Genomic DNA, 288,358 nt, shown 5'->3' with positions numbered 1-288,358 from the left:
GCAGCCACAAAATTAAAAGACGCCTGCTTCTTGGGAGAAAAGCAATGACAAACCTAGACAGCATCTTTAAAAGCAGAGACATCACTTTGCCAACAAAGGTCTGTATAGTTAAAGCCATGGTTTTCCCAGTAGTGATGTATGGAAGTGAAAGCTGGACCATAAAGAAGGCTGATCGTCAAAGAATTGATGCTTTTGAATTACAGTGCTGGAGGAGAGTCTTGAGAGTCCCATGGACTGCAAGAAGATCAAACCTATCCATTCTTAAGGAAATCAGCCCTGAGTGCTCACTGGAAGGACAGATCCTGAAGCTGAGGCTCCAATACTTTGGCCACCTCATGAGAAGAGAAGACTCCCTGGAAAAGACCTGATGTTGGAAAAGATGGAGGGCACAAGGAGAAGGGGACGACTGAGGACGAGATGGTTGGACAGTGTTCTCGAAGCTACCAGCATGAGTTTGACCAAACTGTGGGAGGCAGTGGAAGACAGGAGTGCCTGGCATGCTCTGGTCCATGGGGTCACAAAGAGTCGGACACGACTAAACGACTAAACAACAACAACAGTTCCCATGCCTGAATGCTCCTCCATATAAAAACAAACTCAGATAGAAAACATGCCGTGTCATTGTCTGGTGGGTGGCAGAACCATCTGTTTATAGAACATGATGGTTTGCTTGACATCAGGATCCTGGCAGTAGATCCAGCCCCAAGTCAACTTCAGGTACAATCTGATGTGAGGCTTAAACAGACTCCCTTTTGAGACCCTGGAGAGCTGCTACCACAGAGCATAGACAGTCCTGATCTGGATAGACCAAAGGTCTGGCTCAATATAAGGCAGCTTCAAATGTCCCCATACCATTTAGTTCAGACTGATAGCTCCTTGGAGGAAAAGTGGGATTTAAGTGTAATTCATAACGAATTTTAAAAGCACGTAGGTTTGCACTGTCAGTCAAAGTTTCTCAAGACAGATGGCAAGCCTGCAGATTGATGATGAGGTGATTGGTACTGAAAAATATATTTCTCAAGCTGCGTTGAAGGAAAAAAACGGAATCCACATGTGCCTGACAATGCTCTGTGTAACTTGCAGAGACTTCAACTTCACAGGGAAGCAAATCTTGGCAAAGCAATCGCATTTTTTCATATTATTGTTGGCTTCCCCGTGCATAGAGGCACAATACCTTCCGCTCCTGAAGTTCCACATTTCGGGAAGTCTCGTTCTGCTTAATTAAGCAACAAAGCAGAGCGGCCATTGTTTACTCTTTATATTATGGGGGCATTAATTAAGGACTAATGAACTGAATACAAATTGCAGGCTGGAGTGGCAGCTTATTGTGATATCAGAAAAGTATAAACAATCTGTCCCTATTTAGCATTCCTCTCTTCTCACTGACATCTAATAGTGCCCTTTATCATCAACGTAAGGAATATAGGATTCCTAAAAGGAGCAATTTATTTACTTGCTACATGGTTCCGTTTCCAGGCATTAATGTGATTGATGCAGGAAGACATATCCTTTTATGGTTTCTTGTTTTCCCGAAAAACACAAAATAATACACGCAGCCAAAGGAAGCAAAATAACAATAGCCATGTCCCTGTGTGCATCTGGCATCTGCGTGATTTCGCCACCACATATGTAAGCAGACAGTTCCAAGGAAGAAAAGTCAGTGCAAAGTCCTGATTGGGCCTACCACATGTGAGCATGCAAAGCCAGAGATTTACAGAAGTCATCCCAGTTTCTGATTCAATCCCAGAATGTCCTTCTTTTCCTTAGGATGTCCCTATTTTCATAGGGGAAAGACTACTTTTAGGGGAAGGACTATAGTCCATGAAACAAAGGCTTTGTCTGCAGAGAGTAGAGTTGCCGTATTTCAAGCAGTAAAAATCTGGACAGAAAAAATGCTTCTTCTTTTTTAAGGAAAATTGCCAAACATGACACTGCCAACGTGGTTTACCATACGTCTGTATTTTCCCAGACATTTAAGCGCTTTCCGCTTGGGCACAGCTTCTGACTGCTGTATTCCCGATAAGTCCTGTCTAAAACCCGAAAGACCTGCTGTCAAACATTGCAGCATTGCATTAACTGATCTAGGTGGGTTGAATTCAGAGTATGGTAGTGTCAGGGAACTGACATCGGAGCGAGAGGCGGAGGCAAGGCTCCCAAGCGATGCTAGACAAGGGCCCAGCAGGGAGAGAGGCAACTCATCGGCTGGGGAAGGAAATCAACGTAACACCAGGGATAAAGGAGGGCAGATGGGGAAATCGGCGAGGGGGCTCCAGGACTCCTCGCCGGAGACCAGCGGGGAGAGCACGGGTCCTCCGCTACCCACACCCACCCTGCGCAGAAGACTTCCGCGCAGGGAAAGTAGGCGTAGACTTGGCGTCAAAGAACTTCTTTGCTGGAAGAAGTTCAAGAAATGCCCACTGACGGATTCTGCTAGCGACTGAAACTGCCACGAAGTGAAGGGCTGTCCAGACAGAAAAGGTTTAACCAGGCAACCTAGCCAGGAGTGGCGGCAACTTACGCACGAGCAACCCCTATAACCATTACAGCAATCCGTCAGTCCCTGACGTTGCTTGTGCACAGTGACAGGCAGGCAGCACCATGAGCCAAACTGGAGGAGCCGGCGCAACGGAGCAAGCAGCTGGAGTGCAAAATCTGGTGGAGAGGAACCGAGATTTGGAACAGCATGTGGCTCTCCTGACGGCGCGGCTGGACGAAAGGCAGACTCAGGATGCACAGGTCAGACCCACCCCCGTCGCAAGGAAGGTACCGGGACTGGTACACAAGTTTGGGGGGAAGCCCCAGGACTATAACACGTTCCGAACAGAAATAGAGTACGCTTTGGAACTGCAGCATGATGACTTTGCTGATGATGGGGAAAGGGTGGACTATATTGTCGGGCATCTACAGGATGGGGCCCGGGAATGGATCAGGCCCCTAATGGCAACGCAAAATGCTGCCTTGAAGGACCTTAGGAAATTCTATCAGGCGATGGATGCAATGTTTTCTAGTGAAGTGGAGCAAAATGTGACTTGACGGGAATTGATGGTGTGCAAGCAGGGGAGCCAATCAGTTAGAGACGACTGGTCGCGCTTTGTGATGTTGATCCACCGGCTAGGGTGGAATCTGGACTCTGAACCCATTCAAATGTTGTTTGAGGAGGGGTTGTCCCCAACTGTGAAGGACGAGCTTTCCCGCGCGCCCCGCCCGCAGTCGATGGATCAGCTGACCAAGGCTGTGCTTGCGATTGGAGTGAGACAGGAAGCGTGGGCTCAGGAGAAGCGCAAAGGGAGAGGGGAACGTTGCCATGACTACCGCATTCCTGAAATGCCGAGGCAGCCTTCCCAGCAGGCTGAGCCAATGGAAATAGATGGCGCGTGAGAGAGAGAGGTTTCAAACTCCAGTGAAGGTCGCAAGAGGGAGGGAAAGGATTGGAAAACCACCAAGAAGTGTTTCCTCTGCCAACAGCCAGGACAATTTGCCAGGGTCTGCCCTCAAAGAAAGGCCTGGCAAGGGATGGTGGGAGCTGCTGGCTGTGAGGAGGAGGGGGGAAAGGGGCAGGCACAGGGAAACGCCAACGGTTGGCTGCCAATCAACGGGCACAGCAGCCAGGCCAGCAACCAATAGAAGTGCCCCAGCCAGACCCTCCCAGGGCAGCTATAGCCAAAGAAGTGGTGCTAGAACTCCCGAATGGGCACCCAGTCAAGGTGAAGGGGCTGCTGGATTCAGGCAGCTCCTGCAATTTCTTCAGCAAGGACTTCGCTCTAGAGCACCAACTCCACCTGCTGCCCCTGGATTTTCCCTTGCAAGTGACCACCATCGATGGCAGGGAACTTCTGGGAGGGGAAGTGATGCACCAGACCCCACCAATGAGAATGAGGGTTTCCAGGCACACGGAGACCATTGCCTTTCACGTAGCCACACTGGCAGGACCCCCAATAATATTAGGGATGAGCTGGCTGGCACTACATGATCCAGTAGTGGCATGGCATCAGCGGATGGTCACCTTTGGGTCAGCTTACTGCTTGGAACACTGTCTGGGGGGGGAACCCAAGGATGACCGTGGCCAGGGTGGCTGGGATGGGTGTGGAGCCAAAAGGGGAGGTGCCACCACAATATGCTGACCTGCAGGAGGTCTTCAGCGAGAAGGAGGCGGATAGACTACCCCCCCATAGGCCCTTTGACTGCCAAATCAACTTACTCCCAGGGGCTCAGCTGCCGGTGGGTAAGCTGTATGCCATGTCAGAGTGGGAAATGCAGGAGTTGCGGGAATTTATTGACAAGAACCTGAAAAGAGGTTTCATAAGAGAATCAAAGGCGGTGGGGGGCAGTCCGGTGTTCTTTGTGGACAAAAAGGATACTAATCAGCCTAAATTAGTCGTAGATTACCGGGTGTTGAACCTGGTATCAGAACTCGTGACCTTCCCAATGCCCAGGATTGATGACATTTTAACACGGGTGAGGCAGGGGAAAATATTTACTAAGCTGGACCTCCGGGGAGTGTACAATTTGATTAGGATGAGGGAGGGGGACGAATGGAAAACCACCATGTTCACCCCCCTGGGGGCCTTTGAGTACTTAGTTATGCCATTTGGATTACAGTCGGGCTCTGCCTGCTTTCAAGCATTCATGCACCACATGTTGGGGTCCTTGCTGTACAAGAACTGCGTAGCCTTTTTGGACGACGTCCTAATCTATTCTGACAATGAGAAGCAACATATCAGAGACGTCAGGGAAGTGCTAAAGAGACTGCAGAAGCACCAGTTGTGGGTCAAGCTGGAAAAATGCCAATTTCACGCAAGAGAGGTTGAGTTTCTGGGGTACAAGTTGTCAGACAAGGGCCTAGCTATGGACCCCAGCAAGGTGCAGGCGGTGCTGGAATGGAAGGCCCCCAAAACCCGGAAGGACGTACAGAGGTTCCTAGGGTTCAGCAACTTATACAGGAAGTTCATCAAGAACTTCGCCCACTTGACAGCGCCCATCACAGATTGTCTCAGTAGCAAAAAGAAGTTCGCCTGGACAGAAAGTGCCCAGCAATCCTTTGAAAGACTGAAGAAGGCGTTCGCTTCGGAAGAGCAGCTCCTGCACGTGGATCTGGAGAAGCCCATGAGGCTGGAGACTGACGCGTCAGACCGAGCCGTCGGAGCAGTACTTTTGCAGCCAGGGGTCCAGCAGGGCTGGAGGCCGTGTGCCTTTTTCTCGAGGAAGCTGAGCAAGTCGGAGCAAAACTTCATGGTGTATGACCGCGAACTGCTTGCAATCTATGCAGCGTTTCGCCGATGGAGACATCTGTTAATAGGGGCGCAGCACAAGATCCAGGTTTGTACGGATCACAAGAACTTGGAATACTGGAGGACTGCGCGAGTACTCAACCAGAGACAGGTTCGATGGGCACAGGAGTTCTCCAAGTTTTCCTTTGAGATCCGGTACGTGCCGGGAGAGGAAAACATAAGAGCAGATGCTCTCTCCTGAAAGCCAGAGCACATGGAAGGAGAGGGACCGCCGGAGGTCCGACACGTGTTCCCCGAGAACCGATGGGTGTGGGGGGGAGCATTGGTTGGGAAACGAGAACTGGCCGGGCTTACTAGAAACGACGAGTTCGCTCAAACTAAAATCAGGGAACTCCAGGACGGAAGGGAAAAACATGGAGGGTTTGAGGAAAAGGAAGGGCTACTGTACTACAAGGGGACGTTGTACGTACCGGGGGAGACCTTGAGGGGAAGGGTACTCAAACAACTCCACAACAACCCAACAGCGGGGCACTTTGGTCAACACAAAACCATGTTGCTTGTCACCAGGAAGTTCTGGTGGCCAAGGGTAAGGGAAGATGTACGGGAATATGTACGGGGGTGCGACCGCTGCCAGAGGGCAAAGGGGGAGAGGGCTGCCCCTGCAGGGTTACTGGAACCCTTACCCACGCCGGGAAGACCCTGGGAGGTGGTGTCCATCGATTTTATGACAGATTTGTCCAAGTCAAGGGGGAAGACAGCAGTCATGGTAGTAGTCAATCTACTGACAAAAATGTGCCATTTCATAGCTTGCTCACATGCGGTGACGGCAGAGGAAACTGCCAGGTTGTTTGTGGATCACATCTTCAGGCTGCATGGGGCTCCCTCGAGGGTCCTCTCAGATCGCGGGAAACAATTTACTTCCCGGTTCTGGAGGAAGCTCATGAGCTTGCTACAGGTCGAGGTGGGCTTCTCGACGGCGAGACACCCGGAAACCAACGGGCAAGCAGAAAGAGCGAACAGTATACTCCAGCAATACCTACGCTGCTACGTCAGCGAGAGACAGAACGATTGGGTAGAGAAACTAGCGCTGGCTGAATTTTCGTACAATAACGCTGAACATGTGTCCACGGGAATGAGCCCGTTCATGGCCAATTATGGGTGTCACCCCAGGGCCTTCCCGGGGAGGGGGGAGGAAGGGGTGAGCGTACCTGCGGCAGAGCAGTTTGTGGAAGAAATGGAGGCCTTGCACCAGCAACTTAAGATGAACTTGGAACGGGCCAAGGAAATTTACAAGAGGCAGGCAGACAAGCACCGTCGGGAAGGGGAGACCATACGGGTGGGAGACCGGGTGTGGTTGTCAACCCAAGGGTTACCCTTTAAGGGAGGGTGCAAGAAGTTGCAGCCAAGGTGGCTGGGACCTTTTGAGGTAACACAGCAGGCGAACCCCGTGGCATTCAAGCTCAAGTTGCCTGACAGCATGAAGATACACCCGGTGTTCCATAGGTCCCTACTCTCACCGTACAGGGAGGGGTGGGAATTCCCGGGGTGAGAGGGAGAAGTCACCACACACCCGCAGGTAGAGGAGAGGGAACACCACAACCAAGCCACGGAAATACTCGATTCAAGGTGGCGAGGGCACCAGGTGGAGTACTTGGTAGCTTGGGAGGGAGAACCCGGGTCAGAAAACACGTGGGTTCCCGCGGAGGCAATCAATGACGGGTATCTTGTGGAGGAGTTCCACAGCCTGTTCCCAGATAAACCTAAACCACTAGCGAGATTCTGGGAGGAGCAATTTGGAACCACAGACGATGAAGAGGATTTTGTGGGTTTTCCTGCCTCCGAAGAGGAGGGAGGAGAGGCATCAGAGGAAGAGGAATCAGACTGGGAGGCCCACCCCGCGGGAAGAGATCGGAGCGGGTGGGAAGCAGGTTTTGAATCCTCAGAGGATGGTGACAGCTCCTTCCGGGGATTCCCCGCATCGTCGGCCGAGGAAAGGGACGAAGTTGGGTCAAAAGGTCGGGCCGGGGGTGGAGGGAGTCCTGGGAGGGAGGTGGATGTCAGGGAACTGACATCGGAGCGAGAGGCGGAGGCAAGGCTCCCAAGCGATGCTGGAGAAGGGCCCAGCAGGGAGAGAGGCAACTCATCGACTGGGGAAGGAAATCAACGTAACACCAGGGATAAAGGGGGGCAGATGGGGGAATCGGCGAGGGGGCTCCAGGACTCCTCGCCGGAGACCAGCGGGGAGAGCATGGGTCCTCCGCTACCCACACCCACCCTGCGCAGAAGACTTCCGCGCAGGGAAAGTAGGCGTAGACTTGGCGTCAAAGAACTTCTTTGCTGGAAGAAGTTCAAGAAACGCCCACTGACGGATTCTGCTAGTGACTGAAACAGCCACGAAGTGAAGGGCTGTCCAGACAGAAAAGGTTTAACCAGGCAACCTAGCCTAGAGTGGCGGCAACTTATGCACGAGCAACCCCTATAACCATTACAGGTAGCTTTCAGGTGTTTTAAAACTTTATTTTTTAAAAAATGAAGAAAGAAAATATTCTACATAGATTTAATTATTTATTCATTTGTTTTATTGTTTCATTGACGTGTGCTGCCTTGTGGGGAGGAAGATCATTTTAAAGTCAGGATACAAAGAACTGAAATAAAGCAGAAACTGGATGGCCATCTGTCATAGATGCTTTAGCTGAGATTCCGGCATTGCAGGGGGTTAGACTAGATGACCCTTGGGTCTCTTCCAGCTCTACGATTCTATGAAAGAAGCATAGCTGAACTACCACTTGAAAACAGCAGCAGCAGAATAAGAGGAGCACACAAACATCTGGGAGATCTCCAGAAACGGGAAGAGCAAGACACATCTCACCATACTTCAGCCTTTTCTTGTCCGCATTTGGAAATGTTAAAAGTGGCATCTGTTTCGACTTTGCTCAGAAAAAAAAGGCAAACCAGCTTTGATTTATTTATTTTATTTTATTTTTAAAAGACATAAATTCATAAAAGGCAGGCTGGCTTTTGTGGTGGAACATCCAGCGGATAAAAAAAAGTATTTGGGTACATTTGAGACCCACATGGCCTGTGTTATCTTCTGGGTTGCCCAATCCATTCCTATTGCCCTGGCTTACATGTTTTCCCCTTCCTTCCTTCCTCCTTTCCTTCTTTCCTCCCTCCTCTTCATGCCATTCTTTGCACACTTGCTTTATTGCTGAGCCCCCACCCCCCACCCCGCCTTGAAAACAACACGCTGTAAATTTGTTTATGGCCCCCATTTAATTAATAGCGGCAATCAGAGGAGACTTCATGGATATGGCGATTTCCCTCCAGCCTCAATTGTGTCTGCCGACTTGGTGGGAACCCCACGGGGTGCTCGTAAATGGACAAGTTTACAATCCGACCGACGTGAAGTACCCAAGCGGCATCTACAGCCAAGTCTCCTTTGTGCTCATTCGCCACCTGTGATGCCAGAGGGCAGAAGGTCAGCAAAGGGGGCTTCCTCTCCCTCCCCATGGATCAGGATCAGCCAGCCTCCATCTATCTGCAATGGAAGACTTGTTTTGGTTTCTCCCATCATGACTCTGTGGGGTTGTTTGGATATTTTTAATTGAAAGACAAAGCACTTCCTTCTCAAAACTTGGCATCCATGAGGAGCACGGTGGGGGAAATGCTCGTTCAAAATAATTAAGGATGTCAGGAAAATCCTTTCCTAACTACTACAAGATGAATGCATTTCGTAGCATAGTCAAATTAGAGTCTCATAGCTGCAGAACTTTCAGCTGACCTATATTTTTATTTCCTTCGCCCTTCCAACCAATGCTGGGAACAAGCACTGTGGGAAATACAAGCTATTTCTAGCGTATTTAACTACCACTGATTAAAGAAAACTAACCTTGGAAAGAGAGGAACAGCCATATAAACATCTGACCAGGTACAAGCTCATCAGAACCCTCTGGTCTGCAATGGCCTTACATTTACTGTGTGGGCCCTTTAAGCAGAATTAAGTCCAGAAGTAAAACAAGAACTTTAGTACAGACCATCCAAGTGTCCCTAATGTCCAGCGAAAGTCCCAGATTTACAGAAGCTACCTGGGTTTCTGACTTGATCCCAGAATGCTCCGCTTTTCCTTAGGACACCCCTATTTTCATTGGAGAAATGTTAGTGGATATGGAGTTCTGCGACCCCTGAGCCAAGGAGATAAGTAACTATACAACCTTTAGAAGACATCTGAAGGCAGCCCTGTGTAGGGTTTTTAAAAAAAGTTTAATGTTTTATTATATTTTTATATATGTTGGAAGCAGCCTAGAGTGGCTGGGCAACCCAGGCAGATGGGTAGGGTATAATAATGATGATGATTATGGAATAAAGATAAAGGAACCCCTGACCATTAGGTCCAATCATGGCTGACTCTGGGGTTGCGGTGCTCATCTCACTTTATTGGCCGAGGGAACCGGCGTACAGCTTCCAGGTCATGTGGCCAGCATGACTAAGCCGCTTCTGGCGAACCAGAGCAGCGCACGGAAATGCCATTTACCTTCCCGCCGGAGCGGTACCTATTTATCTACTTGCACTTTGACGTGCTCTCGAACTGCTAGGTTGGCAGGAGCAGGGACCCGTCGCGGGGATTCGAACCACCGACCTTCTGATCACCAAGTCCTAGGCTCTGTGGTTTAACCCACAGTGCCACCCGCATCCCGATGATGGAATAGGACGTCCCTATTTTCATTGGAGTAATGTTGGAAGATATAGCTCCAGTGCTGACCTGCAAAGAAAGGCGATTGACCTCCTGGAGGTTTTGATTTCTCAGACGTTGTGCATGCACACTCCTTGAGCTGAGTTTGGGGGAGACCTTTAAGCCAACCCTCTTAGTTAACTGAGAACCATAAACCCTCTCTCTGCTCGAAACCCAGACAGCATCCTCATAAGAAAAAGGTCTTGATTTTTTTCTGAATGGCCTAGCAAGTATTCTCGGCCCCTTACACTGCCTTTTCAGAGGAACATCGATATGTATTAGAAGAATGAGATGACTTTTGGAGGGTATGGAGGACCTCCCTCTTTTCATCAGAGAGATGTTGTAGGATATGGAGTTATGTGACCCCCGAGCCAAGGAGATAAGTAATGATACAACTATGTTGGAAGCCACCCAGAGTGGCTGGGGCAACCAGTCAGATGGACAGGGTACAATAATAAAGTTGTTGATTATGATTAGGAAGTCCCTGCTTTCATTGGAGAAATGTTGGGCACAGCATCTGTCTTAAACAAGAACAAAACAGCAATGGAAAACTCCTAACTTTACCCAGATACAACTAAGTCCAGCACCATGTAGTGACTATACTATGTATACCGACACTATCCCAACACTGGCCTTCCTGTGTCACTGGAGAAGTTTGGACACAACTTTTTCTGCCTCATTAACCCAAGATAGGTCTGGACCTTTCACACTCTGTGCTTGCTCTACATCTTTCAACCTCCCTTCTTGGCCTGATGCAATTCATGGGTTAATTAAATGTAGTTTTCTTTTACAGCTGAACTGGGAACTTGCGATCAGAACAACTCGGGAGCTACAGCAGTGACACACATTGACTCCAGATTCTGACAGGGCAAAATCGAGTGTGTCACTTCAGACTGTGGGACAACTCCTTTCCACGCAGGAAGGAAATCTCTCAGCTAGCAACCTCTCCCCTTTCCCTCCCCTCCCCTCCCCACCAAAACAACAACAACAACAAAACCACCCTCTAGCAACTTCAGGAGAAAAAAATCCCACTTCCTGAACATATTGCGCACCTATTGATTGCATAGATTCCAGGCCTTTGGCAGTATTCCTTGACATGTTTTCCTGTTGATGCTCTTCCTAACATCCCCTATTGCTTTCTTGCCAATATGAGGAACCCCCCTAACTTATTCATTCCAGACTCCACTACATGAGCATGCTGGTTGTGCAAAACGACAACACAGAATAGCAAAGCACAAAGGAATTTTTCACGATCAGTTTGATCCAATAGAGCTCCATTTTCTGTCAACCTGCCACCTTTTGACCTCTGCCCTAAGAGCACTGGTCACTCAAGGGCAAAGGTTCAGTGGTAGGTTAAGTCTGTGTGTGTTTGTGTCGAGGGGCGAGGGGCTGTCTGCTCCTGCTTCCTGTTGTCTCTAGCCCAACAATGCAATTGCTTTCTAAATGCAAACTTCACCCCCGCTAAGCAATGGCATACAGATGTTCTGCTCTTCCCGTTCCCATGCCTTTGAGTTTTGTTGCACAACTAATCAAGTTGGAGGAAGTGCAGGAGAAGGAGAGGTTACTTGTAAGTCTCTATCCTACTTTGGGGTCGTTGAGCTTAAGAAAATATTCTACACTTCCTCTTGCTAAGACCTTCCTTAATTTTAATCACTTATATATAGGATTGTCTGGTCGCATGGCAGAGATCTTTCCACCTTTTTTTAAAGAGCAACACAGCCTCAAAAAAGGACACCATCTTCATCATCGCCCTATGAAACATCTCAAAGCGATTCCATCATGTGATAGGTAAAGGTAAAGGTAAAGGGACCCCTGCCCGTACGGGCCAGTCGTGTCCAACTCTAGGGTTGTGCGCCCATCTCACTCAAGAGGCCGGGAGCCAGCGCTGTCCGAAGACACTTCCGGGTCACGTGGCCAGCGTGACAAGCTGCATCTGGCGAGCCAGAGCCGCACACAGAAACGCCGTTTACCTTCCCGCCAGTAAGCGGTCCCTATTTATCTACTTGCACCCGGGGGTGCTTTCGAACTGCTAGGTTGGCAGGCGCTGGGACCGAGCAGCGGGAGCGCACCCCGCCACGGGGATTCGAACCACCGACCTTTCGATCGGCAAGCCCTAGGCGCTGAGGCTTTTACCCACAGTGCCACCCGCGTCCCTCCATATATGATACATGATAGAAGGATATATAAAACAATGGCATATATAAAAACAGTTAAAGCAATTTCAAATATAAAAAAGCAATTTCAAATCCAGCATAGGTATCAACTAGGACAAGCCTCCACTTTGAAAGCTTGTTGAAAGAGGATCCCGTGGATATTGCCAAGGGATCTCTCCTAGACCAGCTTTCCTCAACCCCCAGATGTTTGGGCCTACAGCTCCTATCATAGGGTTGCCATATTTATTTCAAAAAGTAAAAACCAGAGCACACACACAAAAAAACGTGGTTTTGACTTGCCAAAGATCAAGAAACAAGCAACACGCTTCAGAAATTCACCCCAGAAATGCTGAGGCTGGTGCGAACTATGATCCAAAACAAAGGAGCTCTATGGTCCAAAAGAAGGAGCTCTAGGATTTCTGAATTCAGAAGGTTGCTCAGAATTCTTCTGAATTCAGAAGGAGCTCTAGAATTTTGAATTTGTAAGGTTGCTCATTCCTAGGGATGAAAGATAACTCAGCTCCCTCAGTTTCTCAGTTTTCCAACTGTAAATTTAGTTCACATTTCTGAAGTAATTAACCAAAATAATCAAGCAATCAATCTCCCTTATTGGCATAGAGAAAGTGCATCATATACGTGGATCAGAAAACAACACAGTTAATGAAACATAGTAGGAGATACTTTAGGATAAAACTGTCCAGATATCGTGAGGTACGAAAATGACTCTTAGTACCTATGGTGATGTAATACTCATGAATACTGATGAATGGTGCCAGCATTCTAGTGCAAATTTCTCCTAATAAACACATTGTAATGCAGTTTTGATTCATGTACACATTTTCCCAAGCAAATTCCCCTTATTTGATGCATTTGTGTGTGTTATTTTCACTCGTTTATTCATTTTAATGTACACTTTCCCCTCATGCAGGCATATTTGTCAACCTTGGTTGGTTGGGGAATTTCACTGCAAAATTTGGATCAGTGCGAATTTTAGTTCTTTGGTTCTCACATTGTTTCAGAAAGTGTGGATATGATAGCTTCACCTTTAAAATGCCAGTTATTCAACAGCAGCAACTGTTCAAAAAAATTTCTTTCTTCTTCTTAAATTATGCTGCCGATATTAAATCCTTCATAGGTGAGGGAACCAAGAATGGATTTTTGTCTGTCAAGATTATAAACTCCGTTCGGGTAGTGAATACAAATTGCTGGCTTGAGCCTTTACTAAGATCCAAATAAAAAAATTAGCTTTAAAAAATTATATAGTGAGAGGGTCAGGGTGGGAGTCCTTGACAGATATCAAAGGGTGTCTGAGGGTACCATGGTGCCCAAAGTCACCACATTGGACACCCAGATCTAAGCAGAGGAGTCAGCATGAAATTAACATAAAGTTAACAGAGAGTGCTATGTCTAATTGTCGTTGTTTAGTCGTTTAGTCGTGTCTGACTCTTCATGATCCCATGGACCAGAGCACGCCAGGCACTCCTGTCTTGCACTGCCTCCCACAGTTTGGTCAAACTCATGCTGGTAGCTTCGAGAACACTATCCAACCATCATGGTTCTTACATTCCAGATTCCTATGCAATATTTTTCTTTACAGAATTGGACTTTCCTTTCGCTTCCAGGCATATCTGCAACTGAGCGTCCTTTCGGCTTTGGCCCAGCCGCTTCATCAGCTCTGAATCTACTTGTACTTGTCCTCCGCTCTTCCTCAGTAGCATGTTGGACGCCTTCCGACCTGAGGGGCTCATCTTCCAGTGTCATAACTTTTATATGTCTGTTGTCTTTGTCCATGGAGTTTTCTTGGCAGGGATACTGGAGTGGCTTGCCGGTTCCTGCTCCAGGTGGCTCACGTTTGGTCAAAACTCTCCACTATGACCTGTCCATCTTGGGTGGCCCTGCATGGCATAGTTCATAGCTCCTCTGAGTTCTTCAAGCCCCTTCACCATGGCAAGGCAGTGATCCATGAAGGGGATGTCTAATTAGGTGTGTCCAATTTCTCTCCTTTTCTCAGCAGGTTGTAATGGAGACAGAGTCAGGTGTGGACCAAGGGCTTCTGGATTCGAACTCCACCACAGTCATGTTGAACTGCTCTCATGAGATTACCCCACCAAGTGAGATTCCCATAAACATTTTGTTTGTCACCATGAGAACGGGATGCTGGGCCATTGGCTTAATCCAACAAGCTCTTTTCATGTTCTTATGATCTCAGGCCAGTCTCTATCACTCAGCCTAAGTACTTCGCAGAGCTGTTGTAAAGATTAAAAGGAGGGGGGATAATTCTACATACATCATATCACAGCTGGCCCCAGAAGTACCCACATCTGACTGTCTCCATTTCGTGACATCTGAAAGAAGTCTTTGAGGTCTAGGGATGAGAGGAGACACTGGTGACATGATGGGGTTGCGAGATGGCAGCTGTAAAGGATGCTGGGGCCCGGAGCTCAACATTTATGAAGTGATGGGTACCGTCTTCTGAATTTTTCACTTGACTGAACCACAATTAGAAAGCTAAAAGCAGATGTAGCTGTGGCCAAAACCATACAAAACTCAGCTGAGTTTAGCTCTGAGGAAAGGAAACTTCAAGCGGTGGGTGTATTTCTGTTTTGTGGTTCTCCTTCACAGGAAACACAAAGGGTACACAAAGGACTGTAAAAATCTACTTTTAGCTTATGCTGTCTGTGTTTGATGTACGTGACATTCAGTGGCGGGGAGGGGAAATTTTCCATTCCCTGCGATGATAAGAGCATGTACAACTCACACCTGTATATTTATGGTAAAGAACTAGAACTAGCCAAATAACTGTCAGTTTTCATCCCTATTGTGTTATTTGAAGAGTGACTGCATACTTGCTTCCTCCCTCATCAGTTAGGGCCTCTGTACAATTCAGGCATCTAAATTGGAGCTGTATGCTTGAAGTTTCTTTAAAATATACATCTTAAAGATGTAAGGTATGACAAACAAAGGTCTGAAAATTCAAGTATCATATAGGTAAATACAGAACCAGATTTATTTCTGAACACACACCCTCCCCCAAAAAACACCCTATTTGTAATTAAACAGCATCACTATGTTGTGTTCTGTTTTTATAGTATACTGCAAAGTGTTGTTATGAGTCCATAGGGGAAGTAAAATGGATTTAGTAAAATTTAGTGGGACATGGGTGGCGCTGTGGGTTAAACCACAGAGCCTAGGGCTTGCCGATCAGAAGGTCGGCGGTTCGAATCCCCACAACGGGGTAAGCTCCCGTTACTCGGTCCCTGCTCCTGCCAACCAAGCAGTTCGAAAGCACGTCAGAGTGCAAGGAGATAAATAGGTACTGCTCCAGTGGGAAGGTAAACAGTGTTTCCATGCGCTACTCTGATCGCCAGAAGCGGCTTAGTCATGCTGCCACATGACCCGGAAGCTGTAAGCTGTGGCCAATAAAGCAAGATGAGCGCCGCAACCCCAGAGTCGTCCGCGACTGGACCTAATGGTCAGGGGTCCCTTTACCTTTTATGTTGTGTTTTGTTTTTATAGTATACTGCAATGTGTTGTTATGAGTTCATGGGGGGAAGACTCCCCATAATCCCTGGATTTAGTAAAAATTAGAATTAATCAAGGTTTGATTTGAAGAAGAAGAAGAAGAAGAAGAAGAAGAAGAAGAAGAAGAAGAAGAAGAAGAGTAGTAGTTTGGATTTGATATCCCGCCTTTCACTCCCTTTAAGGAGTCTCAAAGCGGCTAACATTCTCCTTTCCCTTCCTCCCCCACAACAAACACTCTGTGGGGTGAGTGGGGCTGAGAGAAGTGTGACTGGCCCAAGGTCACCCAGCAGCTGCATGTGGAGGAGCGGAGACACGAACCCGGTTCCCCAGATTACTAGACTACCGCTCTTAACCACTACACCATACTGGCTCTAAACTGTGAGAAACAGTGAGCCCCTTTGTATTTAGTTTATGCTAGCAGCCCATTCCAACTTGGAATAGCCACTGAGATGGGCCATTAGCAGGGGCCAAAGGCCAGTGATGGCCCACCGAAGAAACCATCAGAGGGCAAAACTGCCAGGCAAGGAGGAGGATGGCTCCTTCTCTAGCTGTGTGTGTTAGTGGGCAGGGCAAGAAAAGGGTTAAGATTTCAGTGCTGGGTGATGTAGGCTGAGTGGCGCTTTGCTAGTGGTTCGAAAAGCAAGCCAGAAAGGGGTCCAGCAGAACTCTTGATGGGCTGGCCGGAGCAGGGTAGAAGAAAGGGACAGGAAGTATGGCTGCTTCCTCTGTTTGTAGACCTAAGTCTGCTGCTCCTAAATAATCATCTTGAGATGTGAATGCTCTGAACCTTCTCTTCATTGTAAATTCAGGTTGTATATGTCTAAATAAACCATATATCTTAAAGACACTGCAGTCTACCCTGTGCCCAGTGTTCAAAAGAAACACAAACTCTGGGTAAGTGGCTGGGACGTTTTGTGCACTGCTCATTGGAGATAAGGGTGGTGTGTAACAGTATTTATGATTTTAAATGTGTTTCAACTTGCTTGGAGACCTTTGAGTAACAAGCAACTAACAAATAATAAGAATAAGAATAGCAATAATAATACAAAATGACAACATAACCAAATCACAGGGTACAATTCACCCAAAGTTCAAAACTTTTCTGTCCCATTGGTTTCAGCGGGAAAGGTTCGCAGCCTTCCAATTCAAGTCAATGGTGCTTCAAAGCAGCTGGATCATGCCCAAGGTGATTCATCCACGATATCTAACAGCATGAGGTGGAAGTAATTTGTGATGTCAGTTACCCACCCTGTCCACATTATGATCAAATGCCAGGACTGTACTAAAATCAGAGACCAGCCCCCTCTTCAGGGATAATCCAGGCCCTCTCTGTGAATGTTCAGTTTTGGTTGAAAAAAGCAAATGCCTAGACCATAGATGCATCTGGCCCTCAATTTCACTTTTTGTGGCCCTTGGCTTAATTTCAAAATCGATCTGCAGTTCTCATCCCTGGCAAGAATAATTTGTTGCTACTTTTGGGTTGGAGACACACACACACAGAGAGAGAGAGAGAGAGAGAGAGAGAGAGAGAGAGAAGCAGTGTTAGAAAATGAGAGAAAGAAGGGGCAGAAGAAACAGAGAATGGGCCCATCCTTTTCCCCAGTTTTGACTGAGGCACCACTCACTGCTACACCTGTAATGCTAGTGATCTCTAGAGAAATGTGGCCCGTGACCCACTACCTCAAAAATGTCCACCCATGTCCTAGGCCTTTTGCTTGTGGAAAAACACAGAACCCTGCAGTTTTGGTGTTCTATTCAGTGGCTCACTAAGAGGTAAGCTTGCTCCTGCCATCAAACATTCTGACCAATGGTAGAAAGGCAAACACCAGGCACTGTATGGATTGCAGAGTAATGGGAATATAGGAAGCTGAATAATATAGAGTGAGAACCTCAGTCCATCTACTTCCATATTGGCTACTCTGGCTAGAGGCAACATTCTAGAACAGAGTTTCCCAAATCGGGTCTCCAGCTGTTTTTGGACTACAACTCCCATCGCCCCTAACTGGCAAGACCAGTGGTCAGGGATGATGGGAATGGTAGTCTGAGAACAGCTGGAGACCCAAATTTGGGAAACAATGCTCTAGAGCAGCCTTTCTCAACCTGTGGGTCCCCAGATGTTGTTGAACTACAACTCCCATCATCCCTAGCTAGCAAGGCCAGAGCTCAGGGGTGATGGGAGTTGTAGTCCAACAACACCTGGGGACCCACAGGTTGAGAACCACTGCTCTAGGATGGGAAGCTGGTCCCATCCTAATGTGGAAATGCCGGAGATTGAACTATGGACCTTCTGTATGCAAAGCAGATGCTCTGTGATTGAGCTATGGCCCTTAGGAAGAGATACTCTTCTTGACGCATCATGTTCAAAATGAAGGTCCTGGGGAGGTGGGAGGCTTTCTCAGATTCCTCTTAGGGCCCAAAAGCTGTTGATTGGTTTGGGGAAAGAGGCAGGGAAGCAAGGAGGACAGATATTGAAAGGCAATGCCTGTAGCAATTAACTTCATGACCATCTCTTACCTGCTAACAAGCTGATGATAGATAGATAGATGATAGATAGATAGATAGATAGATAGATAGATAGATAGATAGATGATAGATAGATAGATAGATATAGATAGATGATATAGATAGATGATGATAGATAGATAGATGATAGATAGATAGATAGATAGATAGATAGATAGATGATAGATAGATAGATAGATAGATAGATAGATAGATAGATAGATGATAGATAGATAGATAGATATAGATAGATAGATAGATAGATAGATAGATAGATAGATAGATAGATAATAGATAGATGATAGATAGATGATAGATAGATAGAGTGGTACCTCGGGTTAAGAACTTAATTCATTCTGGAGGTCCGTTCTTAACCTGAAACTGTTCTTAACCTGAAGCACCACTTTAGCTAATGGGGCCTCCTGCTGCTGCTGCGCTGCTGGAGCACGATTTCTGTTCTCATCCTGAAGCAAAGTTCTTAACCCGAGGTACTATTTCTGGGTTAGCGGAGTCTGTAAGCTGAAGCGTACGTAACCTGAGGCGTATGTAACCCGAAGTACCACTGTAGATAGATGATGATGATGATAGATGATAGATATAGATAGATAATAGATAGATAGATGATGATAGATAGATAGATGATAGATTATATAGCTAGATAGTTAGATGATAGATGATAGATAGATTAGATAGATAGATAGATGATAGAGATAGATAGATAGATAGATAGATAGATAGATAGATAGATAGATGATAGATAGATAGATAGATGATGATAGATAATAGATAGATGATAGATAGATGATAGATAGATGATAGATAGATAGATGATAGATATAGATAGATAGATAGATAGATAGATAGATAGATAGATAGATGATAGATAGATATAGAACAGATATTGTGTCTTGGTATCTAACATGGCTGCAGAATATAATACAGACTGGGGCCTTGCAAATGAGGAGAGAGGGCCATGCAAGTTAGACAGGCAAGTTTCCCCAAGGCTTCTATGGGTCAAACTATATAGAATTTATTCTGGGGGTGCGAATTTGCCCCCCCTCCTTGGACGCTGCTGCCAGGGGTGCCTGCAAATCCTTGTCTCTCCGTCAGCCGTCCACCTTCAGGCAGTTTCCTGCCTCTGCAGTTGAGATCTGCCAATGCCTGCCTTTCAAGTGTCAACACTCCCCCCCCCCTTGGCTAGGCCAGCCAAACGCTTGTTAATGAGAAATAGCAGCTGGGTAGAGGTGAACTACTGAGAAGTATAAAGGCATGCTGCTGGTGCAGGAAGCAATGCCTTTTGGATCTTTTCAGCACTCCAAAAGCATTTGAATCAAAGAAGATATGTTGCATTCATTAATGGGGGAAGAAAATCCCAGTTTCCCATGCAACGGTAGGCTAAACTAGACATCTCACAGAGGATGCTTAGAAAAAAATCCTCCCTAGCACTTTGGGGTAAAGTTTTGTTTTCAAACTGAAAAGTAGCCTTGGAGGCTGCAAGCAGGAGTAGACGACCAGGGGAGTGGAACTGCTTAACCCTTTCTTTTCTGTTTAGTTGTCTACTCAGATCCACTCTCCCCACTGCTTTCATATCCATTTCGAAAATGATTGTTGGTCCCCAAATAATAATAATAATAATAATAATAATAATTTATTATTTATACCCCACCCATCTGGCTGGGCTTCCCCAGCCACTCTGGGCAGCTTCCAAAAAAAAAATTAAAATATCGTAATACATCAAGCATTAAAAGCTTCCCTAAACAGGGCTGCCTTCAGATGTCTTCTAAAAGTCTGGTAGTTGTGGTTCTCTTTGACATCTGGTGCGAGGGTGTTCCACAGGGAAGGCGCCACTACCGAGAAGGCCCTCTGCCTGGTTCCCTGTAACTTGGCTTCTCGCAGTGAGGGAACCGCCAGAAGGCCCTCGGTGCTGGACCTCAGTGTCCGGGTAGAATGATGGGGGTGGAGACGCTCCTTCAGGTATACTGGACCAAGACCTGAAGAGCAGGTTGGGTGGAGCAATTTACAAATGGCCATTGTTTGAATTGGACTCAGGTCATACTTGGAGGCCCACTGTATGAGACAGGATGTTCTAGATGAGTTTTTGGTCTAAAGCAGCAGGGCTAATCTTATATTTTTGTTATTTTTGTTATTTTTCAGCGGGTGAAGCATATAGGTGGTGCTGTGGTCTAAACCACTGAGCCTCTTTGGGCTTGCTGATCGGAAGGTCGGCAGTTCAAATCTGCACAATGGGGTGAGCTCCCAGCTCTTGCCAACCTAGCAGTTTGAAAGCATGCCAGTGAGAGTAGATAAATAGGTACCACTGCAGCAGTAAGGTAAACAGTGTTTCCGTGTGCTCTGGTTTCCGTCATGGTGTTCCGTTGTGCCAGAAGTGGTTTAGTCCTGCTGGCCACATGAACCGGAAAGCTGTCTGTGGACAAACACCGGCTCCTTCAGCCTGAAAGCAAAATGAGCACTGCAACCCCATAGTCACCTTTGACTGGACTTAACCATCCAGGGGTCCTTTCCCTTTTACCTTATACACCTTGATATCACTTGGATTATGATGGCCAATTTAGTATAACACTGAAGGTCCATGTATTGAGTACGATTTATCTTTCTATACAGTGGTACCTCAGGTTAAGTACTTAATTCATTCCGGAGGTCTGTTCTTAACCTGAAACTGTTCTTAACCTGAAGCACCACTTTAGCTAATGAGGCCTCCCATTGCCGCCGTGCCGCCGCCGCACAATTTCTGTTCTCATCCTGAAGCAAAGTTCTTAACCTGAAGCACTATTTCTGGGTTAGCGGAGTCTGTAACCTGAAGCGTATGTAACCTGAAGCATATGTAACCTGAGGTACCACTGTACTAGATTCTCATTCTGGACATAAAATGTTGTTTGGCTGTATACAGATTCATTTTCTAACACAACGGGAACTTCAGACATTGTTGGACTGCACTCCCTTCATTCTTGACCACTGGCCACACTGTTTGGGGTTGGACGGGAGTTGGAATCCAACAACGTATGGAAAACGACAGGTTCCGCAGCCCTATTCTAATAGATAGAACCTTCCTTAAATAGCAACCCAAGTTTTGGCTATTATCAAGATGTTCTCGAGCTGAAATGTAAGTTCACATAAACTCTAACCCCCTGCTTCCTTTATTTCAACAACCCATGGGTCTGCCGCCATCATGTCTAGTTAGAGTTAGACCTTTACAGCTCAGTCATATTCTTACTCATAAGTAAGGCCCACTGTATTCAATGGAGCTCTCTCCCATGTCATTGTGGCTAGGATTAAAGCAGAGACAGGGATCATGTGGCGCCCCAAATCTTGATAGACTCCAACTCTCACTGCTCTCAGCCACATCTGGAGGGCAATGGGTTTCCCATCCTTGTATTACAGATTTAGGCCAGCATTACATAGATAACTTTGTTGGGATACTGCCAGGGAGGCAAAGTCCATCATAGCCCCCAAGCCGGCTGCCGGACGATCCATCGACCTCCCGTAGACAGGCAATATCAGCAATTAGCGGCACGAAGCCTCAGAAAATATATTGCCACATTCTTAGGCTGGTGCACACTCTATCAGCAGAATTCACACAGCGAAAGATGCACAGCAGGAGAGCATATTTACAGTTTATTCAGCGTTGATCAGAACAAAGAAAAACATGACCGCCTGCATCGGCGTTCAGGCAAGAAGAAGGAAACGAAAGCGAAGACACAACAGAAACTTCCTGTGAGACAGGAAATACGCAGGCTGTGACACAAACATCCTGCTCCCTTTTAAGGTGGAACAGAAATATCCTAACAAACTTTGCTTGTAAAATAATTCATCTAAATGCCCTGTTCTTTTAAAGGCAATATACTTATCTGAGTTACTCATACACTTACGTCTTTTGTTAAAATAGTTGAGGGGAGGGCTTCAGGTCTTTTAAAAGTGTTTTTTCTGAATTCTCTAATCCGGGACAGAAGTTGCGTTTTATAGTGGAAGAGCATTTCTTGTTCAAACATTTCAAAGTCCAGTCCAGTCCGTTCCTTCAACATTATTGCCTCCCACTGGACTACCGTTTAGTTGAAGGAGCATAGGAATAGGAGCGAGATACTTGCAGACTTCAGAGCTCAAATGTTCACCGGGAGAGACAAACTGATGGAAGAGTATCTGACAGAAACACCCCACATGAGCAATGTAGACGGCTGCTTATACCACACAAAACCTGCTAACCATTTCCTAACAAGCAGTTTTTGTTAAACCAAGCAGTTAAACCAAATTTAACCAACCAATAGACTTGGGGAATCACTTCAAGTTGGAGGAAATTGGCTGAGCCATTTCAGAACTGTGTAACACACACAAAATTGGACCCAGGCAGCCGACAATTTGTTGCTTGTGTATGCGATTGTGTTGGCTGCGCATGTTTCATCTTTTGATCATTGATGTTGCTCAAGCAGTAAAATTGCAGCAACCAACCATCACTCTTCTTAAGTTCATTGTTCATCAAAGTGTTGCTCAAGAACCCTTGACAGGTGGTTCTCATTAACTTCAATGAGAACCCAATGCATGCACCAGAAGAACAAATTTGGTCTCCAGACTCTGCCAGCCTAAATATATATTATTTGGTAGGGGCGGTTTGAGAGAGCGAGAGTATTTTGTTAAAATATGTTGAAAAAGACATGCTGGCAACGTTTTTAGAGAACGCGTCTATCTGTCGGTGGAACAGTGTAGCTGGAAGATGTTTAAATGTACGTCCACACAGAATGGTTTAATTTAAGCTGAAGAATTTAGTGGTCATCAGTTCGGAACACTCTCCCTGATGAATGAGTACCAGGGAGATTCAAAAAGACAGTGCACATAAATTTAACGGATTCGGAGAAAGAACAAAGAATTCAAGGAGAAGGTGTTGGAGGGAGACTCAGGTGGTGTCAAGCTGAAGGAAATGTATTCTCCTGTTTTCTTTCAAAGAGAAATCTAGCAGCCATAACAAAAAGAGAGGAAATGCTATAAAAAGTGGGGGGGAGGTTTCTATTATTGAAATACAGTGTACCTCTGGTTAAGAACTTAATTCGTTCCGGAGGTCCGTTCTTAACCTGAATGTTCTTAACCTGAGGTACCACTTTAGCTAATGGGGCATCTAGCTGCCGCTGCGCAATTTCTGTTCTCATCCTGAAGCAAAGTTCTTAACCCGAGGTACTATTTCTGGGTTAGCAGAGTCTATAACCTGAAGTGTCCGTAACCTGAAGCGTCTGTAACCTGAGGTCCCACTGTACTGTTGACCTCTCTTTTCCTCTCTCCCGGCCTGGGCCCCAATCAACCTCCTAGGACAATATACAATATATTTTAGAAAGCTGTTTATCTAAGGTATCATAACTGTTTTTTCATTATGGTCCCTGCGATCAAGGATCAGCTTTGGGATAAAGTTTTGATATGACTGGACACCCGCTTGAACCAAGATGGCAGACTGATCCTTTCTAACCTGCATTGATATTTTGGTTTCTTAGATTTCCTGTGCATCGCTGGTTAGGCAGCTGCAAGTATGTTACAATTCTAGGTAGACGATCACATGATTTGTTCTTTCATTGCAAGTCCATATCCGATATATAAATCCAATAAATTGAGCTGTTTCAAGTTTTGTGCTTTTCATTTTTTTCTACAAGGCATCTGTTTTTGAAAATCGAAGTCAGGAATTGGGGGGTGGGGGGGAGCAGTGCAAGCAGTTAGTCTTGCCTAGTCACAAAATAGCCTCAAATTGGAAAAGCCACAGTAAACCTCAGGCTTCCATCCTCCCTTATTTCCTTCCCTTGCTCAGCTGTGGCTGTAAGGAGGTGATTGGAAGCTTTTGATTCCATTTTAGATTAAGCACAATTGAGCACTGCATTCAAGTCCTAATTGAGCACTGCATTCAAGTCCGAGTTTGCCTATGCCTGATCTTAACTGTGGGTAGTCTAAACAAGCCAGCCTTCATAGTTTGAAGTCACCTTGTGTCCATTAACCATAGTTTAAACTAGCCACAGTTTGTTGAGGTTCAGATGTCAGAACAAGCTGCGGTTTTCCAAAGCAGTTCCTGAAGTCCCACTTGCAGAGACACGAGAAGAGAAGAATGGACAGACAGACAGACACATCAATCTATCAAACTTCTGCGCTATCAAGTTCTCCCTTTTTGTGTGTTCAGGACCATGTTGCTTGTGAATTTGATACAGGTGTACCTTCCAAATAGGAAGCTGCAAAGTAGTATTCCTTTGGGTGGAAAATATGCAAGAGTTATATATTACACTGATATATTTATTATATCACAATCCCTCTTGCTGTCTTACTGTCTGCTTTGAGTGCCAAAGTGTCTGTTATTTCATAGAGTTTCCATACTTTCACTTTTGAGAAAGTTGTCAGCTGTTCAAAGTCAGAATTTTCACTGCCCCTCTTTATCACAGCTGAGCCAGAAAGCATTTTCTCCAGATTATTTGTACACCAGATATAAGAGCAACTGAAGAGCACCAGAGTTAAGGCATCAGGTATGTAGATATCATATAATTCACATTATCATTTCAATATTATGTTGACCTGGGCTGCATCTACATAGCTATAAAAAAACGCTCTGGAAATGCTCAGGGAGGGGGGGAGAGACTGTTTTAAAGCTCACAATGGAAAATTTCATAAGGTTCTGGTTTCAGCTCTACAGCGCCATCTGGTGTCACAGTGTTATAACATATTTACAACGTTTTACTTTTACTAATGTAGCTGAGTCCCTGAGCTCTGTTCACAAGTTACTTATGTCTAGGACATAATTGTGTGGAGTGTGGAGCAAGGTCATGCTTTTAGTCCTGCTTCCAGGGTCTCATTCCCCCCCCCCCTTCAACAACTGCATTGGATGTGGCTGTCCATCATTTGACACCTTCCTCCGGTCGATCAGGCAGAGCAAAGGCAACTTCACAGTAAGACAAATTTCTATTTTTACCAGATTGCAAATTTTTGTCTAAAAAGGGGGCTCTCTAAGGTATCTAAATGTTGGAGATGCAATAGGGATAATGCTTCTCTAAAACACATAGTTTTTTTCATTGTCCTATATTGAAGGATTTTTCGCAGAAGGTAACTGAAACCATCAACAGAACTGTATGCAACAACCTTACATTTACAGAGCAAAATATCTTCTTGAATTATGTACCCATAATGTGTCCTTACAAAAGGACAATACGAGTGGACTCTTCGTGCCCTTATCACAGCAAAAAGACTGATACTGATGAATTGGAAATAAAAATAAAAATGCAGCTTCCTTCTATAATTGGACTGAAGACTCATACAAACTCGCAACATATGAACAACTTGCATATAAACACAGACTGGCCATGGAAAAATATTTGGAATCCATTCTTACAAATACTGTGATAGGTTAAGCTCTGGTGAAGTACAATAACAACTTTGTAAAATATACAGTTTTGGGTGTGTGTGTCCCCCCCCAATTTTCCCTTCTATGTGTGTTCAGTTTCGCTTTTTCTTTTTCTCACTCTTATTTATGTCTCACCATGTTTTGTTGTTGTTTAGTCGTTTAGTCGTGTCCGACTCTTCTTGACCCCATGGACCAGAGCACGCCAGGCACTCCTGTCTTCCACTGCCTCCCACAGTTTGGTCAGACTCATGTTGGTAGCTTCGAGAACACCATCCAACCATCTCGTCCTCTGTCGTCCCCTTCTTGTGCCCTCAATCTTTCCCAACATTGGGGTCTTTTCCAGTGAGTCTTCTCTTCCCATGAGGTGGCCAAAGTTTTGGAGCCTCAGCTTCACGATCTGTCCTTCCAGTGAGCACTCAGGGCTGATTTCCTTCAGAATGGATGGGTTTGATCTTCTTTCAGTCCATCGGACTCTCAAAAGTCTCCTCCAGCACCATAATTCAAAAGCATCAATGCTTCGGCGATCAGCCTTCTTTATGGTCCAGCTCTCACTTCCATACATCACTACTGGGAAAACTATAGCTTTTACTATACGGACCTCTGTCGGCAAGGTGATGTCTCTGTTTTTTAAGATGCGGTCTAGGTTTGTCATTGCTTTTCTCCCAAGAAGCAAGCATCTTTTAATTTCATGGCTGCTATCACCATCTGCAGTGATCATGGAACCCAAGAAAGCAAAATCTCTCACTGCCTCCATTTCTTCCCTTTCTATTTGCCAGGAAATGATGGGACCAGTGGCCAAGATTTTGGGGGGGCTTCAGACCATATTTTCATGTTGAGCTTCAGACCATATTTTGCACTCTGCTCTTTCACGCTCATTAAAAGGTTCTTTAATTCCTCCTCACTTTCTGCCATCAAGGTTCTGTCATCTGCGTATCTGAGGTTGTTGATAGTTCTTCCGGCAATCTTAATTCCGGCTTGGGATTCATCCAGTCCAGCCTTTTGTGAAAGGTTGGACTCACCATGTTTAGTGCACATATAATTATGTAGTTTTTGACTTTTCAGTAAAGATGTTTGAAAAAAGGGGGGGGAAAGATTACAAATTTCCACTTTTACCAGATGCTGCTGAAGGACATACCTGATATCTGGGATGCATCAGAGCACAGGTGAGCTTTCTCACCTGTCCCTCCTGACAAGCAGTCAGCAACAACTTCACTGCTAGGTCAGGTAAGAGGGTCGCCCACGACTAGACTGTCTCCTGCTGCCCTGTTGTTGCTATGAAAAGCACCACCTATTTATTTCTGCATATCAAACTGTGCCAGGGAAGAACAGGCTGGCTGGCAACCCCATATATGAGATACCTTCCACTTTAATGGGACACTAAAAAAAACTGCTTCAAAATGAAGAGGAAATGTACTATAATTTTGCCTCGTGTGCATTAATCCTGTTAAGTAGGGCCTCTTAAGGCCTGGTGGAATTGCACTTTTATCAATGAGGGTACTATGTGACTTTTTTTTTTTTACAAATTCCACTGCCGTAGGAAAACGTCTGTTTGCTTTAAAGGCTAGATTAAGCTAAGGGTGCCCCCCGCCCTGCTTTGCACACACAGAAATCACCATATTTAGGAAAATAAAAGTTGGCATAGTAGAACTATGGAACCACGACAGTTTTAAAAATATTCAAAAAGTTGAAGTATCTCAGAAACTATTCTTTTAAATATGGGCTTCATTATTCCATGCTGTTGGGCTACCTACAGCTGGAGGAAAGATGTCCAAGGCAGAGTGGATGGTTCTCAGTGATCATAAGCGGTTTTCCAAAATAAACATGGAATTCGTTTTGTGCCTCCTTCCCAGATTAGAATTTCAATGTGCAAACACATTCCAGGGATTTGCCATGAAATAAGGCCCTCTTCTTAAATGCCAGGAAGCCAATCAGCAAGTAGAGTCAAGAACTATCCACAATTTCATTCCACACTTGGCTTCCTGGGGAGCAATTTGGTGGCCCTCATTTATGGACACATAGGTAACTCAATTTTGAAAATGTCTGCTGTTTATTATAAAGTTACATTTATAGGCCACTGTAGCCATGAGCACTAGGGACACTTTCTCTCTCTCTCTTTCTGCTGCACGCCAATAGGTAAAGGTAAAGAGACCCCTGACCATTAGGTCCAGTCACAGAAGACTCTGGGGTTGCGGCGCTCATCTCGCTTTATTGGCCGAGGGAGCCGGCGTACAGCTTCCAGGTCATGTGGCCAGCATGACCAAGCTGCTTCTGGAAAACCAGAGCAGCGCACGGAAACGCTGTTTACCTTCCCGCCAGAGCAGAACCTATTTATCTACTTGCACTTTGACGTGCTTTCGAACTGCCAGGTGGGCAGGAGAAGGGACTGAGCAACGGGAGCTCACCCCACCGCAGGGATTCGAACCGCCGACTTTCTGATCGTCAAGCCCTAGGCTCTGTGGTTTAACCCACAGCACCACCCGTGTCCCCTGCTGCACTCCAATAGAACTACACAAAGAGAATAATATTCTGTTAGGATGGAGGAATCTATCAGATTTTGGTGTCTCTCACTTTCATATTTTTCCAAACTTACATTCAGTTCTCCACATTTCCATTTTTTAAAAAACTGCTTTTGAAAATTCACCAGCATTTTAGTTTGAATTTCTCCACATACACACATTTCTCTACATCGTTTAGCCCTAAACGGCTTTGTCCCAGTATACCTGAAGGAGTGTCTCCACCCCCATCGGCCACTGAGGTCCACGTCCGAGGGTCTTCTGGCAGTTCCCACATTGCGAGAAGTGAGGTTACAGAGAACCAGGCAAAGGGCCTTCTCCATAGTGGCACGTGCCCTGTGGAATGCCCTCCCATTAGATATGAAACAGATAAACAACTATGGTTTTTAAAAAAGACATCTGTTCAGGGAAGTTTGTAGTGTTTGTTGTTGCATTGTGTTTTTACTGTTTCTTGTTGGGAGCCACCCAGAGTGGCTGGGGCACCCCAGTCAGATGGGCAGCATAATAAAATAATAAAAATAACAACAACAACAATTTACTACTAATGCAGATATATTGCCAACCATTCCTCCTAATATAATTTTTGCATGTTGTTTTCAGGGACCCATACATGTTTATGCATATTTTTCCTTAGTATATGCTGGGTTCTTGGTGTGTTTTTTTATATCCGCAATATTTGGGTTGGAGAATTGCATCGCAAACCTTCGAAGACCTGCAAATTTGTAAAGGAGAGCAGTATTTTGCATTGTGTATTATTTCAGGAATTGTGAATTAGGTTGCTTTGCCCAAAAATGTGAACCATGCCAAATTTCTACCCCCGTCCCTCTATCCCATGTCTGCTCAGTTTGCTTATGAGATTTCAAAGGGGAGCTGGTCCATAGCTTTTGGAAAATTCAAGAGTCCAATGCCTGCCACTTAAGTTGGCATCTTTTGAGCAGCTTGATAAGTGGTGCATCCCATTGCCTTCATGCCGCCATGAAGAATTGACACGCCAGATCTGTTCTCAAAACTGTAGTCACAATCCAGACCTGGCTCTGGAAGAATCTCCTTGTTTTCCCTCTTCTTTTTTTAATTAGCCCAAACTGTGGAGTTCAGAAAGGCTAAATAAATGTAGTATTTTAATGGCAGTGGAACAGCTGCAGAGGCAGACACAGTCGTTCATACATACGCAGAACCTCCTGACCACGTCTGCCAAAAGGCTGTAAACAGGTGCACCCAGAGGCCGAAGCTGTTTTTTAAAAAATAAAAATAAAAACTGTGACACTAATTTCATTGTCCGCAGAGAGCTTTACAATTAACTATGTGTTAGGACACCATAAAGGAATCCAGACACATATGGTCAGCTGGAATTCCAAGCCCCCTTTCCTCTCTCTCTCCCTCTCTCTTTTTTTCTTCCTTTCCCTCCCCTCACCTCCCAAAACTGAGCTGCAATTCCACTCATCAATACTGAGCTCTTTCGTACCGTGAGGGAGGGGGGGACCCTGTTGTTGTTTTCAAGTAAGCTCCTGCATGGCTGTACATTTGAAACATACTCTTTCCCTCACACCGGCTCCCTCAGCCAATAAAGCGAGATGAGCGCCGCAATCCCAGAGTTGGCCACAACTGGAGCTAATGGTCAGGGGTCCCTTTACTACCCTGGGAACAGTCTTTTACCCTCACAGAACTACGGTTCCCAGGATGCTTTGGGAACAGTGGGATGTGGTGAAAATTTTTGTAGGGGGACAGTTTTGGCCAGAGACACCAATTTGTGAGGAAGATTGGAGGGGCATTGCATGCGTGATCATCATGCCTTCTTCCCTAAGCTGGGTGGAAGCTTCTCAGCCTTTGGGAAGGAGGCACCAGGGGGACATGTAGGTTACTAGCCCAGTCCCCCTAGTCTACTGAACGCACATAACTGTTTGGAAAAGACATGTTTTAAGCTCATGGGGTGTGTCTGGCTGTGAGAGTAGGGTACTTACATCATAGAAAGCTGTCCTCCATTTGAAGAGCCAGCAGAGGACCATCCTTTATTTGAAGTCTTCTGCTGAAGAGCTGTACAGTGGTACCTCAGGTTAAGTACTTAATTCATTCCGGAGGTCCGTACTTAACCTGAAACTGTTCTTAACCTAAAGCACCACTTTAGCTAATGGAGCCTCCCACTGCCGCTGTGCTGCCGGAGCACAATTTCTGTTCTCATCCTGAAGCAAAGTTCTTAACCTGAGGTACTATTTCTGGGTTAGCGGAGTCTGTAACCTGAAGCGTATGTAACCCAAGGTACCACTGTAGTGTCCAAGTCTGTTTTAAAAGAGAAAGAAGCATAATAAGAGACAACAGGGCCCTTGAAATTTTCAGCCAGCAAGATCTGAGCCGTAGACTGAGCAGGCACAGGCCACAGTCGCCATCTTCCCTAGTGGTGTGCTGAAAATTTATCCTGTGGTTTCTCCACCCCTTCACCCCAAGCAACCATTCTTCAACAAATAATGAGAAAAGAAATTGCATTACAAATCTATCAAAGGCTAGATAAACTTTCAATGAATTTGCATGAGCAAGGAGCAAGGTTGTTGTCATGCCTACAGGAAAGTCGAACCGAGAACATCATGGGATTTTCAGGAAACATGGGTACACCAAAAGTTTGCAGAGTGAACATGAATATGTACCACGAAGCATGTGAACAGCTGCCCTAAAAAGGGCCAGTGTGCAGTAGTTTATTACATTGTTGAAGGCATGGCTGTTTGCTGTGGCCGTCTGCATGTTGATGAACTCTACCAGGCCCAGCAAGCTTGGTCAATGGTCAGGGATTGTGGGAGCAACATCTGGAGGGATACAGGTTTGCACGAGGAAAAGGCAGTCGACAGTTTAAATCAGTATTTGATTCTTTTTGCATGTGTGCAAAGCAAAATGCAGCTAAACTGGGCTCACCTTGTGACTGAAGGACCTGCTGGGACCACAGGTACAATTGTCACATCTTCTTCCATCCTGCCTTTAGTCACAACTGTAACAGTTCCATAAAAGTTAATTCCCTTTATAAATAAAGGAGTTCAGGGAACTTGTGTCCTTGTGAGATAAAATTTCAATCAGATGTTAAGAACATTTACCAAATAGGAAAAAATAAGATATTTTTTAATATTAAAAAAAAATCTCATTATTGGATATGTTTTTAGTTTGAGGTCAACAATCTTTAACTGGGTTACAGAGGAGATGTCCCACTTAACTTTGCCCTGATTCACTCTATTTTTTTGGTGGGGGATCTTTCATTTCCTGGTGTGTTTTCCCCCAGTCTCCAGACATTTTCTCCTTGCTGGATAAGGTATGTGCCTGCAGTATCTCAAAATGGATTTAGAGAGTGCTTTTAATAGAATTCAATTTATAATCTTCAGTTTCAATTGTTTTGTGTAAAGTATCCTAGCCATGCCATTGGATTGTGGCCAAGAAGATGTGATCTTCTTTATAGTTGAATCCCAAAAGTTCCAAAAACGTTTTGATGCGGGGGGAGATGGTTGGGGGGGTGACTAGATGCCGGAGCACTGGCCCACTGTCATCTCTGATAAAAGATGGGATACCACATGTGCTTAATACTGGATCCAGAGCAGGAAGCAAAGTATCCGATGAGGTAGATGAAAAAATGCCAGTAACGGATATCTGGAATATGCATCTGTCAAAATGGGAAAAAAATATTTGCCATTGGGCAGAAGTTCTTTCAATGCTCAGTAATTCAGATGCCTGAAACTTTCTGTCTTGGATGTCTGAGGCTTCAGTTGATTCACCTCAAAAATGTAATGAAAAATTCAGACCGACGAAACTACTCTCTCGCCAGCACATTTATGAACAAAACCATACTTTCTTCCTTAATCTCCCTCCCCCCCCCCGCAACCAAGGAATGCATTATTTGCAAATGTTTACATAGCAGAGGCTGGTCCATTAGACTGAATTGCCCCACCAACCTCAGTCTCTCCTCAGCCAGCCCCCACCTGACAGAATTCTTACATCCAGCCTAGGAGGCATTGCTGCTGTCAATTTCTGCTTCCTTAGTGTCAGAGTTGCACTTAGTGTCAGAACTCAGTTTGGGGGGAAATGGTGGTAAAAATGTCCATCATTGGTTCTGGCTTCATCCTGTGTTGATCACACTGCTTTCCACCCTGCCAGTTCCAATAGTCACTAGCCACTGCTGTGTTTAGACCAGGGTTTCCCAAACTTGGGTCACCAGCTGCTTTGGGACTACAAATCCCATCATCTCTAGCTAGCAGGACCAGTGGTCAGAGGTGATGGGAATTGTAGTCCAAAAACAGCTGGAGACCCAGGTTTGGGAAACCCTGATTTAGACTACAAAGAGGTTTTCGTTTTTGTTTTTGAAATGGAATTAAAGGAAGAAAGCAAAAGGAATAAAACATCACAACATTCCAATAGCATGGGCAAAGCAGCACAGGTATAAACGCAGGTGTGACATTCATTCAGAGGAGCAGGGTGAAACCAGGTGTCAAGATGCTGTCAGCGGCTCCCAGCTGGTTGCCCAGGAAAGTATAAAGACAAGGAAAAATTTATTACCGTCCTTTTTTATTCCAATCTTTACGCAGAGAGGATATAGAACCCAGCCTCTTGGATAATGACATTGTCTTGAGTGAATCTTCACCCCCCCCCTTCTCTCCCACTTCCTCATTTATCATCATCATCACCTCCTCTGTGGCTTGCGGGGATCCTTGCGGGGATTTGAACTGCCGACCTTCTGATCAACAAGTCCTATGCTCTGTGGTTTAACCCACAGAGCCACCCGCGTCCCTACCTAGTAGCAAATAAGTATGCCAAGTTCCCAGTCCAGGGTCAATCCACGTGTCCAAAGTCCAAACCTAAGCACAGTCCTGCAGAGCTCCTGGAGCATCCAAGCTGAGGTCCATCAACATGGGTAGCTGAAGAGACCCAGCACCTCAGATCTGTTGCCCTTTTGTATCTTGCATGATGATTGCAGCATCTGGGCTTGAGGAGGCATCTGACCCTCACCTGTTCCAAGCCTACTCCAGCTGAGGAATCACACACCTCCTCCCAGAGCTAGCGAGCCCCACCTGGCCAACTAGTGAGCTGGGCTGTGGGCCCTTACCTGCCTCAGCCTCCTGGATCACCCAGCCTGCTGCTCCTCAGAGCCCACCACATTAATGGAGGCAGGGGCCTCTCTAGCTCTGCTGACACGTCCTGCTACTCTGGTTCCTCTGGCTCCTGACCCCCATCCCCTCGTCATCCTCCATAACCCTATGAGTACTTCTCACACCAACCGCTACTTCCCCATCCCCAGTTTGCCCCAGTGTGTCCCAGTCCTGGCTACACACCTCACCAGGATCCTCTTCCCCATTGTCCTGCCAGTTCATGACACTGGAGACCTTCAGTAGATCAAGCATACTCTGGAGTCTTCAGACCCAGTCCAGTTTTTCTGGGTGGCCCAGAGGAAAGCTGCTTGGCTCCATTTTTAACATATTAAGAGCATATGAAGCACAGTCCTAGATGTGTCTAAGGAGAGGGATTGTGTGTGTGTGGGAACCGAACTTGATTCTCTGCGATTTGGTGAGAATTGGGAACATTGCTGTAATCTTTTGAGTACCACTTCAGTTCCAGGGTGTAAACCACAAGACCACACTTCCATTTTGGTTCCAAAGCAAAAGATTGTCATCCAATTGAATGAAATACCGCATGGCATTAAAGTCAGGCTGTTTCGCTGGCCTGCTTTCCCTTCTCTTACTAACTCTAGGGGGGGGAGCAAGGGAAGGAGGTGAGATTTCCAATTTGCACGACGATGGCTCCCAGTCATTGGATAAATTATAACACATGCTGTGGTCGGGACACAAAAAGCCCTCTGGAATTATGCATTCCACTTGGGGAAGATATTGTGATAGCAAACATTAAAATATATGACTGCACAGATATTTGTGGTGAATTGTTATATAAACTTTTTTCCCCGGTGCCAAAAATAGAGTAGCTAAACTGTTCTCAACAGCAGTGGCGATATCTTTCGACAATGTGATACTCTGGGAGCAAAAACTGAAAGACGGTAATGAGAAATAGGAAAATATGCACCACTTCAATGGTATATATTTGAATATGATCCTCTCTTGTGCCAGGGGTCTTAGACTGATGTATTTGAGAGATTGCTAGACTCTCTCCTAGAGCCATTGGCAGGGTTGGACTTTGGTATTTCAAATTTTAGCAGTGCCCTGTGCAAGGCCAAAATTTGTCCAGGCCCCCACCCTACTTCTCGCCTTCTGTTCTGCTCAATTCACTATGTCATAACTTTGATGCCCTGCAGCACCCCCTAGGCTCAGCACCTGGTGTGATTGAAGTGGACCCACTGTTCTAAATCCACCTAGGATTCATCCCTAGGACCAGGCGTGCCCTTCGTGTCTCGGAGCAGAAAGCCAAATAAAGTCAGAGGGATTCCCTTAGCAGCAGCCACAGGTGGCAGGAGGGCTAGGAAGTAGCTGCCAGGGGGTTGGAGCAGCACTCTGAGCAACATTGGCTCCAACTTGAGTGTGTACATTCCATGTCTTCCTGTGTTTCTGTGGATTAAAATAAGGAAACTGAAAGAAGCTCTCTGCATCTCTGACTTCACTAGGCAGTTAGCCAGTGAGCTGTTGATGGCGCCCCTGACAATAGGATCGTATACAAGCAAGGAAACAAACAAATGAATGAATGAATGAATGAATGCTCTTCCATGCAGAATGGACATACTATCCATCTTCAGGTATGCCACCGCCTCTCCCTATTCTATAAGGCCTTCAGGTGGGCAGAAAAGACTTTTAAAAAGAAAAAATCAGATTGCATTTTAAAAATAAACGCTGTGCATCTATTGCTTTTTTACAGGTATTTAATTGATCCAAACCACACCTACATTTTAGGTTCCAAGCAGTGTTTTGCAGTGGCTTCATGGCCTATCTCCTCTCTCCAACTCAGAACTGCCTCTTTCCTTTTAGCCGGCCTTTCCTTTCGTGACATCAGGACCTGAGCACAAGAAGAGCCCTCTCTCCTCCGTCAGTCTCCAGGAACTGGAAGAAATCTGGTGGGGTGGAAGAATGGGGGAAGCCCACTCCCCCAGCCATAGGCTGCCCACGTGTGCTTTAGAGCATCTGAACCAACAACAATAATAAAAATAAATAAATAGCAATAATCTGAGGCCCTTCTTTGAATGCCTCCTCCACTAGAGGTCTAGAGGATGGCAACATGAGAAGAGGTCTTTTCTGCAGTGGCTCCCCATTTGTGCAATGCTCTCCCCAGAGAGGCTCACCTGGCGCCTTCATTACATATCATTAAAGGGTGAAGGTAAAGGGACCCCTGACCATTAGGTCCAGTCGCGGACAACTCTGGGGTTGCGACGCTCATCTCGCTTTATTGGCCGAGGGAGCCAGCGTACAGCTTCTGGGTCATGTGGCCAGCATGACTAAGCCGCTTCTGGCGAACCAGAGCAGCACATGGAAACACCGTTTACCTTCCCACCGGAGTAGTACCTATTTATCTACTTGCACTTGACATGCTTTTGAACTGCTAGGTTGGCTGGAGCAGGGACCGAGCAACGGGAGCTCACCCCGTCGCAGGGATTCGAACCACCGACCTTCTGATTGGCAAGCTCTAGGCTCTGTGGTTTAGACCACAGTGCCACCCACGCCCCTGTTTACATATCATTAGGTGCCAGGCAAAAACTTTCTCCCAGGCCTTTGGCTCATTAAACAATCTATGGCCCCACTGTGGTGGGGTACTGTTTTCTTCTATTACAAGGTGTGTATTTTTGTGTTTTTATATTGCAAGCTGTCTTGGGATCCTTGGATGAAGAGCAGTATCGAATTTTAATAATAATACTGGTAATAATAATAATAATAATAATAATAATAATAATAATAATAATAATGTCTCTGATCCTAATTTTTTAAATTAAAAAAAAAATCAGTGTCCATTAAATGACCTAAACAAACCTTGCACATGTGGAGTTGGGAACAGTAAAAGGTGGCAATCATGCCCCTATCATTTTTTGCAAGAGAGACAAAAAGGTATTGATGCACACTTGAATCCTTTTCTGCATAAAGGAAGCAAACCTCTGGGTTTAATGAATCAAAATTCCCTTTTGAAGTTCCTCCCCCCCCCCCCCCCATTTCTTCACAATCAATATGTACGGGAGACCGGCAGACATTATGTGTGTACGTTTCTACAGTCTCCCTCAATATATAATCTCCAGCCGGTTCCCTAGTCACAATTTCCCATGCTTTCAAAGCTTTGCTGCGAATGCAATCAAATGCAAAGCCGACCAGTCTCAGCAGCCTCCATGTACTGGCATGAAGGCTTCAGAGGAAGCCGGGCTGTGATGCCTGTTGTGCAGCCTCAGAGGCAATCCTATACCCCCTGGAGGTGCTTTTTCGGGACTTGCTTCTGAGTAGACCGGGATAGAATTGCATGGTCAGTCTGCCATTCCAAGCACTTTTACTGGGTTGAAAGTCCCATTGAACACAGTGGTCCTCGTTTCTGAGCAAATCTGCGCAGCACAGTGCGCCAATTATGTATTAATAGGAGTTAGGAGGGTTCCTCTCCCCCCGATTCCTCAGCGCACATGTGGGCAAGTCAGCTGCAACTGATTTGAGCTGTGTACCAATTCCATACTCCACCATGCCAAATGGCACCGCCTTGCAAAATATATGAGCTAAGAATTTCCCACGGAGCAGCTCCACGGCCGTCTATTAAACGTGTAATCCACAGAACCAAAGTGCCTTTTTGTTTTTTTATGTACTTGGGAACAGCCCTCGGTGAAAATTGAATCCATTCCTCAAAGGGCTGGATGTTAAAAGCTGGGACAACTGAGGAGGAACTGGGCTCGCCTACGACGAAGGGAGAACCCAGAAGGAGCATGTGGCAGTGTTGTTTGGGGTCTCGGCTTCAGAAAGAAACTGGCAGCTCGGCTTAATCTACAGATGGTCACAACCGATGTGGGAAAGACAGCTGCTATTAAGAACCAGGCCTCATAAAACTCAAGACATCTGCATTGTGTCTATTAATGTGGCCCTTCAGATTTTTGGATCCTAAAGGCATCCAGGTATCTGATTACATTTGGCAAGCAAAGGCCCGAGATATGAAGCAGTTGCCAGTTATTATACTATGTGTTATTGCTTTAGCGTTGATTGATTTGGAAGTCTTATATTCCAACTCCTGTGCACAAGGGACAAGTTTTGTTCTCTTTGCCAACAACCTTCCCCAGGGTGGAAAACACACAGTTCGTTCATCTTCACAACAACCCTGCGAAGTGGAATAGCTTGAGAGACAGGGCAAAGTCAGCCAGCAGGCTTCACGGCTGCATGGAGCCATTCCCCTTCGTCTAAGAGCCAAACTACAGATTACTTACAATCAGGGCTTTTTTTAAAGCAGGAACTCACTGGAACTCAGTTCTGGCACCTCTCATGTGGGCACCATAGCCATTCCAAGAGAACAAGTTCATGGTGAGTTCCGGCACTTTTCCCCTAGGAAAATAGCACTGCGTACAACGAGATGGGGTAGAATTCTGGTTGCACCACTTCAAAAGGCTGGTGGGGTCATGTTTTTCGAATCTCCCCCTGCACACAGAAAACAGCCCCCCTGAAAATTTGGAAGAGGGCTATAGCAAACCTCACTTCATGTTGGGCTTCAATGTGCAGATATAATTGTTCTCACCACAAAATGTGTGTGCATGCAAACAGCTGTCTGAAGTGGTAAGGTAAAAGGTAAAGGACCCCTGGACAGTTAAGTCCAGGCGCTCATCTCCACTTTCAGGCCGGGGGAGCCGGCATTTGTCCGCAGACAGCTTTCCTTCATATGGCCAGCATGACTAAACCACTTCTGGCGCAACAGGACACCGTGACTAAAGCCAGAGCACACGGAAATGCCGTTTAGCTTCCCGCCACAATGATACCTGTTTATCTACTTGCATTAGTGTGCTTTCGCTCTGCTACGTTGGCAGGAGCTGGGGCAGAACTATGGGAACTCACCCCGTCGCACAGATTCGAACCGCCAACCTTCTGATCAGCAAACCCAAGAGGCTCAGTGGCACAGTTCCACTGGCACAGTTCCACCAGCATCCCAGCTCTGAAGTGGTGCAGTTCACAAACTCTACCACCTCACTCCACCATTCTGCCTATTATGGTATGACTCAGTGTCTAAGTCGTTATCCACAACACCACACAAGCTTCCCACTTTACATACATTGTGGAGCTGAGGCAGGGAAATGGTAAATATTGGCCCAAGGCAAGCTATAATTGAGGCTGGCCAGCATTTCCCCCTAGATTGCTCTGTCAGCCCTTATGTGCTAGAGAACAGAGTGGGGGAACCTCTGTATTTATTGCATGGTTTCCTTTTCAAGGAGCACTGTGCTGAAATCCACAGACTGCTTAAACTGGTGTACCCACAGCTGAAACCACAGATCCCAGGAACACTAATAGCACAATCCTAAGCAAGTTTCCTCAGTAGTAAGCTTCACTGCATCCAATCTAGCTTGCTCCTGAGCGAGCATATGTGAGAATGCAGCCCAGATTCCTTTTAAACGCTGGCTAATAGGCTTTGTAGGGACGCGGGTGGCGCTGTGGGTTAAACCACAGAGCCTAGGGCTTGCCGATCGGAAGGTGGGTGGTTTGAATCCCCGCAACGGGGTGAGCTCCCGTTGCTCGGTCCCTGCTCCTGCCAACCTACCAGTTCGAAAGCACGTCAAAGTGCAAGTAGATAAATAGGTACTGCTCCGGCAGGAAGGTAAACAGCGTTTCTGTGCGCTGCTCTGGTTCTCCAGAAGCGGCTTAGTCATGCTGGCCACATGACCCAGAAGCCGTACACTGGCTCCCTCGGCCAATAAAGCGAGATGAGCACCGCAACCCCAGAGTCAGCCACGACTGGACCTAATGGTCAGGGGTCCCTTTACCTTTAATAGGCTTTGTGGATCACACTTCTCTGGTTTGTACATCATGGTAAGCGAGAGCCTGGCTTACTGTGGCTGGATCTACACTGACCTGTTTTAACATTATTTTCCTCCTATTAGAACGATATTGTTGTTGTTTAGTCGTTTAGTCGTGTCCGACTCTTCGTGACCCCATGGACCAGAGCACGCCAGGCACTTCTGTCTTCCACTGCCTCCCGCATATTAGAGATGTCTAAAATGATATTCGAGATGTCTAAAACATCACAGGGCATACTTGTTAATGGAAACATTTTTTTATGCTTCGGTTGGGCAAATAGGATCACTTATTCTAACAGATAGCACTTATCACAGCATCAGCGGAATCAACTGTGATTTGAAAGATTCTTGATCTGTCAAGGGGTCAAGAAAAGCAAGAAGGCAAGAGGGCTTTGCAGGAAAATTTGCTGGCTGTCAGGCAGGCCTAGTGAAGAAATGATGCATGGTGCTTTCCTCATTTTCACTCCCCGCTTCCCAATCCTAGACCCATCATTCTTCTAATCTGGTGCTTTCGGCTTTGTTTAAAGGTCAGAGCACCAGTCTCCACATGCCAAGCCAGCTTAGACAGGGCTGGCATCAGGAGTTGCCATCATCAGGCACCTACCAAGGGGTCCTGCTGTTGATCCCTAGTACCCTAACATTCATAGCAGGTGTGTGTCCATTCGTAAGTACATCTATGGAGCTCAGTGGGGCTTGCTCCCTGCTAAGGGTGTATTTGCAATCGCAGCTTCCCACCTGCTGTCTGAAGTGGCATCCCACACTCTTTCTGCATGTTTGGATCAGCCTTGAAATACGCAATATGGAAAGGATGTGGGGATTGAGGAGCGAGTCGATTTCCCTAATTGTGTAACGCGAGATAATTGGTTCAGGCGCAGGCATACGGTACTCGGCTGGAGCCAAGAGTTGTTCTCCAAGACTGGCAGCTCCGGATCTTCTCAGCTCTTGCCAGGTTAGTTTGAAATGTCCCTCTATCCGTCCTGACAGATGCAAACCAGCTGCGTTTTAACAGGAGGACACAAGCGAGAGGAAGAGGCAGGCGAGTTGAGACTGAGCAGCAACAGCTTCTGGAGCCAGCTGGAGCCCGAAGATCACAGACACTGCCACAGCAACACACACAACAAAAAGATGTTGTTTAATATTTGCCAAACAGTGAAGTAATTCATCGCGAGGTTATAAGTGGATCTAAAAGGTCTGGAATCGCCTGCTGAAGATTAACGTAACATCTCATGTTTCCCAACGTGATGACCCAAACGGGAAGGAGAGTCGAACGGGGCTTGTCGGAAAGGCAATCGGGACATTCAGAGAACCAGCAGAAAATTCTCAGGCTGACCATCTGGCAACACATTTTCAAAAGGCCCTGAACCAGAATGACATTGTGAATGAAGATAGAAAGCAGAAGGTGGTGTAAAAAACAGAATACTCGTGTTGGAATTGCTCTCAACAGCATTGGATGCAGACAATCATTGTTCAGTGAATTGGTTGCGGTGTGAGACCCAGATCATTAACTCGGGTGTACACAAGAAGAAGAAGAGTTTGGATTTGATATCCCGCTTTATCACTACCCTAAGGAGTCTCAAAGCAGCTAACATTCTCCTTTCCCTTCCTCCCCCACAACAAACACTCTGTGAGGTGAGTGGGGCTGAGAGACTTCAGAGAAGTGTGACTAGCCCAAGGTCACCCAGCAGCTGCATGTGGAGGAGCGGAGACACGAACCCGGTTCACCAGATTATGAGTCTACCGCTCTTAACCACTACACCTCACTGGATAATGTCCAATGGGAAGTGATGAGAGTGGACACTCTCCTCAAATAATTCCCACTGCTCCAATCACTTCAATTAAAATAAGCTAGTGAGTGTGTGTTGTCTCTTGTAGACAGGTTCATGCTACCATTTTCAGGATACCATTAATCTCAGGTTGGCACATCAGACAAAAAACTGGTCAAAATTGTCATTGACACTAGTTAATTAACCTTCCTCCTATTTGACCCCCACAAATATTGTCAGATATTCCATGAAGTCATGTGGTAGCTGGTGCATGATGAATTGTCAGGGTGCCTTGAGTAAACTCATGGGGAGGAACACATTTAGAGCTCCCCATTACTACACAACAGATTCTAAACTTCATGAAAGCCAGTTTAATTAACTACCATTCCACCCCACCCTCAAACAATCCTGGCTTCATTTGCTATAGAACATTTCAAAGAACTACAGTTCCCAAGGTACCTTAGGTGGAAGATGACAACAGCTAAACCTACAGTGATGCAGACAGGCCCAGCTGGCTCAATAGGAAATGATGGCGCATCTCTCAGGAAACCCCAGAAGTCCTAAGTTCTCAATAATTGCATGCCGGGTAAATAACGTCCTCCCTCTGGTAGCTCACCAAAATTCAAACCAGGTCATTTTCTAAATATGATGCACAATTCTCTCTCGCACACACATCTGCCATGATCATAGGAGAGCCAAGAACTGGCTGAAATTTAATTAAGTAGAATACTAAACAAGTATCAAATCATAACAGATTTGCTAATAGTGCTATTTTAAATGTGCGTTTTATAGTTGACTTCCTTTCGGATGCTTTTTTTGAAATGTTTAAGGTTGTGTTTTTTTTGTTAACTTTGCTGCGTTAATGCTGTAGTTGACCACCTTCATAATGTTTTGTTTTGAAATCTTTGAGACAATGCTTTAGTTTCCTGTTAACTACAGTGGTACCTCAGGTTACAGAAACCTTGGGTTACAAAACTTCAGGTTTTAAACTCCACTAACCCGGAACTAGTACCTCAGGTTAAGAACTTTACCTCAGGATGAGAACAGAAATCGCATGGCAGCAGCACAGCAGCAGTGGGAGGCCCCATTAGCTAAAGTGGTACCTCAGGTTAAGAACGGTTTCAGGTTAAGAACGGACCTCTGGAACGAATTAAGTACCACTGTACATTGCTTTAAATGTATACTTTCTTCAGTAATGTTTTATTCTGGGTTGTTTTATTTGATGTTTAAATGTGTTGTAAACGGCTTTGAGATTTTTTTTCTTAAAAACGTAAAGCGGTATAGAAATTAAATAAATAATAATAATAATTACAGGTGGTGGCCATTGCAGTTTATAAGGGCATGGAACTCTACGTTTGAGTTTCATCCGGATAATTATGGAAAAACTAGAGAATTAGGGAGGACAATGAATGAGCAAGTCTATACAGATATAGAATCATTTTTAGCTAGCCTGCGTAATATTGGTCTTAGAGAGAGTCAAAGGATTCCTTTTTTTACATAATTACAGGGTAAGGAAGCAGGCATAAGTGCTCCTCTTATGACTTGGATAACTACAGTCCACATTGAACAGCAGAAGTGTTTCAGCTAATGAAATGTGTGTCAAGGTGGTGGATTCCCTGTTCTCTCACGTCGAAGAAGGTACAATCTGCATTATCATGATGCACTTAGGGGAAAATAGTACTTCTTTTGGGCTACGTTTCCTATCAAGTGCATGGACCACTGCAGTGGAAATGGGTCACTGCCATGGTTCAAGAACTCAATGATCATTGCTACGTGCCCCTGAGGAAGAACTACAGTGGTACCTTGCCCTCGGAGGTGGATGGTCGGTATGGCAAAGTACAGTACAAGGAGAGACTTTGCCTGTGTGGGCAACCTTGCGTAGAGGACCTGTGCCACTATTTATTGCAATGCCCGCTATATATAGAACCAAGAGACCGATTTATTAAAAAACCCCTGCTTACAAACAGAACACACTCGAACAGGGCGGAAAGGGTGAAATGGCTGCTGAGTGATACTGGTGACTTCGTAACTTACAAAGTAGCACTATATGCGTTGGCAGCTAAGAAGATCCGGAGAAAAGAACTAGATAAAATAGCGGCCAATTGCAAAGGTGATTCGGACATTTAAGCTGGCACATTCTATCTGAGAACACCCTGCTATTCTATCATACGCAACAAATAATTTCTAGGAGATGTGACTGTGGTTTATTCTATTTGCAGTGCCTGGTGTTTTTATGGTTATTGTTGTTTTTCTTTTTGTTTCCTTTGTGAATGATGCCATGGCCTTTGGCTAGTGCAATAAAGTTTATGATGATGACAGTGGTACCGTGGTTCTCAAACTTAATCCATTCCAGGAGTCCGTTCAACTCCCAAAACCATTCGAAAACCAAGGCACGGCTTCCGATTGGCTGTAGGAGCTTCCTGCACTCAAACGGAAGCTGCGTCGGACGTTCGGCTCGCAAACCGGAACACTTACTTCCAGGTTTGCTGCATTCGGGAGGTGATTTGTTCGGCAACTAAGCCATTCGGGAACCAAGGTTTGACCGTACTCTGAAATGTGTCAGGCCTGAATGAAATCTTTCCTCAAGCAGCTAGCAACTTTTCCTGTTAGCGCTGTCTCCTTGGTTTTCTGGTAGCTTGAGACCATAGTTTCCATCATCCCTGTCTGTTGGCCCTGCCAGCTGGGACTGATGCTAGTAGTAAGCTGGCAACATCTGGAGGAGACCCCCATCTCCACGGTAAATCTTTGAACTTTAATTGGGTTTGAAATTAACTATAAGACCCCCTCTCTCAGGAAGAAGCGCAAACAGCCAAAGAGGGAGATTTGTAGCTTAGAAGCTGTCGCGATGCACCTAGTGAAGGCAGACATTCTGAGGAATTACAGGTTTATTGTACTTCTGGCTGCGTTGGCCGCCAAAAGCCAGTTTGGATATACCAAATGTTGCATTTGGCTTCCATGACAACATAAACTTTAGGAGTCCAAACTGCTTGGCTGACATATTTACTGCGATGTTTTTCTTTACTTCTGTTCCCTGCCTTACAAGGTGTCTGTGAGTCCTGATTACTGCCAGAGACAGGTTCAGATGACTGCTATATTATATTATATTATATTATATTATATTATATTATATTATATTATATTATATGTACTATATTATATTATATCAACCATTGTTTCTCTTGCTCATCATGGCTGTATATGGCCTGAAATACTTTTGCATGAGACTGAAATTGGGAGATATAATTATAGTGTTCATACCACCTTATCATGGAGGGAGAACTCAACTTTGGTTGCATTTCAATGAGAAAGTGCCTAATACGTACTTCTCACCAAAGTGCAAGCTCCAAAGCAGCTATACTTCATAATTTGCTCGTCTTCAGGTTTTTCAGTGCAGTTTTCCAAGTAAAATGTGCCTAGTGTTGTATCGGTTAGTGAAAATAGCACACGAAAGTATTTGGGGAAATTGCTTCAGATGTTTTCTAAAAGTCAGACAGTTGTTTATTTCCTTGACATCTGATGGGAGGGTGTTCCACAGGATGGGTGCCACTACCGAGAAGGCCCTCAGTCTGGTTCCCTGTAACCAGGGAACACTTCTCGCTGTGAGGGAACTGCCAAAAGGCCCTCGGAGCTGGACCTCAGTGGGTGGAGATGGAGCTGAACGATGGGGGTGGAGACGCTCTTTCAGGTATACTGGGCTGTTCATGGGGCAGTGCTGGATTAAACCCTATGGAGGCCCCTTGGCAGCCAAAATCTGGGCAGGGGGACAGGCCTCGTGCGCACACTGGAATAACCTTGAACTAAGAAAGCTTGATTGTTGTTTTCTTTCAAGATCAAATAAATCTTATTTTGATCCATTGTCATGGGACCCCTAAAAAGTGTGGGGTCCATAGGCCAGTGCCTACTCTGACTATTTGGTAATCCAGCCCGGCCCCTTTGGCTGCAGGAGAGAGAAGAAACAGAAGTTGAGGGACGCCTCCTGACGTGCTGTTCCCCACAATGAAATGGAAGGCTCAACATTTGCCAGGCACTTTCAGATGCTCAGCAGCCTTGTGTGGTTACAACAACCCTGTAAAGTAGGCCAGTGCCATGCGCTCCCCAAATTGTAGCCGAATCCCTCGCAGATTGGCATCCGGCCTCTGCTTAAAAGCCTCCAAGGAAGGAGAGTCCACCACCGTCCCAGATAGTCTTACCGTCAGAAAGTTCTTGCTAATGTTTACTCCGAATGTCCTCTCCTGCCCTCCCCTTGGGAGCAGCAGAAAACAAGCTTGCTCCCTCTTGCAGCCCTCAGATATTGGAAGATGGCTTTCCTCTCTCCTCTTCTCCAGGCTTCTCCAGGCCTCAACTGTTCCTCATCAGGCTTGGTTTCCAGACCCTTCATCATCCTGGTTGCCCTCCTCTGCTCACCTTCCAGCTGCTCAATATCCTTCTTCAACTAGCCTGTGCTGACTGGCAGCAGCTATCCAGGGTTTCGAATGGGTGGGGGGACATTCCCAGGACAGAAGGCCTGCATGCAAAGCAGATGGTCCCATGCTGTGCTATGGAGACCCCTAGCCTGCCTTGAAGGATGTGGGGGTGGTCTCCCTTTGGAAATGGGGCTGCAGCAAGAAGGACGTGAAATGCCGACGTGAATCTGTGGATAGAAGATACAGCCCAGCTGCAGGCGGAACAGAAGATGCCTCCAAGTTTTGACAGAGAAGCATCACCTCTCAGGAGGAGCCAGGTCCAGGTGGAGGGGTTGCCATGGTGACAAAGACCTGCCCTCCTTTGTGACATCTCTTGCTCTTCCCTTAAAAGCCTCTGACTTGCAGGCGGCCATTGTGGGTTAGTGAGGAGAGTCAGGAGAGAGAGGTAGTGGTGGTGGTGGTGGTTGTAGAAGAGGAGAGGTTTGCTTGCTATTTTTCTTTTTATTTTATTTATTACTTTTATTTGATTCATTCTATTTTATTTATTTTTATTTTATTTTTTATTTTACTTTTTTATTTTAACACTTTTATTTTATCTTTTATTTAATTTGTTATTTTTATTTTTTTTTATTTTTTATTTTTTATTTTTTTTTATTTTTTATTTTTTATTTTTTGCATATTTGTGCGCATTTGCGCACATTTGTGCATATTTGCGTGCATTTGTGCGTATTTGTGCGCATCTGCACGTATTTGCGCACATTTGTGCGTATTTGCGCGCATTTGCACGTATTTGTGCATATTTGCACATATTTGTGTGCATTTGTGCGTATTTGCACACATTTGCACGCATTTGCGTGTATTTGCACGCATTTGCGTGTATTTGCGCATATTTGTGTGTATTTGCGCGCATTTGCACGTATTTGCGCGCATTTGCGTGTATTTGCGCATATTTGTGCGTATTTGCGCGCATTTTTGAATATATTTCTTTTCTTTGTAGAAGAATAGTTAGGGGTAAGTGTAGGCTTAGGGTGGGGGTTAGATTTAGGGTTAGGGCTGGGTTTGGGGGTGGGGGTGGGATCAGAGTTTGGGATCAGGCTTGGGTGGGAATTTTAGATAGTTAGTTAGCTTAGATAGAGGGGGGGGATTTTTCATCAAGAAGATGTGCCGGCTGTAAGTACCATTCCTTTGCTTTCTCTTGGTCTCCTGGGGGCGGGGTGTGAGTCCTGGGTCCCCTCCACAGCTTTAGCTTTCTGGTCCTCCAGGGACCAGAGTCTCCTCCCTCACCAGGAAGGGCAGGGCTGTCCTGTTAAAGGAAAAATCCGGGGCTCCCTTGGACAAAAACAAAGACACCAACCAATAATACAAAGATATCAAAACCGCACAGATTACTACTGGACTGAAAAAATGGGAAAACAATGGGGGGAAAGCTTAAAATTCACCATGTGCTATCTGATAAAAAGGTAAACAAATACCATTCCACAAACAATGTTTGTTTGTGCTTCGATTAATTTCATAGACATCATGGAAAAACTGATTTAATAAATGAAAACAGATTATTTGTAACTTAAAAGGTGTCAAAGCCATAAAGAAATAGAGGAAAGTCAACTAATATAGCAGGGATTCAGACTTGTTTCGCAGAACAGAAAGAAAGTGACTGTTTGGCTGAAAGGGAAGAAAGACGAAAAGAAATACAAATGCAATGACTTTTCTGAGAATCTTGGGTACAGAATATTTAAATTACTGTTTGTATCCCCCCCTTTTGTTTTTTTTTTGTGGGAGAAAAGAAGGGACAAACACTTTGTTAGAGGTTCCCATATCCTGTTTAACATATCCTGTTAAAAGGGAAAATTATTTTACGTGAGAAGTCTGTGAGGAAATGCTGTTCCTAAAATGCACACAAACAAAACCTGTTATAAAATTTAAATCCCATGGGGGGGGGGGACTACTCAAGAGAGGAACTCACAGTGGGAGTGCTTTGATATTTACCTGTGAAAAGAATTTGGCATGTTAAGATTTGAAACTTGGCAACCTCTTGACTTTTCATGGTCCAGTACTTAACCCTTTTGTCTTACGTAGCCCCTGGAGCAAAGGAGACATTAAGGGTGATTTCCCTCAATGGTTCCAAGTTTACATAAGGAAATTTGGATAAGTTTCTCCCTGTAGCCCACGCTCTCCAAACCTTCTTTCCCCTCCTTTTTGTGTTTTTTTAGCTGATCTAGCCTCTGTGCATGTGCAGAGTTCATATTTCAGCAAACCTTTTATACCATTGAAAGTGTTGCATCTTTTGGCTAAATAAGGGAAGGGTAAGGAGTAGATTTAAAACATAGATTTAGATTTAAAACAAAACAAGAAACTTAGCTAACAATAGAATTTGGTCAAATTAAATTTCTGTTAACTCAGTTCTAAGGGATCATGTTTCCTGCAGCCCAAGCAAAGGGAGTGCTTTCTTTATGTACAGGAAAGGGCTATCATTATTTTGTGCTGCCCCTCTGGTTATTCGCGGAACAATCAACCGTTCTCTTATTTATGAGTAAAAATGGCCAGAGAGTCAGAATTCATAGGATCTTTAACATTCTCAGTCATTTCAGCCTTACCATTTGCAGACAAAATTTTCTGCCCTTTATTTACAGGATGGTCAAGGCTCATTCTACTTGATTATGAATTTGTATGTGCTTAAACTTTGAATAGACTTTTAAGTCTGATTTTTGTAAATAATAGACAAAATGATAAACACTGTAATCACTCAAATGCTTGATATTACCAGTTCTGCTTCAAAACATCACGGCTTTCACCTCTCACCTTTTAAAAAACAAAGAGCAAAGCTGGGCCGAATTTCAACTCATCACCACACCAGAATTTAAGAATTACCCTCCAATGCTTGCAGACACATGACCTTCCACACAGCCACAAATTGGGAGAGTTGAAAGGGACCCTGGGGTCATCTAGTCCAACCCTCCAAAATATAGGGTTCACAGCAAGATTTCACAGCAAGATTTGTACTACCAAAGAGACACACATTTAAGTATAGATGCACAACTGGGAAAGAAAACACAGCGAGCACACACGTGTACTAAGGAAGAGGAAAATAAAAGTACCCAACTTTATACAGAACCCTTTTAGCAGATCTTGAAGCTAATTTGAGTGAGAGTTTACTTCCTTAGACTAAAGAGTGCAAGTTCTTAGAGAAATGATCTTTAAAGGAAGAAAAGTTTTCCTAAGATAAGATAGGAAGAGAATCAGGGAGATAATATTTTATAACCATAGGGTTAATTCAATTGATATAACCACTCACAAATAATAAAACAGCCATAGATTTGATTTAAAAGGAATACAAAAGTGAACAATTTTTCTGAACATAGGAATAGTAAGCCTAATAAGGATTTTAAAATTACCGCACATAGGAAATTGAGATGCAGGGTACCTTTAGCAAAGATTCCCCCCCTCCCCGCAGTTTCCGTTTAAAGGAAGCTTACTCGGGAGTAAATTTACCTGGCACAGAAGTAAGAAGGGGGGACTGAAAAAGACTGAAACAAGGGGGGGCATTTTCCAAGAAAAGAGGCCAGGAAGTCTTATAGAGACTGATATCAGGACTCAGATAGACAATCACTGACTATGGGAGTGTCTACCTTTTAATAACAAATTTTCTTAGAAGGAACACCATTTTTATTTTTATTTTTTAGGCATATGCTTAATGAAATACAGACACTGCATTTTAGCTTGAGAGAGCAGTTGTGCTCAACTAGGCTTTTGCAGCAGAAACATTAGTTTCTTCACAGCACATTCCAAAATACTGGAACAAAAAACTGGAACACGGATGTAGACTCACAAACTCAAAAGTTGCAACAAAACATCATTTACCGTCAACTTAAAATCATCCTCCTCACTTAAACTATAGAGGGAAGAGGTGGGGTAATTCTCCTTTCAGAACACAAGTAAGCACATATACAGGATTTTTTTTCTTTTTACCACTCGGAGGAAGACTCTCTTTGGAGCCTCTCTCAAATAACAAACATTTGCACACTTCATTCTCATTTTTGTCCTGTTTAAGATTGATAAGGCCCACCATGGCTTCCTTAGATTTAAAATTTTTGAAGCAAGCTTGCAATTTAAAAACTATGTGCACTTAAGAACAGTCTGCGGATGCCGAAGCCAATGTAAACACAAACCCTTTAAATATTTCTAAACCTTTGAGTACATCTCTTATTCATTTTTAGAGAAACTAAGATCTCTAATGTGTGGGCTCTCAGGCTGGGTTATTATTATATCTACTGCCTTCTGAACACCATTAAGTTTATGTTTCATGTTCTAGGTTATAGTTTAACAAAACAAATTTGATGTGCTCAGTTCTCCTTATGGGTTCACACCCTGATTTTGTTGAAGGATCCCTGAGGTGGCCGCTGTGCCCTGGGTTCCAGGTGGTGGGCCTAAGCCACCCACTAAAAGTTACAACGGTCTCGCAATTTGTACTTGGAAAGACCATTTTGTCCCTTTATTTTATTTTATTTGCCCAGTTGGAGATGACAAACTGGAGGGGCGTATCAGAATCCTCTCTGGGGCAAAAAGGCTTCACAGAAGCTTTGTTGCCAGGAGGAGTCCAGCTAGGGTGTTTAGAAGAGTGAGCTCCCATTTCCCTTTAATACCGAGGGGGGGGGTTGCTTTATAACAAGCTACACAAGGAGATACATAAACAGAGATACAAGAGAGGGACAAAGAGGGAGGAGAAGAGAAAAGAATATCCTATCAGTATTATTCAGTCTAACACTCAAGTGCCCCTCTCGGCCCTTTCTGGGCAAAACTCCGACGGATTGGACCGGAGAAGGCTAGTGGAAATCCAAAGGCAATCCCTGCCTACAACTAAAACCACAGGCAACTAGCCTGGAAGCCACGGGTCTCTTAACCCGGAAAAACCACGGATCCGGAATTCACTCAGAGCTGCTCACAAAACTAATCCTAGTGCGGGGCCCCGTCTTCTTCCTGAACCTCCCCCTCTACCATCCACTACAGCCTCCTGCCTGACCTTAGAACTATGTCCGAATTCCCTACTGGACGCTTGCACAGTGCAGTGCCAGATTGGGGTCCGAGAAGACAAAGGTTTGAAAGGAAGCAAATGACAGAGAGAGAGAGAGAGAGAGAGAGAGAGAGAGAGAGAGAGATTTTCCACGACCCTTCTGGCCACGCTCCGAGAGAAGGCGTCAAGGAGAGAAAAAAGAGATTTTCTACGATCCCTTTGGCCACACTCCGAAGAAGGGAATCAGGAGAGAGAGAGAGGACTTCCAGGACGCTTCCGGCCACGCTCCGAGAGAAGATGTCAAGGAGGAAAAAAAAGATTTTCCATGATCCCTTTGGTCACGCTCCGAAGAAGGGAATCAGGAGAGAGAGAGAGAAGGACTTCCAGGACGCTTCTGGCCACGCTCCGAGAGAAGACGTCAAGGAGAGGAAAAAAGAAAAGTTCAGCTGCTGTGGAGACACCCTCCTCCCAATGTACTAACTTCAAACCATACTCACGTCCTTTGACGATTGATTACCGCCCGCAAAGAGGAGGCAGGGAGAGGAAAAAGGATCCCTGGGCTAAGGTTGCCCAGTGGCGCCCGATCCCCTCTATCTCCCCCCTCACCTTCACAGGAGAACCAAGAGTCCCTGAGCATGGTCCGCCAAACCGTTAACGGAAAAATCCGAGGGCTCCCTTGGACAAAAACAAAGACATCAACCAGGATAACTTGGAGCAAAACAGCAGCCTGTAGGCTTGGCCTTTATTGATCTGTTGCAACAGGGTGCCCCCCTCACCTTTGGGAGAGAGGAGGGACCCAGAAAAATGGTGTGCAAGGCCTTATAAAGACTTTTGGAATTGCCACCCCGTAGATCAAGACCACCCCCAGAAACATCATACATACATCACAGAAGGGGTGTAACCTAAGACCACCCCTCAGATACATCACACCTACATCACAGAAAGGAGGTGTTGAGGGAGGAGTTGTGGTGGTAACCTGAGTGTCCTGTCACCTGGCTGGTTCCCCCTTTCCCCCTCCCCATGAGTACTTTCCAGGTGACAGAGGGGGGTTTGCAGTTTCCTGCCCCCAGAGGGAAGAGCTGATCATTGTCCTTTGTTCCAGTCCGTGTTGAATCCACTCCCATATGCAGGTTCTTTGTGATCTTGATGGTCTTCTGTCTAGGACCATCAGGGATGGCATAGCAACTGGGCAGGGCTCCTGTGTATGTGCTGGTATGCTCAAGGGATTATGGCTGCCCTGTATCAAACCTTCCCCATTTTGTAGTCCTTCCTTCATAGAGTAAAATAAAAGTGGAACAGTGCAAATCCGATGTATGGTTGATTTTCTATGGATTTATAACAGAAGCGTAGCGTATGTAGTGTGTGAGTGTGAGTGTGTGAGTGTGAAGTTTGTACAAACTGAATGATTGGGGGGGGGTCCTGCGACAGTCCTAAGAAGACAAGGCAGAGCAGCCCTTTAACAGCTGGCAATGCTTGTCCTTCCTTTGGGTCGGAGCTCTTGAACCCATAGCACTTGGGGCCTCCTTTCTCTCTCTGCCAGCCATTTGTGCTCTGGGCTGCCTCTTTCCAGCTCTGCCGATGCCCTTTCAGGTCGCAGAACTGCAGAGAGATGGCAGGAATTTGGCCAGACGCCCCTCCTCTCTCACACACACACAAATTGGGGCTGCCAGCTTCTGAGTCGCTCCCTCTGCTCGTCTCTTCTAGGTTCAGGCGCTTAAGGCGGCTGATCAGCTGCAAGAAGGTGGCCCCCCTAGAAGGCCTGGAGCAGCCCGTGGTGTCGGGTGAGCAAGTGGCCCTCCTTTTGGAGATGGAGGAGGGCAGGAATGGGCTGGGGGGCATCTAGTAAAAAGATGCACAGAGCCAGAGGTCTGGATCCAACCCGCCTATCTGCGACAGCATCTGGAAACCCAACCGCCCCCCCAGCAACCACCCCATTTTGTGGGGTCTGTTGGAGGAATCAGGGGGCTGGGCTGTGGGGCAAGGCAGGGGGACAGTTGTCAGAGGGGCACCTTCCCTGGGGAGCCATGTTCTGGGGGCAGGAGGTTAGGATTGGCCCCCAAGGCCTGGGGTGTCCTTCTCCTGTAGTAGGACTTGGAATCCAGGAGAAAACTCTTGGAAAAGCCTTGCAAGCGGCTCAGGGAGGAACTCACCAATCCCCATGTCCTTCACTTTGCAGATGTGCTGGGAATCCACATCCCTTCCGTTGCGGTGAGTATTGGATAAAACGAGAGCAGGGAGGGGATCCCTCAGACCTGCCCCCCTCTTGCACTCCACTCTGCACTCTCAGATGTGGAAGAGCCCTGCCCCCACAAGGAACTGACAGCCTGACTTTTGCCTTTCAGCTGCTTGACAAAGATCAGTTTTATCTCCTGGGGGTCATCCAGGACTGCCAGGCAGCTCGGCTCAGGGGGCTCCGAACCCTGAAGTACTCCAAGGAGGAGACTGCCAAAGCCATTCTGGTGAGTGATGGGTGGTGTGAGGGACCCCCATGGGGAGGGAGGGGCAGAGAGGGGCTGCATTTGGGGTCGGAGCCGTCCTCTGGAGACTCCTGGAAGGAGCTGACTTTCCTCCTCTGCTCTCTTCTAGAACATCCTTGGCCACTTGGAGTACTTCAGGGATCGCCCCCTGAGCCTGGCCCTGGCCTTCGAGGCCCTCTTGCAATTGAGGTGAGTGGGGTCTTTGGACTGGGCGGGGCTGCAGGGGGCAGAACTCCAGGGGGAGCTTTGGGTGGGCAAGTCAGGCAGGAGGGAGAAGGGGACAAGGGAGACTTGGAGGAGGCAGTGTCTAACCCCTTCCCTTTCTCTCTCCAGTTTTATGAGACCCCACTTCAGTCTCTCTATGGTGAGTTCAATCCTCCATAGAACAACAGAGGCAGTTCTGGGGAGCGCAGAGGAGGACAAAGAGGTATGTCCTCTGCTTTAACTTCTCTTTGCACAGCTCTTTTTTCTTTTTACACTCTTACAAAATTTAACCCAGCAGCACTCAACCTCTCTTCTCTCTTTTCCCACAGGAACTGAAGAGGCCATTCCAAAGCCTGCTGGGGGGTCTCCTCCTAGAAGCCCCCAATACTAGCACCCTTCTCCAGTTGCTTACTGTAAGTATCCTGATAGCATCAGGAGTGGTTTTAGGGTTGCCCCCCCATCCCTTACCCAACTGACTGTCCCATTTCTTTCATCCCGCAGGACCTCCGATATTATGCCCTTTTGGGGAGTGAAGACCAAAGGAAATTAGCGGCCAGCAGTATATCCCTGCTGCTGGCCCTTTCACGAAGATTCCCAAACCTAAGAGTAAGTATTTTGCCTTCCTGTATTCAGTTCTTTGGTTGCTTCCATCCTTCCTGGGTGGGGCTGCTTCTCTTACACCCATCCAGGGTGGGGTTCATAGTGTCAACGGACTCATATTTGTCTTTCCTCTGCAGAACACAGTAATTCGGCCGGAGCTGGCGTGCTTCAGGAACCTTAAAGAAGGTAAGCCCCACACCTTGGGGACAGTGAACTCACTTCTCCCTTGTTTGCCCAAGACACACCTCCCAGGTCTTCTTGCTGGGAGTCCTGCAGGACCTGCTCCCTGCCTGGCAAGCCTTTCCCACCTGGCCTGGGAGGGCAGCACCCAGACTGACTCCAGCTACAAGAAGCCCGAGAGGCCTGAACTGATTTTCTCTCTTTTTCATTCTTTTCCATCCAGATGACATCATCATTGAGGAGCTGTGATTTGGACGTCTCAACTGGCCAAAGACTGGCAGAAGAAGAGGCACTCACTGAGAATCAGGAGGGGGACAGATGATTTAAGCAGCCATGAAATATGGACTGCGATTGGGCAGAACAAGAAAGAAAGAAAGAAAGAAAGAAAGAAAGAAAGAAAGAAAGAAAGAAAAGAGAAAATGGCTCTCTCTGGTGTCACTGGATCAAGCTGATCAATTTTCTTGCATTACTTAAACGAAATAGTTTTTAATTGATTTTGAATAAACATGCAATAAATTGTTACTGTTCTGAATTTCATTGTGTTATTGTCTTCCATTGAAAAGGGGCAAGGAGAGGGGCTGGCTTTGGGCTCAGAGCCTGACTGATGAGCTGAGGGGGGGCAGTAGCGTAGCAAGGTTAGGTGGTATCCGGTGTGGAAAATTTCTTGTCACCCCCCCCCCCCCACATTGAAATTATTAAAAGAAGGAAAAATAAGATACTTTCAGCTGCAAGTGTTATTTTCTGGTTTATTTACTTAACATTGTGAGCATAAGCACTTAAAACCTTTTTTTCACAGTGGGAATTTATTATGAATGAATTTTTTTTACTTAATTTTGCTATTTTGCAACCTACTGTTGATGTGAAGTGCAGGAAGCTGAGGTGCTGTGTGAGTGGAACTGCAAGAAACAAGCACCAGTGTGGATATTCCCTCACTCTTAAAGATTACCTAGAATACAAGAAGAGCCACTGGCGGAGGAAAAGGGTGGAGTGGGGGGTGTCATCACTGAGGGGGGTGACAAAATAACAAAAATAAGAGGGGGGGTTATTTTTTTAAAAAAAAATTGAGCTCACAAAACTTTTTAGTTCAGTCAGCAAATGTAACGAAACGCGGCTGGCACTGGGCACCACACCACAGAGGCCGGCACTTACCGCAGGGCCTGCAGCGTGCCCAAGCCACACGTCTCTCCTGGGAGTGACATGGTGTCTTGGGGGCCTGTAGGCTCTGCGCTGCCTGAAATGGCAGCTTGGGACTTGCATCTGCCCTCCGCCTCTCCTTCAGCCGCCCTGCAGCCGAAGGGGAGGCAGCAGAGAGGCTCCACACAGCGCACCCTGGCCCCATTCGTGGCTTGCCCTGCCCCTATTGGGCTGCTCGCCCCACCCCCAGCTGCAGGATGCGCACACCACATCCGGCACCAGAGCGGCTGGCTACGCCACTGAGAAGAGCCCTGCTGAATCCTATCTGGAACAGAATCCTGTTCTCACAGTGGCCAGCTAGATGTCTATAGGAAACCCTCAAGCATATACCTTCCGATACGTATTTACCCACCAGCAGGATCTTGCACCTTTGCTACTGCTATGCACAAACATTTGAAGTGTATAATATTATTGCATCCTGCCCTATCCCCGCCCCAGTTATGCGGCAACTGAAATGTCTATGAGTCCTTCCAGCTGGAGGCTGAATACTGCAAACTGGCCATTCAGACCTTGCAAATGGGATGTTGGCAGCAGGTTGGCAGCCCAGAAGTGGAAACAAGAAGAAACACCGACAATTCAAGATTGGAGAATGAAACTAACAGACTATGCGGAACTAGATAAATTGACTGGAAAAATAAGATATTTTAAAAATCAAAAGTTCATCGAAAATTGGGGGAAGTTTGTAGATTATCTGAAAAATGTATGTGATTTACAAACAACGCTAGTGGGGTTTCAAGAAGCACTGTAAAGGTTAAGATGTATTGTTTGGGAAAATATATATTGGAAAAGGTGAAAGGCAAAAGGCAATGCAAAAAAGGAAATGCGTTTTAGTTAGGAGTAAACATGGATGATTACCAGAAAAATCGAAGGAAGTCTCAAAAGTACAATTTGTGAAAATTTGGTTAAAAATGTATAATTTTGGTTGTAAACTAATAAAAAGTATATTTTAAAAAAAATACTGCAAACTGGCCATTCAGACCTTGCAAATGGGATGTTGGCAGCAGGTTTTTCTTTGTTTGTTTTTACTTACCTGATTTTCCTTGAAAACTGTGACTCTGAACATAAAAGGAATGAAACACAGCCCAGCATTTTGATGCTGATGTCATGGGGGTGTATGTGAGAGCAGTGCCAATCCCACAATAAACACCAGTCTGGAAGCAACCTATAATATACCAGGATGTGGCAAAATAGGGAAACGTACCTTTTAACTCTTCAAAACTGCAGCGGCAGCACATCTCACCTTGCCACCATACGGATGAGACTGTAACACAATAACATAAGATGATCCCTACTGGATCAGGCCACCACGTCCGGCATCCTGGGGCTTGTCCACACCTGAGCAATATGTGGCTTTGCACCTGCCTGTCTCATTAATAGAGGGACGTCCACATTATGTCCTCCCCATCCCAGTGTTGTCCCAGATCTTTTCGAGCTTTGAAATGTCAGAAATGGCCACCATATGTAGGGCTTCCCCCCCTGGGGGTACGCAATGGTATGCAGTACCCACACCCACACACCCCGTGTTAAAAGTGTGGCACTTATTGTAATGAATTCATGGTGATTACCAGCATCTTTCCCCCCGCCGCCCTAAAAAAGAATAAAGCACTGGGAGACCCACATTTAAAGGGTGGAAAGGTCCTAAACAACACTGAGATAGGAAAGCACTCTCCTCACTTGTGCTGTAACAAAACTATACAGGAGAGGTCCTGTATACCTGAAGGAGCGTCTCCACCCCCATCGTTCTGCCCGGACACTGAGGTCCAGCGCCGAGGGCCTTCTGGCGGTTCCCTCATTGCGAGAAGTGAGGTTACAGGTGTTGAATGGTTTATTTAAATGTAAAGGTTCATCATTGTTGCACCCGATGTGTATGTCTTTAAGGGGCCAGAGCAAGGGCCAGAGTAAGATAACGAGACCCAGCTTTACAGCTGTGAAATGTAGCAGGTGCTGCTGAGTTGTATTTGATTAAGGTGTGTCAGCATTTGGGTGTAGTATATAAGGAGCAGCACCTAGCTCTCCCATTACCCTGGGGGATGGGTTGGTGGTTGGGTCTGGTTTGGTTGTTAATGTACTTAGTGTAAAAGGAGTTTTTGTTTTTCTTATTAAAACCTAGTTTAAGTTATTTTTGAGTCCTTTACTTTTTAATGCATGGTCTCCCCAGCAAGCTTTCTGCAGCGCTACCATCCTGTAAACAGCCAACATCTTTGGTTATGGGCCCAGCTGCTGAGTGGATGACTGCATATTTTTGGACTCTGAGAAAGGTTTGAAAACTCCTTCTCCTGTTAGCGTAGTTCTGTGGGTCTGGAAGAGTTCCAGAATGGTTGACCGGGTTCCTGAAGCTGAGAAGGCTCTGGTCTTCCCACAGCTAACAGATGAGAACTATAGTTTATGGTCTTTTCGGGTGGAGGCGCTTTTGACCTCTAGAGAAGTATGGACCTATGTAACTGATGACCCTCCTGACCCTGTGACTAATGCTTGGTCAAAAGGAGATGCAAAAGCCAGGGCGATAATTAATTTGGCAGTCAGTGACCAGCAAGTAGTCTATATAAGAAATAAGAAAACTGCCAAAGAAATGTGGGACAGTCTTGCAGCAGTGCATGTTAGAAAAGAGTCAGCATCAGCATTGACATTTTTCAAGCAGTTGTACCAGACGAAGTTGCAGCCTGGTGGTGATTTGGCAGCACACTTGAGACGTCTGGAGGCAATACGCGGCGAATTAATTCGAAGGGACATGGACATACCTGATATTCAGTATGTTTTTATCATTCTTTGTTCCCTTAACGAGGACTTTGATGGTATAGCTAGCCAGATATCTGCTGTTCCACCAGCACAATTAACTGTGGAAGGGGTAACAGCAAGATTAATGGGCGAGTTGGATAGAAGGGAGGCTTGTGCCATAAGCACTCCTATTTCCAGAAGTAATGAGGAACGCCATATGCAAACCTGTGGTGATACAACTGCATTTAAAGCTGCAAAGCGTTGTTGGTTCTGCAATAAACAAGGACATTTTGCAAAGGACTGCAGATCCAAAAGAAAGCAAAGTACTCCCAAGCCTGTTTCTGTTCGTCAGTCACGGTTGTCAGCCCAGCAGCCGACATCGTATAGTAGAGACAGAAACGAGCCGCGAGTTTTCCATGCTAGGACAACAGATCGTAAAAGACTTAAACGTGCCAAGTGGAAGTCTTTTGTTGTGGACTCAGGAGCATCTCAGCATATTTGCAACGATCGAAGCTTGTTTATTTCTTTCGAAGAGGAAATTGGTAATGTACATTTAGCCAATTCACAAGTCTTGCAGTCGCTTGGCAGGGGTACTGTTAAACTTGACTCTTTAAACATTACAATAGCGAACTGCATTTACTGCCCGTCAGTGGACAATTTATTGTCAGTAAGGTGCTTTGCTCGTCAAGGCATAACTGTGCGTTTCTTAAAGTCAATGTGTGAGTTTTTCGATGGGAACAAACGTCTATTATATGCCCGGGAATCTGATGGTTTATATAGACTGTATTTTCGCACCTACTCCCAATCGCCTATAAATTGCAGAGCAGCGCAGTCAAGCCAGGGGTTGAGGAATGTAAGGCCACATTCCGGGTGTGTCCATGAGACGCACAGAATTCTGGGACACCTGAATTTTGCTGATGTAATTAAGACAAAGAATATTGTTAATGGCCTCAACTTAAAACCATGTAAATTCTTTATGCAATGTCTATCCTGTTGCAAGAATAAGATTAAGGTTGCACGCAAGGGTAGGTGCTCAGATAGGAAAGTAACTGAGCCATTTGAGCGTGTACATTGTGATTTAGTTGGGCCACTCCCACCATCATTAGGAGGTTCTAAGTACTGGCTTACTCTGATAGACCAGTATAGTAGATATTGTTGGACTTATGCAATAGCTGAGAAGTCCCAAGCATTTGAGAAGTACAAAGTTTTTTGCAACTGGGTAAAAACGCACTTTAACAAACCAATTAAGAACCTGTTTTCTGACCGGGGCGGGGAATTTGTTTCTGAGGATTTTGAGAAATTCCTGGAAGCGCAGGGGACTACTCATGAGTTATCTTGCCCCCGAAGTCCCTGGCAAAATGGGCTTGTTGAAGTTGTGCAGCGTGACCTACAGGCAGGGGTTAAAACGTATCTGCACGATGCTAATCTGCCCAAAGACTTTTGGGCTGAAGCGCTTAATGCGTTTTGTTATGTTAGAAATCGCAGTTATCATTCTGGTTTAGATGTCACCCCCTATGAGAAGCTGTTTAAAAAACGCCCTAATCTGAAATACCTACGCATTTGGGGTTCAGATGTAATTATGCATTATCCCGCTAAGCAGAAATTGGGTGAACGTAGTGTCCAGGGAAAATTAATGGGCTACCAGCAGGGGGCATACAGAATTTACATACCAGCAACTGGCAAATTTCATATTACCAGAAGCATGATACAAACTGTAAATTGGAATGGAGTTGCTGTCTTCCAAGATACTGATGGTATAGATAATATTGAGGAAGAAGAGGAAGAAGCAGCAGCAGCAGGAGGAGGAAATGGTGCTTCTGAATTAATGGAAAAAGACAAAAAGTCTGTTGAATCTGATTTGTTTGATGATTTAAAGTCACAGGCACCCAAGGGGAGGTTAGATTCTCTTGAGTTTTCTGACCGTGAGCTTAGCCTACAGGCATCTCTTCAATCTGACAATGATTTACAACCTGAAACTAGTGGTTCACTTAGTCCCATTAAGTCTGAGGAGTCTGACTCTCCTTCTGGACTAAGACGTTCAGATAGAAAGAGGCAGAAGCCACAACGTTTTGCAGATGAACATTTTAATACTGTGTATGCCAGTAAGGCAGTTTTTGAGCCAAAAAGCTACAATGATGTTCAGAAATTACCTAAGCAACAAGCTGCAAATTGGTATAAAGCTATGAACTCTGAGATAGCTTCTTTAAAAGAGCATAACACTTGGTCTCTTGTACCACAAACCCCAGATATGAGACTTATTGATTCAAAATGGGTTTATAGAGTTAAAATGAATGACAAAAATGAAGTTGTAAGGTACAAAGCAAGACTAGTTGCTAGGGGTTTTCAACAAATTCCAGGCGAAGATTATGATTTGTGTTATACACCAAGCGTAAAATATGAAACAGTTAAGCTTTTGTTAAAAGATGCATCACAATGTGGAAGAGTCCACTATGCAATGTTTCTCTGCTCTTAAGAGAGTGGTAATGTACCTTAAACACACCAAACATTATAGGTTGCAGTTTACAACATGTATTGACAAAGGTTTTGAAATTTTCTGCGATGCATCTCATGCAGTGGAACAAAATAATTGCAGGGGTGTGTCTGGTATGGTGTTTTGTTATAACGGTTGTCCATTTGAATGGAAGTCCCAGACACAAACCATTATTTGCCTCTCCACAACAGAGAGTGAATTATGTGCATGCGTTCAAGCCACTCGTGATGTAGAATGGTATCTGCAAGTATTTGCAGACCTACAGATGCAAGTAACACTACCAGTAAAAGTTTACCTTGATTCCCAGAGCGGACTTGCTATCCTATGTTCAGAGACCAATACGCAGCGCACTAGAGTCTTAAGGTTACGTTTGCAGTTTGTAAAGAAACTAATTGCTGACAAAATGATTGTATTTGAATATGTTCCAGGTGATAAGCAAATTGCAGACATTTTTACAAAAGCACTTCCAAAGGTTACACATGAAAGACATGTACAAAATATGCTTTGTTTTTGTTCCACAATGATGAACCGCAGGGGAAATGTTGAATGGTTTATTTAAATGTAAAGGTTCATCATTGTTGCACCCGATGTGTATGTCTTTAAGGGGCCAGAGCAAGGGCCAGAGTAAGATAACGAGACCCAGCTTTACAGCTGTGAAATGTAGCAGGTGCTGCTGAGTTGTATTTGATTAAGGTGTGTCAGCATTTGGGTGTAGTATATAAGGAGCAGCACCTAGCTCTCCCATTACCCTGGGGGATGGGTTGGTGGTTGGGTCTGGTTTGGTTGTTAATGTACTTAGTGTAAAAGGAGTTTTTGTTTTTCTTATTAAAACCTAGTTTAAGTTATTTTTGAGTCCTTTACTTTTTAATGCATGGTCTCCCCAGCAAGCTTTCTGCAGCGCTACCATCCTGTAAACAGCCAACAACAGGGAACCAGACAGAGGGCCTTCTCAGTAGTGGCGCCCGCCCTGTGGAACACCCTCCCTTCAGATGTGAAGGAAATAAGCAGCTATCCTATCTTTAAAAGACATCTGAAGGCAGCCCTGTTTAGGGAAGTTTTTAATACAGTGGTACCCCGCTAGACGAATGCCTCGCTAAACAAAAAACGCGCAAGACGAAAGGGTTTTCCGATTCTTTTGCCGCTTCGCAAGACGAATTTTTCTATGGGGTTGCCTCGCAAGACGAAATTTTTTCCGGGTTCTTGCTATTTTTTTGCTTTTTCTTAAAGCCGCTAAGCTGCTTATCTGCTAATTGCCGCTTATCCGCTAATCCGCTAAGCCGTTAATAGCCGCTAAGCCGCTTATCTGCTAATTACCGCTTATCTGCTAATCCGCTAATAGCGGTGCTTCGCAAGACGAAAAAACCTGCAAGACGAAGACACTCGCAGAACGAATTAATTTCGTCTTGCGGGGCACCACTGTATTTAATGCTGTATTGTTTTTAACACTTGGTTGGGAGAGGGGCTGGGGAAACTCAGCCAGATGGGTGGCGTATAAATAATAAATTATTATTACTATTATTGTGCTTCCTGGGCTTGCAGCCTCCTATAGAATCTCCCAGGCACATGTGGGGTTTTTTCATGCATTACCTTTGGTAAAAATGACTTAGCATAAATCTGCTCTAGAATCGGGTACCTCTGAATTCTGTTAGCTGCCTGGTGATAGGCTCATTTCAGTAATCAGGACAGCAATACTCCTAACAATATCTTCGTATGATTCTTGCAATCCCATCGCTCAGGATTTCCAGCTGTGCGTGAACTGACGCCTAAGTAAGACAGGCAGATTTGGCTTTAAAGTTCATTCCTGAAGATTGGGAGGGGAGAAGATTGGGAGGGGAGACTGGGGGGGAGCAGTTTCCTCTATCCTCCCCTCCACCCCATAGATGTCATTACCGTCTCACTCCTTGGAGAATTAGCCAATGTGGAAATACAGAGGCTAACACTTGGCCTTCCTTCAGCAATGAACACATACCACAGAGTTCACATTTGCTCAGAAATAATCTGGGCGGGGGGGGGGGAAGCAGGGTGGAGGAGGGAGAGATGAAGTGAAGCACAACTGCAGATCATCAGTCTGGCTTAACCTTGTCAAGCAGGGATGAAGCAGGAAGTTCCTTGTGACAATGACTGGCAGGTATACAAATGGATGAAGGAAACCTGCTGCAAACCAGAGAGGGTCTCAGACAGTCAGCTGGAGCACAGGAAGAAGACACAGGCAATAGCCAAGATCAGAGGAAACTGACATTGGTGGCAGACATTTCAGCAAAAAGATCTATTCCAGATGCATTTTATTGGGGGTGGGGAACCTTTCCAGCAACGCTGTTTGCTAAGTGATTGCAGCAAAGATCGAAGGATTTCATTGGGGGGGGAGTAGTTTTTTAAAGTATACTGTTACAAACGTGGAAATGATAAAATAAATTGAAGGAAGCTCAGAAAGAGGGGGGTAGAAGTCGAGGTTTGAAATGTTGGAACTATTGTTAAACTATATAAAGGAAAATGATAAATAAAATTAGTATTTTTAAAAAGTATACCGTTACAAAAGTTGGATGCCTGCCCCTCTCTCTGCCAAGCGGTGGCAAGAACCCACGGAGTCACAGGAACCCACACAAGGCCTGTGTCCCCTTGAAAATGCAGTGGAGACTGTTGTGGCTTTAAGAAATATGGTTTGTTCACCTATTTACACCTTCAGTCTGCATGGAGGGAGTCAAGATCTTATAACACGGTCATTTCAAGAGGCAGCAGCTCAAGCAGCCGGCAGCCAGCCTCCTGGAAAGGTGGATCTCAGCTCTTTTTCCTAATTCTTCTTCCCAGAAACCATTTTCCTGTCCCCTCAAACATACACCTCATCACCGTGGTAACATCTCACTCCCCAGTGGCCCATCACCAACTTTTGTCATGTTAACAGGTTTGCTCTTCGCCCAGCCAGGTTGGTTTGCATAAGCCAGCCTAGGAATTCCCTGAATTCCTTGTCCGGCACAGTTCTGCACTTTAATTCGTATCCCAGTTAATAAAAACCCTGGCATTTATTAATTTCTGGGGGGTAAAGGTAAATGACCCTTGAGCATTTCAGTCAAAGGTGACTATGGGGTTGCAGTGCTCATCTGACTTTTCAGGCTGAGGGAGCCGGCGTTTGTCCACAGACAGCTTTCCGGGTCATGTGGCTAGCATGACTAAACTGCTTCTTTCGCAACGGAACACCATGACAAGTGCCAGAGTACACGAAAGCACTGTTTACCTTCCCGCCACAGTGGTACCTATTTATCTACTTGCACTGGTGTGCTTTTGAACTGCTAGGTTGGCAGAAGCTGGAACAGAGCAACGGGAGCTCACCCCGATTGGTGGATTCAAACCACTGACCTTCCAATCGGCAAGTCCAAGAAGCTCAGTGGTTTAGACCACAGCATCACCCACATCCTCCCCTTAAATCTATAACATAACATAAACTTTTATTGTGCTAGCCAAAGGCCATGGTATCATCCAAAGAAGGGAAGGAGGGGAGAGAGAGACAGCAGTTGCTACATGTGCAGTAAAACCATGATCAAATCCACCAAAATCCCTTATTGCACAGAATAAAAAGTAATTCTCAGATAAAATGCTCAAGTTAGATCTCTGAGTCCCCTTTGCAACTGACCGCTAGCCCATCCAGTTCTTTCTTCCTAATCTTCCTAGCTGCCAAGGCATAGAGATCAGCCTTATAAGTCACAGAGTCATCAATATCACTCAGCAGCCATTTCACCCTCTCTGCCCTGGTTAGATTTGTTTCCTTCGTGAAAAGGGGTTTTATTAATCAATTTCTTGGGTCTGCATATAGTGGACATTGTATTAAGTAATGGCAAATGGTTGTTCACACAGAAAGAGTCTCTCTTCATAAGGCATTTTGTTGTATTGTCCATCTAGGTAAAAACTATGCTTATGCCATTCTTGACGTCATAATCAAAACAAGAATGCCACTGCAGGCACTGAACAACAGATAGAGAAGCGACAAAGAGAAACAGGTTCATGTTCCTTGTACACACACTGAATTTTATCACCTGAAAAGTCCAGAGCTTCTGAGTGGATGAAATATTCATCAGTCTTCTTCTTTGGCGATCACTCGTAGCCGAGTAAGATTGTCTTCCATGAACATGGTCTTAACAATGAGTCCATAAGTGACTGTGGAGGCCAATTCTGGATCCACACGTCCTTCCACAGTGGGGACATAGGTTTCCGAGCAGGAGCTGATCACGGTGAGGATTTGCCAAGCATGCCTTCCTCTCAGCATGTTTCTCCCCTTCGTCCTGAGTTTGAGCATCTTCAAAGCCCATGACACCTTTGGTAAAGGCTGTTCTCCAACTGGAGCACTTGCAGGCCAGTGTTTCCTAGCTGCTAGTGTTTATACTACATTTTTAAAGATTTGCCTTGAGAGAGTCTTTTAACCTCTTTTGTTGACCACCAGCATTACGCTTTCCATTTTTAAGTTCGGAATAGAGTAGTTGCTTTGGAAGACGATAATCAGGCATCTGCACAACATGACCAGTCCAAAGAAGTTGATGTTGAAGATTCATTGCTCCGACACTGGTGATCTTTGCTTCTTCCAGTACAGTGGCATTAGTTCGCCTGTCTTCCCAAGTGATGTGTAAAAATTTTAAGAGACACCATTGATAAAACCTTTTGAGGAGTTGGAGATGGCATTTGTAAGTGGTCCATATTTCACAAGCATACAGTAAGGTTGGTAATACAACCTTCTGAACAGATGAAAGATTCATGTGTAGAAGGTGGTTTGTTCAATAAATAACAGCTGGTTCGCACTTGCATATATATCTCTTATTTATCCAACCCCTGATAATTCTCAGTGGAATCTCCATAAAAAAAAAATAATGTAGCTGGACTTCAGTATTCTAGATGGAGGCATTGCTGGCTAGGTGAAACACTGAACAAGAAAGTAAATTGTATTAATTTAAGTCCCACTTTTTCTGAACTAAATTCAGTCTGGTCACTCTTGGCTCTAAGTTGGTCTGAAGTTGAGGGCGCGGTCCTTGTTGTATGCAAAATTGAGTGGCGGAGCTATGTGACACTGAAAAGCAGCCTTGAGGAGGCTGTGGTTTGGACCGGTGGGGCGGGGAGCAGGCATGTCGAATTTAAAATCACCCTCCCCAGGTTTCTTTCCCCCCCCATAGCAGATCCAGATGTGTTTGCTCCGAGGGGCTCTTTAAAATAAGAGTTTTGAGGGCAGGGGAAGGCAAACCGACAGGTGCTCAGGAGCACTGGAGTCAGACAAACATCTGCTGCGGATGTCAGGAACGCACAAAAGCTGCTCTGTGCTGGGTAGTGAAGCATAGGAGCAAAGGAACAGCTGGAGCAAAGGAAGGAAGGAGCCCGAGAAAAACAACAAGGTATCAGATTAAAAGAAGACAAGCGAGAAAAGCTACTTTAGAGGCCTAGTAAACAGTCTCAGATAGATAGATAGATAGATAGATGATAGATAGATAGATAGATAGATAGATAGATAGATAGATGATAGATGATTGATAGATGATAGATGATAGATGATAGATGATAGATAGATAGATGATAGATAGATGATAGATAGATAGAGATAGATAGATGATAGATAGATAGAGATAGATAGATGATAGATAGATAGAGATAGATAGATGATAGATAGATGATATAGATAGATAGATATAGATAGATAGATAGATAGATAGATGATAGATAGATAGATGATAGATAGATAGATAGATATAGATAGATAGATAGATAGATAGATGATAGATAGATAGATGATATAGACAGACAGATGATAAATAGACAGAAAGATAGATGATAGATAGATAGATAGATAGATAGATAGATGATAGATAGATGATAGATGATAGATAGATGATAGATAGATAGATAGATAGATAGATGATAGATAGATAGATAGATGATAGATAGATGATAGATTAGATAGATAGATAGATAGATAGATAGATAGATAGATAGATAGATGATAGATAGAGATATTGGGGAAATGTAGCTCTATGGCTGATCTGGAATTATTTCTTTGTTTATTTGGTTTATTGTAAGGCTGGACAAATCTGTTAATTTTGATTTTGGTTTAAATTCAATTCTGCACATTTTAGAGTGATTTGTGGCTTGCTTGCTTGCTTGTTTATAAAACTTCATGAAAGTTTGCCAGCATTTTCATGCCGATCTCTCCCAACATACACATTTTTGCAAGCAATTCTCCCTAATTTCTTTATGTTACTTTCACTCATAACTGCATTTTTATGCACACCTTTGACACATGCATTTTTATGCACATTGGTCATCGCAGAATTCAGAGAAGAATGAATTTCAAGGCGTAATTGTATTTCTATTCTTGCCTTGGTTTGAGAATTGGGTGGTTTCACATTCAGATGGAAACCAGATCAAACTCCTCCCCAGCCATAACTGTAAGTCTCCCTGCATGTCTTCAAAGAGAAAGATGGGTTGTAGCATAATAAGTAGGTTGGTAGAACACCTGATCAATTAATACTCTAAGGCAGTAGTTCCTAATTGGGGGTCCGGGGACCCCCAAGGGGTCTGCGTAACACAGCCAGGGGTCCGTGGCACCATTCACATAACAAAAACTACTATAGAGATATCAAGGTTTTCAAAAGTAGGGGGTCCATGGCTTGGCTTTTGAAAAACAGGGAGTCTGCAGAACTTAGCTAATTGGGAACCACTTAGCTTCCCAATGAAGAGAAGCAGAAGAGAAGTGTATTCTGGCTTCTTACATCAGCCAGGGGATTGAGAGACACTGAGAGGCTGCACTCGTCTGCCTCTCAGGAATAAACATCAAGGCAACCGGGAAGCCGTCCTGGCTCTATCCATCAGCCCAAGAAGCAGCAGCTGCAGGGAACTTACTTTCCCCCTCCATTCCTGAAAGAATGTTCAACTCTAGTTGACTGTTGCAGAAGGCAAGCCGGAGAAAGAGGACACCCAGGCCTAGGGACTGGGGAGAATTTCTACTCTGTTTGCATTGAAAGGAGAGGCTCTCAAATCCACCCTTTCCGACACAATCCGTGAACCAAAACACAGCCCTCTTTCGAAAATTGCACTCCTCCGAATTTTACAATGCCGTTCTCCAGGCCTGGAAATGTACACAAGAATGCACAGCCCAGGAATAAAATGTGCATCTATGAGTGAAAATAGCATGGTGGGAGAAAGGGTTTTATTAGAGCTATCCAATATGAATAGAACAACCTGGAACTGTTGACTCGTTTCATGTCAAGGTCCTCTTTGAGGATAAGTCTGATACTATTACACTGGCTGTAGCATAATTTCTCTCGGAGGCAGTAAAAATAAAAAATCAGTATGTGCAGCCTCTGTTGACTAGCAAGGACCATCTTACACCTTAATAACTGTTGATATATACTATTGTTGTACTGTGTGTTTATTAGAGGGACATTGCTTTGCAAAAATGTGTCTTAGGGAAAATTGCCCCCAAATTATATATATTAGGAAAAATTTGCACTAAAATGCAGGTGAATTATCAGGAGGACTTTTTTAAAAATAAAATAAAATAGCAAGTTCTGATTTGTAGAACTAAAGTTCAGATTGGAGAAATGAGAAACTGAGAGACACTGAGATTCCGCCTCTGACACTCATCCCGCCTCTGACCCCATCCATCATTCAAAAAAGCAAGAGAACACCAGCAATGGAAGACCAGCCTGATCTGAACTGCATTCTTATGAATATTTGTTGGAAATTTAAAGAGAAGGAAGGCACTTTCTACCATATGTGGTGGACATGCAAGATAACAAAAGCATATTGGGAAACGATATATAACAAGTTAAAAAAAATGTTTAAAATAACTTTTGTGAAAAAACCAGAAGCTTTTTTTACTAGGAATTTTAGGGGCAGAAATACCAAAGGAGCAGAAAAAACTATTTATGTATGTGACGATAGCTGCGCAGATACTTTCTGCCCAGAGATGGAAGGAAGATAAAGTCCCTACAAGAGAAGAATGGTTGATAAAGATGATGGAATACGCCAAAATGGCGGAAATGACCGGGAAGCTTAGAAACCAAGAAGATAAAAACTTTCACAAGGAATGGGGGGAAATTATAAGTTATCTTGGAGAATACTGTAAACAATTAAAAACATTAGCAGGCTTGTAATAGCACTTGTAATGTAACAAGAACTATGGTAAGAATATAATTTTGAACGAAAAGTGGAGAACATTATTAGATGCAGTTGAATAAGATTAACAATGGAACCCATGGAGGGAAGTCCAGTGATTCAGGGAATCCCATATTTTTATGATTATGATTTTTATTTAAATGTCAATGTCATTTGTAAAACTGGAAAAAAATAAAATAAAATAAAAATAAAAAATGAACTGCATTCTTACAGATCACCAATTTTATTCCAGCCCTGAAGAACTGATCTCCTTCCTCCACCTTTTTTCTCCTCTCCCTGTTTCAGTGTATGTCTTGCTTTTTTCGTTTGTGAGCCTGATGGTCTCTCTCTGCTTTATGACAGGAAGCAGCTTCAGGAGTCAATACCTGTCTGAAAAGTGGATTCAGTCAGTAAGCAAACCAATAAACCAGAGTGCTCTGAACTTGTGAGCTTCCCTGAGTTGGGCTGCATATACACCACATATTTAAATGATTGAGCTGGTGGAGCTGTGGGTTAAACCACAGAGCCTAGGGCTTACCCATCAGAAGGTTGGCAGTTCGAATCCCCGTGATGGGGTGAGCTCCCCTTCCTCGGTCCCTGCTCCTGCCAACCTAGCAGTTCAAAAGCACGTCAAAGTGCAAGTAGATAAATAGGTACCACTCCAGCGGGAAGGTAAACAGCGTTTCCATGCGCTGCTCTGGTTCGCCAGAAGCGGCTTAGTCATGCTGGCCACATGACCCAGAAGCTATACGCTGGCTCCCTCGGCCAATAAAGTGAGATGAGCCCCGCAACCCCAGAGTCATCCGCGACTGGACCTAATGGTCAGGGGTCCTTTTACCTTTACCTTTATGTGTCTTGTGCGCAACACATCATATGGGGACTTCCGGCAAGGGAAAATGGCGGGCGCCACGCCAGAGAGCAGCGAGCAGCTCCTGAAGCCAGCCAGAGCCAACTGTGCTACCAGGCTGGCTCTGGGCTGCTGAGGCTGCCGCTGCCAAGTTTCCCAGGGACAGATTTGCAAATCTGGTGACATTCTGGGGACGGAATTTGTTTGGGGACAGATTTGCAAATCCGGGGACTGTCCCCGGGAATCCCAGGACCTGTAGTTTCCCCCCTACATTTCTCAACACCCACATTTAAAGGGATTCTTTGGGGGAAGTCATGTGGTGCCTTGGGCACTCTTGTAAAGACCCGGAAGTAAAACAAGGACAAATCTTTAAAACAAAAGGGACAGAATATCACAGTAAAATATTTATAATTTTCCTCTTTTTTGCAGAGATTTTTATTAAAGTTTTCACAATGCAATAGGATTATATCTAGAACCAGTATCAAGAAAGAAAGAAGAAACAACAAGAGAAAAGAGAGAAGAAAAACATCAGAAATAATAACACGCACACACCTGTTGAAAAGGTTTTCCCTTCCCTCAGCCTCACACCCTAAGAAAATCCCATTCTTGCCTGTCTTCCACTCAGGCCCCTGTCTTCTATCCATCACCTATTTATAATTCCCAGCACATTCCTAACCCCATTGAATTCAATGGGGCCTACTTTGGTCAGGATTGCAGCTTTAGTGTGTGCATATGATAATAAGACAAGGTGGGTGGTGGGGGGAGGGAGAGTTGGAAATTGCCCAGAGCGGCAGAAAAGTAGTCATAATCTTGGGCCAGCCCTGATCCTGACCCTGATTTCAGAGCACGCTCGCTGCTCCTTTCGCCCCTCCAAAAACAAGTCGGAGGAATGTTCACAAAGTCCAAGGAACACAGGTAAAGCTATGGGTGAAAAAAAGAAAGATGTTATGTGTGTGAGGGAAATAAAACTCGGGATATTGGGCGTGGTGGAATGCATTTGGGAGCACAAAAGACCCATTGTTAATGTGGGACAAGCCTTTCCCCAGTAGGGGAGGGAGATGAGAAAGTGAGTTTCTAGCAGATCAGGGTGAAAGCATAAATGCTGTTAATATGACACACAGCTGGTGCATAGAAGGTTTTGGAAGTATGTATTTCTTTTTTATTTATTTTGACAAAGTAATAATAATAAATAAATAAGAATAAAAATGTGCACCCCGCCACTGAGACCATTCCATTGTCACTATCCAACCTCCCAAAATTTCAGCACCTCTTGCTATGTTTTGACCCCTTTCTGTTTTAACCAGCCTTTCTCAACCTGTGGGTCCCCAGATGATGTTGAACTACAACTCCCATCACCCCTAGCTAGCAAGGCCAGAGCTCAGGGATGATGGGTGTTGTAGTCCAACAACATCTGGAGACCCACAGGTTGAGAACCGCTGGTTAACAGTACAAATTCTACAAACACCTTCCATATCTCCTCAAAATCATTTCTCCTGTGTATTCCCCATCTTACCTTAATGGTACATGTTAATTTATCATTAATAGCTATATCCCACACCTCTTTATACCGTTCTTCCATTTTACATTCTGCTTGCCCCTTCCGGAAGGGTGTATTTGTATGGCCAACCTGAGACATGGGTGCCCAATTGAGGTAAGGAAGCCACAAACGTTTGTGACACACTTAGGAAACAGCAAAATGGCTCCTCTATGGTTTGCACCTTGATTCCAGACCATATAAGAGGGAGCTAGGCTCCATCTTCACCATATACCACTTTAAGTAGTCATGGCTTTCCCCAAAGAATCCTGGGAACTGCCGTTGGTTTAGGAAGCTGAGAGCTGTGAGGAGACCCCTGTTCCTCTCATGGTGCTACAATGTTCAGTGGTCAGGGATGATGGGAGCTGGAGTCTTACAACCTCTGAAGGTCATCAGGTTTTCCGTCTCTACAGACATACATTCAATGATTGCACTTGGCACAGGCCTCCATGAGGTAGCCAAGCTGACAGAGAGCTACGCTAACCTTAGGAACCAAGGAAGAGCCAAATATGCAGCTCAGAGAATAAGTGGGTAGAGTTTAGCACTAGGTTCATTGCAGAAATCCACACTGGGCCAATCTCAGCCATCTCACTTAGCAGGGCCCTAAGGGTTGCATATCTCAAGTGAAGCCACCAGTCCCCTATCGGAATTTGTAGCAGTAAACAGGGGCATTACACTGAGAAGGGGTTTATGGCCCTGGCTGGATATGCGGGGAGAAATCTGATGAGGTTCACATATAAAGGCGAATCTACCAAAATGGTGCTTTGCAAAATGCTATGCAAACCAAAATGCAGTCAAACTTCAGAACTGACACTTCTCCAAATTTTGCAGTTTCTGGCCAAGTAATGTGTATGATAATCCCTGTGTTCAAGTGTGCATAAAATGCAAATATTTGTAGAAATAAAATACAACAAATGCATTGCATTAGAGAAGGTGGGTTGGCAAAAATGTGGAGAAATCCACATTAAACCCTGATGAATTTCCGCGAGGGCTTTGCAAAGAAAATCTCAGACTGGTGTTGAAATGTGGAGGTGTGGTTTAAGGGGGAGGAAAAACAAGAAAAGGAAGGAACCCCAAACTGAAAAAAATGGTCCACACTGCTATGGCAGAGAGGAGGTCAATATTTTCCCCTTCTGCCATTTACCTGCTCTATAAACATCCCTCTCTGCTCTTTGCCTTCTTACAAAACATCCAGGTACCCAGTCACAGATCTGCAGTGTCTTTCATTTTTTATCCATGGGTCTGCATATTAGCACATGCCTCCAAATCCTTGGGGACACGGGTGGCGCTGTGGGTTAAACCACAGAGCCTAGGACTTACCGATCAGAAGGTCAGTGGTTTGAATCCCCGTGATGGGGTGAGCTCCCGTTGCTCGGTCCCTGCTCCTGCCCACCTAGCAGTTCGAAAGCATGTCAAAGTGCAAGTAGATAAATAGGTACCACTCTGGCGGGAAGGTAAATGGCATTTCCGTGCGCTGCTCTGGTTCACCAGAAGCGGCTTAGTCATGCTGGCCACATGACCTGGAAGCTGTACGCCGGCTCCCTCGGCCAATAAAGCGAGATGAGTGCTGCAATCCCAGGGTCGGTCACGACTGGACCTAACGGTCAGGGGTCCCTTTACCTTTACCTACCAAATCCTTAGCAGCGTGTGGGGATTTTCTGACAGGTGCTCAAAAGCTCCTTCGTGGACAGAGCAGTGTGGAAAGCGAGCCATGAAGTTGGAAAGATGGAAAGCCATTGACCGTGTGATATAAATGCATTTAGTATTTAGCACTAGCCGCAATGTCTCATGATACAAATATGAGACAAGCTCCACTTTCTGGGTCTACGTATATTCAAACAGCAGCATGCGATGGTGAGAATGACTGCATGTTCAGAATCACTGCATCGCTTGCCATTCTTCCTTCTATCGACACCAAGCTATCCCCGAAGACAATAAGATATTGTTCCTAGTACATGTAAAAGGGTTTTGTTCTGGCAGGTAGAGGCTTCCATCCCGCCAGCTTAAAATAGTAGGTTAAAGAGAGGCTTGACTTGTTGAAACCGGGCTGTCAGAGCACTTGATAACAGCAATGATTCACTACTTGCTCGAGCTGTTTTGTGGAAGTATTGCAAACAGAAACCAGACATTGAGTGAAAAAGAGACTATTGCAGGGTTGGGGGGGGATGTTCTAAGAAGGAAGAATGTCCAAGGTAACAATGGCGTTTCAAAACAAATAGCTGCAGATCTTGATGTTACAAAGTGCCCCAACTGTGTGTTTTGAAATTCTCTGCTTCCAAACGTTTTCTCAAGACCGAATCAAATTAAACTCAGCTCCCAATGAAGAAAAGCAAATGGTGTGCATTCTACAATTTTGCACTAACGAAAGGGGGAATGTTGCACTGAATTCAACTGCCGTAGATTCATAGAATTGTAAAGTTGGAAGGGACTCCAAGGATCATCAAGTTCAACTTCCTGCAATGCAGGAATCTCAACCAAAGCATCCATGACAGTTAGCCGTCCAAACTCTGCTTAAAAACCTCCAAGAAAGGAGAGCTCATAACCTCCTGAGGGAGACAGTTCCACTGTCGAACAGCTCTTACTGTCAGAAAGTTTTTCCTGATGTTTAGTTGGAATCTCCTTTCTTGTAACTTGAAGCCATTGGTTTGAATCCTCCCATCCAAAGCAGGAGAAAACAAGCTTGTTCCCTCTTCCATGTGATGGAGATATTTGAGGATGGCCATCATATCTCCTCTCAGTCTCTTCTTCTCCAGGCGAAACATAAATCTCATTTCTTTAAAAAGTTCCTAGTTCTTACTGATATAATGATAGACTTGGGAAATTGACTTGAAATTCCACCGCAAAAATAAATGATGTGCGGCCCTGCTGTACCCCTGTTTATTTGGAAGTCAGTCCTATTGCTCAAAACGCATCTCACTTCTGATTAAGGCTGCCATCTTATGCGTACTTACTTGGGATTATTGAACTCAGTAGGAATCACGTCTGAAGAAATAAGCATAGGATTGGGTTGTAAGTGCATGTAACTGCAACTTTAAAATAGCCTCCAGTGGCGGGGTTTGGCGGGCCCATGATGTTCCTTGCTCTTCTTCATACCGAGCAAAAGCCGGGAAAAAATGTTTTAAAAGTATATAAAAATGATGCGAAGTAAGCATAGCTGTCAACTTACAGATTTGAAAATAAGGGAACAGCAGCCTCAAAAATAAGGGATCAGCAGCCAAAATAAGGGATTTTAGTCAACCAGCAGCCAAACAAAGCCTCAAGTGGTTGTTCCCATAGCGCAGCAACCCGGCAAAGGGGGTGCAGCAAGGAAAACCACCGTCACCTCTCCGCTGGGAAGCGCTGAGCAAAGGCGAGTCCCCAGGCAACGCGGCCAACTTGATCTGCACAAGGCATGCAAGCTCCACCCCCCCAGTCGTTCTTAGACTCCTTATTGGGTGAGCAACACAGCCAAGTAACACAGTTGGAGCCTCCCTCCTCCCTGGCTGGCAGGGAGGGAGGGAGAGGAGCTGCTTCCTTTGAAACCCGGGAAATTTAAGGAACATCATCAATAAGGGACAGCGGAGGGACATGGTGCTGGGATAAGGGACTGTCCCACCAAATAAGGGATGCTTGACAGCTATGGAAGTAAGCCAAAGGTTTGTTGGTCACAGAATTCACCTTTTCTTAATAATTACATCTTTATTTAGGCTCAGTGTGCACAGAATCCTGCATATAGCATGTATGTGGGAGTCTTTTTTGGATACTAGTTGCACCGGGAGGAATGCAAAAAAAATTTTTTTGACAGAAATGGATAAATTCCTCACAGTGCAAATAGCAGCTTCAACGAATGTTTTTCATCAGGACACCAGAAGGCAGGAAAGGGTTAAAGTCCCCCCTCCCTGCATGCTGTGATCCCATTAATCCTTCTCCTCTTCATTTGCATTTTTTTAAATAAAAAAAACCCTGTGCATTTAACCCACCAGTTTGGGTCCCAGTGTAACAGATGCAAGAGACCACATATCAGAAGTGCTGTTGTCTGAAAACTTGTGCATTTCCTTCCCCATTCTGCCAGCTGACCTCCTTCTTGACCCGCAAAAGCTTTGCCATTCCTTTCTCCCCTGCCAAGTTATGTGGTGGTTTCGCGATGCGCACAAATAAATGATCAAGCTCCCCGGGACATCCGCTCCAACACGTTTGAAGTCAAAGCTTCAGGCGATGCAGACCTTGGCAAGATCAAGACTTTGGTATTTGAGGGAAGAACATTGTTTTTAATCCAGAGTTCACCAGTCACCTGCCGGGGTCACCTGAGAACTGCTGAAGGATTGTACGTGCGAGGCTGCTCAGAAATTGCCGTTTCAAATATCTAAAGTCTGCAACGCACACCTGAGTTTTGGTTTCTGAACGTGCAGGTGGCAAGAGACACATGTCATGCAGCTCTCTGTTCAGAAACACGTATTTATACAGCGATTTCCTTAAGAGCTCTAGGATCATCTCAGGAATCCTTCCAGCAACCTGCACTGTGGGCCAATATTGCTATCAGCATGTTGCAGACCCAGGGGACTGAGGTTGAGAGAAACAGTGGTGGGTTGGGGTTACTTGGGATATACCTGTCTTGAACCACCTAGCCAAGTATCCACGATACATCTAAAACAAGCAGGACAAACATTTCACACGATGTGAATAAATGCAGGCATACAGCGTGCAAGTTTATTCTCTTATAAACTGTGCATGCAACTTGTGAAGCGAAATCATGACACAGACTGCCTATGCAAAGAGGTATTCAAAAGTTAAACAAATGAAGGGGATGACAAACACTCTCCTTGGCTGTAAGGTAGGGTTGCCGTATTTCAAAAAGTGAAAAACAGGGACAATGAAATTCCAGGACAAACCTAAATTTCCTGCATCCAACTTCAGAGAGTTCCAATATGTCATAAGGGGCAATGTCTTAAACAAAGGGTAAGATGCAAGCACATATAAAACGCTCCAAGAACACGGAGCCAGCTGTTCTCAAACTGATCCCATTTGCTGACAGGGATCAACAATGGTTGGGCAATCACACATACAAATTATTTGGATGTCAAGGAGATACCGTAAATAACTATACAACTTTTAGAAGACATCTGAAGGCAGCCCTGCATAGGGAAGTTTTTAATGTCTGGTGTTTTCATATGCTTATACATTTGTTGGAAGCCGCCCAGAGTGCCAGGGGCAATCTAGTCAGATGGACGGGTACAAATATCATCATCATCATCATCATCATCATCATCATCATCATCATCTTCCCCTGCCCCTCAGTGCCCGATGACATATTGCATTCCAAAAAGCACATACAGTGGTACCTCGGGTTACATATGCTTCAGGTTACAGACGCTTCAGGTTACAGACTCCGCTAACCCAGAAATAGTATCTCGGGTTACGAACTTTGCTTCAGAACAGAAATCATGCTCCAGTGGTGCGGCAGCAGCGGGAGGCCCCATTAGCTAAAGTGGTGCTTCAGGTTAAGAACAGTTTCAGGTTAAGAACGGACCTCCGAAACAAATTAAGTACTTAACCCCGAGGTACCACTGTACATGAAAAGGTAAAGTTACACAGGAATATAATATTCCTATTTGCCTCACGGAGCTACAATTCTCAGAGAGGTTAACAGTCAATCCCTGTTCCTAAGGAATTTTGGGAATTGTAGCTCTGTGAGGGAAATAGAGGCCCCCTGACAACTCTCAGCGGTCTTCACAAACTATACTTCCCAGGACTCTTTGGGAGAAACCAGGGCTTATTTTTTCAGCTGGAACTCACCAGAACTCAGTTCTGGCACTTCTCAGGTGGATGTCATTTCTGTTATAAAAGAACAAGGGTGGTGTTCATGGTGAGCTCTGGCACCTCATATTCCAGAAAAATAGCACTGGGAGAAACCGCTGCTGTTTAAAAGAGTATGATACTGCTTCAAATGGCACCTGAGGGGGATTGTCCTCACAGCTTTTCTTCTTCTTCTTGGGGGTCGTAAATAAAAATTCTAGTCCACAAAATAAGCCGCGAATGATCAAGATGCTAAATTTGCATGCTTTTCCTTCTCCTCTCACTGTACATGGCTGATACAGCTCAGTTTGAGAACCTTTGAAATATGGGTCCCTCACTGTTTTATCTGCCAGTGTGGTTACCTGCTAGTGCCAGATTTCCATATAAGCTAAACAAGCTATAGCTTTGGGCCCCACTCTCTTGGGGCCCCAAAAAAATTAAAGGGAAAAAAACTGGATAAAATACATATTTTGTTATGTGCAAATTGCTTTAGATACCTATTAGCTCCATAAATTACCATATAACATATATTCAACACAAAAAACAGCGATAATTTGTTGACAAAGGACAGCTGGACATATAAAGGGCCCCATTACCTTCAGTAGTTTAGGGCATCACCAAACCTAAATCCAGCCCTGTTACCTACCTACTCCAAGACTGGGAGGTTAAGCAGGTTGTACACTGAAAACAAGAACATCTGTATTTGTAAAGAAGGCTGTCATACACCCGGAAAATCCCAGACATTGCTGGGATTTTGATCCCAAAAATGGCATCTGGACTGATTTTTTACTGTTCATCCCAAATGTTGTAGGACAACCCATTCTGCAAGTGGTTGGGGGTTTTTTTGCCAGTTTTCTTTAAACTAGCAGAAAAACTTTGTTCAAAAAAGAAAGAGAGAAAAAGAGAGGGGGAGAGAGAGAGAGAGAGAAAGAAAGAAAGAAAGAAAGAAAGAAAGAAAGAAAGAAAGAAAGAAAGAAAGAAAGAAAGAAAACAATGTTTTTGTCCGGATTTTCACTTTCTGAAATGCAGCAATCCTGCACAAAAAGATGTTGCATTTGGGCTAGGGGATTTCTCAGTAGCTGAAATCCGAAAGCGTCCCACCTCGGCTCGCTATTTCTCTCCCCACTCGCACCCTCCCATTTCCCCGCTCAGTCCGATGACAGTTAGGTGAGAAAAGCTGCCGACAGCTATTGTCAGCGCTGCGTTTCAGCCCTGTGGTGACTGGTGCCATTTCTGCGCTGGTCACATTCTACGCAGAGGGGAACTGGAGGAAGATGGGGTTATAAAAGGGAAAGGCTTTCGACATTCCATATCCTCCTCTCATTTGCCAATTCGGAAAGCTGCCTCACAAATAGGTCACTCATTAAATGCTTATATAGCTGGATTGAGGAAGGCCACTTCTCCGGAGAACAACGGAAGAGAGGAAAGTGGTTTATTGAGCCTTCTGGGTGGTCACAATGGTCAAGAAGAAACCCAAGCTTAATGAACTCATTACCCTTCAGGTCCTCATACAGATACTCATTACGCAACTGGTTATTTACCCTGTGTAAATATCTGTGGGCATTTTTTTTCTCTCGTCCATGTTCTGTACTCAAGTCAAAAGAGAGGGAGGTGTCTTGTTTTGTTTTTTTAAAGTTGGCTCCCGATCTTGCAAAGTCCTTCGGTTCCCCTATATCTGATAACTAAAAGAACACTATTAAATTCTAGTGGAGTGGCCGGGAACGAGAAGGGAAATGATCGGTTCCGACCAAAGGTCGCAGTTAGAAAGATTTCCCAATAAATGAACGTCAAGAACTGCAGGCTTAACAAACTAGGGTGCCCAGAATTCTTTGAGGGTTTGGGGGGAATGTGCTCTGAATGTGCTTTAAAGCTATTGTGTGTACACAACCAGAAGGGGAAAAATGTCCGTCTGTTTCCAAAATCAGCATCTCAGGTGAGTTTGAAAACGATTAAAGCAGGATTCCTGAATTGCAGGGGGTTGGACTAGATGACCCCTACGATTCTATTTTAAGTTTTCTGGGCAGAGGAATACATATAGGGCTACATATAGGGCTGTATCAAACCACTGCCAGAGGCAGAGTAAACCCACTGAAATTTATTCAGTATAGCTTAAGGTAAAGGTAAAGGGACCCCTGACTATTAGGTCCAGTCGTGACCGACTCTGGGGTTGCGGCGCTCATCTCGCTTTATTGGCCAAGGGAGCCGGAGTACAGCTTCCGGGTCATGTGGTCAACATGACTAAGCCGCTTCTGGTGAACCAGAGCAGCGCACCGAAACACTGTTTACCTTCCTGCCAGAATGATACCTATTTATCTACTTGCACTTTGATGTGCTTTCGAACTGCTAGGTTGGCAGGAGCTGGGGATTCGAACCACCGACCTTCTGATCAGCAAGCCCTAGGTTCTGTGGTTTAACCCACAGCGCCACCCCTGTCCCAAATGGCTTGCTTAGGTCTATTAATTTGACATGAGGGTACTCCACACAGAAGTCAGTTGGATAAAGCCAAAAGATCCTAAAATGCCAAGGTGCAATGATGATGGAACAGACAGCGCAGCAGAATGCTGTCCTGATGCTCCCCCAGTTGCACAGCTCCCATGAGGACGTTGGCACGTTGCACAGGTAACTCACAGGCAGAAGCTGCAGGCAGGCCCCATATTTCTAAGTCTCGAAAGCTCCTTTACCTACTAGAGCAGTTTCTCCCAAACTTGGGTCTCCAGCTGTTTTTGGACTACAATTCCCATCATCCCTGACCAGTGATCCTGCTAGCTCTGAATGATGGGAGTTGTAGTCCAAAAACAGCTGGAGACCCAAGTTTGGAAAACTCTGCTCTAGAGGGTTGCAATCTCTTTTGCAGGTGGGATTCAACCAAATCCCAGTGCAATCTATTTGTGCGATTAAAGGAATCTGGTGCTCTTGCAGAACAACCTCCTCTCCACAACCCCAAAATAAAACATCAAGAGTTTATGCAGTAAAGAAATGAACGGGAAAATACAAGATAATTGCTGGATGCAATTTTGCATAACCTCACTGCAAAGTAGGAAGGAACGTGCAATCAATAGGTCCTCCAGAAGCGAATGGAGAAATTAATCAGAACAAAGTTGAGCTTGTGTTTTTTTTTTTTGCCTGAAGTTGTTGAGTTTTTGTTTGTTTTTAGGGGAACCAAAGTTATTGATCTACAAGAAATTTGGAGCTTTGTTTGGGCATTTTCACCACGATTTAATCCCCGTTGCCGGTTTCATGGGACATTTGCCCGATTTCTGAGAAACAATCTAGGATGCTATTTTTGGAGGCGAATTCCAAGACATGTCCTGGAAATTCAGGACATATGGCAGGTAGAGGAAGACAAATGAGAACCAGTTGGCTCTGCCTGTCATTGGCTCTGGCTCCCCCTACTGTTCACCTCCCTGCCTTACGCCTTGCCAATCCCAAATGGGGGACCAGCCACGCTCTGAAGCTGGCAGAGCTTTCTCTCACTGCCAATAAAAACCAATAAATGAATGGAAAGAGAACATACCCAAGCTGATGCAAAAACCTGACGCATGCACTAAGTTTTTAAAAGATTCAGTTTACCACCCACCCTCTCCCGCAACTTGTCTTCCCCTCCAACCTTATACTGAACATTGATATCTTGCATTGAACATAACTAATCTATGACTCTGAGACCTGAAAAGAGACATTCCTGCTTTTTTTTGCAATCCAGGAAAACCTTTACTAAAACTCTTATCCAAGAAAGAAAGAAAGAAAGAAAGAAAGAAAGAAAGAAAGAAAGGGCATCACCTCTGTAATTTCTTTGTCAGGCTCTTGTAAAACACACAGGGAGGGAAAGTGATGACAACCCTCTCCTGGGCCTTGAATAGGATTGACTTAGGATTGACTTTTTTTATCATCAGGCCTCTTTTGTGCCCTTAAAAACTGCAAGACGCTCCAACATTTCTCACACAAAAATAGTGACGTTTTATTCTGCATCAGGAAGTTTCTCCCGCGTTCGATCTCGCTGCACACAGATGTCATAAACACATACAAATCTGTCTCCTTGAGGCAACAACAGCCTCTCCTCCGAACCTGCCTCACAGGATTGTTGTATATAAAAAAAATGTGCGAGGGAAGGGAGCACGTGCAACACCTTCCACAGAAAAATGGAATGAAATTAAATTCAAGCTGCCCCAGTCACTGTTGGGGAAATAATAATAATAATGATGATGATGATGATGATGATGGAAACTGTGAGAACAATCAGGAACATACCAGAAAGTAAATCCTATTGAACCCTGTGGGACTTAGTTCTGAGTAAAAATGCTTAGGATTGCAGTGTAAGGCTGCCCAGTGTTGACCCATTTACCTGGGAGTAAGCTCCATTGAATACAATTGGACTTCCTTCTGAGCAGACAGTGTAAGGCTCCATTTGCAAGAAAGGAATCAACACTCCCACCCGTTTCCTACAAAATCGCTGGCTGCCAAAGCATTGCAATTAAAGAATTTAAGGCGGATTGGTGACCTTTCCCGTCAAAATCATAGGAAGGGCTTTGTACACCAGCTTCACCATTTCATTTGCTGCCGATATTTTATTTGCAGTATAAACAGGGCTCCATTTTTGCGCACCCCCACACACTTTTTATTGTTCTCTGCCAATTTCCGCCCGGACACTGCTTGTGGCTGCAGTATTCTGGATATGTCCGAAAAATTCCTGACATATGGCAACCCTGGGGATGGGGGACTCCAAGAGTTAACATTTCTGCTCATCGTAGCAGAGAGTGGTGCACTTTGGGAACGTACAGAATTGGACACCACTTAATTCCTGTCTGTGACATCAACTCTTTATTCAGAAAAACCAAAACAGCACAGGCCTCATGATCCCAGCAACTCTTCCTAGGTCTTGCCCCAATGAGGCCGTTGTGAGGAAGGAAGGTCCCCACCTTCCCACCGCTATCTAAGATTCCTCCCCCAGCAACCAGAGGCTCCTTTTCCTCATTTTTTCTTGTCTCCCATGTTCTGGGAGACCAGGGAGGAGGGCAACTAGACACAGAAGGAGGGGTAGACTCCCTGGCTTCCTCAGCAGCCTGCCCTCTCTCCTCTCCAGTCTCTGCTCCTGTCTAGGAGTCTGGACTGCTCTCTGCCACAGTCTCTTCCTGCTCACTAAACCCTGCTGCCTCGTCAGGTTCTGACACCTTCTCCTCCTCCCAGTCTGCTCCCTCTCCTCTCTCTAACCACTCGCCATCATCCCCTGGGGGTTCCCCGACTGGTGCTCCACAATAAAAATACCAAATCCACATTTACAAGACTTCTCAAAACATCTAATACCCAGAAGCTATGATAAGGCTGATATCTGTCGGGATTTCCCCCAGACATTACCGAGATTACAAAGGTGGAATTTCCGAAAGGAGGTGCTGGATCTTAGACAAGTCAATTGAAAAATCGTGTTTTTGTAAAACAACAACAACAACAACACACCTCAACAACTTTTGGGTTTTCCTTAAAAGGCCTTCCCCCCCAAAAAAAATTCGGGGTGTCTTGGAAATCCTAAACTATGAGCCTACATCTTGTTACGTGTGCACAAGTCCCATTCAAGTAAGTCTCCCCAATTGATGGAGATTCTGTATAGGAGTCACTCCAACGGCAGATTTAAACGCTTCCTATGATACTAGTAGCTTAATATAGAAGTAAAAAAAAAGCAGGACTTTCTGCTAACATGGCAATAACAAGAGACTACAGCCAAAAACCATTAAAATGTTCAGAAGAGATCGTCTAAGTCCTGTTTATTTTATTTTCCTCAAATAACTCTTTACAAGAACAATGTCTACTAATCCCTCGGCTTTAATATTTGTCTGAAGAGAGCACAAAATGAACTTGAGATAAGTTCATAGATATCCAGAACTGAAGTCAAAGAACAAGACTTTATGAATGGGCTGTTTAAGCTTCTGCTATTTTGATCTCTGATGCAGAAGGACTTTTGGTCCCCAGGAACTGAAATGCCTGTTTCAAATGTAAAACAGATTATTTTTAAAATCTATATTTAATATCAGATGTCTGTTAAACTCTGTACTTAAATCTCTTAAAAACCAAGTCCATGACCCTCTATTAAAGCCTATTCTACATTTAAAAAAACTATTGGGAACAATATCCAAGCATTTGACACTATAGATCAGAGTTTCCCAAACTTGGGTCTCCATCTGCTTTGGAACTACAAATCCCCATCTTTCCTACAATTCCCATAATCCCTGACCACTGGTCCAACTAGGAATGATGGGAGTTGTAGTCCAAAAGCAGCCAAAGACCCAAATTTGGGAAACCCTGCTATAGATCATGTATTATTGTGGCAAATTAGCACGTTTAATTTTTTCCCATTGAAACCAATGCAGCTATAATAAAAACCCTTGTAAATAATTCAGGTTGTTTTTCTTAATAGAAGAACTGAAGAAGGGGAGAGGATGAATTCATAGTCAAAAGCCAAGGGACCTAAAGCAGCAAATTAGGAGCTTGTACTTTGCTTCCCGTTGAGACAGTATATTGTCCTCTTACTACCAGTCCTTCCCCCTTATGAAAACTTTTGAGGTCTTGCATCTTGAAGCATGCACTGTTTTTCAATGTCTGTTTATGTGTACAGAGAAACCCAAATAATTCATTTCATTATTACTTGCCCTCCCACTTCTAAGGGCTTTGGACTATGCTTATAGGTAGAATGAAGCTCCTATTTAGTTGAACACTTTCACATGGAGTATACATGGGGAAAACTGATTCTAAATAATATCTCATCTATATCTTTCATTTAAAAACTCTGGGGCAGGTGTAGGTGTGGAGCAGACACAATAGATTCAAGAACTTAGCCCTACAACCTCATTATTTTTAAGGGGACTGCAAAGTACATATATACAACAGAAACTTGCAGGGTTGACTTCTCAGGGAAGAATAACGAATGCAGCAAGATCATTCTGAATGAGAAAATCCTTTATTGCCTTGCAGTTTCCAGGCAGGAACCAGTTTCTTTTAAGCAGCAGCAAACCTAAGAAGTCACCTTAAAGTGATTTATCTCTAGCCATGGGAAATAACTTTTCTACTCACCTCAAACCCCTGTATGTTTTCCCTTGTGGGCAAATATCAAGTCTCTTTCTTTCTATGTGCACAGAGTTATTTAAAAACAGGACACTGCCACCGGTGTCATGATGAAACGTGCCAAGATGGGGGAATTGAGAGACTCTTCCTTAGTGCCTTGCCCCTAGTATCTGAGTGTTTAAGGACTGGGACATTTGCAGGGAAACCAAAATGCTTGTTTACAAAGCTATTGTACTACTAACTTTACTGTATGCTTATGAAACATGGACCACTTATAAACGGCATCTCCAGATCCTCGAAAAGATTCCATCAACAATGTCTCAGAAAAATTTTACACATCACTTGGGAAGACGGGCACACTAATGCCACTGTATTGGAAGAAGCAAAGATCACCAGTCTCAAAGCAACATCAACTTCGTTGGACTGGTCATGTTGTGCAGATGCCTGATTATCATCTTCCAAAGCAACTACTCTATTCCCAACTCAAGAATGGAAAGTGTAATGCTGTGTCAACAAAAGAGGTTCAAAGACTCTCTCAAGGCAAATCTTTAAAAATGTAGTATAAACACTGACAACTGGGAAACACTGGCCTGCGAGTGCTCCAATCGGAGAACAGCCTTGACCAATGGTGTCATGATGAAAGGGAGAAACGTGCCAAGAGGAAGTCATGTTTGGCAAACCTTCAACTACTACCCAGAAACCTATGTCCCCACTGTGGAAGGAAGTGTGGATCCAGAATTGGCCTCCACAGTCACTTACGGACTCACTGTTAAGACCATATTCATGGAAGACAATCTTACTCAGCTATGAGTGATCGCCAAAGCAGCAGCTTTGATCTTAGATAAAAACACCACTCACACATGTTCGTTCTCTCTCTCTCTCTCTCTCTCTCTCTCTCTCTCTCTCTCTCTTTCTCTCTCTCTCACACACACATTTACAAATCCTCCACAACACTGTAACAAATTTATAGTTTTAAAAATGGAACCAAGCAGAAAGAATCCAGACAAACCATTTGACCTGATAGAAACTGCAGCAGTTTCCTAATGTGCAACATAAAACCAGGAGCCTTTATTCCAAAACAAAAACTTTTATTCACCTGCCTCTTATGAGAACAAATAATGCAAAAAAAGGAAGATAAATAAGAGAGATAGAGAGGAGAGAAAATCATAGAAAAAATACTGATGAATTCAGAGAGAAACACATGGGAATTCCCAAGAGAATCTTGTTTTCATGAAAAGCAGTAGTGGGCTTTTGCTTTCAAACTCTTCGGCCTTTTTTTTAATTATTATTAATCCTGAAATATTAAAGAATATAAACCTTATGCATACAATAGATACAAAATTGGATACAGCACTAAATGAGACATATAATTCCCTCTACACATTAGTATTAAAAATGCAAGAGTTCAAATTAAGAAACAAACAAAAGAATGAATGTGCATCTACCACTCCCCAAACGCAGAGTGATTAGTGATTGGCAGCAACTGAGATGAGAGCTGTTTGTGGATATCTGGGAGATTTTGTCTCCCGTCATGCCAGAGTGCAGAGTCCCAGAGATGTTTGGGGAAGAAACACATGTGCTTCAACATTTGCCTCCCCATAAAAAGCCCTAGATATATTCCTTTGCACGGGAGGGCCATCATTACTATGGTGCGGATACCACTGATGGCGAATTGCTTGTATTTTTGCAAGGAAAATGAAAACATGCCCAATGGAACTGACCTAAACTTAACATCATTCCTGTGAAAGCATGGCGAGTTACCTTTGGGGTTAAGGAACGGCGATTATGGAAACACTCCCACAAAACACAACAAGAAGGAAAACTGACACTCCGGCTTAAAGAACTAGGTTGTTCATCCACTGGTGATGGCCAATGTCCGTTCCTTTCAGCTGGAACGGAGTAGGGCTCCTTGACAAACTCACCTAGAGGAGTGGAGGTTGTGCAGTCGGAGTCAGAGAGTGTACAGTCCTGATCTCCAGTTAGAGCCAATGATTGTAGGGCGAGAAAAAGGAGTGGGGTAGAGGTCTACCTACCTAGAAAAAAGTGCAGGATCAGACTAGCAATTATCTTACGCTAGCCTTTCCAATGAGATGATGAACATGACAGTGAAACGAGTGTAAGATTTCCCCCCCTGCAGGACCGGGACTCAAAATCCATCAATTTGTGCCCTTAAGGAAACATCATTGTTCTGATGCACGTCTTAATTCTTTTGGCTCTGTACAGATTGTTGCCAAAAGCTTTCTTGCAGGGCTTAACACTCGTAAAGTTACACAGCCCCAAAGACCCGTATGCACATCAAACTGGTAAGACATTGGAGAAGAAGTGATATTGCTAATAGTTTGCCATTGTTTGTAATCAGGACACTTCTTTTTGAAGTTTAAGGGCTGGTGGGAATGTTTTGGGAGCAGCGCAGCCACTGATCCAACATGGCTCAATCCCATGTTGCTCTGCTAAGGCAGAAATAATGGAGAGGCCACATAGGAAGAGAGAGAGCAAACCCATTACTTCCTGATCTGATAACTGAGGCTACTACTCCAATCTCTCTTCCGGTTTCCTAGATCACTAGAACAGCATGGGATGGTGTTACACTTTCCTGTAATATAATTATCAGATCAAATATTGGGACTTTACGAACTATAGCACATGCAGATTTTTTTACTGTATATGCTTACTTTAAGAATGTGTTCAAATTGGGCTTAAAATGGCAGTGATTAAGGCTACTGCTTTTATGGCCCACATCTATGTAGGGGGGGGCGGGACCCAAATTCACACCAGTGTAAGAGAGGTGCACTAGGGAAACCTTGGTTAGCCCTCGACAGCTTTTCAATGCGTGTTTATAGAACTACATATCATGTGATAGAGCAGTTTTTATGTGCATAATTGGATGAATGCAATTTACATACTAACAGAGTCTGAGTGGCTTACTGTGAGTCATTCAGTACAAATTACTTGTACTTAATGAAACTTCTGTTAAGTAGATAGTACATAATACTGTGAAAACAAGTTACCACTTTAAATCTTCCAGATACAAAACACAAATTAGTCAAGTCTGGCTGTATTCAACTGCTTAGCAGACCATATGCATGGAATTTATTCTTTTTAAAGTTCTTGTTAAATTAGCACATATGCATATGTGCAAGACAAAAGGCAATGCTTAATATAAATATTTAGTGGAATGAACAGAAATGGCACTTAAGCATAGACCACCCTGTCATTCCCTAAGCGGCAAAAAGATCCTGCTTCAAATTTATCTCCTGCTTCTAGTAGTCGTCTTTCCCTATTCGCTTGGAAGGTTACAGATTGGCTGGAAGTTCACATTGGTATGAGAAAGGAATGTCTGGTCGATGCAGTCTGGGAATAAAAGAAAAGAGCTGTATTTTAGTTAACTAAAAAAATCAGCGGGATAATCAAACAACATATTTAACAATACTGCATTCTGAAATATGTATGTGAATATAGTCCCTTGGGGATATTTCAGTACATGGAGAATTTTTCACCGTTACAACAAGAACTCCAGTGGAGGCAAATTAGTTTCTGGGCTAAGTTAAAAGTGCTTTAATCTTTAAAATCCCATATGCTTTCCCCCTATGGTATCTGAGTGAGCATTTTCCCCCTGCGTTCCTTCCCAGGTGTTAAGAACAGGAAGCAAGGCTTTTCCTGCAGGTGTAACCACCATCAGAAATGTGACTGGCCACCACCTTAGGGTGGAGGCCAAAGATTGCGGAATTCCCTTCCTTCAGAAAAACTCAAGATTCATTTAGTTGCCCCTTCTAAAGCCCATGGAAACCTCTCTGTTTGGAAACATCTTAGGTGTGTAAACCCTTGGGAGACACAGTTTACAGACTGCTACCTATTCCATGTCAAGGGATGCGAGTGGCGCTGTGGTCTAAACCACAGAGCCTAGGGCTTGCTGATCAGAAGGTCGGCAGTTCGAATCCCCACAATGAGGTGAGCTCCCATTGCTTGGTCCCTGCTCTTGCCAACCTAGCAGTTCAAAAGCACGTCAAAGTGCAAGTAAATAAATAGGTACCACTCTGGCGGGAAGGTAAACAGTGTTTCCGTGCACTGCTCTGGTTCGCCAGAAGCAGCTTAAATCATGCTGGCCACAGGACCCGGAAGCTGTACGCCGGCTCCCTCGGCCAATAAAGCGAGATGAGCGCCGCAACCCTGGAGTTGTCCACGACTGGACCTAACTGTCGGGGTCCCTTTACCTATTCCATGTCAAGAACGGTCAGATATTCAGCTGTTTTTATTGAGAATTGATGCTATGATGTTGTTTTCACCTATGCTTTAAGGGCTCCAGTCAGTTATACATTTTGAAAACAAGCACACAGCTCATTTACATTATTCTGAAGCCATATTAAATTGGTTGGTCTACATTCTTATCTGCAGCCCCTGAATTATATTCAGACATTGATACAAAGAGTAATAACAGATTAATACTAGATTATAGTATAGTATAGTAGATTGTAACAGATTAATACTGAATATTGATAACTATTTAAGTGTGAAGATAGTCTTTGCCTTAAACACAGCTTTACCACACTATATTTGGGGCCCCTTTCTTCATTTTATCCCTTCTATGCATCTGCATATAATAATATAGATAGCTTTTGTGGTCAGTTTAGGGGCATGATACTCTGGGGATGTTAAACTCTGGACAATATCATTTATATATAAATTAAATAGTGTGGGAGCTAGGATGCAACCTTGCTTAACTCCCTTTGTGGCTGGTACGGATCCTGTGAGCTGCCCATTTGTAGAGCAACACACTTTCAGCACTGTGTTTTTATACAGACATTTAATGAAGAGCAACAATATTTTATCTATACTTGGAAGAGTTCAGCTTATCCCACAGTCTCACTTGAGAGATTGAATCAAATGCAGCTTTCAGATCAATGAAATCTGCATACAGCACACCACCTGGTTTCTTAACATACTTATCTATAAAATGGGCTAGTACAAAGCAATGGTCTATAGTGGATCCGCCTTGCCTAATTCCTGCTCGCTCTTTGGCAAAAATAGCTTCATCGGTTATCCAATCAACTAGCTTATTGTAAAGACGCTTTGTATATAATTTGCTAATTACAGGTAGCAAACTAACTGGTCTATGACTAGCCGGATTGCATGCAAGGCCCTTTTTGAATATAGGGATGACTACCGCTGTGGCCCAAACTTCAGGAAATAACCCGGATTAATCAATAAATCAGACTATTATGCATTTAAACTACTTTGTCCTTTCCTCTCCCCCCCCCCCCCATGAAAGAGCCTTCCGGAAAGTGAACGCTGTGCATACCACCTCTCTCTTCCTTCAAATCCCTCCTTACAACCCACCTTTTCCACATGGCTTTTTGTTTATCCTCTTAATCCTCATCCAAACTTCAAGTGTTTGCAACAGCATTTGCCCACATTCTTCCCTCTTCTGTTGTCCCCCCCTCCCCACTCTCCCTTTTAGATTTTAAGCTCCTTGGGAAACAGGAACCCATCTACATTGCTGGCATAATTCTGTAAGGCACCACTGCACACTGACGGTACAGTTTAAACATCCTCTTCCCTGTCCAGGGAGATGAGCATGTTTGGAAAGAGTCAGTATTGGGATATGAATATTATACTAGGACCGCAAGTGTTGCAAAGGGAAACCTCGAATTCAAATCGCACTTTGGCAATGAACTTGCAAGTTACTTTTATGCACCTTGCTATTTTCTCAGCCCGCATGACACACACTCCAAAACTGAAATATGGGATAATAATGCCAGCCTAACTTGCATTTTGTCAGCAGTCTTTGCAAAAGCCTTATGATAAGTGATCTGGAAACTGAAAAGGGAATGCAATGTTCAATGGGACCATACTACCATCAGTTAAGGCCTGGTATGTCTCTTTTCTATAGAATGTGGGTTAAAGTTTAAATGCTCATGGACTTTGAAGACATAATGGTTGCGCCTGCCAAATGTTTAAAAGGTGTTTAGGGAGTTGATTTATCCTCACTACAGAAAAGTCAGGCATTTATGTAGAGGCCTACAATATTTAATAAAGTTGCGGAAATCAGATATTAACAGCTTGCTCTTCCGTCAGAGGAATGCATGGGACTTGCTGCTTTTTTTAAAAAAAGAAGGGGGACGACTCAACCCTGACATTGCAGAAATAGGCTTGAAAAACAAAGGCAACTATCAAGCAATAGAAGGCAATATTTGTGCATGCATGCCCGAGTGTGCAAAACTGAGAAAGCACTTTGGCTGAAGGCATTTTCTGTGCCAAGTACTTACCTACGAAAGGAGCTACGGTGCTTACCTCTAGTACAAGAAGAAAAATCTTGTTCTATGAGCAGCTGCCATACTTTCAGACATGTTTCTGACTTTCAGGTAATTAACAAAACCTCGGAAAAATAGGAGGAGACCTGAAAGCAGAGGTGGAATGTGATTAAAAGATGCATTCTCATGCTAATTGAAAGGAAGCAAGCTTTCAACGATTTGCCATTTTAGACGTTCAGTACGTATGCCAAAGATCTTTATTGAGTCACAGTCTCATCAACATACCTTGGCAAGTTCAAGGAAAGGGTGCTAAGCAGGCTTTCTAAGTAGGAAGTCGGGGGCTGTACAGAGAAGCTAAAAATATGCGGCAAGTAGGATGAAAGCTTAACTTTCCTATGCAATCAATCACAGTATCTCCAACAGGAACCTATATTAAGATTTTGGTGATAAATTACTGAATCAATCAACGGCCTTAATTTTAATTAGACTTGAGCTTTACTCTTGCTTTTTCTGCCAAGGTATGTATGGGCTATGTGGGCATTTATTTGCATCAGCGGTGCATCTATAAATTGCCACTGTTTACATTTAGTTCTTATATTTTATTGTTTACGGGCCGTTTCAAGAAAGTTGGCACGGAATTTTAAAATAAAGTGGTAGGAATAAGATGTAAATAGTTGGGGTGATAGTTACACCACAAGGCAAGATCACCAGATGACCCAAGCAAGTGAGCCAAGCTTCGGACGTACAATGGATGCTCAAATACACTTAAAAGCCTTCTTTTCCCCAGCAACCTTCCCTGCAGCTGCCCCAGAAGCCTGAAGCTCGGCAGACAGCTTTTCAAAAGAAAATTGAGGGAACAGAAGCACTGTGTTCAGCAGCATAAAGCCCTTCCCCTTGCCTGAGTGAATAATGATTAATGCACAGTGCATTTCTAAGGCAAAAAGGATACCTCCATGGACTGAATACAAAGTGACAGGCACACTCGCATTCAAAACCATTCATATAGTCCAAGAAAATAATTATAAAAACTAGGTAACTTAAAAGAAAAGCTTATACGCAAACTTTGACCTTATATACTTGAATAGTCTTAGTTCAGTTATGATGCTGTGTTTTAAACATAATGAGATCAATTCAGAAATAAGCTTCATCTTACTCAGATTTAGAAAACGTAAAAAATAATTCAGAAAAATCTACCCTCTGTCTCTAACAGACTTCTATTTTTCTGACTTTTAAAAAGGAGTGGTAGTAAAACAAAGATTATCAATGAAACCCACAGAGGATGAAAAATATAAAACAGATTTTCAAACAGAACGTTGAGGATAGGTATCAGACGGCCCTTTACATTACCATGTTTGGGATTTCGCTTTTAAAAGTTAAGTTAAATATTTAATTGCTCAAACTTTATTTATTGAGGACTCGTGCCACATTTAGGCATGAACTGCCTCTTGTGAAAATTATTTTGTGTGTGAAGAGGCAATATGGAAATTCTATCTAACGTGCTTGATCTGTGATAAGTTCTACCACTGCTAAAGTAAGCCCTTGATTTCAAGGAGCATACATGTGCAAATTTACTGCCAATCTTTCTTAAACCCAGTTAGGATTGTTCTACGCAGTTATCAAGTTATTTGGAAATTCAAAAAGTAAAGTTTTTGAGTGGGACTTACCAAGTACAAGAAATATCCACCAAAGCCAGTACTGTCCATTGAAATAACCAGTAAAGTAATCTGAGAACTGGAAGGGGAGAAAAGCCCCCAAACATGTTAGCTACATTTCAAATAGTGCTTGTAACATATTAGGATTACTGAAAATACATATCTAAGACATTACCGAACATACATAACAAATAAATAAAAAAATCACAATTGGTGCATTTGGGAAGACAAATATACTCTGTGCAGCTTTAGAACAAAAGAGGAGTTATTTCTTTTACTTTATTGCAAGCAAAGAAGTCTCAACCAACCTGTGAAAAAATGGTTTATTAAGCATTGCTCATTAGAATCAGACAGTCACCATAATAATGGTTGCATTTGTAAATCCGTCTCTCTCCCCCCCCCCCCCCGCCCGCCCCGTGTCTGCCATCTCAAACACATTACAGGAGCCTGCTGCTTTCGATATTAACACCAAAAGTCACATTAGTTTAATCTTATCAGATGGGGATGTTTGGCTGACCCCACAAAAGGAGAGCTTTTGACCTTCTGTACACCCCCTACTGATAATCGCTGCCAAGAATACCAGTTCCATAAAGACCCCTGATTCATTAAACTCTTTTCATTTTCAAACTAGATTCTCCTGCATTCAGTTCCCAGCAGTGAGCTGAACGCAGCTAAATGAACCTTGAAGGGCCAATTCAATCGTTCCTGTTAGCAAGCACGGTAGACAGTTTTGTCTTCTCTGTGATGTGGGAATCTGAACAGGCAGCTGGAGGGTAGGGTGCGATGGTTTTGGAGACAGGTATCTGGCCTTCAGCAGACTGCAGACTGCATGCTTCACTGATAAAAAGGGTTGACTCAAATGTCTCCAAGAACTCAGCACCGTTACAGCCTGAAACTCAAAGTAACGCAGAATGTGCACTGCAACTTTTAGAGGGTGGTAAGAAACAATTTAGTCAAGCAGGGGCTTTTCAATCACTTCCTTCTCCGTTGCTATAATTGCTCCAACTTGCCAATCAACTCTAGGTTGTTTCGTGTCAGTAAATAATTGGCTAATTGGCTAATGCAGTATGTTAAGTCAAACATTTAAAGAAGCAAGGCAGGGCCAAATGCTCTTATAAATGATTACATAGCAGAAAAATAAGGCCAGTTTGCACATAATCATTTAAACTGGCTAATGGAGCATTTCCATTATTTAAAGCTTGTTAGTGTATTTATGGCATTTGCAAAAAGAAAACACAGTAAAAACAAAAATACTTCCAACAAGGTCTAACAATATGCCTTCGTCAAATGCAGAAAAGCTTCCCACAGTATTACAACACATTCACTAAACTTTAGTAAGAGATGGCCACATTATTATAGCTTGGCCAACTATGAATGTCTCATAGGGCCATGAACAACCTGTTCCTGCCAACTGCAACCAAGCAGTACACTTGCCTCTGTTTTTGTGTGGTCCCACCTATTTATATCACCTAGATTTGGCATCATGACGCAACTGCAGTGCAGCAGAGGACACACACTGGAAAGGGCTTAAGCCTGCTGTAAGTCCGAGATTTCCCCAGGCTGTGGGCAAAAAGAGGGGAGCTACAGGAAACCCAAACAGGCCAGCAAGGAAGGTTTGTAATAGCTGTAGACAGAGCAGGTCAAGTATCTGACATCTATTAAAATTCCCATGCCTGAGCAGTTTTAAGGGGGTCTCTGCTGCTGTGTTAACTGCAACAGACTGCCTTTGCTCCCACTGCTTTCCTTTGGATGTGACCTTCTTGTCTCACGTTTGAAACCCTCTCAAAAATGTGGCAGGAGCAGGCAATCTGTGACATCCTGAAGTAGCTGCTGGTGCCCATGTGCCCATGGCGTGCCCAGACCCTCACGCCTGACCTGGGCCCAAATTTTAACATCATCATTATTATTATTATTATTATTATTATTATTATTATTATTATTATTATTATTATTTTAAAAAAGATATTTATTAAGGTTTTATAAAAAAGATGTAAAACAAAAAAGAAAATACAAAAAATACAGAAATACATAAAATGCAACAAACACAAAAGATGATTAAAAACAAATCAATTTTTCAGATTTTTAGAATTCTCCTTAACTTGTTTCTCTGACCTCCTCACACCTCCCTTTTTTGTATTCCCATTCACATAATTAATTCAGCAAATCCTTACCCTCTTTCTTTAAATTTAACTCAATATCTCACGAATTACAACTTTATATTTTCATCCGTTATCAAACCATTTTTACATATTCTTATTAATCTTATTACTAAGTCCACTTAAATCCAATCCAACATCGTTTTAACATTCATTAATTTTACAATATTTCTGCAAATAGTCTTTAAATTTAAATTTAAGGCCAAATTTTAACATTAATAGCACTTAGAAAAGCTTTTAATGTTTTGGGGCAAAAAGGTACCATGTTGTATCATTTATTGGGAGCTTCTGTACCCTGTCCCACAACAGCTTAAATACAATCAATTAAAAGAGGACACTTCCAGACATCAGGCCAAAAAATCCAAAATGCATGGCCCAAAATGAAAAAGGGATCTGAAGGGAGGAGGGGGAAAGTAAACTCAGACACCAATTCTTAAATGTGAATAGTAGGTCTTATAATAATGACTAGCTAGAATGGAATACACAAACTACCAAGTTACTTGATAGACATGTTGTTCCTCTTGCCTAAACTGAATCATCTGCAGAAATATCAACATCATAGTTCAATAAAATTAAAGCATTAAAAGATAACCAATGAAGCAAAACAACTATAAAGGAAAAGTTCCCATGTCACAAAAAACAACCACATAACTCAAATTTTGTTGCATTAAACTACAACAAATTCTTGGTCCTTTAAGTAGATTCTTGATCAAAGTGGACATAATTATCCGCCAATATTCATTTTAAACAAACAAAAAAAGGTACTTTTAAAATTCATTTTAAAATCTGTAATTGGAAGAGACTTACTCGAACAATGAGAATCCATTTGATCAGAGACAGCCCAAATCCACAGATGGCGCCATATCTTCCTGCTATGGTGTTTGTTATACAGAACGATAAGCAAAATCCAATCCAGTTGAAAATGAAGGCCACTAAAATGAAACGAACGCCTCGTTAAAATTTAAATGCATTTCTGTTTAGCTGAATTCGTATATGTGTGTGTCTGTATGTAAATTGACTTTATCAAGATACTTATTTAAGACTGTTTAAAAGGTAAAAGCAAACAAAAAAAAAGAAACAGCTAAGAACGGAGAAGCAATGGAGTAGCTCGTAATATTTAGGGTGAACTGGGATGAACCAAATCAAAGTTCTAAGACATGGGTGAACGGTCTGGGAATCAGCATGTTTTTTACATGAGTAGAATGTGTCCTTTTATTTAAAATGCATCTCTGGGTTATTTGTGGGGCATAGAAATTCGTCCTTTCCCCCCCTTTCCCTCCCCCTTCAAAATACAGTCCAGCCCCCCACAAGGTCTGAGGGACAGTGGACCGACCCCCTGCTGAAAAAGTTTGCTGACCCCTGCTCTAAGGCTTCACAGACACTCCTGACAAATGTCCAGAGTGAGCAACTCTGAGGATCTCCCAATAAATAGCAAAAAGCTTGAGTCAAAAAAGTGTATTATGGACATATGGACTTCCTCACTTCTAACGTAACAAAGTTTCCCCATGAGAGATGGCTTTAAAAGAAGCACTCATTGTTTTAATACCCTGGGAGGTCATCCAGAGATTTGGAGCAAGATGTCATCAACACGCAGATAACATCCAGGTGCACTTTCGCTTTTCATGCAAGACAGGTGAAACTGTAGGGATGCTAAACGGATGCCTGGATCTGGTAAGTGATGCATGAGGGCCAGAAACCTGAAATCCAGTCCAGACAAGATGGAGGTGGTGTTAGGAGGTGGTTTGTCTGCTCTAGGAGAAGTTCAACCTGTTCTTGATGGGATTGCATTCTCCTTGTCTTTGGAGCCCTGAGTAGCCTCCATAGCACATAGCACATAGCAGCTTTCACCAGCTTTGGCTATGCACCAGCTCTAGCCCCTTCTGAACACATATACCCTGGCGATGGTTTACCCATGATCTATTAACATTCCCGTTGATTATAATGTACCGTAGCGCCATTAAAAACTCTCAGAAAATGTAGTTGGCAATCTAGCCATTATATTTCAAACTAGCCGGGTCTGGTTGAACAAAACATTACACCCGCTTTAAAATGGCTAAAATAGCTCCCTGTTCATTTCCAGGAATAATTCAAAGTATCCATATTGATCTTTAACATGTATTAAGATCTGCCTTGGAGACCCTCCTCCAGGATATTAGGATGATAGCAATTGGACCTTTTCTATAGCATCATCCTGGCTTTAGAATTCTCTTCCCAAAGATTTTCCAGATAGCAAGTTTATCTTTTCAGCATAGGGTGAAACACTTAACAGGCTTTTTAGGTCACCAATTTCAACTCTATTTTTAGCTGGCTGCTGGCTGCTCCATCTGTATTTTTCATTGAAGATATTTTACCCTTTCATTGTTTTTAAGGATTTTACATTGCATGCCTCTCTGGAAATTTCTCTGTTAAAAGTGAGGGGTTTCAACTGCTGGGGATAAACACAACCCAGTATCCAAAGATTAACAGATTTAATTGTCCTTTTCTTTCTAGAGGTCCAGAAATTGCAGGGAGGTTTTGTATTCCCCACCCCATTGCTCAATACTGCTAGACTGGAAAAGCAGCCTCCACAGTGGTGTGCTAAATATTTAAAGGAGCATCACGTCTTATGCCTTGTGCTAAAGAGGTCCACAAACTCACATTTCCATTTACAAGTGGCAAGTTCCATCATGTGGAGCTCTTATTTTCATTAGAGTACTCAGCTATTCGAGAAGCTGCTCCAGTTTCCCAGAAACATTAATCAGCGCTGTCAAAATGTAATTTTACTCTTCCACCAGTTCCTTGTTTACATCTAGATTGCACAACTTGCAACCCACCGAACTGAACATAGCCTAAAGGCCATATATGGTGACTACCCAGAGCTTGATAAATCTCCCGATTTTGCTGCCTGTGAAAATTAGGGGCGGCGAAGCCATTTGGTTCATACGTGGCTCATCCGCTATGCTTGGGCAGTGCTGACCTGGCTGACATGAATTGAAAAAAGCCCCTGCTCCATTATCCTAATGCAGAGCTTTCCAAACTTTTCATGTTGGTGACACACTTTTTAAGCATGCATCTTTTCACGACACAGTAATTCAGTTTTACTAGCAAACCAGAGGCTTTCCAGCCACTGGAGGAGCACGGGGAGCGTTCGTGCAACACACCTACAGACTGCAGCTGACAAACTTAACGTGTCGCGACACACAGTTTGGAAAGCTCTGCTCTAATGTGATTTTTTTACTTTGCAAACAGCAGCCAAAGATATGCTTGTATAACATATCTGTAGTATTCAATTAAAATACAAACACAGAATCTAAAGACCTGCGTTATTGCAGTTAATTTCAAGTATCGACATGAATAGTTGCAAAACATTAAACACTTGTTGCATATAAGTCATGAATGACAGCAGCTGCAATACAGAGAATTGTCACAGGATGGCAGTCACGTATCATGATCCACAGCAAGGACGGAAATTAATTTAACTTCAAAATAAGGAGCAATGTTCAGTGTGTGTGACACACTATGGAACTACTGGATTCAAATTACAATGCTTCAATTACTGTAAATTCAGAATCAGGTGCTTTTATCATAACACTGGTCTACTGGGGAGGAGGATAGGAGCTGGGTGAGAAAGATTATCATCCTACTCCACATATCAAGAGCCCAGCCTATGTTACTGATGTCAGTAAAAACTGATATTTGAGAGTACCATAATCAACCTACACTTTGCCTCCACTTATCCAGCCTCGGAAGTCAAGTGCAAATATATCATTGGCCGCTCATGGAGTTAAATTTGCTCAAACCGCATGTCAATGGCAACTCTTAACAACACAGATCTCTCTCAGGATTCTAACATGCTTTGCAATTTGATGCATAAGCCTAAAATCGTAAAATGTGAGTATCAAGGCTGGTTGTGGCTCCCTGTGGCGCACATGAATCTAGGTCAAACTGCAAATTGCCGCTGCCTAACGTGTGGAACAGCCCTCAGAAGAGAGCTAAATTATGAACAAGACTTTAATATATTTCTCTATTCTCCATTAGTAAATGCTGCATCTTGTGTGGCTGGGAAGAGAGATTCTTAGAATCATAGAACTGTAGCGCTGAAAGGGACCACAAGGGTCATCTAATCCAAACCCCTGTAACGCAAGCATCTTTTTGCCTAACATGAGGCTGAAACCCATGATCCTGAGTCTCATGCTCTACCAACTGAGTGACATCAAGAATCCTGCTGCATTTACCATGGAGGAAGAACCTCTGGCTCAGGGTCTGAGTGTGTCCCCAGGACTCAACCCAGGTCCTGTGCTCCCCTTTCCCTCTACATCCTCCTCTGTTGATTTTACCTGGCTGGAATGTGTCCCTGAACTGTGGTGAAACCTTTTGCATGTCTGAATGGAGGGTGGACAGTGATGGGTGTCTGGCCACACCCATCACTGGTATGCAACTGTCAGAAAGTTGTTTGCAATGAGAAGTGGCCCTTGGGCTGAAGGGCGTTCCCCACCCATGCCTTAAACAACTGCTGCTTACGAGGACACAAAGATGTGTTACTTACTGAAAAAAGCCAACATGAAGATGCCATCATTGCCCACGCGAAGCTGGTCTGCGTCACTGAAATCGTCCCTTGGGGGATACTCTTCTTCCTTTAAGATGATGATGATGATGATGATTAATAAGCACACATTGCATGGAATTAAATTAATACTTTTCAAACTACTAATTTAAGTGGGAGTAGGTATCTAGGTAAAAAACCAAGGTGAATAGATATGTACACTTCAGTTGCTTAGATTGCTTGTTCATAATAAGTTATTTTTATTTATTAAGTGTACATGGCCACACATCAGTAAAATTCTGTGACTTACAAAATAAAAACTGAAATATTTAAAAACATAAAATGCAATAATTAGAAAAATAACTAAGAAAAAATCCCTAGTTCAGTATCATTTATTTTAACATTGTACTGAAGCCAAGCTAAACCTATTTACTGAAGTGTTTTTAAATTGCTTCATATACTAAGATTTCTAAGGACAAACAGAAAAACAATCTAGTAATGGCAGGGTCGAATCTTATGGGTCTGGGAAAACTTGGGACAAGAAGTTATGTCTTTGTCAGATGCTCGAAGCAACTGACAGAGGACACTTCAGGTGCAGTGGAGGGATGCAGGATGCAGAACACAGGAGCAAGAATAGAAAATTCTGATTTTCCGCTTACTGCTTGAATGGGAAACATGCAACCTTCCGGATGTTGCCGGACTACGAATTCCACCCTCCCTGGCCAAACCACGCTGGCACGGTTTGATGACAGTTGGAGTTCAGCAGCATCCACAGCCCCCATGGATTCCCTCCGTGCTGTGGGGTGTGGTATGAGTACAGGACTTTACAGAGGAAGACAGTCCTTTAGGTAAATAACTTGTTAAGTCCTGTCTAACTCTGGAACAAGACCTTGAAAATGACCTGGCAGCTAACTGGCAGCCAGCGTAGTTCTCTGTAATATGTCTGCAGCCATGTGCTCAACTCAACAACCTGGCTGTGGTGCGGTGTTCTGCACTGGCTACAGCTTGTGGAGCTGTCTCTTGAAAGGCACATTAAGGTAGTCCAATTTGAGATTACCAACACACATACATCAGGCAGCTACGCTATCCTTGCTGAGGAAAAGGCACAGTTGGTGAACCAAATTAAGCCGGTAATAGGCATGCCTTGCCATCGATGTTACCCAGATCTCCCTTGGCAAAGATGGATCACAGAGCACACCCCGCCCCCAAATGACACATCTGGTCCGTCAGAAGGAGTGCGGTCCCATATAGACCTCTGAACCGCCTACCAACCAAGTCTCCCTCTTACCAAAGTATAGGCCAGGCTTCCTCAACCTCGGCCCTCCAGAAGTTTTGAAACTACAATTCCCATCATCCCTGACCACTGGTCCTGCTAGTTAGGGATCATGGGAGTTGTAGGCCAAAAACATCAGGAGGGCCGAGGTTGAGGAAGCCTGGTATAGGCCCATGAATGGCTTCTGTATTTTCACCATTCCTCAGCACTTCATCTCTTTCCCAAGCTAATGGGTTAGGCCCACATTCCTTCCTGGTTGTTCCTTCGTCTCTCTCTCTCAAGAGTCAACCAAAACAAGCAGCAAAGGGTGGCGGCCTCATTGAACCACATAATTTTACAAAAAAGTTGCGCTCTAAAATTACTTAGCCGCTGAAGTCAGAGAGCCCCTTCACATTTCAAGTTGTTGGGGTGCAGTGTAAGATGTACGACAAAGACACCGGTTAAAAATGCACACACACAGGAGACAGCAGTGACTGGCTGCTCCCCCAAAATGTACATTTATGAGGAACACTAAAATGTCAACGGGCCACCAGTTTATGTATGGATATTTAACACAACACCCTAAAGTGGGAAACACCTGTGTGCTTTCTAATTAACTCAACGGAAGAGTTCAGGTGTGTGTCTTTCTTCCCTAAGTCTTGCTACAGTAATTAAGATTTTAGATTCTGTTGAGTTTATGTGTCTCAACGAGGAGCCATAGTTTACTGAGGGACTGCAGAAAGGTCTAAGTTGGTTCCCCAACTTCTGTATTGAAAAGGAAATCAGTTCCGGGAAAATTATTTCCACTGTAGAGAGAGACGCAATGAAACTCCACCAAAGCCCAATGTTTAACCTGCTCCCTATACTTACTGAGCCTTGGGCTTCAAGACTTAACTTCTGGCTTCCGCTCTTCAGTAAATAAAGTAGGTGGTCAGAAGGTATCCAGTTGGTATTTTAGGGTTAGATCAAAACGCACAAAAACTACAACTAAGACACTTCAGCAACTTCCAAGGATTTTTGTCATTGCTATCCTGTTGTCTTAGTGGCACTTTGGGAAGTTTGAAGATAATTTTTGTTAAGGGAACTTTGTTATGAAAGAATCTGGAGAACCCCTAATTTTACTGCATTCCTGGATATATTTTATTTTGAAGATGCATATAGAACATTATTGAGCATTATTTAAAATGCTGCAGCAGCCCCTGTATAAACATAGACAGACCTATCTAAATGTTTTCTGATTTCTACCCTCAACTGTTCACATACATTTTAGTAGTTAGGGACTCTCTCTAAATTCCCACTAAATAATATGAACTTAAATCTCATTGATTCTAGCTACGCTATTGAGATATTCAACATGTGCTCATGTAATTGTCCAATGTAAGAATAGTTTATCCGCAAGTGTGTAATGAATATTCTAAATCAAAAGCCTTGCTGCTGTCAGACAGCAGAGGGTGCTAACATCCTAAAAAATACAACTTCAGTTGAGGTACCATAGTTTTGTTGCTCATACCATTGCAATGTTAAGCAGCAGTATGGCGTCCCTACATTAAATGGATATTTATTCATCATTTTTCCCCCTTTTTTTAACTTGCTAGTATGTACTATGTAATAGTGAAAATTATACCTATTTTGACTATATGGAAAGACATTATAACAAACATATATTTGCTTCGCATTCTGCCTGGTAATGTTTGATAGCTGCAGCATAAACATGTATTTTACAGAAATTAGCCTAAACACATCTTTGTTGGTATTTTAGAAGTACCAAACAATCATCATTTGGAAACATAAAGGTGATGCGTAGTAACACCTCACAGAAACTCAATGAACCGAAAGCAAGTGTTGCATTTTATTTCCTTTCATCCATTCTACTGGATACATTTGCCACTCCAACCCCACCCCTACCCCCAATATTGGAAACTGCAACAATATCCAATCCAAAGGCAGAAACCTTGTTCACAGAAAGATACACTCTAAAACAGGGGAGGCTCAATTGCCCACAGAAATGATACTAGTTTGAATGACCATGATCAATGCTCCCCAAACTGATGTTATCCAGTTGTTTTAGACTAGAACTCCCATCAATCACAGCCAGTATGGTCAATAGTCAGGGATGATGGGAGCTGTGGTAGAAGGCACACAGTGAAGGCTCTTCTAGAGCAAGGATGCCCAGCTTACCAGGTATTCCTGGTTATTTCCCTCATGTTTTCAAATTTATTTCCACTACTGTAGCAGATGAAAGGATATCTTCATAACAGCACAATCTTATGCATGCTTACAATTAAACGTAAGTCCCAGTGTGCTCCGTAGTCCTTATATCTATTTAAGTCTTTATAGAAAACTAATGAGAATCTTCATACAGAATTGTGAGATTTGAATCGTGGCAAGTTCATCAAACAAAGGCATTGAGAAAGGCATTTGTTTCTGCTTGGCAGGAAGAAAACTCACTGCAAAATCTAAACTTCATAGAACTGTTTCATACCTCTGGTGGGCTCAGGAATATTTCATCAAACAGACTCCTAGACTCCCTAAATTGGCCGTGCTAAGCATGTAAAGAAAATAAGACAGAAGAACTAAAGGAATGTTAAGCCATTCAGTACAAGTCAAACATTCAAGCAATGTTTCTAGCAAACTAAATTATAATTTTAATGTAATGTAATATAAAAGGAATTGAAAATAGCTCACAGAGAGAGATCCAGTAATTCAAATACTGACAGTGCTCTTCTATACATTTGTATTCAGAAGCAAGCCCCACTGTACAATGGGACTTACTTCTGAAGCACAGAATTTTAGCATGGAAATAGATCATTGCTATTTGGTCCAATTAGAAATGAAAAACTTACGAGGAAACAGTCACACAAAAAGGTGTTTTACTACACAGTATGCAACAGCTATTACAAATGGGCAACTGAGGTCAAAATACAGGCTAAAACAGCTTTCTGTGGTCTTAACATTTATCTGAGATAGCATATCACATTGTTACTGTGATGGCAAACCCCCTGTATTTGAGCAAACACTTTCTTATCCGATTTATAAGATTTGAGAGTAGTTAAAAAGGGCAGGAAGTTTCCAATGCTACCCCCATTTAAGGGTAAGAGTGAGTGAGTGAGTTTGTTTGTTTGTTTGTTTAAGTAAGCAAATGTCTTTTCATTCAGATGAATACAATATGTTGCATTCAATGTAGAGCTAACCAAAACATTCCATCACTGTAAGGATTTCTCCTTGTACCTGCACCCCCTAAATCAATTTTGGGGATTCCTCCAACCCTGTATAGCAAATTTGGGGTGGTACAAGGTGCATGTAAGGAGGTGGGGAAGGGAAATCCCCTTGTAACAGCACAGCTTTTTAGTTGAATACCACCTACAGCCCAGTACAATGACATCAGAGATGGAAAAACATTTCAAATATTTATGCACTACCGTAGTTATATATATATATATATAAATAATACCAGTCTTGAACAAGAATGAGAATAAAAACCTGCAAAAATTCCTATGTGCCAGCAAAATTATTAAGCATGTGCATGCATCCAGGTACCTGCAGTTTTGTACTGTGACATATACTTACTCTCTAGCATTGTAACTGGTGACCCTTCAGATTAAATGCAGCTTAACCACTGCCTATGGTGGCCCACCAAGAATTCAGTGGAGCTACTATTGTTGCCTTTCTAGGTCTACGAAGTAGAAAGGACTACTGTGCTCTTGTAGCTGGTGGACTGTACATGGTTTGATTAGTTATGAACTGAGTTCATGAATATTAAGCATGAAATAAAGCTTGAAGCAGTCAACAGGTCCTTTTTTTACTCCATAAAGTGCTATAAAAACATTCTCGATTCTTAAGATGCTTTGTACAAATAATCAAAACAAACCCCACCTTAATTTAGCTAGCTAATATTTCCTTTAACAAGCTAAGCAAGTGTCAATGAAGTCTGCTTCAGAAATTGATTTTTATCCAATGTATGCCGAAGCCAATCCGAAATTACGTATTTCAAAATTGCATGTTTTCATGCTGCACAGGTTGCTCACTCACTCTTTGAGCTGCTGCTGCTTCTGCTGCAACAGCTGCCATTGCTGCAGCTTTGGCCTTCTCCGCTTCATCATAAGTGGGAAGAGAGGTAGCTACACTGTATGGAGGTGGCACAGGGTAAAAGTCATTAGGCGATTCCATTTCTGTTAAAAAGAAAACACACACACACATCAACTCATGTTTTAGAGGCTAAATAATCATTAGTCAGAACTACAAGTCTATAAAGCCTTTAAGAATGCTGTATTGTTTCTTATAGCTAGAAATACTGAGGGTGGTTTTATATATTTATCAAAACAATTGATTCTTCATATCTCTGTCCTCTTAGGATTGTGGTCCAAGTTTAATCAAATCAGACATGCTAGCCTTATCATACATAGACAGAAAGGCATCCAAGACAAATCCGTATCACAAAGAACATTAATTTAATCTGGTTATTTGCTCTATTAAGCACAAAGTCATTTGGGGTCCTGTACAAAAAGAAAAGAGCAGACTGTATTTTATAAAGGGCAGCAGAAGGAAGCATGAAGAGATGATGGCACCATATGCTTCTGAAAAGATTATTCAAGCTATATTTACTGCTCCAGCATTGCTAAAAATATCTGAGGTTATATAAATGAAAGGAAATACCTGCTGTTGCAGCTGCTTCTGCAGCAATACTACAGTAAGGTGGAGGTGAAGTATCTTCTTCAGGTAAAGATGCCTCCATTTGAGAGGCTGGTGCAGTTTCTGTAGAGGTGGAAGGTTGTTCAGCCACTGATGATTCTGGAAGATCATCTTCATTGTGAAGCTTTTAAGAAAAACAAATACATTCAGGGAACTGTTTCATCTACTCCAATGCAATTTATTAAGTAATGACTGAAGAGAAACCAGTAACAAGAGTAACTCCTAATCTGGACTTAACCATACTACAGTGGTACCTCTAGTTACGAACTCAATTCGTTCCGGAGGTCTGTTCTTAACCTGAAACTGTTCTTAACTAGTGACGTGCTTTCGCTAATGGGGCCTCTTGCTGCCACTGCACCGCTAGCACACGATTTCCGTTCTCATCCTGGGGCAAAGTTTTCAACTCGAGGTAACTCTTCCAGGTTAGCGGAGTTTGAAACCTGAAGCGTTTGTAACCTGAGGCGTTTGTAAGTCGAGGTACCACTGTACTCACCTCCCGCCTCTCCCAAAAGGCAGCAAGTACGTAAAATGTTTTTTCCAAAAAAAACATGTACTACTTACAAGTATTTGCCCGTGATAAAAGGCTGAATGGTACTGTAGTGTTTCACCATCACCCTATTGTGTGTATTGGGGGAAGGGGTGTATTTGAGAGTTTTCCTAAAAGAACATAAGGATCAACTAGACCCAGACAAAGTAAATGGGTGAGAATATATGAAACCATTTCATGATATGTAGATAACAATGTGCTATTTCAGAATATCACAGAGCATTGCCTAAACTGTCAACTGCCCTCTTCCTGACAGATAATTGGGAGCGAAGTCCAACTCATTGCACCTTTGATGTATTGCGACTTATTATGTAGCTTGTACTAGGCAATCTTCTAACAACCCTTGATGTTAGGCCCTATAATGTGCAATTATGGTTGATTCAAATACTAGTCCAGAGTGTGAAGAAAGAGTTTCCTATGAACAACAATAACATTTCAGATTTGCCTGAAAATCCTCCAATTATTTCACTATGTCTACAAAGTCCTAGTTTCAGAATATGAAGTCAGAACAAGACATGATAGTAGAAAATAAGGGTTATGCAAACCACTTGTAGCTGCCCAGATTTCAGGAAAAAATCTCTTCAGAAATGGTTGAGATGTAGCCATTTACCATTTCCTCAAGAAGTGTAAATTCTTGTGTTCTGTTTCTGTATTCTTGTTATACAACTCATTCTGTTTGCCAGTTTTGTGATTCATCTGCATTTACATTATGATTCATCTAGGTACGTTCAAGAGGCTATAGTTTGCACTTACGTGATATTAACTAAAGAAATAAAAAGAACTGTACTATAACTTGTTCATTATCAGCAGTTACATCGCTCGCATTGTGCAAGTCAGAAATAATTCTACTAACAACTAACATCAGATCACATTGGCTGTTTTAATGTCCTCCTCTTGAACAAGAGTTGAAAATTTCACTACTCAATCTACAACCAAAAAGGTTATATAACAGCACTCAAAAAGCATTATCCTGTAAGTGAAAGCATTTTGAGACACCTTCCAATTCCTCAAGCCTTTCCCGATGTCCCTTGATAAAAAGGACCTTATACCAAAATTTAAAAGCTCTGTGAAATCTAACAAACATCCCTGATTTCACAGTTTTGTGAAGGGGTGTTTGTGTAAAACAGGGCTGTACAGCCAATGTCTCAAAGCACCCTGAGGTCACATGGCACCACTTGCCCCAACCCCAATGTTCACGTTCAATGAAGATGTCTTCTACAAAGAAAAGCATATACATACAGACGTATTTACACAAGTTTTACTTTGCAGACATCTAGGCCTAATGCTTAGACATCCAAAGCACTTACATTTCACAACCCTAGATTCACGTCCAGATGAATGTCCTCACATTCTTCACAGCATGTGACTTTACACCACGCACACATGAAAGTGTATAGTATTTCACAATACTGCAGCTTCTCACACACAGTTTAGCTCTGTGGTGTCTGGTCTTTTTAGGAGTTTTATTTTAACCACCATACTTTACTTTCTGCTTTGGACATTTGGAGATCAACATGTTGACGTTATGCCTTTTGGGGTTGCACAGAGTATTAAATGCAAGGACAGATACTAAGCAATGCACTGGATTCTTAGTGACCCCCGATATTCTGTTTCATGAAACCCAAATTCCTGTGCCAAGAAATGCACAATTGTTTGAAAAATAAAATTCTGTTCTGAACTTTTAAAAAATGCACTTTTGTAACTTTGGGGCGGGTTGTAATGTATATGCAAATTGTGGGAAGATATGAACTGTTACCAGATCTACTCATGTTTCTATGCAAGAAACAATTGTGCACCACAGATTTCATTGCAACAAGCATGATTACTCTGCAAATACCAACACTGCTTTGCTCTGACACAGAGGCTGATCTTATTAAGGGCAGGGCTGGGCTTAAGAGGCACAGCATTAAAGAACACAGGTAGCAAGTTATCCTTAGTCATCACAATATAATTTCCCTGCCAGAAAGGAGGCAAAGGACAGGTCTCTTGCCAATCCGACCATGCTCTTAGTACACAACTTTTTCTACTTCAAGGAATATTATCTTCATTAATATTTATTAAATTGCACCCTACCCTTCCTTCCAGGGCAGCAAATATCAAAATGTTAAGACAATTTAAAACATCTATAAGCCATCTAAGAACATAAGCACTTTTCCAATAACTGTAAAGTAACTCCCAGTAATCTCATCACTGCAAGTTGGTACTTGCTACGGGGGTTGCCTCAGTTATTTTAACTAACCAGTTATGAATGTAGTTACATGATTCCTTACGTGTATAGTATATAGACAAGGAACTTCCCTGTATAGCACAGCTAATATAGGGAGAATATTTGTCAGTATCTACCAATACTTAGCTTGAGCCACTCTCTGCTTGGAGAATATTAGGCTGGGGTGATACTTAGTTTCAGCTACTGTAACTTCCTCCTGTTTCTTGCAACAGAGCCACACTCATTACTTACAGCCATGCCAAAACAAGCATATAGGGCATGTGCAAAGCTCCAGCTGAATTGAGCATCTGGGGAATGCAACCAGATTTGGGGGAAGCTGATAAAAAATATGTAGGAAGCCCACCGCAGAGTCAAATTTCTCCCACTGAACAAAATCTTACTGCTTGTACAGAGCAAGCTTTGAATGTTTAGCCTGGAAAAAGAGGGCACTGAGAGGAGATATGATCTCCATCTTCAAATATCTAAAAAGCTGTCACATGAAAGAGGTAGCAAGCTTGTTTTCTCCTGCTCTGGAAGGTAGGCCCTAAACCAATGGATTCAAGTTACAAGAAAGAAGATTGCAACTAAGCATTAGGAAAAACTTTCTCACCGAAAGAGCTGTTCGACCGTGGAAAGGATTCCCTCAGAAGGTGATGGATCCTCCTTCCTTGGAGGTTTTTAAGCAGATGTTTTAGTTGTGATTCCTGCATTGCAGGGAGATGGACTAGATGACCGCTGGGGGTGCCATGAAACTTTATGGTACCATGATTCTACTAAATAAGAGCAGGCTGTGTTGGTGAACTGCAGGAAAGAGTAGATTTTCCCAGCTCTACTTTATTGCTTCTTGGGTTATTCCTTGAGTTGTACTATTTAGTAATAAGGAAGAATAATTTCCAGAATTCTGGTAGACAAAGAAAGCACTTCTGAAGAAGAAGAAGAGGAGGAGGAGGAGGAAGAGGAGTTTGGACTTGATATCCCACCTTTCACTCCCCTTAAGGAGTCTCAAAGCGGCTAACAATCTCCTTTCCCTTCCTCCCCCACAACAAACACTCTGTGAGGTGAGTGAGGCTGAGAGACTTCAGAGAAGTGTAACTAGCCCAAGGTCACCACCCAGCAGCTGCATGTGGAAGAGCGGGGAAGCGAACCCGGTTCACCAGATTACGAGACTACCACTCTTAACCACTACACCATGCTGGTTTATTGCTTTGGCCAACATTAAACTTTTTTTTAAACCATCCCTGCTTCCTTGAACAGAAAATCTGTGAATTCACTGACGGGGGGGGGGGAGCAACAGAAGACCAGCACTGCCCTCTGAACTACATACTTCTAAAGGAAGCAGGGAAGCAAGATGAAAACCTTAGCCCGGCAGTTTGAATTACATTTATGTTTCACAGATGGAAACATTGACAAAAATCATGATAAGCAATCTTACATTTTTGAGTGATGTGCCTATTCCCTCCCCCCTCCCCACCTCTGTGATATTTGATCTGGCCACAAATGAAAGAAAAGCTGCAGTCCTACTCACCCTTATCTGGGAGCAAGTTTCACTGAACTCAGAAGACTTACTTCTCATGAGACTTGGATAATATTGCATTAGAAGTGATACTCGTATGTGTGTGATGGAATGCAGATGGGAATGACAAACAAGGTAGCAGCTTTCAAACCATCTACTTTCTCAGCAGAAAGAAAGAAAGAATAATCTGCAACACTTGTGTGTTGCAGAGAATTCTGCAGTGTTCTAGGATTTATGAGGGGAGGGATGGCAGCTCCCCCTTGGAATCCTAGCTAATTTCTGATGGACTTATTAGTGCCTGCTGGAATGCCCATCTAAGGAGGACTGAGCAATTTATCTTTGCTGAAAAACTTTACGTACAGATTAAGTTATGCCCAAGTCTTGCTTTGTAAAACCCACATTGGGGGAGCATAAGAATTCTAGTAAAAAAAAAGCACAGATGATGAAAACTGAAGTCAGCCCTGTTCAAGGGCACAAATGAAGGAAGGGCCCTGGGCCAATCTTGATAGGCACCATGTGAACTGAGAGTGAATCTCACTATCTCTATTGCTGCAAACTGAAGGAGAAGATCAGTAGCACTGCAGAAGCTGCCTTACTGAGAAGCTTGTCCACCTTTACAAAACCCTGAACAGCCTTCCAAGGAATCACTGGAACAGAGTTCAAACACTATTGCAACAGACAAAGTGAATGATTGTTACTATAAGCTTCAGAAACTGGGAAAGTTGCCAGTTGCTGCTGAATATTGGTGACCCCCTTCACTTGTGGTTTCCTATATTCAGAATAACAACAAAAATCTGTTTTAAAAAAACCCTGTAAATTTCCCACATTCACAGTAATAGACAGAAATACATTACTGATTCCAAGTGTAGCACAAGCCCCTTTCACCAACTCAAGCCTATCACATTCAGATATACGACCTACAGATTTTCTTGGCTGTGGTTCAAAATTTCACAGTGAGGTTGATCATATCATATAACATGGACGGAATTATGTCAAAAGTGAGACAGCAGATATCTACTGAATTTTCACTAGTTAGATGTGAGTTCTGTTCTGAAGCTTGCTGAAGGCTTGGATGCCACATATGGCCCACTAGGACTCCTGATCTGTCCCTCAGGACTCAAACCAGGCCACACCCCTTCCCCCAGTCCTGCTCCATGCTTTCCTTGAGTGCTTTTACCTGGCTGGAATTTGCTCTCTGTGATAATGCCCCTTGGTTTCCTGGATTTAGGTGTGTGCGAGACAGAGGGAGACAGATAGAAACATCTGACTTATGCAGCTTACTGTACAAAGGTAGAAGTGTAGAGTTGGACAAGACCATGAGAGTCATACAGTCGAACCCCCTGCAATGCAGGAATCCTGTCCACAGCCACACCTGGTTAGGCTCAAGCCATCAACTTTCTGCTTAACAGCCAGACACACTGACTCATGACGCCATTGGTAAGAGTCACATATCTTGCTCCACCCACTTTTGCCATGGTCCCTACCCACGTTTTGACTCTGGCCACTCCCACCACTGCCATAGTTGTCTCTCCATGCCAATGCCTATAAGGCAGTGAAGCCCTTGAGCTGAAAAAACGTTCTCCCCCCTGCTCTTCTCCCTCTTTTGTTATGTAATAGAAGTAAAGGGAGAAATAGGACATGGTATGCTGCATTTCCTTCCTGTTTTCTAAATAGTTGATCAGCCAGGTTGCTTACAAGGTCCATATAGATTTCAGATGCAGCAGTTGCCTCACTTCCTCAATGCATTTATGAGCAACTGTGATACAAGGAACTTGCTTGAAGTGGAGCAATTGTTAGAATGAAGACACCTCAGGAAGTTATTCATACAAAAATAAGCAAACCTTGCAAAACACTCCTGCATAGAAAGAGCTATGCCGTCATAGTTATAATCTATTGATGGCTACCATACTCTGCCTCCTATTATAAGAATTCTAAGGTCTCAAATATAGAATAAATATTAATAAATGCTCACATATCTAAATATATAAACCATGTGTCTGAAATAGTACAGGAGAGCAATCCTGATGCCCATTTTGACTCTCTCAATGACCTCAAATATTCCTCTGCAGTAAGGGAGGCAAATGGGGAAAGCCTTCCCATTGTATTTTCACTTACAAATCATATGATGTATGTATGATGATTTTGGGGTGGTCTTTGGCTAAGGGGGTTGGGGAATGTCAAAAGTCTTTAAAGGTTCCTGCACACTTTTGTCTCCCTCCTTGGAACAGAAAAATAAGTATCTGCCTTGTTTTCCACTGGATCCAGCCTCCATCCATTTTTCTCTGACCGATCATGGACTTAGGGGACTCAAGATTCCCATGGGGAATTTGGCAGCAAAAGCCAAACCCCAATTTTTACATCACTCCACAGTCGAGGCAGCAACACTTCCGAGTACCACAAGAAACCACAGGAGGGGGAGAGTGCTCTTGTGCTTGAAATCCTGCTTGCTAGTTTCTCACAGGAATCTGGTTGGCCACAGTGAGAACAGGATGCTGGCCTAGATGTGCCAATGGACTGATCCAGCAGGTCTTTATGTTCTTATATAGAATGCTAATTAATGCTCAACCAGTTACCCTTACAGCATTCCTGTAAACTAGGTCAGAAAATTAATATACTGAAGTCAAGGAATTGAAGTGGAGAAACATTTGGCCTAGGTCAGAGATTTCAACCAGCGACTGTGTAGAAAGCCATCTTGTGAAATACTAATTGGTCATATTCATAATGCACACAAATACTAAAAGCTGATATACATAACCGGTATACAGAAGGAGGAGCAAACCCAGCATAAATTTTCCGTTTTCCCTATACAGCATAGTAAGAGCTGGGTGGTTTTGATTTTTAAAGAGAAATGTAATACAAAGGAGGAGTATCTGGAGCTGACTGTAACAGCAGTGCAATTAGTTAAGGGTGGGAGGGGTGAAGGGAGCAAGGGGAAGAACTAAGGGTTTAAGTGGCCAGTGACAAAATACTTCAAATGGTACATCAATTTTCAGACGTACCCCTTGCTGCCTGCCTCCCGCATACGCATATGGTGTGGGCAGGCTTTCAGTTTTCAAAGTCAAGACATCTAGTGAACCTTCCCTTGCCACTTTCCATTTCTTAAGCTAATGTTTCTGGGGAGAGAAGATTAAACTTTAAACATTGTCATAGGCCTGGAATAGAGAACCTATGGCTCTCCAGCAGAATTAGGATTCCACCTCCCATCAGTTTCATGGCTAATGGGGAGTTACAGTCAATGGGTGGCCACCAATTTACCATCCCAATACGTATATAGGCCAAATATGGGAAGTGACTTGATTCAATCTGTATAGTCAGCTTCTGCTTGGGGCTAGAGGGGAATAGTTATTTCTGAGCTTGATTTTCTGGAGAAAGGGTAAGTACAGATCTGCAGCAGTTTCCTCACTCAAACTATGCTTATCTATGTGCACCCCAAAATACTCCTTAATTTCTCTTCCCAAAATATGCATGAAAGGGTATACTTTTTTGTATATTGTGCATGAGCAATCAGATTTAAAACCACATCAGCATGTAACCTAAAATCAGAGGCATGGGGGAAGTCTTACAGTACATCATTTCATTAATGCCTATTAAAGTTTCATTTGCAAGCCAAGGGCTATGTTTTTCTGATTTACTTGCTTTAACGACTGGAACATATCCAATTATAAATCTATTTCTTTGTTTCTTTTTTTTCTTTTAAATTGTTTTAACACCCTTAATTTCTACTTGCCATGAGCAATAACAAACAAGCAAAAGCAATAAGTGCAAAGGTGTTTGCTTTAAGGGTTGCTCCATGCCAAAATCGTCCATCATGTGATAAGCCAAGGAAGGAACAAGTTAAGTGCTATGTGGTTAGTTCCTTAAGTTCTGCAAGCAGCCAATCCTTAAAGGCACCTATGATGTAACTACAGCTGCCTCCAGCAGAATCAAGAAACCACCTACGGTTTCCCAGCACAAACAAATGCTATTATCTGCTTACAGAAAAGGTTCAGCAGGGGTGAAAAGAAACATTCTAGGAAACATTGAGCTTTACACTCTTTCCATTCATAAAATGAGGCACAGGGTAAGAGATGCTCCGATTCTAAACCTTGTATGTGCAAAGATCTGCTTTTAAGCATGTTTCAATGCACATTGTTTGAAGTACACTTTGTATATAGTCACATTTCCAGGGACTGTGTGTATTCAAAGCAAAGAGAAATATAAAGAAATAGCGAAGTCCAAAGCAACTTTTTGCCAAATACTTTTGTTTATAGATTTAAATCCAGCATTATTACTCAGCCATTCTCAAAATGGTTTGCAAACTATAATAAAATCACAATGCTGGAATACCTTTTATTCCAAAATATGAGCTCTTTTACTATATTCAAATATATTCCTTATTTCAGGGCACAAAATTTTATAGGGTGGAGCTTCAGAAAGTTGAGGCTCACTCATCCTACATATAGGAAGCTGCTTTATAGTGACTCCTGCCACTGGTCCATCTAGCTCAGTATTCTCTACACTGATTGGCAGCAGCTCCCCAGCGTTTCGGACTGGGGACATTTCCAGCCCTGCCTGGATATGCCAAGGATTAAACCTGGGATCTTCTGCATGCAAGGCAAGTGCTCTACCACTAAACTCCAGCCCTTTCCTACAGAGAGATGTAAGAATCCAAAAAAATGGACTAATACGGCATGTTAGTTTACAGATAAGGAGTAGTCATTAACATCTAGAATGAGGTAGGCTCTTTTTAATAGTCTACATTTCTAGTAAAATGCTTACCCATCACTGAAAAACACCTTAATTATGTAAAAGCAGCAGCAAAGAATAGGTAACATCCAGTTTGGGGATATAGGTTTCACACCTTTTGTCCAATTTCGACCCAAGAGCATTCAAACTGACCCCAAAAAAGACATGAGGTACTGCCAAAAATTTGGGAGCATCATTGAAACAATGTAGAAAAATCTGTTAATAATGGCAAGGAACAAATCTCTTTTTTACTTTATTTTTAGATAAAATTGTTCATATAAGTTGAGAAATGACTGGCATTTGGCATATTATAGGTACACCAACATTTTCCTCTCTCGGCTTGCTATCTGACATCAAACATCTCTATTAAGATAGTATTCCTGGTATAAAACAATACTCCCCACCCCCACCATGTTTCAGCTAAGTTCCTTCTATTTAGAGGGTAGTAGGTACCATCTTGAGGAAATAAAATAGGTGGGATTTGTTCCAAAGCCTCTGACCCTAATAAAAGTGTTAGTTATGATGGCAGTCAATAACGAGTGGCTTTCACTGAAAAATATATATTTCAGAAATAGGTAGCAAAAATATGAAATATGAAGCAACAAAATGACAAAACTACATGATCATCCTCAATGTGAAATAAAAAGCAATTAGAGGAAAATTAAGGAGAACCTGATTCCATGAGAGTACGTTTTATTATGCCAGTATGTTGCCAATACATATTGCTTTCTTTGGACCACTTATCTCCATTACAAAATTCACTTTCAAATGCAATACAGAAATCCCAACAAGAATTGTGCTTGGTCGTTTCTTCATTTAATGAGAGAAACTGTGCACCTATGGACTCTTCAGTGTTACCAAGCAATACAGATCTGGGATGCCCCGGAGTGATATAGGTGTGGCATTAAGCATAAGAGCTGGAGCTGGAAACTGCATGTTGTTTTACAGGCTTCAAGGTTTTCATGGGTAATCAGTAGATTTCTTAACTGAGGCGCTTTGCCCAATTCATTGGTGTAGGCAGTGTTAGAAACTTTTGATATGAAAGCTAGGAGCTCAATGGCACCTTCAACCTAGGTTATGGGCGCCACAACGGAATGTCTAGGCACGCTTTTTTTTTATAACAAGTATACAAAGCTGAAAAGGAATGAACGGCAGCTAAAATATTATGTTCATTTTTCACATGGTTTAGTCCTTCCCCTGCCCATCTCCTAAAAGGGGTCTCTTCTCCAGTCTTCAAAGAGTAGCTGGAAGTGGGGAAGCAGAAAAAGGTCACTCTGCAGTTTTAATCTGAAATCTTATGCGCAGAGCTCAGAAACTGCTCGCGCTAAGGGAATTCCCTGGCGGAAAACGCGCCTTGAACAATGGGCGTTTCGAATGCTGGGGGTGTAGGCCATTTTCATTGGCGGCCCTTCGAAAGCAGCACACACGCTTGTTAGGGGAGACTCAAAACCAGGTGCTACTGTATATTCAATGCTATTGCAGTGCACTTACCCAAACAGGAAGTGACAGCACGGAAGGCTGTCTGCGGTTGGCAAAAGAAAAGCATCATCACCTGCTTATTGAATCATAAAAGTTCCCTCTCACTCCCTTCACCAACTGAGGGGAGGCAGGGAAAGGGCTTAAAGTAAAACTTTGGGTAGGAACTGAATTCACATGAATCAATTCATTGATGCAATCATATCCACCGAAAGGCAAGGCAGGTGATGAATTATTGTTCTGGCGCGAAGCCCTACAAACCCGTTCTCACTGTGTTGACCTCCGAAAGGAGCGTGGCAGCATTTAAGCCGCCCAGAGTGGCTGGAGAAACCCAGCCAGATGGGTGGGGTATAGATAATAAATTTTTATTTTTATTTTTATTTTTATGACCGCAGCCCTGCGGCGGAATCAGAGGTAACATTGAACCCCACCGTAGCATAGAAAGGTCTGCTCTTGAAAGGCAAGCACGAATCATAGTCATAATAATACAGTGGTTAAGTACTTAATTCGTTCCAGAGGTCCGTTCTTAACCTGAAACTATTCTTAACCTGAAGCACCACTTTAGCTAATGGGGCCTCCTGCTGCCGCTGGAGAACAATTTCTGTTCTTATCCTGAAGCAAAGTTCTTAACCTGAAGCACTATTTCTGAGTTAGCGGGGTCTGTAACCTGAAGCATATGTAACCTAAAGCGTATGTAACCCGAGGTACCACAGTACCTTTATTATTTTTACGCCGCCCATCTGATTGGGGTCGCGCCAGCCACCCTACAAAGACACAACAATACATTGTGTACTATTTCACATCGAGGGTGGTGTGTCATTTTGTCCTCGCGATTTGGAACATTTCCTCTTTTCGCTGCCTATTCCCAAAGCCCAAGATGTTTGGCTTTGTTTTGTTTTTTTCGGCGAAAGCCACGGGCCGTCGAGTGGCGACCTGCCGTTTCTAACGCGGGCTGGACTAGATGACCCTCGGCGTCCCCTCGACGGGGGGCTCCGAAAAGCTCATCTGGGCGGCAGCCAAAAGGGTAGGGGAAGCGCAGAGGAGCAAGGGGGGGCCGTTAAGGACGAGGAAGGAGGAGGCCTCACCCCAGGTAAGCTTTCCCTCAGTATTACAGAGAGCGGAGGCGCTTTCCGTTCGCCCCCGGAGGCCTGAGGCAATGGAGGGCTCCCCTCCTCAGCCTCGTCCCCCAAGCTGGCCAGGGGAGGCCTCGAGTTGGCCTGCGGCCTACCCCAACCCCGCCCTGCCGACGCGCTGACAGGACCCCGCGGCGCCACTCACCACTTGGTACCGGCTGGCGGGCTGCTGCTGGTGGTGCTCCATCCCGGCGACGGAGGCCTCTTCGGGCCTCGACGCTCGGCTAGGTGCTTTCGCCGCGGCCGCCGCAGCGTCTCTCTAGCTCTCCCTCCTCTCTCTCTCTCTCTTTCCCTCCGCCTTCGTCGCTCTCGGGCCGGCTCCTCCCCTCGCGTCGAGGCCGCCCTCTCTCGGCTCGTCCCCCGCGGAGGCGCGCGCGTGACGGGAGGAGGAGGAGGAGGCGGCGGGCTGAGGCGGCGTCGGCGGAGGACTCATTTCTCCGGCGCTCGCCCCGAAGCACCGCGGTAAAGGTGGCCCGTCTCCGTTTTCGCAAAACCCGCTTCTCCGAGAGGCTCCCCCAATGAAACCGGGGGTCCCCCCACCCTCACAAACGGCGCGTCCGGATTTGTCCGGACCTCACTGCCGGTTGGCGCGGCCGGGAAATTCCGGGCGCGTGGCGCCGCTTGGGGGAGGCAGTGCCGGATTTGTTGTTGTTGTTTAGTCGTGTCCGATTCTTCGTGACCCCATGGACCAGAGCACGCCAGGCACTCCTGTCTTCCACTGCCTCCTGTAGTTTGGTCAGACTCATGTTGGTAGCTTCAAGAACACTGTCCAACCATCTCGTCCTCTTTTGTCCCCTTCTCCTTGTGCCCTCCATCTTTCCCAACATCAGTGTCTTCTCCAGGGAGTCTTCTCTTCTCATAAGGTGGCCAAAGTATAGGAGCCTCAGCTTCAGGATCTGTCCTTCCAGTGAGCACTCAGGGCTGATTTCCTTCAGAATGGATAGGTTTGGTCTTCTTGCAGTCCATGGGACTCAAGAGTCTCCTCCAGCACCATAATTCAAAAGCATCAATTCTTCGGCAATCAGCCATCTTTATGGTCCAGCTAGTGCCGGATTTATGTATAAGCTAAACAAGCTATAACTTAGGGCCCCTTCTCTCTTGGGAGCCCCCCCAAAAAATTTAAAGGGGAAAAAACCTGAATGTGCATTTCCAAAATATAAGATGAAAAAAAAGATAAAATAAAACCTACATACAGCAACAGTGTTTTGTGTTGTGTAGGCTATTTGTTATGTGCAGATGGCTTTAGATACCTACAATATTAGGTCCATAAATAACTATATAGCACATATCCAACACAAAAAAACAGCGGCAATTTGTTGTTGACAAAGGACAGCTGGGCATATAAAGGGCTCCATTACCTTCAGTAGCTTAGGGCCTCATCAAACTTTAATCCGGCCCTGGGGGGAGGCAAGGCTCTATACACAGATAGAGGAGGTGCTTTTTTTTAACTGGGGGCGGCAGGGCTGCCTAAAATGAATTGTGGAGATGAGAAGGGACCCAAGGGTCATCTAGTCCAACCCCCCATGTAATGCAGCGATGCTTGGGAGTAATCAGAGTATATGACTATATAATAGGACAGAGCATCACTCTAAGTAAGGCATAGGAGACAACTCCTCGGGGCCGAGGCTTGGGCGCAGCCAAGCCCCCCCCCAAAAAAATAATCAACCAAAATGGATACAAATTTGAGGTTCTGACCCCCCCCCAACAAAAGCCTATCTCCAATCAATTCAAATCAATACAAATCTGAGGTTCTGGCCCCCAACAAAAGTCTGCCCCCATCAATAGAAATCAATACAAATCTGAGGTTCCACCCCCCAACAAAAGCCTGCCCCCCAACAAATCAACACAAAGCTGAGGTTCTGCCCCACCAAACAAAAATCCTAGCTACGCCCATTGGCCAAGGGGTCTTCGTACGCCCCCCAATAACTTATTTGAGGGGGCCACCCCCTGCCCCAAAGTTGCACTGTCATTCAAATGGTGTCCATCCACCGCGTTGTTATCATCAGCAACATCGTAATCGTCAGTGCTGTTTTTCTAGGGAAAGAGGTGCCGGATCTCACCGTGAATACTTCCCTTGTACTCTTAGGATGGCAATGGAGCCCACCTGAGAGGTGCCAAAGGCTCGTTCACATGCATATCTTCAAACACGATATATGCCATCATGATTCCACAGTGCCCTTTGGCAATTGGCATAACTCAAATGGGTCAGGTTCAACTGCGGAAAATAAATGGGCACACATTAAGACATTTAGACTGTTTCCAAAACCAGTGAAGGGGCATTTCAATCTCTCCGGAGGCAGGCAACTCTAGCGTGAAGCTTCCTAATTGGAATTCATTAGCAGTTCTGATGCTGTGGCGTGTGGTTAGCTCATTACCGAAAGCGTTTGTCTCTTTTTAGCTGTTTATTTGCACTATTGTTCTTGCTATACCTATTCGTCTGTTGTGGCCAGTCCTCAGAAGTAGATCACACCCATGCTGACGGCATCTTGAACTCGTTCATTTAATCATTCCCACTTTTTCTGATTCACAGGCATGACTGCTGTTGCTTATACAGCCAAAAACAACACCACACACTTCCACAAGAGTTGACGGCAATAGGCTTGGTGAAACCCTGAGGCTTGAAGCAGTAGAAAAAAATCTTTTGGTAAAAATCGTTAAGGAAAGTTGATGGCATGCTCAGGATTCATAGAATACTTAATCACTCTTGTGGGGGGGCGGGGAGAGATGGAAGAAGGAATGGAGTGGAATGACCTTCCAGACTGGCTGAGTGAAATTATAAATTGTTCACTCTACACTGCAACATTTTGTTGCAGCTCCGCCTTGTTGGCTTCTGCATTCATTTGTGCTCTGCTCAAATTCAACTGTAATGCATCTACTACTACCTCTTCCTTCGCTTGCCCTTGCTCTGTAAAAATACTCTTCCTTGCATCCTCTTTAATAAGGTCTCTCTGTCTCTCTGTCTCTCTCTCTCTCTCTCTCTCTCTCTCACACACACACACACAGAGTTGCTGTTTTGTTGTTGTTGTTTTGAGATGGTATTCTTCTTCTTCTTCTTTGGCGATCACTCGTAGCCGAGTAAGATTGTCTTCCATAAACACAGTCTTAACAGTGAGTCTGTCAGTGATTGTGGAGGCCAATTCTGGATCCACATGTCCTTCCACAGTGGGGACATAGGTGTCTGGGCGGGACTTGATCACGGTGTGGATTTGCCAAGCGTGCCTTCCTCTTAGCTCATTTCTCCCTTTCGTCCTGAGTTTGAGTGTCTTCAAAGTCCATGACACTTTTGGTAAAGGCTGTTCTCCAATTGGAGTGCTCGCAGGCCAGTGTTTCCCAGTTATCAGTGCTTAGGTTGTTGTTCTTTAAAGATTTGCTTTGAGAGCATCTTTAAACCTCTTTTGTTGTCCACTGGTATTTTGCTTTCCATTCTTGAGTTGGGAATAGAGTAGTTGCTTTGGAAGACGATAATCAGGCATCTGCACAACATGACCAGTCCAACGAAGTTGATGTTGAAAAATCAGTGCTTTGACACTGGTGATCTTTGCTTCTTCCAGCACACTGACATTAATTTGCATGGCTTCCCAAGTAATGTGTAAAAATTTTTCAGAGCCACCGTTGATGGAATTTTTCAAGGAGTTGGAGGGGACATTTACAAGTGGACCATGTTTCACAAGCATACAGTAAAGTAGGTAGTACAATAGCTTTGTATGCAAGCATTTTGTTTTCCCTGCAAATGTCCTGGTCCTCAAACATTTTGCACTTCACTCGGAAGAAAGTTGCACTTGCAGAGCTCAAGCGATGTTGGATTTCGGCATCAATGTCGGCTCTTGTGGAAAGATAACTGCTCAGGTAGGAAAAGGGAGTGACACTTTCTAACGTTACACCATGGAGTTGGATTTGTAGCGTTGCAAAGGGGTTGTTTTGTACTCACCAGTATAGAAAACCAGCACGTCTTTTTATGCTGCTGCTTTTGGCAGCCATTGTTTGCTGGCATCCACAGCACTTTTATCAAGATATGAATACCAGCACCATTTCCCCCCCACCAAAAAGATACACCCACCCACTCCACTTTGATGCCCAAAACATGTATCTGATGGTTGGCTCTGATTCCCAGAAACTCATGTCACTATGAATACGTTGGAACTGAATAAATTTATGACTTTATGTTGTTCTTGCTGCAACAGAGTAACATAATATTTGAATCGCAATTCTTCAGCTAGGAAAAATAATCTGGATACTGATACCTGAACATGACACTTCTGGCTTTGCAGATAGTATTACCTTTTTATCAGTTTCTGTCACTTTTATTACTTTAAGCAGGAACTGTGGCAAGTGCTCACAAAGTAGGAGCAATGGAGTTACTCTCAATCTTAGGACCAACACAACTATTTACTAAAAGGTTCAACATGGGCAGTCTCACAAATTTAATAGTTTCATAAAATATGGAACTGCAATGTGAGTCATTATTAAGCTATCTGAGTTATCATTAATAAATGTATTTCCTTACAATGGCTTCATACTTGGAGGGGATAATGCTTTGCATTTATACACTATTTCACATGTATTCTCTTACAACAACCGTGTAAGGTTGGCTGATATTATGATCCCCATGTTGCAGATGTGGACTGAAACTAGCTTGCCTGAAGCCACCCAATGATTTTTTTTAATAATATTTTTATTAATTTTCATCAAGAAAAATACATATCGCACCACATTACAACTTTAACAAATTTTCTCGTTTTTGGACTTCCTTCAGCCTCTCTGACAATCATCCAAATTCAACTTTTTAATTACACATTTCTTAAATTTGCTATTGCCTTTTAGCATACCCTTCCGTACCCGTTTTTCTTTCTTACAATATTTCTTAGGTTTTTACAGAGCTTCTTTAGAAGCCACCCAATGAATTAATGGTTTTGAGGATATTTGATTGGGGTACTTTACTTTCCAGTCCAAGAGTCAATGCAGGCATTATTCAAGTAAGCTTGTCCATGCAAACAACTGTTCATGCAAGTGGTCTGCTTGAAGGAGTAGTTTAATATTGAAGGACAAGACTCACAGACAGTTATGTCTCTTTGGCCATGGGTCAAGGTTGCAATCATGGGAAAGTATGCAGCAACATCTGCAACTTATCTTAGTTACCTTGGCATTCCAGCTTTAAAGATAAAAGTTGGCATCATAAACCCAAGTAAATCTGTTTTTGCAAAATATAAACATATACCATGCACAACTGATTACTAGGATCTTGTTATGTAGATACAAAACTCTTAGGTTTTAGGAGCTGGAGTTTTTTAGGAGTTTTAGGAGCTGGACAACATGTTGAGGTAATTATGGAACTTTATATGGGATCCTGGTCACTAAAATGCCATTTTTGGACATGCTCTAAGATAGACACAAGGAAACCTGTAGTCCTCCAGCTCCCATCATACCCTGACAGCATTGTCAGTGATCAAAGATGATGGGACCTTCTGTCTAACAGGACTGCAATTTCCTTTTCCATTCCCTACAGCCACGGGGGTATGCCCTCCAACATTTCTCCAATGAAAATAGGGGCATCCTATTCCATAACGACAACAACAATTTTATTATTTATTCCCCGTACATCTGACTGGGCTGCCCCAGCCACTCTGGATGGCTTCCAACTTATATAAAAACATAATAAACATCCTTCCCTATACAGGGCTGCCTTCAGATGGTTCAGGGGTCAAATAACTCCAAACCCTCCAACATTTCCCTAATTAAAATAGGGACATACTACCATACCCTCCAACATTTCTCCGATGAAAATAGGAAAAAAGGAAAAGTGGGGCATTCTGGGATCAAATCAGAAACTTCTGTGAATCCACGATTGCCCCTGGAAAATAGGGACACTTGGAGGGGCTGTGGGGCCTATAAGCGTAGCGTAAGGCTTGTGACTGCTGCATGAATTGTTCTGATAGCCTGCAGATTAGATTTGTAGTTTCCCTCATTCCTACTGCCTCTGCTAACAGACCCAGAAACATTAACGTTTATGATTGTTTGTTCTTTACATTTAGACATTTCCCTCCCACGTTACAAGGTCGGCGGACCTAACCCTCCCCATATCACACTTTGCAGGAGTTATTTGTTACACCTCTATAAGGTGAAAAAGGTATCATAGCAACAGAGGTCTTTATTCATTCAGGCAGCTACCCCGCTTATAAGTGCCTATACATGGTAGGAGGTAATGGGAAATTAAGTTTGGTCCCCTTTAACAGAAAAGTTCTCTTGCCACCCTCTCCACTGTCCTGCACATTTGCTTCATTCAAGGCCACCACCAAGCACATTCATTTAGTTATTACTTATAAGCGTAGGCACTGCTATTGTCTCTGGCTGGTCGTGACCATGCTAAGATGCTGGCCTTGGTGATACCTGAGTCAGAACACTCGAGATAAATAAAACAGATTGGCGAGGTTTTAGAGGGAGAGGAAAATAATCTCCGTTGTGGTGGAGAATGGCAATGACATCACAGTACTCTAAAACCCCTTCAATTTAGGCTCAATACTTAAAATGCTAGGTTTGAAGTGCTCACTTTTCAATATATACTTGCTAAGTATTATCCAGAGGCAATCCTATTGTTTTGGATATAGAAACGCATAGGAAAAAAGCTGTATACATTCTAAGGGACATTTGTGAGAAAGTTGCCATCATACGTGTCCTCTAAGTTGCTAACTGACCCAGTTAATTTAAAAAAGACCAATAAAGTTTATTTGGACTGGATCGGAAACACGCACACAGCCCTAAAACTGCCCTGATCTGGTTCCTCTCCCTCTGTTCCACGTGCAGAAGGCACATGGAAGTAAAGTTGAATCTTACTTCAACACTGGCAATGGGATAGTGTTCTTCTGAATACCAGTTGCTGTCAACCACAGGAGGGGAGAGTGCAGTTGCAAAAGGAACACAGCTCCAGCTTGTATCACATAAGCCATGGCACATCTGTACATGCACCCTGACTGCTGAACTGCATGGCTCAGGACAGTTGCCTCTCTAGCTTAGGGTTACCAGACATACCCGGTTCCCGGGGACAGTCCCCAGATTTGCAAATCTGTCCCCAGACAAATTCCGTCACCGGAATGCCCCCAGATTTACAAATCCATCCCTGGGAAATGTGGCAGCGGCAGCCTCAGCAGCCTGGAGCCAGACTGGAGGTGCAGTTGACTCTGGCTGGCTTCAGGAGCTGCTCGCTGCCATGGCGCCCACCATTTTTCCTCGCTGAAAGTCCCCATATGATGTGTTGCGCACAAGACACATCATATGGGGACTTCCGGGAGGCAACTGGCGGGCGCCATGGCAGCGAGCAGCAAGCGGCTTCTGAAGCCAGCCAGAGTCAACTGCGCTACCAGGCTGGCTCCGGGCTGCTGACTGCCACTGCCACCACCACTGCAGAAGGGGAACCGGGGACGTCCGGCGGTACAGATCTCCTGCCCCCTTCCCCCTTTGTTTTTACTGATTGGGGGAGACTCGGGAGTTGCGGGTGGGTGGCCGTTGCCCAGTTTTTTAAAAACTCTGGGCATTTATGTTTCACAGGGTGTGAAAGAAGGGCTTTGCACCTTTATACAATATGCATGTGTGCTTGGGCCCAGGGTCTTTCGCCTTGCCATCCCCACTATGGACTCCCTGTTGCTACTCAGCTTCAAAAAAGGGGGGGGGCGGATTCATTGGAAAAAATCTGGTAACCATACTCTAGCTGCTCACTAGGCCTGAGGCCTTTCCGAATAGTATTGGCTGCGACATATGAAGAGGAAGCCGGCTATTAAGTGGGAGGCAGCTAGCCAGCCAGGCCAGGCAACCAGCAAGTGAGCACTGTCACCAGTGGGTTACTAGCTAAGGTAGATGGTGATGACTGGAGGGTATGGGGCTGACCCTAGCCACTCACTGCATCACAGCCACCTCACTCTGGCAGGAACGAAAAGGAAGCCTCCATATACTGAATCAGACCTTGGGTCCATCTAGCCTAGTACTGGCTACAGGAATTGAGATTCCTATCTGGCGATTCCAGGGATTGAGCCTGGTGTCAAGATTGCAAGTTCAATCCCTGTATGGGGCAGCTGCATCTTCCTGCACTGCAGGGGGGGTTGGACTAGTTGATCCTCAGGGTCCCTTCCAATTCTATGATTGTATGATCTTCTGCATGCATAAACAGATGCTCTGCCACTGGGTTCCCCTTGGACTGGCCTTGGAGCATTCATCAATTTATGTGACAGAAGCATCACTGTAAATAACAAGCCTATGTTGAGTTACAGAAAGTGTCCTTCAGCTCTCTATATTGGACAAACAGGCCAAAGCTTACGCCAAAGAATAAACGGACATAAATCGGACATCAAGAATCACAAGACAGAGAAACCAGTAGGAGAACACTTCAATCTCCCAGGACATTCTATACAAGATCTCAAAGTAGCTGTTTTACTACAAAGGAATTTCAGAAATAGACTGGAAAGAGAAGTTGCCGAATTGCAACTCATTACCAAACTTAAAACCATGGAGAGACCTGGTCTGAACAAAGACATTGGATTCTTATCTCATTATACATGACAAAGCCATTTTTCACCTTCTCACCCCTTGCTTTTTCCTGTAAGACCTATTGCAGTCGTTAAGAGTCGTCAACAGGCTCATCACAGCTATCTGCCAATCACCCATTCCCACCACCCTTCTGAGTAATACCCCTCCCCACCTTCTCACTATATAGAGGGATATGGCAACTTCTGTTTCAAGTGTATCTGAAGAAGTGTGCATGCACACGAAAGCTCATACCAAGAACTAACTTAGTTGGTCTTTAAGGTGCTACTGGAAGAAAAATTTTTTTTGTTAAGCCTATGTTGAGTTTTACACATACCAAAGAGTACCGGATTTACATATAAGCTAAACAAGCTATAGTTTAGGGCAAGGGTAGGCAACCTAAGGCCCGGGGGCTGGATGTGGCCCAATCGCCTTCTCAATCCAGCCCACGGACGGTCCGGGAATCAGCGTGTTTTTACATGAGTAGAATGTGCCCTTTTCCCCTTCATGGATCACTGCCTTGCCGTGGCGAAGGGGCTTGAAGAACTCAGAGAAGCTATGAACTACGCCGAGCAGGGCACACAAGATGAACAGGTCATAGTGGAGAGTTTTGACCAAACGTGATCCACCTGGAGGAGGAACCGGCAAGCCACTCCAGTATCCTTGCCAAGAAAACTCCCATGGACAAAGACAACAGGCATATAAAAGTTATGACGCTGGAAGATGAGCCCCTCAGGTCGGAAGGCGTCCAACATGCTACTGGGGAAGAGCGGAGGGCAAGTACAAGTAGATCCAGAGCTGATGAAGCGGCTGGGCCAAAGCCGAAAGGACGCTCAGTTGCGGATATGCCTGGAAGCGAAAGGAAAGTCCAATGCTGTAAAGAAAAATATTGCATAGGAACCTGGAATGTAAGAACCATGAACCTAGGTAAGTTGGAGGTGGTCAAAAATGAGATGGCAAGAATAAATATTGACATCCTGGGCATCAGTGAACTAAAATGGACGGGAATGGGCGAATTCAGTTCGGATGACCATCACATCTACTACTGTGGGCAAGAAACCCGTAAAAGAAATGGAGTGGCCCTCATAGTCAACAAAAGAGTGGCGAAAGCTGTACTGGGATGCAATCTCAAAAATGATAGAATGATCTCGATACGAATCCAAGGCAGACCTTTTAACATCACAGTAATCCAAGTTTATGCACCAACCACTGGTGCTGAAGAAACTGAAATTGACCAATTCTATGAAGACTTACAACACCTTATAGAAGTGACACCAAAGAAGGATGTTCTTCTCATTATAGGGGATTGGAATGCTAAAGTAGGGAGGCAAGAGATAAAAGGAACAACTGGCAAGTTTGGCCTTGGAGATCAAAACGAAGCAGGGCAAAGGCTAATAGAGTTCTGTCAAGAGAACAAGCTGGTCATCACAAACACGCTTTTCCAACAACACAAGAGACGACTCTACACATGGACATCACCAGATGGGCAGTATCGAAATCAGATTGATTATATTCTCTGCAGCCAAAGATGGAGAAGCTCTATACAGTCAGCAAAAACAAGACCTGGAGCTGACTGTGGCTCAGATCATCAGCTTCTTATAGCAAAATTCAAGCTTAAACTGAAGAAAGTAGGAAAAACCACTGGGCCGCTAAGATACAATCTAAGTCAAATCCCTTATGAGTACACAGTGGAAGTGACGAACAGGTTTAAGGATTTAGATTTGGTGGACAGAGAGCCTGAAGAACTATGGATGGAGGCTCGTAACATCGTACAGGAGGCAGCAACGAAAACCATCCCAATGAAAAGGAAATGCAAGAAAGCAAAGTGGCTGTCCAACGAGGCCTTACAAATAGCGGAGGAGAGAAGGCAAGCAAAATGCGAGGGAGATAGTGAAAGATACAGGAAATTGAATGCAGATTTCCAAAGAATAGCAAGGAGAGACAAGAAGGCCTTCTTAAATGAGCAATGCAAACAAATAGAGGAAAACAACAGAATGGGAAGAACCAGAGATCTGTTCAAGAAAATTGGAGATATGAAAGGAACATTTCGTACAAAGATTACCATAATAAAGGACAAAAGTGGTAATGACCTAACAGAAGCAGAAGACATCAAGAAGAGGTGGCAAGAATACACAGAGGAATTATACCAGAAATATATGGATGTCTCGTACACCCCAGGTAGTGTGGTTGCTGACCTTGAGCCAGACATCCTGGAAAGTGAAGTCAAATGGGCCTTAGAAAGCACTGCAAATAACAAGGCCAGTGGAAGTGATGGTATTCCAGCTGAACTATTTAAAATTTTAAAAGATGATGCTGTTAAGGTGCTACACTCAATATGCCAGCAAAATTGGAAAACTCAGCAGTGGCCAGAAGATTGGAGAAGATCAGTCTACATCCCAATCCCAAAGAAGGGCAGTGCCAAAGAATGCTCCAACTACCGCACAATTGCACTCATTTCACACGCTAGCAAGGTTATGCTTAAAATTCTACAAGGAAGGCTCAAGCAGTATGTGGATCGAGAACTCCCAGAAGTGCAAGCTGGATTTAGAAGAGGCAGAGGAACCAGAGACCAAATTGCAAACATGCGCTGGATTATGGAGAAAGCTAGAGAGTTCCAGAAAGACATCTACTTCTGCTTCATTGACTATGCAAAAGCCTTTGACTGTGTCGACCACAGCAAACTATGGCAAGTTCTTAAAGAAATGGGAGTGCCTGATCACCTCATCTGTCTCCTGAGAAATCTCTATGTGGGACAAGAAGCTACAGTTAGAACTGGATATGGAACAACTGATTGGTTCAAAATTGGGAAAGGAGTACGACAAGGCTGTATTTTATCTCCCTGCTTATTTAATTTATATGCAGAATACATCATGCGAAAGGCTGGGCTGGATGAATCCCAAGCTGGAATTAAGATTGCCGGAAGAAATATCAACAACCTCAGATATGCAGATGACACAACCTTGATGGCAGAAAGTGAGGAGGAATTAAAGAACCTTTTAATGAGGGTGAAAGAGGAGAGCGCAAAATATGGTCTGAGGCTCAACATCAAAAAAACGAAGATCATGGCCACTGGTCCCATCACCTCCTGGCAAATAGAAGGGGAAGAAATGGAGGCAGTGAGAGATTTTACTTTCTTGGGCTCCATGATCACTGCAGATGGTGACAGCAGCCACGAAATTAAAAGACGCCTGCTTCTTGGGAGAAGGGCAATGACAGGCCTAGACAGCATCTTGAGAAGTAGAGACGTCACCTTGCCAACAAAGGTCCGTATAGTTAAAGCCATGGTTTTCCCAGTAGTGATGTATGGAAGTGAGAGCTGGACCATAAAGAAGGCTGATCGCCGAAGAATTGATGCTTTTGAATTATGGTGCTGGAGAAGACTCTTGAGAGTCCCATGGACTGCAAGAAGATCAAACGCATCCATTCTTAAGGAAATCAGCCCTGAGTGCTCACTGGAAGGACAGATCGTGAAGCTGAGGCTCCAGTACTTTGGCCACCTCATGAGAAGAGAAGACTCCCTGGAGAAGACACTGATGCTGGGAAAGATGGAGGGCACAAGGAGAAGGGGGCGACAGAGGACGAGATGGTTGGACAGTGTTCTTGAAGCTACAAACATGAGTCTGTCCAAACTGCGGGAGGCAGTGAAAGACAGAGGTGCCTGGCGTGCTCTGGTCCATGGGGTCACGAAGAGTCGGACACGACTAAACGACTAAACAACAGAATGTGCCCTTTTATTTAAAATGCATCACTGGGCTATTTGTGGGGCATAGGAATTCATTCATTTTTTCCCCAAAATATAGTCCAGCCTACCACATGGTCTGAGGGGTGGTGGACCGGCCCACGGCTGAAAAAGGTTGCTGACCCCTGGCTTAGGACACCCCCCCAAAATTTGTCTGTTAATATACTTCTTCTTAATTGTATTTCAGTTCAACAATTACATTGATAAAATACATATTGGTTATGTGCAAATGGTTTTAGATACCTATTAGGTCCATAAGTTACCGTATAGCATATATTCAACACAAAAGACAAAGACAATTTGTTGTTGACAAAGGACAGCTGGACATTATTAGGACCTCATCAAACCTAAATCCGGCCCTGATACCAAGACACACCAACAATGAGGCATGCTTACTCATGTAAGTGCTCCTCATTACTGACTGCACACTCAATGTGATGCCACAACTCTTGCATTGGGTCAACTGGCTAAAAGGTTTTAAAAGGTTTTAAACGGTTCTAATTTTGGTTCGTCTGTTTTGTTTTGGTCGGTTTGATGTTGATTTAATGTGCAGTTGGGAATGGCGGTTATTTTAATTTGGGTATAACTGTAAAGTCTTTATTATTGCTATTATTATGATTATTGTTACTACTGGTTTCTATTGATTTATTGGTTTGTTTGCTGCTCTTTTAGGATATTTTGGTTTTACTGTTTGATGCTTTGCTGTGTTTGCAGTGAGAGCCAGTGTGGTGTAGTGGTTAAGAGCGGTAGTCTCGTAATCTGGGGAACCGGGTTCGCGTCTCCGCTCCTCCACATGCAGCTGCTGGGTGACCTTGGGCTAGTCACACTTCTGTGAAGTCTTTCAGCCCCACTCACCTCACAGAGTGTTTGTTGTGGGGGAGGAAGGGAAAGGAGAATGTTAGCCGCTTTGAGACTCCTTAGGGTAGTGATAAAGCGGGATATCAAATCCAAACTCTTCGTCTTCTTCTTCTTTTTATATATGTTGTAAGCCGCCCAGAGTGGCTGGGGAAACCCAGCAAGATAGACGGGATATAAATTTTAAAAATATCATCATCATCATCATCATTATGACATGGATAAATGTAGCTACTAAACCTTACAGTGAGAATTGGGATAACATAACCACCCCTTTGGGTTTGTTGCCAGGATTCTCTGGGCTCTCTGAACATCAGCTCTCCAATAATAGATGTTACAAGAGCTCACATCCGTGTACCCAAGCAATTGTTAAAATTTCCTTGCAGACAAGCTATAAGCGTCTGATGAGCAAAACCATATCCTGAAACACAACCCGAGAAGGCCCACATCATATCATCAGATAGGTAAGGAAGGAAGCCTTCAAACTGGCATCCTGCCCCTCTCATCTCTAAGTAATGGACAAGCCAGCTGGGTTTGCAGTAGGCTTAAAAAAGAAGACGAAGAAGAAGCAATAGTCTGCTAGAAACACAGTTGTTTTTAAAAAGCATTGCTTATTTTTAATAGGAATACTTGCAGAAAACCTCAGGTAGCAGTTCTGTCCTAAAAGAGGCGTGCTTCATTCTCTTACACATAGGAGTGAATGGTCCGTCTAAAGGCTACATGCTGGGAATAATTGGTTTGGAATCGCCCAAGAAAGATGTTAGATTGTTTTTGTATGCCACAACTGCAGCAAGAATTTTTTAGCCAAAACTACGAGAAATGCCTACAGTGGAGGAATGGCAGATGAAGATGATGGACTTTCTGAAGCTGGCCGACCTGACTAGAAGAATCCACGAACAGAAAGAGGAGGAGCACCAAGAAGAATGAAAGAAATTTAAGGATTATTTAGTTAATTATGCTAAGATAACATAAGTAGAATTATTTGTAAGTATCAAATTGGCCTAGGAGTTCAATATGTTAAATTGTATAACATTATGGATAGAGGATAATATGAAAAGAAAGAAAGATGTTAATTGACTAAGTTTATCTCATTTGAAAGAAGTATTGGAAAACTGCTACAATGACTTATATGGAAACTCAGCTAGGGGGATTTGAGGAAGTCGCCCAACAATAATAACAAAATTGGGATTTTAACAGTTAGGATAAATGTTTGTTTGTTTGTTTGTTTTATATTGTAATGTTTTTATTTTATGTTTGTTATAAATTTGGAAAATAAATTTTAAAAAATTGAAAAAAAGGCTACATTCTGAGCCTAGGGGTGTGGCAAAGGGGTGCCAAAGTGGAGATTCTGAGCAGTCCCTTGCAGCACCATTGATCCCTACCCCTACAATCTGTCTCCACTGAGCTTTTTCCTTCTTTCTTTCTTCTGGTCAGTCTCCAAGAGCAAACTGAACCTTGCTGGATGACAAGGGCTAGGGGGTAGGGTGGGCACCAAGAGGAAATGTCAAGAGCAGAGGAAGGGTTTGTCACCCTCCAGCTGTGCGTCCTACTAAATTGCACCCCTACTTTCTGCTTTGGATGAGAATGGAGCAGCCCCATGTCCAGTATTTAAGTTCTGCTGCCCACATGACGTGCAGTTTTGACATTGAATGATGCTTGCAGTGAAATGCATAGGATCACCATATATACCGGAAAATTCTGGTGATGTCCTGGGAGGGGGAGCTAACATGGCCACCTGGAGGAATTTTTAAAATTTAATACTAAATGTCCAGGATTTTGTCTGTTCCTTGGTGGAAGCAGAAACATCTGCTGATTGCCAAAAAAAAAAGCTCAACAACAACTTTTTGGACGATTGTCCAAAAAAAGCTCTGGATTTTTTACTTCTTGAAATATGGCAACCCTAGAATTGCACAACAAAAATAAACAGATACATAGATTTTTCTACACTAACTTAGCCAGGGACATAACAGACTGGGAGGTGAAAATTCACACAGTAAACCAAAGCAGAAGCTTCTGTCGTTGCCTGCTTACTCATAGTCATAAGCAAGTGAATTCAATGTAACTTACTCCTAAGCAAGGATGGCACCCTTTCTTTAAATTAATGACTACAAAGAAATAACAGCCAATCCGTCGGTCAACTATTATGTTAATTGCATTAAATGAAAAGTGTGGTTCTCAATAGCTAAACGGGCATGCCAGGAATATAGCGAAACTTCTCCTGCAAGTAAACATTGCATCCATAAGTTGCATATTTGTTTAAAAAGACTTGCTTTGAAAGAGCAACATGATGAGCAGAACTTGAAAACCCGACGCAGGTTACTTTCAAACTGGAAGCCTGATATAACACTTGAGCCTAAACAGTGCTTAAGGAAAGAATATCCACTCCCAAGTGTACCCACGCTAGGATTACATGAAAGGGCAAATTGAACACCCTCAGATCTAGCAGAGCTCTTTGGTTGACAGCAGACAGCTGGGTAGGCATCTGATTACCAGTCAAATCTGTCCTCGAAGCCCACACAGGCTGTTTCCACCTAAACTGAAAAAGAGGAGTCTTTCAGCTCTACAATCAATGGCAGTTTCCACTAAGGTTAAGCTGAAACGGAACGGGCATTAAGGGGATGTGGGGCGTGTGAAAGGGAAAGCTGTAAAAATGGGTGTTTCTTCAATCTCCCAAGATAAAAGTGATGTGCCCACTGTCTTGGGTGGAGTGGCTTGGAAGCCGTCTTTTCCAAACTTATCGAATTATCCCTGGATTGGGGAAATCCAAATTTACTGGGGGAACCAGCAGAATAGCTGCTGTTGGAGTGAGACATCATGCTGACAACACCACATGAACAGGAATACAAACAGCATCGAAAGCACATCAAATGTAGGCGTGGACAAGCCCCATTTTTTACTTCTGTGCAAGCAACAATATCTTAGGAGGACTACATTATAGGTCTACTTCTGTGCAAATTGTGCAGTGGAAAGTGCACCTGGGGTGTAGTTTTACCCAGAAAGATCTGGGTTAGGGTTAATGTTTTGTTTGTTGATGTTTGTCACCATGTTAGCCCCAAACAGAAGGTTTTGTGCTCTTTGTACACTGTGCCTTGTTTACAGTACACACACAGTTCCTTCTCTTGTGATTAGTGACGGATGTCTTGCATCTGTTTTGAAACTGATCGTGCCAAATGTGCACACACCTGGCTGCTAGTCCCCTTCATCCCATACTAAGACATTTATTGTGGGAATAGGGGAGGGGATGGACCGAGAGATTCAGAAGAATGTGGTGACAATCAAAGTCGGGTGGGGGTGAGAGATACCGTATTTTTTGCTCTATAAGACGCGCCAGACCACAAGACGCACCTAGTTTTTGGAGGAGGAAAACAAACAAACAAAATTCTGAATCTCAGAAGCCAGAACAGCAAGAGGGATCGCTGCGCAGTGAAAGCAGCAATCCCTCTTGCTATTCTGGCTTCTGGGATAGCTGCACAGCCTGCATTCGCTCCGTAAGATGCACACACATGTCCCCTTACTTTTTAGGAGGGAAAAAGTGAGTCTTATAGAGCAAAAATACGGTAATTTTGAAAAGAAGCCTCTTTGGTGGAGATTTTCAGGAACAGTGAAACATGCAGACTTAGATTTAAAAATACACAGTCCAAACCTCAGAGATGGAAGAGAACTCATGAGATGAAACCCAGGATGAAAGAAATTTCAGCACCAAATGCCCTTTGCTAACAAGTCATTTTGTAGCCAGGTTGATATGCCTCTGTTGTGGGGTACTATTGTCAATGCTGAAAAAGGAAAACCCAAATGGCATTACACTGCAATTCAGGGCGTGATAGATGCTGATTGAACAATGGAAAATCAGCATGTGATGGCATGTCCTATAAGAAACGAAAGGTAGCCAAAATGAAATCTTTCTTATTGTGTCTTAACTTGTTAATCGAGCAGCACAATTTTAGCTTTGAGTGTGAGAGGTATTAGGTTCAGTACTCAAAGCACTGTCCAAAGCAAGGGTTGCCAACTTGGCAACCTGTCCACTGGTATCGCTGGACAGGTGTCCCAGACTGAGCTTTCATTTTTTAAAAGTGAGGAGGGGGAGAAACTAGCCTTTAGCCAACCCCCCCAAAAAAGTTATGGAGCAAAAGGTGCAGGTCCACTCTAAGTGATTTCTGTGAAATGAGAATGAGTGTGTTGTGGCTACAACCTTGCATATTTTTGCTAGTGCTGAGGAATGCTCCCTGTTGCGATTAGATGTCGACAGCATCAGTGTGTATGAAATCAATACCTTTTGATCTCCACATTCAGGGACAGCAGGATATAGCTGACACCCCATTTAAGGTGGTCTAAAGTGGCTGTCTCTCTAACATTATGCCGTGGTCCTTGTGGCAGCCAATTTGTGTTGTGCCATGCTGCCCCTTCACCATTGCAGCTATTTTGCGGTCACAACATTATGATGAAAGATTGGGAAAAATTATGGAAAACTTTAAAATTTACAGATTGTTCCCAATTGAAGGAGAATTACATGAAGATGATGTATAGATGGTACACAATACCAGTGCAGTTAGGGAAAATGTACAAAACTAGTTCAAATATATGTTGAAAGTGTAAAGAAAAGGAAGGGATATTTTATCATATGTGGTGGGATTGTAATGTAATTTAAAAATTTTGGGAAATGATATACAATGAATTGAAGAAAATGTTCCATATAACATTTGTTAAAAAACCCGAGGCATTTTTGTTGGGGATTGTAGGGAAAGACCTGCCAAAAAAGCTGAAGAACATCTTCATGTATGTGACAACGGCCACAAGAGTTCTGGTAGCACAAGGATGGAAGCCTGAAGAAACCCCAACTAAAGAATCATGGCAAGAAAACTGATGGACTATGCAGAACTGGCAAAACTGACATATAAGCTACGGGACAAGGATAATTGTGACTTTAAGGATGAATGGGAACCCTTTACAAAGTATCTGAAGATGCAACAAAGCGAAGTGGTCTCCTTGGCAGGTTTTGAATAAACATTCATAAACTTTTTATTGATAATAATCAGCTAAACAGTTTGAGGATCTATACAACTTTGTAACATGCAGAAAACAGCATTTTTAGAGAAATCAAAGACTGGAACTGAGGGAAGTTGGGGGCGGGGGGGGGTTGTGTGGGAGGGGGGAGGGAGGAAAAATGGGGGGGGGACAAGGATGATATGTTTTTGGATAATAGGTCTTGTTTTAATTTTGAATAAAAAAACTAAAACAAAAACCATTGCAGCTGTTTTGTGACTGGTGCCCCCAGCACTCTCTCAACATTTGAAATGTGCCCACTGGCCCATAAAGTTTGGTGACCGCTATACTAGAGGAGCAACGGGACAAAGCTTGGGGACACTGCTCAGTGGCAGATCATCTGCTTCATATGCAGAAGATGCCTGGCATCTCTAGACAGGGGTCAGAAGGAGCCCTGGAGATTTGCTGCCTACCAGAGAAGACAGTATTTACCTATGTGAACCAACTGTCTGATTCGTATAAGGTAGCTTCTTATGTTCTTGTCTCTAGCTGAAGATACATAGTATTTTTAACGGTGGCGTGCGAAAATGAAGAAAAATCACAAATAGTTTAAAAAGATGCAGCATAATTTCCCGGAATCACTCCAATATCTCAAGGTATCAAGGTATTAGATACCTGGGTTATCTGGCTGTTTATCTAGAAAGAAGATTAACGATTCCAAGACGAGCCCGGGAAGCTCACTGTGTGTGTTCCTTCTTCCTGGGAGAGCAACAGCTCTCAGATAAGGAAAGAACAAAATTGCTTGTGAACTCTTAGTTCAGCAGAATTCTTAAGCTGGATTTGCATACTCTCTGGTTTGAGGTGTCTGTTTGAAATCAGCAGATGGTTGCAATAGTTTTGGAAATGAGTCCCCAAGGATCTAACCTTCCCAGAGGCCCCTAAGGCACCAGCTTGTATTCAATGACATTAGCAGGCAAGGGCCTAGAGCAGTGTTTCTTGGGTCTCCAGCTTCTGTTGGAATACAGCTCCCATCATCCCATCATCCCTAGTAAGCAGGACCAGCGGTCAGGGATTGACCCATTCCAAGAACATCGTACAGTGGCATACTGTGGGGCGGGCACAGGAGTTAGTTGCCCTGGGCGCAAAATTGTTAGGGGCCCAACATTTCAATACCAGGTGCTGCCTCAATACAGCTGCACGCATCCATCGCTGGGCTTCATTGAAAACGGCTTCTCCATGCAAACCAGGAAGTGACCTCTCCAGACAACGGAACAACTCTTCTTATCTCTGCAGCTGCAATCTCCTGGATGACACAGACACCTCTATTTTCAGATCATAAAGTCCTTTGCGCAGATCAGCTATAGAGTACTCAATGTGAGACTTTAATGTTGTGTACAGTATAAGGTAGGACGCGGGTGGTTCTGTGGGTTAAACCACAGAGCCTAGGACTTGCCGATCAGAAGGTCGCCGGTTCGAATCCCCGTGACGGGGTGAGCTCCCGTTGCTCGGTCTCTGCTCCTGCCAACCTAGCAGTTCAAAAGCACGTCAAAGTGCAAGTAGATAAATAGGTACCACTCCAGCAGGAAGGTAAACGGCGTTTCCGTGCGCTGCTCTGGTTCGCCAGAAGCGGCTTAGTCATGCTGGCCACATGACCTGGAAGCTATACGCCGGCTCCCTCGGCCAATAAAGCGAGATGAGCCCCACAACCCCAGAGTCGGTCACGACTGGACCTAATGGCCAGGGGTCCCTTTACCTTTACCTTTACAGTATAAGGTTGGGGGAGAAGAGAGGTGGGGAGAGAGAGGTAAAGACGGGGGGTAGCAAACTTTCATTATTTTTATTTGGGCCTTCTATAAGGGAGATGTGGTTGTGGTTTTATGCACTTGGCACATTTTTTTGTAGACAACAATGCTGATTGTAGTAAGCTACTATGAACAAGCTTGTATAGTTCTGTGGCTTCAGCAGTACAGTACAAACAAGTTCTAAATGAATCCACAGCTCTGATGCTATGTTTACTCTCAAAGCCTTCTAAGTTGAGCAACGGCCAACCAGGAGTGTTCAAGAATGTATAAACCATGATGTGATACATTATACCCAGGCCTAAGAAGAATCTTCTGAGACGAGGCTGCCACACTTATAGGACTTTTGAAACAACAAGCTCTTGGGCCAAAGAATTAAATGCACCAGCATGATGCAACAACGGAAAGCTCTCTTCCATCTGCTGACCCCTACAAAATATTATCCCTAGGGAGCTGCCTAGAAGAGTTGCTTACTCAGAAGGCCTGGAACTAGTTCTGATCTAATAACTATCTGTTATGCTGACCTCATTTTCCCTGCAGCACACTTTCCATGCAACCGATTAGCAAAAGAGATGCATGATAACAAATGAGACTTTCAGGCCTTCATCTTTTGAGCCTCAATTATTATCCTTGACAGTCAGCGATAAATTGGGAGACGCTTTGGGCCGTGCCTGTCTTTGGACTAGAAGCAGGGAATGAATAATGGTAATCGGTCCCTGTTTTTAGTGCTTGCTTATTGTAACTTTGCACCCTGTTGTGAATTAGAAATGGGAGGTGGGATCCTTCAAAAGAAGACATGCTTTTCTCCGCACCCCTCCAGCTGAGGCCTGTATTTGCCTCAGGGCCATCACTCTTGAAAACAAATCACGACATGTTGAAGGAAAGGCATCGTCAAAAGGCATATACTTCTTCTGAGAGTAGAATCAAATCTGTAATGTAAGCAGCGAGTACAAAGATATAAGATGTCATAGCAGCATCAGGTAATGTGCTGAAGAAGTTTCATTGAATATACAGGTGAAACTCGAAAAATTAGAATATTGTGGAAAAGTTCATTTATTTCAGTAATTCAACTTAAATGGTGAAACTAATATATGAGATAGACTCATGACATGCAAAGCGAGATATGTCAAGCCTTTATTTGTTATAATTGTGATGTTTATAGTGTACAGCTGATGAAAACCCCAAAATAACTATCTCAGAAAATTAGAATATTAAATGAAATCAGCAAATAGAGCAATATTGGACCTCTGAGAAGTAGAAGCATGCACATGTACTCAGTACTTGGTTTGGGCCCTTTTTGCATCAATTACTGCCTCAATGCGGCGTGGCATGGATGCTATCAGCCTGTGGCACTGCTGAGGTGTTGTGGAAGACCAGGAAGCTTCAATAGCAGTCTTCAGCTCTTCTACATTGCTCGGTCTCATGTCTCTCATCTTTCTCTTGGCAATGCCCCATAGATTCTCTATGGGGTTCAGGTCAGGACATGGATCCCCAAATCAACACAGACTGTGGAAACTTCACATTGGACTTCAAGCATCTGGCATTGTGTGCCTCCCCATTCTTCCTCCAGACTCTGTGTCCTTGGTTTCCAAATGAGATGCAAAAGCTGCTCTCATCAGAAAAGAGATTTGGGGAGCCATGTCATCAGCTGGTGTTGGTCCACTGTGCTTCATTAAGTCCAGGGTCAACGTAGCCGTCTACAAGGAGATTTTGGAGCACTTCATGCTTCCTTCCGCAGACAAGCTTTATGGGGATGCTGATTTCATTTTCCAGTAGGACTTTGTCACCTGCCCACACTGCCAAAAGTACCAAAACCTGGTTCAATGGACATGGGATTACTGTGCTTGATTGGCCAGCAAACCCACCTGACCTGAACCCCATAGAGAATCTATGCGGCATTGCCAAGAGAAAGATGAGAGACATGAGACCGAGCAATGTATAAGAGCTGAAGACTGCTATTGAAGCTTCCTGGTCTTCCATAACACCTCAGCAGTGCCACAGGCTGATAGCATCCATGCCACACCGCATTGAGGCAGTAATCGATGCAAAAGGGGCCCAAACCAAGTACTGAGTACATGTGCATGCTTCTACTTCTCAGAGGTCCAATATTGCTCTATTTGCTGATTTCATTTAATATTCTAATTTTCTGAGATAGTTAATTTGCGGTTTTCATCAGCTGTGCACCATAAACATCACAATTATAACAAATAAAGGCTTGACATATCTCACTTTGCATGTCATGAGTCTATCTCATATATTAGTTTCACCTTTCAAGTTGAATTACTGAAATAAACGAACTTTTCCACAATATTCTAATTTTTCGAGTTTCACCTGTATGTGTAGGTACAAAAAGCAAATATGTCATAGTGCAATGAAACTACCATCTTCAGGCAGATCAATCCATTTGACAAGTGCTTAGGGAAACACTGGTGTTTAATTCAGCTAGCACAAAAGGCCTTGGTTTCATACATACAAGTATGAGCATGTTAAATAGTACACCCATGTACACATGCTAAGGAAATCATAATTTGACAAGATTTCAAAATCCATCTAAAGTGATGTTTAAAAATGATGTCCACAGGTATTTGTTAGAAATGTAAAGAAAAAGGAGGATCATATGTGGTGAACTTGCAAATTAGTAAAGGACTTCTGGGAAATGATATATAATGAAATGGGGTGGAAATGATGAAGGTATCTTTTAAGAAGAAGCCAGAAGCCCTTTTTAAAGGAATAATAGGGGAGGAGATTCCAAAACATCAAAAGAACTTATTTATGTATGCTACGACAGTAGCAGGGATGTTATATGCCCAGAAATGGATGGAAGGAGAAACTCCAACAAAAGAAGAATGGCAGATGAAACTGTGGGAATCTGCTGAACTGGCTGATTTAACAAGCAGAATTCGAGACCAAGAGAAGGAGATGTTTAAGAAAGAATGGGAGAAATTTGTGGAATATATGAAGAATTATTGTAAACACCTTAAAACGCAAGCAGGACTAGAATAATCAGCAGAGAAACGAAATAAGGCTGAAGGTGAATATAAAATGGTAAAAGAGCATTTTGGATATGCAGTCGAATAAGGGAAACTTTCATGAGCTACTGAAGGTGGGGAAGGGAAGTCAAGGATAATGAGATTACTTTAATAAATGTGTATTTGTTGTGAAATTGAAAACTTTAAATAAAATATGAGGGGAAAGATGTCCACAGGTATGATGATCATACATGTATGTTATGTGTTCACTAAAGGAAACGCTGGTTTAACATCAGTATAGTTAAAGGTGAAGTTTCCATCAGTAAATTGGAAGGGGATCGTACTGTAAATGTAGGGAATAGATTTCCCTCCTTGCCTGTTTTGGTTAAGGTTGTAAATGTGCCCCAAATGGATTAAACGGGCATATATAGATAAACAATGCAAACTAGTAACTTTGGTAAGCTTATTTGTAAGGTTCACGTTTTGCAAAACAGTAACTTTGGTAAGTTTATTTGTATTCTGCATGCATTGCCATTTTCAGTTAGCAATAAAATTGCATCTTAAATGGAATTCCACAAAGTAGCTGCTTAAATAGGCTTTGGTACTTAATTGTAATGTTTGTGACAGATTTGACCTCACAATGCTGCGTGCAACGGCAATGCATCTTCTCTGCAAGATTATTCTAATCTGCATGCATCCTGGTGTATTTATAGCCAATATCATCTCCTTGCAGAACCCTTCAGTCAGGTGGCAATTTCTATATATAGCTGAACTGTATATTAGTCCACCCTAGGGCAGGAGTTCTGATTTCAGATTTACAATACAGTACAGCAAACTTTTCAGTAGTCGGCTCTGATAAATGACATTTATTTTACCCTGTGTACTATGTCTGTCTTTATATTATTCAAAAGTTTTGCCTTGAGTGCATCAAGTGGATCTGGGCAATTGCTAAATAAAATAAAATAAAATAAAACCCAAAACACACCAATAGCCCAAATCATTTCAAACTTACTAAAGTCAAATTCTGTAGACAATGGCTATAAGCATTAGCATTACAAGATCTTTCTCTTCAAATTCATGCGCAAACATTTTGAGATTATTTGAGCCACTTAAAAGGAGAACTATCTATCACATGTACGTTTCTTATTTCACAAAGATCCAGAGATTGTACCCGAGGGAAGCAAATGTTGCATATAAAAATTTGGGGGTGCAAGAAAGTTGACCCTTGTGGAGTACAGTGAACTGCTGAAACTTAGGACAAAGGAAACATATAGGAGGGAAGGACGTGGGAAAGAAACATCACAATTATATCTAAATACTGATGTCTTGCGCTTTGTTTCTGTACAACTACCACCACAACAAACACTTCTAAGATTACAGAACTTGTCCTGTCTGGAAGATTCCTGAGAGAATCCAAATGAACTGTATACAGTACATTTGTCTGATAAAAGCAAGTCCTTCATAAAGATGTTTGCAATTTTATTTATTTATTTAAAAAAAGAAGCCGCACTGATTTCCTTGCTGCAGAGTAGGTTTTCTGTCTGTATTAGAAATGCTTTTTTTAAAAAGAGAAACGCGTGTATTTGTTAAGGTTGCTGTATCACGTACACATTTGGAGAGATTTAGATTTTTTAAAAAGATCAGGAAGATTTTTCCTTTTTGGCATACCTCTGAACTGTGTATCATTATGGGAGAAATATGGGAATTGTTAAAGCAGACATATAGGGCAGCCACTTAAGCAGAAGAAGAAACAATGTTTGAGCTCCCTCTGGTGGGACCACAGAAGAAGGAAATAAAATAAACTGGTCACTGACAGACTGCCAGTTGTTTTAATCAATGCCTTACCAGAAATTCAGGTTTGTGCAATTAAAGAGAACTAAAATGCTGTATTGTTCTGGCCCAACAAATCCACTTGTAAAGGAAAAGAGAGAGGTCACTTTGGGGTTAGAAAAGGAACGAGGAAATGCACTTTGAAATGTGGCACAAATAGCCAATTAACCAGTACTTTTTTCTGGAGGTATTCAAGGGTAAGCAGTACCAGCACCCATTTTCCCCCTAGAAAAAAAAACCAGTGGTTAAAAGCGTGGTGCTTCCTGTAACAACATCATGGTTAGTAAGCGGCACTCTTTTTTTTCTGGAAGAAAAGCGCAGTGTTTAACTACTGTGTAAGCACATCAGGCGGGACACGGGTGGCGCTGTGGGTTAAAACAGAGAGCCTAGGACTTGCCGATCAGAAGGTCGGCGGCTCGAATCCCCGTGACGGGGTGAGCTCCTGTTGCTCGGTCCCTGCTCCTGCCCACCTAGCAGTTCGAAAGCACACCAGTGCAAGTAGATAAATAGGTACTGCTCTGGCGGGAAGGTAAACGGCATTTCTGTGCACTGCTCTGGTTCGCCAGAAGCGGCTTAGTCATGCTGGCCACATGACCTGGAAGCTGTATGCCAGCTCCCTCAGCCAATAAAGTGAGATGAGCGCCGCAACCCCAGAGTCGGTCATGACTGGACCTAATGGTCAGGGGTCCCTTTACCTTTTTATGGTATTGAAACAGAGTCAGATTTAGGGCAGTGTGACTGGTTTCTCCACGCCGGGGTACTGCAGTTAGGACATGGTGCATGCGCAAAACAGAGAGAGAGGCAGGGAGGGGGCACCAAATTTTGGGCTCGCACAGGGAGCCACTGAAAAACCAAAGTCCACCCTGGTTGAAACTATACCTGCTTATTCAAACAAGGCGAAGTGGCAAGAAAACAGTCTCCTTTTCACCATATTGAAAATTAACTTTGCAGCGGGGGCCCTTGGACCTTCCCGCTACCGTGACGGGCCTTGCAGTCTCCTTGGAGCATGTGACATCTCACGTTCTCAACCCTTCTGAAAAATAGTTAGGTGGAGGCAGGTGCCAGTGTGCCCCCCCAACTCAAAATAGTATTATTATGCCCATAGTACTGACAGAGAACTGAGGCAAAGCCGTCCCTTGCCTAAAACCACCTCATGAGTTCATGGAAGGGGCAAGATTTGAACTGAGGATTTGCCGATTCGTAACTCCAATCCAACCATTTACCCGGGACTTCTGAACGGACACGCGCAGGATTGTGGTGGCAGTGTCCTTGCCACTTTGAGAGCTACGGTGTCACAAGCAAGGGAACAGGTGGGGAACAGGGAGCACAAGAACATAGAGATGAGCCCAGCGGATCGGACCAAAAGCCCAGCATCCTGTTCTCAAAGAGGCCAGCTAGATGCCTGTGGGAAGCCATGCCACCTCCAAACATGGCACCCAACTAAGACGCTAGTCCTCAAAAAGCAAGCACAGAAGACAGTAGGCTTACATTGTCGAGTTTCCTTTTGCCGACTCTAAGTCGAAACAAGAAGCGGAGGTGAAATTTGTCAAACTGAAGCATTTTTAAAAGCTTAGAAGTGTTCAAATGTGTACATTCTCATTTTATGTAAGTATATGAGCATTGCTGTGGAGGTCCATTTTCTAGGAACAGGATTTCCGACGGTTCTCCCCCCCCCCAAAAAAAACCTACCCAGAATGCCAATATCAACATTCCAATATTTGGAATTAACCATTTCCCCTCCAGTCTTGAACCTGAAATATTGAGATTTCCATTTGGATTTTCTCATTCGTTTTCCCCCACATTCCCATCTTACAAAAAGACAACTGCTTTCTAACTCCATGTATATGTACAACACATTGATATTCTTACATTGCAGTGTTTTCCCCGGATGCCTGCTGTTTTTACTCCGGGGGTGCACTATTCTCCTCTGTAAAAAAACGAGCTATTCAAATGAGGGAAGATGCAGTACCTGAGATCCATTCTGCCTGTTTCCTACGCCAGATGGTGAAATTCCCCTTGTGTCAATTTCCATACTTCATGGGCACACAAAATCAGGCCCACAGACCGTAGTGTCAAATCTCATTTTTCGCACGACAGCCATGGGCTTGACAGGCTCATCCCGATGTCACCAAGTTCCATGCACGATCATTCTATTCTACAAACAATTGTTTAACAGCCAAGAGTCTCCGTGTTGCTAAGGATATTGATGCATTCCAGGAACATGGAGAATTTCAGCCTGAGATCCTCAGTTCAGGTCCATTCGCGGTATGTAGCATTTTACGGCTTAAATCCTCAGAGGATTTGTCACACTACAGGATTTTAATGGCTTCACATTTGACTGCTGTAGTCACATGACGGAATTCGTTTCTATTTTTGCTGTGTTCAGGAGGACGACCAAACTATTTATAATATTTATTATACAGTATTGATGACCATAATTGATACTCCCATGAACATGGAAGCAGTTAGCTGCTTGGAGGCACTTGGAATACATAAATAGCCAAATGGGGAGTGGTAAAGAAGGCCAAAAACTTCTATCCCCGAAACGGTCCCTTCCTTTCCTTTTAAATTAGCAGCCACAAATTGCATATGCCATACAGACGTGGGGCTTCATACCCAAGATTTATTGAATCATCAGACAAGACTAGCATTCTCAGATGCTTTACATGTGATAGGCTACATGTATCTCATAAAACATGAACAGGAGTGCAGCTAAGGTTGTACAACACTGCATTCAGCATGAAAATGTTCTATCATAAAGCATGGAGAGTTACAAGTGCTGCTGTTCCTCCAGCCCTGAGTCCAGCTAAATCATGAAGTTAATTCTTCATTTTGTAATTACATCACTAATACAGTTTGTTATTCCATATTGGTATATTCAAACCCACTTAATGGAGGTGAGGTACACTTTAATACACTCCCCACAGCCTGCTATATTCAGTGTTAGGGTAAGCAAAAATGAGCAAAATAGCTGTTTCCCCAATGAATATTTATGAATAGAGCTTCCAATCCACTTTAGTGAATGAGTGCTGAGTTTGTGGTATAATAAGAGCTTTGCAAACTTTTCATGTTGCTGACATGCTTTTTTAAGACATGCATCATTTTGCGATGCAGTGTTGTTGTTTAGTCGTGTCCGACTCTTCGTGACCCCATGGACCAGAGCACGCCAGGCACGCCTGTCTTCCACTGCCTCCCGCAGTTTGGTCAAACTCATGCTGGTAGCTTCGAGAACACTGTCCAACCATCTCGTCCTCTGTCACCCCCTTCTCCTTGTGCCCTCAGACTTTCCCAACATCAGTGATTTACTCCTGCCTATCTAGCAGTTCAAAAGCACACCAGTGCAAGTAGATAAATAGGTACCACTGTGGCGGGAAGGTAAATGGCATTTCCATGCTTTCTGGTTTCTGTCACAGTGTTCCGTTGCGCCAGAAGTGGTTTAGTCATGCTGGCCACATGACATGGAAAGCTGTCTGTGGACAAACACTGGCTCCCTCGGCCTGAAAGCAAGACGAGCACCGCAACCCCATAGTCACCTTTGACTGGACTTAACTGTCCAGAGGTCCTTTACCTTTACTTAAGTTAACAATAAAGAAGCATAGATGAGCACTGAAAAGATTGTGCTCCTAACAATGCAATGATGTGCATCCTGAAAGTAATTCCTGCAGGGTTTGGCAGTACTTACTGCCAAGTAACTGGGGTGAGCAAGAGGAGAAAAGAAGCATAAGGCACCAGGACATGTTCCAAAGGCACAGCTTAGTCATACGCCAGACACAGGAGAGTCTTGCAGAACGCGGAAAGGCAAGCACATTGTGGCAGAATGGGCTCATTCCAGGCACACAAGCACATTTACATAGAGGGTGGCAATTCCAAACCCTCCAACATTTCTCCAATGAAAATAGGTACATCTTATTCAATAATAATAATTTTATTATTTATTCCCCACCCTCCCAAGACTGGGGTGGAATCTACACACATGTAAAAAAACGCTGTAAAAATGCTTTTAAAAATGTTTTGAAAAACACATTGAATTTTGCAGAGCTCACTGTCGCCATCTAGCATCACATTTGTATATTGCACTTTAAGGCACATTTAAAACGTTTTATTTGCAGCTGTGTAAGTTGCCACTCTGGGCAGCTTTCAACATATAAAAAGCATAATAAAAATAAAACACAAAAAAACTTCTCTCTACAGGGCTGCCTTCAGATGTCTTCTGAAGGTTGTATAATTATTTATCTCCTCGGCTCGGGATTGCATATATTGTAACTCCATACCCTCCGACGGGCCACGCCCCCCTCCCCCTGCTTTTGAAGGAGATCCCGGCCCTTCAAACCAGCCGGGGATGCGCGCGCAGCCTCCTCCGGCTAGTGACGCCTCGCCCCGCCGTGCGCCTGCGCGCTAGCTCGCTCTCCCGCCTTCCCCGCGCGTTGCGCTCCCTCGCGAGGTTTCCGCAAGCCTCGCGACGCTTCCCCGCCGCCATCTTAGTTGTTCCTTGCGCGAAAAGAAGACGAGGAAAGGAAGGGAAGGGGCGGGAAAAGGGGGGGTGGAAATAAGAAAGGAGAGAGGCTTTAGCTGGGGCCGCGTCTGCATAAGCATTCCGGGGCCAGAGTCAGGGACGGGGAGGCTGCCTGGCCGCCTGCCGTTACCCTTTTCCTTGGCTCGGGGCTCTCTCTCGGCGTCCCCTCAGGCCCGGGGCCCTCGCCGCCAAGCCCTCGTCACCGCTGCCTGAGGAGGCGGGGCTCAGGCCGGCTCTGGATGGTGGCGAGAATGATCATAGAAAACTTCGAGGCGCTGAAATCGTGGCTCAGCAAGACCTTGGCGCCCATGTGAGTAGGAGGGAGGGTGGGGAACGTCTGAACGCGCGCGCACACGTGTATTCAGGGCGCCTTCATTCTGCATATGCGTGTGCGGAGATGCATAAATGCGCACCAGCCCGCGTGGAGCCTCTGCAAGCGAGGGTTACAAAAATGGACCCATAGTGTCACTGGGGTGGGGGGTGGGGGGTCTGGTGTGCAGAAACCTGACGACTTCTTCCTCCCTTGCATCCAGTTCAGTGGTTCCCAATCGCGACGCGTGACTACGTTGCAAGGTTTGGCTGGGGATGTTGAAAAGCGGGGTCGCCTAGCCCTAACACACCCCTCTCCCCCCCCTAACCATGAACACCTATGCCATTGAGGTGTCTGAACAGCTTCGAGACGTGAAGCCCTGTTACTGTACCTCAGAAACAAACTGGAATGCCAGTATTGGAAACCCAGATGGGAAAGCTAGGAGCCCTGTGGCACCTTAAACCTAGGTTATGGGCTCCACGGTGTGCTTTTTTATTGTCTTAGCAAGAATACAAAGCTGTAAATGAATGAACAGCAGCTAAAATATTACGTTGATTTTGCACATGGTCTGGTCCTCCCTAATACAGTGGTACCTCGGGTTACATACGTTTCAGGTTACAGACTCCACTAACCCAGAAACAGTACCTTGGGTTAAGAACTTTGCTTCAGAATGAGAACAGAAATCACGTGGCAGCAGCAGGAGGCCCCATTAGCTAAAGTGGTGCTTCAGGTTAAGAACACTTTCAGGTTAAGAACGGACCTCCGGAACGAATTAAGTACCTAACCCGAGGTACCACTGTATTCTTAAGAGGGCCTCTTCTCCAGTCTTTGGAGAGCAGCTGGAAGTGGGGAGGCAGAAAAAGGTCCTCCTTTCCTTCCACTCTGCAGTTTTAAGCAGAAATCTCAGGTGCTGTACTGCGCCCAGAGCTCAGAAACGGCTCACGCTAATGAATTCCCTGTCACAGAACACGCCTCGAATAATGGGAGTTTCGAACGCTGGGTGTAGGCAATTTAAAAGTAGCACATGTGTTCTGTTCAAAGCTATTGCAGTGCACTACCCAAACAGAAAGTGACAGCCTTAAAGGCTGTCTGTGGTTAGCAAGAAAACCATCATCACCTTATGATTATTGAATCATAAAAAGTTTCGAACACTGTTCCCAATTAGGGGTCCAGGGACCCCTGGGAGTCCACAGAACCTATCCCGGGGGTCTGCAACTCCATCCCTTGCTTCTCCCTTAAATAAATTTTTGCATGGTAATATCACAAATTTTATCGTCTGTTTTTTTAGCGTACCTAAAAGCGTTTGCTTATTAGGGGCTGCTCCACATTTTGTTCAAAAAATTGCCTTGCAGAGGCAGCTACCATAGAGTTATCAAAATTTCCCATGGCTTGGATTTTGAAAAATAGGGGGTCTTCAGTAATAAGCTAATTGGGAACCACTGATCTAGTTCACTCTGTGAAGGTGTGTTTTTTTTTTTGGTCTTTGGTGGGGTGGAGGAGTGTATGGAGGTGCTTTCAACTCACGACAGCCCCTATACCTGCAGCCTGTTAGGGGTACAACTCGAAACAAAATTTGGAAATTAGCCCACATAGGTATCGCTGCCTCGAAGTTTGTGGAAGGGCACTGCTGCGCAAGAGGATGGGTGACTTGCCCTTCCCTTGCTGTATTTGTTGTGAAAGTTTGCTGTGCTTAACTGATCTGCACCTATGGCTTATGTATGCGTACGCCTTGATCTGGTACACCTGACTCTTACATATGTATGTTTCAGACTTTATAGTGTGTAAATAACTGATGCTGTATAGAATTATACCGCCATCATATTGGATGATGTATAGTTTCCTTATGAGAAAGCACACTTAATTAACAAGTGCTTTATGCACTTCTGTCATAAAGTCATATGCTTCACAGTTCCTTGTGAGCAAGGAATTAAAGGGTAGAAGTAAAAGTTCAGTTGCAAGAAATTTTCAAAATGTCAACTGTCGTTCTTGCCTGTTTGAGACGCTTGCCTAATAATGTATTAAATTGAATTGTTGGTTCACTCTTTGGTGCTTTGAATTGAATTGTTGACACCAAAGTTTGAGAGTGCAGTGTGTTTTTAACAGATGTTTATTCTTGCCAGCTATTTCCGGGCTACCACCAATTCAAAGGGTTTGCACTGTGCAGCTGATATGTAGAAAAACATGCAGGAATTGTGATTTGTGGCAAAGCAGGGTGTTGGTACAGTGGAAATACTCCTTCGATGAAGAATCAGTAATTCTTTTAACATAACAAAAAATAATTTAATAAAACTTACTGCATAAAAGCAGAATGGACAAAACATGATAAGAAAATTTAATGACTGCACTTCTCCTTTGCATTGTCTCAGAAGTTGAACACTGTAAGTTGATCTCTGGATGTGTAACTACATTTTGGGATTATAGAATTGTAGAGTTGGAAGGTACCCCAAGGATCATTTATTCCAATCCTCTGCAATGCAGGACTCCCTTGCCCAATATGGGGCTCAAACCCACAACCCTGAGATTAACAATCTTATGCTGTGTGCAGATTAAGCCTCCCTAACCAGCGTGATAAGAAATGGTATAAAGAGTTATCATTGGTTCTCAGATTGTCCAGTTTTTGGTCACGCCAGGGATTCTTGTTTCAAATGCAGAAGTAGGGACCTTGTACCGAAATTGTTACATTCTTTGCAAGAGCTGATTTGTTTGGCTGAGGATAGTGAACCCTAGCTGGAAATGCAATAGGAGCTTTTTTAACACGTCCTGGAAGGAGCAGATGACCAGGTAGATTCTAAAGGTGTGATTTTGGGTGCCAAATAAATACAGTGGTACCTCTGGTTACATACTGAATTCGTTCCGGAGGTCCTTTCTTAACCTGAAAGTGTTCTTAACCTGAAGCACCACTTTAGCTAATGGGGCCTCCTGCTGCTGCCGTGCCACCGCCATGCGATTTCTGTTCTCATCCTGAAGCAAAGTTCGTAACCCGAGGTACTATTTCTGGGTTAGTGGAGTCTGTAACCTGAAGCATATGTAACCTGAAGCGTATGTAACCCGAAGCGTATGTAACCCGAGGTACCACTGTACTAAAAATGCAAGACGATTCTTTAACTGTTGTGCCCAGTGAAGTGTGCTGTGTGTGGAAACATTCATGTGTATATGTGCAAACAAGGGGAAATCTTGAAATCCTTGGTCAGATATGTATATTTTTGTGCAGGTTTGCAGTTAGGTTTCAAGAGTGGTTGGTCATCTGCTGCATCTTGTTTGGAAAAGCGGCACCGCATTGTGGTTGCTCTCTGCCTTAAGAACAGAAGAGATAGGACACATGTAGCCACTTCATAAAATGGGAAGGGCTGCAGCTCAGAAGTAGAACATTTTCTTTGCACGGAGGTTCAATCCCTGGCAACTCCAGGTAGGGCTAAGAGAAATTCCTGCTAGAAACCCTGGAGAGCCATTGTCAGTCTAGACCAGGGGTTCACAAACTGTGGTCCACAAACATCATTCTGCTGTTCCACAGTGTGCCTGTGAATTCTGTGGAATTCTATGGACTTCAACTTGTAATCAGTGTTGGATAAGAAACAAAAGAAGCAGTTAAAATGCAAATAGAAATCACACATCATTTCGCATAGTGCATTACAATAGCTACAATAGGCACGCGGGGGTGTGGGAAATCATTAAGTGGCCCTTCAAGAGTCTAATTTTCAAGTACCGTATTTTTCGTTCTATAGGGCGCACCGGCCCATAGGACGCACCTTGTTTTTTTTGGGGGGGGGGGAATGAATAAAAAAAATTTATTCCCCCCCCCAGCCGCGGCTGCCGCCCCAAGCCTTGCGAACACTCGTCCGAAGCACGGAGAGCCCTCCGGAGGGCTCCCCGTGCTTCGGGCGACAGGCTGCCGCCCCAAGCCTCGCGCGCTCGGCGGGACCTCCCGCCGGGCGCGCAAGGCTTGCAGACACTCGCCCGAAGCACGGAGAGCCCTCCGGAGGGCTCCCCGTGCTTCGGGCGACAGGCTGCCGCCCCAAGCCTCGCGCGCCCGTCGGGACCTCCCGCCGGGCGCGCAAGGCTTGCAGACACTCGCCCGAAGCACGGAGAGCCCTCCGGAGGGCTCCCCATGCTTCGGGCGACAGGCTGCCGCCCCAAGCCTCGCGCGCTCGGCGGGACCTCCCGCCAGACGCGCAAGGCTTGCAGACACTCGCCCGAAGCACGGAGAGCCCTCCGGAGGGCTCCCCGTGCTTCGGGCGACAGGCTGCTGCCCCAAGCCTCACGCGCTCGGCGGGACCTCCCGCCGGGCGCGCAAGGCTTGCGGACACTCGCCGGGGCTGCAGGCTGCTGCCCGCAAGCCTTGTGAGCCCACGGGAACTCCCGCCGGGCTCGCAAGGCTTGTGGATAGCTTCCTGAAGCCTGGAGAGCGAGAGGGGTCGGTGCGCACCGATGCCTCTCGCTCTCCAGGCTTCAGCGAAAGCCTGCATTCGCACCATAGGACGCACACACATTTCCCCTTCATTTTTGGAGGGGAAAAAGTGCGTCCTATGGTGCGAAAAATACGGTAGTTCATAGAGGGGAAAGTGTTTGGGAATCACGGGTCTAGATAATACTGAGCTGCTTTGACTAAGTGTATGGTCGTTTCCTATATTGCATAGTACTTTTCTGTTAATTGTGGAGCCGGGAAATGCAGCACTGCTGCTGATGCAGTCCTAATGCTCTGTTGTCTAGCCTTCTTAACAAGCAAAAGGTCTTATCTAGGTAGAGTTGAGGGAATAAATACAACCATTGTAGCATTTCACTATTTACCTACTTGGGGCAGAGTAGCATAGTGCAGCAATAGTTGCTTGGGTAGGTTCACCTTGAACTTTCGGGTGATCTTTGGAAACGATTATTACCAGCCCTAAGTGAGTAGCAAATTGCATAGATACGTTTGCAAGTAATAGTAGCACACCATGGAGAAAGATTCTAGTTCAGCCTTGTTCTTGTTGCACTGGATGGGCACACTTTTTTTTTCACACCAGAGAGCTTTAAAAAATGTGATTCATCCCATCGTCTGAAGTGAGATGGTGTGTTCTGCCATTCCCATTCCCATCTTATAGTTCTGCATGTGTGGACCCAGGCTATTCTTTGCAGATAAATATGTGGCGAAGGAAAACATTGACTTGGAATCCTTTTTTTTTTAATATCACTTTTTGATACCAAGCATGGAGACTTCTTTGCAATCAATCTCTCCAAGAAACATGCATAAACTTTTCTTTCATATGGCTACCGATGCCACTTCAAATATGGTAGATTTTCTTAATGGAGAATCTATCTGATAAAAGATGAGTGTCCTCATAAGACAGCAGTCTTGTGAACACAATAAGTAAATATGGAATGGTTATTGTGAAAATAGGTTTCGATTATTATTCTGAACAGTCTTTCTCCCTGTTTTCCTTGTTAATATACTTGTCTCCTAGTTTAAAAGCATCCCTGGAGGTGCTGTCCGTGTAGACTGGGCAAACACTTTCAGTCATTGTTGTTGCCGTGTTGATTCACTGCAGTGCTCCCTGGAATTTTCAATCATATTTATTTCTCATTTGAACTACTTGTTTGATTTGGCTTTTTCAGGATATTCAGCCTATTGCCCTTTAGTTCTCTTGGAATGATACTTTTTGCACAAGCTTACTATTTTCTAACTCAAGTTATTTTGGGAAATCATGGTTAAACATTTGTATTGTACAGAGACATTGTAGAAGCATAGGCTCATTAAAATGGAAAGTGTTCCTTCTGCTTGTTAAATGCCCTGGGATTTTGTTGCTGTAATTCATTATGACGGGAATACAATCAAGGAGATGGTTTAAATGTAGTTCATGGTTTTATTATTACTTTGGTTTCCCATCTTTTATATTACCGTAAATAAGCGGTGTGTAGGAGAACTCTTTGGGCAGGAAGAGGAAGGGCAGCATTGAGAGGCCTGCAAGTCCCCAAAAGGAGGCAAAGCTTCAAAATGATGCAGACATTTATTGAAATGCATTGTATACATTTCTGAGCCAAAGAAATTTCTATTCCATTTACATTGCCTGAATAAATGATAAAATGGCTTGACTGAATCGTCACAATGTGGAATAGAAATCTTTGAAGAAGGAGATCGCTTATTTACTTGAATCTAATACGCCATTGAATCTAATGCACACCTCAATTTTCAGAACCTTGAAACCGAAAAAGTATTTGCTGGTGAATTTAAATGCGCCATAGAATCTAATGCACACCTTAATTTTTGCAACTTCTTTTGGCAAAAAAAGGTGAGCATTAGATTCAAGTAAATACAGCATGATGGACATTATTTTGTAATGAATTTCTGCACTTGCCTGTTTTGGTCCTCCTTTCTTTTTTAACTTCCTGAGAGGATTTGTTTTCTTCCTATATTCTAAAAGTTTTTGGTCTCCTGTTTTCTTAGTTTTTCTCACATTTTTCATGTCATTTGGATTCTTTATACATAGTTCATAGTTTAATATATAAGCAAGTTGCATGGATGACCCATTCATTTTGCTCCCAGGGAACAGCATTAAAAACTGTTATGTTTGGAAAATATAATGTTGCAGGTAAGCGACTAGTAGTTGGATCTGTTCTTTGCTGTTTGCACCACTTTTATAAAATGTTATGCAAAAGAATACAAAGATAAAGTGTGTACAACTGAATGTTGCTGAGTGGGCAGAGTTTGTAGCTCAGAACTGGGGTATACATTTATAACTTTCATTAGGCTTCTGAAACTTGATTTCTGGAAATATTTGCTCAGATGGCTAAACAAATTATGATGCTATGCCATATTGGCAACAAGATTCTTGTCAACAAGTCAATTAAAAAATGGTAAATGTTGTATGTAAATAGTTCGAATGAGTTTGAGCTATATAAAAACTGGAAGAATGTCTGTAATTGACAAGAGAGCTAAACTTCCATTTTTTAAATGACTTCTTTTTTAAAGCTTTTTAATCTTGTACCGTGTAATTGTGTAAACTCTCCAGCCTCGAAAGGTTTGCTGAGTAACTGCAAAATACCGTGATTTTTAACAAGTGTGTGTTGCAGTCTAGCTTGGTTTTGAAACATTTGAAGCAGATGTAAGCTTCTGAACTTGATGCATCCAGGGGAATCATGACACGGGAAGCTTCGTATGGTAAAGGTTTTAAAGGGTACACAACAAGGGACATCATCATGGCAACCAGCCCCTACAAGGTCTTTCGTTATCATTCCAGCACCATTGTTGGCTCACCTTCCTCTTTACTCAACTTGATTTTCATGCTTGAGTCAGACTGTTGAATTTCTGAGAAGCTCACATTTTTTTATTTATCTTTAAGATTTCCTATGCACCCTTCATTGTAAGGTCCCAGGATGGGTTACAACAATAAAATGCAAAATTATGAAAACAGATAAAGCAATTGCAATGATAATGTATGTAAACTGTTCCAAACAGAAGAGAACAATGTAAATTCAACAGAGGAGGAGGTGGTTTCCAGAAGATAAAACAGTAGAACAGACTCCCATGAGAGGTGGTGGAGTCTGCTTCCTTGGAGGTTTTTATGCAGAAGTTGGTTGGCCATCTGTCATGTATGATTTAGTTGAGAGTCCAGCATTGCTGGGGTTGGACTAAATGACCCTTGGGGTCCCTTCCAGCTTTACAATTCTATGATTCTATGAAACATTAATTCAGTGGCCATATACTGTGCAGAATATATATTAGATGTATGAATTCCTGAAATGCTTAGAAATTTTAATGTACGTAATACTGGTAGGGGACCTTTCACTGTTAACTTTGAAATTTTCAACCTTTTTGAGTCCATAGCTCCCTTGACCAACTCCATTTTTCTGCTGCACCCCTGTGGGGCTCAGGAGCCCAGTTATGTCACCCCTTTCTCGCAGAACTGGCAGCCTCTTACCCTTTTTTGAACACCCTCCGTTGTGGAGTGTTTCCTCAACCTCCTCTTACCTGTCCTTGGGAGTCCTCCTGGCAGTCACTACTGCCACCCCTGGTCTCTGAGCTCCCCCCCCCCAGCCCCAAAGAGAGGTGTCTCCTCACACTGCCTCACAGGGGCCTGGGAAGAGGATGCCCCCAGCCTTGGTGGCCCAACGGAGACTGGCCAGAGGTGAACATGAGGCCAGCACCTTACTCACTTTGGGAGGCAGCAATAGCAGCAGCGGGTGCTGCTGGGTCTGTGTGGTGGAAAGGCTCCCTTTCAGAACCAGACAGTCAACTCCTCGGCAGGCCTTGCACACAGCAAGCACAAGAAAGGCAGAACCGTGCCTGCCTGCCAGGCCTCCCACTTGTCTGTCCATTCCTAACAGCAAGGACCTGGCGGCCTGGCTGGCTGAGCTCCCTCGCCTGCTTGCTTGCTCCAAGGCTGCCTCAGCATCTGGCAATCAGCACCCCCTGACCAGTCCCTGAGACACCATTCGCCTGGGGAGCTAGTAGCCAGGGCTGCTGCAACAAACAGCTGTGAAAGCCCTTGGGAGGCAGACACATGAGAAGGCATCAGAGGAGGGAGGGGAGGAAAGAGGGATTGAGGCCAGTGTTGCCTGTGTCACATCTGACCTTCTTTCAAGGCACCCCAGGGTGCCATGGCACACTGGTTGAAAACCACTGCTTTAAGGTATCCTATACCATATTTCACAAACTTCAGTTACCGTATTTTTCGCCCTATAGGACGCACTTTTTCCCCTCCAAAAATGAAGGGGAAATGTGTGTGCGTCCTATGGGGCGAATGCAGGCTTTCGCTGAAGCCTGGAGAGCGAGAGGGGTCGGTGCGCACCCCTCTCGCTCTCCAGGCTTCAGGAAGCTATCCGCAAGCCTTGGGAGCCCGCGGGAGTTCCCCCCGGGCTCCCTAGGCTTGCAGATAGCAACCTGTTCTGGGGTCGGGGGAAGCTCTGGCTTCCCCCGCCCCAGCCCTGCGCCTGGGGGGGGGGGAATAATTTTTTTTCTTTATTTCCCCCCTCCCCCAAAACTAGGTGCGCCCTATGGGCCGGAAAATACGGTACTTGGTACTCAATCACTGTATTGTTACTATTTTTAAGTGCCTCAAAATGGTGGGGTGTAGCTAGCTAAGTTCTTTTGGTAGACCCATTGAAATTTAATGTACCTATTAATTTCAGTGGCTCTATTCTCAGTACAACAACAACAAATTATATTATTTGTATGTCGCCTGTCTGATTGGGTTGTCCCACCACTCTGGGTGGCAAGATACACCTTGTATCTTGTTTTTAAGAATGGGAAGTGCTTATGTTTAATATTATGTTCGGTGTTTTTTCTAATCTCTGTGCAAGTGACCAACTGTTTTGTCTTGAAGAACATGATGGATAAGGAATATTTAAAATAGTGTAAAGTTAATTTTTAATTTAAAAGAACATCCAGTCTTGCAAAGACCATTGATGCTTTCAGGTGTTCCCAGTTTCCTTGAACCATCTCTTTAAGACTACTTTGATCATGACATTCAGAGAACATTACTTGTTTAGATGGAATATCACACTCCTCCACAGAGAGACTGAAATTAGTCTCCTTTAGATAGATGCACAATGATGAAACAAGTTAGTAAAGTTTCAGCTGAACCCTATGCCAGTCGTGTATCACACCTACACCTTAAGGATACTCTAGTTGGATAAGTATGGTAAATTTGAAGATGACGCGTATGAGCATATTGAAAAGCCTAGATCTCCCTTTATCTGGAACTCTAAAGCAATTTGGTGGTAAACGTGTGGAATGTTATTGACCCTGCCCTGATACCATTTGTGGTGGTGTTAAAGGAAGTGAATGTCTTGGGATCATGTTGACTTCTTGGACTTTATCGTGCAGCTTTTATGGTTTCTCAGTTACTACAGTAGTGGCAGAACTGATATCAAAAGTTGTAAAAGTAAAAACCTTGATTTTTCCACAATTTAATCCTCACAGAAACAACCTATGGCAATTTATACTTCACCATAGTGGTTTTTTTAAATAGAACTGTATTATAACAAGCTAAATACATACAAATATCAATATATAACAGTATTCCACAACCTTTCATCATTGAGGACTATTTGCAACATTGAATTGTGGAAGAACCCAAAAGTTTTATGAATGCTTTTTCAGTGCTGTTGGGGTGCATTTAACCCCACTTGTCAACGGATGGTTAAGAAAGAAGTGACAATGTGATTGTCCTTGAGACAACTTTTGGTTAGCCATGAAATGCTTTTATGTTTAGTATTAGCCGGTTCTCTTTTTCTCTGTGTCATACCTCATCAGCTAATTACATATAGTCTGCAGAACAGTAACTAATGGCTAGAAGCCCAGTAATTATCATTGATAAAATGAACATCACAATGGTAAAACTATTCCAATGAAACTTCACCCACCTTTTTTTTAAATAAGTAAGAACAGCAGAGGCCACAATTCCTTTACTAACTAGCAAAATGTTACAGGCAGTGACCATAATGCGTGGGGATTCTGTTCTTGCCCCCCTGTACATGTCGGCGGAGCATATATTAGCCAGTCCTGTTCTGCCCCGCCCCCATCCCACATCCAAAAGCTCCCAAGTGTTGGCAATTACACATCGGTTGAATGCTCCTAAAATGGTCATGCCTGTATTTTAATGATTGGGGCAAAGGGGATTTAATACTTTGCAGAAAGCCTGGCTGAAGGGTACACAATGCCCAGCATTTTGGGTCAACCTTACACATTTTGACCCTGTCACTGAAGGCTGGGTAACCCTTGTTAAGGGATGGGAACAGCCATGAGCACAACAGTGGTCCAAAATGCAGTGAAGCAAAACAAATTGATGAAACTCATAGACTGGCTTTTTCAGTAGAAGTTGACACGATTCATTTTATATAGCACACATCAATGCAAAATGAAAGTGTAAAGATACGGAACACCCTGGGCATATTGCACCAGCTCGAGTTAACTTTTTAGGATATCTTCATTACTGACAGCAGTCTTGTTTTGCTCCTTTTACAGATGTGATGCAGACCCATCAGCTCTAGCTAAGTATGTTCTTGCTTTGGTAAAGAAGGATAAAAGTGAGAAAGAACTGAGGGCATTATGTGTTGATCAGTTGGATGTGTTTCTTCAAAAGGGTAAGCTCTTGTAAATATATCACTGACTTGTTCTGAATTCTGACTCCATCTTGAATTAATTGTATATGATTATTATTGCATCCTGGGCTGAATGGCTCTGCATTAAATAGAACAATAAAGTATGCAACCCAACAGATTTGTTGATTCAAAGAAATAAAGTAGTGTATAACATGTAAGAGACATTACAGATACTCAAATCCTGTTGTAGAAAATAAATGCATCATATGTTTCACTCTTGGAAGCTCTGAATCCTTTTGAGTGGTTATTGGATCATCATCTAGAATTAAGTATTAGAAATACTAAGAATTAAATAGTAGATGCCTTAGATATATAAAAAATACAGTCGTACCTGGGAAGTTGAACGGAATCCGTTCCAGAAGTCTGTTTGACTTCCAAAATGTTCAGAAATCAAGCTGTGGCTTCTGATAGGCTGCAGGAAGCTCCTGCGGAACCCGCGTCGGGCATTCGGGTTCCAAAGAACACTCACAAACTGGAATACTGACGTCTGAGTTTGCAGCGTTCGGGAGCCAAAACGGTCTACTCGTAAGGTGTTTGACTTCTGAGGTATGACTGTAAATATAATAAATCAAATGCTTTCAATTACAGAGCACTCCCCAGGCATTTTTAGAAACCCAAACATTTTGTGATTTTGAATGAATAGTGCAATCTGTGAGTTTGTTTCTGTCACACCAAAAATTGGATGTAGTCAACCCAAAGTTGTGTTTTAGTCTACCATCTTGATTCAAAATGGCTCCTGGCATCCAAACATTGACGGAGACTATCACCCCCACCTTGGGCATTCTTCTACCAAGTTTGGTGACAGTATATCAAGAAGCAACCTATAGAGAACAGACGAACAAAACTTTCCAAAGTGCATAGTAGATATACTTCTCTCCTCTGTGCTCTGCTTGCCAGAACTGCTCTTTTCCCATGTGCTGTCTATAAAGAGTGTGCCAACACTTGAGGAGGCAGATGAATGCCTGATCCTGCTTTTCTCAAGATTGAAAGCTCCAGGGATGGGTTTTGGGGATAGCACTGTGCCATTGATGGGAAAGGGTTGGTTTTACTGTAGGTCTTCTCTACTGCCTACAGTTGTCATGTACTCCAAGCAAACAGAAGAGTGACCATTTGCTCAACCAATGCAAAATGGCTAATTGAATTCTGAGTAATACTAGCCATAGAAATTGTTTGTCAAGTGTTACCTTTGGATCTTGTTTTAGAGACCCAGATATTCGTAGAAAAACTTTTTGATGCTGTGAATACAAAGAGCTATCTACCTCCACCGGAGCAGCCGACATCGGGAAGCCTGAAATCAGACTTTTTTCAGCATCAGGAAAAAGAAACTAAGAAGGAAGAGGTAGGCATCAGTCATGCATCCTCTTCTTAATGCGTATCTTGCAATTTCCGTCTGTATGCTTAATCTGTTTTCAGTTACAATGCATTTAAATGCCAATTTCTTAAAGCTCAATACTTTTGATAGGTGATTGTTGAGGATAAACTTCACTTGGTGAAGTTAATACATGATATAGTGAACCTTAGAGAATGAAGCTATGGGTGTTACTATTGGATCGAGGGTGTGAGACTAGTATTTACAGGTGCAATATTTGTTTGGAGAACCCTGAGCAAGAGTGGATTATCACATATACTCGTATTTTTCGCTCTATAAGACGCACCAGACGACAAGACGCACCTAGTTTTTGGAGGAGGAAAACAAGAAAAAAAAATATTCTGAATCTCAGAAGCCAGAACAGCAAGAGGGATCACTGCGCAGTGAAAGCAGCAATCCCTCTTGCTGTTCTGGCTTCTGGGATAGCTGCGCAGCCTGCATTCGCTCCATAAGACGCGCACACATTTTCCCTTACTTTTTAGGAGGGGAAAAGTGAGTCTTACAGAGCAAAAAATACAGTATGTCTAAAAACCCTTATTTGTTGTATTATTCATTATTATTATGTTTATTAAATTTCTACACCGCCCTTCATCCAAAGTTCACAGAGCGATTTGCAATTTAAAAACACAAAAGGACATACCATGGTAGCAAACAAAAGCAATACCTCCCAGTTTAAAAGGCCATTGATTGTTAATTAACCCAAGGAATGGGAGAAGTGGATTTTTTTGCCTGATGCCTCTTCTAAACTTCAAATTCTCATGTCAAAGCATCTTCTTTGTTACAAAGATGTGCAGTTCTGAGGGCTGAGGTTGGCATAGAATTCTTGAGAAGGGTTTTGAAATGGTTCTATTTTGTTTGGTTGCTGGATGTTTTTCTGGGTGCTGTACTCTTGTCTCATTTTCATTTTCCTTCTTTATCAAGGTCATTAAAGAGGAAGAGCGAGAGAAAAAGTTTTCTAGAAGGCTAAACCATAGTCCCCCTCAGTCAAGTTCACGCTATCGAGAAACCAGGTGATCATGTATTCTGTCCCTTGTAGTAAAAACTAGGAGAGGTTATTTAATAAAGTTCTCATGCTGTTGTTTTTTACTGGCTTTGCCTTCCTTTTTCATGTATAAATGTTTTGAGCATGTATAAATGTTTTGAGCAAACATTGTTTGCCGTAATAGCAGTTTGAAACAAATTATATGGTAAGGATACAAAGGTATAAATGAGCAAGTCTCCCATGTGTAATACATACAGAGCACAATCCAAATTTTGTAGTTTTTAATGTAGTTTTTATAGATACATAAGGGAGTGTGCTTTCAAACATAGCTATCTCCTTCCACCTGACAGTTTTGAAGTTAAAGAGCACCTTAGTGAATTTTGTATTAGAAAATTGTCAACCTCTGAATTTTCCTACAACTCTGCATCATCAGTGTTTTTTACACCCACTTAAACGGATGGTGATTGTCTTGAGTCAATATACATTTTGTATGATAAATTGGGGAAAATGCACAACACCTGCATCTGCAGGAAAGCACCCAACTATGCACAGATTATTGCATTTGAATTAGGTTTTGCCTTTGGTATGCATCCATTTTTCATGGAACCAATTCCTGCCTTGGCTACCGCTTAGAATGTCTGAGCTCATGAAGGTCTAGGCTGCATATTAAACAGTGGAAATATAAGCCACTTTACAATACATTGCTGGGTTATTTGAAGTATTCGCTCCCCTTTCATTTGCTTTGTTTTCTCTTGTAAGAGTCTTCTTCGGGGCGGACTTTTTTCTCTGCTCCTGTGTTTCCAATGAGAGGAGGAGGGTGTCTGCTGTGCAGCTCGAAAATTGGATTGTTCTAGGTGCATTTTGTGACATGGAATGTCATTAGTGTGATCAGCTTCTCCGCTCTGGGTGCAGTACTGCACCTGAGATTTCAGATTAAAACTTCAGAATGGAAGGAAAGGAGGACTTTTTTCTGCCTCCCCACTTCCAGCTACTCTCTGAAGACTGGAGAAGAGACCTGTGAAAAATGAGCATAATATTTTAGCTGCAGTTCATTCATTTTCAGCTTTGTATTCTTGTTATCTAAGGGACGCGGGTGGTGCTGTGGGTTAAACCACAGAGCCTAGGATTTGCCGATCAGAAGGTCGGCGGTTCGAATCCCCACGACGGGGTGAGCTCCCGTTGCTTGGTCCCTGCTCCTGCCAACCTAGCAGTTCTAAAGCACGTCAAAGTGCAAGTAGATAAATAGGTACTGCTCTGGCGGGAAGGTAAACAGTGTTTCTGTGTGCTGCGCTGGTTCGCCAGAAGCGGCGTAGTCATGCTGACCACATGACCCGGAAGCTGTCTGCGGACAAATGCCGGCTCCCTCAGCCAATAAAGTGAGATGAGCGCCGCAACCCCAGAGTCGGCCACGACTGGACCTAATGGTCAGGGGTCCCTTTACCTTATTCTTGTTATAAAACAGCGCGCTGAGACATTCCGTTGATGCGCCCATGACCTAGGTTTAAGGTGTCATGGAGCTCCTAGCTTTCCTATCTCAGTTTCTTACACTGGCACTGTGCTATTGGTATTCCAGTTTGCTTCTAATATGCAGTAACAGAGCTTCATGTCCTTGAGCTCAGAAACTCAAATGGCATAGCATGTTCTTGCATCGATGGGGAGTTCATGGTGGGGGGGGGGATAGGAGTGTAAGTTAAAGCTGGGCGATACCGCCTTTCAACATCACAATGTATCACCAGCCAAACATTACAATATAGTAATGCATCGCAATGATGGAAAATGGGGGGGGGGGAACAAGCTACATCGACCCCTGGTGCCTCATGAGTGCTGGCAGCAGAGGGACTCCAGAGCGGTGCTGGTTTCACTCATGATATACCGCTCAGAAAGATGCCATTGTGCTCTGGCCCTCAGACCAGTCCTGGGCGATGTATTGATACCGGAACAAGCCCCCAAACCAGGGCTTTTTTTTCAACTGGAACTCACCGGGACTTAGTTCCACCACCTCTTTGGTGGGTGCCATTGTCATTATAAACGAACAAGGAACGTGTTCCTGGTGAGTTCCAGCACCTCTCTTTCTAGAAAAATAGCACTGCCCCAAACTATATAGCTTTTAAAATGGCCAGTGGTAGGTGATAACTGATGCTGGTTCAAAGTTTGTTTTGCCCAGAATTGGCACTTAAAATACTGTTTGTGTTCATTTTAAAAATATTTTCACTGATTCTGATACAAATGGTTACACTCTTATATTTGGTATGAATTTTCTGTTTAGAGCCTAGAATTTATTTCTGTGTAACAATCCAAAATATTTAGAAGCAGGGATGAAAGAAAGAAAGAGGAGCGTTCTCGCAAGAGAGACTACGACCGGAATCCCCCGCGAAGAGAGTCCTATAGAGACCGCTACAACAGAAGAAGGGGGCGGAGCCGGAGCTACAGCAGGAGTCGCAGTAGAAGCTGGAGCAAGGAGAGGTTGCGGGATCGAGACCGCGACAGGAGCAGGAGTCGAAGTAGAAGTAGAACAAGGAGCAGAGGTGAGCGATGCTCTGCACATGCTGACTTGCAACATTGCAATTCTTTTTGTAAACTGCTTTAAAGGTTTTTGTTGTTTTTTTTACAATCAAGCAGTATATAAACATAAATAAATGAATGAATAAGTGTAGGACTGTCTCCAAACTACAAATTGGTACTCTGTAGAAAATGAATGTTTTCAGAGAAGCGGACACGGAGCAATGGATCCAAACTACAAGAAAGAAGATTCCACCTAAACATTAGGAAGAACTTCCTGACAGTAAGAGCTATTCGACAGTGGAATTTGCTGCCAAGGAGTGTGGTGGAGTCTCCTTCTTTGGAGGTCTTTAAGCAGAGGCTTGACAACCATATGTCAGGAGTGCTCTGATGGTGTTTCCTGCTTGGCAGGGGGTTGGACTCGATGGCCCTTGTGGTCTCTTCCAACTCTATGATTCTAGGTTTGGATGGATAAGACTTGCTTACCGGAGACTTTTCAATATATGTGGTTAGATATCATTTGATAAATTCAGATGATCATTCATGTTCTGTCCAATGCCGGACATTGCAAAAGTCTGAGGATACCGCTGAGAAGAGAGGAATCATATGTGCTGCCTTGGGATCCTCAAAGGAGAGGCAGGATATAAAGTAGGAATAAATATATATGATTATGTTTATGCTCTAGAAAAGCTATGAAGATTTCTTTTGAAAGTACCAGGACAATAATATACAAATACGCCACACAAGTGTGTTCTAAGACACATACGTTTTAAGTACAGTTCCATCCTGTGGATATATACTTAGAAGTTTAACCATGGTGTTTGATGGTGTTTGTTCTCATGCATTGGATGAGCAGACACATTCTTGTTGCTTTCCTTCGCATGTTTTTTCCACACTCTGTACACTAGAGGTGCAAAGGAGCAATTGAACTGAGAAAAACTATATATTTGAATGGTCTTTCTTCTGGTTCACTTGCCCGTTTCTTCCCGTGGTGAGATTATTGGGGAAGAAGAGCACACACATGGGGCCTCCTCCAGATCTCTCTCTGGGTGAAATCTGATGAAATGACATCATAAGAAGTTATTGGGTTTGATACTTCATTTGTCCCACAATAAAGGGCTTTATTTATGTGTTTCAGTATTTAAGACACTTAGCCAATTGTATTTTGTAAATGTGATTTGAGATTGCCATTGGCTGTCCTACATGCTTTCAGATCAATAAACCAGCTGGGATTGGGAGTTTTTTTTAGTTTTAAAAATGTTCATCAGTTTGCGTAATACTTATCTTACTGACATAATGTGGATACCTTGTTCTTCTTTGCAGAAAGGGATATAGGGAAACCAAAATATGACTTGGACAGAACAGAGCCATTAGAAAACAACTATACTCCTGTTTCTTCTGTAACAAACATTTCATCCAGCCATTACCCTGCCCCTACACTAAGTAGCACTATAACGGTTATCGCTCCTGCTCACCATGGAAATAATACTACTGAAAGTTGGTCAGATTTTCATGAAGAACAATTAGACCACAATTCCTATGGGAGACCTCCACTGCCAAAGAAACGTTGCAGAGACTATGATGGTAAGAACAAAAAACGAGTTATCTATCCCATTGCCTTGCTGAGCATTGATGACAATAACCATTATATCTTCCAGACATTTTAAATTTTTTCTTCTAAACTATTTCTTATCCTCAGTATTTCGTATTTCATTTTATTGTTTTACAAGTGAAACATAAAAAGTAAAAATGGGTGGAGCTTTCTTTGCGATTGAAGGTTTATGAACTCAATTCCGAAACTGAACGGAAAGCTATTAATTTGCACTGCTCAGAACATCCTGGTAACGTACTGTTTTAACTTTTCAGAAAAGGGTTTCTGTATGAGAGGAGATATGTGTCCATTTGATCATGGAAGTGACCCTGTAGTTGTAGAAGATGTGAACCTTCCAGGCATACTGCCTTTTCCAGCACAGCCCCCGGTTGTTGAAGGACCACCCCCTCCAGGACTTCCTCCACCGCCTCCTATTCTTACTCCTCCTCCTGTAAACCTTAGACCGCCTGTTCCACCTCCAGGCCCTTTGCCACCCAGCCTTCCACCTGTTACAGGTAGGATGTACCTTTTAAATTTCAAAATAACGTTCTGTACTATGTTGAAACCCATTAAAACACTGTTCAGATACAATGTTTCTAAACCAAATTGGGGGAAATGCCTGTTTTCTTAAAAATGAGGAAGAAGACAAGAAAATATCTTGCGGCATGGAGTTCCATAACTGGATTTCCGTTACTGAGAAGTCCCTAGGTTTTGCAGCAACTTGATACATCTTAAAGCACAAGGGCCTCAGCAAACCAAGCACAGAAGGTCTCACTGCCTGGGAGAGGGAAAATATAGAAAGTAGCGTACTTTTAGGTATAATGGTGCAGATCTCGTAAGCTTTAAAGGTCAAAATTGGCACATTTATTAAATTTGCATTCAGACCAGCTGTATCTCTAAGGATGAGTGTTTATATTGTCTCTATTACCTGTTGCATTTAAAATTCTGGTGGCCAAAGTTTGAACTAATTGTGGTTCAGGCACCAAGCTGAAATCTAACCAACCAAGCACTACTACTCTTTCCTTTTACTCCTCACCTTACACTACTAGGGAACAGCATGCTACTATTTTTACGGTGAACCTACATAGTACGGCAAGCAGCTTCCCTGGTGACTGTACACTTGTTAAACATTGGTTAAAACATCCAGGACCTTTATTTACATACTGAGGATAGCCTTAATTAAACAGCCAGAAGCTAAACAGCGAGTTCTTCTATCCCTATGTCTGCCTTTATGCTGCTGTCTACCTCTGAAGATCCATAGTGCTGTCAATGGTCAGGATATTATATTTTGTGCTGTATGTGGTTGCTTTTTTCTTTTCACTTTTGGTATTAAATTATTTCTGGTTTTGGCAGGACCACCACCTCCTCTCCCACCTTTGCAACCCTCTGGTATGGATGCTCCCCCAAATTCTGCAACTAGTTCTGTTCCTACGGTTGTAACAACCGGTATTCATCACCAGCCACTGCCTGCTCCACCCTCTCTTTTTACAGGTGCAGTACTAGAATATTTACTCATGATAAAGAAAGTCTTATTATCCTTAGAGAGATGCAGTGGACAATTGGAGTGTAATAGATTTCATCATCTGGTAGAAACTTGTCATTGTCAAAGAATAAAACTGTAGAATGTCGTTTTACACTCGACAGCAGGATCAAAAGCATTGCAAAATTAGTTCCGAGCCCCATGAAACATGAAATGTATTTTTTGCAAGCAGCCAACTTCTTGCAGCAAACTACTTTTGAAACTCATGGGGCTTAAGCAGTTTGTAAATTTTTTTAAATTTTGTTTTTGCAAATTTATGAATGCTTCATAGCCTGAAGCCATCCAAGTGGTGTACAACAGGATAAAAAGAAGATAAAATCTACAAAATACGAAATATGTCATGGGGATCAGATGTTCATATTCAAAACAGAATTATTATTTTTTAAATCCACTGAGCTAGTACAGGCTCCACAGAGGAGCCAAAGCAGCTCTTTGGATCCTGGCAAAGATTGTCCAGAGGAAAGGAAGGTTTTGATCTGTCCATTACAGATAGTTTTAGCTTCATAGATATGGAGAGTATTGTATAGACTGCCTTGTTTGAATTTGGAGCTATGTAACCCATTCTGTATTGTAATGTAACTAGACAACTTTATCTTTAACAGAAACATACGACACAGATGGCTATAATCCTGAAGCACCAAGTATAACTATCACTTCAAGGCCCATGTATAGACACAGAGTGCATGCCCAAAGACCAAATTTGATAGGACTTACATCAGGGGATATGGACCTGCCACCAAGAGGTATCATGAAAGATTTATTGATCTATGTTCTCAAGACTCGTCTTCACCTTGTTTTATTATGCGGTACTAGGAATAATTGCCTGGGTGTGTGTGTGTTATGTTTTCTGCCATTTTGAAATCTGCTAGGAGCAAGATGTTTTCCAAGCTCTGCTGCCTAACCAACTTGTGATGTTAGAATAAAACATATTGATAATACAGGACTTGTTTGACAGCGACATGCTCATTATGGAAGCCTCTGTTCATAGCGAAAATGTTGCTTTTGTAAATTTTTTAGCTGAATGTTGGTTTAATGCTATTGTGATATTTTATTATTGTATGTATGAGTTTTACCTATTTTATTGATGCTTTTATATTTGTAAGATGTCTTGGGGCCTCCCATGCTGCCCAAAGGCAGATTTTAAAAGCTTGCTTAATATATCATTTGAACATACCTTTTTGCTATGTCACATCTTTTATCTGATTTAAGGAAGTATTTATGCAGTTATGAAATGTTAACAATATCTTCTCTAAAGTAGAGAAAATAACAAATCAAGATTTTGTGTGTGTGTATGTTTGTTTTTGACTGGTATTCTACTGTGGAGAAGCTAATCCCATACTGTTCTGCACATGTACATAAACCATCCAAAATAATAGATGTGTTTGCATTGATAAAAGTGGACAAGTCCCACTTTACAAGTTCATTATCTGATTTTAAAAATGCACCAAAAAAGAAAAATTAAAATTAAATGGTTCGTGGGGAGGGAGAGAGATATCAGCTAATGCATGATGAGACCTGGTCTTCTGATCATTGCTATGAAACATAATTGTGTGTTTTTGAAAACTTGGAAGAGTCAGTACTTAGGGCACTAGAAATGGTATAGCTGCTTCAGGATACTATAAAACGACCATGTTACATATATGATTGGTGCAAATGATGTTTGACCTTCATCTTGCTTTACTATAAATTGGCTTAAAGAGTTGTGGGGAACTAAAGCGTTTTGGTTCACTTTGCAATACACCACACAGTACAGAATGGTACTCCTTTAATTCTTTCTGCGCATGCCAAAACTCCTCATTTTTCTGGTGGACTGGTTTGGTTCCCTGGCTTGCAGCTTGAATCACCTGAGGCCAGGGCAGTTTGCTCAGAAAGATGTTTAGGGGAGCTGTACTTTTACCAGTTTGGGGGCCAACAAGACTTGCCTAAACTCAGGGTACCAACGGAAGGCATGGTTGGATCTGAAAAAGAAGGGTAAATTTGTGTGGGAGGAAGAGAGACTAGTTGGCAAAGCTACAAGGTTCTCCTGAACTACCCATGTTATATTTGTACTGTGTGTCTATGACAGCCCCCCATCTCTTGTCTAGCTTCTTTTTCAAAAATATTGGAAAATATCAAAGGCATCCCTTTCGGGCTCAAGTCATAAGCCATCTGCTAAATATCTAAGAGTTGAAAATAAATCTTGCTTTCTGGGCAATGTATTCTATAGTTGCCCTGTGGGGTTTCTTGCACTTCCTTTTGAAGCATCTGGTTTTGGTATCTGTTGGAGACCAATGCTGAACCAAAGGGACCTTGGGTTTGAAGAAGTATACCACTTAGTATGTTCCAAAAATGCAATAAGTCAGCTGATGGTAATAAGGAGAGAAAATCCTACTATAAAATGCACAGACAAACATCTTTTAAAAATTAATCAGTGTACTCTTCTCTTCCACACAGAAAAACCTCCTAATAAAAGCAGCATGAGGATAGTGGTGGATTCTGAGTCCCGAAAAAGAACTATTGGTGCAGGTGATGGAGTTCCAGCAAAGAAGAATTGGTTTGACAAGTGAGTAGTTGCTAGATGTGTTAACTGCATACTAATGCCTGAACTATGAAATGTGTTTCAAGTTTGCTTTTCCAGTGTTCAAATTTCCAAACCATTCAAGATAGTCCAATTAAAATTTCTGTTTTTGGTTTGGAGTATCCCCCTCTCTGTGATATGGTTGTTTGTCACAGGTTGTTTTGTGTAGTAGTCAACACTTAACTTGTCCGTACACCTGTACAATCAGGTGTGTAAATTGTGTTATACAGCCTTTCAATTGATTCCCCATCACTCTGTGTTTTTAGATTATGGGGGAGAGGACTTTCATCCTTTTAAGTCTTGAGCATTTGGTTTCCATGATTAAGTCTGGTTCAACATGGCATGACATTGTAGTAAATTAGTATATGCAAACCCTGGTTGGCCTATGAGGGAGTCACACTGCTCTGAGTGCCAATTATACAGGCACAAATGAATGGATACCTACAGCTTGTAGCAGGAAGGGCAACATATGTACATATCTGCAAATTAAGGAAATTCAGACATTTTTAACCTTAAATTCTAAAGTGGACAAAGCTTGTGATCTTAAGAGGCTTTCGGCGTTGGATTACTGAAAATTTCAGAGCACCCTCCCACCCAGATCTGCCCAGATCTGGTGAGTTGATGCAAGTGTTTTAAAGGGGATCAGCTCCCAGAATAACTGGTGTTTCTTCTCCCTCCCTGCTTACCTTTTAAAGAGACATTTTGTGCATCCACACTGCAAACTCAAACCATTGGGAGGCCTTTGCCTACAATGAGGGAGGTCTGCAACATCCTGTGGCCCCTTAGCCGTGTGGCCAAGGGAACATAGGGTTGCTACCTTTGGTAGTTGTTTGGTGTCAATATGTGCACTCCTTCCACTCTCGTGTTTTATTTTTTGCATTTCTAAAAAGCCCTTCTCAGGGCAGTTAACAAAATAGTAAGAATTGCAGAACAGCGATTAAAAACATATGTAAGCATTTGTTCAGCTGCAACAATTTCCTTATCTCAGCAGACCAGATGTCTTGTTAGACTCCACATCTGTCTCCCGAAGAGACAGGAGCGTCTTCAGTTGACACCAGAACATTTCCTAAAAAGTAGCTTTAGACTTGTTTTCACTGAAATTCCACATCTTACCTGTCTGTGCCGTTGCAAATTAACGTACTACTAGTAGCTCAAGTCAGTCCCCAACTCATTGTTTTATTGCAGGCAAAACTTTAATAGAACAAGCAGTCCTGCTTTCCAGAAGAAGGTGCAATTTGGAAATGAAAATACTAAACTTGAATTGAGGAAAGTTCCTCCAGAGCTTAACAATATCAGCAAACTAAATGAGCACTTCAGCAAATTTGGAAATTTAGTAAACTTGCAGGTAGGTGGTATCATTGACTTTTTCATTTCTCATTATTAGAGCCTAGATCATGAGGGTGCTTTTTCTAACAGGGTGGCAACCTTTGACCTTCCAGATGTTGTTAGACTCTCATCAGACCTCACCTGTGTAGTCAGTGGTCAAGGATGATTAAAAAACTGTAGTCTAGCAACATCAGGTGGGATCTAGGTTAGCAACCCCTGCTTTATAAGGATGAGCTGAAAATTCTTTGATTTAGTCCACTTTACCATTAATAAAACAGCCAAGTATAAATGGTTATGCTTTCTGCACTCATCCTACTTCCTTAGCCCCGTTGCCTTTCTCTCCTGCTGTAGTTTGTCTCCTTACTTTTGGCCACTACTGCCATCCCTTAGAGCAAAGGTCTTTGTGATTGTGCAGAGACATGAAGCATGATTGGTCTAGGGATGCTGATGTCACAAAATCGCCATATTTTACATATTCAGATAGCCTTGCAGTGGTTTTCTACACTGCTGTTCCTAAAAGAAAGGAGCTCTGCACACATCAAATTATTATACAGAAGGATGTGCGGAGGCAAGTGTGACCATGTTGTTGTTTTCACCCTCTGGAAAATAATGTTCTGTCATCCCCTCCACCAATATATAGTAAAAAAGAGGGCCTGAAATTAGAAGAAGAGGAGTTTGGATTTGATATCCCGCCTTTCACTCCCCTTCAGGAGTCTCAAAGCGGCTAACATTCTCCTTTCCCTTCCTCCCCCACAACAAACACTCTGTGAGGTGAGTGGGGCTGAGAGACTTCAAAGAAGTGTGACTGGCCCAAGGTCACCCAGCAGCTGCATGTGGAGGAGCGGAGACGCGAACCCGGTTCCCCAGATTACGAGACTACTGCTCTTAACCACTACACCACACTGGCTCCTATTTATAGGAAGGCTACTATTTATATTTATATATATTTATATATATATTTATAGAAAGGCTACTATTTATATTTATATATATTTATATATATATTTATATTTATAGAAAGGCTACTATTTATAAAGTACTAATGCACATTTTGGACAGAGTTTGTACATTTAGAAATGGTGTTCCAAGTGCATTACAGTGAAACCTTGTTTGTCGAATGTAGTCCTTTCTGGAAGCCCGCTCGGCTTCCAAAATATTCGACAACCGAAGCGCTGCTTGTGATGGGTTGCAGGAGCTTCCTGCACTCAAGTGGAAGCCGCATTGGACATTTGGCTTCTGAAAAACATTTGAAACCCGGAACACTTCCGGGTTTTCGCCTTTTGAGAGCCGAAGCGTTCCAAAATGGAGGCGTTTGGGAACCGAGGTTTGACTGTATTAATAGCTATTCTTGTATCTCCGTTCTCTCTTGCTACTTACTCCCCGCTTCCCTATCCAATTCCTGTTGCCTGCTTAGATTATAGCTGTAGGTATCGTTGAGGCAGGACACATTTTGCTTTGAGGCAGGACCCATTTGCTAGCACGTTGGCAGTTTGAGGTTAGTTTTCCCAGTTTTCCCAAGTGATGTGGCTGAATGGGGACAGCAAGCCTGTGTGTTATTATTTCTGCTCTTATTCTTGGCTTTTCTTGAAAACCATAGGTTGCTTATCAGGGAGATCCAGAAGGTGCCCTTATCCAGTTTGCTACCCATGAGGAGGCAAAGAAAGCTATATCGAGCACAGAAGCAGTATTAAATAATCGCTTCATCAAAGTCTATTGGCATAGAGAAGGCAGTGCTCCACCAATGTCAACTTCAGTACAGAAGGTAAAGGGGTAGAAGAAACCTGGTTTTAATTTTGTTTATTTTTTAAATCCACGTAAATATACATTAGTTTTCATGCACATATGCATTTATGTATACTTGTGTTTATTTATGCAGAAACACCCTACCCTTGAGGAGGCCTCAGGGGTAATGTTGGAAGGTTAGCAGTGGTTATTCATTTAATATCTGATGTGCTACAAACACAAGATAGCAGCCTGGCTCAGATGTAATTTAGTGGTTGCATTTGCACATAACTCCAAGCCATGGTTTGTTCAACAACCCCGAGTAATCTCATAGATGAACAAATGAGCCATGGCTTGCTAGCTTTTCCATCTGCTTTTGCATTCTTCCTTTGTAGCCTGGCAAGTACCTGGGGTAGCGTAGCTAACTAAACCATGGATAAGCAAGGCTGTTCAGGCATAATACCAAACTATAGTTAAAACAAGCCAACAAAAAATCATGGCTTCACATCAGGGCTTGTTGCTAGAAGACCATGATTAGCCTACAGGACTGGGTTCAGTTCAAATGTTCAAACAAGCCACACTATTTAAACAAACAATGGGTTAGCTTTATGTTCCAAAGAGTCCAGTGTTTCAGAAATTAGTCTGCATGAGCCTTAGGTTTGCATGCTTCTCCTTCATGAAAGGAGATTATTTTTCACCTTATGCTTTAGAACTACACTTCCTAGTGACATCGGAATGAAGAATTCTGATTTATTCCAACAATGGTTAGTAAAAACAAACTGTCAGACTGTTTAGACTTTGAAGTAATTCATTTTTAGACTTAGAATTTACTCTTGTACTGCAGCCTTGTAAACAATTGCACTGAAATATAAATGCTCCTGCAAAAGTATTTGATGCTTAGCTTAGGAGATTTCTTCAGCAGATGAATACTTGTAGTTTAGAAAGCAATGGAAGAATGAGAACATCTGCACTTAAACATTTAAAAATGGTATTGGGGGTGAAAAGTTCATTTTGAAATGTTCATGTGCTGCTATAAAAATCTGCTTTTCTTTTTAAGGTAATGCAGCCTTTAGCTCAACAGCCCATTTTACCTGTTGTGAAGCAGTCTGTCAAGGAACGATTAGGTCCAGTACCTGCCAGTAACATTGAGCCTGCTGAAGCTCAGAGTGCCAGTACAGAAGCTGTTCAGGTGGGTATAATATTTGTTTTCCAAAATATTAAGAGATCTGTAAAACTAAACTGAAATTTTCTCTTTGATAAAGGGTTCTATTTAGCAGAAATTGGTGGCCTTTATTTAATAAACATACTGAAATTTATAGATGGGTTTTCCCCCTAATACAGACTACTGGTAAAAAAATCATGTTTCAATTTGTGGACCAGGTTATAGGCTCTTTAAAAAACTCCCTTTCACAGTCCTAGATGATAGCTGACATAATCCCCTTGTGATAAACTATTTTGTCAAAGATGAATGATCTGTCTTTTATGCTGCTGGTTGCGTAATATTAAAAGTCTTGATACAAAATACACATCATACCAATATTGGAAAATGTCAATTATTTTACATGCAAAACTTTAAGCAAAGTTCTTTATGTGGAAAAATATGGGCAAAGCAATTTTTATTTTCTGTTTTTATGGAACTATGGAAAGCAATGTCATTTTGTCACATGTTTTAGGGAGATTGAGGTAGTGACGTGGCACTGCTATTTTATTGTGATATATGCATGCTAATTCCTAATTCCAGTAGAAGATTATCTAATGGTTTGCCCTCTAAAGAAAATGCAGAGAGCACACTGTTGAGTTGACAAATTGTATTCACGTTTGTTAAATCAGTTTGCAATCTGTCTTCATGCAGTTCTTGGTATATTATCCAAACAAGAACTACTGCACAGCTTCAGCCTGGGTGGGGAAAACCATATGACCTTAGTTGAAGGAAAGGGGGTTGGTTCATCGATGCCCTGATGCATTCTTCTTCATCCTAGCCTCTCCACATCCGCTTTTGCAAGCTTTGTTGCTGCATCTCATTGGCCTGCTCTTCCCAAGCATTTTGTAGCATGGCTTCCAAACTGCTGACATCTCTCTGCCAACCCTCAAGGTCCTGCAAAGCTACAGGGTCTTGTGATAATGCAGGAGGATGTGTTACCATGTGCTCTGACAACTTTTCACTACCTTGACCTCCTTGTTGCTGGGATAGGCAGCTGCCATGCCAGCAATGGAGCTCCTGAATCCTACCATATCCAGCAAAAGGTGGGGGGACAGATTCTTGAACCTGTTGGCCATGACTGCTAAAGTGGTCTCCTTACTCGCGTACACTGCAAGCACCTTTTCTTTCAACTTCCTGGAGGCTATACTAGATCCATATCTCCGGCCTACCTACCAACCAGGCCAGCCTTTCTAACTGAACTTAAAAGAATATTTGAAAATTCAGAAGCTTAAGAAATAATGGCTTTGCTTATAACTTCAGTTAAAGTGAGAAATGCCTGTGTTTAGTTTAAAAATACATCATCACAAACTATTTTTTAAATTGTTTTTCCTAGAATGTAACAAAACTGTCTGTGAAGGAAAGGCTGGGCTTTGTACCTAAACCACCTACTCCAGCCACTGAAAAGGTAAGGAAATAATCGTTGAACTGTCACATAGCAATAATATCACATGCACACTTAGCATAGGTGCTTCTAATGTCCATTAAACATGTGAATGCAAAATGATTGCATGCTTCTTCTTCTTCTTCCTCTCCTTCTCCTCTTCCTCCTCCTCCTCCTCCTCCTTCCACTGAATAGAACTCTGCAGTGAATTGAACACAACTAAACCTTGCTGACAAAGTTAAGATGAAATAAAGTTTTCAGTATATATAGGCGTCTTCATGAAGCCTAAATGATTGTGGTTTGGGCAGTAGCTTGCATGACAGGGTTGTTATTTGTAATACTAAATTGAGATTGGGCCTGTGAATGAAGAGTGGACAGAATTATGGTCCATTGGAAATGGCCTCTGAGATCTGGTGACAGGCATCCCTTACCGTGATTCTACTACTTTGGAGGTCTAGGATATTCAGTAAGAGTTGGAACTGCATGGGTGAGCTGCCTTCTTCCTGAAAACTCTGAATGTTCCTAGTGAGTGAGGGGTAGCTTCTGCTGAGTTCTGCTTTTTGCTTTTGGTGTTGCTTTTGCTGTTGCCTTACTACTTGCCCAGTCTGCTTGGGTGCATGACCTGCGTCTCGCAGGATTGAGATGCTGCTCCCTTCTAGAGCTCTTCTGTTCTGCTTGGTGAAAACTGCATGATAGAAAGGGGAAAGAGAGGTTGTCTGGAATGGGTGCAGCATCTTCTTCTACTGCTGCCCTTGGATTGTGGACTTAGCTTCTTGCCTTTGCTGAATCAATGTATGTGAAATGTGCTTCAGGATCATTTGACTTGGATAAAATTGCTCACACTTAGTGCTATAAGCTTTCTGAAAGCTAGCTGAAAGCCCTGTTTACGTCTTACTTTGTTTATGTCTTACATTGTAGAGCAAGGAGCAGGGCTATGCTTTTAGGCCTCCCCACAGCATTGTGTGTTTTTCCTTCTCCCCACAAATGTAGTGCTATGTGTGGTTGTGTTAACGGACAGCCCAGTGTGCAAACTCTTGCTCACGAGTAGTGGCTCCACATGAACAGGGCACCTCCATGATCAGGTGTCCTGATTGAGTGCATCAGGAACTCAACATGTTGGGCTTTTTGTTCATACAACATTTGATGGTTTTTGAGGAGTGGGGAAAGGCTCAGGTCATGCTAAGAACACAGCCCAGCTGCTTGTTCTAAATACTTATGCCCTACTTACAAGTAACGTGTGAATAGGGTCAGTGTTGCAGAAAAGGGGGTGGGAAAGTAATTTAGGTTATGCATGTTTGTGAATGCTTAAAATAGATTTGACAGCCTAGAATTCATTTCTAGTGCCTGTTAAAGGAATATTTTGAAAATGGTTTCCTTCTATAGGTGTTATCTACTTCGACTTTGACCTAGCTTCGATATGCATATAAACAAACTGCTTGACGTGGTAGCATTGCTTCTGTATTTGATGACGCGCAATACAAAATAAGACTGGTTCTGATTTTTTTATTTGTGAATCCTTTCGTTTGTGACACAGTGTGAGGCAAGAGAGTTAACACCTCCCCCCCCCCTTCCCCGCGTGTGGGTTGGGTGACGAATAAGATCTGTGCTAAGTTTATGGAGTGTATTTCTGAGACTTGTTTCTTAGACCGTAATATTCAGTACTGCATGGCAAAACTCTCTTGAAGCAGAGAAATGTTTAAAAACAATTTTGTATGGCAGGGTGGCGATCTGCCATTCAAAGGGGAAAGTCAGCAATATCACTGGACATCCTCAGGCGTTAAGCAACAACCATTTGGGGGTGAGCGGGTAGGGATCAGCGGAGAATCTGCTTCTAGGTTTTACTGTGCTAGGAACTTCTGAGACGAACATTAATCTCTGTATAGTTTGTGTTTTTCAATGAAAGACTTTTTAGCGATATAGAAATTCTTAGGTTTGCTAAGCAGATATCTCCCTTGGCTATAGAGCTACTATATCCTAGGGTTCTGTAGTCAGTTGAGTTCTTATGTGTCTTGCTTGTATACTTGGGTGTAAGTGATCAACTTGTTCCACAGTGGGAATGAATCTCTCCCCAAGTCAATTTTACTGAGTTGTTGTGTTTTATCCTCCAATACTGCATAATGCTTGGCTTGCATGCAGCTTGGCTTGCTTGTTTATTTGAGCTATATGTTTTTTAACCAACCATATTCCATGTTGGATATAATGCTTCTTTCTAGGATGCTAGGGACATACAAATATCTCGGGCAATTGCTGGCAGCTGGGAATTGATCTTATTAGCTATATTCTGGCTGTGGAATTCTATGACTTTGTAACTACATCACTTGCCAGCACTTAAAATATTCACCCCAAAATAAGTGAAGAAATGAGAACTCCCATCTCTTCATTAACTGTTTATATTGCATCGTCTGATTCATATAGAAACTGCCAGGCACAACTTTCGTGCTGAAACAGAGGCACATGTTGATAAAGCTCAAGTAGATTGTTTTCTACAACATATGGAAAACAATTCTGACCTTAGAGGCAGTCCTAGCCTGTCTTTAACTTGACATGAGTCTGTTTACTCCATTTTTTATGTTCATGCCATCTTTGCAATCACAGCAACAAGCATCTGTCTTGGAGTAATATACTTTGAATCCTATATTTACGAATTCTTTATTTACTAGCAAAATAAAATGGTTTCCTTCTGTAGGTGTTGTCTACTTCTACTGGCTTGACAAAAACAGTGTATAACCCAGCTGCTTTGAAAGCAGCGCAGAAAATGTTGCCTGTTGTTAACAGTTCCATGCTAGATTCTAGTGAAGCACAGAAGAAAAAACAGGTAAATTGAACTCTGCTTATTTATAAAACAGCAATAATTTATTTAGAAATTTGCAACATCTAGAACATAGTTTGTCATGATTGCTTATTCCTGAAGAAGCTGGATACTGTGCCTTTGCCAGAATCTCTGTCAAGTTCTGAAAATTATTTCAAAAGTTGCAGTTTGAGATGTTTTGTTGGTGCACCTTCTCAGTAAAGGCTAAACCTGAATCTGCTTTCATAGACACATTTTAGGAAGAGGGGTAATTTTCTCCTTGCTACCTAAGGCAGTGGGTTGTTAGATGCTATTTGATTATCTTACTTGGCTTCTAGGGTTGCAGAAGATTTGTTGCATTGTACTCAGACCAATTGTTAGAATTTAGTTATGTGAATTATTTTTCTATTTCATAATATTTATATACTGCTTGAATGTAAGAAACCCTCCCCCCAAGCGATTTACAAAAAGATAAGACAGTTGTAATTGCAGTTGTGCTTGTAGGTGAAGGATGCCTTTCTTACATCGGATCAGGCCAGATGCAGCCTAAAGCTTTCTGACCATCTAACAACGATTAGATTGAAGATGCCCCCTTCTCTGCGTCTTCCCCTCTTTTTAACAGATTCCCTTTCTCTTCCATTTTTCAAGCTAACTGTGCTATAGTGTCCTGTCCTCACTAGTGTGCTTGCTAAAAACGCTCTACTCCAAATCAGTTGCAGCCAATGTTAGCAGTGGATTTGTAAACTGAAGGTTGAGCAGTTCATGGCTAGTGGAAATTCAGGTGCAGATTTAGTGCTATATCAGCATTATAAAGCAAAATGGAAGGAGGATTTATGTGCAGAAGCAAAGGAGAATGTGGGGGAAGTTCCATATGAGTTACTCATATCTTGTGACTTTCATTAGACTTGGTTTGGTATCTAACTTCTGGTATTCAGTGCCTACATAGAAATAATACCATCATGAATTATGTCTGGCCCGCTAAATCCCTGTACTGTGGACAAAAGAACTCAAACGATGACCTCTACACGATAAAGCACAATGAGCTATTTGAAGATCTTACACTCAAAAGCATGAAAGAAACATCTTCAGTACCAATTAATGAAATGCCCTTAGCCCCAAGTAGCAGTTTAATCTTGTGTTGATCTTAAGGACAGAACTTTGTTTCATGTTACATTTTACAGTAGTATGTATTTTCTGCTGTTGTTCTTCCTGCTTAGCTTTCTGAGTCACTTTTTTCACAACATAGTGGACCAGTTTTCTTCTTACCTTTTTTAGCAATGCACTTCATCTTTGGGTGTATTCATCTCCCTTTTCTAGAGTTAAATAATCCTGAACAATCTCTGCCTTGAGCTGCTGCTTCTCTTCTCTTAATGTCTTACATTTTCTCATTATCCTTGGAGAGGAGACTTCTTTCTTTTTTCACTTGATGTGGACATAAAATGTTTTATCGGCATTTTCCTTTCAGGGCTGTAAGTTTCCAACATCAGATTTGCAGTATTCTGCACAGTATTTCGCTGAAGAAACCCTAGTATAAAAACATAATATTGTGCACATTCATTTTCAGAATGTCAAACCATTTTTCATTAGTTGAAAAATTTTTATCAGTGTATAGTTAGGGGAAGGTAATTAGTATTTGAACTTTGCTATGGGCATGAGAATTTGAATGCTGGGGTAGGTGATAAGATCTTCAGAACAGGGATGCAGCTGGTAAGATTTATCAGGAGATGCGAACTCTGGTATTCATACATGTAACACCTAGTGGTAGAAATCATTTGACATTCTGCATACTTCATTTTGCAGTAAGATAAATAAACTTGGTAAATTTACTTCCTAATGTCCCAAGATTAGCAACACATCTATGTTATCTAAGAAAATCAGACATAACAATTTGGAATCATTTATTGACCTTTGCATTTCTCTGTATGCTCTGGATTATTCGGGGAAAGGCCTTGAGTGATACTCAGCTAAGTTTTACTTAGAGTAGACCTCTTGGAATTACTAGCGCTTAGTCATGTTCATTAATTTAAATGGGTCTACTCTGAATAAGTTGAATAGCATCCCTTCAGTTTGGTGCCCAACTTTGGTTAAGAGATGCCACATAGAGCTAATATGCGCAATATATCTGAAACATTGACACCTAATTCTAATGTTTTAGAATTTCTATGCATATGTTCTAATAAAAAGGGGTGAGATCCATAGTTACCTGCTTTCAGAAACAAGTTTGATTTCTTACAAATCTGGTATTCCTATTAACCACTTTAGAAAGTTGTCATGATAAAAGAGTTTCTTTCACTTCTCTTGCAAGCTCAGATTTGTTTCAGCTACCACAGAAAAATCAATAAAATAAAATCCATTTGATCAAATATTTTGGAAGGGTTCTCTTATTGCATCACATTTTCTTCGATTGTAAATCAGACATGAATGGGATTCACCTCCATTTGAAAATGACTGGATTACTCAGTACTGTAGTCCCATTAATGTAGCAGTTCTGCAGGCTGGTTTCTTCATTTGCAGAGGCCAAATATGCAGATTTCTTTCTCAGAGGCCATTGATTCAGAATAACCCAGATTTGTGTCACATCTTTTTGTATTTAATCATTGGGAAAAGCAATTCCTCTAATTTCCTTGCATATTAATCATATTTGTCACCAGAAATTGAGTTTCTGGGTATCTTGCTCTGAAAGTCACGATGCAGGTGGTTCAGTGCTTTAAGAAATTGTTCTTGAGGAGAACAAGCTGGTTTTGGAATAGCAAAATAGGCTACATAGAGTTACAGCGATTTCCTTAATTTAGAGTCTTACATGCTTTGTGACAAATTTTCTCTGTTAAACTGTTTTGAATTTCACTTTTGTGCAAGTTATGAAACTGAAGTATATGACTGTCATTACTGTGTCTTGCCTCAAAATGGAAAACTTTCTGCTAATTTTTTTTTAAAAAAACAAACTTCATTTGCAATTCCTTATTCAAAGAGTCATGGAAAGTTCAAACAGAAAGGAAACAAGGAATTCAGAATCATTTACTGAAGCAGTCCTAAGAATGCATTCCAGATTTAATGAATTGCATTTCCTTGCTATGTGTATCTATTTTTCTGTAGGCTCTTAATTCATATTAGTTGGAAATCCAATATATTTTCAATATTTCTGTTAATTTAGCTACTAGAAAGGTGCAATTTAGCCATAAAAGTTACGCATCCTCCAGACCCCTAACTTTAGAAATGCTCCAACAAATCCTGTAAACAGCACAGAATTAGTAATCTTGGAATTCCAGAATGGCACCTGTGACAAAAAGTAATGCACAAAAAACTCTAAATATATAAATGGTGCAATGGTGCAGCATCCCCATAGCAAAGTGTGGAACCTTACACTTCTTAATCCTGAATATGGTAAGGGAGTGTACAAGTGTCCAGAGGAGCAGATATAACACAACCATTTGGTCCAAAAATATCGGTTGTCAAATGACGTAACTGCATATACTGCTGTTCTGTGTCAATTATAAATATAGGAAGAGATGATATCACATAACCATTCAAGGCGAGATTCCATGTCTTGTTAGCGCAAGATGTTTGAGAACTGACATTGTGCAAGTGGTAGCATACAGAGTTTAATAATAGTAGCTGCATTAGGGGCTGAATATGATATTTCACAAATGCAACATGCCCATTGGATTCTGCTGTTGTGCTACACTAAGACATAGGCACGAGTTAGTAGTATGGCTGCCATTATTGGAGATCACTTTCAGCGTGTTCATGCTCAGTCATATCAGTTCTTTCCACATTATTGGTTTATTCTAATAGGACAGAATATATGGTTAAATGGGTGGAATTACGCAGTTACTCATCAGCTTATGTTTAACAATGGGTGATAATAATTGTGTTTTTATGCTTCCAGGAGGCACTAAGACTTCAGCAAGACGTGAGAAAGAAAAAGCAAGAGATTTTAGAAAAGCACATTGAAACACAAAAGGTAAATATATACATTAATGCAACTGGACTACTGTTGAATAATATTAATAATCATTGATGTATTGTAAGACAGTGCTACTCAAAGTGGTGGTCCATGTACTGATGTTGGTCCACAAGCCATCACTTGCTGGTCCATGACCCCATCACAGCCCAGGTTGAGTAAGATACTTCAGGAACCAAATAATGGCATATTGTGGGTGGGTTGTTGATCCACCACAGCAACATAGTTTGAGAAGCAATGTTGTAAGATACAGTGCTCGCTACGTCACCGTAAAATCCTGTGCTGTAAAGGTTGCTAAGCGGTGATTCAGGTGAAACACAAATCTTACTTATCATTCCAGGGCTCATAGGGATCCCACTAAAATTAATGAATCTGGGGCGGTGTGAGCTTGTGCACACCCAGATGAAACTTTGCAAGTAAAACAGAAAGTCGTGATGGAATTAATGGGGTGGAAGCCTCTGCCTCCGTATCCTAGGTATTAGTCTGTGTTATTTGGGTGGAATTCCGCTTGGGTCGCCAACCAAAAATCCACTCTGGAAGGTCCAAACTGTGTGAGGTGATGCCACAGGGCTGAAGGGAGAACTAGCGAAGAATTGCCCTCCCACTTTCATTCATGGAAGCCCCTGTGGAAGGTAAAACACTCCTTCCAAGAACAAAATAACTCCTTCCGTGGACAGAACCTTTTGGATCTGGCTCATGGAGAAATAATTGCAGATTCTCAGCTGAAGCAATCCATGCTATTCACAGCTGGTGTTACTACCAAGCTAGTACTACTTTAAGAATATGGGTTTTAACAGCATAAAAAATCTTCCCAAGTCAAGTTGTGGAGAGCTTCTACAAATTCAGTTCAAATCTGCCAAACGCTGCCAAGCTTTTCCACAAGTTGTCCTAGCCGTTCTTTCCCAGCTCTTCAGAGGAGAGCACAGTTTACAAATTTTGTAGAAGAGTTATAAGAATGACTAGTTGGATTCTGTATTGGAGTGTTCTCAATGCATCTTTCAAAGCACACTAAGTTTGGTGTGAAGACTTTAGTTCCTACATCAGAATTTAAGGGTTGCCTAATTCCTCTCTCCAGTTGGAGCTGTTTTCCATGGATGTTGGTGCCATTTTGGATATTTGGCAGGTTTCCTTATGTATGGATAATTATTATTTTTTAAAAAAACTTGTGTCTTCATAAATGCGTGCGATGGTGGGGAGCTTAGATAAACTTCCTTCGAAGATGAAAAATAACCCACGCATAAAGGATTCCTGTTAGTAATATGTGTAATTTCAATAGATGCTGATTTCAAAACTGGAGAAGAATAAAACGATGAAATCGGAGGACAAAGCTGAAATCATGAAAACTCTGGAGACCTTGACTAACAGCATTACCAAGTTAAAGGATGAATTGAAAGGGGTCTCCACTCCAGCAAGCACTCCCCTGAAAAACATGAAAACAAAAACACAGGTATCTGTATTTTGTCATCATTGGATGCTTTTAATCTTTCTTTTCTTTAAATCATTTTCTTTTGATGTATAAGTTTGCTGCGGAAAGCTGGGAGTGGATGCATTGATCACATTTTTGTTTTGCTTATCCTCCAAGATAACATACATAGGACTCTCTCTTTCCCACCACCACAATCCCATGAAATAGATAAGACTGAGAAGTAGTGACTTGCTTAAAACCACCAAGTGACCTTTATGGCTGACTAGAAGTTTGAATCCATTCACCTGTCACTGGTGGGTCATTACAACACACCAAGGTCATGCTAAATCCAAACCACAGAGCCTAGGACTTGCTGATCAGAAGGTCAGCGGTTCGAATCCCCGCGACGGGGTGACGTCCCGTTGTTCGGTCCCAGCTCCTGCCCACCTAGCAGTTCGGAAGCATGTCAAAGTGCAAGTAGATAAGGTAAACGGCGGGAAGGTAAACGGTGTTTCCGTGTGCTGCTCTGGTTCGCCAGAAGCGGCTTAGTCATGCTGGCCACATGACCCGGAAGCTCTACGCCGGCTCCCTTGGCCAATAAATCGAGATGAGTGTTGCAACCCCAGAGTTGGCCATGACGGGACCTAATGGTCAGGGGTCCCTTTACCTTTACCTTTAAGGCGGTTTTCAGTGTGGGAGAGGAGGAGACAATTTTTGAAATTTGAGAAAAATAAAACTGCATTACCCTCCTGGATTTATACCCCGTTAAAAAAAGAAGTAGGCCCTTATGCTAACCTAGCAATCATCCTTCCCATAGATGTCAGCTAATGTTTCTTTTGAAGATGTTCCCCCTGAAACTTGAAACATTGTAATGCTCTATGGGAGTCTGGCTATTTACTCCCATGTTTTCTGCACGAGTTAAGAAATGCATACTAAATTGCTTAATATCCCTTAGATGCAAAAAGAACTACTGGACACTGAGTTGGACTTGTATAAGAAGATGCAGGCAGGCGAAGAAGTCACTGAACTAAGACGAAAGTACACAGAACTGCAGCTTGAAGTAAGTTTATTTCATTTTTGATGGTCAGCACGGCACTATTCCACATGTATCCCCCCCTCAGTGAATCTGTGTAACAGTTAGGAAAAAATAGATTCTTACAACAGATGACAACATCATACGCATAAAATAAAATATCCCACCCTAACCCAGAAGATGAAGTTTATGCATTATATCCAAAATAACATCCAAATAACTTAACTTTGGGAGCAGCATGCATTTTCAAAATGTTCCCCTAGGTGGTGCTGTTGGTGTTTAGAACTGTTAAGCAGTTACTGAAATGTCTGTTTTCAATTCACTGTCTTTAAAAGAGCGCGAGAACATTGAAAATAATGCATTACCTTAAAATGATTGTATGTTAAGCCCAGACTTCTAGAGTGAAGTGAAATGAATGGCAGAAGGTCATCTGATGCAAAGTTAGTTCTCTTTCTCTTTGAAACTGAATTTTGCTAATTATTGCTTCCCAGTTCTTATCGGTTTGCAAGGCATATTAAAATGAAGCGTTACGTAATGCCAGCTTGATCATCATTCTTTCATATTTCATTTCTTTGGAAGTGCCTTTAGCAGGCCTAAACTTCATACACTGGCATTTGCTGCCCTGTTAGGTGCTGACTCAGTGCAGCGCACCCATGGGGAGAGAGCTTGTAATCCCATCAGGAACATTGTATTTCCTAAATGGGGCAGACATGAATTTGGCCCAGGACAAAACAGACTGACCAGTACCACATATTAGAGAGATAAGAAAATGAATGGGTGGATTTAAGCATCTGGAATGATCAAATGTCTTTGGGAGCCCTAGAATCTGTGCCTGAGTATGAAAGTTGTTGCATGTAATTGCTCTGGGTTGTGTTTCAAGAGGTTTGCTATTCAAGGTGACTTGGGGTGGTGTTGCAAAGGGAATAAGCTGTCAATTGGCAAGTCTGGCTCAGATCTTACCTCTGCCATAAATTCCTGAGGTAGCATTAGACTTGCGTTTCCCAAACTTGGGTCTCCAGCTATTTTTGGACTACACCTCCCGCCATCCCTAGCTTAGCAAGACCAGTGGTCAGGGATGAAGGGAATTGCAGTCTGAAAACAGTTTGGGAAACACTGCAATTAGACAATCTCCCCGAGTCCCCATTTACAGTGTGGAAATAATAACAATACTGGTATATCATTGAGATGTTTTAAGGTTTACAGTAGCATAAGTACAGACCCTCGTACCTACGGGACCGCCTCTCCTGGTATGTCCCACAGAGGAACTTACGGTCTTCAAACAAAAACATCTTGAAGGTCCCAGGCCACAGAGAGGTTAGGCTGGCCTCAACTAGAGCCAGGGCTCTTTCGGCTGTGGCTCCGATCTGGTGGAACGCTCTGCCACAAGAGACTAGGGCCCTGCAGGACTTGACATCTTTCTGCAGGGCCTGCAAGACAGAGCTGATCCACCAGACCTTTGGCCAAGGCACAGCCTGACCCCCTCCTTTGGCAATCTTCACAGAACTCTAGCCCAATGGTTGCCATCAATTTGATTTGAATTAATTTTATAATGAAATGATTTTAGAATGTTGTATTATTTTATTGTTGTTAGCCGCCCTGAGCCCGGCTTCGGCTGGGGAGGGCGGGATATAAATAAATTATTATTATTATTATTATTATTATTATTATTATTATTATTATTATTATAACACATATGTATTAGCTTGGCTTGTATTAGATGTTGTTGTTATTTCATGTTAGGCTGCGAAACGAGGGATTTTGTCCTCGGGTCGTGGGAGAGGAATTCATACACGAGGTCGCGGTGCGTCTCGCGGCAGAGGCAGGGGAGGACGAGGCCGGGGTCGGGGAAGAGGTGTTCCTATCCATGCCGTGGTAGATCATCGTCCAAGGGCACTTGAAATCTCTGCTTTTACAGAGAACGACCGAGAAGATCTCCTCCCACATTTTGCGGTATGTACCCGCCCCACTGCCTTCCTGACCTCAGTGTGATAATATGTCTTAGAAACCTAACGTTCTGTTGCAATGTGATTGTGATCAGTGAAAATCAGCAAAGTGTTGTAAATCAAATATGCATCTCTAACTTCCGGAGGAAGGCCTTAGGCTAGGTGGGCACTATAATAATGTTCTGTCAAGTATGTGAAATTAAGTGCAGTGGGCAGGGATGATTGGTTCTTATAGTCACGACTGCAGGTTTGTTTTGATGCCTTTCCTAACTTGTCCGTCCGTTCTGGCAAACAGTCATTCAGAGAGAAGACGAATGGGCACACATGTTAGATTTATTATCAAGAGTGTTCTGTTGCATAATTTGAAGTATGTTGCAACTGTTGGTTTCTACTGTGAATATATTAACTAGAAAGGCAAAAGCCTTTCCCTGACGTGTGTAAAGCACTCGATGCCTATGTTTTTTTCTACATGGAGTTTATTTCACAAACTCATGTGAAGCTGCTCTTAGCAGAACTAAGAACTGAAAATAGCTCTCTTGATCCAAAGTCAAAAGCAAGTAAAGTTTCAGGTCAAACTTGAAGTACATCCGACATAATAAATTCTTGGGCTGCTCTTTGGAATCATAAAAGTTATCATTAGTGACCTATTTATAAATTGAATATCCGCTTTCCTTGATATTTAAATTTGCTTAAGTTTCATTTTTCAGTTTCCTGTTCTTCTATTTTTTAAAATTTTGGGGGATGGTTTATTTTACAACTATCTTAGAAAATTTGGGACCATTAGGTTGCGTTATCAATCCAGAACTGTTAACAGCCCTTGCATGTTATGCATCAAGGAGAGATTATTTCAGTAAGGTGACAATTTTCCTCCTCTTAAAAAGCAATATGGTGAAATTGAAGACTGCCAGATAGATGACTCGTCTCTCCATGCAGTGATTACTTTCAAGACGAGAGCAGAAGCCGAGGCAGTAAGTAGATCCTCCTTTTTTTTGCTTTCATGTTAGGCGGTAAGGTTGAGTTTAACTGCATCTAACTATTGTACAGAGCTTCTGTGTTCCACCCCTTCCTATTACCTGTAATACATGTGTCGTGTATTAGCATACACTTTGTCTGGCTTCAGTTATTTAATTAAATAATGAAGACCAAACCACCGAAATAAAGTGAGTGTGTACAGAGGCTTCGCTCTCATTTTCCCGTTTCAATCTAAGATGTTGGAGGACGAAGGACTGCGGGTGTGTGTGTGTGTGTGTGTGTGTGTGCATTTCCTATAATGAAGTGTATCTGGCAATGTAACCTTAAGCACTTTGGATTGGTTTCAGCTAAGGAGTCCCATTAATGGAAGGATTTCTGCTGGTGTTGCAGGGATCTTCCCTCTCCACCCCACCCCGGGCTACCACACAGACAACCGATTGGCTCTGGGAGCGTTGAGAGAACCTCCACAACAGCATGCAGAATGTGGAGAGGGGGGTTCGTTCCAAGCATCATATGGAAATGCTTGTGTCTAGGGCTTGGATAGGCAAACTAAGGCCCGGGGGCTGGATCCGGCCCAGTCGCCTTCTCAATCCGGCCCGCGGGAAGTCCAGGAATCAGCGTGTTTTTACAAGAGTAGAATGTGTCCTTTTATTTAAAATGCATCTCTGGGTTATTTGTGGGGCATAAGAATTCGCTCATTTCCCCCCCCCCCCCAATATCGTCCGGCTCCTCACAAGGTCTGAGGGACAATGGACTGGCCCCCTGATGAAAAAATTTGCTGACCCCTGGTCTAGGGAATCATTGCCACAGCGCTACATTGAATTCTTCCCTTCATGGTTGTGTGTGTGTAAAATGCAGTTTGACACGCTGACCTCTGTTCTATTTATCAGCTTTTGTCATATTGGCGTTTTCTTTGGCTGTAGTTCTCTTTCTCAGCTTTTAGTTGAAGAATCAAGAGAAAATGTGCTTTATCAAAGCTAGAAAGAGCTACGGCCTAAATTCCTTGTAACACGTTTGTTTTCCATGCTTGTGAGCACAGGGATCGTCAACTAGGATTCTCTTTAACATCTTGCAGCTTCTAACAGTATTTCATCACTAAATGGCAAAGCAAAGTTTTGTGCAAAATTACTTTGGAAAGATTAAGGCCCCAAAGATGCTCTCCAAGACCCTGAGTGCCTGAAGAGGGGTCCTTTGTGACATTGCGAATGGAACAACAGATTCGTGTTTTCTCTAAAACTTTCAATCTGATTGTGTTATGGATATGAATATTTTCTCGAATACAAGAAGAGGAACTTGATTAGCTGTAAAACTAACAAAAAAAAGTTCATAGTGTATAAATCAAATATCTGCAAGTTAAGTTTCTACTTGTTAGCAAATCAAATATATTATAAATAATAATTGGTAGTAGAAGTTAATCTTCAAAGTAGTTATAGCTTTCTTTGAAGGAATGGTAGCTAATATTTTACTGTCTTGAATGAAAGAGGTTTAAGTTTTATGGCCGTGTGCATTTCAGCTTGGAAGGGTGAGGAGGATTCCCTAGTCGTAAAATGTTGCATTTTTATGTTGCAGTAATTTCTTTCAAAGATTACAAGTTGTTTCTGAACCCAAATGTCATATATAAGTATTCTTTAAAAATTCCAGTTTGTGACATTGTGATGAGACCATGGACAAAAAACCCACTCCTGTGGTGCATTTTAATAGGCATGGAATCTTTTAAAATTGATCATAAATTTATATGTACAGATTTAAAATTTATACCTGGGGACCTTAATATCACACAATTCATGTTCAGATGTCATCAAACATGTAATTGTTTCCACATTTCACATTATGCTGTACTTTCAGATTGTACTATAAATCTTTTGTGACTGTGGCAGTTATTTCGGAATGTTGCTAACACTGATTTATGCTAGTTCATGTTACTTTAATTTGAACATACTATTTCCAAAGCAGCCACTTAATGCAGCTGGTACTTAAGAAGGCATGAATATCCCATAGGTTGATTTTTTTATTTTTTACATTTCAATTACCAAGCCTTTAAAGAAAATGGAATGCTTTTCGGCAGAATAAGTTATATTCTTTAAGTTTATTTTTTTAAAAAACCAACTCAGTTTTATTTTCAGGATGCCCCGTTTTGGGCAGTAGTAATAATGTATGAAGATTAAAAAGTATCAATATTTCAAAAGCAGTACACCAGTGAGGAGATTGTTCAGTAACAGTTGGTTTCTCTGAACAGCATGCTACCTTCATGTTGAAATAATTCAGGACTTTTAAAAAAATTATTTTTCTTCATTGCCTTGTGTATGTGTAGACACCAAAAGAAATCTGGAAAGGCTTGCATGCACGTTTACCTTTGAAATAGTAATCTGCAACAGAATACTAAGACTACAGTATACCTTGTATACTGCACACCTGCATTGAAACCTAGGCTTAAAATTTGCCAAAGGACTTGGGGATGCCCACTGGGGTGTTGATTTGTTCTTTAAACAACAACCCCCCCCCCAAAAAAAACCCCACCTCCCAATGCTATATCATAACCTGCTTTTGTTAATACACACATTTTCCAAAGTGATTTGTCATGTGGCATAGTGAAATACTGTCCTAAAAACAAAAGTCCTGAGAGTTGGGACAATTACTTCAGTTGCAGCCTAGTTACGCAGAGGTGCATGCAGTTTATTCTGGTATTCATTGCCATTCAACCATTTCCCCCCAGAGGACATGTTTTGTTATAAAGAGAATATTGCTGTTCTCTTTAGGCTGCTATCCATGGATCTCGCTTCAAAGGGCAAGACCTGAAGTTGGCCTGGAACAAGCCAGTCGCAAATATCTCAACGATGGAAACGGAGGAGACTGAACCAGATGAAGAAGAAGTAAGTTTGCGTCTCCTCCTTGACAAACGGACGAAGGAATAGAAAACTTGTTACTGTTGCTGTTTAATAAAGAATATAACTTTTGCGGATTCATAACAGCTCTGGTGATTTTGTAACACTAATACCACTTGTTTTCTCTGGGGGAACGTGTGTCTTTTTGGTAACAGAAATATTAGCAGAAAACTTGAAAACAATTATTGAAAAGAGGATGTCAATATAAAGCTCTTAGGGATAGTATGCAACCAGATCATACTCAGTTGACCCACTGAAGAAAGGCAATTTATTTCATATTAGTAAAATGTAAAATAATATATTAATAAGTGTCCATTATTTCAGTGAGTCTACTAGGAATAAGACTTGATCAGATACCATCCATAGATTATGATTCAAAAGTTGAGTGGGTAGTTCATATACACACTTTCGTCTTAATAGCCCTACAATTTCCATGTATTGCGCATTGGAACAACTTTTATATATTTATTACATTTTGTTTACTGTTCCCCCTTTCAAGTAGTTTAGGGGTCATGTTATCGTATTTATCCTTACACCAGCTGTGTGAGAGAGAGTGAGTTGCCAATAGCTATCCAGATTGCTTTGTGGCTAAGCAGAAATTTAAAACTGAGACTTCCGGTTCTATCTACAGCATCAAACTAGTGCATTCAAAATAGCATGCTCAGATAATAATTTTCATGCAGAACTGTTGCAAGTGGTTGATATTCAGATCTTACTTGGTGTATATACTGAATGTAAAAATACTCCAAACTCTCTTGCTATCTTCTTGTGATGCAATTGGGAGTCCTTAATTTTCTCTGAATTTGTGTACTTTGCATTTGTAATAGTTTTGGCACAGCACACACCTATATTTTCCCTTTTTTTCCCTTTTACTAGCTCATAGTCTTAATATACATTCTGTTACTTAAGTCATGTTTTCTGTCCTGTATGCATTGGCCTTTTTCTGATTTACTTAACCAGGTTATATTAATTTACGTTCTCTTCCACTATTACAGAACCCCTCTTTTCTTCAATAAATTCCCATACATAATGGATTTCCAATCAAAGTTCCCTCAAGCATTTTGTATTTCTTAAATGTCAGCTTTTCCTAAGATAGAATTTCACGAGTGCTTCTAGCACAGACACCAAGGAGTATTGAAATAGAATATTTGTAATCACCAGGTCCTGGATGTATCAGCTGTAGAGTAAATTATGAGTGAGAACCTACATTGCTTTCACTATAAATTTTGTCAGAGTTGCTGTTCCAATGTCAGGATATTTTCTGTTATTTATGGGTTTTGGCTCTGACCTTTGCGTAAGCACCTCCTAGAAAATGCATACTCCATTTATGAAAAATTAGTTTCATAACTTCTCACTGGAATGGATTATCTCTCGTTCTGAACTAGTAGTATGTGTTCATTGCAAAAATATTATATTTATTTAAATAAATAAATAATAAGTAATTATCTATATTCAATAAATAATTAGAGGAGAATTTTGGCTCAATAGTGGATAGACCCTTACTTGGGTTCAGCCCTATCCAAAATTCTCAGGATGAAAGTAAAATATATGTGCATTACTAGATATCAAGGTTTGTTTAGGGCTTACATCTTGTAGATTGCTTGGAGGGAAAGAAACCACAAGTCCAGGGTTAGCTATAATGACTAGCCAAACCATGGTTTGTTTCCCAGCAGTACAGCAGCAGCAGGAAGGGGTCTGGGGGAGTGTTTTAGCTTATGATTTCAGCACATGTACCAGGACAATGCATGTTTACATTAAAAAGTTTATTTTAACGATGTTTTAATGTGGCATGCAAACCAAAACTGAATATGCATCTGCTGTCTTGTCGAGTGTTCAGAGCACAGGACTTCAACCCTGGTGAGCCCTGTGTGGGCTGGTCCAAAATAACAAGAGCGACTGGTTTGGATGTAAAATAAATGAGCAAATGACTCATGCTCTCCCCTCTAGTCCTCTGGTGCAGTTACAACGAAGAGATTGGAAATTTTCTTTTCCATTTGTAGCTAGCCATGGTTTGCTGTTACATGCACACTGAAGTGTGGTTAAACGGTGGTTTGCCAAAACTAGCCAGGAACATAAATCACATTTTGGAAGTTGGCTTGCCCAGACAAGACCTACAACTGTTATCCATACCTCATGTCACTTACAGAATAAATCAATGATGTTTAGAATTTATTAGATAGCTTTTCAAAGCATTATACAGTTTGCAGCAGCATAACGGCTTAACATAAATAAATGAATCCCAGCATGAGATGTATATCTCATGATCTGTAGAATTTCCCGCCATTTGTTAATCTTCATAAACAACAACACTTGACATGGAAGATGCTAACATTCTGATTGTGTTTTTCCCATTCTTTCAAACTGCAGAAGTAATTTGCATAGTCCTAAAAGGTGCCTGAATGCCACACACCCCTTTTCGTTAGGGAATTTCATATCTTCAGTGCTTCCGGCAGGGTCTTACGAAACATTTCTTTTTCAGTTTCAGGAAGAATCCCTGGTAGATGACTCATTGCTTCAAGATGATGATGAAGAAGACGACGACAATGAATCTCGTTCTTGGAGAAGATGATTCAGCGGATTGCTGAGAATGCTAGAACTGTTCCTGTGTTGCATTAGCATTTTCTAATGTACTTTTGCATATTTGTACTTCGAGGAGTTTGGGTGGAAGTGGTGAATTTGGATTTCAGATAAGACTCAAGCAGCTGATTGGTCCCGTCTTTTGAGTGATTGATGTTCAAGTTGCATTTACATTTCGGTAAATGATTGCTAAAGACATCATATTAGGAACATATGCAATGTTTTTATTACTCCTACAGAAACATTACGGAATTCTTTGGGTTCTTTGTAATTTAAAGAATTGGTCACACAACAAGATGACCAAGAGTTGTTATAACATAGATTTTTGTTTTGTTTTGTTTTATTCCGAGTATGGAATGGAAATTTGCATTTAAGATCTTTGTGAATGTTTTCAGAAATAATAATAGATAACATTACTAAACTGAAGTCTCTAAAGTTACGTATTCATAATATTGCATAGTAGTATACTTAGGCTTTACTATGTACTAGCCTTTTGTTGGATTTGTGTACGTATTTTACGTATGAGTTTTAATGATACAGTGTATGACTGCTTTGCATATATCTCCTTATCACTTTAAGATGTTTAAAAAAATAAAGAGATGGAATGGTCTTGGGGAAAAAAGCAAAAAAAAAAAAAGCAATAATGACGTTATACTATGGCCCATGATAACAAAGAAAAAAAATTGAAAAAAAGAGAGACCATTCCATGTGGCGACCCCCACCCCCCCATATTCACGAAAAGAGCTGAATCACTATCACTATTTCAACCTTATAAACAGTAAAACAATTTGGCCTTGAAGCCAAATGCTGAAAATCCTTCTACACACAATTTAAATTGCCAGCTGGCTACCTAACTTCAGAACCAGGCTTTCAAAGGGAGTTCTTGCTTCAAGAACGGCATGGCCGCACTCACATTTGAGAAAGCAAGAGGGCTTGTTTTTCTTGTGTGGCAGAAGCTCACGTTTAAAGGAATGCAGCAAAGCGACTTGACTGGTAGGTATTAATTTTATTTATTCTTCGTTAAGCTCTCAATATTGCACACAGAATAAAAATTGAGGTTATCAAAATGGGTTATGCTCTAATAGACAAGGCATAAGGGACAACGGGAGAGAAAAACAAGAACATTCAGAAATCTGATCCAATCACTTTACAAATGATAGGGCAGACTGGTCTCTGATAGGTTCTTTCCTGGGAGGGAGGAACCCAGAAGTAGCCAGACCAGTCATGCCTCCTTGCCCCTGCCATCTACCCTATAGATACAATTTTGCACCAGATTATAATGTGTCTATTTTGCCTTTACAGCTTTGGGCATCCATTATTCTCCCGTGTTAAGTATTATTTTTTTAAACCCTCCCCTTCTATTTACAGCAGGCCTATTCTCCTTCATCACTCCACGAGGCCTCTTCCTAGGTTGTTCTGACTACCATCAGCTTTAAATTACTCAATTTTAAATCCATTAAGCCAGTTAAATATTGAATTGATTGCTGTTATATTTCCTTTTAAAGTTATGCTTTCCATCCTTTATATTTTATCACCCATTGAACAGTTGTTCTGATGATTTCTTTTTTTCATTTCAGGCAGATGGTTTGAAAAACAACAGAGAAAGCCGCAACTGTTGGTCTTTTTCCCCCCGTCTTTAATTTTGATTTGTTCTTTGTATCGCAACTGTACTGTCTACATGCCTTATTGGTAAGCCATGTAAGCTGGGAACTTAAGAGAAGTTAACTCTTGCAAGCTAATGGAGTTGCTATGGACCCCAGCAGCTGTTTCAAAATATTGTCACATTTTTTTTTTAGCAACCTGAAGCACTTCATACTCCCCTGACTGGCTTAGTGGGGTCTGATTACCCATATTGAAATGAACAAGAAGATGAAACTACCGAATTCTTAAGCTTGCTGGGGTCTGTTCTGTCTCCCAACAACTTCTCAAATAGGCTAGAGAAAATAACTTCGTGTTTTGCCTTATCACTTTTATTCTTTTTAAGAGTGTGCTTATACAACTTAGAGAATGCCGGAGGAGATTTTTTAATTTTTTTGTAAACCTTTTTTCTGTACATTCCTGTGTATACCAACCCCCCCCCCGTGAACCCGTTACAAAGCAGGGCAGGGGTTCGTTGAAACTCGAGAGTGAATTTTACCCTGGTGCAGGGGTCTCCAATGTCGCAGGTAAAGCTGTGCAGTGTATCGGTAAATGGTCAGAAACTGGTACGGCGTTCAGATCACGATGCTGGTTTCAGACATTTTGAGTTGGCAATACAGACAGCAAAGGCACAGGCAGGTGGCAAAGGCGCAGGTAGGCAGGTGGATGGGAATCTGAGAAGGCAAGCACTTTTTGGGGCTCCGTTTGCCTGCCTTACCTGCCTGTGGCTTTGAGGAAGCCCCCCCCCCCCAGCTTGTGCGAGCCGGAACATTACAGGGGTTCACTCAGCTTCCCGCCCCCAGCGGAGCAATTTAAGGAAACCTCTGCCCCTCCAGCTCCTGTGAGCTGGAGCGATAGGGGGGCTTGCTCAGTAGGGCTGGACGATGTATCTTGACTGCTTCTTCCTCCCCTAAGGTGGGAGATACATTCCAGACATTGTGCTATATCAGCATATCGCGGTAGCTAGCTGCTGAGATACCCTGATGTTGAAAAACAGATATTGCCCAACCCTTGTAGCAGGGACACAGGTACTGCAGAACCAACCCTGCTGAAATTAGGCTTGAAAAACATACTCTTTTGTAGCTGATAGAAGAGGTTGTGCCCATGACAGTGTCTCTATTCTACAAATTTGCCCACCAACCTAAAAAGTTTGGTGAAGCAGGTCCTGGGGCTTAATTCTGCTCCAAATTTTATCATGACACAAGAGTTAACATTCTCCTTAGTGCAGCCTTGTAGCACTGATTTCTTTCTTGCATTGTTGATTTGGAGGCCAGGGGACCATATTTTTCTATTGGGCTACATTGAGCTCCTGCCGCTTACTAAGAACCCAGTATTTCACCTAGGTAATTATTTGTCTTCTGGTTTATTTTCTCTTTTGCTATGAGCCCCCTACCCCAGTATTTAACTTCCAAATTTCTGTTTCCTCCTCCAAGATTTTGTGATAGCCCAAGGAGGAATTTTAAGTTAATAATCTGAGGTCCAATGTACCCTAATAAATTATGTGTCGTGTTATGTTTTTGAAACATGGTACCAATAAAATCTTCTTCTTTTTTAAATGAAAACTGGAGTTACTTTGAAATCAGTTCTGTATTTCCAAGCTAGGACTTCAAAGAGATCGGTTGGAGCTCAATGCAGATACTGGGTTTTGGTTTTTTTTAAAGAAGAGGTGGGAAGCTTAAAGAGGTTATCTGAATGAAAGTTTTGACCCTGTTCTTCTCTCTGCAAGCAAGTATGCCCTTAAAGAAAAGTTGAAGGACTATTCTGAACAATATGTGATGGGGCACAGGGAACCCTAAGGGAGGGGGAATTGCCCAATATCAGGCTTGGATCAGATACGTTATTCTATGAACTGTCTTTAAATTCAACCCATTGAGTTGTATGCTGGAAATGTAGTTTCTAGACAGGTCTATTACTGGAAAGCAAAGCAAATTTGTTGAAGCTAAGCAGCTCTTGATCTGGTTAGTGCTTGGTTTGGAGACTCCCCCTGAGTTCTCTTAAAGGCAGGCTTTAAATGCAATAACTAAAAATATAGTCACAATTGCAGAGTTATTGGTTTATATATGTCCCTAGAAAATGCCATAGGGGTGTAGTAAATGCTTTCTTGCAAGAGATCTAGTTTTACATTTCGTGCATACCGATAAAAGCTTGAAACAAGCTGTCCATCGTGCAAATGGAAGCCTAAGCTTCAATGCAGTGAAAAATGAAGAATGTACTAAGTTCTCAATGCATAATCGTTCTTCTGATGACTGACTTTTAATGGTGTTTATCTACTTATTGGCTTCAAACCATGTGTTAGTGATAACTTTTTTTTTTTACTATTATCAACAGCGATACAGTTTACCGTGTGGTAATTTATGTAGTTTACATGTGGCTTCATGGAAGGCCAGTTGCCTGGATCATTCTGACAAGTGCTGATTTTAGCACAGTTCGGTACTCAACCAGAAGCAGTGTTAGAAACTCGGATATATAAACTAGGTGCCAAATAGCTCCTTAAACCAAGGTTACAGTCCCCAAAATGGAATGTCTAATTGCCATTTTGGGGCAAGATGGCTCTAGCGTCTTCTTTTTCAAATGATAGACTGACTGATTGATTCTCAGTTAAACCTCTGGCTAGTTCAGGCAACCACCTTGAGCTAGGTTAAGAATTTTGAGAACTTAAAGAAGAAAAGTCACTTGATCCAAGGCCAGTCTCCCTCCCTCCCTCCCTCTTGGCCTATCTAGGGTTGCCATATGTCTCGGAAATCCCAGACATGTCTTCTTTTGGGGGTCTACATGCCCATCCGGGGGCAAATGTTTGGGTTTCTGGGGTTCTTTTATAAAAATATATGTGTGTGTTCAGGCGGCTCTAGTTGGCATGCACAAGCAGGAGAGACGGCAGCTAATATTGCTGACAGGCAGTAAAATTACCATAGGGTGTGTTTTTTTCAAAAATTGTCAAAATGTCTGGATTTTTACTTCTTGAAATGTGGCAGCCCTATTCTTACCTCTTTCTTAATGGTGACTGCTCCTACTCAGGCTGCACAGAAGCAGCATTTTGGCTCCAGAAATTCATTTTGATTGTGCCGATCAAAGATAACTGATAGAATTCTACAGGAGGGGGTCTTAGTGGGCAAGAATAGTCCAGATCTAATGATCCTCAGGCATGCACCTCCAGGTGCTGGAGGTGTCTGGCGCCGTCCTGGCCCCCAAGTGGTTGAAACTCTGTTGCAACTGGTTGAAAACGGTGTGCAAAATGCGCCTGGCTAATTTCAAACGCCAGTGCCGAGGGTCTTCTGGCGGTTCCCTTGCTGTGAGAAGCCAAGTTACAGGGAACCAGGTAAAGGGCCTTCTTGGTAGTGGCATCCGCCCTATGGAACGCCCTCCCACCAGATGTCAAAGAGAAAAACAACCACCAGATTTTTAGAAGACATCTGAAGGCAGCCCTGTTTCGGGAGTCTTTTGATGTTTAATAGACTATTGTATTTTAATATTTTGTTGGAAGCTGCCCAGAGTGGCTGGGGAAACCCAGCCAGTTGGATGGGGTATTAATAATAATAATAATAATAATAATAATAATAATAATAATAATAATAATTATTATCATCATCATCATCATCATCATCATCATCATCATCATCATCTGAAGCGGGAAGTGTGGTAGGAGTCTTGCATCTTCACAAGGCAATACAGATGGACTAGCTTTCCAAGTGGTTACACGCACGCTTTGAATTATTTGCAGGAAAATTGCAATATGAATCCTCTCCGTGTTTTGTTTCCTGTGGCGACACTGGCTGCTTTTATAACCTGCATCAGTTGCATTGCATTGCCAAGAAATAAGAAATGAATGAGGCATCTCAGAAAATACCCACATACCCCTGTCATGGTTTTCTCCGGTAACCCCAAATGATATGCATTCAACTGCAAGCATTTTGACGTAACTTAGATTTCCCTGTTAAGATGGGGAAATGGGGAGACCTCTGTTGGTCACCATGTCGTCGTTAACTGAGCCAGGTTTCCTTGCAAGATGGAAAATGAGATTTTATAATCGTTACCCAAATGAAGTGTCACACAAATCTTTACCTCTGGAAAATGAATTGGGAAGGTGGCTGTAATTTTTAATTAAACTGGTATGTATGATTGCTGAACTCAAAGGTTCCTTAGGATTTCTCGGAAAGGAAGATGAAATCGAAACAGCTGCTGGGATTGTATTGTGCATGCTCCATTTGCAGGGAAAGGAACATGTTCAGCACACTGGAAAATGTATCACGAGCCACAAGTTTATCGCAAACTTGCCTATCTCATTAAATGGATGCACTACAAGCCAGGGGCTGAGAGAAGGACGAGTCCCCTTTTCGCAGCTGGAATCCCAGCCATCTGCGATGAACAAGATCTTTGTATTGCTAGATCCAAATAACTAAATCATAGCTCTTGGCTTTTCAAACGCATGATTTGTGAAAACTGGCATTGTTAAAATATACAGTATTTTAAAGATTAATTCAAATATACAATCCGTACATGTGTTTCTCTACAAAACAGGAGGCCTGGAGTTTTAAGCTCAGTGTTGTTTTTTTATTGTGCCTTCAAGAGATTGCTTCTAAGAGGTTGATACTTTACCCAGCTTTTGCTCTAGCTCCTGCCATTGTTATTTTTTTCTCTTATTCTAAAAGAGCTGCAAAAAGTAATGACCAGATACTGTTAGTTAAGTCTTGAAAACAACAAAATAGAAAAAAACATTAGGGTTAAAAGCAGTTTACTTAAGAAGAAAGGTGTATACGGCCAAATAGTACTACAGCATTTATCATACTAGTATTAAAGAAACACGGCTTATCCTCAAACCTTGTTTTACAGAACTTTCCCAAGCTTGAAAGCAACATGTCAAAATCATATCCTGGATTCGACAGAACCAACTGGATACCAATGCAGCAAGGATCAGCCTCCAAAAATAAGCAACTGAGAGTTTTGCTGATGCTTTCATAAGTTGCTCGTTGCTTTCTATCACCTTAACTGGTCCATTTTAAATTAATAAAACAACTTTTGCACCTTCTGTAATCTGTCAACATAAAATCAAAGCCTTCCAAATTTTTTTCCTTTTCACATTTCCAAAATGGATGAACTACTAGATAAACAAAACACTTCAACAGCCATCATTATTGAAGGCATTTCCCCCCCAATTTGTATTTTATAAAGTACCACTGATTAAAAAAACATCTATTGGAATCTGCTTTTGGGTTTATATCTAATAAGGTATTAAAAGTATTTTTTAATATTCATTGCCAAATGCATTATGACATTGGAGTCCCTAGATGTTTCCCACATTCTGAGTGTTTTTGTGTTATATAAAAAGTAATTGCTAATCTTCCATATCATTGTTACTCTGTATTAAATGCTTAATTTTTTGTCAGGCCTCTAACTGGACTATATTTTCCTTTCAGCACCATAACAGAATGTCAAATTTGAAAATATTGAAATGAACATGGCTCATCTGGTCTCATTTTGGCTTTGATCTGTTAAGTGACAAAATTTACTTGATCAAAAACGGCCCTTTATGTAAACCAATTCCCCCACAAAAATGAGTGGCTCAGTATAGCTTGTTATCAGATTTGTTGATTAATATCATGTGAAGGGGGACATTTCAGAATTTTAATGTTCATTTACATTCCACATTGTTAAAGAGACTTGACGAGGATTGCATGTTAAATTATTTCAATACTTGCTTGGTTAGAAAATGCAGCATATCATTTGATCAGTGGTACACAGGTTGTTGTCTCAAATAATTATTTTCTCCTTGCATTTTTCAAACTATTGTCAGTCTGTATTCTTGTTAATTCTGAGCCTAGGTTGTAGGAAACCACTGAGCCATCCTGAAACAAAACCTTTTATGACACTCAATGAGATTTTTTTGCCTGCAAAATCTAAATGTATTTTTGGCAATTATAATGACACGCCTTTATGCATAGTGTTGAGAGAGTGGTTAGAGTTTCCTCCTCCCTTTCAATATCTATCTATCTATCTATCTATCTATCTATCTATCTATCTATCTATCTAGATCTATCTATCTAGATCTAAATAGTCTTAAGGTTCATAGAGACAAATACAAAGCGTAATATCTCCCCCCCCCCTTTTTAAACCAAACCAAGACTTTTATCTAGATACAATAAAAGACATAAACGGGGGGAGATGAGAAAGGAAGAAAAATAAAAAAGAGAAAAGTGATTAAAAGAGAAAGTTAGAAAAATAAAATTCAGAAAGTAAAGAGCTTCTGATTCTACATCTATCCACTATATAAAAACAATATTCACTTTGTCCAATCCAACTCCCAACACCCAATGAAGCCGCTTTCTATATCAACAAACATTATTTTCAATCCTCCAATCCAGGTAATCATTATACCATTTTCTTTTTCACACAAAAAGTCCATGAGAGGTTTCCAGTCTTTAACAAATGGTTAAACATGCCAAGTTTGACATCTCAACTAAGTCTATATCTAGGACTGCCACACATCTGGGATTTCAAAGGCAGAATCAACATCCGAGGGAAATTTTCCAAAAGGCGATGCTTCACCCTGTATCTTGGGCAAGTCAATTGGAAAACCACAGGTGTGGGGTTTTTTTTGTGTGTTTTGAAAAGAAAAGAAAAGTTCAACAACTTTGGTGTTTTCCTAAGGAAAGCTCAACAATTTGGGAGGTTTTCATAAAAGAGCTCAACAATTTTGGGGTCTTCCTCAAAAAGAACAAACAACTTTTAGGGTGTGTTGGTTTTTACTTTTTGAAATAGAACAGCCGTTCTTTCATTTTTGGTAATAAGGGGTCCTTTCCTATAATTCTTGAAACCCACCACCCAACAGAACTTTTGGGTAAGGAAATGTCGGGCTGACAGAGAGAAGTACTTTACACAGGACGTAATTCTGTTTATGGATTTCATCGCCAGAAGTTCATAAGTGTTGCCCTTGAGCTTAGATGACTTTAAAAGGGGCTTAGACAAATTCATGGAGGGAAAGTCTTATCAGCTACTAGGCATGATATCTAAGTGTTGAATATATATTGAAATGTGGTTTGTCTCTGAGTGTTGTCAAGCAAAAGCAGGAGAGGGCTGTTGCTTGGCCTTGTGTCCTGAATCCTGAATGCTTTAGTTTAGATTCCTGCATTGCAAGGCATTGGACTAAATAACCCTTGATTTGCATGTGTGCTTTTGAAATCCCTGCAGATCGTGCTTCTTCTGACTGAAAGCTTTCCTCACCTGTTAATTCCCCCCTTTCTTTTCTGTAGCAAGGATGTAGAAGGCCACCAGTCTGCTCAAAGACCAGATTTTGAGAACACTCCTGCTTTGCAGGTCGTTGCCAAGTTTGAGGAAAGTTTATTTCCTTTTTATAGCAAAAGCTACACTTTCCGTCCAGATTTTCTGAAAACGAAGTAGAAACATGTTGATGGCGATAATACTGTTATGTACATGGTTTTTTTGTTTGTTGAAGGCTAGGGGGCAGTCTGTCTCCGTAAGTGAAACCAAATTCATTTTCTCGCACTTGCCGGCTCCTCTTCAGTCAGTTTCCCCTCTCTTGGGCCTTTCCCATCGAATGAATGAATGAATGTTTGTGGCCAGTATTTTGCGTTGAGGTTGCACATTCTTACAAAGTACCCACTTGAAAACTGGTTCCATCAAAAGTTCAGAGTTTAGCCTGCTCTGCTTTTAGAGCCACTGAGATAATGTGGTTTGTGATTTGTTAACCTTATAAGTCACCACATGGCTTATCAAATGTATCGTTGGTGATGATTTTGTGACCTGGAAGGCGATTCCCAATCGTAAAGTATATTATTGTCTCTCCCTGCCTGCGTCGCCTGCCCTTCCTACAGGTTGTTGCTGAAACATACATAGCAAGTCAGAAAAGAAATAGATAATCCTACAGAGAGACTCCACAGCTGCACAATTTTTTGCTTTGTTTTCCAGCTGCTGTTATAGTTCTGTCTTCTCTTCCGATAATCTCCAGACGGTCACAATGATGGGTTCCTAGCCAGCCAGCTGCTCCAAAGGCATAAGCCACAGGAAGAGGCTTTGCGTGTTCTTGATGTGCCAGAAAAGTCTCCAGCACATGGATCACGGGGCTACGTAAACGATAATTTGCAACGTGAAAGGCGGGGAGGAATGAACTTCCAACTCGCCAGGAGAGGGAAAAGACACTGTTTTTAAAAGGTTCAGGTGTCTTTCTAGCATTTTCCTAAGCAATTTGCATTTCCGTTCCTTGTAAACGCCGGAAAGTTGCACGTTTGCCAAAACTCAGCAATAAAGTCGACTAAACGCTCATTATGTTGTGGTAGTTTTAAAATAGTATTTTTTTAAAAAAAAATACTAATGCACAGCTTTCTTCTTCAAGACCGCACAAGAAGATATTTTTAATGTGTTAAGATATTAGAAAATTTCTTTCATGGTTCCCAGTATTCTACTTAGGGGTAGTAATGCTTTGGACAGATTGGTCTAATGTTTTTCCGTTCCTGGCATATGCTTAGATCAGCAGCTTGAATGTGTAGTTTGCCCACAATCTGGTGAACAGAAGCTCAACGCAGGCGTGTTGTGTAGCCTTTCCATTCCTTTCCTTCTCTTATTTTTCTCTCCAGCGACTTCTCACAATTCCTGCACATCATTAATGTGTACGGAAGTGCCAACTTCTCAGGATGATTGGGGGGGCCCTACGCGACACCCTGTTATCACGCGCACGACAGGGGTGAAGCCAAACACCTTCTGAACATAGAGGAGTCCTGCCTCCCTCAAATAAAAAAAAAACCTGGGGGGGGGGCAAAGTGCCTCGACCCCCAGGAACTGGTGCCTATGAACATATACCATTGGTGGGGAACCTTTTTCAGCCCTTCTGGGCAATCTTTTGGGGGCCGCATACGGGCCGCTGATGATGATTGCAAAGTCCGGGTCTGTTTATGTGGGGAGAGGTGGTCTGTGACATTTTGTGACATCTTTGTCTCTAGATGCCCAGATGTCATCTGTGGCTACAAGTGACTTTCCTAGCTTGTCTAGACAAGCGAGAGATATTGCCGAAATTCAAGGCTATGTAAAGACCCCAAAGGAAGTTGTGTCAGGTTGAGGGGTATTATTCCCAAGGGTCCCTTATATCTCCACCTTTCTCCCCGTTTCCTCATTTTATCCTTTAAATCTTTCCACAATTTGTGTTCTTCTTTCCCTTTTCAAATACAAGTTTTGTAGGATGATTATAACCTTCTGGTCGCTGGAAGATGTAGTTAACCCTTCTCACTGGGACACTTATCCCCTGAATATTTGGGGAGGGGGAATGAAAGTATTGGTTGAGACAGTAAGAGGGAGGGAGGGAGGGAGGGAGGGAGGGAGGGAGGGAGGGAGGAAGGAAGGAAGGAAGGAAGGAAGGAAGGAAGGAAGGAAGGAAGGAAGGAAAAGAAGACGGTTGAGCAAGTGGCGGTTAGACTACTTGGAGCATAAATTCATAAGACTTTCACCAATTTATACCAGCTGCTATTCGGATTTTTCATGCTAAAGTGTCGTCCCAGCTACTTTTTGGGATCCCAATATGGATGCAAGCATATCATAGTGATTTAGATAAGATACATGCGAGTTTCTTGAGACGTATTCTGGGGCTGCCAAGTTCAATCAAGTATGAGACGATGTGAGGAAGCAAAAAAGTAGCTACAACCAATCATTGTGGCAGCAACCATAGCTTGTGACATTGAAATGCTCATTTCTGTGGTGGCTTGGTTTTTCCTTTGAACGTAACCAGCTCTGTTTCCCATCTCTGTGTGAAGGAAGGAATTTAAAATGGGGAGGTTTGCTTGGCGCAGTTTAACCAGAGTTTACAATGCTGAAACACTCATAGTTCCTGCATGTTAGTTGAGGTCCCTTTCTCTGATTTCATTTGCGGGTATTAAGACCTCTTTGTTTAAAGGAGATGACTTGTGGCGAGGTAGATCCCAGTGTGAGTAGCGTTCCTCAAGTCAGCTATGAAGATCACTAGATAGTTCTGGTCTTACTTTACATATAGACTGTGAGGCTAGGATATTATAATTTGCTTCTGGCTGCAGGATGGAATACAAATGTTATAAATTCTCCTCTTGTTGTGAGTTAGGCCTCCAGTAGAAAAAAAAAATGAATTCTGATTTTAAAACATGAACTTCCATGTGCATACATAAGGCAGCCTGTAGTGTCATTCATTATTTGTTACATTGCTAACTACTCAAATACTCATCTTGGCTGTGAGCCCTGGAAGATCTGCTCCCTGCCTCGCAGGACCTTTTCCACCTGACCTGGAAGGGCAGAACCCTGACTGACTCCAGCTACAAAAGCTGAGGCTGCTGAACAGACTGTTGGTTGGGGTATAAACACTGGCGGAGGAAGAGCGGTGCGGGGGGAGCGCACCTCCCCCGGCAGCGCGATCCTGGTGGGGTGCCATCGCGGCTGCCCCCTGCCCACACTGGGTGCCACGCCCCCAGGACACGCACAAGCTCCGCCCCCACCTGCTCTCCACCCCCAGGTGCTGTAGCATGAGCTCCGCCACTGGGTATAAATAGTAAAATTATTATTGGTATTATTATTATTGAATGTGCAGGACCTTTTCCGCCTGGCCTGGAAGGGTAGAGCCCTGACTGACTCCAGCTACAAAAGCTGAGGCTGCTGAACTGACTGTTGGGGTGGGGTATAAACAATAAAAGTATTATTATTTTTTTTTTTTATTGAATAAAGGTAAAGGGACCCCTGATCATTAGGTCCAGTCGTGACCGACTCTGGGGTTGCGGCGCTCATCGCGTTATTGGCCGAAGGAGCCGGCGTACAGCTTCCGGGTCATGTGGCCAGCATGACTAAGCCGCTTCTGGCGAACCAGAGCAGCGCACAGAAACACCATTTACCTTTCCCGCTGGAGCGGTACCTATTTATCTACTTGCACTTTGAGGTGCTTTTGAACTGCTAGGTTGGCAGGAGCAGGGACCGAGCAACAGGAGCTCACCCCGTCGTGGGGATTCGAACCGCCGACCTTCTGATCGGCAAGTCCTAGGCTCTGTGGTATAACCCACAGTGCCACCCGTGTCCCTATTATTGAATAGGATGTCCCTATTTTCATCAGAGAAACGTTGGGGGGTATGCATTCTTAGGACACTGAATGAGGATCATTACTTGTCTCTCTTGGTTAAGCACTGGGATAAGTAGTGTCTAGGCTTGGTTGTGCCCTAGCTACTGGTTTGGTGGGTTCTGCTTTTTTATTTATTAAGAAAATACCTTTTCACAGGGTGCTCTAGCTAGAGACCAATTGGGTTGGAGGAATGAGAGAACGAAACAGCTTCTGCATTGGCTTAGCCAATACCTAAAGCTATCTTTCCTCTCAGAGTATGCAGAGGCGGCTCCAGGCTTTAGGCTGTGTGTAGGTTGGTGGCCATAACAGAAGTATATAAAAAACACTGAATATTTCTAAAAGACGGTTATTACTCTTGTGTAGAAGGCTACTCTTGTATATATATATATATATATATATATATATATATATATATACACACACACACACACACACACACACACACACTTTTTTGGGTTTTTTACATATCATTTTTAACAATCCTTTAACATAACTTCTTATACAATATTTTAGACTTCCATCAACAACCTCTGATGATTTTCCATTCTTTATCACTTATTCTGCATTTCTTAATTTCTCTATTACTCTTAATTATCCTTAACTAATAATTATCTTCATAGTCTTTCTTGCAATTTCAAATAGTCTTCCTTACAGAACTTCTTGCAGTCCTACAAGCATAATCTGTTCCTTACAATTGTTTTTCAAATAGTTCATATATTTACTCCAGTCTTCTAAGAATCTCTGCTCCCGCAGGTTTCAAATCCTTCCTGTTAATTTATCTAATTCTGCATAGTCAAAGGCTGCTCTGTTTTATGTGTGGCAGAATGCAAATGCTCATTTCTTCAACTGGTCGAGATGGAAGGAACCAACTCTCGGGGCAGTTCTGGTTTATATTACCAGTGGGGGTCTGTTTCTTTAAAAAAAAATGGATGAAATCTCTGATCTGTAATTTTTCTATCAAAATTATACCTGCCTTTTAGTGGAGCTGCGCACACGATTCTCTCTTTCTTTCTCTCCTGTGGCCAGGACTGCAATACTATGCTGCTCTGCGCACCTCGCGCATGCGCAGAAATGCTCTATTGAGCATCCGCAGAAGTGGTGCCTCTACTTGCAGATTTTTTGGGGTACGTGCAGACCCCTGGAACGATTTACATTCATATCCAGAGGGTCCACTGTATTAGGATAACAATATCAAATTTATAAAAGAATGTATGGGTTCTGGTGTTTTTGGTATGTATTCAAATAATTTTCCTCCCCTTTACACAGTTCTTTGTTTTGTGCTTTTTCCTTCTTTTTGTCTCACTTTACAGCTTTATATTTTAATTTCCACACCAATAAAATATCAGTTAATAGAAAATAAAATAAAATAAGAAAATCAGTTCACGAGATTTCCAGAGCTCTCCTCCTTGTCACTTCTCCATCAGCTTTTGGTCCATTTAATCTGGGCCTCTCCTCTGTACGGCTCCAGCTCCTGTTGTGAGCGATCGGCCTGCTTGAGTGATCTCAGCTTTTCCTGTCACATCACATTTGCATAAAAGAGGACGGATAACCAAATTTGAGCACACAAATGAAAACGCTAAGCGCCGAACCTGTCACAGTTGTTGTCCAACTAATTGTGAAAAATCTGATTTGCTGGCTTTTCGCTGTTCATCATGCAGGCCCCCTTCTCAAATTTGCCGTGCCGTTATGCTACCGTACCTGTACCTTTTAAACTGTCTGTGTGAAGCTCACGCCCTGGGGATTACTTACCTCTCCCCCCAGCTTTTAATGTCGGCTCATCTACTTGACGAAATTAGGCCACCACGGCAAACAAACACATAATTAAAAACCTGGTAAGACAACGGCAGTTGCATCTCCCTAAATTGATATTTGCGGTTGTGTACTGGCGTGTTGAGTGCCCTCCCTCTCTAATTCTGTGTGGGTTTTTTATTGTGTTGGCAGAATATATTGCTACTTGTTGTCATCGTTAAAGTTACTTCCAGGGATCACACAATTAAACCCTTATTGGTAAATTTACCTGGAAATTCTGAAACCTGTCTCAAGTATCTTCTCGAAGGTAAGAGAAACGTTATTACCCTAGCTGTGTCAAAACTTCTCTCGGAGGTAATAAGAATTAGAAATCAACATCCTCTGGATAAAACATACTGGCTGCCTTGGGATGTTTTCTCTGTATTCCTGCTGCATTTTGCTTTAGAAACTGTTTTTGTGGGTCTTTGGACCATAATAAAAAATGTGTGTGATATCACTTCTTACATTCAGTATAGCAGTTTGAGTATTATATATTAATATTAGTAGATAGCCAAATGCCATGAGTATGGCAGATCATTATCTTTTCCAAAATGATTTGTCTTTTTAAAAAACAACAACAACCAAAGCCATATTGGAGATTTCTGATGAATCTCTAAAATTCCTCTGCACTTAACTTGTTTCCCCTTATTGGTTTTAAAGTGGTTTCATCCATTTTGTTGTTGGCTCATGCATATTATAGAAACAAAAAGGATCACTTCCAATCTGCCTCTTCCAGTGATTTTTTAAAGGAATTCCTTGCTCCCAATCATCTCATACCATCCAAGATCTCGTGATGCCTGTCTGAAAAACACATGCTACTAGGTGATATCAGAGCCTGAAAAGTCATGGTGGGTTGGATTGCTCCAGCCCCAGATTAATATTTGGATTATATTGACTCTTGTGTCATTCCTGTTGTTGTTGTTTAGTCGTTTAGTCGTGTCCGACTCTTCGTGACCCCATGGACCAGAGCACGCCAGGCACTCTTGTCTTCCACTGCCTCCCGCAGTTTGGTCAAACTCATGCTGGTAGCTTCAAGAACACTGTCCAACCATCTCATCCTCTGTCGTCCCCTTCTCCTTCTGCCCTCCATCTTTCCCAACATCAGGGTCTTCTCCAGGGAGTCTTCTCTTCTCATGAGGTGGCCAAAGTATTGGAGCCTCAGCTTCACAATCTGTCCTTCCAGTGAGCACTCAGGGCTGATTTCCTTCAGAATGGATAGGTTTGATCTTCTTGCAGTCCATGGGACTCTCAAGAGTCTCCTCCAGCACCACAATTCAAAAGCATCATTCCTAGGGCTGCCATAAGTCTGGAAAATCGCAGACATTGCCGGGATTCGGCTGCCAAAAGTCTCGTCTGGGTGGGAATTTCAGCTACCGTTCAAAATTTCCAGGGAAACCTCGGCATATGGCAACCCATTGTGCAAATTAAATGCTCCCATGCAGGGTAGATGTTCTCATATACGCAAAACTCAACGGTCAAGGGCAGGCAGTCTCCGCCATAGGCTCCACTACCATTGTGGTTTACCTCTGCCACCGCCATATTCACAGAAGTGGGTGCAGCACATTCAGATTCAGGTGCTCTGCTTCCGGCAACCTCATTGAGGCCGAATAGGATGCAAAAAGGCCAAGGCTTAGCTGCAGCGGTGGAGGAGAAAGAGCCAGCAAAGGTAAGGCTGGGGCGAGAGGGGGAGGTTTCAATGCAAAGATTGTGCAGGGGGAAAGCATGCAGATCGGGAGGAGGGGGTGTTGAAAAGAGCGCAGGGTTGGGGCACAGACCATCGGGCAGGAAGGCATTTGAAAGCATGCAGTTCGCGAGTCGGGTAGGAGGAAAAGCACACGGATCGGGAGGAGGGGATGGTAAAATGAGTGCAGGATGAGTGCAGAGGACAACAGAAAGACCATGTGGATCTTCAGGCAGGGGAGAGGAGAGATTGAGGTTGAATCCTGACAAGACAGAAGTACTGTTTTGGGGGGACAGGAGACGAGCGGGTGTGGAGGACTCCCTGGTCCTGAATGGGGTAACTGTGCCCCTGAAGGACCAGGTGCGCAGCCTGGGAGTCATTCTGGACTCACATCTGTCCATGGAGGCGCAGGTCAATTTTGTGTCCAGGGCAGCTGTTTATCAGCTCCATCTGGTATGCAGGCTGAGACCCTACCTGCCCACGGACTGTCTCGCCAGAGTGATGCAGGCTCTAGTTATCTCTCGCTTGGACTACTGCAATGCGCTCTATGTGGGGCTACCTTTGAAAGTGACGCGGAAACTACAACTAATCCAGAATGTGGCAGCTAGACTGGTGACTGGGAGTGGCCGCCGAGACCATATAACACCTGTCCTGAAAGACCTACATTGACTCCCAGTACGTTTCCGAGCACAATTCGAAGTGTTGGTGCTGACCTTTAAAGCCCTAAATGGTCTCGGTCCAGTATACCTGAAGGAGCGCCTCCACCTCCATCGTTCTGCCCGGACACTGAGATCCAGCGCTGAGGGCCTTCTGGTGGTTTCCTTGCTGCAAGAAGCCAAGTTACAGGGAACCAGGCAGAGGGCCTTCTTGGTAGTGACGCCCGCCCTGTGGAAAAAAGGGTTTGAAAAATAAGGTAATGTTATAAGCTGTAATGCTTAAAATGAAGGATTTGCTGAACAAATAACTTTAAATGGGATACAAGGAGGAGAAGTATGAGGAGGTCTGAGAAATCTGTTATTTTAAAGTATGATTTATGAATTTCATGTCTTTTTAAATGTTTTGGTTTGTTCTGTTTTTGTTTGTTTGTTTAAAAAATTGGAAAATTTAATAAATATTCTTTAAAAAAAAAAGAAAGAGAAAAATAACTACCAAACTTTTAGAAGACATCTGAAGCCAGCCCTGTTTAGGGAAGCTTTTAATGTTTAATAGGTTATTGTATTTTAGTGTTTTGTTGGAAGCCGCCCAGAGTGGGGAAACCCAGCCAGATGCACGAGGTATAATAAATAATGACATTATTATTATTATTATTAAGCTATTCCACTGAGTCTATCCTTTCCTCAGCATGCCACATATTGCCACTTCCGACTGAGTTACAGGGAGCAGTAGGATTTTCCTTTTATAGGGCCTAACTCTGCCTCTCAAAGTTAGTACATGGACTGATGAGACATGCTATTCCTAGAATCCTCCAGAATACATTCATTGCTTTAAGAACTGCTGAATATATTTGTTGACAAAAAACATCAATCGGGAAAAGTAGTCATTGCGTTAAGGTTTACAAAGATTGGCTCTGACTTTAATCTAATCCCCTCTTCGACAGCTATCTAAACCACCAACTTTTAACCTATTCTTTCTCTCATCTTGCTTACTCATCTCCGTCTCAGCATCTTTCCCTACCTCCCTAACTGTTCTTCCCAACTGCTGCCCTCTCCCTGACATCTCTGCCATTCAATCTCCCCTGTTGCTAATGCTTCCCCTGATTCTTCCTTTACAACGCTATAGGGCTGTGCATCTTGGCTATATAAAGATAAAGGTAAAGGACCCCTGACAGTTAAGTCCAGTTGCAAATGACTCTGGGGTTGCGGCGCTCATCTTGCTTTACTGGCCGAGGGACCCGATGTTTGTCCACAGACAGTTTTTCCAGGTCATGTAGCCAGCATGACTAAGCCGCTTCTGGCAAACCAGAGCAGTCCACGGAAACACTGTTTACCTTCCCGCCAGAGCGGTACCTATTTATTTACTTGCACTTTGATGTGCTTTCGAACTGCTAGGTTGGCAGGAGCAGGGACCGAGCAACGGGAGCTCACCCTGTCGCGGGGATTTGAACCGCCGACCTTCTGATCGGCAAGCCCAAGAGGCTCAGTGGTTTAGACCATAGCACCCCCCGCGTCCCAATCTAGGCCATAAAGGTAAAGGGACCCCTGACCATTAGGTCCAGTCATGGCCGACTCGGGTTGCGACACTCATCTTGCTTTATTGGCCAAGGGAGCCAGCATGACTAAGCTGGAGAACCAGAGTGACTAAGCTGGGGAACCAGAACAGCGCATGGAAACGCTGTTTACCTTCCCACCGGAGCGGTACCTATTTATCTACTTCCACTATGACGTGCTTTCAAACTGCTAGGTTGGCAGGAGCAGGGACTGAGCAACGGGAGCTCACCCTGTCGCAGGGATTCGAACTGCCAACCTTCTGATCGGCAAGCCCAAGAGGCTCAGTGGTTTAGACCATAGCACCACCCGTGTCCCTATCTAGGCTATAGTGCAATGCTAAAAGGGGGAGGAGGAACCAAGGTTGGCCCATGCCGTTGTATGAAGCCATGCTTGGAAGTGACGTGGCGTTGCTCTGTTGAAACAAGGCAGAATGGGCCCTGCCAATCGTTTGGTTGGGAGGCGGCTTGGGAATCGTGCGTGAGCTTTTCGAAATGACTAAATAGAAATAAAAGAGGAACATATGAAGCAGCTGCTGGTTCATCTAGTCCAGTGTCCTGCTCTCACTGTCGTCAACCAGATTCCTGTGGGAAACCAGTAATCAGGATTCGAACACAAGACCACTCTGTCTCCCGTGGTTTCCGGAAACTGGCATTCAGAAGCATCGCTGTCGCCAACTGGAGGCAGAGCATTCCATCATGGCCGGATTAACCATTAAGCAAAGTAAGCACATGCTTAGGGCATCAAGGGAAGGCGTGGCACTACAGAAATTTCCCATTGCCGGATTTACCATGGACCAGCAACTCCACTTTTCACTTTACAAATTGACAAAATCTATATTAATTAAAGTACGAAATCACAAGATTCAGCTGTAAGCTAGTAGTTAAATCGTATTGTGGAATAAAGTGGAAGTACACAAAAATAAATGCCATTTTCCATCTTACTGTAGGTTTTTTTCATTTTGAAATTATTATTTTACGGTTTATTGTTGTTTATATTTTGAAGTAGATATATATGGGGGCACCTGTCAGGGAACTGCCATCTGAGACGCAGGAGGTGAAAGGGCTCACGGAGGGTGAGAGAGACCATTCAGCTGAGGAGGGGACCAGCAGGGGGAGAAGTGGAGTTCCAAGGGAAAGTGAGTCGGAGGGAGGGCTCAGAGACACTTCAAGCGAAAACAGTGGGGAGGTTTCAGGACCTCCTGTAGGGACACCCACTCCTCGCCGGAAACTGTCACGCCGAGAGTCCAGAAGACGCGTTTCCGTTAAGGAGCTTTTATGCTGGAAGAAGTTCCGTAAACGCCCACTGTCCGATTCAATGAGCGACTGATGGAGCCATGCTTAAGGCGCTCCGTCACAGACAGAGGTTTGTGGACTTAGCCAAACTCTGAGGGACTAGGATTTTACGCACAAGCAGCTCACCATCCCATCACAGCAATCGGACAGTCCCAAAAAGCAGCTTGTGCAGAGAGGCATCATGAGCAACCCAGCCGGAGCCGGGGGAGCAGGAGGAGCTGGAGAGGGTCCAAGCCTGGAAGAAAGGTACAGGGTGTTGGAAGTCCAGCTAGCACTGCAAACGGCGAGGCTAGAAGAAAGGAGGGCGCAGGATGCAGAAAAGGCAAAAGGCGCTACACTAGCAAGAAAGATGCCAGGATTGGTGCAGAAGTTTGGGGGGGACCCCAGGAACTACCAAGCCTTTAGGACAGAGATGCAGTATGCTCTCGAACTGCAGTTTAACGACTTTCCCGACGAGGCATCGCGAGTGGCGTTTGTGATTGGCCATCTCGAAGGGGGGGCGAGAGACTGGGTTAGACCCCTGATGGCAGGGAATAGTGAAATGCTGAAGGACACGAGGAAGTTTTTTCGCGCCATGGATTTGATGTTTTCCAGCGAGATTGAACAGGGACTGGTGCGCAGACAATTGATGGCTTGCAAACAGGGGAGCCGATCGGTTCGTGAGTACTGGACTGAGTTTACAATGTTGATACATAAATTGGGATGGGACCTATCGGCGGAACCCATTCAAATGCTCTTTGAAGAAGGGCTTTCTTCGGCGGTGAAAGACGAACTTTCCCGGGCGCCCAGGGCGGAGTCTATGGACCAGCTGACCAAATCAGCGCTGACCATTGGAGCGCGCCAGGAGGCAAGAGCCTTGGAGAAGCGGGAGGGGAAAGGAGAGCGTTGGAGGGATTTCCGCATTCCAGAGATTCCAGAGCCAAGTTTCCCGCCAGGAGAGCCGATGGAAGTTGGAACAGCGCGCGCGCGTGCAGTTTCAAATCCCAGTGAAGGGAGGAAGAAGGAGGGAAAGAGCGCCAAGAAATGTTATCTCTGCCAGCAGCCAGGTCACTTTGCCAGAGTCTGCCCACAAAGAAAGGAATGGCAAGGGATGGCAGGAGCTGTTGGGGGGAAGGAGGAGGGAGTCCAGGAGCCAGTAAAAGCCAACGCCTGGCTGCCACCGTCAGGGCACTGCAGCCAGGCCAAGAAGCAGTAAAAGTGCCCACTCCGGAACCTCCAAGACCAGCCCTAGTAATAGAGGTGTTGCTAGAGCTGGCAAACGGATACCCACTAAAGACAAAGGCGCTGTTGGACTCAGGCAGCTCCTGTAATTTTATGAGTAAGGAGTTTGCAGCTGAACACCAGATACAGGCACTCCCTTTAAGCAACCCCCTGCAGGTGACCACGATCGATGGGAGGGAGCTGTTGGGAGGAGAAGTTAGCCTACAGACCGTCCCAATGGTTATGAGGGTGGCCAGGCACACCGAAAGGATAGCGTTCAATGTGGCCACCCTGGGAGGGGCTCCCGTCATTTTGGGAATGAGCTGGCTAGCGTTGCATGACCCGCTAGTGGGCTGGCATCAGAGAGTGGTCTCCTTTGGGTCAGCACATTGCCTGGAACACTGCAGAGAGGGAAAGGTGGCAGAAGGGGCAAAAGCCTTTCTAGCAGGGACGGAAGTGGCGGACAAAGGGAAGGTGCCCAAACAATACGCTGACCCAAGCAAGGTCTTCAGCGAAAGGGAAGCAGATAAACTACCACCGCATAGAGACTTTGACTGCCAAATTAACCTGGTCCCTGGGGCCCAGCTCCCCGTGGGCAAGCTGTACGCCATGTCAGACAGGGAAATGCAGGAGTTAAGGGAGTTTATTGATAAAAACCTGAAGAGGGGCTTCATCAGAGAGTCCAGAGCGGTGGGGGGGAGCCCAGTGTTTTTTGTGGACAAAAAAATCACGGATAAACCCAGGCTTGTAGTGGACTACCGGCGGCTAAATGCCGTGTCAGAACCAGTGACTTTCCCCATGCCCAGGATTGATGACATTTTGACCAGGGTGAGGAAGGGAAAGATATTCACGAAACTGGACCTGAGAGGGGCATACAACCTGATACGAATAAAGAAAGGGGATGAATGGAAAACCACCATGTTCACCCCTTTGGGGGCTTTTGAATATCTCGTTATGCCATTCGGATTGCAATCAGGCTCCGCCTGTTTTCAATCGCTCATGAACCATGTCCTGGGACCTTTGCTCTACAAGAATTGCGTGGCCTTCCTCGATGACGTGCTGATATATTCAGAGAATGATGAGCAGCATGTAAAGGATGTCAGGGAAGTGCAATGTCCAGGGAAGGATGTCAGCTACAAGCAAACCAGCTGTGGGTGAAATTGGAGAAGTGTCAGTTTCACACCAAGGAGGTGGAATTCCTGGGGTACCGCTTATCAGACAAGGGATTAGCCATGGATCCAGGCAAGGTCCAGGCGGTGCTGGAATGGAAGACACCGAAAACGAAAAAGGATGTGCAAAGGTTCTTAGGGTTTGGGAACTTTTACCGTAAATTCATCAAGAACTTTGCCCACTTAACGGCTCCCATCACGGACTGTCTAAGCAGCAAGAAGAAATTCGTTTGGACGGCGGAGGCGGAGCAAGCATTTGAGGAATTGAAAAGGGCATTCGCTTCGGAAGAACAGCTCCTGCATGTGGATTTACAAAAACCCATGAGAGTGGAAACTGATGCCTCAGACCGGGCGGTGGGGGCGGTGCTGCTTCAGCCAGGGAGCAATAAGTCGGAATGGAGACCGTGTGCCTTCTTTTCGCGTAAGCTGAACAAATCCGAGAGGAACTACACCGTATATGACCGAGAACTACTCGCCATTCACGAAGCGTTCCGGAGATGGAGACATTTACTAATTGGCGCACAGCATAAGGTGCAAGTGTGTACGGACCACAAGAATTTGGAGTATTGGAGAACGGCACGAGTGCTCAACCAACGACAAGTGAGATGGGCCCAGGAGTTCTCCAAATTCCATTTTGAAATCTGCTATGTGCCAGGTCCAGAAAACATCAGAGCGGACGCTCTCTCTCGCAAACCTGAATATTTGGAGGGGGAGGGAGCGCCTGAAGAGAGACATATTATCCCAGAGGACCACTGGGTGTGTGGGGCGGCCTGGGTGGGGCAAAGAGAACTGGTAGAGGGAACGGTAAATGATGAATACGCCCAGGATAAGCTCAGAGGTTTAAGGAGAGAGGGAGAAGACCCCGGAGGTTTTGAAGAAAGAAACGGGGCATTGTATTACAAAGGGGCACTATATATACCCGAAGGGGAATTGAGGGGGAGAGTACTCAAACAGCTGCACGACAATCCCACAGCAGGGCATTTTGGGCAACACAAGACCATGTGGTTGGTGACCAGGGAGTTTTGGTGGCCCAAGGTGAGGGAGGATGTACGGGAGTATGTGAGAAGGTGTGACCAATGCCAGAGAGCCAAAGGAGAAAGGCGGGCACCAGCGGGGTTATTAGAACCGTTACCCACACCAGAACGACCGTGGGAGGCGGTATCGATAGATTTTATGACTGATCTGCCTAAATCCCAGGGGAAAACCGCCATACTAGTCGTAGTAGACCTGTTAACTAAGATGGGTCACTTTGTAGCTTGCTCACATGCAGTCACGGCGGAAGAGACAGCGAAATTGTTTGTAGAACATATTTTTAGGCTGCATGGCGCCCCCTTGAGGGTGGTCTCCGACAGAGGGAAACAGTTCACGTCCAGATTCTGGAGGAAACTTATGAGCTTGTTGCACGTAGAGGTCAACTTTTCGACTGCCAGGCACCCTGAGACCAATGGGCAGGCGGAGAGGGCAAACGGTATCCTTCAACAATACCTGAGGTGTTATGTCAATGACAGAGAGAACGATTGGGTCGAAAAGTTGGCGCTAGCGGAATTTGCTTACAATAATGCAGAGAATGTGTCCACCGGGATGAGCCCCTTTTTGGCTAATTATGGGTGCCACCCCAGGGCGTTTCCAGGGGGAGGAGGGGAGAGATGGAGTGTCCCGGCCGCTGAACATTTTGTAGAAGAAATGGAAGCGATCCATCGTCAACTCCAACTCAACTTAGAAAGGGCCAAAGAAGAATATAAGAGGCAGGCAGACAAGAGCAGAAGGGAAGGTGAAACCATTAGGGTGGGGAGTCAGGTCTGGCTATCAACCCAAGGGTTGCCGTTCAAGGGGGGTTGCAAGAAATTGAGACCCAAAAGATTGGGACCATTTGAGGTCATCCAACAGGTCAACCCAGTGGCTTTCAGACTACGGTTACCGAACCACATGAAACTGCACCCAGTATTCCACAGGTCATTACTGTCACCATATAGGGGGGAAGGTGAAGGGGTATCCACACGGGGGCCAGCCATAGAAGAAAGGGAAAGCAGCAACCATGTGGCGGAAATCATCGACTCCAGGTGGAAGGGTAATCAGGTGGAGTATTTGGTCGCGTGGGAAGGGGAACCGGAGTTGGAAAACACCTGGGTGACGGCAGAGGAGGTCCGTGACGAGATCTTGATCGAAACGTTCCACCAAAGGTTCCCCAGGAAACCTCAGCCAGTAGCGAGGTTCCGGAGGGAGTACTTTGGCACCACCGACGATGAGGAGGAACTGGAAGGATTCAGGGAATCGGAGTTGGAAGGAGGAACAGACTCCGATGAGGAGGAGTACTTGGAAACCGGAAACAGCAAGAGGTGGAGGGAAGTGTTCGAAACTTCGGAAGATGAGGGAGGTTCCTTCAGGGGTTTTGCTCCCTCGCCTCCCGCAGAGGAGGGGAGGGAAGGGGGTGAAGGGGGCCCTGGAGGGGAGGTGGATGTCAGGGAACTGCCATCTGAAACGCAGGAGGTGAAAGGGCTCACGGAGGGTGAGAGAGACCATTCAGCTGAGGAGGGGACCAGCAGGGGGAGAAGTGGAGTTCCAAGGGAAAGTGAGTCGGAGGGAGGGCTCAGAGACACTTCAAGCGAAAACAGTGGGGAGGTTTCAGGACCTCCTGTAGGGACACCCACTCCTCGCCGGAAACTGTCACGCCGAGAGTCCAGAAGACGCGTTTCCGTTAAGGAGCTTTTATGCTGGAAGAAGTTCCGTAAACGCCCACTGTCCGATTCAACGAGCGACTGATGGAGCCATGCTTAAGGCGCTCCGTCACAGACAGAGGTTTGTGGACTTAGCCAAACTCTGAGGGACTAGGATTTTACGCACAAGCAGTTCACCATCCCATCACAGCACCAAAATCTTTTAAGCGCTTAGGGCCTCTAAATGTCTTCTGGGAGGGCATGCCTTCATCTGTAGGGGGTGAAATTTAAGATATAGAGACGTGAGGGGATTTTGTAGGTTTCTTTCTCTATTTCTCGTCAATTAGTTTGTTCTTTTAATTGTATTGTGAAGACATATATATATATATATATGTCTCAATCTGGGCCTCTTGCCCACAAATTTCTTATCTTTTAAAGCCATCCAAATTGAACATACGTTTAAAGAAGATTGGAAAATGTTTATTGAATATATGGGGGGCGGAATTGTGTACACTTGAAAACGTTGGCAGCATTAAGATGAATTCAAAAGTGTAAATAAGTTTTGATGGAACTAATAATGGTTTAGTTTATATAAAATATGCAGGGATTTATGCTATGTAAAAGTAACCATGGAAAGAGAAGAAGGGAAGCCATTGATATTTGAAGGTTTTTTAAATGAATATTCTAAAGTATAAAACAGAAAATTTTAGTATATACAGTGGACTCTCCAGATACAAACTTAATTCGTCCCAGGGGTCTGTACTTACCCCAAAAAGCCTGTATCCAGAGGCACCGCTTCTGTGCATGCGTGCAGCATGATAAGAGCGCTTCGGTGCATGTGCAAAGCATTCAGAGAGCTTCTGCTCATGCGCGCGTGGCAAAACCCGGAAGTATACACTTCCGGGTTTGCAGCATTCGTAACTTGAAATTATGTTACCTAAAGGTAACTTAACCCGAGGTATATATATATATATACAGAGAGAGTGTGTGTGTGTGTCATACCTCGGGTTACAGACACTTCAGGTTGCGTTTTTTTCGGGTTACAGACCGCCGAAACCCAGAAGTACTGGAACGGATTACTTCCGGGTTTCGGTGGTCGCGCATGTGCAGAAGCGCTAAATCGTGTTTTGCGCATGCGCAGAAGCGCCGAATTGCAACCCGTGCATGTGCAGACGTGCAGCTGCAGGTTGTGGATTGAGGGCCCGACCCCCGCTATGTGAAATAAACACACAAGGACACGTGATATAAGGTTAATGGGCAAGAAAAGGCCACAACTTTATTGATTACAGCAGTGAAAAGGTATTGGCTTAGGCATTGGATGACTATAGGAGGTGGGTTTATTCAACAGTAGGTGGAGCCTGTTGATGCTAATCCAACTATAGGCTCACCCCTGATGTCACCGAGGGTCGTGCCATGGCCTCCCGCCAAGCAGGCATCGGACGGAATACACGACCGCCAGATTCCTTTAACGGAATAACCCACGGTAGATAGCATAGGCGACGGCCACACCTAGCCCTTGACACACATGAATCCAATGCCTAACCTACCCACCAATACCACAAAAGTTGTGACGATTGCTACGAGGTAGGCGAAAAAACCAAAAAGCCTAATGCCAAATGGAAAAATTCCTACCAGGCCCCCCAGACAACCGGGGCGACCTACCTAAGGTCCATAGCAAGGCCAAAAAACCTAGACCCTGAGCTAAATGGGAGTGGAGGGTGGGTGACTCGCTGTGGGACGACGACGACTGAGGAGGAGGCGGAGCTGGAGCCGCAGCATTAAGCTGCTAAACACGCCCCCCGGAGACACCTGGTTGGCTGCCTCCGGTGGGCGTGGGCGCCAGCCAGGTGAGGAGGGGCGGGGGCTAAGGCAACCACTCCCCTCTCTTCCAGGGAGGAGAGTCTTTCCGAACGTGCATCTCGCACGGATCACGTTCGCAACCCGAGTGTCCACTGTATAGCCATCCAAATTGGTGGCCATCACTACCTTTTGTGGGAAGAAATTCCATATGTTAACTATAACTTTCAGCATAAGTAGCGTTCTATTACAAAGTGTGTATCTGTTGCATATACATACACATCAACCCTGAAGGTGTAAAACAGGTATGAAGTATATCTTTTATCTGCGGCCAATTCAGATGTTTGACCTGGGCTGGATCTAGACACATCAGAAGAGCGTTTCAGGAAAACGCATTGTAAACCTCAAAGAGGGGAATCCCGTTGGCAAAAGACGGGACTCCACAGCGCCATCTGGTGCCACAGTGTTATAATGCATATAAAACATTTTTCTTTATTAATGTAGCCGAGTCCCTGGTGTTCTTGGTTCAGTGCAAGAGGAGGATATGAACGACGCGAATGTGTGTGCTTGCTGCCGTGGAAAGGTAGTTGTTTGAGTCAAGGTATTGTGGGTATGGATAAATTCTTTATGGGATTACATGTGTGAATCCTTACACTCCACAAAAGCCGACTTGTGCGGTGACAAGAAAGCTCAAGTCCGGGCTCTCCACACTGAGGTCATGGATCCAGGAATGAATAGCTGAATGGCTTTTAAATGCCAGCCAGCGAAAGCTGAATAATGTTTGCTGCAACACTTATGAAAAGCACTTACGCTCTAACATTGTGCCTTAAGGGATCAGGGAGTTTTGCTGTTAAAAACACATTGTTTGGCTTTTAGATTTTGAAAAGTGTAAGAGCGAATGATATCCGTTAAGTGTAAGGGTCTGCGTTTTAATCAACACTGAAAAATGAAAGGGGTGGTTAGCAGAACTACAGGTTATAAGTAGACTCTACACACCAATGGATTTACCACATAAGTGGAGGGATTGGTGTGTGTCACATAATACCCAGACTTCGTCTTTTTCTTTTTTTTTAAAAAAAGACTTTTATTGGTTTTACAAATAAAAGGTACAAATAAATAGAGATCAATAGAATCATACTGCATGAGGGGATTCTCCAGATCTCAAGACTCACCCCCCCATCCCATCCATGGAGTCTTATTTTAAACACCTACAGCTGCATATTAGTCCATACTCCAATTTTTATATCAAGCCATATTATCCATAATATTTTTACACTACAAGTGAGTCAAAATCCTGCTCTTGTTTCCATCTGCTTCCAGTGATCTCCTAAATGAGTTATAAATAAGTGCCGGGTTTACGTATAAGCCCGGCATGGCCAAACTTGGCCCTCCAGCTTTTTGGGACTACAATTCCCATCATCCCTGACCACTGGCAGGGATGATAGGAGTTGTAGTCCCAAAACAGCTGGAGTGCCAAGTTTGGCCATGCCTGGTATAAGCTAAACAAGCTATAGCTTAGGGCTCCACTCCCTTGGGGGGCCCCAAAAAAATTAAAGGGGGGAAAACTGGATGTACTTTGATAAAATACATATTTTGTTATGTGCAAATGGCCTGTTAGGTGCATAAGTTACCATATAGCATATATTCAACACAAAAAACTCTGACAATTTGTTGTTGACAAAGGACAGCTAGACATACCCAAGTGTGCTGTATTTTTATTAAACTGATTAGAGTTGGATCAGGGCATTTCTACTTTTCAGTACTTAATTCAGTTTCAATGCTTAATAATATAAACGGACATCTATTGTTAATGGTACAAGGGGCGGTAGGAGAGAGGCAGTGTTAGAGGAATCAGGTTTTTGCACAATTGCTTTCAAAACTTTTATGTAAGTGACTTGATTAAAAGAGAGGTGGAATAATCTGTAACTACTGAAATTGGGGGACGCGGGTGGCGCTGTGGGTAAAAGCCTCAGCGCCTAGGGCTTGCCGATCGAAAGGTCGGCGGTTCGAATCCCCGCGGCGGGGTGCGCTCCCGTCGTTCGGTCCCAGCGCCTGCCAACCTAGCAGTTCGAAAGCACCCCTGGGTGCAAGTAGATAAATTTGGACCGCTTACTAGTGGGAAGGTAAACGGTGTTTCCGTGTGCGGCTCTGGCTTGCCAGAGCAACGATGTCACGCTGGCCACGTGACCCGGAAGTGTCTCCGGATAGCGCTGGCCCCCGGCCTCTTGAGTGAGATGGGCGCACAACCCTAGAGTCTGTCAAGACTGGCCCGTACGGGCAGGGGTACCTTTACCTTTTTACTGAAATGTTAACAAACAGTCTATTCTAAAGGTACTGTTTCAGAGACTGGAGGATGAGATCATTTAAGCTGAATGTGCATCTGTTTTTCACCCCAGACGGCCAGTTCTTAATACCTAAAATGTACAAATTGAGCTTGTGAGGACTCATGATCCCAAGTTTACTTTTAGAGGATTCTGTGATATTCTCTCCCCCGCCCCCTTGCCCGGTTGTAAAATTTCTTGACGGAATGTTTGTACAGAGCTGACACAAGGTATGTGTGAAGTCTAACGATCCATTTAATTTTTGAACCAATATTAGTGGGAAACTGTTTTGCGCCGTTCCCCTAGGTCTCAAACACACAGCTCCTTCTTATCCTCCTATTAGACATCTATTGACATTTGATTAACAGCAGTCCTTTCTCCCGCTTCCATTAGTACCTCTGTGAATTGTGTGGGGATTTTTCTCATTTTCCCTTGTCTACCTGGGCAAATAACTGTCCCTCCATTCCCTCCCTCTCCCCACGTTCTCTTGCAGAGCTAGCAAAGTATCCACACACATGCAATTTGATTTTCTGCAAAGCATGTCAGAACTCTATTCTCCTATAATAAGTTCTAGCATGTGCAAAACTGTTTTGTTTTTTGTTTTTTCATGCTTGCTCATCCAGTTATAAAGCGAATTAGGTTTTTTACTCCTATTAACGCCATAAGAATGATAGGCTCTGATCTTTAAACGGGCACACAGCATTCTCAGACAACTGCTTTAACAATGGAGGATGTGAAAGCCACCTTGTATATCTCCCACAATGCCTCAGAGTGATGCTGTGTTGGGGTATTATGAGGCAAGCACTGGCAAGCACAAGAATGGGGCTTTCCCACCTCCTTTATGCTGTAGCCCCCATTCTTGTAAATTAAAGCCATTGGTTTGGTTTCTACCCTCTGGAGCAGTAGAACACAAGTTTGCTCCATGTTCCCATCAGATACTCTGAGGCGGCTATCATATCGCCTCTCAGCCTTCTCTTCTCCAGGCAAAACATACCCAGCTCCCTCAACTGTTCCTTGTAAGGCTTAAGGGTTTCTTAAGGGGTTGAGGTCTCCCTAGAAAAGTGTTTGTAGCTGGGTTTGTGTGTGTGATAGGTGGAAATAAAAAAGACCACCCCTTGTCTGGCTCGTAGGTTAGGGGTGCCATACACCTAAAAGTTGTATAGTTATCTATCTCCTTGACATCTGAATAATAATATAGTGGTACCTCGAGTTAAGAACTTAATTCGTTCTGGAGGTCTGTTCTCAACCTGAAACAGTTCTTAACTTGAGGTACCACTTTAGCTAATGGGGCCTCCCGTTGCTGCTCTGCCCCTGCCACACAATTTTTGTTCTCATCCTGAAGTAAAGTTCTTAACCAGAGGTATTATTTCTGGGTTAGCGGAGTCTGTAACCTGAAGTATCTGTAACCCGAGGTATCACTGTAATAGTAATAATAATTTTATTATTTATACCCCACCCACCTGGCTGTGTTTCCCCTGCCACTCTGGGTGGCTTACAGCACATAAAAAATTGTAAAACATTAGACATTTCCTGATACAGGGTTGCCTTCAGATGTCTTCTAAAAGTCAGGTAGTTGATTTCCTTGACATCTGATGGGAGGGCACCACTACCAAGAAGACCCTAAGCCTGGTTCCTGTAACCTCACTTCTTACAGTGAGGGAATCTCCATAAGGCCCTCGGAGCTGGACCTCAGTATATGGGCTGAACGATGGGGGTGGAAATGCTCCTTCAGGTATACTCGGCCGAGGCCGTTTAGGGCTTTAAAGGTCAGCCCCAACACTTTGAATTGTGCTCAGAAACGTACTGGGAGCCAAGATCTTTCAGGACTGGTGTTATATGGTCTCAGTGGCCACTCCCAGTCAATAAATTGTACATGTGATTGCCCAGTCATTGTTTATGACTGTCAGCAAATGGGATCAGTTTGAGAACAGCTGGCTCATTGTTCTTGGATCATTTTATATGTGCTTGCATCTTACTCCTTGTTTAACACATTGTCCCTTATGACATACTGTATTAGCGCTATCTGAAGTTAGATGCATGGAATTTAGGTTTGTCCTAGAATTTCTGAAGCGGGCATAACATAGGGATTAAAAGCCTGAACGTCCACATCTAGAGCCACCTCAGTATAATCAAGGGCTTGCTGAGTAGCCTTACAGTAGGGCTGCCATACGTCTGGATTTTACCAGGATTTCAAAGGTGGAATTGACATCCAGGAGATATTTCCAAAAGGTGGTGCTTTGTCCTGGATCTTAGGCAAGCCAATTGAAAATTTACCTCTTTTTTTGGCATTTTTGTAAAGAAAAGCTCAACAAGTAACAATTTGGGGGTGTCCTGTTTTTTAGTTTTTGATATATGGCAACCCTACTGCAAGTAGCTCCTGCTCCTACTAGAGCTCGCTTGAATCCACACTTTACAAATCCGAATTTCGGTGTTGGGGATGATACAGAGGAAAAGGCAGGATAGCAAAGGATGAATGTAAGCAAATGAAGTTGCTGGCAGGGTTTCAATTACTAAGCAGTATTTATTCAGAATGCATAAGAAAACATTAGTCTATTAGAATATTTAAATGTTTCACTTAAATACTTGCAGCAGGAAAGATTAAATAAGCAGACGCTTTCTTGTCGGAGTATTCCTTTTAGCAGCTCTGCTGAATCCCCACTTGAGATTTCAGAGGCTGCCATTTCAGGACCCCCTGTGCCTCACACCTGCCTAGTTTCGTTTTTACATGACCAACCCTGTTTGTTTGTTTGTTTTTTTAAAAAATAAAAATACCTTAAATACCATTGATGTTTAAAGTTGAGAATCCAGATCTTGCCCATGTTTGTATTTGCTGCTGGGAAAGGAGCTATGAAAGTGCGATTAGCGTTTCTACAGATCATTGGTTAAAACGATTTAACCAGCCATTTCACAACTGAATAAAACCTCCTAGAGTAATTACACCATTTTGCTCAATGTTGAGAATAATGAGATTATATGGAACAGATGCCATTGGTCAGGCTGTTTAGATATTTGGGCTGTTCCTCAAGAACATGTTAGAAAATGTACCTGTTTTAATTGCCTGTTACACACAAAATATATGGAGCGCCGTACTAAACAAACAAGAATAACTTGGAAGAAATTAAAATAGGAGAGCTGGAAAATTACGCCAGTCACAGCTATAAGTTGGTACAATTATGACCATTTATAATCAGTGGTTTCTTGCCAACCAGGGGATGTTTATTTCCTATAAGTAGGGGTGTGGTGGAGAGAGTAGAAATAAAATGAAAAAGAGAAGAAAAAGAGAAAAGTCAGTGGGACCAAATAAAAAAAGAGCAGGTGAAAGGCAGGACACTAGAAGTGGGGAGGCCAAGGGTAGTTCCAGGTGCATAAGAACTGAATGAAGGGATGAACAAGCCAGGTGCTGACCTTTAAAGTCCTAAATGGTTAGGCCCTGTATGCCTGAAGGAGCAAGGGACACGGGTGGCGCTATGGTCTAAACCATTGAGCCTCTTGGGCTTGCTTATCAGAAGGTTGGCGGTTCAAATCCCCTTGATGGAGTGAGCTCCCGTTGCTCTGTCCCAGCTCCTGCCAACCTAGCAGTTCGAAAGCATGCCAGTGCAAGTAGATAAATAGGTACCGCTATGGCGGGAAGGTAAACGGCATTTCCATGCTCTCTGGTTTCTGTCACAGTGTTCTGTTGCACCAGAAGTGGTTTAGTCATACTGGCCACATCACATGGAAAGCTGCCTGTGGGAAAACGCCGGCTCCTTCGGCCTGAAAGCGAGATGAGTGCTGCAACCCCATAGTCGCCTTTGACTGGACTTAACTGTCCAGGGGTCCTTTACCTTTACCTTTTTACCTTTACCTCCATCCCCATCGTTCAACTCCAAGAGTCTTCTGGCAGTTCCCTTGCTGCTAGAAGTGAAGCTACAGGGAACCAGGCAGAGGGCCTTCTTGGTAATGGCATCAGATGTCAAGGAGATGAGTAACTATGCAACCTTTAGAAGACATCTGAAGGCAGCCCTGTATAGGGAAGCTTTTTAATGTGTAATGTTTTATCATGTTTTTATATATACTGGAAGCCACCCAGAATGGCTGGGGCAACCCAGCCAGATGGATGAGGTACAAATAATAATAATAATAAATCTTTAACGTTCCATTTAACATTATCCTCACTTCCTTTCCGGTTGCAGATTTTGATCTCAAACTGAAACTTAACGGAGCCGATTTGAAATCCTTTATCTTTCCTTTCATGGTATGCAACTAAGTGTGTTGGTAAGGTTAACTTAAATCGAGCAGTGAAAAGTATTACCAAGATTACAACAGGAGTAAAGTGGAAAATGCAGTGTTAAAAATCTAAGTAGGAGAAGAAACCACAAAGGCAGCGTCGGGGTGCGGGTGGGGGAGTCTGATATGTATTTGTGTTGGAAGTACATGATTCTAAGATGTGTACTTGTAAATTCTTGAAAACTGAAAATAAAACTCATCGAAATCCTTTATCTTTCTGGTATCTGCTTGGTATCTCCCGCAAAAGTGTCCCGCACCCCAAAAAAGGTTCCTTTTCAACCTGATGGCTGCCAGTCCCTTTTAGCAGAGAGTTACACTTTGCAACAGTCCCGATTACCAAAGCACAGTAAAACAATAATTAGATAAGGGTAATTTGCATCAATACTATAAAGTTCCGAAGAACAATATCCCATGTAATTGGTCTTGAACAACGTAAATAATGTGCGGCCTTTTTATTTACATTTGGTTTCTCCCATAAACTGCCTACTGGGTTGCAAGGAAGTTAGAGCCTAGCAAAAAACCGAATCCCCATCTATCAGTATTAATCTCACACTTTACTGAGGTGCTATCCATTTATCTTTCAGACACAAATTAGAAATTCAAGAGTTTTAACAAATGAGCCTGCAAATGTAAACTTATTAGGCCATATATTTTTTACTACACACTGTGCAGTGCCCTCCACAAAGCTGTCCCTTCAGAGAGCGTTTTTCTATTTTGTGTTATTGATGGCAGCTAACTAATCACATTTTTAATGTTGTCTTTGGGGAGGGCTGTTTGAGTGCCTGGGCAAACTAAACTACCCAGAATAAATCTACCTTATTAAATGCTTGAAATTATGTGTCTTTTACGATAAAGAAACTCCCGAGCATTGTTACATTTGCTAACCTGCTTCTTCTCCCCCCCCAGAAATCAAAGAGACTTGGATTAATTAAAATAATACATCAAAACTGGGGATTGTACGGAACATGTCTGGGTATGAGGGAACAGGCAAGAAAAAATGGTTAATTGGTCTCTTTATCCCTATTCACACGCCACCTCCACCGAAATAGGCTAGCTTTTAAAGGAACTCTTAAAGCTAAACAAAAGTAAATCTAGCAAGGAGCCAGATCTATTGAAGATTTGGCAGAAACAATGGCTGCAGAGCACTACCTCCCCAGCAATGTTTGCCAGCTTCACAAAACCACTGCAACCAAATCTGCTCCTGAGCTCTTGCACAAAATATCCAATTTACGTGAACCTTAAAGCATTCCACTGCAGCACCTGAAGTTTATTTCAGATTTCATGAACTGAAACAGATCATGTCTTTGTTGTTGTTGTTTAGTCGTTTAGTTGTGTCCGACCCCTTGGACCAGAACACGCCAGGCACTTCTGTCTTCCATTGCCTCCCGCAGTTTGGTCAAACTCATGCTAGTTCGGTCAATCTCATCCTCTGTCGTCCCCTTCTCCTTGTGCCCTCCATCTTTCCCAACATCAGGGTCTTTTCCAGGGATCTTCTCTTCTCATGAGGCAGCCAAAGTATTGGAGCCTCAGCTTCAGGATCTGTCCTTCCAGTGAGCACTCAGGGCTGATTTCCTTCAGAATGGATAGGTTTGATCTTCTTGCAGTCCATGGGATTCTCAAGAGTCTCCTCCAGCACCATAATTCAAAAGCATCCATTCTTCGGCGATTTCAGCCGTACTTTAACTTTCCACGATCAGAATTTTTTTTGGGGGGGAGTGAGGCTTATGTTCAGGCCAATACGGTACAGTGGTACCTCGGGTTACAGACGCTTCAGGTTACAGATGCTTCAGGTTACAGACCCTGCTAACCCAGAAATAGTACCTCAGGTTAAGAACTTTGCTTCAGGATGAGAACAGAAATCGTGCAGCGGCGGCGCGAGTCCCCAGTAGCTAAATTGGTGCTTCAGGTTAAGAACGGACCTCCGGAACGAATTAAGTATGTAACCAGAGTACGTAACGAATTAAGTACGTAACCAGAGTACGTAACGAATTAAGTACGTAACCAGAGGTACCATTGTATATTTATTTGCTTCTTATACCACTCTCACACTGCCTATGCACTTCAGGGACTGCAGCTGGGGTGCCACTGGGAGCACAGAGAGATATGTAAGATAAATAAAGCCATCAGCGTAATTTAAATTCACAACCGCATTAAAATCCAAACACACATTCTTCCAAAACATCACTCCCCACATAGACAGCTATTGGGTTCGATTTGTGAAGCCTGTGTCGTTTGTTCCCCCTTGTAATTATGCAAAGTTTTCAAAAACCAGTATTAAACATTGCCATTTAGACGGCGCTGGGGGTATGTTTTCCAGCATTGACTATGTATCTGCTTGGAACCATTTCTCCGACTTTCAGGGGGAATATTCCCAAATTAGGTGCGTCAGGAGGATAGACTAAAACGCTTGCTGATACCTCGCCGGCTCTTTTGTGGCCCAAGGGAAATTTCATCTGTCACAATTTGGTTGCGCATTTTCGTCTCTTCCTCTGTTTATTTGGCCTTTAGCTTTTTTTTTTAATCCAAACATGCCAATATGGTTGGGACTTTTATTTTTCAAAAACAGCAGCCACAAGAAGTTGACTGTAAATTGGAGAGCTGGATCCAGTTTCGCTGCTGATTGCTTAAATGGATCAAAGCCTAATCTGGCTATGTTTGAACGAATTGGGAGGGGGGGCAGAATTTTTTCTAAAGCTATGTCTCCCCTCCATTTTTAAAAAAGTGATATGTGCCTTCATCCATTACAGCCCATTGCACTGTTTCCTCTCAAAAGATGAAATGAAAGGTTCCCTGTAGGAACAGGATACACAGGAGATGACCTTCTTGCAAGGACAATTTGGCCTCAGTCAATGGGCATAAGACTGAGCATCACCAGGTAGATGCAACAGCTGCATCCCAGCAAAAACGCCAGCAAAAGAAGACCAACCTGATCCCAATTGATGCCTGCTAAAAACTCACCCTTTCAGACCCTCCAAGTGTCCCTATTCTCTCTCTCTCTCTCTCTCTCTCTCTCTCTCTCTCTCTCTCCATCTCTCTCTCTCACACACAATTAAATTTTCTGTTTTACAATTTAAAATACTCATTTAAACATCCTTAAAATATATGCCGGCTCCCTCGGCCAATAAAGCGAGACGAGCGCTGCAACCCCAGAGTCGGTCACGACTGGACCTAATGGTCAGGGGTCCCTTTACCTTTACCTTTAAAATATAAATGACTTCCTTTCTTCTCAGTCCACGGTTCATTTTGCATTTCAACCTGAAAAGTTTTTAATTTTTGACGTTTTATTGTGCTTTTAATTTTCTGTTGGGAGCTGCCCAAAGTTGCTGGGGAAACCCAGCCAAGTGGGCAGGGTATATATTATTATTATTATTATTATTATTATTATTATTATTATTATTATTATTTCATAAATCCCTCATATTTTACAAAAACTAAACCATTCAGGATTCCATTATTACATCCATCAACACTTATTTACACTGTTGAATTTATCTTAATGCTGCCAGTGTTTTCAAGTGTACACAATTTTGCCAAATACATTCAATAAACGTTTTCCAGTCTTCTCTCAAGTGTCTCTGTTTTCCAGGGACGTCCCTGATTTAAAGAAGCCATCCCAGTTTCTGACTTGATCGCAGAATGTCCCACTTTTCCTTAGGATGTTTTCATTGGAGAAATGTTGGAGGGTGTGGAGTTATCTGGCCCCCAACTGAAGGCAATCCTGTATAGGGAAGGGTTTTTTTTAAAAATGTTTAATGTTTTATTACGTTTTTATATACGTTGGAAGCTGCCCAGAGCAGTTGGGACACTCTGTGTTGGGTATAAATAGTAAAATTATCATTATGGAATGGGATGTCTCTAGTTTCATCGGAGAAGTGTTGGAGGGTATGTTGTTTTAGCCTCATTTCATCATCCTACGATCTCTATCCTTTCCCCTCCACTCCTGTATCTTCTAGTCTTTCAGACTGTAAGCCTGGGGCAGGGCTAGTATATTGTGATTTATGTACAGCATAATGTAAATGCTGCAGAAATAATAACTTACCATGCATTGCATATCCCGTTGCCTGTAGCTATTGTTCCCACTGGGTGTTGGACCTGGGTCTTAGAGATGCAGGTCCACGTTCAGCCTCATCATCAACCTTCTGCATACAGGGTTGCCATGGTTCTTGACCTCTACCTTCTTTCTGAAAAATGGGAGTAATGTATAAGACACAAGCTATAGTGCAAGAGCAGCAAGATGGCTGATCTATGCTTGCAGCGGATTTGAGAAGGTCAGTTCCTGGAATTAGAAAATATTTCAAGGGGGGAGGCAAAGTCATCTGGTTATGCTGTTTTTATTTATTTAAATGAATGTACGCCTTTCTGTTCAGAGCAAGAAAGCTTCTGAAAGTAGCTTATAACAATTTGAAAACAACTTTAAAGCAAAAATAGTAGAGGATAAGAACCCAGTGCAGTAACAGCAACAGTATCAACCAGAATTGAACACATATAAATTATTGTAATGAGAAAAGCAACAATGCCTATGTAACCACAGTAGCTAGGATTTTATATGTGCAGAAATGGAAGGGAGATAGGCTTGCCATATTTCAAAAAGTAAACTTCCTTCTGACACCTGCAAAGTTGTTCAGCTCTGTTTTTAAAGGAAACCACCGAAATTGTTTGAGTTTTTTTGGGAAGGAAACCCAAATTGTTCCACTTTGGGGGGAGAACCTCCCCCAAAAGAGTAATTTTAAGCTCTTTGAGCTGTTTTCGCTGATCGCGTTGACATACACCTGCGTTTTCCATGACATTTTGCCAATTCGGCAAAATTCCCTCCCTGACGCCATTTTACACCAGAAAACCAGGACGTGTCAGGAATTTTCCTGACGTATGGCAAGACTAAGAGGAAGAAGTTCCAACTAAAGAAGAAGGGGTAAGTGAGATAAAGGACAATGTAGACGTGGCAAAATTAACAGCAAAATTAAGAGAATCTAATGATGAGTGTCTTGTGGAAGAATGGATGCCTTTTTTGGACTAAAGAAATATAGTATGATGAACTCATGAGCAGGATTTGAGCTATGAGCAACAGAAGTAATTAGATTGTAATATTGTGGTTATTTGTTGATAGGTAGAAGATAGGATGCAGCAGAAGGGGAGGAAAAAAACTGTGGAAAAGGGTGTGGAAAAATAGACAAAAATAAAAGACTAAATTGTGTTATGACTGTATATGTTAAAAATGTTGAAACTTAATCAAATAACAGGAAGGATTTGAAACCGGCGGGACCATAAATTCACGGAAGACTGGAGTAAATTTACGGACTACTTGAAAAGTATTTGTGAAGATCAGATGAGGTTTGCAAGAAGTTTTGTGAGTATTATTGGAAGTATTGCAAAAATGGAGTAGGGGAAGGATGATTTGTTAAGAGATGTAAAGACAATATAAAGTTAAGAAGTGCATAAGAAGTGGTTAAAACGGTGGATCATCAGAGGTGCTGATGGAAGTCTAAAAAGATTGTATAAGTGATAAGTTTTGTGGTACATTTTATAATTTATATGTTAAAATCAATATATATAATAATAATAATAATAATAATAATAATAATAATAATTTATTATTTATACCCCGCCCATCTGGCTGGGCCTCCCCAGCCACTCTGGGCGGCTTCCATAAAAACCAAAAATACAGTAAAATATCACACGTTAAAAACTTCCCTGAACAGGGCTGCCTTAAGATGTCTTCTGAATGTCAGGTAGTTGTTTATCTCTTTGACATCTGCTGGAAGGGCATTCCACAGGGCGGGCGCCACTACCGAGAAGGCCCTCTGCCTGGTTCCCTGTAGCTTTGCTTCTCGCAATGAGGGAACCGCCAGAAGGCCCTCGGCGCTAGACCTCAGCGTCCGGGCAGAATGATGGGGGTGGAGACGCTCCTTCAGGTATACTGGACCGAGGCCGTTTAGGGCTTTAAAGGTCAGCACCAACACTTTGAATTGTGCTCGGAAACGTACTGGGAGCCAATGTAGGTCTTTCAAGACCGGTGTTATATGGTCTCGACGGCCACCCCCAGTCACCAGTCTAGCTGCTGCATTCTGGATTAGTTGTAGTTTCCGAGTCACCTTCAAAGGTAGCCCCACGTAGAGCGCATTGCAGTAATCCAAGCGGGAGATAACCAGAGCATGCACCACTCTGGCGAGACAGTCCGCAGGCAGATAGGGTCTCAGCCTACGTACCAGATGGAGCTGGTAAACAGCTGCCCTGGACACAGATTTGACCTGTGCCTCCATGGACAGCTGTGAGTCCAAAATGACTCCCAGGCTGCGCACCTGGTCCTTCAGGGGCACAGTTACCCCATTCAGGACCAGGGAATCCTCCACACCTGCCCGCCTCCTGTCCCCCAAAAACAGTACTTCTGTCTTGTCAGGATTCAACCTCAATCTGTTAGCCGCCATCCATCCTCCAACCGCCTCCAGACACTCACACAGGACCTTCACCGCCCTCACTGGTTCTGATTTAAAAGAGAGGTAGAGCTGGGTATCATCCGCATACTGATGAACACCCAGCCCAAACCTCCTGATGATCTCTCCCAGCGGCTGCATGTAAATGTTGAAAAGCATGGGGGAGAGGACAGAACCCTGAGGCACCCCACAAGTGAGAGCCCAGGGGTCTGAACACTCATCCCCCACCACCACTTTCTGAACACGGCCCAGGAGGAAGGAGCGGAACCACTGTATGACAGTGCCCCCAGCTCCCAGCCCCTCAAGACGGTCCATGTGTGTGTGTATATATATATATATATGTGTGTGTGTGTGTGTGTGTGTATGTATATGTGTGTGTGTGTGTGTGTGTGTGTGTGTGTGTATATATATATATATATATATATAAAGAAACTTAATCAAATATAATAGAGAGAGAGAAAGGGAAGCAACAATACACTACTCGAATACTCAGGAGCACAAATGCCAGCAAATAATAATAAAAGAAATAGTAATACTATGGAATAACAAAAATCGGAGTAACAACCAATAATAATGATAATATAATATCAATAACAAATAACAGGGAAAGAAATAAAAACCAACCAGTAATAATATAAATCCACAGCAATAGCATCAGTTGTTCCCAACAACAGTAACATTAAAAATAAGAAATAAGCATAGCAATGAATGGTTTTAAATAATAGCCAAATAATAGCAGCGGCAATAACTTGAAGTAACAACAATAACAAATAGCATATATTTATTGTCTTTTTTCACCTGTCCTTCAGCAGGTGGACCCAGCGTGTGTTACAGCATATAAAAACACAATTATTAAAACAGTCAAACGAAGCAACCTCGCTCGTAACCCCCCACATCAGTAATCCATACAACGTATTGCTGCTTGAGAAGAAGGGTAGAATATAAATTGAATAAATAATACAGGGATCAGTTCGTCTGTTTTCAAATCCAGAGTCAAGAAGTGTGTCCTCAGCCACCAATGGGAGCTGTATAGAGATGAGGTAGGGAAACATTTTTGGACCAGTGGGCCAGCTCTTCGTCCCCTCACCCCGTGGGTCAACTTGGGCAGGTGGGTGGGGCCATTTTCTGATACTATAATGCAGTGGTTTTCAACCAGTGTGCCGTGGCACCCTGAGGTACCTTGAATGATGGTGTGATGGCCTGGGAATCTGATTCAGAAGCTGAACCTGAGGAGTCCCAACCTGCACAGGAGTCCCCACCTCCAGGGCTGGCTGAGCCGGGGCAGGGGCTTGAATCTGAAGGGCCTGCACCTGTGCCGGATCCTCAGGAGCAGACACCAGATGTATCCACTCTGGCTCCAGAGGTGATTGAGGACCCATTGCCTGCAGGTGCAACCTCTCCCAGCTCTGTCAGGGGAAGGTGAAGCTGCCCCTTGGTCCAGTAACCCTCCAGCCGCTCCTGAGCTGCAGAGGCTCAGGGCAGAGAGGCGGAGGGAACTGGGTTCTCTCAGGAGGAGTGCTCACCTTAAGGCCAGGAGAGGCGGGTCACCTGTGGGCTGGGACCACCCCTGGCTTCAGAGAAGATAAAGGCCAGTCAGCCCAGTCCCAGGTTGCGGGAGCAATGTGGTTGGAAACCTGTTTCTGCCAGCACCCAGACCTGTTCTTCTGGAGTTCCCGACCACGCTCAACTTCTTGCTTTGGACCCTGCTTCGCCCTTGGTGGACAGTCTCCAGACCCTTGACCCAGGACCGGACTCTGACCACGCCTCATGGTAACCCCCCCCAGGACCAGCACAGGTGGTCAAGGATGCCGTGGGCAACACTGGCCTCTGTCCCTCTTTCCTCCCCTCCCTCCTCCCTCCTCTGATGCCCTCTTGCATCTCTGCCTCCCAAGGGCTTTCACAGCTGTTTGTTGCTACAAGCTCCGCAGGCGAATGGTGTCTCAGGGACTGGTCAGGGTGTGCTGGTTGCCAGGAGCTGAGGCGGCCTTGGAGCAAGCAAGCAAGCGGGCGAGGGAGCTCAGCCAGCCAGTCCTCCTGCCCTTGCTGAGAGAGCCAGTGTGGTGTAGTGGTTAAGAGCAGTAGACTCCTAATCTGGTGAACCGGCTTCGCTTCCCCGCTCCTCCACATGCACATGATTTAGAGGCCCTAGGCTTCAGCCTACTTAACCTATACATAAATCTAGCACTGGTCATGGTTCTTTCCCAACTTTTTTTTCTTTTAAAAAAATGCTTTCCCCCCTCCACATACTTCCAATCTAGTCACTAGTATAACTTACATCCTTGCATTTGTGAAAGAATAAACCTTGGATACCTTTTCCCAGCTGCTGAAAGAGTTCCATTTGATCCATTTTCTCTCTCGGAAAGACAAAGCCCCCCAAAAACCAGATTATGTGGCTCAGGGTCACTGATCCTGACACCTCTTGTTTAGCCATAAGCAGGTAGAGGGATTAGAGTGAGTCCGAATGTGGAGTTGAGTTCAATAGCTTTGTGCTATGAAATCGGATATATATTTTCCAAGGTATTCTAGGAGTATTTTTCACCGGACTCTAATTCCTTTGCAAGAAAAAGCAGTACATACAAGCATCTTTAGTGCAATTCTGTGTACAAAACCAAACAGCTAATATAGTATTTGGAATAATTGATGAATAGCAAACATTTCTGACATTACACAGCACCGTAGAGGCTGTTTGTTCCATTCATTTTCTTGGTGTTAAGGCTAATCGCTTCTCTTTAGAGTATGCACTGCTTTATCGCTATTAACTTATATAGAGTTTTCTTTTTAAGGAATAGAAGCTTTCTTTAAATTATGAGGGCCGTAGCTCAGTGTGGGAACACAAGTTTGGATGCAGAAAGCCCCCAGTTCAGTTGTTCAAAACTGTAGTGTTGCTCTCCAAGAAAGATTCATAGACTTGAGCAGCTTTCTGTGCATTTTTCAGTATTATATATTGGGATCTTTATTAAGGTTCAGGTCCTATTGAACTGGTTGGACACATCTTTGAATAGAGATGGGGGTGTGCCTTGAATCTAGAACAACCAGTTGTTAAAGTGGATCAGAGCCTGTGACTCCACAATGCACCCTCCTTGAATTGAAATACAGCTTAGTTTATGAACTTGGATTACAAACGCTGCAAACCCAGAAGTAGGTGTTTTGGTTTGTGAACTTTGCCTTGGAAGCAGCACATGTTTCACATCCTGTTGAGTGTGTTCCATTTGTAAATTGAGTCCCCCACTGCTATGGGAAAGCACACCTTGGTTTAAGAACGGACTTCCAGAACAGATTAAGTTCGTAAACCAAGGTACCACTGTATTCAGCAAATTTGTTATTCTCCCAAGAAGTAAAGGTGTTTCTAAATTTCTCTGTGAGTTATAGATACAGAGATAATTCCTTCATCAAGAACACCTTCAGATTCTCTACAACAGTGTTCCCCAACCTTGGGCCTCCAGCTGTTTTTGGACTACAACTCCCATCATCCCTCGCTAGCAAGACCAGTGGTCAAGGATGATGGGAATTGTAGTCCAAAAACAGCTGGAGTCCCAAGGTTGGGGAACACTGCTCTACAACAGAGGGCAAGAGCAGCATGGCATCATCTTTCGGACAGCTTGAATTTATCAGATTTGTTAGGAGGGTTCTGGCATGTTTTCTTTCCTTGTACTTGGAGTCAGATCTCTGAACATGCAGGTAGGGAGCAGTGGCATAGCATATGGGGACACAGGAGCGGTTGCACCAGATGCAAAATTTCAACACCTGGTGCTGCCTCAATACAGCTGTGCGCTTCTATCACTGGGCTCCGTGTCGACCAGGAAGTGACCTTTCTAGACAACAGTATGACTCTTCTTATCTCTGCAGCTGTGATTTCCTGGGTGACACAGATGCCGTTAGGCAGTTGAATGCATATGTGTACTCCATTTTGTTTCCCTACCTCCCACCCACCCTCACTATGCGTGGCTCTGGGTGCTGGCAACCCACACTACGCCACTGAGCAAGCCACCCTCAGCAGCAGACTTAGGGTAGTGCCTTGGACTCCTAGTGGTAGGGATGCCATATTTCAGGAAGTGAAAAGGAGAACACAAAAGTTGTTGAGCTTTTTCTTTTGCAAAATCTCCCAAGAAGAAAACAGTTTTTGAGCTGTGTCTAAAACATTTCAGCATAAAACCCCTCACCCACTTACACAATGGGTTGCCACATGCCCGCGTTTTCCCGGACAATTCAAACGACTGCCGAAATTTCTGCCTGGGTGAGACTTTCAACAGCAGAATCCCAGCAATGTCCGGGATTTTCCAGACATATGGAAGCCCTACCTAGTGGTTTTGCACAGGGCAGTTGATGTTACAAGGCTTGTGGACACCACTCCAGGCTCTCCAGGAAAGTCTAAAGGTAAGATACATGTTTGTGGGTAAGGTAGCATCCTTGCCTCCATATGAATGAATTTATTATTTCAGTCACAGACCAGTTCCAGTTCACATACAATATCAAGGAAGTCATAAAACTCGATAGGGATACATTTGAATTTGCATTTAGGTATAAAAGGAACAATACAGATATAGCAACAGTTAAAAATATACAAGTTAAATCTTAATCACTAAAATATAAGCTCCATAAAGTACAAGTAGATAAATAGGTACCGCTCCGGCGGGAAGGTAGGAGGAAAACAGGACAAGAAAGAAGTTCCATGTGCTGCTCTGGTTCGCCAGAAGTGGCTTAGTCCTGCTGGCCACATGACCCGGAAGCTATACGCCGGCTCCCTCGGCCGATAAAGCGAGATGAGCGCCGCAACCCCAGAGTCGGCCACGACTGGACCTAACGGCCAGCGATCCCTTTACCTTTATATTTATACACATGTGTGACTTTATTCCTGATAGAGGCAACATCTGATCCATATGTATTTTTGAGACCACGGAAAGAGTGCTACAATAGTATATCACCTAAAATGCATCTGCACCTTTGTTCATCTAAAAACTTCTTTCTTGTCCTGTTTTCCTCCTACCAAGGAGCAAGCTGGTGCAGCTCTTGGGTCCAGGATCCAGTGATTTCTGAGCTGGATCCGCCCATCTCGATTTGGGGACTTTCTGCAGGCTACCCCAGCAGGGCTTCCATCAGTGGTACTTCTGCGCACTTTTTGTGGATTGAATGAGGAGCTCTGCACTGTTGAAATGATACAGGCAGAGACCAGCAAGTCTGGGTGGAGGAATGATGATGATTTATTATTTACTGAATTTACCGTATTTTTTGCTCTATTAGACTCACTTTTTCCCTCCTAAAAAGTAAGGGGAAATGTGTGTGCGTCTTATGGAGCGAATGCAGGCTGCGCAGCTATCACAGAAGCCAGAACAGCAAGAGGGATTGCTGCTTTCACTGCGCAGCGATCCCTCTTGCTGTTCTGGCTTCTGAGATTCAGAATATTTTTTTTCTTGTTTTCCTCCTCCAAAAACGAGGTGCGTCTTGTGGTCTGGTGCGTCTTATAGAGTGAAAAATACGGTATATAATGCCCTATACCCAGAGGTCTCAGGACGGTTCACAGAACAAAACCAGAATATAAAACCACAAAATATATAATCAAAATAGCAACAACAACCCAATAACTCCCCTCTGCCAATTCCAAACAGCCCCCCCCAGCATGGTGCAAAGCAAAGTTTCGATTGCAGCCTTGGTCTGGATCCAAACCATAGTATCTAAAAATATGGCGTTTCACTGGAAACGGCACCGCTGAAACTAGCAACAGGGCGGTGGGTTCTCATGAACGAACAAAGCACATTAATTTCAATTTTAAACTTTACATTTAGAGGCCCAGTAGGGATCAAATGCATTCTTTAGTTTGACTTAAACACTTAGTACTAATGAATCTTTTATTTGAGAGATAATGGTTACTAATTAAAGAGCTTTATTTTAAGCTGCCTCCAAAAATACTTCACTTCATCATCGGAAGAAACAATTACTGTGTGTGGCACATAAAGGGAAAGTTCCTTTCCAATCTGCCCCTAAACTTCGGAGAAGTTGTGCTTTGTATCCTGCTTAGTAATTCATTTAAGGCCACCCGGACTTCATGTGGCAAGCCAAGGCTTCCTAAATTTAATAGGAGAGTGGCTGGGCACTACTAGATGTGACAGCGAGAGATTCATGGTTGGACCTCCCAGAGTTTTTTGAAAGGGCAAATGCAACTGTGCAAGCCCCTGACTTAGACTGAGTTGCAAGGTGATCTTCTCACCTGTCAAACTCTTTGCTTCCCATGGAAAATGTACCCATACTGTGAATATGATGGGTGCCATCCAGCATTAGTGATATTCAGAGCAGACCCATTAAAATCAATGGACTTAACCATTTATGTTTAAATTCCATTGGTTTTAGTGAGTCTACTCTGCAAGTACGGCTTCGCTAGATCTCACCCTGTGTGTTTTGCTCTGCAGAGAAAATGGCAGCTATAGCACAGGGGGTTAGCTAGACTGGTGACTGGGAGTGGCTGCCGAGACCATATAACACTGGTCCTGAAAGACCTACATTGGATCCCAGTACGTTTCTAAGCACAATTCAAAGTGTTAGTGCTGACCTTTAAAGCCCTAAATGGCCTTGGCCCAGTATACCTGAAGGAGCGTCTCCACCCCCATCATTCAGCCCGGACACTGAGGTCCAGCTCCAAGGGCCTTCTGGCGGTTCCCTCACTGTGAGAAGTGAGGTTACAGGGAACCAGGCAGAGGGCCTTCTAGGTGGTGGCGCCCGCCCTGTGGAACGCCCGCCCATCAGATGTCAAGGAAATACACAACTACCTGACTTTTAGAAGACATCTGAAGGCAGCCCTGTTTAGGGAAGTTTTTAATGTTTGATTTTTTATTGTGTTTGTAATATCCTGTTGGAAGCTACCCAGAGAGTGGCTGGGGAGGCCTGGCCAGATGGGGCAGTATAAGTAATAAATTATTATTATTATTATTATTATTATTATTATTATTATTATTAACCAAAAGGTGAAATTTTGTAGGGGACAGGGGCAGCCAGCTACTATAGATTTTAAAACCATCTTTGTAATTATAGTTTTTGGATCTGATCTTACCAGATTTTCTGCAAGCTGCCCTGGGCACCCTTTGGGGAGGAAGGGTGGGATATAAATTTAGTAAAAAGAAGCAAAAAGCTTTTCCACTCACCCTTGCTGAACAAGTTACATATGAACTGGGCTTCAGTCTACTATGTGCAAACTTTCTAAATGTTAGGCTGGTCATGCATGTTGGCTACTTGAACAGGTAGTTATTTGCCTACATCAGGGTTCATGAACCAGCAAAAACGCCCTGTCTACACTATATCAGGTTTCTATAATTTTATTTTATTTTTATATTTTTGCATTTTAAAGGTGGTGTTTTTTGTGAGATTTATTTTGCACGAGAATAGCAGTGACAGTAAACGGGAACAAAAATCTCAAAGTCTACAAATGAAATACAAAATGTAATCATCATCATTTCTCTGCTATCAACCTCCAGAGTTGGGATTGATAGCAATTGGAGCTCAACAACATTCGGAAGGCTGCGGGTTCCCTGTCTCTTTTCTAAAGGATTTTTAGGTATTTAGGTACCGTATTTTTCGCTCTATAAGTCTCAGTTTTTCCCTCCTAAAAAGTAAGGGGAAATGTGTGTGTGTGTGTTATGGAGCAAATGCAGGCTGCGCAGCTATCCCAGAAGCCAGAACAGCAAGAGGGATAATAATAATAATAATAATAATGATGATAATAATAATAATAATAATTTATTTGTACCCCACCCATCTGGCTGGGTTCCCCCAGCCACTCTGGGCAGCTTCCAACAAAGATGAAAAATACACTAAAATTGCTGCTTTCACTGCGCAGCGATCCCTCTTGCTGTTCTGGCTTCTGAGATTCAGAATATTTTTTTTCTTGTTTTCCTCCTCCAAAAACTAGGTGCGTCTTGTGGTCTGGTGCGTCTTATAGAGCGAAAAATACGGTACATTTTGTTTGGAAGTTTGAAAGTAGTCCTGGGCCGAAATCTTCCCTCCAGTTTCTTGGAAGTTTAATTCCCTGCAAAATAGGTGTCTACTTTTCTGCCTTGTTAACGGGACACTTTTTTAACTCATGTTGGTGTGTTTGGGTTTATGCATCTTACATAATTATTTGAAGGCATTCATATACTGCTTAATCATTAGCATTTCTAAGGGGGTGTGTGTGATTTCAGCTTCCCTTACTGCTGCAAGATGGCCCAGAGAGGTGTGTGGAAATGTGTGTTTTTCTTTTGCGCTTCCTGATCTGGGACGAGTTATCTCATGACATCTTCCTTTGGGCTTTAATTGAAGCTCAGGAAACTAAGGGAAGCCATCTGCCTAGAACCTGAGATTGGTGCGGTTGCCGGTTTTGTTATTTAGGGAATCTTTCCATTCTGATTTCTTTAAAGGTAAAACAAACAAACAAACAAACAAACAGAAAAAGAAAATACCTTCAATGTTAAAATAAAAAATATATAAACGTACAGATGCCCGGAGCATTATAGGCCTCCTTCTCATGTTTCTGTACTTGCAGGAAAGCCCAGCTGAGGGTGGCACTGCAGAAAGCATGCAGACAACCTCACAACTCTGGTAAGTGCAACAGAAACCCTGCGCTAGACCCATGAGGATTTCACAGAAATGTTTCCTTTGATAATTTTCAAACACAATTTCTTTTCTCATTTGTTGACAAAGAATGGGCAAAAAAAAAAGACAAATGAAAGTTTCTTAAAGATGCCTCGTCTTTGTCTTTTAGGGAAAAAGAAAATTCCCAGGTTTCTCTGAGGAAAAGAGATAACTGCTAAGCCAGCTTACATTTGGTGTATTTTTCAGCCAGAACTCAGTTCCAGCACCTCTCAGGTGGGTGCCATGGCCATTCTAAGAGAACAAGGGAGGCATTCGTGGTGAGTTCTGGCATCTCTTTTTCCAGAAAAATAGCACTGGGTGTAGGTATACCTCTGAACTTCATAATTTCTATCTCTCTCTCCACACGGTAAAGTGGTAGTCACAACACCTGCTGTCTTGGTACTGCAGTAGATGATAAAAAATCCTTCCTGTTGATTGAGAGCTTCTTTAGCTGTTATGCCAACTTTGGAAGAGTAGACAATATTATTTTTCAGTGCAAGCAGGGCGGTAGATTGAGGTGTCTACAAAATGCTGATATGGAAATATGCTTTTCAGTGCTAGTGAGCCACGTTTTCCATGATTATGGCTGGAATTCTGCTGGTGTTGAGGATTTGAAGAGTTTTCACACAGTGTCCATCGTTGGAGAGACCTTTGTTTGCTTTTAAATTGATGGGCGGGAAGAAGAAGAAGAGGAGTTTGGATTTGATATCCCGCTTTACCACAACCCTAAGGAGTCTCAAAGCAGCTAACATTCTCCTTTCCCTTCCTCCCCCACAACAACCACTCTGTGAGGTGAGTGGGGCTGAGAGACTTCAGAGAAGTGTGACTAGCCCAAGGTCACCCAGCAGCTGCATGTGGAGGAGCGGGGAAGCGAACACGGTTCACCAGATTACGAGTCCACTGCTCTTAACCACTACACCACACTGGCTGGTATTATTGCTCTGGCATTGGGAGCAGGAATCCTGCACTACGGGTGGTGGGGCTGTTGGCAGCGCAGTGCCAAGCACCCCCTGAAGTTTGGGTTCTGCCACCCCCTGGTCACACATGGCAGTGCAGTCAGATGTTGGTTTCTCAGTCGCGCTCCTCTTAGGGGAGCTCTCTACAGGTGTAGTGAATAAGAGAGCATTATGCAAAAGACCAAGAGTTCATTAGCGGCGATCTAATTATCACTTGATGGATTTTGTGAGACTGCGGTGTTTTTTAGAGCTCATTGGTGATGCATAAAACTTGAGTTAACAGCCTCGTATCCAGCCGTTTATAATAGTTACTATTAATGGTGTGAAATTGCACAGCAATTGCCGCTGAGTAAAAACTCAAGCCATGGTGGACTTGCCCCGTTGATTTCGTTAAAAATTATTTTTTTCCATTTTTTGATTTAACAATAATAACCATCATTTACATTTACATACATACTTATTTTGACTTACCTCCTCCCCTTCCTTGGTTTCTGATAAAAACTGCATCTCCCCCGACCAGCAAATCCAATGAATTGTGGATTGAATGTCTCACCTCAGCTCAGAACATGGGTGGTGTTAAGTTGTGGGTGAACATATCAGACGACACAGTGATTCTTCAAACAGCTCTTGTTTATTCACAGGCCAGAACAGAACTGAACTGAAGGGTTCAGTCAGCCTGCTTATATAGAGCTCCAGTACAACGTAACTGCAACAATTTTCTAAAACTATCCAATCACTGAACGTCACTTTCGATCCCTTATTTGCATAACTATCTACAGGACCCCCCTGCTGGCCCAGGGTGAGAACTTCAGTACATAACAGATGGAGAGTACAGTAATCTCCACCAATGGCTATGTAAGTTGGCCTGGACATTCCTGTTTGGAACTCTCCTACCATGGTTCCTGCTCCCTCCTCAGTGCTTTGACTTGGTGGCTTCCGGTCGCCGAATGAAGCCAAGCAGCTACTGCCCAGGTTTCTAGCAGTAATGGGCAGATGTTAGTCCCAGTACATGCTCTATCTGGTGTACTGCAGATGCCAAACTTGGCTGCTTGTACTGTGTGCAGCTTGGCAGGACAAAACCCCCTCTCTTCTTTCCTTCGTTTTATGCAGCCATTAAAGCATGTTTCCCCACCAATTCATTCCAAATCATTTCCCAGAAGTCTTTTACTATCTTACAAGACCACCACATCTGATAAAATGTGTGCCCCATTGATTTCGAGGGGACAAAAGCGTGACTAACTTGCAGAGCCAGCCAAACCACGGCCAGGCAGATGTTGGGCATGACACAGCCGAATAGCCACTGCTACATTCCTGTTTGCAGAAGGCAAGGAGAATTTTACCCTGGGGTATGTCAGCCCCGGAGCTGGCATAGTGATCGATTCTGATGCTATCAAGGGATGGCAATGAGACTGGCTCTGATCCAGTGGATCGTGGGTTGGCCCAGGTCGTCCCCAATCCTGTTTCATTGGGAATGCCCACTGGGAATGCCCACATTTGGTGGGCAGAATAGGGAGCCCTATACTTGCAAGGTAATACTGGGGCAGCATATGAATAACAAAATCATCATCCTCGCTCCATGGCTGAAGGCTGCTGGAGCTTTTGTTAGCTTGGCAGAGAGAGACCTTCTCCTCATCCAATTCCCCCTCTCCCAGAGTTGTGGATCAAGGACGGCACCCTTAGTGTAGAATGAATCCTGTCCACAGAACAGTGTCATATGTCTTATTTTACTACCCATTACCAGGGCAAGAGGAGTGGGTGGCAGGAAAATGGACAGAAGCCATATGTAGCCCAAATGCGGCGGATGCTAAAACTTTATTATCTCGCTTTGTAAAACACAAACGCACACAACAATCAAAAACTTGTTTTTGTTTTGGAATGACTGTTTGAATATCATTTGCCAGCAGCAATTTGCCAGCGGTTTTTAACTTTTCCTTTTGTTGTACGCACTTTAATCTGGAGCTGTAAAAACCTCCCAATTAAGCTTTCTGAATAAAATATAAACGTTTAAAAGCAGCACTCTTCGAGCGCCGCTGAAACAATGCACACAGGAGACCGTAGCGAAGGCCTTGCTTCCATGTCGAAAGCGCTTCCTAGCTTGCTTTGTAGGGTTGCTCAGAGGAAGTCAGGCCAAGGAAGGATATTAAAGAAAGAAGGAAAGGAGCCACTACAGACCTTCCCTTTGCAAATTTGGTTGGTTTATTTCTATCATTGCTGGCTCCCCTGCAATTTTCCTGGACGGTGTCTAAGCATTCCTTCGGAGTGTTGCATACTCCAAATCTCTCCTCACTTCGACAGAAGCACAGGTCTGCAGCAACGCTTTTTGTGGGGATAATATCACTTGCTGCAAAACAGTGTCAGGGAAAAAACCACCTTCACACCCATGTGATTCTGGAAACATTGCAGACAGCTAATCTTCACCGGGTTCAGAAACAGCCTCTTCAGATTCTGTATATCATAAAATAGGGATGACTTTCACCATGGACGCTGAGATCCAGCGCCAAGGGCCTTCTGGCGGTTCCCTCATTGCGAGAAGCAAAGTTACAGGGAACCAGGCAGTGGGCCTTCTCAGTAGTGGTGCCCGCCCTGTGGAACGCCCTCCCATCAGATGTCAAAGAGATAAACAACTACCTGACATTCAGAAGACATCTTAAGGCAGCTCTGTTCAGGGAAGTTTTTAATGTATGACATATTAGTGTATTTTTGGTCTTTGTGGAAGCCGCCCAGAGTGGCTGGGGAAACCCAGCCAGATGGGCGGGGTACAAATAATAAATTATTATTATTATTATTATTATTATTATTATTATTATTATTATTATTGGGCCAACCAAATGCTGGTAGAGAAGCCCTCAAGAAGGACATGATTTCAGAATTCCACAAAACCTATATTCTGTATCACTCTTCCTCTACCAACGCCCTAGTGGAACAAGTGAGTCTCTATTTGTCTCCTAGATTACAGTAATGATGGAGCCATGGGGAGATCATTCAAGAGTTTTGGAGCTGCCACCAACAAGCCCCTGCTATGGGTCCACACACTTTGTATGTCCTCAATTGGCCCCTGGCAGATTGGTATGGGAGGAGTTGCTCCCACAGATTACATTTCATAACCAAAATACAGTCTTTCTACTTGCTCCTTTTGTAGGGTTTCCGTATTCCCAAAAGTGAAAATCTACAAAGTTGTTGCGCTTTTTTCGGGAACATCTCCTCCCAAAAATTCATTTTTGGGCTTTTCTTTGATTTTTAAAGATTTTTTTAAAAAAAGAAAAAAAGAATGCCCTACTTGCCATATGTTCTGGTTTTCCCGGACATTTTGCCAAATCAGCAAAAATCCACCCGGATGCCATTTTGCTGAATGATTCCCGGACATGTCTGGGAAAATCCGAACACATGGCAGCCCTTCTTTATGTTCAAATTTTTTTAAATGCACATGGCTGCCTAGGTCTTTCCCCTTTCCTTCTTTCTGCCCTAAGCGGCTTCCAATTTTCCAAAAGGAATCTCCCAGTTTCTAGGCAGGCAGATCCACAGGTGATGCTTAGTTCTTCCCTCTGTTGCTGCTATAATTAGCATGAAGAATTGAACCTCTTATTAGCATAAGCTTTCTTGATTGATTTCCCCCAAACCAATTGTCTGGCAGTCCCTCCCTATCTGACTTACCAGATAATGATTGGTTTACATCACTAGGGATGCATGGGCAGCTTTTGCCCAATTGCGATGAGTTAAAGTTTTGAAAAGAAGGTAAGCCTTACAAATGGGGCTCTGAGTCCATCTACCTGTCACAGGAGTGTGCCAGCAGTAAATCACACCGTTCGCAGTTGGAGTTAACTCTTTATTAGCAAAAACATTTGTAGCATATGAACAACTTGCATATAAACACAGACTTGCCATGGACAAATTCAATGATATCTGGAATATTCTTACAAATGCTGTAATAGGTTAAGATCTGGTGAAGTACAATAACAACTTTGTAAAGTATACACTTTTGGGTTTTTCTCCTCCCCGCTTTATATTCCTTCTACACTGGTGCTGTTTCTTTTTTTCTTTCTCTCTCTTTTATTTACGTCTTATCATGTTTAAGATAAAGGTAAAGGGACCACTGACCATTAGGTCCAGTCCTAGCCGACTCTGGGGTTGCGGCGCTCATCTTGCTTTACTGGCTGAGGGAGCCGGCGTACAGCTTCCGGGTCATGTGGCCAGCATGACTAAGCCACTTCTGGCGAACCAGAGTAGAGCACGGAAACGCCGTTTACCTTCCCGCCAGAGTGGTACCTATTTATCTGCTTGCACTTTGACGTGCTTTCGAACTGCTAGGTTGGCAGGAGCAGGGACCGAGCAACGGGAGCTCACCCCGTCGTGGGGATTCGAACCGCCGACCTTCTGATCAGCAAGTCCTAGGCTCTGTAGATTAACCCACAGCGCTACCCATGTCCCTTATCATGTTTAGTGCACATATAATTATGTACTTTTGGAACTTCCAATAAAGATGTCTGAAATAAATGAATAAATGAATAAAAACACCCCCCCCTTTATTAGCAAAAATGCAGTCTCCACAGACCTGGTTAAGTGTCAAGCCTAATGAGCAGAGCAGCTTATCCCTGGTAGGTCTGGCCCCATGAATCACTTGCCAAGATTGAAAGTCCCCACCTCCACACAGCCATCTAAGTCCCCTCCTCTTCAGGGCTTTCTCCAAGCAATTGGAGATGGTTCCTGTGTGCAGCTAACCTCTTCTCTGCCCTTTTCATGCCTCTTCTGGTTCTGGGAGACCACAGGAGAGGGGAGCTTGTCTCAGCAGGAGATGAAGACACCCATGACTCTTCACCAGTCTGACTCATCTCTGCCTCTCAGCCTCCCTGCTTTCCTGCTCCAGCTTCTGCAGATTCTGGAGCCACGGACTTTCCCAGCTCACTAAGTTCTTTAACCCCTTCAGCTTCTGACACCTCTGATTCCCAGTCTTCTCCCTGTAACCACTCATCATTGTCCCACCACCACTCCCTGGGCTCCAAGCCTTCTTCCCTTGGTGGTTCTCCAGCTGGTTCCTCCCACCGTTCCTCTGCATCCAACCAGTCCATGACACTGCCTCAGGGACAGGGAAACTTTGGCCCTCACAGGATTTCCGGACTCCAGTTTTCATCAGCCTCAGCCAGCATGGCCAATGGTCAGGGGTGATGGGAGTTGTAATTCAACACATCTGCAGGTCAACATGATTGGGTTTGTGTGTGTGTGTCATAACACAAAATGGCTGCCACATCTAAAATAACAGCAAGAGAGACAGGATCACAAAATGGTGCAGGCATGTCCCAGTCACCAATATCAGTCTTCCTCTTCAGTGGGGAAAAGGCTCCTATATCAGTCACCCCTATGGCAACTCACAGAGACAAACCCTTTGCTCCTCTCCTCTGTTCAGAAAGGGAGGGAGGTTGGGTGTCCAGTCCTGGCACCCACTGAAATGTGGGAATGTTCAAAGGCTGTGTGCTCAATGTAGAATAGGCTTGACCACTGCAAACAGGAACTAAGCAGGATGAACAGCAAACAGTTTCTCATGCATTGTGGACCTGCATTTAGTGAGATCTTTCATGGGTGCTGTAGGAGACCTCTCTGCTGCAGATACTAATATTGCAGAGTTTGAAATGACTGGAAGCATAAGAACTGACTCCTTTTGGAAATGAATCATTGTCCAGGCCCATAAAAAATAGTATTCAAACTTTTACTGGCAGAACTCTTCAAAACAAAACATAAGCATTGAACATACATCCATACAACATCTTGTGCTGTCCAGCACGGGCTTTGCGTCTTACAAAATATGAAATAATCCAAACAGATCTATAATTAAAGGTCTCTCTCTCTCTCTCTCTCTCTCTCTCTCCACAGTCTGCATTCCAGCCTCCATTGGCTTTAGGCAGTTTACTCTCCCTTCAGGAGAACTTAATTTACATCCTTACTCCAAGAAGTTTGGGAGACAAAAGACCAAAGGCAACTCTTTTCAAAATGGAGATTTGCAACCCAATACCTCTCACATGATCTAAGGTTACAACACTCACATGTTAGCTACCAGAGAACAACAACCAGTTAGTTAATCGTTAACCCATTAAGGAGCTCAGAGTCCTTTAGAAAACAACACTTGGGGAAAAACACTAATGTTAGCAATCCTTCAGCGACACACATTTAGCCATTTTTTGTTTCTGTGTGAATTAAATCAGTTATACTTAACACTCTCGTGGATGGCAAAGGAGGTACTCAGGTCCCATACAAATGCAACAAGAAGTTTCGAAGCAGAATAAAAAGGTTAGGAGGCTCTCACATCTCACCTTGCATAGTTTCCTACATCTGGCAAATTTCAGCAGGTAATGGCCCCCAAATCAACTTATTCAGCCCCAGTTGACCCTACCAATTTTTCATCAGTTGAAGATGTGATTATAGGTTTGCCCAGAGTTTCATTCTTAAGGCGAAGCAAAACAGCGTATGCAGATATTCCACACTTTAGCCTACACCTCTCTATTGGACTTTGTATGTACCAAGCTGGCCATGCCTGATAATGTGTACTTCATAATGTGGACATCCTTTAGTTGCATATCAGACCAGCTTATCAACAAATCCAATGAATTGTGGGTGGATTGTCTCACCTGGGCCCAGAACATGGGTGGAGAGGAGAGTAATCTCCACCCATGGCTACGTGAGTTGGCCTGTCCATTCCTGTTTGCAACTCTCCTACCATGGTTCCTGCTCCCTCCTCAGTGCCTTGGCTTGGTGACGTCCCGTTGCCGAATGAAGACATGTGGCTACTGCCCAGGCTTCTAGCATTAATGGGCAGGTGCCAGTCCAAGTGGACGCTCTATCTGGTGTACTGCAGATGCCAAACTTGGCTGCTTGTACTGTGTGCAGCTTGGCAGGATAATAAGCCCTCTCTTCTTTCCTTCGTTTTATGAAGCCATTAAAACTATCCATGACCAAATCAGAAATTGCACAGCTGTTTCAATAGCGGCAAAACTGCTCCGAACCGGGAGCCCCAAGCGTAGGGAAAGAGGCCTTGGTGAATTGAGCGCTCTCTGAACTAACTTGTTCGTGGAAGCCCATGTATATTTAAAAAGCCTCTTGTTAGGGAATAGAGCCATAGTTATATGCTCACAATGTACATTCTGGTTGTTGTCGATGCTCCCGCTCTGTTCCCAGCTTACATCTTTTTCGGAGCTATTACCCAACAATGTGGCGTTATCAACCTCCAGCTATTGTAGCACATGAATATAATTACGGTTGGAAACACTTGGACTCCCTCCTAAAGTTAACTTCGCTTTCTCAAAATATGACTTCATGGTAGGTCATAACTGAGCCGCTCTAGTTCCAATGAACTTCCGAATGAAAACCCAAGTAGCAGCATTTCTGCCTTGAGGAATGACGCTCTCTAAGCCCAGCCATCTTCATTCCTAATTGCACTGATCCGCGCTCAATTAGAACACACTCTCCCTCCACCCTAAATAAGTCACAAATTTTGAAAGACAATGTTTACGCCTGGCATTTCCCAGAACAATCAGAATAAGATTTATTTAATGAACCATTTACTTAGCAGCTAATTAAGTTTTGCATCATGAATAACACATTCGGATTGCTGCAGCATTGTGAACAAGGATTCAATAAAATCAGCAATTAAGATTCCAAGGTTCTGTTGCTTTTTTTAAAAAAAAATAAAAATCTATAGGGGGGGGAAATGCCCCAGAGAACAATGTTTTTTTAATATATAAAAAATTGCTGAAAATGATCTTATCAAACAATAGTCCGATTCGCTCCCCTGCCCACTCCCTCCACTGCAAAATTTCATGCCCTGATCACAAACAAATAAGAAACGGGGGTACTTATTTATTTATTGTGTTTATATGCCTATTTTTTTGTCAGAAGTATCCTCACATGCAAAAGTCAGGAATCATGTACCTTTAATGAAAAGTAGGAATATGCATGGCTCTTTCCAGTATTCTAAACCTCATTCACTAAAAAACCAACCCCTGTGTAATCGTTATATTTTCTTATTTACAGATGAATAAGAAATCTCTAATTTCCTCCTGCTTGTCCAAATGCTGATTATTCTAATGGCTTGGATACAATATAGGTAATTCCAGGAGTGAATGCCACTATCTTGCACCATGTCCCAGTAAGGCAATGTCTAGTGATGTCTTGCCTGCTTGTACAATGAAATTCCACTAGCACAATGGGACTTCTGGTTTTTCTTCTCCCTTCTGGAGCCCCCTTTGCACACACTCCCCAAATCTGCACCAAAGGGTCCCTCAACCCACTGGGACTGTTTTTGAGGATACTCACCACTGGATCTCATTCATAGCATTTGTCACATATTTAATGTATAACTGTATTTTGTCTGGATTACGGGGTCAAATGTATGCTAGAAATGTAAGGAAAAAGAAGGCACCTTTTATCACATGTGGTGGAAATGTAAGGTAATAAAAGAATTTTGGGAAATGATATATAATTAGTTGAAAAAAAATATGTTTGAAATCACTTTTTCTAAAGAACTTGAAGCTTTCCTCTTAGGAATTCTAGGTGCCAAAATCCCAAGAGATCTCTCCATCTCTGGGCTAATAACACCCATGCAGCTGTAGTTGCATACATACCGTATTGGCCTGAATATAAGCCACACTCCCCCCCCCCCCCATTACGACCCTGAAAAGTTAAAGTGCGGTTTATACTTGTGACCTTACAAAAAATGGATTTTACAAAATTGCTGATGAAACATGGTAAAATAAAAAATGTTTTATTGCTGATTTGAGAGCTTGAGTGCCTGCAGAATTGTAGCAATTGAATAGCGATTTGCAATTTTAGCGATTGTACAGTAACTTTTGTGGGCTTGCAAGATCAAAGGCTTAAATTGGCTTGGAGTTACAATTCTACCAACCGCAGCGATTTTCAGCCTGTAACCCAATTTTAAGGGAGCAGCTTATATTTGGGTATTGTCTCTCCCCCCCCCCTTGAATTTTAAAGGTGCGGCTTATTTGCAGGTCCCTACCAGAGAAGAATGGCAGATCAAGTTGATGGATTATGCTGAAATGGCTAAAATGACTGGAAGAATCAGAAATCAGGAAGACCACTTTTTAAAAAAAATAAGGAATGGGGAAAATTTATAAGTTATCTTAAAGACCATGGTAAACTGTTAAAATCATTAGTAGGATTGGAATATCACTTGTAGTTTAATGGTGAGTTTTGGATACAATGGAGAGATAAAAGATTTGGATTATTATAAAAGGTGCAGGAGGAAATGATTAACAACAGGATTCGCAAAGGGGATGAGGGAAGCCCAAGAGATGCCTTGGAATCTTGTTTTTATGTTGTATGTTGGACTGTAAAATTTCAATCTGAAAAACCATACACACACACACACACACACACAGTGGAACATTGGGTTGCGACTGTGATCCGTGCAGGAGGCACGTTCGCAACCCGCAGTGTTCGCAACACAGCGCCGCGTCTGCGCATGTGCGTGACATGATTCAGCGCTTCTGCGCATGTGCAAAGAGCGATTTAGTGCTTCTGCACATGTTTTAAAGATTTATCTTTTATTGAATTTTACAAGAAAATAAAAAAAGAAAGAGAAAGAGAAACAAGGAACAATACATAACACTGTAAACACATTTATATGCATGTTTTCCAAAATGCAGACTAAAAAAAAAGGACAAAAGATAAAAGAAAAGAAATCATAACCAATATTACCAAATTCATGCTTCAAACATTACCATATATAAATCTAGTTAAAATATTATAAAAGACTTCACTGCATTCACCACATGTCTCTTAGTTATCTTGCTTGCCTTTACATCTGTGCATGCATGAGTGCCGAAACCCGGAAGTAACCTGTTCCGGTACTTCCGGGATTTGGCGCGTCCATAACCTGAAAACACCTAACCTGATGTGTCTGTAACCCAAGGAAGCACTGTATAGGGCTACTGTATAGGGCTCGATATATATATATATATAGGGGGGGGGGCTGGATTGTATTCTACATTTGAACTTGCATTTGGAGAGGTGATGCAAATATTAACCAAGGGATAAGTATGAATGTGTGACCATTATGTGAGCCGATTCAGACAACACCTATATGGAACTACCAAGCTATCCCAATGTGACCTCTCAGCCTTGTTTATCTTTATCAGTGCTGAGAAGGGGTAGAGATACTTTGCCACACATCAGGAGTAGGTGTAGAACAGCCACCTTGTATCTAAGGGCATTTCAAGGTTGTCACCATTTTGGGGTGGGATACAATTGCTTACAATTGCTTATACGGATGCGGGTGGCACTGTGGGTTAAACCACAGAACCTAGGGCTTGCCGATCAGAAGGTTGGCAGTTCGAATCCCCGCGACGGGGTGAGCTACCGTTGCTCAGTCCCTGCTCCTGCCCACCTAGCAGTTCGAAAGAACGTCAAAGTGCAAGTAGATAAATAGGTACCGCTCCGGCGGGAAGGTAAACGGCGTTTCCGTGTGCTGCTCTGGTTTGCTAGAAGCGGCTTACTTATGCTAGCCACATGACCCGGAAGCTGTCTGCGGACAAACACCGGCTCCGTCGGCCTATAGAGCGAGATGAGCGCACAACCCCAGAGTTGGTCACGACTGGACCTAATGGTCAGGGGTCCCTTTACCTTTACCTTTGCAATTGCTTACAGACAAATTCAGTTTGCATAATTAAAAGGGATTTGGAGCCCTTGATCACGAAGCCCTCCCCCACCCCAAAATTGGACCTTTTGCGATTAGTAAAGTGATGGGGAAATGCACTGGTAAGTTTGGGAGAACGTTTGCTTGGAGCAACGTTGTCTAACCTCCCCACAAGCAAATGAGAATGAATGTTCAGTAAATGGCCAACATCATCAAAGCCACTGGTTCCCAAACTTTATTTTCCCATGGACCACTTCAAAATTGCTGGTGGTCTTGATGGACCATTTAATGCTTTTTGTTGGGTTTTTATTTTTGGCCCTTTGTAACAATTGTAATATGCTGTGCTGGTGCTCTATGATTTTTAATTGTATTTTAATTGCTTCTTTTATTTCTTATATAGCGTCTTTTATTGATTACAACTTGTGTTCCACAAAATTCAAGTTGTAACGCAATAAAGTACAATACAAGAAATAAAAGAAGCAATAAGAATACAATTAAAAATCAATGTGACTATTTAAGGTAGGGATGCCGCGATCCATTGCAATGAAGCTCATGGACCACAGTTTGGGAGCATCTAACCCAAGCTGCCAGCAAACTTTGTGCAATTTCTGCCAGGGCTTTGGCTCAATGGTAGAGCATTCAATCGCCAGGTAGGATTGCCTGCCTGAAACTCTGGAGAGCCACTGCAAGTTATTTTGGAAAATACTGAGCTAGAAGGGATGTAATTGCTCCCACACAAACAAATCAAGAAGAATGCTCATGAAACAGGTTGTCTGGTAGTGACCGTATTGAGCAACCACTTTTGTTGTTTAGTCGTGTCCAACTCTTCGTGACCCCATGAACCAGAGCACGCCAGGCACTCCTGTCTTCCACTGCCTCCCACAGTTTAGTCAAACTCATGCTGGTAGCTTCGAGAACACTATCCAACCATCTCGTCTCTGTCGTCCCCTTCTCCTTGTGCCCTCCATCTTTCCCAACTTCAGGGTCTTTTCCAGGGAATCTTCTCTTCTCATGAGGTGGCCAAAGTATTGGAGCCTCAGCTTCACGATCTGTCCTTCCAGGGAGCACTCAGGGCTGATTTCCTTCAGAATGGATAGGTTTGATCTTCTTGCAATCCATGGGACTCTCAAGAGACTCCTCCAGCACCATAATTCAAAAGCATCAATTCTTCGGCGATCAGCCTTCTTTATGGTCCAGTTCTCACTTCCATACATCACTACTGGGAAAACCATGGCTTTAACTATACGGACCTTTGTTGGCAAGGTGATGTTTCTGCTTTTTAGCAACCACTTATCTTTAGTGAAATCGACAGCGTTTGCCCTATACCAAATCACACTTGTTGAATATAGGGCACAATGGCGGAATGGCAGGCCTCCACAGAGTGGGTGTGAACTGGAGCACCACAGGTTTCCAGCACGCACACAGAGTTCACAGAGTTTCCTCTCTGGCCAAGGGCTGCTCTGATCACTTTAACACCAGGGAATGTGCGGCTCGCAAAGCCAAAAGTGCAGGATATAAAGAGCCGGATCATCATTTCTGGGAATGCATCAGCAAGTGTAGATCAAAAGCAGCTCTGCATAAAAGCCAAGCTGAAAAGACAGGGCAAAGGCAAAGGCTCAGTAGGGGATATGAAAATGTGCTTTCCTATTTAAAAACGAACACTTCCCTCTTAAACTATGAGAAACGCTTTGCAAGGTTAAATGCGCTTCCTATGGAATGCTTAGAATCAGCATATGTAGCAGCTGATGCTGTCTGCTTGATGCGTATTAAATTTGCAGTGTAACTCAAATCTGGATTCCAGCGAATGCCTATTTGGAGATTGATATGCTTCCTGTTCTGCTTGAGTCAGTCTGTCCCGATACTTTACGAATGTCTCAGCATTTCAAAATCCAGCAATTGGTGGCAGGAGCAGCCTGGGGTAGAGTTGAGAATCTGCAAGGATCGCTATACGGATTCTGTATCAATTTCAAAGCATTTTACCGTTTAGGTGGTAATAATAATAATAATAATAATAATAATAATAATAATAATAATTTATTATTTATACCCCGCCCATCTGGCTGGGTTTCCCCAGCCACTCTGGGCGGCTTCCAACAAAGTATTAAAATACAGTGGCCTGTTAAACATTAAAAGCTTCCCTAAACAGGGCTGCCTTCAGATGTCTTCTAAAAGTCTTCTGTTTGACATCTGATGGGAGCGTGTTCCACAGGGCAGGTGCCACTACCGAGAAGGCCCTCTGACTGCTTCCCAGTAACTTGGTGGTAGGGAATGCAATGGGGAAATAGTGCCATGAATTGGCAGGACGATGGAGCAAAGGTGGAGCAAGGTGGGTGCGGTCTGCCCCGGGTGTCATTCTGAGGGGGGGGTAACATTCGGAGCGCTGCCCGGCTGCGAGCTGGTGACACGTGCACCGTTGCCTCTGCTCCTGGATGAAGGAGACAGGCAGGCAGGCAGGGGAGAGGATGAGCTGCGTGGCTTGGCACCCCTCTGGGAGGATTGCTGTGCGTTGCACCCCCCTGGGACAATCATGCGGCGCCCTGGGTGCCCTACTGGCTTGCTCCGCTGCTGTGATGGGGAGGAGGAAGAGGATCTCGGTGAGGACTGCAGCTGGGACTGGGACACACTGGGGCAAGTAGAGGAGAGGGAAGGAAGTTATCCCACGGTAAGAGAGGGTGGCGAGGGGATGGAAGTCAGTGCAAAGAGCATCAGGACCCATCACCAGAGCCAGAGGGGCTGTGCTGGTCCCGTGGGTTAACCGAGAGGTGAGGTCCGAGTCCAGTCCAAGGTCGAAGGTGCAATATGGAGTCCAAGTCCAGGGGACTCCTTGGAATCTTGTTTTTGTGTTGTATGTTGGCTATGTGACTGTAAAACTTTAATCAGAAAAACCAAATATATTTTTTTTAAAAAAAAACACCTGTAGGGCTGTCACTTTGTCCTGGATCCTAGGCAAGCCTGTTTTTGTTAAAGAAAAGGGGGGGGGGGAAAGAGCTCAACAATTTCGGTGGTGGTTTCCTATAAAAAAGCTCAACAATTTCGGGGGCTCCTGGTTTTTACTTTTTGAAATATGGCAACCCTACTCAACTGCCTGCCCAAGTTGATGGACCTCAGAGGGGGTTCAAAGGCATGCCTAGAAACTACCGCTGTGTTGCAGCAGCCCAGCTCAGGTCTACCACATGAGCTTGCGCTTGTGTCCCTTGCCACAAGTCATGTGACCCACATTCAGCAAAGCGTTGCCTTGGGAAGTGGCCATTACGGTCCTATATCTCTGAACGGAAGGTGGTTTTTCTTCTTCCTCGATTTGTGCAGCTGGTCTCGTGTCTAAGAGAAGAACAAAAGATGCAAAATAAATAAATAAATAAAAATCAAAACCTGTGCCAGTCTTCGGGCTTTAGCTATAGATTTCTGTCAGCCACTTTCAAGTGAGTTGGGGAAGGGGTTGGGGAAATATACTGTACATCAAGAATTTCTTTTAAAGGCAGAACGCCAGCAGGCTCTTCTCCTTGTTTGTGTTCCAAAAAAAATGAAGAAGGAGGTAAGTCTGTGGCCTCCAGCTTTGTGGCGATGCTGAAGTCTGGCTCTGATCTGAAATCCCTTGCAGAGAAGACGATGGAACATGAGGAGTACAAACTTGGCCATTTGCGTCTTCCCTCTGCTTATCGCTGCAGCCAAGCACACGCTGATTAATTCAAATTGCAGCTGACTATCAGCAGCGGGCCACTAATAGGGATAACTTGCTCCGCTCTTTGTTCACCTTGCACAGCTGATGTTGAGAAGGGCTGTCATGCGAACAAGGGATGAAACCGCGAAAGGAAGGCCAGGGAAAGTCGACACAGATGAAAGGCTGGGGACTATCCCCGCATTGGAAATAAGAGCGAGGGAAAGGGAAGGACACAAAGGGTCAGAGCTGCAAAGGTTTGTTAGAAAGCGGCTTGCTGAATTCTATGCCAGATACAGTGGTACCTCAGGTTACATACGCTTCAGGTTACATGCACTTCAGGTTACACACTCCGCTAACCCAGAAATAGTGCTTCAGGATAAGAAGAGAAATCGGGCTCCGGCAGCACGGCTGGTTGAAATATACTCAGAGTCGCAAAGTGATTTCATGCTCTTTATTCAGCTCATAGTGGTGAGGAGGAATGAATGAATGTCCCCTCAAAGTATCTGCTTTATATACATTATTTACACAATGGGCTGCACATGATTGGCTAATTCCGGAATTCTACTGTAAGCCAATCAGGTTGTGGATTCATTTCTATCTGGAGCATGATTGGGTAGTTCCTGCCAACCAATCATACTGCTGCATTGTTCTAGGACCAATCAGACTGCTGCATTCTGAATCCTATTGTTCTAGGACCAATCAGACTGCTGCCTTTTGGATCCTATTGTTCTAGGACCAATCAGACTGCTGCAGTTTGGAGCCTATTCAACTCAGTACATAACACCCCTCCCCTCTAAGTTCCAGTCCTGCCCGGGAGGTCGCATTCATAGTCCTCAAGGTACGCCGGCGGCCTACGTGTGCGTTGCGGCCTGGGGTGTTCCCTGGTCTGGGGTTCAGGTTCTAGCTCGTGTTCCAAGGATGCTGGCTGTGATGGGGCTGTTTGGTCTGGCGCAACCGGCTCGCTCAGTTGTGGTTCTGGTTCCGGTGTCCTTTCGGCCTCGCGGGCCGAAAGAGGGGGTTTTGGGACATTACAAGAATGGCTGGAAGGGGGAGAATTCAGGCTGAATTGGACAGAGTCTTTGTTCTCTTGGGAAAGTTACAAGGCCAAATTGATGTTTTGGCTATAAATGTTACAACTCTGGACTCAACTGTAAACAATATCATTGAATCTGATAAGGATTTGAATCAGGAAGTTTATTCAACTGAACAGAAAGAGAAACTTGATAACTTTGAGAATTTGGAGAAGGAGACATATGTTGTCCCTGAAGAAAAGGAAGGAGGAGCTGTAATTCTGCAGATGATGAAGGAGGACTTGAGGTCTGACATGATGGTAATGAAGGAAAATAAGAACTTGATGTGGAAAATCTGGCCTGAATTGGAGATTGAAAAAAGGAGAGATCTCCTTATGTGGAGATCTGAAGACCTAAGGATTACAAATTTGCTTAAGGTGGAGGTTGGAGCCTCGGGGACATTTGGACTTGAAAGGAGTAAGAAACAATATTTGGGCTCCACTTTTAAGTATGGAGGACTGGTTGGAAGAAACATGGATCCTGAAAGGCCAGAGCTTCTCCGAGATTTGGTGTCTAATTTTAAGGACAATCAAAAAAACCAGCAGAGAGGAATTGAGAGAGAATTAAGAGCCTCGGATGTGAGATCTCCAGGCTAATACTAGATTAAGACTGATGGACATTTGTTGGGGACTGAAACCGGGAAAGGGGGGGTGGAGTTTGGGAATCCAAAGGGTACATAATTATAATGTGTTTCGTTTTTATTTTGTTTTTGTAATGTGTATGAAAATTGGGAAATTCGTGGAAGGGAATTTGGGTCGACTTTAGAAAGAATGTTTTAAGAATGTGTATTGATGTATAAGTATTGATGTTTAAGTTTGGATAAGGTAAAATTGGTTTTTTAAAATGAACTAAATTAAATGAAAATAAGGTTAGCAAAAATAAATTGAGGAAATGGATGAAAGAGAAAAAGTAAAATAATAATATGTTAAATTAAGTATAGAAATAGGTTAAAAATTATGGATAAGGATTTGCTGAATTAACAATTTGAACTGGAATACAAGAAAGGGAGGTATGAGGAGGTCGGGGAAATATGTTATTGAAAAATAGGTATTGTGAACTTTATGTGTTTTTAATCTTTTTTGCTTTTTCCTTTTTGATTTTTTTTTATTGTATTAAATTTGAAAATCTTAATAAATATATTTTTTTTAAAAAAAAACTTCATAGGAATCCCCTCTGGCGGGCCGGCCAGAAGTCAATGGTTGCCCAATGCCTATGCCAATCCTCTTACATCTGTCATCAATAAAGTTGTGGCCTTATTGGTCTAATCAAAGTGTGCCATGTCCATCATTTATTCTCAGTCGGGGTGGGTAGGGAGTGTGTGCAGAGCCTGGTCATGCAAGCTCACCTGCAAATGCTGATTCACCAAGCTTGGCTGACTTTCATTGGATTTACTGACTTGGATTTAACAGGCTGTTGCTCAGTATACCAAAGGCAGCTTCTCTAAAGCAACAGGATCTGCCCCAGTCCAGTATTTATGCAGTCTGACAGGCAGCACAGAAAACAAATTTATTGAGATTTATTGGTGGACTGCTTTCAGCTGGTTGGGTCACAAGCTTATGTGGATAGGCAAGATGTGAGTGCTAAAGTATCCTGCAGGTTCTCTGTGTACCAGTGGCATAGCGTGGGTTGCTGGTGCCCGGGGCCGCATGTTAGACACAGCATCTGCATCACCCAGGAGATGACAGCCACAGAAATAAGAAGAGTCATTCCATTGTCTGGAGAGGTCACTTCCTGGTTTGCTCAGAGAAGCCATTTTCAGTGGTGCCCAGGGACAGAAGCATGCAGCTGTATTGAGGCGGGTGTTCAAATTTTGTGCCCCCTAACACTACCCCTATGGCTCTCGTACACTAGTGTATTAAGAATAATTCTGAACCACCACCTGAGAGTCTCCTCTAAAGTCCTACTGGTTCAGTGAAGTTTTCTTCTGTCTCTAGCATTATCGCAGTAAATCTTAAGAGAGTGTCAGTCATGCTCGGCACATCTGCCTGGGAGTGAAGGCCCCTTCCAGTTACATCTGCTGGACCTGGCTCCTTATTTTATTATATTTTTAGCAAGATGTGCTATCGTGTTCATGTGTGAGTAACTGTAATGCATCTTTCACATTTAAAGTGCCCTCTTCAGCTTTCTGCTTTGCAACCTCTTGCCTGCTTTCACTGTTAACCACTAAATTTTTTATACCGTCTTGAGCATCTCTGAAAGAATTGCAAATTCCAGATAGGGCATGATTAATTTAGCACTGTCGTCTCCTACAATATAGCGTACAACCGTCCATCCTTTTCCTCTGCGGTGCTACATCTGATCTCCGCTCTTAGTGGAGAAGTAAATTAAGGCAAAAGGCTCGAGTCGCTGTTGTGTGCCACTCTTAAAATTAATTTTTACTGACAGTGCCACAGAGTCGGCAGCCTGGAATCGCATTATGGAAGGCAGAAACCGCAGATTAAAATATGTGTATTTGGGTTAGTCGAGGAAAAGAAAATCTGTTGCTCTTTCTGTGTTATAGTTGGTTTCCCTAAGGATGTTGACACTCTGTTTGGGAAGTGGAAGGCAAATCAGAGCTTTTTGTGTACTGTTCTGCATAGCAGTCTCTCTTGTGCTTTATGTATAACCACATACCCTTTCAACATTTACTAGGTCCTCCTTAACCCCACCGTCAGCATTAAGAAATCCCACTGGGTTTGTCATGTAGTGGTTGTGTTATAGCTATGGGATAACCAGCCTTGTATAATCAACATGCTTAAGTCTAATTGATGCATGTAGGGGTTAATACCATAGAGTAAGCTGTCCTGCCAGGCTTAGGTATGTTAGGATTGCCACATTTCAAAAAATAAAGATCAGGATACTTTGAAAGATGTTCCGATGAGCTTTTTTTAAAAAAAGAAGACAACCACTGTTGAGTTTTCTTTAGGAAAATTCCAATATTGTTGAGATTTTTTTTTATTACAAAACGTGATTTTTTATCGACTTGCCTAAGATCCAGGACAAAGCACCTTCGGAAATTCCCGAAGGCAGCCCTACACACCCTTTCTACATTTCCTAGGTCCTCCTTAATCCCACTATCAGCATTAAGAAACCCCACTGGGTTAGCCATGTAGTGGTCGTGATATACCTATGGTATAACAAGCCTTATATAACCAACGCGCTTAAGTCTAATTGATGCATGTAGGGGTTAATACCATAGAGTAAGCTGTAGTGCTAGACTTAGCTATGTCCACTTTCCTCACCCTGGGAGGAAATAGGTAAACAAGCCAATTGTTCAACCTCCAGTCTACCTGTGAACAGCAGCCAGAGCCATAGCTGGGGGTGGTGTTTATGCTCTGGGTGAAGCCTCCAGAGGGGTGCCATTGAGGCTTCCAGCCTCTCAGCATGTCTGGGCTTCAGCAGGAGAGAAAGATGACAAAGTGAACAGCACCCACAGCCTCCGTCCTTCCCCTTTCCCCATGAAGCTGAAGAAGGCTCATTTATCATGCAATGCAGGGAGAGGAAGAGTTGGAAAATCTGGAGAGGCTGTGTGGCTCTCCCCAGGGAAGCAGAAGATAGGATCTCCTGTGGGAAAGAAAATCTGTAGGGGTGGGAAGCTGAGGAAGAGAATCAGTTGGTCTAGATGATCCTTGGGGTCCCTTCCAACTCTACAATTTTATGATTTTTTGACCCCTTCAGAACTTGTAATGTGTTTAAATAGCTAAGGTTGAGTCACTTCACAGGCAATACATGATCTAAACACAGGAAAGTAAGGGGTGTGTGCAAGAGCATTTTTTCCTGCTAGAGGCACTTCACTGGCAAGCTCTGTTCAGCCCGGCTGCATTAGGATTGTAATGGAAGGGCGCTTTCTACTTTAGACTTGCAAAAAGCATTTCTTCACCTTACACGGAACCTAAAATCAAGCCAAAATAAAATGGAAAGGACTCTTGTTGAAGCTTACTCAGGAGTAAATTTACACATCAAAACACATTGAAAGGGTTTGCATGGAACCAAGAAGAGGGAAGGGTGGCAAAAAGCCTCAAAGAGAAAGAAAGGAGAGAGAAAGAAGCATTTTAAAAGGAAGTCAGAGGGTCTTGGCTGATCTTATGCAAATACAGTCTTTTAATGCTCCTAGGACCAAATAAATCCAATTTGAAACCCAAACTCAGATAGACAATTGCTGCACGTGGAAGTTCTACTTTTGAAAAAAACCATTTGCTTATACTGGAGGGATACTGATTTTCCCTTTGGTCATACAGTAATAATACTTATTAGGAATCCTATTCATACACAAATACGCCCTTAAAACAGGATTTGTAAGCGAAAAGACAGCGGGAAGGCTTTCCCCATTTGCTTCCCTTACTGCAGAGGAGAGAGTCAAAATGGCTTCAGGATTGTTCTCCTGCACTATTTTAGAAACATGGTTTATATATTTAGATATGTATGCATTTATGAATATTTATTCTATATTTGAGACCTTAAAATTTTTATATCAATGGGGGGCTATAATTATATCTAAAATTGTTGCCCTACCCAACAACCTGATGTCCACCTTTCCCAGATGTTATAACAGGATGTGCTTATGTAAACCTGAAGAGACTTTCAGGTCAGTCCTCTTAAGGCTATTCGCAAGCGTCACAGTGCACATAGCTGGACATAGGATTCTGTATCATATAAAATAACACATCTTGTTTTGCTGTATTGTTAAACTATTTGTGGCATTCTAACACTTTGGGAGAAGCCTTCTTTTCCTTTCCCTTTAAAAACGAGGGTCTATGCTTTATACCAGCAACACTCCACAGTATGAATCCCTGGTTGGGCTTTCATTGACCATAAGCAAAATCCCAGGTAGTTAGGTGGCAACACCCCCTGGAGAGTCATGCCCCATCTTGCCCACCTTTGAGGTTCACTTTGGCTTTGGTCTTGCGCTCTAGAGATATAGCCTCTGTGCATGTACAGGTGCCTGGAAGGTATGGAGTTATCTGACCCCTGAGCTGTCTGAAGTTTTCTTAATATTTAATGTATTATTATGTTTTTATACAGTGTTTTTTTTCTTTAAAACGTCTCATTTTATACAGTGTTTTTCCCCCTAAAAAAATGTCTCAAGAAAATCACCATTTTACAGTTCAAATCGGGGAAAATAAATACAGTAAATGGACAAAAGTACAAAGAACATGCATTGCCTCATATTCTGCAGCTGACAGCTCACAGTAACTTCCACATTGGCATGAGGTTGTGTGCACTAACATCTTCCTGACTTTCATCAGTAAAACACCCCACATCCACATTCCACACTGCTTCACACATTAAACGCTCGCCTCCGTCTGAGACTCAGGAAACACCGGCAAAGGAAATGAAGCTGCCATCAAAGGTGGTAACATCAAAACTGACCAATCACTGTGCTAGATTCCAACTCCTACTCCACACATTAAACGCTTGCTTCCATCTGAGGCTTAGGAAACACCGTGACAGGAAATGAAACCGCCATCGGGGGTAGCAACGGAACTGACGATTTACCATGCTAGAGAAGAAACTTAAAATTTTAATTTTTAAAGTTCATTCTCCCGTTAGATTCACAAAATGTTTAGGGGTATGCATACCCCTGCGCCCCCCCCAAAGCACTGTTTTTATATATGTTGGAAGCTGCGCAGAGTAGCTGGGCAATCCTGTCAGATGGGTGGGGTATAAATAGCAAACTTATTATTATGGAATTGGGCGTCCCTATTTTCAGTGGAGAAATGTTGGAGGGTATGTGTAATGGTTATAGGGGTTGCTCGTGCGTAAGTTACTGCCACTCTGGGCTATGTTGCCTGGTTAAACCTTTCTTGTCTGGACAGCCATCTGGACAGCTTTGTGGCTGTTCAGTCACTAGCAGAATCCGTCAGTGGGCGTTTCTTGAACTTCTTCCAACAAAGAAGTTCTTTGACACCAAGTCTCCTCCTACTCTCCCTGCGCATAAGTCTTCTGCGCAGGGTGGGTGTGGGCAGCGGAGGATCCGTGCTCTCCCCGCTGGACTCTGGCGGGGATTCCTGGTGCCCCTTCGCTGATTCCCCCATCAGCCCCCCTTCACCCCTGGTGTTACGCTGATTACCTTCCCCAGCAGATGGGCTGCCTCTCTCCCTGCTGGGCCCCTCTCCAGCATCGCTCGGGAGCCTTGCCTCCGCCTCTTGCTCCGATGGCAGTTCCCTGACAGTATGCATAAACCGAGACCCCCTGTTTGGGTCCTGCAAGCTGTGTACGGATCCTGGGTGCTGTATTGGGGTTGTGTTGGCTGCAGCTGCGGTGTAACATGTTGTTTGCTTCTTACTTGCCTCCAACCCAGTCCTACAAATGGAAAGCTCTAGCTTCTCAAAAAGGTACTTTAAAAGAAAAAGAAAGAAAACCCTGCAATCACAGGGAGGGAGGAACTTTTAAAGGTACCCTCCAGAGGGCCATGTCGATATGCATTGTAATTCCATCAGAGCTGAATCAAGCGAATGAAAGGAGAAAAGCACAGAACTCTAAAGGGGCCCAAATCTCTCACGGCTGAACCATAAAAGGATGAAATATACAAAGGATATACAATATAAGCGTCTGCCAGGGTGCCAGATTCGTTTTTTTAATGGCTTTCCAGCACCCCCTGCCTGCAAATATCCGACTCTCGTAGTAAACAAGTATACAAGAGGAAATATTGCTCATTTACAGACTGAGTTTGCATTTCTATGTACTATAAAGAAAATGCTATAAATGACAAAATGGTCTGGAGTGAATAAGGAGGGCTGTTTGCATTTTTCTCTCCCCCACCCCTTGGGTGGTAGAACTGATATTATTTCTTTGGGGATAAGAGATCAGTTATCCTTTTCCCTTATTCCCCAAGTAGTTCCAGAGAAAACGAGAGAGAGAGAGAGAGAGAGAGAGAGAGAGAGAGAGAGAGAGAGGTGTTAGTTAATTTTGCTCCTGGGATGGCAACACTTAAAAAGTAGACTTTCCAAACCTTTGCTCAGTGTGTGGAAATGAAGATATTATCTGGAGTGCCAGTGTTAAGGGACTTGTAACAGAGACTGAAAAACTCCTGGAGGTTTTTTGGATTACTTGGCATCTACTTTAAAAAAATAAATGCAACCGTTCAATTTATGGTTTTGAGGCCAGGAGACAGCGCACACAGAGAGATATTTCTATCATGGCCAGGGCTGAATCAGCAGCAGACATTGGGTGTAACAGCAGTGTACCAAATAATAATAATAATAATAAAAGTGACTCAGTGTGGCTGGCGTTGGGCTGAAACCATTCCCCCGGCCATTGATACCACAAAAATATTTGAATCTCTATGACAACACAGCTATTGCTGACATCACTATTCTGAATCTACTACTTTATGGCACGAGCTAGAGGGAAACATGTGAGACAAGCACTTTGGGATGTCCACGATTCAATTCTCAGCTTCTCCAGCTAGGGCTGGGAACATCTCCTGCCGTTACATAATGAAGTTAAATAAGGAGCTATGGAAGATAGTTCCAAGAGGGATGAAGGGAAGCAGATGGAGAGGGTGTTGGTGTCTGAACTCGCCCTTTGATGCAACAGTCCTGGGGGAGTGGAGGCATAATAATCATAGGAGGAGCCACCAGCCTTATAAAGGCATACCCTCCAGCATTTCTCCAATGAAAATAAGGATGTCCCCTTCAACATTTCTCCAGTGAAAATAGGGTCATCCTATTCCACATCCTCCAACATTTCTCCAGTGGAAATAAGGATGTTCCCTTCAACATTTCTCCAGTGAAAATAGGGACATCCTATTCCACACCCTCCAACATTTTTCAAATGGAAATAGGGACTTCCTATTCCATACCCTTCAACATTTCTCCAATGAAAATAGGGATGCCAAGCACCATTTTTCTAGAAAAAGATGTGCAGTAGCTCCTTCGTTCTCTTATATTGGCAATGATGCACAACTGAGAGGTGTCAGAACTGCGTTCTAGCGAGTTCCAGCTGAAAAGAAGACCCAGGGCATTCTATTACCCTCCAACATTTCTCTGATGAAAATAGGGACAGCCTAAGGAAAAGTAGGATATTCTGGGATCAAATCAGAAACTGGGACAGCTTCTGTGGATGCGAGACTGTCCCTGGAAAATAGGGACACTGGGAGGGTCTGCAAAAGCTGCATGAGAGGAAGAACTTCTTGGTGATTGTTTGTGTTATTGATAGATGGCTGACTTTTATTAAGGCCTTTAGACAGGCATTGTCTTTTATATTAAAACAAGCAGTTGAGCTCCACTAGTAAATAGCATTGTCTATTCTTACTGGAAGCTTGAGGATACCTCTGACTCTCTACAGCCAGAACCTTTAAATGTAAAGAATATTTAGATGTAAAGATGGGTGCATGGAAAGAAAGAGCAGTGCTCGCCCATTGGTTGACTTTTGGGTGAATACAATTGGTGTAGTCTCAATTGCAGATCAGAATGCAGCAATTTTAACACAGAGATGGATTGTGAGGACTCTGGCAAAGACTCTCCTCCCTGAAAGAGAGGGGAGTGGTTGTGGGCGGGAGCCCGAGCACCGCCCAGCAGGGGGCGTTGCCCCCTGCCTCCAGCTCACCTGGCTGGCGCTCACGCCCCCCCGATGGCCACCCAACCAGGTGCCGTGGAGGGGGCGTGTTCAGCAGCCTTTTGCTGCAGTGCCAGCCTCTCCCTGGCCTCATTCCTCATCGTCGTCCCATCGCGAGTCACCCACCCTCCACTCCCTTTGAGTTAGGGCTTAGGTCATTGGCCTTGCTATGGACCTTAGGTTGGTCGCCCTGGTTGCCCGGGGGGCCTGGTAGGAGTTTTTCCATTTGGCATTAGGCTTTTTGGTTTTTTCGCCTACCTCGTAGCAATCGTCACAACTTTTGTGGTATTGGTGGGTAGGTTAGGCATTGGAATAATGTGTTGTGTGTCGAAGTGCTAGGTGTGGCCATCGCCTATGCCTTCAATTTTTAGGGGTATTCCGTTAAAGGAATCTGGCGGTCGTGTATTCCGTCCGATGCCTGCTTGGCGGGAGGCCATGGCACGACCCTCGGTGACAGCAGGGGTGAGCCTATAGTTGGATTAGCATCAACAGGATCCACCTACTGGTGAATAAACCCACTTGTTTCGATCCAATGCCTAAGCCAATACCTTTTCATTGCTGTAATCAATAAAGTTGTGGCCTTTTCTAGCCCATCAACCTTATATCACTTGTCCTTGTGTCTTCATTTCACTTCGCGGGGGTCGGGTCCTCGAACCACAATTGCCAGCTCCTCTTTATTTCTGTACGCAAGGCCTGAACATGAGGTCTGCAAAATGGAACAGAGCCCACCATGAACATGAGGTCTGCAAAATGGAACAGAGCCCACCATGAACATGAGGTCTGCAAAATGGAACAGAGCCCACCAGCCTACAAAGTGCAACACCCCCTTTCTCAGGCAACTCCCCAATATTTTACAGTCCCAGGTAGGTTAAAAGAAGGAGAGATTTACTCAAGCTGCTGGTGGGATGGATTCTGCTTGGCGGGTCACTGAGTTGTGAAGGTTTCTCTGTGAACTGCCCTGAGACCTCTGGGTATAGGGCGGTATATACATTCTATTATTATTATTATTATTATTATTATTATTATTATTATTATTATTATTACAGTGGTACCTTGGTTCTTGAATCCATTCCAGGAGTCCATTTGACTCCCAAAACCGTTCAAAAACCAAGGCACGGCTTCTGATTGGCTGCAGGAGCTTCCTGCACTTAATCAAAAGCTGCGGAAGCCATGTCAGACATTCAGCTTCTGAAAAACATCCGCAAACCGTAACACTTACTTCTGGGTTTGTGACATTCAGGAGCTGATTTGTTTGGCAGACAAGCCTTTCAAGAAGCAAGGGAACAACAACAACAACAACAACAACAACAACAACAACAATAATAATGATGATGATGATGTCATCCCACACCCTGTGACTCCTCCACCCTACTGTGCTTCATCATCTGGAAGACAATGTTTATCCCAACATTCATTGGGAAATCTGAAATGGGCCTGATGATACATCTTGATTAATATATTTAAAATTTGATTTGTATCAGTTTTGGTTTATTCGAGAATCATTTATAATTCATACAATAATAAATACGAAATGACAGAGAGACATTTAGCGGGGATGACTACACTTTTCAAACTTTTAGCAGCCTGAGGTGGAGGACGGAGGACGCAGGAAGAAGAGAACTGTGTTGTCAGCCACCCCCTTCAACTGCATGCTACTGGCAACCTGTTTGTAAGCCATACATTCAGAATGAAATAGTTGAAATGATGAAAAGGAACAAAATCATGAAAAGGAACATTATGTTATCAAATACAGTGGTACCTCGGGTTACAGACGCTTCAGGTTACAGACTCCACTAACCCAGAAATAGTACCTCGGGTTAAGAACTTTGCTTCAGGGTGAGAACAGAAGTCGCACGGCAGCAGCGGGAGGCCTCATTAGTTAAAGTGGTGCTTCAGGTTAAGAACAGTTTCAGGTTAAGAACGGACCTCCAGAATGAATTAAGTTCTTAACCCAAGGTTAAGAACTGTATAGCCCTATCTGGATGCTTGTTAACTGTGAACCTGATCTTCCTGTGATGAACAGAAAGGCTGGAAGTGGGATTGTAATTACATTCAGCTGAACACTCACCCAGGGGCGGAGGAAATGGTGTGTGGCAGGGGTGGGCCGCCCCGGGTGTCACCACTGAGGGGGGTGACAAAATGCCGGGCAGCACTCACTTTGGGGCCTGCAGTGTGCCCGAGCCATACTTCTCTCCTGGGAGAGATGTGGTGGCTTGGGCACCCGTCGCCTCCCTGCTGCCCCAAACGGTCTGCCCACTGCCTCCCCCTCAGCTGTAGGGCGACTGAGTGAGAGGAGGCAGGCAGACTCCTTGGAGGCCATGCGGAGCGTCCTGCCCTGGCTCGCCCTGCTCTGTGGGTGGCTGGTCCCACCCCTGGGTATAGGGCACACACGCTGCCCCAGGCACCCAATCGGCTTGCTCCGCCGCTGCGCACACCTGCCTTAAGTGCTGCCTGCCCATGATGGCAAGGTTTAATGGATATTCTAGGGTTGACATATGTCTGGAATTTCCTGGACATATCTGGAATATCACAGATATATGGCAACCCATGTCGATGGTTTCGTTTTTGTCAATTTTCCATAAAATTTGGTCAAAACGGTGGGTTGTTTTTTTTGCAATTTTGCCAAAAAAGCTCAACTATATATATACAGTGGTACCTCTGGTTGCTAACGGAATCCGTTCTGGAGGCCCGTTCACAACCTGAAAAGAACGCAACCCATGTCTGTGCGTCTGCGCATGCGTGGGTCGCGATTCACCACCTCTGCGCATGCGCGTGACGTCATTTTGCACGTTTGCCCATGTGCGAGTGGCGGAACCCAGAAGTAACCCTTCCCGGTACTTCTGGGTTGCCGCGGGACGCAACCCAAAGCAAACGTAACATGAGGTATGACTGTATATATATACAGAAATGTGTATACCATGATTTAATGCATGGACATAACAATTAAAAGAGCACAATCTCATGCTAGCACGACTAGAGTCAGGATGTCAGGTTGTATTTGCCCAGAAGTTGAGATCTTCTGCAGCTATCCTTTTCCAGGCTCACCCACCTAGAAAAATGAGGTGGGTGGTTATCAGGGAGACGTCCACATTGGTGGTCATGGTCCATTTATGGAAAGCCTTTCCCAGAGATGCTCACCTAGTGCCCATACAGTGGTCTTTTGTGAATGAGGTGGAAACCTTTTTCTCAGTACTTTTAGTTTTTCTACTGAGTTCTCCTTTGCTGGATTTTTGTGCTGGTTCTAACCACGTGGTTTATTGTAGCTGCTGTGTTTTATGCTGATTGTTCTTGGGGTTTTTAAGCCAGCCTATTTTGATTTATTTTATCTTGTTTTTAGTGCTTTTATTGTGAACTATGAATTGTACTTTAATATTCATGTGAACCACCCAGGGAACTTGGTTAGATGAACTAAATAAATATTTATCTGTGCAGTATTGGCCAGTCGTGGCCATCAGTGTCTGCCATCCATGTCCATTCCCCCACCCACAAAGTCGTCTTCATCGTATTTGCTTGTGCTTCCAAAAGTTTTGCTCCCGAATGTTACTATTGTGAAAAATTTTCATCCCAGAAAGGCAAATTTCTTTTTAAGGGAAGACAATCCTAAATGTCCATTTATAGTGAGGGAATACATAGCCCTCCTGACTTTCTTCTTGACAGATAACTTCTCAGTGGATAAGACACTGTTTTCCTCAGAGGTTACTTAATCTTGAAGACTCATTAATCAACTGGGATAAACTTCGTGCTCCAAACAGGTGTTTAATTGAATAGGTTTTTCCATCCATCCAATTTATGTTAAAATCCCCTTGCTAATTAGTTCAAACTTACTCCCAAGTCAATTGCAATCAATTGTATCACTACATGTTTTTGGTGAAAAAGTACACAACTGTCATTGTTGAATTATGAAAATAGTAAGATTTGGCTCCATGCATCTAAGTCCAGATTTTGAAGAGGACCCTTAATGGTTTACAATGGATGTCCTTCCAAATTAGTGTGCATTGCAGATATTTGTGTGTGTTAAACCAAGAAGTGACTACAGTGATCTACGATGCTGATTTTTACCATAGTGGCTAGAATGATCTAAGGTGCCAGCTTGGTTATTATGTTCCAGTTGGCAATGATACACAACAAATTGTTGCCTTGGGCACTTATTGTTATCGTATGTTACATGTAGAAACTAGGGTTGCCATAAGTCCGGATTTTCCCGTGATTTGAAAGAAGGTGGAATTGACGTCCGGGGAGAATTTCCAGAAGGCATTGCTTTTTCTTGGATCTTAGGCAAGTCAATCGAAAAATAACTTTTTTGGACGTTTTTGTAGAAAAAAGCTCAACAATTTCAGTGGTTTCCTAAAAGAAGCTCAGCAACTTTCGGTGTGTCCTGGTTTTTACTTTTTGAAATATGGCAACCCTAGCAGAAACAATTCAGTTTTTGACAATGATCTCAGTGGGAGTGAAAAGGTTTCGCTAGTGCTGTAATTGAATGTCACCTACAGCAAATCTTAGAGATGGACTGAGAGGGTCTGGCTTGGGTGAAACGTCTTTGGAATTCTGACTGAAGAGTTTTGATAAGCAACTTTTTGCAGGAAAGCTCTGAACAAAAAACCTCAACAATTTTGGGCCCTCCCTCAACAGAATTTGGGCCCATGAGAAAATGTGGGGAGCCCTGGTGTCAAAGAGCCCCCCCCACCTGTTCTAATGTAACATTGTAGTCAGTCCTATCTGAAGCTAGAAAGCAAGTCAACAATCGCAATGGACCCCTTTTTGCTCTGTCCTTTTCCAAGGCATTCCTGTACTTCGAAAGAAGGGGGGTGGGTAAGATGCATTAGTACCTCTGGGTTGTTTTTCTTTAAGTATAGATGCTGAGGCTTTTCTGCAGCTTTGAGTAGTGGGGGGAGCGGGGACATTATTCTGTCCTCAAACATATACATTTCCTGTTGCATTTGAGATTTAGGTCATACTTTTTAGGTTTTTTTAAAAGGGGACGGCATCATTCTTCCAGAGAATCAGGTTTATTTTAATGCCAATCATACATTTCTACAGAATTGTGGAATTCAAGCATTAAAAAAAAAAAAATATTAGTGGGACAAATGGAGGAGGAGGGTTTATTTCCTGTGCGAAGTTTAGTCCAATGGGATTAGAAACAGCTGAGATATTAAACCTTGAACGGGGGATTTATAATATAAAGGCTGACAGAACTTTAATTATAGCCAGTAGCACTTTGGCATACTTAAATGTACTCTGTTTTCATAAGGACACTCTCCAAAACCAGGAGAGGGAGAAAGTGAGAGGTTACACATGAAACTGCTCTGGAATAATCGTTGGGGAAATGTAAGCTTTTAAACCAATTTTGAAAGACCAAACACATCTACAGTTATAGATAAATTATTAAAGTGATTTATCATTTCCAGCGTCATATACAGTAGTACCTCTGTTTAAGAACAGTCCGGTTTAAGAACGATTTGGTTTACAAATTCTGCAAAACCGGAAATAGTGTCTTGGTTTGAGAACTTTACCTCCGTCTAAGAATGGAATCCGAACGGTGGAAGGGCACCGGCGGCGGAAGGCCTCATTAGGGAAAGCACACCTTGGTTTAAGAACAGTTTCGGTTTAAGAACGGACTTCTGGAACGGATTCAGTTCATAAACCGAGGTACCACTGTAATGTATGCAAGTGACACAGAGGTGTTCAGTCGCATGACCTCCCCCTCCTCAGGCGCTCAGGTTCAGTTGCTGAAGAGGTCCATCTCCCCAAAGTTCTGAGTGCTGAACCAAACCTTGTGTCAGGGACCGTGCTGAGGAGGGCTGCATTGAGGAGAAATGGTGGGAGCCTCCCACTCCCCTGATCCTGCTCTTGAATCTTCCCAGGAGCAGGAGGACAGTTTAGACTTGGAACAGTGGTTTGCAGAGGGGCATAGTTCAGAAGGCAGAAGCTGGGAAATAGTGGATGGGGAACAGTAGAAGAGAGAGGGTTAAGAGATTCACAGTCTCTGGACAGCATCTACCCTCCCCTCTCCAAGGACATGGAGAGCTCAGAAAGTGTTAGAACAGAAAGCGGAGCAGGTACAAACTCAGATTACAAGACGTAGGAGTGATGTAGATTAATAGGGACGGAAGGGAGAGTGAGCCTTAATTCGGAGCATTGCCATTCTAGGAGACGTGTTCTTTGTTCTCGCACTGTGATTAGTAAAGATTGTAACTGGTAAGAAGTTCCTTTCGTTTGATCTTTTGTTTTCTGCCATGGGGAGGAAGCAGATTCCCTGAAGCCTGACACCTACCTATCCAATGATGGTTGTTAAGGATTACTGAGATAAAGCACCCAGCAAGCAAGCTATACAAATGCTAAGTATCATCAAATACACATGATTATTATAAATGGCACTGCATGCCCATGTACATCTCCTTTTCTTAGCCTTGTGCATGACCATATCAGGGTGGGGAGACACATTGTTTTAAATAACATTCCTCACTTTGAACCATTAGTGGAAATAAAGAGAATTTAGGGCCAGTCTACATGTTACTTTGGTCACATATCCCCACTCTTTGTGTTCCTCTAAACAATCTAAGGTGTGAACTGTTATCCCATTGATCTCAGTTGTGTCAAGGTGCATTTCGGATTCCCACGGGACCTGGAGGTCGCAGCAGTGACAGCTTGACGCCTCGCTGAAATGAGGAGGCAAACTTTGACAAGTGAAAACAGTATCCCCAAGTGATTTCAAGATAATGTGTGAACTCCCTCTCAGCTCCTGGTGTTTGGTTGTTAATCAAGAAGATGGCCCATCTCTGACTCCGAACAGCCTTTTGTTGTGCTTTTAAAATCTGTACAGCAAGGAAACATTCAATAAGTGTATTTTCTATCACTATCTATTCAGTCACCCATTCACTAAGGATCAGTGTAGTCTAAAGGTTGGGGGGGGGTGTTGGATGCAAATCACTTTGCCATGAAACCCATCTCTCAAGTCTACTCCACCTGCTATGGGGATAAGTGTGTGCTGCTTTGAGCTCTTTAGCAAATGGGCAGGATATAATGGAATCATGTTGTTGTTGTGGTTTAGTCGTTTAGTCATGTCCGACTCTTCGTGACCCCCTGGACCAGAGCACGCCAGGCACTTATGTCTTCTACTGCCTCCTGCAGTTTGGTCAAACTCATGCTGGTAGCTTCGAGAACACTATCCAACCAACTCGTCCTCTGTCGTTCCCTTCTCCTTGTGCCCTCCATCTTTCCCAGCATCAGGGTCTTTTCCAGGGAGTTTTCTCTTCTCATGAGGTGGCCAAAGTACTGGAGCCTCAGCTTCATGATCTGTCCTTCCAGTGAGCACTCAGGGCTGATTTCCTTCAAAATGGATAGGTTTGATCTTCTTGCAGTCCATGGGACTCTCAAGAGACTCCTCCAGCACCATAATTCAAAAGCATCAATTCTTCGGTGATCAGCCTTTTTTATGGTCCAGCTCTCACTTCCATACATCACTACTGGGAAAACCATAGCTTTTACTATACAGACCTTTGTTGGCAAGGTGATGTCTCTACTTTTTAAGATGCTGTCTAGGTTTGTCATTGCTTTTCTCCCAAGAAGCAGGCATCTTTTCATGGCTGCTGTCACCATCTGCAGTGATCATAGAGCCCAAGAAAGTAAAATTTCTCACTGCCTCCATTTCTTCCCCTTCTATTTGCCAGGAGGTGATGGGACCAGTGGCCACGATCTTCGTTTTTTTAATGTTGAGCTTCAGGCCATATAATGGAATCATAGAATTGTATAATTTTAGAGTTGATCATCTAATCCAACCCCCTGCAATGCACGAATCTCAACCAAATCATCCATGACAGTTAGCAATCCAACCTCAGCATGGAAACCACCAATGAAGGAGAACCCACTATCTTCTGACGGAGCCATTCCAATGTCAAACAGCTCTTACCGCCAGAAAGTTCTTCCCGGTATTTAGTTGGAATCTCCTTTCTTGTAACTCTGGAGCAGAAGAAAACAAGCTTCCTCCATTTTCCATGTGATAGTCATTTAGATGTTTGAAGATGGCTGTCCTATCTCCTCTCAGTCTCCTCTTCTCCAGGCTAAACATACCCAGCTCCCTCAACCCTTCCCCATAAGGCTCGGTTTCCAGACCATTGATCATGTTGGTTACTCTACTCTGGACACCTTCCTGCTTGCCAATGTCCATCTTCATTTGTGGCCCAGAACTGGATGAAGGACTCCAGGTGTGGTCTGACCAAGGCAGAATAGGGCAGAACTATTACTTCCCTTAACTGGGACACTACACTTCTGTTGATGCAGCCTAGAATATGTATATGCACAAATCATATACATATGTATAAATCTTTGCATTCCAGAAACACCAACAGTCTCCACTGATCTTTATCCCAAGAAAACCAAGCCCTGGGGCACATCCTGGAACCCTGGAAACCACTCACTGCCTGGAGACTGAGTTGCAGAACGTGCTATTTTTCTATAAAAAGAGGTGTTGGAATTCACCATGAACGCCTCCCTTATATAATGGCAATGGTGCCCATCTGAGAGGAGCAAGAACTGAGTTCCGGCTGAAAAAAAGCCCTGATTGCGGATAACATTTTCTATACCGATAAAGCACAGAAAACACTTCCTAGGATCAAGATTTGTTAACCGGACAATCTAGGCAAGTGAATACTCAGTGAGAAGATTTTTATTTTTGTCAAATTGCAATGTAGGGGAATCTAGATGTTCAGCTTTTTCTCCCACTTTATGTCTTTTACAGGTTTTGAACAACCACCACAGCAGCAGCAGCCCACACGGAGTAGAGCAGAGAGTTTAAAGCAGTAAAAGTTGTTCTTAATTTCCATTGATTCACTTTGCATATATCAAAGAACATTTTACGACACACCGTTGTGCTGATGGAGGTACAAGCAAGGCACTAAGCATAATGTATAGGCCATGCTGAATGATTTATTGAACTGACTGGTTAGAATAAAAAAAAGGGGGGGAAACAAGCAAGGGACTAATCTGATTTATGGTTCTAATTTTGTTTGGTCACAGTGTTCCTTGCCTTTTTGTCGGATGGAAGAATTACCATGAATGATAAACTTCAAGTAATCATTACCTCTGGCATTTGTAAGTGTGCTTAAGCTGCATACTTAATTACAAAAAACAAAGATGTATTATTTTCACACAGTTTTATCCTGCTGCTGAAGACCTTGCGAGTCCAAGGTGTTTAAATATCAGTTATTAAGAGGCTAATAAATAGAAGTCCAGTGTTTAGCCAATTCATCAGCTAGGTTAAATGATTGTGGCTGCAATCTGTCGCCAGGTAGAATAGACATAATTCCTTGGGAGTAAGCCCAATGGAATTCGGTGGGACTTACTACTGAGTAGATGTGTCTAGGATAGTGTTGGAAAACCCTTCGGATCAGATAAAAAAGATGCCCTATTAATTAGGCAATAGATTTTTAAAAATAAAAGCGAGTCCAGCCATTGAAGCATGGAAGACTTGATATAAGGTTCAACGAATCTCTTCCGTTCATCCCTCCTTCCACAGTGGATGTATAAACTGTGGTGCATTGGCTGATACCAAGAATTGGAATCAAAGTTGGAAGGGACCCCAAGGTCTCCTGCAATGCAGGAATCTCAACTAAAGCATCTATGACAGATGACCATCCAACCTCTGCTTAACAAGAAGAGTCCACCACCTCCTGAGGGAGTTGAGGAGATTTCACCCCTCCCATATCCAAGAATCTGCTGATGTTCTCTGCTGATTCTCTAGAGAGGAGGGGCAGTTTCTGCTCTCTACTTATTTCGCTCCAGCCTCACGTCAAAGAGAGAGTGAGAGAGACTGAGTGTTAGAGAGAGATCGCGTGTATAGATAAGGCTGCTGCTAAAAGCAGCTGCAGACACTCAGTGCAGTTCAGCATTTTTCGTTTAGACCTCATTTAGCTCTGTATATAGTTGTGTATTATAGTTGTAGATAGAATAAAGAAGATATTCTACAGAGCTGCTCTCCGAGTCGTTTATGCTCTGCTATACTCTGCTGTGCGACGACTGTCTTCTTGTTGGAGTGAATCCGGTGCTCACAACTCTAAGCTGTGAGTCCACAGCACTTTGACCTGTTCCTGTGCAGAAGGTGGTCTCTGGAAGTGCTACCCAGCTCGCCTAGCCCAGTCAGGGCTGAAGTGGATGAGTCCAGTTGGTGGCACTGGCTCAATGGCGATGCTGACAGGAGTCCATTCCACTGTCAAATAGAAATACAGCATGCTTCCTATTTTGCATTGAATGATCCTTCTCCAATGTAGGATCTTACTACTTCAATGTAGATTAGTTGAATTTTTATTATGATTCAATTCCTAGATGACACTTTGGGCTGGAAATGGAGGGTCGGACTAGGAAACAGGAAGCATAGTAAGACCAGAAGAATGCTGCATTACCCATGTGCCAAGGAAAGGGGTAAAAATGGCGGAACCATTGTTCCCTGACCCACCACTATGTGCACGGCCGCACACTTTCTGGGTGGGGTTGCATCCCTCATTTGTTTGAAACGGGGATTCAATCAATAATGTAATGATAGCAGCACTGCTTTTTTTCCTAAGAGGGGGTACTCTCATTTTGACTCAAGAAAACCACCATTTTATAGTACAAATTGGGAAAAATAAATACAGTAAATCAGGCATGCCCAAAGTCTGGCCCGGGTGTAAACCCTCCCCCCAAAAGCTCAAAAACTTTAGTCGGCCCTCACACATGTTCACTTCATCAAATCTGGCCCTCTTTGAAAAATGATTGGACACCCCTGCTAAATAGACAAAAGTACAAAGAACATAGGGATGCGGGTGGCGCTGTGGGTTAAACAACAGAGCCTAGGACTTCATGATCAGAAGGTCGGCGGTTCGAATCCCTGCGATGGAGTGAGCTCCTGTTGCTCGGTCCCTGCTCCTGCCAAGCTAGCAGTTTGAAAGCACGTCAAAGTGCAAGTAGATAAATATGTACCGCTCCGGCGGGAAGGTAAACGGCGTTTCCGTGCGCTGCTCTGGTTCGCCAGAAGCGGCTTAGTCATGCTGGCCACATGACCCGGAAGCTGTATGCCGGCTCCCTCAGCCAGTAAAGCGAGATGAGCGCTGCAACCCCAGAATCGGTCACGACTGGACCTAATGGTCAGGGGTCCCTTTACCTTTACCTTTACAAAGAGCATTCATCAACTCATATTGAAATACTGCCCCTCAACGAGGCCAAACTTTCATTAGTAAAACACACCACATCCACATTCCACACTGCTTCACACATCAAACGCCTGCTTCCATCTGAGCCTCAGGAAACACCAGGAAAGGAAATGAAGCTGCCATCGAAGGTGGTAACATCAAAACTGACCAATCACCGGGCTAGATTCCAACTCTTACTTCACACATGAAACACTCGCTTCCGCCTGAGACTCAGGAAACACTGTGACAGGAAACGAGGCTGCCATTGAGGGTAGCAGTGGAACTGACAACTCACCGTGCTAGAGAAGAAACTAAAATTTTTAAAATGTTTAGTTTCTTTTCCCGTTAGAGTCACAAAATGTTTAGGGTTTTGTGTACCCCTGTGTCACCCAGAAAAAAAGCACTGGACAGCAGCACGTAGATGCTGCTGTTGAGAACGGTATCACTGCCAGTGCAATCTCAGAAAGGTTACTAAGAAATAAATCCCACAGTGTTCAGTGAGGCTTATTCCTGCATAGGTCAGGATTTCTGCAGTACTCTCATAGTAATTTGTCGCTTGCTTGAGGTTCTCAGTTGGATCCATACAAAACTATACTACCTAGGGATACAGAATATGTGAGTCTCATTTCCAATCCTAATTTAAAATATGCAATTTAAATATAAGGGGGGAAATAAACCAAGACTAGCCTAAAGGTAAAGGGACCCCTGACCATCAAGTCCACTCGTGGGTGACTTTGGGGTTGCGGCGCTCATTTTGCTTCATTGGCCAAGGGAGCCTGTGTACTAAGCCGCTTCTGGCGAATCAGAGCAGTGCATGGAAACGTCATTTACCTTCCCGCCAGAGTGGTACCTATTTATCTACTTGCACTTTGTGCTTTCAAACTGCTAGGTTGGCAGGCGCAGGGACCAAGCAATGGGAGCTCACCCCGTTGCGGGGATTCGAACCGCCGACCTTCTGATTGGCAAGCCCTAGGCAAGCCCTAGGCTCTGTAGTTTAACCTACAGCGCCACCCACACTAGCCTATTACCCTTCTAATCAACCTCAGACAGTAGAGTGAGGTGCTCACCAACTACCTGACCTCTGGTTGGTCACATTGCTGCTGCTCACCAGGAGGTGGAGAAGAAGGAGGTAAGACAGTGTCAAGATTGGCTCATCTGATTCATTTTCACCATGCTAATTTGGTGTTCCCGCCAGTGTGTTTGCACTGTGCCAACCTCACCATTGCTTCACCCCTCTCCCCACCTCTTGGTTAAGAGCAGCAAAACAACTGACAGGAGGTCAAGTTGTCCCACCTCCACAACCATCTTTCAAAATTTGCACTTCTCCAGATTTTGCAGTCCAGTTCTCCAACCAAATAACGTCACAAAAATGTGTACATTGGGGAGATGTGTGCATTGAAATGCATATATTAGTGGAAATTAGCATATCACATATAATATGATATCTATTAAATATTAATAGAATTTTTATTATATGAGGGGAAATGCATGCAAAAATTATGAGGAGAAAATTGCACTCAAATGCTGATGAATTTTCCTGCTGACTTTTAAATAATTATATTTTTTAAAAACCCCAAAACCTGGAAATCAATGTGGAAATGTGGAAAACTAAACTTAAGCCTTTAAAAAAGAGAAACCAAAATGGACAGATCCATTGATCCCAAGTCATAGGTGGTACTTTGCTGAGAGTCCCCTCACCCCACCCAGGTAACCAGGAGTTTAGAAAGGAAAACATTTAAAACCCTAGAAAGGCCTGGTGGTATGTTTCATGTTAATATACACATTTCTTTTTGCTCCCTGAGACACCGAGGCCCAAACAAATGAATTTGTAATATGTTTCTGGTCAGTCTTATTAGGATTCATACAGTAAATATAAGGCAATAATATAATGGAACTATATTGTCATATCAAAATGTATTATCGCATCCATAAAATTTGCTGTATCTGTTGAGTCCAGAGAGACAGAAAACACCGGAAAGTTCAGGAAGATGACCATAAAAGAAGAAATGCTAAACCTTTGGAGACAAATGCAAATAATATAGCGAAAACCATGAAATATGTCATTCACTTTTCTTTTATGTAACAAACAGTTGTTTCGATATTTATGTCACTCTGTGAAAGTAATGTGTTTATTGAAAAAGGATGTGTTTTGCACTGTGGACGGGGTGTTATGTTTCATTTGATTTCCAGAAGTGATGGATTCAAAAAAGAAGATTGGGGCCATAAATAGATACCTCTGCCCAATATACCCCCTCAATTCTCTGACCCTTTCTACTAGTAAAATGCTGTTTGCACGGGATTAACCTTGTTAGGTTAGAGGCTAACACAGCAAGAAGGAAAGATCGGGCATAGACAGCTTTAAGACAAAAGGAAGGACCCATTTCCTCCTTTTTCTCAAGACAACTCTCGCAAAAGGATGCATCCTGCAGAATGCATCTGTGATGGTTTGAAGGCCACCGCTTTCTCCCGTCCCGGGATTTCTCATTGGGTGCTGCCAAGCAGTGATGGGAATTCCTGGCTTCTAAGTGTCCGCTACTCACATAAATAATTTAAAACCCACTTCATATCAGGTTCCACATTTTAAAATATGTTTGTTTGCTTGCAAGGGGATACATGTAACAAGGGCATCAATGTTTGCAGAAGACATGTGCTCCGACGTCGCAGCATCGCCTGAAAAGCAGACAACATGAACACTAGTTTCTCTTTTCTTTCTTTCTTTCCAAATGATTTTTATTTGTTTTCCAAATTACTACAAATCAAACCAAATGAAATTAATTAGAAACACTTTCTCAAAATCAGGTTTCCCGCTCCTTTTCTGAACATATGATGATGGTCATCATCATTTCCTCACATTGACGCATCATTTCTTATTTAGAGTCCAGTTGACACCCTTCACTCCTTGGATACTCAATCCATATACAGTGGTACCTCGGGTTAAGTACTTAATTCGTTCCGAGGTCCATTCTTAACCTGAAACTGTTCTTAACCTGAAGCACCACTTTAGCTAATGGGGCCTCCTGCTGCCGCCGTACCTCCAGAGCACGATTTTTGTTCTCATCCTGAAACAAAGTTCTTAACCCGAGGTACTATTTCTGGGTTAGCGGAGTCTGTAACCTGAAGTGTATGTAACCTGAAGCGTATGTAACCTGAAGCATATGTAACCCGAGGTACCACCCCGAATAACTATTTCAGGATGGGGGGGACCCAAAACACTCTGTCTCTGTCTTGCAAAGTTTTTTCTTGCCTTTTAAGAAGCAGCCCATAGCCTGGAACAGCTCATGGAGACCACCCGTTCCCACACACTGAGAATAGAATAGAATAGAATAGAATAGAATAGAATAGGTCCCCCTGGGACCAATGAGACTTGGTGATGTTCTCAGGGGGAATCGCATGGGGAAAATATGATTGCCCCTAGTGTTTCCCTGGACTGAAAAGTGGGGTTGCAGAACTGGGGTGGACTGAACTATAATGGGTCCATCCACCCCCAGTGCCAGGTCACAGTACTAATATCCAATCTCAAGAATTACCCAATAAGTCACCTCAGAGTAGTTTTTGAATTACCAGAGGCCCTCTGTTGCAGACTGTCAGGAGTTCAGTCCCCGGCTTGATAACACAGCGGGCGTAATTAATTAAAAAGGATGATTTATTGTCAAAACAAACAGATAACTCTGGACAGCTTTAACACAGCCTCCGCCATCATGAATCAAGATGACCCTTCTGAAGAGTGCTTCCTGTGAGACCAGAAGCAACTGAACTTTCGCTTCTGACGTCTCTTGTTTTGCTTCCTGTCTTGCAGCCCTCCCAAGACCTTGCAGCCCTTCGCCAAGACCTTGGGCTGAGAGGGTCAGCTCCTGCCTCTTCTCCATTCTCCAAGAGGCTGTCTCTTAGCTCTTTCCTGCCTGATAAACTGCTTCTCTGTTCATGGCATTTTGCACTTCTTGAGAGCATTGGAAGGGTTCCGGCTAGCTCTTAGTCATTCCCTTATCAGCCGGCATTCCAAAGTTGGCACGATGTTGGCACGAGCCAATGCTCATCCTGCCTAGCAATTAACCCTCTCTGTTCTTGGCTGTTTCCTTCAGCTGGTTGCAGACCTTCCCTGGGGACTGGCTCATTCATGATACAGACCTTCCAAATGTCCCTGTTTTCAAGGGACAGTCCCAGATTTACAGAAGCCATCCTAGTTTCTGATTTGATCCCGGAATGCCCCGCTTTTCCTTAGGACACCCCTATTTTCATTGGAGAAATGTTGGAAGGTATGGTATGATGTTCCTATTTTCACTGGAGAAAGGTTGGAGGGTATGGATTAGGACGTCCCTGTTTTCATCGGAGAAATGTTGGAGCATATGCTCTTGCAGTCTTCTAACTTGTACACAGGGCTCTTTTTTCAACCAGAACTCACTGGAACTGAGTATCGGCACCTGTTTGGTGCGTTCTGGCACCTCTGCCATTCACCTGTGCTCGGGGGCTGCCTGCCAGAGGCAAAGAACTTAATCCACCTTAACTTAAAAAAAAGTCAACAGGTTCCTTTTTCTGCTTATACATGTGTGGCAAAGCAGAACCATAGTTCAATAAAGCCATGTATGCTTCAGAATTGCTTTCGCTCTGTCTTGAAATGTTAATTTCTCTAACATGGTTAGCTGTCAAGCTCTGTCATACTGAAGTTAAAGAGCTTTTCCAGAGTCCTTCTAAATGAGGGGCAAATTTGTATCCTAAAGCCTGCCATAGACCAGTTGAGGGGCCACTGGAAATGGAACAGATGTGCTGCTCTGCTGTCAAAGAAAGAGGCCCACCACAACAGGATTGTCTTTCCCTGCTCCCTCAGTACTGTTAGGATATTGTTCCGTTCCACCTTAAAAGGGACAGGCAGGACTATTGTGTGTCACATGCCTGTTTACATTTCCAGCACAGTCTGCTGGGAACTTCCGTTTTGTATACAGCTTTTGTGTTACTGCTGTTTTGCTGGATACGAAGGGAAGCAGATGTGTTTTTTCCTTTGTTCCTGAACTATGCTGAATAAATGCTTGTAAATATGCTTACACACATCTCTGTCCGCCACTTCCGTTGTGGGGATTTATTCACTCTGCTAATTAGCGTGCTTGGTAGCTTCAGAAGGCTACTGAGGCACAAGTGGCTGACTGATTGATGCTGTACCGGAGATCATCTGGCTGCCGGCCAGTGGCTGGAGCAAGCTGGGGGCCTGCCAAATGCCCCCATCTCCCCGGAAGTATCCCAACAAGTAAAGGTAAAGGGAACCCTGACCATTAGGTCCAGTCGTGGATGACTCTGGGGTTGCGGTGCTCATCTCGCTTTATTGGCCAAGGGAGCCGGCGTACAGCTTCCGGGTCATGTGGCCAGCATGACCAAGCCACTTCTGGCAAACCAGAGCAGCGCATGGAAACACCATTTACCTTCCTGCCGGAGCGGTACCTATTTATCTACTTGCACTTTGACATGCTTTCGAACTGCTAGGTTGGCAGGAGCAGGGACTGAGCAACGGGAGCTCACCCCGTCACGGGGATTTGAACCGCCAACCTTCTGATTGGCAAGCCCTAGGCTCTGTGGTTTAGACCACAGTGCCACCCGCGTCTCAACAAGTACACCCATACAAATTTATACATGTGATGATGATGATGTGAGCAGCTCATTTAAGGGCATGACTGTAGAGTCAAAGGATCCTAAGTCCCATCATCCCACGAGAAATGCTAGAAGGGGCAAAATCCTGGGGCTGGTATAACATCTTCCTTCCCACTGGAATCAACGGGAGGGGAAAATGGAAATGAAAGAAATAGGTGGGTAAGCTATTTCACACTTCCTTCCCCTGCCACAGATAGCTAGCAGGGCTTCAGATGGGGCGTTGACTGATCCATCAGGGAATGTGACTATATATAGCCCAGGGATGTCAGACATATATCCAAGAGCCTTATCAACTCCTTCAAGGGCTCCCAGTCTAGCCATCAATTCTCTGACAACTTTGGGGTTTGTCTAAACAAAGCTCAACAATTTGGGTAGTTTCCTAATGTGATTTTTCGATTGACTGTTTACAAGGGCTGTAAACCATGTATGGAAACCCTCTCTAACCTTCAGAAATCGCTTGAGGGGTGTTTGGGTAGGGATTCAAAAGCCAACCCATTTCTTTGGCCCTTTGAATCCAAGCCACGGTCTGGTAACCATGCAAAAGAGACTGCATCCCTCAATATTCCACAATGATGCTAAGTGAAATTCTGTCTTTCCTCCCCAAGCCTTTTCTTGTATAACAAATGAAAAACTAAGTTACCATTGATGGCATTATTCTGAACTGGCATTTCCACTCTTTGCAACCATACATATTCATAAAAACTAACTCGGTTAAAGAGATTAAAATCAATTGGTTATTTTAAAAATTTCTCCGCAATCAATTCATATATGAAATTTGACTCTAATAACACCCAAGTGAATCCATGTTGAAAGTTACTCCAGGGAGAACAGGACTTCCTTTTCATTACTTTTCTACATCTCATTGATTTTGATTCACGTTTAGAATGACACTCTCAAAAGAAAATGCCACAAATTAATATTCGTCAATTTACAAGAATGACAGCCAGTCCCAGGGAAGTGTGAACTCTTCATTTTCCTCTGCACGTTCTATGCCTTCCATTACATGATGCTGATGAATGTATGTTTAATACAGATATACTGTGGATGCATCAAATGGCTGGTCGTAATTTGCCACTATAGCACAGGGAATGGTAAATGCTCATTGTTTCCCAAGATTTAGATATTTGAACAAATCATCAAAGCAATCAATTTTACTTTGTTTTATAAAATCGTTTAAAAGAATACGGCAACAGGCTTTGTACTTTGGGGCGTTGTATTGTTACGGATTTAGCTATCAGATGTATGTGAGTAGGAACATGACTCTGGGTTTGGCAGGAATGGGGAACCCCACTCCAAGGGACTGAATGAGGTCCTCCAACCCTCTCTGCCTGGCTTTTGGGACTCTCCCGGGCCACACACAACCAGCACTGGCACATGTCCTCCAGAAAACTGCCCAGAAAGGAATGTTGATCTCAGACTGCAAAAGATTACCCATCCCAGCCTAGCCTAATGCCCACAAAACAGATGTTCAGCTGCACTTTCACTGCTAAGGGTCAAGACCAAGGTCTTTTGGTGCTCTGTGGAAAAACAAATTCTTAAACACACCGCTCCAGCTTTTGACACAGTAGGCACCATCCATGAGATGTTGCCGGACTCCCACCATCCCTGACCATTGGCCTGCTGCCTGAGAATTATGGGAGTTGGAACTGATCAGCATGAGGAAGACCACAGAGTTCTCCTGAGATGGACTTTGCTTGCAAAAACCTTGTTAAAATGAACAGGAGATCATGCCCTCCAACATTTCTTGGATGAAAATTGTTGTTGTTTAGTCATCTTAGTTGTGTTCGACTCTCCGTTACCCCATGAACCAGAGCATGCCTTAGAAACTCTCACTTTCTTCTCAAAGATTCTCCTTTTTTATGTCCATGGAGTTTTCTTGGCAAAATACTGGAGTGGTTTGCCAGTTCCTTCTCCAGGTGGATCACATTTAGTCTAAACTCTGAGCTATGACCTGTCCATCTTGGGTGGCCCTGCACGGCATAGCTCATAGCTTCTCAAGCATATCATATTTAAGCCCCTTTGCCACGACAAGGCAGTGATCCATGAAGGGGCTGATGAAAATAGGAATGTTCTATTCCATAACCATAACCATAACCATAACCATAACCATAACCATAATAATATTTATACACTACCCATTTGACTGGGTTGCCCTAGCCACACTGGGCAGCTTCCATCATATATAAAAACACAATAAAACATCAAACATTAAAAAACTTCCATGAAGGGCTGCCTCCAGATGTCTTCTAAAGGTTACTTACCTCCTTGGCTCAGGGGTTGCATAACTCCATACGAGGGTATGTTCTCTGATGAAAATAGTTCTCTGATGAAAATAGTTCTCTGATGAAAATAGGGACATCCCAAGGACAAGTGGGACATTCTGGGATCAAATCAGAAACCACGACAACTTCTGTAAATCTGGGGCTGTCCCTGGAAAATAGGGTCTGGAGTTGGTGTTCATCAACACGAGGAAGACCACCGAGTTCTCCTGAGATGGAATTCGCTTGCACAAACCTTGTTGAAATGAACAGGAGATACCCAAAAGCACATTGTTCTTCTCCAGCTCCTATTCATTCCAATGGGGCTTGGGCAGAACTGGCAAATGGTTTTCTACTACATAGGTGACATGTGCGTGTTGCCCTTGATGGCGCATAAAAACTGCCCACCAAGGCAGCTGCCTCATTTTGGTTCATGGTAAGGCCACTCTGGTATAACATACGAAGAGGAGAAATCTCCATGTGTTTGGTGGTGGCTGAAAATAGCCTGTGCATTGCAGACAGTCTAACTGCACAGTTTTATTGTTTGTGACTTGAAGAGGATTTGTAGCTTTCTGGAATAAAATATTCATGAAAATACATTGGAAATGTGTTAAAGCAACCATTTTTGAAATATATGAAATGAGGCTTTTTGAAGTGGAAAAAGCACTTTGGTTTTTTATTTTTTAAGAAGTGCTAAAATGACAGCGGGTTTGTGGAAATTCAGTTAAAATAAGATTACTTTACTAATGCACTGTTATAGTTTTTGCTTACTGGCCTGATGAATTTTTTGACCTGGCAATAATTTAATAAGGATGATGATGCTTGTGACAAATATAGTTTACTGAGCTCTCGACTTTTGTCTAAATCATTTTAATATTGGCAAGATCTAACAAAGATGCATACGGCTATTATGGGATTTATACAATGCTAAATATTTTTAGATTGATTTCAAGGGAAGAGCTTGGAGATTTCTCTCACCAAAGTCTCAAGGGAACTCTACATTGGCATTTGCTTGATAGAAGTAAAAACCAACCTAAGAAGTGAAAACGAACCTAACAAATGGAATATAATTTGTTGCCTCTTAACCTCCCTGTTATTTTAGACCTGTCGGTTCTAACTATATAAATAATAATGGGTGGCAAGCTTCATATAATATAAATATAAACGGAAGCCTTTTTAGCAAAACTGAATGGTAACCGTGAGAAAAATTAAAATAAAATAAACCAGAACAATGGATCAGACCCAGACTACTATTTTGTTTAATTCAACAAATGTCAGACAGAAATAGTGCACACGGCACTGATAATTCAGACATTTTCTAATGTTATATTTGATACTTAGACAATCCAAATGATGGTATGAATATCTAAAACACTGAAGAATTAGGCATCTAGCATGACTGTTGTTTCCATCGTTGATCAATAGCTTTAACCGAAAAGAGTGATGAAATAACTACCTGTGCTCCAGGGTCCTTCAGTTGCTTACCCAAAGTTTCATAGTCCCTTGCTATACAATGAACGGTGTGTCGGGCAGTGTCATTTGTACCAACATGGATTAGAAGGAAGGGGTAATGGTCAATGGTCTTATAAGACTCAGTGGCTTCTCTGTCACATCTTGAATATTTCAGATCCTCCAAGTGTCCCTATTTTGCAGGGACAGTCCCAGATTTACAGAAGCCGCCCCGGTTTCTGATTTGATCCCGGAATGTCCCGCTTTTCCTTAGGACGTCCCTATTTTCATCAGAGAACTGTTGGAAGGTATGGTAGAAAGTCTCTATTTTCATTGGAGAAATGTTGGAGGATATGGAGTTAACCGTCTGAAGGCAATCCTGTACAGGGAAAGTTCATTGTTTTCGTTTTTTAAAATAGTTTAATGTTTTATTATGTTTTGATCTATGTCGGAAGCCACCCAGAGTAGCTGGGGTATAAAAAGCTGGGTAGGGTATAAATAGTAGAATGATGATGATGATGGAAAAGCATGGGTAGGCAAACTAAGGTCCGGGGGTCGGATCCGGCCCAATCGCCTTCTAAATCCGGCCTGCGGACGGTCCAGGAGTCAGCATGTTTTTACATGAGTAGAATGTGTGCTTTTATTTAAAATGCATCTCTGGGTTATTTGTGGGGCATAGGAATTTGTTATTTTCCTTTTCTTTTTTCAAAATATAGTCTGGCCCACCACATGGTCTGAGGGACAGTGGACTGGCCCCCTGCTAAAAAAGTTTGCTGACCCCTGATGGAAAAGGATGTCCCTATTTTCATCAGAGAAATGTTGGAGGGTATGATATTTGCACTTGGAAGACAGCACACCTCCTGGAACATCCTTTCATGTCTGCACAATGCAGCTTTTGTTCCTCTCAGGAGAGAGTCACCGACCACCAACTCATGTCTCTTCCTCCTCTGTTAAGCAGCAAAAATGCTTGCATCCATGGCACTTTGTATAGCTTTCTGTGCTCTCTGAGACCTGCAACTGCTGCCCCTGTTCTTCCGACCCAGAATATTTGCATGGCAAGGCCCCAAGCCCACCCCATTTCTAGATAATGAAACAAACAGACACCACTGTTTTGGGTTAATGGGATAAATAAGGCCACAACTTTATTGGTTACAGATGTGAGCCGTATTGGCTTAGACACTGGAACTGAACCGACTATATCTGATTCCTGCCCGCCATGCAGGTAGTCTCATAAGGATCAACCACCAGTAGGGGGAGCCCTGTTGATGTACATCAACTGCGAGCTCCCCCAGAGTTCCCAATGGGGTCGTGGCATGGCCCTAGCCCATACCTGGGCTTCGGACAGGATCCACCCCCCCGGATTCCTTTAATGCATGCTTTCTCAACCTGTGGGTCCCCAGATGTTGATGGACTATAACTCCCATCACCCCTAGCTAGCAAGGCCAGAGCTCAGGGATGATGGGAGGTGTAGTCCAAAAACATCTGGGGACCCACAGGTTGAGAACCGCTGCTTTAACACAATACCCTTTAAAAGGGAAGAGGCAGGTGAAGGCTACAACCTCCCCTTCGACCAACCATCAAGATCCGATGCAGGAGGAAATAAGGAGAAAGAGCCCCGCCGGCCGCTCGGTGGTTTAAATTAGGTAAGCCACGCCCCCGGCCAACCGGATTGGTCGGCCGTGGGGCGTGATGCGGCCAGAACTCCCATTGATGTGGGTGACTTCCCCACGCCCTCCAGTGTACACAGAGAGTGCACATGGCCAGCCTGCAACCCTGCCCCCCCGGGAAGGTAAGTGGATTAGTCCAAGAGGAAGGCCTGGAAGTAAGCTCCAAAGACTTTCTGTCATCCCTGCTTCTGTGCCTTTCCTTCAAAGTGTTTCACAATTTGGTGAGAGGGCTTGTCCCTTTGCCACTGCCCTCCCATCAATGCTGTCTATGGTCTGTTCACTAAAGTAAAGGTAAAGGGTAAAGGGTCCAGTCATGGCCGACTCTGGGGTTGCGGCACTCATCTCGCTTTACTGGCCGAGGGAGCTGGCGTACAGCTTCCGGGTCATGTGGCCAGCATGACTAAGCCGCTTCTGGCGAACCAGAGCAGCGCACGGAAACGCTGTTTACCTTCCCGCCAGAGTGGTACCTATTTATCTACTTGCACTTTGAGGTGCTTTTGAACTGCTAGGTTGGCAGGAGCAGGGACCGAGCAGCGGGAGCTCAGCCCGTCGCGGGGATTTGAACCACCGACCTTCTGATTGGCAAGCCCTAGTCTCTGTGGTTTAACCCACAGTGCCACCCGTGTCCCCTGTTCACTAAAGGGGCTCCTTAATTTCCCTGGCTCCAAATTAGAAGCAGGGCACAAGCAACACGAGAGGTTTGTTCATAAGAATATGTAAACTTCCAAAATTGAGAACTAATTTCCTACGTCGTCACCGTACAAACCCAGAGCAAAACCTCGCTCCCGCATCAATTGGTTTAGTAGGAACTAATTTGAAATATTACATTATTATTTACAATTCTAGCCAAAGAGGCAGAAACATAGATTAAAATTATTGTAATTTCAAATTCCCTCAAGAGAAAAAAAATATATTAAATGATTAACCCAATCCAACCTCCCTCCAGGCAGCAATTTTGAACACTTTAAGATCTCCATTTTTATCCAAGCGAGTAATGACGAGAATTAATTCTAGATGAAATCGTGGGCTCCTCCACCCCCCCACTTCATTGTTTACTGTTTAATGAAGTCAGTAGTCTACATTCTTTCATCAGTCAGATGACTATTTGCACCAAATTATACTGGCAAATTACAAAATAATCCCTGTAAAATTGAACGAGACAGCCGAGGATTCATTGTGCATTATGTGGAAGTGGAGAACAAAATGGATAATAAGTGTCATGTAGGTCATGGCTCCTGGCTCTTTAGGTCAGATAATAAGGTCATAAGCCACAAAGCGGTGATACCACTTTCCTGACTGTTGTAACTGGTAGTTCATGATGAGAGTACATTATTTTTCACCTGCAGTGGGAACCAGGCCAAAGGAGAGAGAGGAAGGGCAAGGGAAGGGTTAAATGGGTCTTAAATGCCTCACAGCGCATCTTGGGCATATTGTGTCTTACCAAAACACCCAGAGCCTGAATCCTAGGGGCAACATCTGATGATTAAAGCTGGTTTAAGGGAGCTGACAGTGCACACCATTCCTCCTGGTTCCTTCCCTGATACTGTAAGTGATAACTCATGATGGGAATATGGTATACACTGAAGCAGCTAGACAGATGACGTGGAATTGCTATGCCAGATTCCCAGCAGGTGGGTCACCATTACTTAGTGAGAAGTTGGTGGGAAGTCCAGCATGTCACAAATGCACTGGCAGGAGGGCTGGAATGCCACTCGGTTCGATTACTGCAATGCATTCCATGAAGGGCCTTGGGTCTGATTCAGAGCAATCAACGATGTTCCTGGAGATGATCTTGGTGATCAAGCTGCACCTAAATTTTTCAGGGCTTTGTAAATTAATACAAAGTCCTTGAACCTGACTCGGTAGTAGATGGGCAACCGGTATAGCTTGTAATAATGATAATGATATAATAATAATAATAATAATAATAATAATAATAATAATAATAATAATAATAATTTTTATTAAGTTTCTTTTCTCATAACAAATAGCCAATAACCTTACTAAACATACATTTTCCAATTTCCCCCCCTCCCTGTTGACTTCCCTCAACTACCATTTCTGGTTTGTTACATCAGATGATACATTCTGCTGTTTGTACAGTGGTACCTCGGGTTACATATGCTTCAGGTTACATACGCTTCAGGTTACAGGCTCCGCTAACCCAGAAATAGTATCTCAGCCACTACTGAGAAGGCCCTCTGCCTGGTTCCCTGTAACTTGGCTTCTCGCAGCAAGGGAACCACCAGAAGACCCTCGGCACTGGACCTCAGAACGATGGAGGTGGAGACGCTCCTTCAGGTATACTGGACTGAGGCTGTTTAGGGGTTTAAAGGTCAGCACCAACACTTTGAATTGTGCTCGGAAACGTACTGGGACTATCCAGCTTCAAGGTTATCAATGCATGGACTGCAGTGGTCAACCAATGATGGTGAAAGTTGCTGCAAGCCTGAAATATCACTTGAGTGTCCATCTGCAAGGTCAGAGATAACATCACCCTCAAGGTCAGTGCCTGGATAGGAGACCATCTGGGAATTCCATGTGCGCCTCCTTGAGTTTTATGGTGGAAACATGTCAGGATGTGAAAGTAATAAATAAATATTCCATGGGCTCAGGGCAGCTTTACAGCAATTTCATATTTATTGCTGTCCCCAAAGGTCTCAGTTGTACTTAAAATTAAATAAACTCTCTTGATTGACTATGCCACCAATGAACAGCATCTCTGTCTTACATGGACTGAGCTTCAGTCTATTAGCCCCATCCAGACCAACCATTCAAAACATTGTCATCCTAGCTGGGATTAAATCAAGAGAAATAGAGCTGGGTGAATCCGTCAGTTACGGTTTCTCCCAGTTTCTCATTTCCCCAGTCTTAAATTTATCCCCCCAGATTTCCAAGTCAGTTTTTCTGTGTCAGTTTGTCACATGAAAATTCTTCATTTGGGTGCAAATTTCTCCTGTTTGTGTGAAATTCTGCCTAACACCGACAGTTTTGCAAAGCAATTTCCCCCCGAATGAACAGATTTTTATGGAATTTTCACTGCTGTATGCATTTTTGTACACATTACATGGCTGGAGACCTACACTGTAAAATGCTGAGAAGTTCCTGTGTTGTTCTGGAAAGGTAGGTTCACCGTTAAATGTGAACTGAGTCATTAGCACAACTCATTCCCAAAGCCCAAATAACTAGAACTTGCAGTGATCCTCAGTTAGAATGGTAAAAATACAGAGAAGAAAAAGGCTGTTGCGCTGTTGGAATAAACAGTGGCACCTGGCGGGGTGTGAACATGCCTGCACGCACCAGCATAGTCTGTGTACAAAATTATCTAAATGGGATGACTCAGTGGGGTTTAATAGATTAATTGTGGTGCCCATATGGGAGAGTGCTTGAAATCCTAATGAGACCAGCAGCATTTACAACTGGAAGCTTGCAAATCTTGTAAAACTAATCACTTAAAATGTAAATGTGGCTGTAATTAACCCATTTAGAATAAATCATTCTAATTAACACATGTA

At 43.4% G+C, this 288,358-nt stretch overlaps 3 protein-coding genes and 1 long non-coding RNA gene across 7 annotated transcripts; 2 read left to right on the top strand and 2 right to left on the bottom strand.

Moving 5' to 3' along the window:
* Nucleotides 1-29,890: 29,890 nt before the first annotated feature.
* Nucleotides 29,891-35,637, bottom strand: LOC128412385 (uncharacterized). The gene is made up of 3 exons (XR_008330078.1): nt 34,864-35,637; nt 30,265-30,290; nt 29,891-30,036 (listed from the first exon to the last, which is right to left on the bottom strand). It is a non-coding gene; the product is annotated as an uncharacterized LOC128412385 (long non-coding RNA).
* A 15,429-nt stretch (nt 35,638-51,066) lies between these two features.
* Nucleotides 51,067-53,809, top strand: LOC128412407 (uncharacterized). Its single transcript, XM_053385284.1, has 9 exons — nt 51,067-51,880; nt 52,276-52,307; nt 52,442-52,558; nt 52,686-52,765; nt 52,910-53,003; nt 53,110-53,193; nt 53,282-53,386; nt 53,518-53,566; nt 53,784-53,809. Exons 1-9 carry the CDS (start codon nt 51,709-51,711, stop codon nt 53,807-53,809), a joined length of 759 nt encoding a protein of 252 aa, XP_053241259.1. The 5' UTR covers nt 51,067-51,708.
* Nucleotides 53,810-84,351: 30,542 nt separating this feature from the next.
* Nucleotides 84,352-142,198, bottom strand: NDFIP2 (Nedd4 family interacting protein 2). 3 transcript variants are annotated; one of them, XM_053384545.1, is made up of 9 exons: nt 142,053-142,198; nt 103,768-103,927; nt 103,144-103,283; nt 101,597-101,656; nt 97,866-97,953; nt 94,148-94,272; nt 91,197-91,263; nt 89,573-89,678; nt 84,352-86,635 (listed from the first exon to the last, which is right to left on the bottom strand). In XM_053384545.1, exons 1-8 carry the CDS (start codon nt 142,113-142,115, stop codon nt 89,575-89,577), a joined length of 807 nt encoding a protein of 268 aa, XP_053240520.1. In that variant the 5' UTR covers nt 142,116-142,198; the 3' UTR covers nt 84,352-86,635; nt 89,573-89,574. The 3 variants fall into 3 exon arrangements, with proteins under 3 accessions (XP_053240520.1, XP_053240521.1, XP_053240522.1); XM_053384546.1 differs by lacking the exon at nt 142,053-142,198 and adding an exon at nt 115,549-115,666; XM_053384547.1 differs by lacking the exon at nt 101,597-101,656 and having other exon boundaries at nt 142,053-142,196.
* A 2,383-nt stretch (nt 142,199-144,581) lies between these two features.
* On the top strand, nt 144,582-190,438 carry RBM26 (RNA binding motif protein 26). Of its 2 annotated transcripts, XM_053384543.1 has the most exons (22): nt 144,582-144,906; nt 155,846-155,964; nt 157,185-157,321; nt 158,273-158,361; nt 160,641-160,858; nt 162,156-162,416; nt 162,699-162,938; nt 163,777-163,914; nt 164,566-164,706; nt 166,397-166,505; nt 167,706-167,865; nt 169,444-169,608; nt 170,626-170,757; nt 172,103-172,174; nt 174,837-174,965; nt 178,825-178,899; nt 180,176-180,346; nt 181,260-181,364; nt 183,078-183,287; nt 184,162-184,248; nt 187,009-187,122; nt 189,614-190,438. In XM_053384543.1, exons 1-22 carry the CDS (start codon nt 144,836-144,838, stop codon nt 189,701-189,703), a joined length of 3,033 nt encoding a protein of 1,010 aa, XP_053240518.1. In that variant the 5' UTR covers nt 144,582-144,835; the 3' UTR covers nt 189,704-190,438. The 2 variants fall into 2 exon arrangements, with proteins under 2 accessions (XP_053240518.1, XP_053240519.1); XM_053384544.1 differs by lacking the exon at nt 174,837-174,965.
* The last annotated feature ends 97,920 nt before the right edge of the window (nt 190,439-288,358 follow it).

This window comes from Podarcis raffonei, chromosome 4 (assembly GCF_027172205.1).
Source record: "Podarcis raffonei isolate rPodRaf1 chromosome 4, rPodRaf1.pri, whole genome shotgun sequence".
Classification (NCBI taxonomy): domain Eukaryota; kingdom Metazoa; phylum Chordata; class Lepidosauria; order Squamata; family Lacertidae; genus Podarcis; species Podarcis raffonei.
The sequence above is the reverse complement of the archived record's forward strand: the minus strand, read 5'-3'. Positions and strand labels throughout refer to the sequence as shown.

Excerpts from the sequence above, each read along its gene's own strand:
- LOC128412407 (XM_053385284.1), top strand. The coding sequence starts at position 51,709 with ATGGCAGGAATTTGGCCAGACGCCCCTCCTCTCTCACACACACACAAA. Across the intron at positions 53,387-53,517 it reads GAAGATTCCCAAACCTAAGA|AACACAGTAATTCGGCCGGA; the intron begins GTAAGTATTTTG and ends TTTCCTCTGCAG. Across the intron at positions 53,567-53,783 it reads CTTCAGGAACCTTAAAGAAG|ATGACATCATCATTGAGGAG; the intron begins GTAAGCCCCACA and ends TTTTCCATCCAG.
- NDFIP2 (XM_053384545.1), bottom strand. The coding sequence starts at position 142,115 with ATGGAAATTGACACAAGGGGAATTTCACCATCTGGCGTAGGAAACAGG. Across the intron at positions 101,657-103,143 it reads AAGCAGCAGCAGCTCAAAGA|CACGGCCAATTTAGGGAGTC; the intron begins GTGAGTGAGCAA and ends TTACATGCTTAG. Across the intron at positions 89,679-91,196 it reads GTGGATATTTCTTGTACTTG|GTCTCCTCCTATTTTTCCGA; the intron begins GTAAGTCCCACT and ends CTCTGCTTTCAG.
- RBM26 (XM_053384543.1), top strand. The coding sequence starts at position 144,836 with ATGGTGGCGAGAATGATCATAGAAAACTTCGAGGCGCTGAAATCGTGG. Across the intron at positions 164,707-166,396 it reads TATGGACCTGCCACCAAGAG|AAAAACCTCCTAATAAAAGC; the intron begins GTATCATGAAAG and ends TCTTCCACACAG. Across the intron at positions 174,966-178,824 it reads AAGCACAGAAGAAAAAACAG|GAGGCACTAAGACTTCAGCA; the intron begins GTAAATTGAACT and ends TTATGCTTCCAG.